This window comes from Jaculus jaculus, chromosome 21 (assembly GCF_020740685.1).
Source record: "Jaculus jaculus isolate mJacJac1 chromosome 21, mJacJac1.mat.Y.cur, whole genome shotgun sequence".
In the NCBI taxonomy this organism is placed as follows: Eukaryota; Metazoa; Chordata; class Mammalia; order Rodentia; family Dipodidae; genus Jaculus; species Jaculus jaculus.
In genome coordinates, this window is record NC_059122.1 from 7096324 (window position 1) to 7310244 (window position 213921).

The following is a 213921-nucleotide window of genomic DNA, read 5'->3' on the forward strand; positions in this document are numbered from 1 at the left end:
GGCAAGCCCAATAAACTAGCCTTTTTTTTATGCGAGAGAGTGAGAGTAAGAACTCACATGTGCCAGAGAGAATTGGTGTGCCAGGGCTTCCAGCCAGTGCAATCAAACAGGCAGATAGAGAGAGAGAGAGAGAATGGGCCTGCCAGGGCCTCCAGCCACTGCAGACTAGCTCCAGATGCATGCACCCCCTTGTGCATCTGGCTAACATGGGTCCTGGGGAATCGAGCCTTGAACCGGGGTCCTTAGGCTTCACAGACAAGTGCTTAACCTCTAAGCCATCTCTCCAGCCCTTTTTTTTTTTTTTGGTCTTTTGGGGGCAGGGTCTCTCTGTAGCCCAGGCTCACCTGGAATTCACTACATAGTCTCTGCGTGGCCTCGAACTCACAGAAATCCTCCTACCTCTGCCTCCCAAGTGCTGGGATTAAAAGCGTGTGCCACCACAGCCTGACTGATCTTTGGTCTTCTTTTCTTTTCTTTCTTTTTTTTATTTTTTTAAAAAACACTCTCATCATGGCAGTATTTTTTTTGGGAAATATAAACAGAGACAGAAATCAATTCATAATTTATACCATTAGCATGCACTTAACTGGCAAGAGAAGTAGCAAGTTCTTACAGAATGTACTGTAGGAGAAAGTTGTAGCATCAAGGCAACAAAAATTTGCATTTTAGAAATATTTTTCTATGGTACTTTTTACACTGATACTAATTTTTAAGTAAATATGAGCAACAGTTTATGCTCCCCAGCATGTCAGAGAACATTGTTTTTTTTCCCCAAATATTTATTTATTGGAGAGAGAGAAAGGCAGATAGAGAGAGGGAGAGAGAGAGAGAATGGGTGCGCCAAGACCCCTAGCCATGCAAATGAACTCCAGATGCATACGCCACCTTGTGCAGCTGGCTTACATGTGACCTGGGGAATCGAACCTGGGTCCTTTGGCTTTGCAGGCAAGCTTCTTAACCACTAAGCAATCTCTCCAGCCCTCTGCCCAAAGAACACTCTTATATTGACAATCTGATCATATATTCTACATCCTGGCAGTTGCTGATTCTTTAGTCTGTCACCAGGTATACATTTATATATGGGAAAAGGACTTACACACTTTTAGATCTTTGGTCTTTTGAGTCTGGTTTATTTCCCTCAGCACAGTGTCATCAAGGTTCGTCCATGTCATAGCATGCCTTAAGACTTCCCTTTGTGGTTAAGACACTTGTTTGAGAAGCCAAAGGACCCAGTTTCAATTTTCCAGTACCCACGTAAGCCAGATGCATAAGGTGGTGCATGCTTCTGGAGTTTGTTTGCAGGGGCTGGAGGTCCTGGTGTGCCCATTCTCTCTCTCTCTGTCTCTCTCTCTCTCTGTCAAACAAAGAAGAATAAAAATATGTTTAAACAAAGACTTCCTTCATAATGTTGAATAGGTATTCTGCGATGTACCTTTGCCATATGTTGCTATCTGTCACTGAGCAGCGGACGCTGGCTTTGTCTCCTCTGGGCTTTGGTGCACAATATCACACTGCCCTATGCGTCAGGGCACGTGTGTCTCTTGGAAACTGTCCCCATTATCCACACGAGCACAGAGAGTCTCTGGAGAAGGGGGTGGCTATCCCAGTACCCACAGCGAGGACCTGGCAAAGGAGAGATTCTCATCTTGCACGTTCCCCCAAAGGCACGACTTTCTCTGCCCAAGCCCTGTCCTTTCCTTCCCCACCACCCAGCGGCAACTCTGGAGCTAGACTGTTTAATCTCGAACGTTTAAGGGAGGGGCTGGGGAGATGGCTTAGCGGCTAAGGCGCTTGCCTCAAAAGCCAAAGGGCCCAGGTTCGATTCCCCAGGATCCACGTAAGCCAGATGCTCAAGGTGGCGCATGTGTCTGGAGTTGGTTTGCAGCGGCTAGAGGCCCTGGTGCTCTATCTCTCTCTTTCTCTCTGAGTCTCAAATAAATAAAAAAAAAAAATAGAAAATACTTTTTAAAAGTTCAAGGGTAGAGACTTGGTAGTTCAACCACAGCCATCTCCCATCTCTGCCTCCTGCCACAGCCTCTGTGTCCTGAAGCATATGACAGTGACGTGCTTTGTTCTCATTGCCCAGGTACAGGCAGAATGCCTGCCTGTGTGCCGGGCATGTGCTGGCCACATGTCGAGAACCCTGGGACATGATGAGCTTGGCCTGTCGCTCACAGCTGCTCCAGTGCCTGGGGCGGGTGCCTGCATGCAGCAGGCGCTCCATGATTGCCCCGTGGAGGAAGAGAGCCGCAGCTGTGGGGACAGGCTCCTAAACTGCCTGTCACTCACTGTCGCTCACGCAGAGAGGTTGTCCAGGTCCCTCTTCTTCGTGAGGGGTGTACGGAGAGGTTTCCCCAGTCTGGTAGCAGCTGCGGGGACAGTGTGGGGATGGCCAGCCCCGAGCCCTGACCAGCTGCAGAAGCCACCTCCCTTTGGTTCTACAGGTCACGTTTGTGCCCGCAGACTCTGACCTCCAAGGCATCCTGGCCCCGAAGGCCCTGGGCCTGCTGGAGAACGGGCTGACGGAGGTCAAGAGGTAAGCGCACTGGGCGGACCCTCGGCCCGACCTCTCAGGAGGAGGACCAGGACAAGGGGCACTGTCGTGTCCTTTTTTCCGGCTTCCTTTCTTGTCTACCACTTCCTGAGAACACACTTTTAGAAATCACGGGTTGGGGGCTGGACAGATGGCTTAGCGGTTAAGGCGCACGCCTGTGGAGCCAAAGGACCCAGGTTCGATTCCCCAGGACCCACGTAAACCAGATGCACAAGGGGGCGCATGTGTCTCGAGTTTGACTTTGCAGTGGCTACAGGCCCTGGTGTGCCCGTTCTCTGTGTGTGTGAGGTTTAGCAGAACTCTGGGTTCACCATCTTCCATTTTGCTATCACACCCTGCGGTGGCCTTCGTGGGCATCAAGGGTCACCAAGCTCGGAGTCAGGTCATAGCTCTGCCACTTAATTTATACGCCTTGCTGGACCTCTGCATCTGTGACCTGCATACAGTGATGTTCCCCCTGAAGGTGTCTTGTGAGTTCCAAGGCTGACGCGTCCAGAGTAGACAGGGCCATATTGAGTACACTGATGTCCACTTGACAATCTTCCGTCCCCTGTCCCCAGCCCCCAGCCCCCCTACGTCAGGCTGTGGGAGGAAGCTGCCTATGACCAGAGCCTGCCGGACTTCACCCATATCCAGATGAAGGTCATGGGCTACAGAGAGGACCCCCGGCCCCTGCTGACCCCCGAGTGGACGCTGGGAGCCCCCGGCAGAGGAGAAGGTGGATCTCATACCTCTGCTCAGGCCCCCGTGGAAGCTGCTGTGATCGTTCACAGGGGCTCCGAGGAAGATGAAGGAGAAAGACCCCTAACTCAGGGCAGGTGAGTGAGTGCAGGGTGGGGGGGCACAGGAGTTGGGGGTCACCACCCATTTCCAGGGAGGGGATTGGAGGGCTGGACCGCGCCTTCAATCCCGGCACTCTGGAGGCAGAGGTCAGGAGGATCACGGAGAGTTCGAGGCCAGCTTGGGACTACAGAGTGAATTCCAGGTCAGCCTGGGCTAGAGGGAGACCTTAAAACAAAAACAGACAAAAAAGAATGGGAGGGTGGCAGGGCCACAGTGGGTGGCAGCCCCTTGGGAAGTGACCAGCAGGAGGGGGCAGGCATGGGATGCTCAAAGGCAGACGGCAGCTCTCACGGGCAAATAAAGCTGGGCTAGTACATCTGGTGGGCTCAGATTCCCGCTCTTTGTAAACTTGGCAAGTCCTGGCTCTCCTGGGCCTCGGTGGGTATTCGCTCTCCCTACCTCTTTGATTTCCAGGGGAGGAAACTGAGGCCCACTGTCCTCAGGCCATGGGGGGGGGGGGCTGCGATCGGAAGCCAGGCAGCGTAATCTAGTTCCATGGCCTTTTCCTCTGCAGACCCCCAGCCTATTCCCGAGGCCCTGCGCCCCTGGCCTCCTTCCAGGATGACCTAGACATGGGCTCCAACGAAGGCAACAGCTCCCAGTCATCCCCACTAGACAGGGAGGAGCCACACCCCTCCTCCCCAGGGGCTGGGGACCCCTGGGGGGCCTTTGGATCGTTTCCATGACTTTGCCCTCATCGACGACACCCCCACGTCGGAGGACGCGGCTCTGGAGGGGCAGGCGTGGGGGGCGGCCGGGCCCAACCACCAGCCCCGGTCTCTGAGGGTGAAGGAAGAGGATGCTGCTGACACAGAGCAGGAGGACCCCGAGCCGGAAGGGGAGGATCTGTACTACGGTCTCCCCGACAGCCCCGGGGATCCCCTCCCCGACAAGGAGCTGGGGTTTGAGCCCGACGTCCAAGGCTTAGATGGAACTGCCTCTCGGGTCTAGCCTGGCCGGCCACGCTGCTCACCCCAAGTGACCTCGCGAGGCCTCGGTCTCCCCCGTTTGCAAAGTGGGGTCGTGGGGGAGAGGTGGAAGGAATGCACGGGACGCAGATCTCCCCCAGGGGAGCGCACGCTGTGGCTAAAGCGCAGGTGCCGTGGAGCTGGGCCGAGAACCCGCTCCAGCCAGGCTGCTAGAAACGCTTTCTGCCCCTTAAGCTGGCCTCTCACAGGGACCCCTCCATGGTGCTACCCAGGGCCCCTTGTCCTTTCCTGTGGCTTCTCAGGGCCCTGTACCTGCTCAGTTTTGGTTCTTTGGTGGATCGTGTATGAGTGGGTTTCCTGTCCTAGTCTTGACTGTAGCTCCTTGCTTGCTCCAGGTTCTGAGGTCCTCTGTGACTGACCCCCCGCCCCCCCTGCTGACCTCCTGGCCTTGCCTCTGCCTGGCCCTGTCCTTCTCCTCTTCCAAGGCTCCCCATCTGCTGGGTAACTCGTCCTCATACCCTTGGCCAAAGTGACCTTCCTCTGTCAGCTTTCCTGACGTCCCGTCTCTCCTGGATGGAAGAGTTTCCACTTTGTTATGTCCCCCATGGGGCATGAGCACGGCTGTGGCCTGTCACCTGCTGCCGTCCCAGGGGCGTCAGGCAGGCGTCCTGGCCTTATCCTGGTCTCCAGGGATCCAGAGTCACCAGCCATCAAGCACACTGCAGAGCTCAGCCGATCCAACAACCCTTGAAGATCCTGTCACCCTCCCAAACGCTGACACTCATGTCCGCCCCCACTCCCCGTTCTTGCGCCTTTCTGGAAGGTCATTTAACAGCCAGAAGGACACGCGTGCATCAGCTGAGAGAGGGCGGCTTAATCTCATTTGACTTCCGTTGGCATTGACGGAGTATCTGCCTCTGCCTCGTGCCAGCCACTCACCCGGGGTCTTCAAGGGAGGCGCAACGGTGAATTCCTAATACGGTCCATGACCCCAGAGAGCTCACGATCTAGACAGCATGCTGTATTATAAGTTAGGGTGCCGGAGCTGCGGCAGGGTGTCATGGAAGATCCACACACTCAGAGCTGGCCTGGACCGCCCGGGACTTTGGGGACCTCAGCGTGGGCTGGACTCTGGGCGCAGGTTGGGGTGGGTGGCCCTAGCGAAGGGAAGGAAATGCTGTGGTGTTGGGTGAGCAAGGACGCATGCTTCCCCTCTTCTGGGCCGTTACTACCTCTGTAGGGGAGATGCCAACGCCTTCTATGTGATGCAGATCGTACGGTGTCATGCCTCCACCGCAGGTGGGGTGAGGTGTATGCTGCTGTGATCCGCTGTCATTTGCCTCGGGCACAGTGCCACCGCCAGGAACCAAAATAAAAGTTAAAACCTTTTCCACATCAGAAGGTCACCTCTACTGGCCCGCACATTCTTCTCTGCGAAACTGCCGGCTCCCCCTCAGGGCAGGATAAGTGAGGCATCCTGCCAGCCTGGCCCAGCAGGGCACCAGGGAGCAACAGAGGCGGAGGGGAGGGGGTGTGACTGTGTGGGGAACCTGTGTGGAGTGACTCCCATGCCCCGACCCTACGTCCATTGGAATCACTGTAACCATGTTGGCCTCAGATACCAAGAGCCTCTGGCTGCCAGGCGCAGGGCAGAGGGAGAGCCAGTTCCCAAGAGGTCTGCACAGGGGGTCCCCCGCCACCACCTGCTATGCAGTGAGGGGACCATGTGGCTGATCTTTCGGGGATGTGCCCCTAAACAAAGCCAGCCCATATTGGGCACCGCACTTGGTGCAGAAAGGGCATGTGGTGGACTGGGCCCACGTGTCGGGTCCTTGTGGATGCGTAAGGTCTGAGTCTCTGTCTGGGTGGGAGGCAGACAGGAAGCCGGTGAGTCCTGGGAGTAGGCGTCCATGAATGATCCTGAACGGGAAAAGGCCTGGACAGGAAAGGCAGCATCGGTCACCTTTGGGCTGTGGTGTCTGGTCATTTCGTGGTGTGATCACCTCCCTTTGCCTAGGCCCAATCTTGAGGCTACTTTATTTTTATTTTTATTTATTTATTTGGTTTTTCGAGGTAGGGTCTCACTCTAGCCCAGGCTGACCTGGAATTCACTATGTCGTCTCAGGGTGGCCTCGAACTCACTGGCAATCCTCCTCCCTCTGCCTCCCGAGTGCTGGGATTAAAGGCATGTGCCACCATGCCTGGCTATTTTTGTTTTTTAAAGGAAGAACTCCTTACATTAAAAAAAATATTAATTTAATTTAATTTATTTATTTGACAGAAAGAGGGAGAGAGAGAGAGAGAAAACAGGTGCGCCAGGGCTTCCAGCCACAGCAAATGAACTCCAGATGCGTGCGCCCCCTTGTGCATCTGGCTTGCGTGGGTCCTGGGGAATCAAACCTGGATCCTTTGGCTTTACAGGCAAACGCCTTAACCGCTTAAGCCATCCCTCCGGCCCTGTTTGTGTTGTTTTGAGGTAGGGTCTCTCTGTAGCCCAGGCTGACCTGGAACTCACTGTGGAGTCTCAGGGTGGCCTCGAACTCACGACGGTCCTCCTACCTCTGCCTCCCGAGTGCTGGGGTTAAAGGCGTGCGCCAACTGAGGCTACGTTTGCTGTTCCCTGGCTCGGCCCCTTCCCACTCAGCATCCCTGTGGGTGACTGACAGGACCCTATCATTTCACAAATAAGGAAGGGCTGCAGTTTTGGGGAGCAGGACGCAGCGGCCCTCCCTCTCTCCCATTGTGCCACCCTGAGCTCTCCGGCTGTGCCCAGTGTGGCCACCAGGCCTGACCCACCACTTTGTCTCGCCTCCTGCTTCATCGATTCTCAGTCTCTGAAGGTCACCACACCTCTGCATGTCCCTCCAGGTGAGTAGGCAGGAAGCAAGGTGCCTGCAAAAGCCTGGGCGGGTGTGTGTGTGTGTGTGTGTGTGTGTGTGTGTGTGGGTGTGTGCGCGTGCTGGATGGGGCTGGAAGAGCCAGGTGTGAGTGCGGGCGGAGAGCCCTGGATCGCAGCCCTCTGCCCCAGGCTCCAGTCTGCGTGCCAGGTCAGAAGGTCCCCGCCGGTTTGCTCTCCTGGCTGACCGCGGGAGTTTCCACCGTGAGTGGAAGAGCCAGAAAAGGGGGGACAAAGGAAGACAGGGGTCCTGGCCCCCCCCCCCCCCCGCTTATGGCCGGCTGTGTGATCCAGGGGCCTCATAGCTGTGCATCTACCCCGTTCCGTCACATGATTAGGTGGAGGGGGCAGGACTTCCATTCCCAGGCCTTGTGCCCCATCCAGGCCCTCACTCTCCTGGTCCTCAGAGGAGCCCTGTGGGCACAGCTTATTTCCCCCCTGTGGTCAATGAGCTAAATCTAGAGGTTTTTCTTTTGTTTGTTTGTTTATTTGAGAGCAGCAGACACAGAGAGAAAGGCAGAGAGAGAGAGAAAGAGGCAGATAGAGAGAGAGAGAATGGGCGCGCCAGGGCCTCCAGCCACTGCAAACGAACTCCAGACGCGTGCGCCCCCTTGTGCATCTGGCTAACGTGGGTCCTGGGGAATCGAGCCTCGAACCGGGGTCCTTAGGCTTCACAGGCAAGCGCTCAACCGCTAAGCCATCTCTCCAGTCCAATCTAGAGTACACAAGACCTGCGTTTGTTTGCACTCAGCTTCTGCATTGACTCGGACAAGCCACTGTCTTGCTCTGATCCTTCATGTTTCTGGAGTGTGAGGATGATAATCCCTCACTACGGGGGCCTGTAGGGTAAATGGACTAATGGGTACAGATATCCCTGGCGCATCACAGGCACTCAAAAGGCGACCACCTTCCTTCCCTCTCTGGGGTTTTCCTGTGCAGCAGAGATAGATAGCTCAGCAAGATGGCAGGAGAGTGGATTTGGTGGGAAGGAGTGTGTAGAAAGCTCCCACAAATGTGGGGCTGGAGAGGTGGCTTAGTGGTTAAGGTGCTTGCCTGCAAAGCCAAAGGACCCAGGTTCGATTTTCCCCAGGACCCACATAAGCCAGATGCACAAGGAGGCGCATGCATCTGGAGTTCGCAGTGGCTGGAGGCCCTGGTGAGCCCATTCTCCCTCTTTCTCTCTCTACCTCTTTTTGTCTCTCAAGTAAATAAATAAAATACCTTTTCTTAAAAAAAAAAAAAAAAAAGGGGGGGGGGCTGGAGAAGATGGCTAAGCAGTTAAGGCATTTGACTGCAAAGCCAAAGGACCCGGATTCAATTCCCCAGGATCCACGTAAGCCAGATGCACACGGTGGCACATGCGTCTGGAATTCATTTGCAGTGGTTGGAGGCCCTGGTGCGTCCATTCTCTCCCTCCCTCCCTCCCTCTCTCTCTCTCTCTCTCTCTCTCTCTCTCTCTCTCTCTCTCTCTCTCTCTGCCTCTGTCTCTCAAATATATAAATAAATAAAATAAATTTAAAAAAAAGCTCCCACAAAGGGCACAGCCCCTGCTCTGTGTGCCAGGGACTGAGGGCAGGTGGCAGGGAGCAAAAGCAGGCAAGAATAACTGAGGAGGCTGATGGGGAGGTCGCCGTGGAGTCAGGGAGCCTCCTGGGGAACACAGGGGACACGGGCTATCTGTGCCTGGCTAAGGCAGAGGTTGGGTCTCCTCTCGGCTCCCATTGGCAGGGGCAGAGCCCGCACTCCAGAGCGGCACTCTGAGCCTGTGCCCGGTCCTCACCCAACGAGACTCAGTAACGCCCTTGCCCATCGGTGCCATCCGATTGCCTCCCCGTCCTCCCAAGTGCGGAAGTGTGTCGTTCCCCATTCGACGGGCAACTGAGGCTCATAGAAGCTCGTTAGTCATCTGTCCCTCTTTCCCAGAGGACGGCTAGCTAGCTACGTGGAGGGGACGGAGGGTGTGGGGGGGTAGATCTCTCCAAGACCCTTCCACTCCTGATCCCAGTGCTAACTGGAGAAAGATACAGGCGAACCTGTGGGGCTCGGGGTGTGTGGGTCACATTCTGCTGCGCTAAAGGGGACACATCCTCGCTCCCCTGATTTCCATGACTCCCTGTGGTGTCCCGGAGAGAGGCCAGATTCCTGAGGCTGGCCTCGAGGTCTTTCGTGGCCTGGCCTCAGCTGCCCTTTCCGACAGGATCATCCGACGTGACCCCAGTGACCCCAGTGCCCTTATCCTGCTGGGGCTCTGACGCACCTGCTCACCCATGCCTTTATCCCTTCCTCCTCCAGCCCTTGAGGCCCGGCTCACAATCTGCCTGCTTCCTCCAGCCTGAACCACTTTCTGCCCCTGCCAGGGTGGAACCCACCCCTTCTCCACCCTGTCCTTGGGGGGCGGGGGGTTCTCCACCTCTGCGGGCCTCGGTTCCTGACACTTCTTCCTGAAGTGTCTCTACCCGGCCCGGGACATCTTCAAAGGACAAGGGTCTCTTCTCTCCCCACGTTGCCACCACGTTTTGCTTAGCAAAAGCGAAGAGCTGCCACGGTGCTGGCGGAAAAGAACAGGCCGTGGGGACTCAGGGGTCCGCGCTGCCGCTCAGGGATCGAGGCACAGGGCCTCTCCAGGGTGGTGGTGGTGGTGGTGAGGAGGAGGAGGCACCCATGTGGGAGTATCAGCGCTGGGTTTGAAGCTGGGTTTCCACCTGGCCAGCTCCTTGTGCCCAAGAGACTCAGGCCTTCAATTTCTCTCTTTAAAAAAAATTTTTTTGGGGGCTGGAGAGATGGCTTAGCGGTTAAGCGCTTGCCTGTGAAGCCTAAGGACCCCGGTTCGAGGCTCGGTTCCCCAGGTCCCACGTTAGCCAGATGCACAAGGGGGCACACGCGTCTGGAGTTCGTTTGCAGAGACTGGAAGCCCTGGTGCGCCCATTCTCTCTCTCTCTCCCTCTATCTGTCTTTCTCTCTGTGTCTGTCGCTCTCAAATAAATAAATAAAAAATTAAAAAAAAATTTTTTGTATTTAAAAAGAAAAATTAGGGCTGGAGAGATGGCTTAGTGGCTAAGCATTTGCCTGTGAAGCCTAAGAACCCTGGTTTGAGGCTCGATTCCCCAGGACCCACCTTAGCCAGATGCACAAGGGGGCGCATGCATCTGGAGTTTGTTTGCAGTGGCTGGAGGCCCTGGCTTGCCCATTCTCTCTCTCTCTGCCTCTTTCTCTCTCTCTGTCACTCTCAAATAAATAAATAAAAATTAAAAAAAATATTTATTTGCTGGGTGTGGTGGCCCACGCCTTTAATCCCAGCACTTGGGAGGCAGAGATAGGAGCATCGCCATGAGTTCGAGGCCACTCTGAGACTATGTAGTGAATTCCAGGTCAGCCTGGGCTAGACTGAGACCCTACCTCAAATAAAACTATATATATATTTGAGAGAGACAGAGAAGAGAGGGAGATAGAGAAAGAGAGAATGGGCATGCCAGGGCCTCCAGCCACTAAAAACAAACTCCAGACACATGCGCCACCTTGTGTGTCTGGCTTACGTGGGTCCTGGGGAATTGAACCTGGTTCCTTAGGTTTCATAGGCAAGCATCTTAACTGCTAAGCCATCTCTCTAGTCCCTTTTTGTATTTTTTTTTTTTTTAATGAGAGAAGTGGCATGTCAGGGCCTCCAGCCACTGCAATCAAAATCCAAGTGTGTGCGCATGTGTGACCTCATGCATCTGGCTTTCATGGGACCTGGAGAGTCAAACATGGGTCCTCAGACTTTGCAGGCAAGCGTCTTAACCACTAAGCCATCTCTCCAGCCTTTGAGGGACAGAGAGAGAGAGAATGGGTGCGCCAGGGCCTCCAGCCACTGCAAACGAACTCCAGACGCGTGCGCCCCCTTGTGCATCTGGGTCTGGGGAATTGAACCTCGGTCCTTTGGCTTTGCAGGCAAATGCCTCAACCACTAAGTCATCTCTACAGCCCTTTTTTTTTTGTTTTGTTTTTAAGTTTTTTAAGTATTTTATTTATTGGAAAGCAGGTAGAGAGAATGGGAGCGCTAGGGCCTCCAGCCACTGCAAACTCCAGACGCATGTGCCACCTTGTGCGTCTGGCTTACTTATGTGGGTTCTAGGGGATTGAATCTGGGGCCCTTAGGCTTTGCAGGCAAGCACCCTGACTGCAAAGCCATCTTTCCAGCCTGAGTTTTAAAAATTGTTTTCCAAATAAGTCGCAAGGATTCTAAGCCAGAATTTAAACAGGAAGTGGGGACAGACAAGTCACACTAGAGGAGAGCTCTGGAAGAGGACGGAACGGGTGTCTCCAAGCCTGGAGCAGACTGGCCGGGCTGGAGTCGCAGAGAGGAAGTTAGAAGTCAGAGAGGGAAGGAGGCTGGCTCTTGGTCAGGGGCTCGTTGAATTCCTGCCATGGAGCCAGATTTGGTGTGATGGGCGGGGAGGGTGGCATTTATGGTTCATGAGAAGTGGGGTGCCAAGAAGAAAGGCACATGTTGCTGATAGGCACAAACGGGAATGAGGGGCGAGGGATGGCTTCAGGGACTGCCCTGCCCCGTGATAGCTTATCTCACTGGTGGCCCTGGCTGAGGTCTTGGAATCCCCACCCTGGCTTCCTCAGGGCTGACCGCAGACCCAGCAGGCCAGCGCAAGGGGACCCTGTGGCAGAGCCTGACACTCCCCTTGAAGGCCCTGGAGATGACCCAGGAGGCCCCAGGGTCAGTAATGGCCCCACAGCACAAAGTTCTCAAGCCGCCTGCACGTCGTCTTTGTTGGGAAGTGGGCAAAGAGGAAGTGGCAACAATGGGCTTTACAGATGCCTGCCCACCAGCCTGGGTGCGGGGGTGGGGGCAGGTCGGGAAGATTCTGGGCACGCGTCCATCCATTCTAGCTACAGAGACCGCCTAAACCTCTTGTGTCTGGCACTGAGGACAGAGGGGTGAGGCTAAGCCACGCCTATCTGGGGGTCCTGCCTAACCTGAGCTAAACTCGAAATGAACTGATGGTTTAGTGGGGTCAGATGCGAGATGAAGGGGACGGAGAGGGGTCAGATTGCCCGGGAATAAGCATGAATGATAAGCAGGGGGCACGGAGCAAAGTCAATAACCAAAAGGGGGGTGAGTAAAGGTTGAGGCCGCTCACCGCAGCCCCGTGGGCGACACTTGCTGGGCTGAATCAGGAGAAGAGCTACTTGGGCAAAAGCTGTCACTGGAGCTCACCTTTCACATCCTGAACCTCTCAGCAGGGTATAGATGGAACCAGAGGCTGGGACAGGTGTGCAGGATGATGGGAAGGGAAGGGGTGGGAAGATCTAAGGATTGGTCGTGGGGGGGAGGCTGTGAATGTTCCAGGGTTCCCTTGACGAGGCCAAAGATATTGTGCTCACTCTGTAATATACTTGAGGGTGTGTGGAAGGGGTTGGAGAGGGAAAGGGGAGAAGGAAAGGGAAAAGGTGGGCGCTTAAAAGCCAGAGAAGGAAGTTCACCCACAGGAAAGAGCTAGGATCCCCTAAGAGCCCATTCTGGGCGTGGTGGCTCACGCCTTTAATCCCAGCACCCGGGAGGCAGAGGTAGGAGGATTGCCGTGAGTTCGAGACCACCCTGAGACTACAGAGTGAATTCCAGGTCAAAGGTGGCAACATTTTACAAAGATTACAAGAATAAGAACAGTTGTGGTGCTGGGGGTGGGCAAGACAACAGGCTCTTACTTGTCCAACAAGTGGTGAGATCTGAGAAGAGCAAGCTATGGGGGTTTGATTCAGGTGTCCCTCATAAATGTAGGTTCCCAGCTGATGGAGATTCGGGAATTAACACCTCCTGGAGGGAGAGTATGGTTGGGGGCGGGCTTATGGGTGTTATAGCCAGTGTCCCCTTGCCCATTCCTGTTGCTGTTGTCCACCTGATGTGGGCCAGGGGGTGATGTCCACCCTCTGCTCATGCCATCGTTTTCTCCATTTCTGCCATTATGGAGCTTCCCCCTGAAGCCTGTAAGCCAAAATAAACCTCTTTTTTTCCCACAAGCTGCTCTTGGTTGGGTGATTTCTACCAGCAATGCAAATCTGACTGTCACACAAGCCAAGTGTGCTTTGTGGTTAGGAAAGGGGTTCCTGCTCCAGCCACAATAACATGCCTGAGAACAGATCATTGAAACTAGGTGTTTATCCTAAGGAAGTAACCACAAAGTGCCAGGATGGACTTATGGAAGGGTGCTGAATGTGGCATGATTGACCATGGATAAAGCCCACAAAGAAACAGAATGTCCTACACCGAAGTAGCTCCGTAAACCCATTCCAGGAATGTGGGCTGTTCAACATGGCGACCTTGTAGTCCACATGAAGGCTCTCCACTTAACATGGTGACCCTCTACTCATCATGATGACCCTCCACCCATCATGGTGACCCTCCACTCATCACAGTGACCTCCACTCATCATGATGACCTCCACCCATCACGGTGACCCTCCACTCATCATGATGACCCTCCACTCATCACGATGACCCTCCACTCATCACGGTGACCCTCCACTCATCATGATGACTCTCCACTCATCATGATGACCTCCACTCATCATGGTGACCTCCACTCATCATGATGACCCTCCACTCATCACGGTGACCTCCACTCATCATGATGACCCTCCACTCATCATGATGACCCTCCACCCATCACGGTGACCCTCCACTCATCATGATGACCCTCCACTCATCACGATGACCCTCCACTCATCACGGTGACCCTCCACTCATCATGATGACCCTCCACTCATCATGGTGACCTCCACTCATCACGGTGACCCTCCACTCATCACGATGACCTCCACTCATCACGATGACCCTCCACTCATCACGGTGACCCTCCACTCATCACGGTGACCCTCCACTCATCACGATGACCCTCCACTCATCATGGTGACCTCCACTCATCACGATGACCCTCCACTCATCACGATGACCCTCCACTCATCACGATGACCCTCCACTCATCACGATGACCCTCCACCCATCACGATGACCCTCCACTCATCATGGTGACCTCCACTCATCACGATGACCCTCCACTCATCACAGTGACCTCCACTCATCATGATGACCTCCACTCATCACGGTGACCCTCCACTCATCATGATGACCCTCCACTCATCATGATGACCTCCACTCATCACGGTGACCCTCCACTCATCACGATGACCCTCCACTCATCACGGTGACCCTCCACTCATCACGGTGACCCTCCACTCATCACGATGACCCTCCACTCATCACGGCGACCCTCCACTCATCATGATGACCCTCCACTCATCATGGTGACCTCCACTCATCATGATGACTCTCCACTCATCATGATGACCTCCACCCATCACGGTGACCCTCCACTCATCATGATGACCTCCACTTATCACGATGACCCTCCACTCATCATGATGACCCTCCACTCATCATGATGACCTCCACTCATCATGATGACCCTCCACTCATCACGGTGACCCTCCACTCATCATGGTGACCCTCCACTCATCATGGTGACCCTCCACTCATCATGATGACCTCCACTCATCATGGTGACCTCCACTCATCATGGTGACCCTCCACTCATCACGATGACCCTCCACCCATCACGATGACCCTCCACTCATCATGGTGACCCTCCACTCATCACGATGACCCTCCACCCATCACGATGACCCTCCACTCATCATGGTGACCCTCCACTCATCATGGTGACCCTCCACTCATCACGGTGACCCTCCACTCATCATGGTGACCCTCCACTCATCACAGTGACCTCCACTCACCATGATGACCTCCACTCATCATGGAGACCCTCCACCCATCACGATGACCCTCCACTCATCATGGTGACCCTCCACTCATCATGATGACCTCCACTCATCACGATGACCCTCCACTCATCACGGTGACCCTCCACTCATCATGGTGACCTCCACTCATCATGATGACCCTCCACTCATCACGATGACCCTCCACTCATCACGATGACCCTCCACTCATCATGGTGACCTCCACTCATCATGGTGACCTCCACTCATCATGATGACCCTCCACTCATCACGATGACCCTCCACTCATCATGGTGACCTCCACTCATCACGGTGACCCTCCACTCATCATGGTGACCCTCCACTCATCACGATGACCCTCCACTCATCACGGTGACCCTCCACTCATCATGGTGACCCTCCACTCATCACGATGACCCTCCACTCATCACGATGACCCTCCACTCATCACGATGACCCTCCACTCATCATGGTGACCTCCACTCATCATGGTGACCTCCACTCATCATGATGACCTCCACTCATCACGGTGACCCTCCACTCATCATGATGACCCTCCACTCATCACGATGACCTCCACTCATCATGGTGACCTCCACTCATCATGGTGACCCTCCACTCATCATGGTGACCCTCCACTCATCATGATGACCTCCACTCATCATGGTGACCCTCCACCCATCACGATGACCCTCCACTCATCACGGTGACCCTCCACTCATCATGATGACCTCCACCCATCACGATGACCCTCCACTCATCATGATGACCCTCCACTCATCACGGTGACCCTCCACTCATCATGATGACCCTCCACTCATCACGATGACCCTCCACTCATCATGGTGACCTCCACCCATCACGATGACCCTCCACTCATCATGATGACTCTCCACTCATCATGATGACCTCCACCTATCACGGTGACCCTCCACTCATCATGATGACCCTCCACTCATCATGGTGACCCTCCACTCATCATGATGACCCTCCACTCATCACGATGACCCTCCACTCATCATTGTGACCTCCACTCATCATGATGACCCTCCACTCATCATGATGACCCTCCACTCATCACGGTGACCCTCCACTCATCATGGTGACCCTCCACTCATCATGATGACCTCCACTCATCACGGTGACCTCCACTCATCATGGTGACCCTCCACTCATCATGGTGACCCTCCACTCATCATGGTGACCCTCCACTCATCACGATGACCCTCCACTCAGCATGGTGACCCTCTGCTTGTAATGGTGACTCTCCGTTCAATATGGTGTTTCTGCATTCAACAGTTGATCCTTCTCTCAACATTCTGACCTTTGCTCGACCTGGTGACCTTGCTCCCAGCATAGTGACTCTCCATGCGACATGGTGACCCTCCTCCAATCATCATGGCCACCCTCCATTCAACATGGTGACCTTCCACTCTATGTGGTGACACTCCCCAACACAATGACCCTTAGGCAGCATGGGGACTTTCCACACATCTTGGTTACTCTCCATTGAATATGATAACTCTGCAATTCAATGTAATGGCCTTTCTGGTGGAATCAATCCTTGTCCACATGCTCTGTCCTACGTAGCCTGCAGCAGAACCATGGTCCTGTATTTTCTTATGAGTTTCTATATCCCTCATGGAGCACTAAGCTCCCCGTGATGGCAAGACACTGTTTTTTTTTTTGTTTGTTTGTTTTTTGTTGTTTTTTTTTTTTGAGAGAGAGAGAGAGAGGGAGAGAGGGAGGGAACGGGCACGCCAGGACCTTAGCCACTGCAAACAAACCCCAGATGCATGTGCCACCACGTGCATCTGGCTTACGTGGGTTCTGGGGAGTCAAACCTGGGTCAAACCTGTTGATTAATTGTGACGGATCGAAAGCTAATCACGACAAATCTATTTATGTCTATTATTGTCACAAATTCTATTTGTGCCTGGGAATATGCATAGAAGACTGAGTTCTGGCAAATGAGACCTAAAGATAAATCAGCTGGTGGTCCTTTCTTTTCTTTCTTTCTTTTTTTTTTTTTTGGTTTTTCAAGATAGGGTCTCGCTCTAGCCCAGGCTGACCTGGAATTCACTATGTAGCCTCAGGCTGGCCTTGAACTCATGGCGATCCTCCTACCTCTGCCTCCCAAGTGCTGGGATTGAAGATGTGCGCCCCCACGCCTGGCTCACCTGGTGGTCATTTCTGAGAAACACTTTGATCTCCACAGCTGTGAAGGGGGACAGGGACCCGGGAGGGTATGCAAAGAGAGTATGCCCCTATTGCTCACTTCCTCAATTATACGTTGTCCTCCACCGAGAACCGGCCCCTGGCTTTTCTGCAGGCTAGTGTGCCAGAGCTGTGGGGTCTGCCAGGCGGGGCTGGCAGCTGGGCCGGGTGGCACTGTGTGGGCTGTAAACACAGGCTTTCAGGGCGGTGCTCTGCTGCCTCTTCCCATAACAAACCCGGGCTGTCCTATGAAAGTGACCCTGGTGACAAGTCCAGGGAGGGGTGGGGGGCTTGGGGGTTGACCAGACCAGCAAAGGCTGATTGAGAGAGAGGAAACATCAGAGCTGGCGACAATTGTCTCCTTGGTAAACACCCGAACCCAAAGGCAGCACGGATCTACTGCCCCTGGCTACCAACCTACAATACCCACTCCCCTCCCTCACCCTGGAGGAGAAGCCAGGCCAGGGACAGGCATGGATGACCAGGGTCACTGTGGGGTGCAGAGGAGACAGGCCCACAGGGGCAGACGCGGCATCCCAGGGGGAACCAAACCTGGGTCCTTTGGCTTTGCAGACAAATGCCTTAACTGCTAAGTCCTCCCTCCAGTCCTTTTTAATTTTTTTTTAATTTTATTTATTTATTTATTTGAGAGCGACAGACACAGAGAGAAAGACAGATAGAGGGAGAGAGAGAATGGGCGCGCCAGGGCTTCCAGCCTCTGCAAACGAACTCCAGACACGTGCGCCCCCTTGTGCATCTGGCTAACGTGGGACCTGGGGAACCGAGCCTCGAAACCGGGGTCCTTAGGCTTCACAGGCAAGCGCTTAACCGCTAAGCCATCTCTTCAGCCCGATTTCTTTTTAATTTTTTAAAATATTTTATTTATTTATGAGAGAGAAAGAGAGAGAGAATGGGTGCGTCAGGGCCTCTGGCCACCGCAAACGCACTCCAGACGCACTCCAGACGCGTGCGCCACCACGCGCAACTGGCTCGCGTGGGTTCTGGAGAATCGAACCTGGCTCCTTAGGATTTGCGGGCAAGCACCTTTCCCGCTAAGCCATCATACGCTTTCTTAAACCCAGCCCAAGACCTGGGCTGTCGAGTCCTTACTTCATAGCAGTACTGTGGGCTCCCAGGTCCTCTCTCTCCCTCTTTGATGGGTCCATCATCCGGCCTGGGGCAGGCCTTGCTTTCTCAGGCGTCTTCCCAGCCTCTGTTCCCTCGTTTCTATTGCGGGCCAGAAACGTGCCTGGTGCCTTCTGCGCCCAGCGCTGTGACGCCTCAGTGGCTGCTGCTGCGGGGCTCCAGGTGGATAACTTCCCCGTGCGTTAGGTACCCAGGCCCGGAGGGGTGGAAATCTGACCACGGTGTGCAAAGAGAGCAAAATGTTCTATTTCTCTATAGTTCTTTATATCTAGCCTAGAGGAAAATAGAAGTCACTTCCTTATAGGAAGCAAATGGCAGGTAAATAGGAGGCTCTGCTGGTTGAAATAGCATTACCCTGGGCCTGCATCGTTAGGCAGACTCCTTAAGGGCAGATAAACTGAGCACTGGGAGACTCCTACCTCACAGCCCCCCAAGGCGCCTCCCGTAACTGGCAAACAGCTGTTCACAAGTCCCCTTTTCTTCCCTGTCATCTTCTAAGATGCACCCACTTCCCCACTGTGTTTAAAATTACTTTTATGGGGCTGGAGAGATGCCTTAGCGGTTAAGCGCTTGCCTGTGAAGCCTAAGGACCCCGGTTCGAGGCTCGGTTCCCCAGGTCCCACGTTAGCCAGATGCACAAGGGGGCGCACGTGTCTGGAGTTCGTTTGCAGAGGCTGGGAGCCCTGGCGCGCCCATTCTCTCTCTCTCCCTCTATCTGAAACATTTTGCAGTTTTTCCTTTCCTTTCCTTTCCTTTTCTTTTTTTTCAATGAAAGCTACGCTCCGAGCAGTTCGGGGCTGATCTCAGAGATGCCGCACTCTGGTGTGCAGCCCTGCTTCCCTCCCAGAACTTTGTGACTCAGGGGTCTTGTTTGAGCCCCCACTACAGACAGCTCACTCCTCCCCTGCCCTCTCACTTGCCTCGGGGCGCTGCATGCTGGGGATGTTTTTCTCCTCTTCACCCTAAGTGACAAGAGGACACAGATGCAAATGGGTACATGCCCTCAGGATCCTTTGGCTCCGAATCACCAGTCCGGACGACACGGTTGGGTGTTCTGGGATGGGGATGCCATCTGACCACACGCATACCCTTCGTTCCCCGTGCTTGCTGGTGGTCATGAATTCCTCTGTGCTGTGATGCCTGCAGCATTTCCAGAGCCATTGATCAATCTGACATCTTACCTGGTGTCACCTCTCCTTGGTGACATTGGACCTGATGTTTTCATTTTATTTAAAACAATATTTAAAATTATTTCATTAAAAAAAATTTTTAAAAATTATTTATTTATTTATTTGAGAGCGACAGACAGAGAGAGAAAGACAGATAGAGGGAGAGAGAGAGAATGGGCGCGCCAGGGCTTCCAGCCTCTGCAAACGAACTCCAGACGCGTGCGCCCCCTTGTGCATCTGGCTAACGTGGGACCTGGGGAACCGAGCCTCGAACCGGGGTCCTTAGGCTTCACAGGCAAGTGCTTAACCGCTAAGCCATCTCTCCAGCCCTATTTAAAAATTTTTTTAAAATTTATTTTATTTGAGAGAGGGAAAGAGAGAAAGCAGGTAGACAGAGAGAGAATAGGTGTGCCAGAGCCTTTAGCCGCCAGAAACAAACTCCAGAAGCATGTGCTACCTTGTGCATCTGGCTTACGTGGGTCCTTGGAATTGAACCTTGGTCCTTTGGCTTTGCAGGCAAGTGCCTTAACTGCTATGCCATCTCTCCAGCCCTGCTGTTTGTTTTGTTTATTTTATTTATTTATTTATTTTTTGAGGTAGAGTTTCACTCTAGAATTCACTATGTAGTCTCAGGATGGCCTCGAGCTCACGGTGAACCTCCTACCTCTGCCTCCCGGGTGCTGGCATTAAAGGCGTGCGCCACCAAGACCTCCTCTGTTTTCATTTTATTGATGAGGAAACAAGCTTGGAGAGGGGCGAGATATAGCCATGGCCAGACTATACAATTAGTAACACAGTTAGGGTTTAAATTCAGTTCTGGGGGCTGGGGAGGTGGTTCATTGATTAAAGGCACTTGCTTACAAAAACCTGTCAGCCTGGGTTCAATTCCTCAGGACCCATGTCAAGCCAGATGGAAAAAAATGACACATGCATCTGGAGTTCCTTTGCAGCCTCAAGAGGCCCTGGTACCCGCCCCCTTCCCCCAACTACACACATACATTCTTTCTCTTTCTGTCTTTCAAATAAAATTTTTTTAAAAAACATTTTTTTCTTAAAAAGAAACTTTTTTTTTTTTTCTTTTTTGAGGTAGGGTCTCACTCTAGCCCAGGCTCACCTGGAATTCACTATGGAGTCTCAGGGTGGCCTTGAACTCATGGCGATCCTCCTACCTCTGCTTCCCGAGTGCTGGGATAAAGACGTGCGCCTGGCAACAACATTTTTTTTAAATTAACTCATTTTTCTCCCTCCTATGATGCAGGTCTTGTGTAGGGTCGTGTCAGCCCGCGTAAAGTCATGAAGAGAAAAAAGCAAACAAACAAACAACACAAAACTAATGATACCAAAGCAGAAGACAGTCTAGTTGGGAAGAAGGAGGTATTCAGTGAAGGGGGCATTTGGGAGGGGAAAACAGGAGCGGTGGGAGGGAATTACGATCATACTATTTTGTCTGTTACTTATGGAAGTTGTCAACAAGAAGGTTAACAAAAAGAGAACTCCAGGGCTGGAGAGATGGCTCAGTGGCTAAAGGCGCTCGCTTGTAAAGCCTGAAGGCGTGGGTTCGATTCCCGGGTACCCAACTCAAAGCCAGATGGTACACAAAGCAGCCCGTGTGTCTGGAGTTCATTTGCAGTGGCACTGGGCCCTGGCGTGTCCATCCACATTATGTCTCTCTCTCTCTCTCTACTTGCTACCAGCCATACTGGCTCCAAAGTTCCCCAGGGGGTGGGGGGGCACTTGTGAGATGCGGACCCAGTGCCTGGACACGCTGGCCAGTCGCTGGAAGCTGCCCTTCCTTCTCACAGGATTCTGCTGCCACCCACCTGGGGCTGTGCAGCCAACTGGACCACGAGGGTCTCTCTAGAGCCCCGGCGGGACAGGTAGATGTTGGGGGGGGGGGGCTACACGTTAGACTTATTTAGGAGACCCGTCCTCCTTCCCCATTCCTGCACGTGAGGCCTATCTGGTCTTTCAGACCTTTCGCCAGAGGTGGGGGGCTGCATGATGGAGGGGGGTTTCTATTCATTTCGTTCACAGCAATGACCCAGCATTTATGACATGGTAGCAAGGTGACGGAGCTTTTTTTAAAAATTTATTTATTTGAGAGCAACAGACTGAGAGAGAAAGACAGATAGAGGAATAGAGAGAGAATGGGCGCGCCAGGGCTTCCAGCCACTGCAGACGAACTCCAGATGCGTGCGCCCCCTTGTGCATCTGGCTAACGTGGGCCCTGGGGAATCGAGCCTCGAACCGGGGTCCTTAGGCTTCACAGGAAAGCGCTTAACCGCTAAGCCATCTCTCCAGCCCCAGAGGGAACTTTTTTGTTGTGCGTTGAGAACTTTAATATATGAACATGTTTCGAATTGGTCGTATTTCCATTGGGCTACAAACTTATGTTCCTTCTCCACCAGCCCCATTTCACTGAGGGCCCCCAATGGGGTTATCAGTATTTTCTGTGTGGTCATGAATGCACTGGTTAGTCTCTGTGTTGGGGGAAGGAGAGGGAGAAGATAATGACTTAGAATACATCGTTCCATTCTGTGACTCTTCAATTCTTTCTGTTCCCTCTTCTGCAGCGTTTCCCGAGCCTCGGAGGGCATGTTAAAATTCTCCTTCAGTTGGCTGGATAGATGGCTTAACGGTTAAGGCTCTTGACTACAAAGCCAAAGGACCCAGGTTCGATCCCCCAGGACCCACTTAAGCCAGATGCACAAGGAGGCGCATGCATCTGGAGTTCATTTGCAGTGGCTGAAGGCCCTGGTGCCCTCATTCTCTCCCCCCCCTTTCTCTTTCAAATAGGTAAGATAAAATAAATTTAAAAGAAAGAAAAAAAGAACCTTGCTCTCACCAGGTATGGTGGAGCACGCCTTTAATCCCATCCCAGCACTCGGGAGGCAGAGGTAGGAGGATTGCCATGGGTTTGAGGCCACCCTGTGATTGCATACTGAATTCCAGGTTAGCCTGAGCTAGAGTGAAACCATACTCCCCCCCCCAAAAAAAACCAATAAATAAATAAATAAAATAAAATAAAAAAAAACACCTGCTCTCACCCCAGCATTTCCAGCTTGGCACTTGGCACATCGCTGTCTGTATCCAGAGCGGCTGGACCACAGACCCCTGGCTGTCTACCCCCTCCAGGAATCCTGCCGTCTGTCTGGGCTCCAGCCTTTTGCTCCCTGTGCCACGGGCCTAACAATGCCTTCCAGTGGTTCTCTGATGGGCAGCACGGTGGGGTTTGGAGGTTAGTGGCTGATCTGGGGGCGTCTCCTGGCTTGGGGCGGTTTGGGGTCCTGCTCTGGCTGAAATCTAACTGCAGTTCTGACGCAGAGTGGCTGGCGCCCTCTGCTGGCCCAATGCGGCCACTACTCCTGAGCGGCCAGAGCTCGAGCCGAGAGGTGAGGCAGCCTTGGACCACTTCACAGCTTCTCCGCGGCCTTGAACGTCCTGGCCCATCACCAGCAACCCTCTGTCTTCAGTCATGCCCCTGTCCCCAGAAGCCCTGCTTCCTGGCCTTCTCCATCCCTCGCCCTGGGGCCAGTAGGGGCCCTCAATAGACCCACAGCGGGTCATAAAAGTCCTGGGCGCCACCATCTGCTATATGAAGTCTTAGCTCCAGGGATGGCTTGTGGGCGTCTCTAACTCAGGGGTCTTTCTGCCTCCCCCTCCCTTCACCATGCCCTTGACCTTGTCCTAAAAGACTTGTGTACTTCAGAGAGCCTCCGTTTCAACCCTCCCCTGCCTGACACTGCCTCCCGTTCCCCATTCTCCAGTATTCTCCACTTCCCCTTCTGGCTCGCCTCCTTGTCTATCCCATCTCCATGCTCCTAGCCTCCCCTGGCCATATCCTCAGGTCCCCTGCCCCACTGTGCCTCATGTCCATGGGGGAAGGAACCCCATTTTACTCAACCCATTCACCCCAGCAAGGACGTCTGTTGGACCACGGGAAGGGTTCTGTGTAAGGCCAACGCAGATCTCATGCACACTCGTACAGGGAGATGCTGGGGGCCCGCATTGGCATGGCTGCAGGATTCCTGGGGCAAGAAGTGGTTGGTTCAGGCCAGTTTGGTAGGTTTAAAGGCATGACACGGGTCTGGAGAGATGGCTTAGCGGTTAAGACGTTTGCCTGCGAAGCCAACGAACCCAGGTTCGATTCCCCAGGACCCAAGTTAGCCAGATGCGCAAGGGGGCGCGCGCGTCTGTAGTTCGTTTGCAGTGGCTGGAGGCCCTGGCGCGCCCATTCTCTCTTTCTCAAATAAAAATAGTTAAAATATAAATATAAATAAATATTAAACATTAAAGGCAGGGACACCTGCATGGGGTGAGTTCTTGTGATGTCAATGGCGAGGGCAAGAGGTTCTCATCTCCACCGAGGGCTGACAGTTAACGGGCTGAGGCCCTACCGCCCCTCCAGAGCCTGCCTGGAGTCAAAAATCAGGTGGCTGCTGGACGTGGTGGCGCACGCCTTTCATCCCAGCACTTGGGAGGCAGAGGTAGAAGGATTGCCCTGAGTTCGAGGCCACCCTGAGACTCCATAGTGAATTCCAGGTCAGCCTGGGCTAGAGGGAGACCCGACCTCGGAAAAACGAAACAAACCAAAAATTAGGTGCCTGAACACAGCAGAAACGCACATGCTTCTCCCCTTTGTGGGGTTATCAGAGAAAGCTTCCACCCACACAAAGCTTCCCTAGAGACCCACCTGGCTCCCAAGCCCACCACGCTATCCAGTGTGTGTGTGTGTGTGTGTGTGTGTGCGTGTGTGTGTGTGTGGACAAGGTTTTGGTATGTACCCTTCCTGGCCTTGAACTTGTCAGACTGCCTCCCTGATCTGGAACTCCTGAGTACTGGGAATACAGGTGTGTCCCTATTACCCCTGGGTATTTATTTATTTTAATAAAAAAAATTGTAGTTTGCCGGGTGTGGTGGCGCATGCCTTTAATCCCAGCACTCAGGAGGCAGAGGTAGGAGGATTGCTGTGAGTTCGAGGCCACCCTGAGACTCCATAGTGAATTCCAGGTCAGCCTGGGCTAGAGTGAGACCCTACCTGGAAAAACTAAAAAAAAAAAAGAAAAAAGTGTAGTTCATACCTGTAATCCCAACACTCAGGAGGCTGAGGCAGGAGAATTGTCATGAGCTCCAGGCCAGCTTGGGCTGCAATGAAAACCCTATCTAAAAAAAAAATGCATTATTTGCAGGGTGTGGTGGCGCACGCCTTTAATCCCATCACTCGGGAAGCAGAGGTAGGAGGAGGATCGTCGTGAGTTCAAGGCCATCCTGAGACTCTATAGTGAATTCCAGATCAGCCTGGGCTACAGTGAGAACCTACTTCAAAAAACAAAACAAAACAAAACAAACAAAATATTTTAAAATATTTTAATTGCAATATAATAATCACAGTTATCTTTCTGTATAATATATATGATGTACAATGTGATTTTTTTAAAAATTATTTTAATTAATTTATTTATTTGAGAGTGACAGATACAGAGAGAAAGAGGGAGACAGAGAGAGAATGGGCGCGCCAGGGCCTCCAGCCACTGCAAACGAACTCCAGACGCGTGCACCCCCTTGTGCATCTAGCTAACATGGGTCCTGGGGAGTCGAGCCTCAAACTGGGGTCCTCAGGCTTCACAGGCAAGTGCTTAACCATTAGGCCATCTCTCCAGCCCGAACGTGATGTTGTGACACGTGGTATGTAATGTATAATGATTGAATTTGAGCAATTTGCATACTTATCCTTTCAAACATGTTCATTTCCCCCAACAATACACTGCCTCCAGGAGATGTTAATCTTCAAATCTCCATCAGCTGTGAACCTAGCATTCAGAACACCTAAGTTTATGGGGGACACCGGAGTCAAGCCACCACACACCTCAAGTGACAAAGTGGAGATCCTAGCAAGATCATGGCCAGGGCAAATTCCATGCCAGTGTTACACCAGGTCTCCAGGCCGTGGGTGGACAGTGTCTCACTATGCAGCCGAGGTTGGCCTTGAGCTCATGGTGTTGCCCAGACAGACCTTGAGGTCATGATCCTTTTGCCTCAGCCTTCGGAGGGCTGGGATTACAGGGATGAACCACCACATCTGCGTCCAAAAGCACTTTGGAGGCAGAGTTCTTTCTGCCTCCAGAGAACCAATCTTTATTTATTTATTTATTTATTGCATGTGCTCATGCAAGCGAGAGAGAATGGGAGAACCAGGGCCTTGAGCCACTGTGATAAACTCCAGACACGCGTGCCCCCTTGTGGCCATGTTTGTGCAATGTGCGTCCGGCTTACATGGGACCTGGAGATTTGAACATGAGTTTTTTAGGCTTTGCAGGCAAGCACCTTAACCGCTAAGCCGCCTCTCCAGCCCTGATCTTTTTCTCTTAAGGCCTTCGATGGATTGGGTGAGCCCTGCCCATATTGTGGAAGTTATCCTTTAAAAAAAATTTTTTTTTAAACTCAGGGAAACACGAATGAATCATTTAGATGTGAACCACGTACAAGGATACCCGCACCACTGCTGCTTTTAGATGGGCCTGATCAAACATCAAGGCACCAGCAGGGCGTGGTGGCACACGCCTTTGATCCCAGCACTCAGTAGGCAGAGGCAGGAGGATCGCCATGAGTTCGAGGCCACCCTGAGACTCCGTAGTGAATTCCAGGTCAGCCTGGGCTAGAGTGAGAGCCTACTTTGAAAAACCGAAAAAAAGAAAGAAAGAAAGAAAGAAAACATCAAGGCACCCAATCAACCCAAGATGAAGTTCATGCCATACCTCTGAGGGAAAGGGCTGCACATCTCTGTAGGAAGTGGCCTAAATTTGTCCCCACAGGCCTGGAGTATGTTCAGAAGAGCCAGCTCCTGCCCCTGGTGGGTGGGTACAGCCAGGTCCTCAACATGGCCTGCCGGAGCCTGGCAAGGGCAAGGGCTGTGCTGGTGGCAGCAACTTCTGGGATGACGCCTGCCTCTACTCCCCTGCCTCTGCTCCAGAGGTCGGAGCTGGCACCTGTGCCCCCTTGCCCCCCCAGCCCCAGCCCCACCGAGAACGAAGGGAAGGTGGCAGGTAGGCTTCTACTGCACTGACCAGTGGTGGCCAGAGATCCCATGTGGGGCCTGAGCTTCCCCGCCCAGCAGCTGTCCCTTCCAACGCTTCTTTCCTTCCAGTTGTCTGCCTTTCCCCACTTTCTGGGACTTGGGTGTGGGGGGGTGTCTCGTCCAGTCCCTCTGGGGGGCAAAACATTACCCTCACTTTTCTCTCCACCTCCCTCAGGCCACCCATGAGACCCTGGGGTGGGGTTACAAGTCAGATCCTCACTGTCTTTCTCTCTCTCTCTCTTTTTAAAAATATATTTTATTTATTTATTTATTTGAGAGAGAGAGAGAGAGAGAGAGAGAGAGAGAGAGAGAGAGAGAGAGGGAGAGGTGGGGATGGCCCCACTCACGGGCAGGCTCTGAGGCCCATCAGACAGGGGAGCAGACCTCGGTTGGAATCCCTCTGCCACTCGGCAGTGGGGAAAGGTTCCCCAGCAACTCCGTCCCTCGTTAAATGGGGCAGAAGGATGCCAACCCCATAGCCTGGTGCTGGGACAAGCTGCCTTAGTTGTTTTCATCATTCATCGCCCTGCCTCTGGCCTAGGGAAGAGCCCTGTCCAGCGGTGGAAGTCACATGAGGGGGGGACACTTTATGTACCAGCAGAAGAGGGTAGCCTTCAAGTCAGGAGGGGGCCCAGCCGAGCCGTCCCATGCGGGTGGAGTGTGGGTGCCCAGGAGGGCTCGGGGGCACAGGAGTCGTGTGGATTGGCTCACCCGGGCACAGTTTCCACCAGTGCAGTACCAACCAGGGACCGGCTGACAGAACGGGGGTGGGGAGTAGAATTGACAGAAACGGGGCTCCAAGCTGGGGCTGAGGATGGGTCTGCGGCGGGCAGATGGGCAGATCGTGGTGGCCGGAGCCAGGACCAGGCTCCCTTCTCGATGTCCGCACTCGGCAAGAGTCGCTTGGGAGAGCCAGCCAAGTCCCAGGGCACCGGTTTGCAGAGCGCCCCTGTGCATCCATCCGTCAGCTAGGGAGGCTGCGCCGCCTCTGTGGAATCGTTTTTGTCCTCCCCCGATGTCATAAAGCAGGGACACAGAGAACTCTAGTCACCGTGCCCTCAAGGTGTGCAAAGACTTTCCACACACAGGCTGCACGTGTAGGCCGATCCTCTTCACGGGATCCCTCTGTTGCTCTTGCCGTGCTACAACTGGGGAAACTGAGGCTGCGTAGCTGAGCGACCGCACTCACAGTTTTGTAGCCAGGGGCGTACCTGACTGCCAAGGTCAGAGAGGACATCCTCCGGTGGCCCTGGGCCTTAAATCATACCTTAACTTCTGCTTTGTGGTTGGATGGGAAGGGACCTGGTGGTCTTGAGTACTTCTGGCCTTGCAACCCTGGTCCCGGGAGTCTCCCTTCTGTGGATGAAGAGACCACGTTTGCCCCCGAGAAACTAATGCTCAGAGAAGGTTGGATGGCTTTCCCAAGGTCACACAGCAGGTCAGTGGCAGATTTGAGAACTGGGGAGTCCTGCTGCTCCGAGCTGTTGGAAGAGTGTTGCAGTTGGGTTCGCATTGCTGGCAGAAAACACCCGACCCAAGAGCGGCTTGTGGGGAAAAAAATTTTTTTTTTAAGTTTTTCTTTTTTTTGGCTTACAAACTCCAGGGGAAGCTTCATGGAGTCAGAGGGAAATGATGGCATGAGCAGAGGGTGGACATCACCCCCCGGCCAACATCAGGCGGACAATAGCAACAGGAGACTGTGCCAAACACCAGCAAGGGCACACTGGCTATAACACCCATAAGCCCGACCCCCAACAATATACCACCTCCAGGAGGCTTTAATTCCCAATTGCCATCAGCTGGGGACCCAGCATTTGGAACACCTAAGGTGATGGGGGACACCCGAATCAAACCGCCACAAGGAGTTTCCCCAGCTTCAGACCCGAGAGAGGGATGAGGTCCACGTGGGAGCAGAGAGAGGGTCTCCAGCAGTCCCGTGTCTGAGCTGGTCATCCCTGTGACAGGCTACAGCTCTCATTGGAAGGCAGAAGACCTTGGCACCCGCTGGCAACGTGCACTGAAGCTCAGACGTCGCCCCGGCTACCGCCTGGGGCACAGAGAGGCTGCCACATCCCAGGCCTGGAATGCAAGGTCAAGGAGCATGGGATCCCGGGTCCCATGGGGAGGCTGTATCTGTCATGTGTTGGTGGCGTCCTAGGGGTTGGATGATTCACTGGCAGATTCACAGTTTTGGGGGCCTGTGTGCATGTTAGGGCACTGGTGACCCTCTCCTTCGAGAACGGGCATGAAGGTGGCACGTGAGAAGAACAGAATTGGGTGCCTTTACTTACTGGTCCTCTTGGCCTGTGGGGAGGTGGCTGGGGCCCTGTGGACATAGAGGTTGTTTAGCTATGACAGAGAGGACAGCTTGCTGGGCGTAGTGGCTCACCCCTTTCATCCCAGCACTCGGGAGGGAGAAGTAAGGATCGCCGTGAGTTCGAGGCCACCCTGAGGCTCCACAGTGAGATCCAGGTCAGCCTAGACTAGAGTGAGACCCTACCTTGAAAAACCAAAAAAAAAAAAAAAAAAAAAAAAAAGAAAGAAAGAAAGAAATGACAGCTGAACAACTGTGGGAGGTTCAGAGAAGGAAGGACCCTGGGGTGTGGGGGGAATGACCCTCATGTCTCAGAGCTGGCCTTTCAGAGGCTGAGGCAGGAAGGAGGAGGAGTGAGTGCTTACTGCTACGCGGGTCACAGAGCTGGGAGTCCGTCCATCCTTAGGGGACAGCAGTGTCACACTGGAGACTGCAGTGTGGATATGGTGAGAGTGTGTCAGTGTGGGAAAGCAGGGAGTCTGGTCCATGTGTCCCCGCTTGGCCCATTCTAACCGGGGAAGACGGTAACCAAAATATTATGGAGCTCCCCGGCCCCCAGAAAAAAAAATAAAGCAGGGAAGGGAGGGCGTGGGTCAGGACAGGACTCCTGAGACGGGGTGACAAGCCATGCGGGCAGCACCTGGAACTGTTCCTTGCCGAGGGCACGGCCAGGGCCAGCGTAGGAGCGTCCAGGAGCCAGGGGTGGGAATAGAGAGGAGTGGGCTCAGCGGGAGGGCCCAGGTCAAGTCTTGGGGATCTGCACGTGAGCTGGAGCCACACAGGGTTGAGATGTGCTCTGATCTGGGGGTGAGGAGGCACACTGTGCCAAATGAAAGGCTACAGGGATGTGGGCAGAAGTGGTGTTGGTCCAGGCCTAAGAGGTGAGGGCTCAGGCTGGAGTGAGAGGTGCCCACAACCTTTGGGGTGAACATAAGTGAGGGGCGGGGGGGGACGGGTCTGAGGTGTCTGCTGAGCTTGGGAACAGTTTGAGTTGCCATTAAGTAGGATAGAGCGGGGCGTGGCGGCGTAGGCCTTTAATCCCAGCACTCGGGAGGCAGAGGTAGGAGGATCACGGTGAGTTCGAGGCTACCCTGAGACTCCATAGTGAATTCCAGGTCAGCCTGGGCTAGAGCAAGATCCTACATACCTCAAAAAAAAAAAAAAAAAAAAAAAAAAAGGGCTTGCCTGTCAAGCCTAAGGACCCTGGTTTGAGGCTTGATTCCCCAGGACCCACGTTAGCCCGACGCACAAGGGGTGCACACGTCTGGAATTCCTTTGTAGTGGCTAGAGGCCCTGGCGTGCCCATTCTCTATCTAGCTATCTGCCTCTTTCTCTCTCTGTCTGTCGCTCTTAAATTAAAAACAAAAAAAAAGGCTGGAGGGATGGGTTAGTGGCTAAGGCACTTGCCTACAAACCCAAAGGACCCAGATTCAATTCCCCAGGACCCACGTCAGCCAGATGCACATGGCACATGCATCTGGAGTTCGTTTGCAGTGGTTGGATACCCTGGTGGGCCCATTCTCTCTCTTTATCTGTCTCAAAAAAAAAGCTGGGAGTGGTGGCGCATGCCTTTAATCCCAGCACTCAGAAGGCAGAGGAGGATCGCCTTGAGTTCGAGGCCACCCTGAGACTACATAGTGAATTCCGGGTCAGCCTGAGCTAGAGTGAGAGCCTATGTCAAAAAAACAAAATAAACAACAACAATAATAAAGGATGGAAAGCTGTGGAGGTGTTGGCATCGGAGAAGCGAGGAAGGAGGCGGGCGTTAGTCAAGTTAGGCAGTGTTGGGTGCAGCCTTTCCAGAGAGTGAGAGGCAGTGGGGCTTGGGTGACCCACCCATGCTGGACACGGGCTGTCTTCTGGGTCCTGGCAGGTTACCGTGACCTGTGAGTCAGGCCGGATCCTGACTGGCTGCAATACCCTCTCCGGTGCCTTCCTCACGCGCGGGGCCTACGCTGTGGGCAACATGCGTGTGGCGAGGAGCTGTGACGGAGACTCAGTGGGCAGGACCCACAAGGAGGCCACCGTAGCCACTGCCATCTGCTGCCGGAGCCGGCCCTCGGTGCAGATCTCTGGGGCGGGCCAGTGACGGCCCTAGTCTGAATGGTGCCCTGGATGTGGAGATTGCCCCTCGTGTTTCCTGCTGGTGCCAGCCAGGGGTAGGAGACTCCTTGCCTGGGAGAACTTGGGCGTCTCACCCTGTGGGAAGCCCCTTCCCTCCCCCGTGGTAGAGGCGTGCACCCAGCATTCCATTATGAAGATGGGGTAAGCTGGGCTGGGCTTCTGCCAGCCGTGGGGAGGCTGGGATGGTCAAGTGTCATTCTGGGGAGGTGATGGCGGAAGGTGCCGGGGCCCTATCCCAACCTGCTCACTTTGGAGAAGCCTCGTTGGATTCCCTGGTCAAGCATGTGTGTGTGTGTGTGTGTGTGGGGGGGGGGTGTTCAGTTTTACAGTTAGCTGGAGTTGGGGGAATCGTGTCTCTGGTGGCCCCGCCTGTTTCTCCCAGTTTGCATCTGCTCCGGCTCAGGCTGTCTACCCCGATTCACCCAGCACTGACCTTTCAGTCTGCCGCGAAGGACCACGTGGGCCACGCCCCATCACAACCCTGGTCCCCTGTATTAACTGGCGCAGTACACATGGTCCCTTCCACTCGGTGGAGAATAGAGAAGACCAAGGAGGGGTGCCCAGTGAGCTCACACAGCTGGGGATGCTAGGACCTGAAGCTAGGCATTTTAGTATACCAGGCTGGGTATGCTAAGTTTAGAACGGGTACCTCCTTTTGCTAGACTGTGTGGAACCCCAGATCTCAGGCCTCACCAGCTTGTTCCTGGTCTGGCTCCCTAAGGCACAGGTCTTTCCCATGATTCCCTTGGCCCCATGGACAGGAGTCAAGTTGAGGCTGGAAGTTCACTCCCTGAGCACACCAGATATCGACCAAGCATGCCTCTCCCCTTTGGGTCTCTTCTCTTGCCTGTTTTATTTTTATTTTTTTTTAAATTTTTATTAACATTTTCCATGATTATAAAATATATCCCATGGTAATTCCCTCCCTCCCCAATTATTTTTATTTTTTAAATAGTAAGCTTTTCTGATCTGTTTTGCTTTTGTGACTTGATATTTATTTTGGGTTTTGTAGCGTTTTTATTATGTGATAAAAATAAAAGCGACTGGCCTACACTTGTCTAGGACGCCTGCTTACACCGGAATGAGAACTTACCCTCTGGGCCTCTTTTAGGAACACAGCGACCGCTTCCTGACCCCCTCCCAAGTGTGGGTATCTCATCCTGGAGGGCTTGCCGCCTTCTAGATGCTGGGTGGCCTGTGCGCAAGCCCAGCTCCAAATTCCCTTTTCACCTTTCTCTTCCCCCGGGGTGGCCACTGCGTTTGGCAGACTGAAAGTTTACCCTCAGTCCTCTGCAAGGAGACAGTTCCCCGGGGTTTCTGATTTGAAATGAAGCCTGACCCTGGATCTTTCCCTAGTTTGCAAAGCACAAATATAGCCCATTAATGCAGTGTGTGACCACCTCTGCCGCACGACCGCCCCCCCCCCCAAGTTAGTGTCAACGTCTTAAGCAAGTCTATAGCCTGTGCCAGTGACACGCGGAAAGCGTTCAAGTCGACGGATGCTCATGGCACAGACGCCAGTCCCGTGTGTGCAGCCGGAACCCGCCCAGGATGGCATAGGAGCACAGGCTGACTGGCTAGAGAGCCCTGTGTGAGTGAGCAGCTTCCTACGTTGTTGACAGCTGCCCACTGTAGTAGGGAAGAAGGCCTAGCTTTTAAGGAGAGAGGGATCTAGAAGAGGGGAGGGGACCTGTGTGAGTGACGCAGGTCGCTCTGAATGACACAGACCGAGGCAGGACCCTCAGTTTGACCAGATGTGGTGTGGACTGGAGAGGGAGGGGCTCCCGGGGTAGACAGCTGTACCCAAGCTTTGCAAGGAAACCCAGGGGAAGAGGGAAGATCAGTGAAAATCTATAGGACCCACACCCCTTCCTGCAGAGTGGCGTGGTATATGGGAAGGGGTCAGGAATATTGGAGAGAAACGTCTGTGAGACTCCAACTGTACATTTTTGAAAAATTTATTTGATACTCTCAGAGGCTTCCTAAGAACTCGGCCACACACAAACCAGATTTAGAACTCGGAGTCTCTCCTAGTTTAACTACTTCCTTTTGAAATTTTATAAACAAAGATTTTGTTTGTTTGTTTGTTTGTTTTGTACACAAGAGGTAGCAGAGGAAAATTCCAGTCTGCTTGTTCCAAGCTCAAAAGGTCCTGCGCACACCTGGGCGTCACCAGGGAGGGCCGGGTGAGTCTGGTGGCTCTACGGCTTCTTCTGGGTGTCGCTGACCACGTCCGTCAGTCCTGCCAGGACAGCCACATGAGAACGACTCGCTTGTCTGTCCCGAGGTGCCTTGGGGTCAGGATGACGGTCAGCTGGGGCTTGAGGGTTCCTTAAGAAGACACGGCATCCAGTTGATTGTGCAATTCCTGCTCACTTGCCAACCACTGTGAAAGGTTATAAAAACATCTTCGTCCAAACATTGGCAGTAAAAACGAGAACTCCTTCAAGGCAAGCCTGTCACAGTAGGCCGCGTCGTGGCGCTGCACTGAAGCCTTCAGCGGGCTTCTTGGGTGCTGGCGCAGTGGACAGGGTGATCTCGCAGCAGCAAGGTAACAAGCAGGACCCGAGTGGGGAGCGACAGGGACCCCGAGGCACGGAGCGGGCGCAGAAGGCATCGTTTCCATAGGAAATGAAGGGATTGACTACAAGTGGCATTCCACTCCTGAATTCGGGCTCCTGAGTGCGGCTGCCGGCGATGACATCCCACCGTGCATCATCGCCGGCGTCTCAATGCGGGTCCCACACAACCTTTCTGGAGGACGGGTGTGGAGAGAAGGTGAGTCGGGGAGGGAAACAGCGGGACACACGGGTGTTCGGGTATTCACAATCAACTTCAGACCGTCACATTCGAACCCGGCTCTAACAGCGGAACCACACCCAACTTGCTCCTTGCCTCTCTCTGCCCGCTTCCCTGAGGACACGGCTCTGCAAGGCGGCTCTTCCGTCTGTCTGCTGTGGGCTTGGACAGAAGCCAGCACTGGCTTGCGGCAGGTCATGGAATTACAAACTGAGGCGGCCGGCTGGCTGCCCAGGAACCTCCACCACAGGGGAGCAGTGAGGTGCATGGTCTCTGAGAGTGCACAGCCCTGCCATGTTGTCCCTGTGTCCCCAGGAATGAAAAGCGACCAAAAAGGCACTTTGGGGCCGGCTGTGCCTCTCTGACTTGGCAAATCTAGTGACATGACAGTGGCAAATCAGGCAGAACACGTAAATGAAGGCGAGGCAGGCGGAACTGCCAGCAACTCAAGATAGAAAACACAGAAAGTGGCCTCACACCCGGCCCTGAAGGGAGCGACTGCTGCTATGGGGCACTAGAACAAGCCGGATGGGTGTGAGCTGTTTTCTACTTATTTCTAGGACAGCAGGCCTTACACCTCGCCTCTTCAGTATTGGTGACACTGAGGAGAAGCCGAGTCTTGAGTTCCTTTCTGCAGTAAAGTACGCTGAGCCCCTCGAAGCAGTGTCACTGACCGAGGCTGTGAGCTCCACGTACAAGCAACACAAGGGCACAGTAATCACGCTTAAGCAAAATCAAATGATTGCAGATCACATGACTCCAGACAACCATTTATTCAATATGTCTCCAAGCATTAAAAAGATAATCTTGTGAAGTCGAACTCAATAAAACTATATTTTAAAGTGCTCTTAATGTGGTCGCTGCGAAGTCCGTCTTGGGAACAACGTGCACCTTCTCTAGTGGTCGTGGCCTAGGCTGCGAAGAACACAGTGTTCGCCACGCTTCCCGCCTTAACCATCCCAGAAAATAACTCAGGAGCTGAGCGATTTCCCACTTTTTGATGCTACTAACGTTTTTCAAGATCCAAGACAATACCCACAGCTCTCAAACTAACAGATCAGAAATTCTGTACAAAGAGGGAGACATATTAAATACAAGGGTCTATGTAAACTGGATTCAACAACTATTTTACAACAAAAAGATATTTTACCACATCTTTACATCATCTTAAATTGGATATTTCTATTTAATGTTACTGCAAGATTAAAAATTTGCCCATAAATCTAAAGGCTGCTTGCTTTTGTTATCTTGTTATTTTTTTCCTTAAAATATAAAAAATCGAGACTTTTTTTCTATCACATCACAAGGAAAGCCAAGGCTTTGTCCTCACTTGTGTGTTCATGTACCAGAAGTGGGCCACGGCTTCGCTCCTGCAGTCTCCTCAGATGTTAATCCACACGGACCCGCGGCAGTGGGTCCAGACACCGGTGCTCTCCCACCACCAAGCAAGCCCCCCAGCCTTCCAGGGGCCACAGAAGGCTTTCCTTCCGAACACACGGTCCTCCACTCACACACTCTTGGGAGCTGCCTGCGGGCCCTTCTAAGGGCTTCAAGGATGAGGTTTTGCTTTCCAAAAGGAGCTTATCAGCCTGTCCTGTCAGGTGCTGGGCACACTGTTCACGGATCGACATCGTCAAGGTCGCTTCTTAACTCACCAATCATCATGGGAGACTCTGAACCCTGTGGGAAAGTACAGGAAGTTCAGGTGTGTTCAGTTATAGCCAGGGGCAAAGTTTTCTTTTCTTTTTTCTTTGTTTATTTTTATTTATTTATTTGAGAATGACATGACAGGCAGAGAGAGAGAGAGAGAGAGAGAGAGAGAGAGAGAGAGAGAGGGAGAGGGAGGGAGGGAGGGAGAGGGAGAGAATGGGCACACTAGGCCCTCCAGCCACTGCAAACTCCAGACACATGTGCCACCTTATGCATCTGGCTAACATGGGTCCTGGGGAATTGAGCCTTGAACCGGGGTCCTTAGGCTTCCCAGGCAAGTGCTTAACTGTTAAGCCATCTCTCCAGCCCAGGGGAAAGTTTTCTACATACTTCTCCTTTACTTGTATCTGTAATTTAAGTATGTCCTCATGCATCAACTTACCTCTGTGGTTATTTGCAAAGTAATTAAATACAGTGGTAATTAGTAAGCCTTCAACTGGACAATTCATGATCATGCAAAACACTCTCAGCTGCATGATCTCACTTAGGCACTGAAACAAGCCCAGGGACTGGCCCAGGGACGCAGCTCTCCACTGCACACAGGCGGCTCCCTAGCGCCGAGCGAGCGATGGGAGAGCAGAGACGGGGACTGGCCACCTGCTCCGCTCCTCACACAGCACCATGCATCTGGCTTGCACAGCCGACAACTCGTTCTGAAGACCCACCGTGTGCCTTGGGACTGATCTAGGTTAAGGTAGGGACAGGGGAAGGGACAATGTCTTGGGGAAGGAACAGGGCATGACAGACTGAAATTCACAAGGTACCGAGGGGAGAAGTATACCGGGCTCAAGTTAGACAGGACTGTGGGGAGCATAGGGGCTTTCTCGAACAGCAAGGAAAATTCCTTGACAAGTTTCAGCAAGTGACCTGGAGGTAAGGGGTGAAAGCAGGGAATTCTCAGAGGTCCACAGAGCACAACGCTTGGGAGGAAGGAAGAGATGGGTGAACTAGGTATCAGAGTGGTGGGAATGGTCTGGGACACGGGGTGCTGTTTATGAGGTAAGGGTGTTGAGGGCGCTCTGCTTTCCTGGGAGGTATGGAGGTGCGGGGCATGCTGAGGAGTCTTCTGAGACACAGCAGGTGTGGACCTCAGGAACCCCCGAGCTGCGCGTTTCAGGAAAAGCAGTGATGGAGGCACTGAGTGTGGAGATGTGCACCACGTCCACTGCATGCTTGCTGGACGCTGATCTAGAAGTAGTCTGAGCAAGGTCAGAGGTGTCCAAGAAAAAAAAACACAGAGTGGGGTGAGATGAAAGGCACGGAGAAGCGTGTTTCAGAAAGGGGGGGCCAGTGCAGCACCAGAACACCCAGAGTGGGGTGAGATGAAAGGCATGGAGGAGCGTGTCTCAGAAAGGGGGGGCCAGTGCAGCACCAGAACACCCAGAGTGGGGTGAGATGGAAGGCACGGAGGAGCGTGTCTCAGAAAGGGGGGGCCAGTGCAGCACCAGAACACCCAGAGTGGGGTGAGATGAAAGGTACGGAGGAGCGTGTCTCAGAAAGGGGGGGCCAGTGCAGCACCAGCCGCCGCTGGGGGTGAGACCGCCTGCTACCCCAGCTGCGGAGCGGAGGAGAGGGGAGAGGCTGGAGGGGGCAGAGCGCGGGAGCTCAGGAGTCAGGAGAAGGGAGCGTGAAGACGACGGGGCGCAAGGGCTACTGAAGACGAGAGCAGAGGACCGCGTTAAAGGGCGGCAGGGATGGCAGCAGAACTTAAAATGTGGGCGAGGGAGGGTCGTGCGGGCGGGAAGAGGCGCAGCTCCTTCCCTCTCCCCGAGACCCACCCGGCTCTTGCAGCAAAGGAGAGCGACTGCTCGTGGCGCCCAGGCTGAGCCGCGCAGGGAGGGTTTCGAGGCGACGTGGGGAAGGAGCGACACGCCCGGGGCTGCAACTGCGCCAAGGCTGCCGGGGAGACGCCATGAGTGTGATCACGCTTGCATCTTGCAGGCACGCCTGCTTCGTAAACGCCTCTTTACTACAGCGATGAGGAGTGCACTTTCAGGTTTGTTAAAGCTAACTTCGACAATCCCGAGTGCCCGGGCGAGTAGGTGTCCCTCAGTTGCACGAGGCCTTTCCTTTCAGGCCCACATTTCCAGGAAGATGGAGGACAGCAAATGAGAGATTGTCGGCAACTGGGCAGCCGCGGACACCAGGGCGCCCGAGTCCACGTCACAGCGCGGCCCGGCCAACCACGCAGGCTTGCTGGGCGGAGCAGCCTGTCTCCCTCGGCCCCTGGCAAGCCCGAGAGCCAGCGCTGCCCTGCCAGCCAAGGACGGGCACTCGTACCTGCTGCAGGTGCCTCTCTCCGTTCTCGTTGGCGGGGCTGCTCTCCGAGCCATTGCTGCTTCCCGACGGCTCTTTTTCATTCAGCAAAGCTGTGGCGTAGGCCAGCGTGTCCTGCAGGAGGGTCAAGCACAGGAGGGTCGGGCGGCTCCTCAGCCACGGAGCCGCGCCGTCCGCGCTGCGCAGCAGCGCCCTACGCAAGGCAGGACCCAGCACCAACCCAGCAGCGCTCTGCTCGCTGCAACCCGCACAAGCACATGCCAACCAGCCCGGCGTTCCTGCCCACGTGTGCCCAAACTCAGCGGTTGCTTCTGTTTGTTCTCGTTTCCAACCCTCGCTTCTCTGAGCCATGCGCCGAGGGGTTTCCAAGCACATCAGGACAGACGGAGCTCACCTGAGCTGAAATGGTTCGCTGGAAGGTTTTTCCAGTTGAGGTTTCATTGGAGACATTGCTCTGTGGTGTCCAATAGTGCTCTGACATCTGGACGCAAGGTCGCAAGCACAGGTGGTAAGTACTCCCCCACAAGACCCCAGACCCCCATCCCTCGCCAGAGCGCACGCTGACCCGGGCGCCCGTTACCGCGGCCGGTCGTGGAGGGCTGACCTCCTCTACCGCCCTCAGCTACTCTTCACCCGGAGAACAACCTCAACCCGCAGTGCGTGGCCTTGCCCCCACCCCCCCTTGCAGGTGCCTACGAATAACTAACGGAGAATTCCAGAAACCAGCCAGGCCTAAGCTTTCAATTGTGTGCCAGTCTGAGTATTGTGATGGTATCATGTGCTGTCCTGCTTCAGACACACGAATCCTCCTGTCTAGCAACGAATCTACTTGACGTACACCATACATAAAACGATTTACACAGTTCAAACCCGTCACGGCTCCGTGACCCCGGCGTCAGCCCCGTCATGACGTCCGCGTCCTCACGCGCACACAGACGCCGCGCTTCCCAGTGTCCCAACAGGCACGAGCGCAGGGCGAGGCACTTTATTACCATATACTGTTACTCCTCTCCTGGTTCACTACCCCATTTTATCACTGCTGTTCCTCTCTTACTGTGCCTGATGCGTAGTGATCACCACAGGCAGGCGTGCATAGGAAGAAACTAAGTGTGTGCGGGGTTCGGTATAATCATACACCGGGCTCTTGGAACGTGAGCCCAGTGAGCGAGGGAGGCTGCTGCGTGGAGACACAGACTTAATGGATGCGTGTGCCTGGAGTCTGAAAGCACTGAGTCTACGCCACACGCTGGCAGACCTCGCCTCTTCCTGGAAGGATGTGCTGTCTCCGACTGCCCCGTCACGCCCACGGCAGCCCGCGCTTCAGTTACCTTCTTTTGCAGCCACTGCACGGCCCAGCTCCAGTGGTGGGAATTCTCCTTGAAGTAGTCTTTAGCAGCAGGACACCTGGTGACAGAAATCTTTCTTAGCCAGATGCCTTGCGCGTCGGTCGTGTGTGTGTGTGTGTGTGTGTGTGTGTGGCACATGTGTGCAGGTACGTGCATGGGCGGAGGCCGATCTTGCCCAGGAATCCCGTCTCTCTCTGTCTGGAGCAGTGGGATTACGGCAGGCCATCACATCCATCTGGCATTTATGAGGGTGCTGGAGATCCAAACTGCAGCCCTTGCTTCATGCATGGAGCCACCTCCTGAGCCCCTTTCTGCAGACACTCTTGCTCGTTTTTAACATCTGGAAACCTAAGTACTGCTTTCATTAAAACTAAATGTTTTACGTTACAGTTTTTCTGTTTGGATAGGTAAGACCTGCGTACACTTAAACCTTAAGACATGTAGCACAGTTTTTCTCTCTGGCCCAGGCTGACCTGGAACTCGCCCTGTAGTCTCAGGGTGGCCTTGAACTCACGGCGATCCTCCTACCTCTGCCTCCCGAGTGCTGAGATTAAAGGTGTGCACCACCATGCTCAGCTCACTGTCTGTAACTATTATTGATTAGTCCTGCTGAAAGTCAAAGCTGGAACACAAAAAATAAACCCTAATTTCAAAACAAGTCATACATATAATAAATAAATTCTTGAGAGGATCAAATTATGCTTGATTTTGTGATCTGCATAAGAGACTGTGGGAAAAATCATTTTAAAGCATGCCCTTTCATTTTTCTTTGCCTATCCAGAAAGCTATTCTTCATCGTGAAGTCAGCACTGAAACTCATGACGGCCCTCGCTGATGTATGCAGGGTGTGGACGCACACACGGGTACTGACGACTGACTGGCACCTGCTCCTGTGAGACATGCCGTGCCCAGCGCCACTGGGAGGCGCTCCTCTCGACACACTGACAACATCAAATCTAAGCAATAACATAACACAGTTATGGCGGGATGGCAGCTGCCTGCAAAATGACATCATCCAGAACACACGCTTTATTGTAAGTGTGTTCTAACTTATCTGTTAGAAGTTCAAGGCTGCAGATGAAGTGCCCAAGATTTCTCATTTCTTAAGTCTCACTCAAGACCAAGGATAGCAATCCTGATGGCCAAGACCCGGGAGCAAAATGTGCGCAAGCATAAAGGGTGACCTGGCGCCCGCGGGGCGGGCAGTGCAGCCTGTGCGCTAACCGCGGTCCCCACGCGGTCGCTGATCTTGGCTGACCCTGGGCTGCAGAAGGAGTTAAACCAGCCCCACACTAAGATTCCTCCTGACATTCAGCACCTGGGTCTCTCAAGTGTTCATCAATGCGGTTATGGATAAACAAAATGTGGCACATGCTAGAGCATGGACAAACCTAGAAGACACTGCCATGTGTGAAATAAGTTGGTCATAAAAACAAACAAACAGGGCTGGAGAGATGGCTTAGCGGTTAAGCGCTTGCCTGTGAAGCCTAAGGACCCCGGTTCAAGGCTCAGTTCCCCAGGACCCACGTTAGCCAGATGCACAAGGGGGCGCACGCGTCTGGAGTTCGTTTGCAGAGGCTGGAAGCCCTGGCGCGCCCATTCTCTCTCTCTCCCTCTATCTGTCTTTCTCTCTCTGCCTGTCACTCTCAAAAAATAAATAAATAAATAATTTAAAAAACAAACAAACAAACAAAAACAGCCTGGGCTGGAGAGGCGGCTCAGCAGTTCAGTTCCCCGGTATCTCTGGGTAGCTCGATGCACAGGATGGGGCATGCACCTGGAGCTTGCTCTGCACAGCAGGGGGCCCTGGCACAACTACGCATCCCCTCCCCCCTCAAACAAATAAAATTAAAAACAAATTCTGTATAATTCTACTTCTATAAGGTATCTAGTCAAATTCATGGGAACAAAAACTTAAGAGTCTTCGCCAGTAGCCAGGGGAAGAGACATTTGGTATTTGATGGAGTGCAGGGTTAGTTTTGGAAGAGTAAAGGGATTCAGGAGACGGCTGGCGAAGGCACCTGCACGCTGTGGACAAGCTTAGTGCCCCGGACCTGGGTGCGCAGCGAGGTTATGAAGGTACGGTTCGCTGAGGTGAGCGCCTTCGCCGTGGCGTCAAGCCTGCGTTTCGGTTTCGTCCTGAGACGCAGGCTTGCTACTCAGTCACGTGTGGAAAACAGGAGAGATGACGCAGGCAAGGAACCTGCTACAAGTGCTCCACGGCTCCCGGTGACGAGACGCTAATGGAAGGACTCTGGGGCTGGCCAGAAACTCTTGCACCTAAGGGCCTCATACCTGCCTCAGTTTCTGTCCTTCTGACTGGCCTGCTACCGCTTTTTTCTCCCCTGAAAACTCTCTAAGATCTGCTGCTCTATTCATGGCCCTCTTCACTTCTCTGGGAAGGTAACCTAATCTGAGTCGGTTTCTGTGCCTCCCAAGCAAATACCCTGACCGAGTCACAAGCTCGCTCAGGCCCCAAGACAAAGTGCACTTTCCTTTCTGCAGACATAACTGACCTGTAGTCCAACACCCCTTCCCTCTGCTTTCCACTTCCCATGAGAAAGTCCGTACTTACTTCTGAGCCAGAGTGACAAGAAATTTGACACACTGGTAGCACCGACTGCTGTCCACGTGGTTGCTGTGGTGCATCAAAGCTGGACGGAGAGAGAGAGGGGACAATTTAACAAGGCACTGGACTGAAAGCGGGTTCACGTAACAGCAAGCTTTCTTTTCTGTTTTTGGTTTTTCGAGGTAGGGTCTCACTCTAGCTCAGGCTGACCTGGAATTCACTCTGTAGTCTCAGGGTGGCCTTGAACTCACGGCGATCCTCCTGCCTCTGACTCCCAAGTGCTGGGATTAAAGGTATGCACCACCATGCCTGGCTAACTAACAGCACGCTTTCTTGTTGTGAAAATAATTTCATGTGGGAAGGTGGCAACTGAAACTACTAGAAACAACAGAATAATTCAACTTTGAATACTTTAATGAAATATTTAAAATATAGGAAGTTTGACTTTTAAAATGTTAAGAACTTCAGCTGGGCATCGTGGCGCACGCCTTTAATCCCAGCACTTGGGAGGCAGAGGTAGGAGCATTGCCATGAGTTCAAGGCCACCCTGAGATGACAGAGTTAATTCCAGGTCAGTCTGGAGCAGAGTGAGACCCTACCTCGAACCCCCCCACCAAAAAAAAAAAAGTTAAGAACTTCAACTGGTTGAGAGATGAAAAGCTCTAATACTTTGTAGTCTGGTTTGTTATTAGTTGTGTTTAATAAAATACTTCCTACTCTGCATTGTAGGGATTTATAAACAAATTCTCTTGCCCATGCTTTTCGTGTGGTTAGAGTCTTTTATGTTCCAAGAAGGCCTGGGTGCTGCTCTGATCAAAGTACACTGCTCCATCTTAAATCTCCGCTCTGCCATAAAAGAAGACCACCAATCCCCTCATGCTTCCACATGTGACTTCACAAAGGAGACATGTTCTGAGGAATGTGTTGTTAATGTTTTGTTTTTTTTGTTTTGTTTTGTTTTTTCCCCTCAAGGTAGGGTCTCATTCTGGTCCAGGCTGACTTGGAATTCACTGTGTAGTTTCAGGGTGGCCTCGAACTCATGGTGATCCTCCTGCCTCTGCCTCCCGAGTGCTGGGATCAGAGGCGTGCGCCACCACGCCCGGCTTGTGTTGTTAACTTTGACAGTGGGTAAAGATGAGAGTGAACCCCCACACAGGAAGACACCAGGCATACACAGTCCACCGCTGACAGAGACGCCATCGTGGCCCATGACTGTTAACTCGCCCGAAGTGACGCTGCTGGGGACGTGGCGGGTGGTGGGAGGCGCAGACCCAGTTCTGAGCTTGGAAAAGCCCGGGCGGCCTCCTGAGAAAGTCGGACCTGATGAGAACCCCACGAGAAGACACAGGGAGTGGGGGTCCGAAGACAATCGCGCTTTATGTACCTGACAACACTGTGACCAGAAGGAAACCTTTCTGTTCCACTAGTGGCCCTGTAGCCCGCAGAACCAGATCCAGAGCACCCCAGCCGGGGCGAGGACGGGTTGACACAGCACAGCCCCTGGTGGAAGGGTCTTGGGTGCTTTTTTTGTTTTTGTAAAGCATCTGTAGTCTACTTTATTGAAACGGATACCCATCAAAGGAGATTTATTAAAGTACCAAATAGCATGCATTGCTCTAGATCGCTAGGACATGTACTCTTGTTGATGTCCTGCACAAAAAGACATTTCTGAACACTGAAAGCACCGGAAGAAAGTACTTTTTTTTTAAAAACATGTCGTAGTACTTCAGAAAGTATCAGTCTCCAAATGTGCTCCTATAAGAATCAGTTCCCTTCCGTGCAGACTTCGGCTCGGCTCGCTGTCTTCTGGGTGCACTCGGCCAGCATCTGCCGACCGCGGTAAGAGGCGGTGACGGAGGCGGCGGGGGCCGGCTTCCTTTACGCCGCCACGGCCGCCCTCTCTCTTTCTCTCTCTGCTTCTGCGTTAATGTGGTTGCTCGTACAGTAAAAACAATCCTGTTTACTAACCTGTTTTCTATACTAGTTAACAGGAACTTTTGTAGCTGAGCAATCTCTTCTACCCATGTTTGAGCTCCAAACTACCATCTCAGCTCAGCCAAGCCAAGGGCCGGCAAACTCCAGGTCCGACTGGGAATGCTGCTGTCCACAGACCCGTCACCGGGTCCTTGGGTTCCAATGCCTGTTCAGAATGGGGGACCCAGGGGCCCTACCCCCACTTCTCATGCGGCAGTCGCTCCTCTAAGTTGGGGAGAGCAGTGGGGCAGCACCCGGATTATCAGCACCCAGGTTACGTGCAAATTCACCGCAGACCTTTTGCCCACAGGCCAGCATACTTGCCTAGTAATCCGTTTTCTGTCTCAAACACGAATTTGATTCGCTCTACTTGTATGGGGTCTTCAATGACCTGTGGCAGGAAGAGGCCAAGGTTAGGGAGCAAAAGCAGCAGCCCGCGCCCAGGCACCGGCGCCTCTCCACAGTTCCACCCAAGAGATGGCGGTCTACCGCGCCACAACCCAGCACGGAGGAGCGTCCTGATGTTGCCAGGTGTTTCAAACACATCCCTAACTTCAACCAAGACGTAAGATTATTATTAAAGACCCATCCATTTCTGTTATCCACGACCCCAGTAACCACACCACCGTTCTCGCTCGGAAGTTACCCACTCGGGCCGCGGGCTGCACTGAGGACTGGTGAGGGACGTGCGCAGCGTGGAGCTGCTGTCGGCCGGCTGGGCAAGGCCCAGAGTGGCCTCGGGAAGCAGAACCTCCCCAGAAGAGTTCGGAAAGGGACTTGGGGCAGAGGGAGGCAAGGAATCAGAAAGATGGGCTTTTAGTGTACGCCTGCCAGGACGCACTCTCATGTTTGAAGCCGTCTTAATGCCTTTGAGCCGAGGCCTACGGTTAAGTCCTGGGATCGAGGAGACACCATTAGCTCATATCAACCTCTCAAACTCTGGTGATCCCGTCTCTGTCCTTGCTGCTCCCTCCCGTCACCATCCCCCACCGCTGCTGCTTCTTCCACACAAGTCTAATTATGCCACATCTTTTATTTCTTTTTAAAAAGTTATTATTTTTTCTTAGCATACAGACATATAGATAACTAGATTTCTACTTACATATATACAATATCAACCTATTAAGTACCCTCCTCCCTTCCTTTCTCTTCCCTTTATGTCTCCTTTTTAACTTTCTGGCCTCTGCTACTAAGTATTTTCCTTCTCACGCAGAAGCCCAGTCATCTGTAGCTAGGATCCACATATGAGGGAGAACATGTGGCGCTTTATGCCACATTCTTGCCAGGTTCCTGTACAGCTTTGGGGTCTCCAACCCTGCTCGCTTCCTCAGTCCTCCCTTCCAAACCATTGCCAGAGGGGGGTCTTTTCCCCCACCATTGACAGCGGGGTTGCAAGCTAAACACCTTCAGAGGCTGAGGAGACAACCAAGGAGAGCAAAGAGGAGGCGGAGACAGTCAGGAGCAGAGAGGACGGTGGGGGAACTGGACAGCAGTGACGCGCCGGCCTATGCAAAGGGAACGCAGGTTCCGGGCTCAGAAACTGCTGCTTCCTGAAATGGGACTGACAGGCTTTAGACTGTGAGCAATGCACAAGTACTGGCCGACCCTGCAATGACGCCCCAAGCTGAACCGCAGATACATGATTCCGACTTCAGAAATTAAAACAAAAAACAATTTGGGCAAAACAATTTGGAGGTGGACGTTGGCCTCTAGTTCCCGTGCACATCCTGTGGTCTACAGGAAGAAGTTAGTATGGCTGGTGTCGGTGGACAGGCCTTCTGTAACCCGTCTGGGTTCTCTCCCCCCAGTCAGACTTCCACAGCTTACAGAGCTGCTAAGGACAAAAGAGAGCCTGAGCTCTGTGGCCAGATTTGGTTCAGATTCTGGCTGTCACAGGCCCCAGAGCTGCAAAGGCAGCATAAGGCAAACTGCCCACCCTCTCCTCTAACCTCAGCGTCTAGGACAGTATCTTACCCACCCTCTCCTCTAACCTCAGCGTCTAGGACAGTATCTTACCCACCCTCTCCTCTAACCTCAGCGTCTAGGACAGCATTTTACCCACCCTCTCCTCTAACCTCAGCGTCTAGGACAGCATCTTACCCACCCTCTCCTCTAACCTCAGCGTCTAGGACAGTATCTTACCCACCCTCTCCTCTAACCTCAGCGTCTAGGACAGTATCTTACCCACCCTCTCCTCTAACCTCAGCGTCTAGGACAGCATTTTACCCACCCTCTCCTCTAACCTCAGCATCTAGGACAGTATCTTACCCACCCTCTCCTCTAAACCTCAGTGTCTAGGGATAGCATTTTGCTGATTCTGATTTTTTTTTTCCTGCTTTCACTCACATTCCTGAAATCCAAAAGCATCCTAAGGTCGATTGCCTCCCGTTCCGTTTCATGTTTTCTGAACATGGGACACATGACAGAGCAGGAAAGATCAACCGCGCAGCCCTGCAGCTCGGAGCGCCGTCTCCAAGGCTAACAAGCACAGTGCGTCGCGCACCGGCCACCTGCTGCTCCTCCTTGGCTTTTGCCCTGTGCCCATCTCTAAGTCAGCAATGCACAGAGCACACGTCTGGCAGGAAGAAGCCTCACTCGGTGGAGGCCAAACGAGCGGGAGACGGTGCGAGAACGAACGTCTGCGGGCCTCCCAAGCGCTCGGCGCAGGTAGCCGGCGGCGGTGACTTACCAGGATCTCGTGAAGCAGCTGGAACGTGCTCTTCAACTCGTGCGGGGGAGCGGTTTCCAGCTGATTCTGAAACAGATTTTTGAAAGGGCAAAAATTCAGTGGACAGCACAACGTTGCAACCAAGCCCTCTGCTACCTCTACTTGGCTGACCCTGGGCCAGTCAAGAGTCTCTGGGTCTCAGTTTTCCCAATGCTAACTCTGGGGGTAAATGCTCTTCTAAGGCTCTTCCAGGTCAGTAGTCCATGACACTTTGCAGTGACATTAGAGAAAACAGGAAAGAAAGGAAAATGGAGAATTAAAAAAAATTATTTGAAAGAGGCAGAGAGAACAAGAAGCAGATAGAGAATGGCCATGCCAGGGCCTCCAGCCACTGCAAACCAACTCTAAATGCATGCGCCCCCGTGTGCCTCTGGCTTACGTGGGTCCTGGGGAATCGAACCTGGGTCCCTGGGTTGTCCAGGCCTGTGTCTTAACCACTAGGCCATCCATCCAGGCCCCAAATTTAAATTACTATGTCCCAGGCTTACATGTGTTTACGTTCTCTTTCGTCCTACAGAATATGGTAACGTAACTAGGGTAACGTAAATGGGAAAGCCTTGAGGTGGGCTCTGAGAGAAGCACGTGAAAGTCCTGAAACAGAAGCAAGTGCTAAAACACATGAGCTGTGTCGTCGAGCACCTCCTGCATGTACGCGTGTGAGGCGGGAGGAGGAGGTGCTAAAACACATGAGCTGTGTCGAGCACCTCCTGCATGTATGCGTGTGAGGCGGGAGGAGGAGGTGCTAAAACACATGAGCTGTGTCCGAGCACCTCCTGCATTGTACGCAGGTGTGAGCACCTCCTGCATGTACGCGTGTGAGGCGGGAGGAGGAGGTGCTAAAACACATGAGCTGTGTCGAGCACCTCCTGCATGTATGCGTGTGAGGCGGGAGGAGGAGGTGCTAAAACACATGAGCTGTGTCGAGCACCTCCTGCATGTACGCGTGTGAGGCGGGAGGAGGAGGTGCTAAAACACATGAGCTGTGTCGAGCACCTCCTGCATGTACGCGTGTGAGGCGGGAGGAGGAGGCGTCACCGCAGCACAGCGCGCACTGCGCAGCTGCCGGCCGGGGCCGAAACAGCACCTTGTCTGCCGTACCCACTCCACTCTCGCCGCCTACAAGCCAAGGGCTGGCCTGCCCATGCGGTAGAGGGGAAGCTGCCCACGACTGCCATCCCAGAGCCCGTAAGACACGCAGGAGGAGACTCCGTCTCCCCTGGTGTGTGGGTAAAATGCCTTTTGCTGAGAGTCGGAAGAACCCACGAGCCACCTACTATTCACAGCACACACACCACTACTTGTAAGCAGGGCTCCGTGAACGTCTACTGATACGGAAGAACTTCCGCTGGCAGAAACCAGTACAAATAGTGTAATTTTAAAAATTTTAATTAATTTATTGGGGGGGGGGGAGAGAGAGAGAATGGGCGCACCAGGGCCTCCAGCCACTGCAAACGATCTCCTGATGCGTGCGCCCCCTTGTGCGTCTGGCTTACGTGGGTCCTGGGGAACGGAATCAGGGTCCTTAGGCTTCGCAGGCAAATGCCTTAACTGCTAAACCATTTCCCCAGCCCAAACGGTATAACTTTTATATCAACGGCCTGGAAGGAGACATTCCTGTGTGACTGGCTAGAGGCCCTGGCATGCCCATTCTCTGTCTCCCCCTCTCTCTCTCAAATAAATAGCATACTGAAAAGCACATGCATGCTTAGATGTTTTCTACGGCATCTAGGAAGGCGGCAGGCAGCACGGGCGAGAGCAGAGGCCTTGAGGGACATTCTTAGTTAGGTCCGAGCTCCCAGCCCACCAGGCTATGACCCCGGGTTGTGTTACTAAGAAATGGCACCAACAAGAATGCCTATGTCACAGGACTTACTGAGAATTAAGCACGTTAAGTATTTAATACGACTGACTGGTGGGGCTCTGTCACCCAGAGGGTACAATAAGTGACAGTGATTACCATACTGACCAGCGTGTCACAGTGACCTATACCACCATGACAAGATGAGAAAACCCTATTTTTTAGACAATGCATGGGGAAAACCAACTTCAGCCAATAATGGTCACCATGGCATTAGTATTAGCTACAAACTATTCTCCTTGGCTAGTTGAACAACTGAGCCATATGCAGATGCTAGCTAGCCTTAGGAAGAGTATGGTCGTAAGAAAAGCATGGCACACAAACAGAAGCATAGCACGGGCAACCTTTCATGGTGTGGAAAAGTTTACATGACATCAAGTGAGAACGAGAAAATTATAAACATAATAAATAAATAAAGGATAAATTAATAAGTAAAGAGAATGTTCCTGTTGGTCATCACTGAATAGTGGGATTCTGAGCTCTTTTCTTCAGTCTTCAAAAATGAACATGATACTTTTTTTTTTTCTTTTCGAGGTATAGGGTCTCACTCTAGCCCAGGCTGACCTGGAATTCACTATGGAGTCTCTGGGTGGCCTCGAACTCACAGCCATCCTCCTGCCTCTGCCTCCCGGGTGCTGGGATGAAAGGTGTGTGCTACCACGCCTGGCGTACTACTATGTTTATGGGCAGGGAAAGTGTTATCACAACAGCGTCTTGCCACGTCCACGGTGCGCCGCAAACCGTGGGGAGGCAGCGCCGAGGGCTCACCTTAATGAAGTGCAGCACTGTGAAGGAGACGTGCTCGTTACAGAAGCAGCAGTAGGCGACCATCTCGATGAGCGCCACGGGGGAGCTCGTCAGCTCTCGCAGGGCGAGCATGACCTGCGGGGAGGACACGCGGGGCTCAGGTCCATGGGGGGGGGGGTGAGGGTCCCGCAGCCCGCCCGACACCGTCACAGCCTGTGCAACCCGCACGCGCCCTCCCCTCTGGACAGGGTCACCACCACTGACTTTCAGAGGCAAATGCCTTGAAAAGTGAATAACTGATTGATTTAAAGAAAAAAAGATAAGCTTGAAATAGGACATACAGCACATGTTGACGTGGCATCTGTATGTCAAACTCAGTTTTTACGTTTGTTTTGTTCTTCTTTTATTTATTTAAGAGGGAGAGAAGGAAAGAGAAACAGGCAGATAGAGAATGGACACATTAGGGCCTCCAGCCACTGCAAACAAACTCTAGATGCATGCAGCTCCTTGTGCATCTGGCTTATGTGGGTCCTGGGAGTTGAACCAGGGTCCTTTGGCTTTGCAGGCAAATGCCTTAACCACTAAGCCATCTCTCTAGCCCCTTTTCTTTCCTTTCCTTTCTCTTTCTCCTTTCCCTCCCCTCCTCTTCTCTTTCTCTCCTTTCTTTTTTAAGTGGTAGGGTCTCACTCCAGCTCAGGCTGACCTGGAACTTACTCCGTGTTCCAAGGTGACCTTAAATTCATAGCAATTCTCCTACCTCAGACTCCTGAGTGCTGGAATTAAAGGTGTGCACCACCATGCCAGGATTAAAATCGGGTTTTGGAAAGCAGCATGATGGGGGAGGTGAGAACCAGCCACACAACTGGTGTCCTGTGGAGGTCAGCCTACTCCCATACCCGAGTGACTTAAAACAGTGTGGTTCCCAGTTGTAGTGCAAGAGCAGACAGACAGACAGACAGACAGGGAACTCAGCTCTACTGTGATAAAGCCTCTTCGGCAGTGTAGTGCCGCTCAGCTTGCCTGCGAGGCCACTGTCTGCGCAGGACCTGGCGGGCAGCACCCTGCTCTACACGTCCCAGTGCGAGCACACGTGGACGCTTGCACGCCCGCCCGCGTGGACGCCTACAGGGCAGGGCATAGAGTCCAGGGCCGTCCACACGCCTGACAAGCTCCCTACTGCTCTGCTACCCCTCATTATTTCTTTTTTTTTTATTTGTATTTTAATTTTATTTTGTTAAATTTTTATTAACATTTTCCATGATTATAAAATATATCCCATGGTAATTCCCTCCCTCCCCACTCCCACCCTTTCCCATTTGAAATTCCATTCTCCATCATATTACCTCCCCATTACAATCATTGTAATTACATATATACAATATCAACCTATTAAGTACCCTCCTCCCTTCCTTTCTCTTCCCTTTATGTCTCCTTTCCCCCTCATTATTTCTTTTAGACACACGTAGAGAAAATAATTACTGCTGACCTTAACAATGCTCTCTTGGCCAGGATAACTTGTAAAATATAACAACAAGATGATTTCTGCTCAAATGGGAGAAAGTAACCTAAGCACAGATGGCTCCGGTGTCCTGAGTACCCACCTCCAGCAGGTACGGTTTCCCTTCAGACAAGAACAGCAAGGCTTCCACTTGCTCGTGGAGGGGCAGCAGGGGGCTGGAGGGAGCCACGCTGGCAGGCAGCCGCTGTTTAAATGCGCCGGGAGCTTAGAGAGACCAGAGACAATCGGGCTAACAAGCGCTCTCACGCGCTGCCACCGCATGAGCAGACGGCACAGGACCCGGGCTCGGCGCTCGCCCACAGCTTGCTCTGCAGGGAAGCGGCCCGTGTGGACAGCGCGCCTTGGCCATGGCTGCGGACTCCGAGCGACTTCTGTGCAAGGCAAGCTCTCCAGAGACAGCCGTATGTGAGAAGTGCCAGAGCTGCTGCTGAAGAGACGCCTGGCAGCTCATCTTTGATCCTCAAACAACTGTCTTCAAAACTCACACTACACTAGATAGGCTCAGCCTACGGAAGGAGCCGTCTCGTTTTCTAGAAGCAGGAGGATGCAAACTAACTTTATTGTGCAGACCTGCCTGAACTCACACAAACCCTACTCTGAACCCTCCGCGGGTCCCTCTGGCGTGCTTCTCCGGGTCCTCCTTTAGATGGGACACACACCAGCCTCTGAGGCCACACACGTCACTTACCAGACGTCACACAGGGAGAGACAAGATCCCTGAGCCAGTGTGTCGGGGGACGGAACACAACAAATACTGTCACTGCGCGGCCGCTGCCGCTGTCAGGACGAGTGCGCACAGGTGCCGAGCAAGCACACGGGACACCGTGACCTCGCTGCTGGTGCGCGGCAAAAGCGAGGACGCTACCTAGTCTAACTTATATTCAAATGTATTTCACTAATTACTTTACATACAACCTCAACTTCTGTTATATTGGTATTTTACCTAATTAGTCCTTATTTCGCCTGGGAAGTGACTTTTTTGTTGTGTGTATGTACACTCGAATGCTATGTGTGTGTGGTCAGAGGACAACCGTGGGTATTACCCTCAGGGACTCCAGTCACCTCTTTTTTTCTGGTTTTTCGAGGTAAGGTCTCACTCTAGCCGAGGCTGACCTGGAATTCACTATGGAGTCTCAGGGTGGCCTCGAACTCACGGAGATCCTCCTACCTCTGCCTCCTAAGTGCTGGGATTAAAGGCGTGTGCCACCACGCCCGGCTCTCCTTTTGAGACAAGGTCCCTCACTGATCCAGAGCTCAGCAAGCAGGCTGGATAGCCAGCCAGCCAGTTCCAGGGATCTTGCTGTCTGTCTCCCAGGGCTGGGGTTACGGGTGTGCATGTGTCATGCCTGGCACTGACTTGGGTGCTGAGTGTGGAACTGAAGTCCTCACACTTGTGGGGCAGGCACTTTCTCCACCCAACCATCTCCCCAGTGCCTGAGAGTCGTGTTTTTAGCATTTTTGTTGTGTGAAAGGCCCCACGGTTCTGGGGTTTGCTCACACTCATAGGGCTGGGAAATGACAGCCCACACTTTGGCCATTGTCCCCGCGTCATCAGCTTTTCACATGATGGTGACAAAGGCCTTTTAATCTGAGCAGGTTTAGAAAGAAACAAGCTTTTCCGTCCCACACCCCCCCCACCTCACAAATTAATGACTGACTCAACTTCTCATGACAAATTAGTAAAACGAAGTAGGGCTTAGCATTAATTAAAAGAGAAATTTTAAGAGTGCCACAAATATAAAATAGCCAAGTGAGAAACAAGTACTGTTCTTTCAGTTGCTAATATCAGAACTTTACATGCTAGGTAAATCCAGCGTCCCTTTGCGTTTCTGACTGATGAAAGATAAACTGAGGCTCACCGACATTCCTCTGGGAAGAGACATCCGAATGCAAGACAAGCAACGCAATAGTGTTATGGAGATTCCCAAATTCCCGAGCTTGCGCTGAACTCCATCGGCGGATCTGTCATCAGAGAAGGTGAAACACGCTAGTGTTCTAGGTGGGGACATGAGCGGATAATTGGTGATTTAATGGGTATTTCTAAACGTTCACAGACGAGGTCAAGGTATACACAATCACTAGTCTTAAGCTATCTCAAGGGGGGTGGTTTCCCTCCTGCAGACATACTAACTCAGGTTCTAGAACCAACCCGCTCCTGGATGCAGTTCAGGTCCTGCCTGCCTGTGCCAGGTCATTTTCCAGAGCTTCAGAATGACGGGGAAGGCCATGCGGCCGGGGCTGGGGAGGCCTGGCGCTGCTGCGGCCCCTCACTTACGAGGGCAAGTTCTCGGTGACAGGGTCTGGCCCCACGTCGTGTGCAAAGAATGCTGAAGTGTCCCGCTTTCACTACGAGGACCACGTCCAATACTAAGACTGAAAGCGCTTCTGAAATAATGTGTTCTGCAAATGCAAAACACTGACCGTCTGTGCAACACACGTGCGTGTAAACCAGTCACCAGAGTGCCTGTGATGCTGGAAAACCGAGCACACGCGACACCCCTAGCAGGCTATGCTGTGGGCACCTGGTCGTCAGGACGTGCCGGGGGGGGGGGGGTGCGGGGGTTGAGCCGGGGCAGCAGGTCCGTCCTCAACGAAGCAAGGACCTCTGGCCAGGGGTGCACGGCAGAGCAGGGCGAGGCTCGGGGCTGACCTCGCTGGGCGCAGGTGGCATTCTTGTCCCACCAGCACATTAGCCCTGTGACCTTCTGCAAACTAGTCAGCACGGCTGTGCCATCCCCGTGCCTCCGAATGGAGGCGACGCTGCCTGTTGTCCTGAACTGCGAGGTCCAAGGTGCCATCAAGGAGGAGACAGCCTCCTTACCTCTACTCCATGCCAACACCTTACGTGTTTAGAGTATCTCAACAGCAACAGTAAACCATAGATGGGAAACACAGGATACAGACTTTCAAACAGGAGAGTCATGTGTGGACGAGGGCGATTCAGCTGTTTTAAACCAGCGTTCCGGGAACGACACCATCCTTCCCTCTGGCTAAACACACTGAGCCCACAACGGCACTCCGCTTGAAACAACCCGAGCCACCCTCACACTATTCACGGCCTCAGAGAGGAAAGCGGAGGACCCCGATGCCACCAAGTTCTTGGTCTTTTGAACCTCACCTCTCTTTTTCAGTTAGGCTCTACTTCCCCTCCTACTGACGCACATGTCTAGTCAGTCCCTTGTACGTGTTATCATGAGACTAAGTTTCACGAACAGGTTATGTAACTCCTGGCCTGCAGGGAACGTGAGCACCTGCGCAGTATCAGTGCCCGGGGCCTCACAAAGGAGAACACGGGGGCGTCTAAGGAGAGCCGGGAAGGGAAGCAGTCGTCACCTGAGTGCTCTGCCGGTTGGCCCCGAGGAGGAAGGTGACCATGTGCCGAAGCGCCGAGTGCCTCAGGAGTAGGTCCACAGCCCTGATCCCTTGCTGGCGGAAGACAGTGAGAGCAGCAAGTTACAGTCCCATCCGGACAAGAACCCGGGCTCTAAGAACATAGCTCGGTGAGAAGTTTCATGACGTCAGTATTTTTTAAATGCTGCAACTTTGTTTGTATCAAGTTCCTGTTAAAATCTAACTTGATTTTTTGAACATGTTAACTACTAATTCTGATGCTGTCTTCCACCGTTATCAGAGAGTAACTACATTTACATGTATCAGAATTCTTGGCGTAATCTGATCTAAATTCTTAAAAATGTAGATTTTCTTTTTGGTTTTTGGAGGTAGGGTCTCACTAGCTCAGGCTAGGCTAACCTGGAATTTACTATGTAGTCCCAGGGTGGCCTTGAACTCATGGCGATCCTCCTACCTCTGCCTCCCCAGTGCTGGGATTAAAGACCTGCGTCACCACATCTGGCAAAAACTTATATTTTTAAGAAGCATTCATAAAATCTTATCATGTGAGAATGTATAATAACGAGTCCAATTGTTTTCTTCATTTAAAATTTCTTTGTATTACATACTCAGATGCACTACTCTTGCCCTACGAAGCCAAACTTTTCTTCCTATCATGAATCTTCTATACTACGAGAAAATATTAGAAAAAAATTCATTCACCTTTTGTACAAAAGTGTTGAACAGGAAAAAGTACTGAGCGCAGTTTTTACAATTTTCGGGGACATCTTTATCCAAGAGAGCCAGCAGTACTTCCAGTAACTGGTGAAGGCTTTTTAGCTGGTTAGAGGAAAGAAGAGATTGCGTGAAGAGGCTACTGGCCACAGACACTTGGCACGTGAGGTAAGCCACCCCATGGGCACAGGGGGACGAAGGGGCTAGTCGCATTTTTGGACGGGTCTGTGCTTTGGAGCACAGAGCTGCGCGCCACCTTCCAGAGAAGACTGCCACTGCAACATGCCTAGCGCGGCGCCCGCTGTTACTTCCGACCGCCAGAGTCAAGGCTCAGTGCCCCTGCCCAGCGGTCACTGTGTCCCGAGAGTCAACCTTCCCGTGTCTTAGGAGCGGCGGCTCAGGAGACGGAGCCGAGCCCGTGCGCTAGACTGCTCCTCCCCAGTCACCCAGGCGGGGTCAGCGCAGACACAGGCAGAGGGCCGGGAAGCAAGCCCGTGGGGCGCGTGGGGAGCCACAGCCTCACAGGGTGACAACGGCAATACCAGCTCAACTAGGAACTTACTTGAAAGCCCGCGAACGCCGCATGGAAAGCTTTGAAAAACATTTCGCTTGTTTAGAGACCATTTTGGTTGACATGGCTTGTGCCTTCCCTCCCGCCCGGACTGTTCTCGGACACTCTCGATACGCGTCTCCTCCTGAGCATGTCTGCGCTCACTCCTCCGAGGGTGGCACGAGCCTCGTGACAGCCCCACCCGCCCCGTCACGCCGTTGGAAATACAGTCAGCACGCACACAGCACGTCACGTTCAAAGGACTTTACAAGGAGGCAAAGTGGGTGGCAAGAGGCACAGTCTCTGCCGGGCGTGGTGGTGCACACCTTTAATCCCAGCACTAGGGAGGCAGAGGTAGGAGGGTCGCCATAAGTTCGAGGCCAGCCTGAGATGACTGAGTGAATTCCAGGTCAGCCTGGACCAGAGTGAGGCCCGACCTTGAAAACCAAAAAAAAAAAAAAAAGAGGCTCCATCCCCGCAGTGGGAAAAGTGAACTAAATACGCAGCGGTGGGGAGCCGACAGCGCTCCGCTCCCTGCCCTCTCCGGCCTCGGAGGCTGGCGGTGCCACGGGCCCGTCCATTGCTAGGAAGGCCACACCAACTCTGCCTGTCCTTCCGTCAGCCGGTATAGGAGCAAAGGAACAGAAGGAGACGGTCCTGCATTAACCACTCTTTTTCTCACTACTTCTTTTTTTTAATGTTACGGCATTCTTGAGGCACCCAACAAAATATGGGAATCTCCCATCAGTGGTCTTCAGCCTCTCCTAAACAGCTCTCAACGTGACTTGACAGATTCTGCGTCCAGGCAAGGTGTTCTTTGAAGAATGGCCAAATGGTTAAATGACTGCCTCACAGTATACGTCAACTTCCTAGAGACTCCTGGAACAGAGACAGCCTTTCTAATGGGCGCACTTGACTTCCTGTTCCTTCTGGCTGAACCAAGCTCCTGAGCTTCTCTGGTCTAACAGTGTGTCCTGGGACAGTGCTGAGGGGCCAAGGGCCTGGTGCTAGACCCTGTACTGGGAAAAACACCCTCTTTAAGAGACTCAAGCTTGCAAAGCTGGCACCTGAATCTGAAGCAGCAATTCTGGAATCTGGGTTTCACTGAGGCACATTGCCTGAAGCCAATGTTGGCAACAGCCAATTTGCTCTCAAAATATTTTTCAAAGTTTTCCATGTAGTGTTAGCTGTTTGAAACAGCAACTTGGAAATAATTGCTGTGCTTGCTAAGACTTAGTAACAGATTGGATATCCAGATTTATAATGTGTACCATGTATTTCCCTAATGCTTAAAAACTTTTGGGGCGTGAGGACAGGAATAAACACCATGTGGCACTGTGAAGACGTACTGTAGGAAACAGGGACAGGAGGAAGGGCTGCAGAGGACAGAGCGGCACAGGGAATAAGGAGACTATCAAGACAGTATTAAGGCAGTGCAACATTATGAATGGCATGATGCAGTTTGGTTGCCAAAAACTGTTAGGACAGGAAAACAGGTTTTAAGCAGGAAATGCCACGGGTGGTTCCCAGTGTCTAGACTAGTAGACCTGGGCTCTGAGCAGACCCAGGCCAGGTGATCTCACAGCCAGTTCCTGGAGAGTGTGGCGTTCTGGAGAGAAAACTGTGAGCAGACAAAGCAGACCTGAACTCTGAAACCTACCCTGGTGTCTGTGAGATGGGGAGGAAGGGACAGATGTCTGTCCTGGCACGCGTCACGGGGTCACTCACAGGTACGTGTGCCGCGTGGCACGTGCTAGCCTCCAATCCTACCCTGGTGTCTGTGAGATGGGGAGGAAGGGACAGATGTCGGTCCTGGCACGCGTCACGGGTCACTCACAGGTACGTGTGCCGCGTGGCACGTGCTAGCCTCCCATCCTACCCTGGTGTCTGTGAGATGGGGAGGAAGGGACAGATGTCGGCCCTGGCACGCGTCACGGGGTCACTCACAGGTGCGCGTGCCGCGTGGCACGTGCTAGCCTCCTATCCTATATCTATATCACTATGTTCGCTGGAGAACATTTGGTAAAATCTTACAACCACGACTGACCTTGTCTTGATAAAACAAGGCACTGTCCAGGGTCTTCTCCAGAATGGTGGCGACAGCAACACGTACTTCTCTCACACTGCACTCCAACAAGAAAATCCTAAAATAAAGAGAAATGTGACTTAAAAAAAGAGCAAAAAGAGGACGGTACTGAGTAACCCTAGCCTGCTCTACGTAACCGCTGTCTGAACAGCCACAAAGCACAGCGGTGCCGGTATGGCGCCCCGAGAGCTTCCGCGCTCTCCCACAGGCAGCCAGGATCTCCGTCACCCCACTGCCGTCTCCTGTGCACCTCTGAAGGCTGTGCGGAAACGGACAGGCTCTGCTCAAAACCCACCGAGGTTGTAAGTGGCAACTCAAACCCGCTTCAAACATTACGTTCCCGTAAGAGTCACCCTGTGGCTTGACTATACTCAGGTACAAATTCTCGTGGAAGGACCCTCCCCCGGGAGGGCTGCCCATCTCATGCTGCACCCTATCAGAGGCACCTACAGAGCAGAAGCACACGGGCGGGGAGGGTTCTAGCAGGCACATGGCCAGCCTCCGCCGAAGTAAGGGGCGAGGCAGGTGGGCACCGCGGAAAGGAACCCCTGTGTAACGCTAACGTGTGCGAAACTTGTAGAGCCACGTCTGTGCGGACTGAGTGCTGAGACGACGTTTCTAAGATACCCGGGGGAAACATAACTGGGACGGGAAAAGATTTAAAGCAATTAATGCTTCTGTTTGGCCTGAGAAAGGTTTTTTCTTTTTTAAGTGCTTTCAAAGGAGCACCCATGTCAAATAAATAATAAAATAACATAAATATTTATAAAAAAGAATTCAAGGACCTTCTTAGTTATTTGAGAATCTGTCTCAATAAAATAAAAATGAAACAAGAACAAGTGCTTGGTTCTGTCTCTCGCTCTTTCTAAAAATAAAAATTTAAAAAATGCTTAGGGGGCTGGACAGATGGCTTCGTGGCTAAGGTGCTTGCCTGCAAAGCCTAAGGACTCATGTTCATTCAACTCTCCAGATCCCACGTAAGCCAGACACACAAGATGACACACGTGTCTGAAGTTTGATTGCAGTGGCTGAGGGCCTGGTGTACCAATTCTCTCTCTCATGCACTAAAAAATAAAGGGGGGCCAGTCTGTTGGGTTTGCCTCAAAGAAAAAAACAAAAAACAACAACAACAAAAAAAAAAAACGGGGAAAAGTTATAGTGAAGTGTATGTCTGAAATTTATTTCAGACTAGGAGAAAAGGCCTGTGCATGAGAGTGTGCTGTGAGAGCTGACATAGTCCAAGAAGGCTTTGTAAAAGTGTGTTGATAACCATAGCTAGGGAATGGATGCGCCAGAGAGTTCATTATTTTGTCTACCTTTATGTATGCTTACAATGCCCACAGTAAAAAGCTCTTAAAGGATGTGTTCTTCATGTTAGTAGTTTAAAACGTTCAGGTCTACTGATAAAAGTATTTATTATTATTTTAATTAAAAAAACCTGTAAGTTAAAAATTGCCTAAAAAAAGAACTAGTCTGAGGTGTTGATCTAAAGGCAACATTATTTTCACACGGATATAGTTCGGGCTGACCGTACCTAGTCCAAGTCAGTGTAAAATCTGAGACCTTCTGACCACCTGCACGGTATCACTAGTGGAAACTAGTGACCGGTGCACAAAACTGGACACAGCACCTTCGGAGTCTGCATAAAACAGGCTCATAAAGCACAAGCGAATTCATGCTGCACTTGCACCCCGTCCCCAAGACACCTCGGTAAGTATGAAAATATTCCAAAATGCAAAGATTTCCAAAAAACTATGACCCCAAGAATTTTGGATAAGGGCTACTCAACATGTACAGTTTATATGTTTATATTGCTGGACCGACAGCAATGTAAAATATCTTAAAGGCTCTCAAGTAAGTAGAACAGAAGATCATTAATTCTTCAAAAGTATCAAGTCACAGTAATTGAGACTAATGAGTGATTAGATCTTAAAAAAGAAGCTTTGGTAATGTACCGAGATTTTTCATTAAGAATACCAAGCATTAGCCGGGTGTGGTAGTGCACGCCTTTAATCCCAGCGCTTGGGAGGCAGAGGTAGGAGGATCGCTGTGAGTTCAAGGCCAGCCTGAGACTATGTAGTGAATTCCAGGTCGGCCTGGGCTAGAGTGAGAGCCTATTTCAAAGGAAGAAACCAAACCAAACCCTAAGAATTAGGATGGAAGGAAGACAGCTGATAATCACGACTGCCTTGACATCTAGGCCTGAGTGAAGTTTCTGCTCTGCTTCTCCCCTATGACTAGCAGCCTGGCACAGCACTCGGCTATCTTTGGGAGGGCATCCTGGCACTGAATTAGACCAGTGCCAGCAGGACAGGCACGGGGCATTTCAAGTCAGGCTGTTACCTCGCTCGTCACGAGTGCCCGCACCTCTGCATGCACGTGTGCACGCTGCGCCGACCCTCTGTGTGCAGCAGGGGCCGAGCAGACCTCCACGACCTGAGGTCCCCACAGCGGCAGGCCAGCTAAGCCGTGGAGCACGCCACCACAGGGCTCATCGGCTCAAGAGCGGGGAGAGGTAATGGCCTTTCTGAGAAGGGAGGACTCAACTGACATCTGAGGGAGCTGGAGGCATGAGGCTTCCCACAGAGGAGGGCCAGGCCCGGGGGCCTCAGGCAGGTTAGGAGAGCTGGGCATGTTCCCGACGCCGAGGCGGTAGGCGGGAAGGAAGAGAAACAAGGCCAGCCTAGGAGGACGGAGGCAGGGTCAGGCCGGGACTCTGTTCTACTGCAGCGCTGCGGGCTCTCCTAGGGAACTTCTAGGAAGGAAACGATGTGATTTAACTAGCTTCAACAGCACACTTTCTTTTTCACAGAAAAAAGAAATGGAAAGCTCAAGCAGGCAAGTGGGCATCTGGGGATGAGAGGAAGGTGGAGGGGAGGTTTGGAGGCTGCTCAGAGGTGGGACGTGATGGGGCTCGGTGGTAGGGGCCTTCCTACACGTGCAAGGCCCTGGGTTTTGTCCCCGGCAAGGTGCATGCACGCACATTCACACTATTTCATCAGACTTCTCACTCGTCACCAGAAAGGACTTGCATTTCTGAATTCCCCTCTATGAGTCTGTTTTAAGGTAAGAAAGAGCACAGCATGTGTATGCTGATGGAAGTTACCATCGGGAAAGCCTGGCAGGTGAAGATGAAGGAACAACTGTTGTTAACTGAGGGACTGCGCGGATGGCTCAGCAGGTAAGAGGGTTGCCGGACAAACACGGGGCCTGACTGGCTCTGAGCTCTGTTCCCTGGCAGCCAAGTAAGCAGCAGGGCCCGGCAGGGGAGGGGCTCTCTGGTCAGGGAGAGACCCCATCGCAAGGGAAACACGTGGGTGAGTGACAGAATAGGACGCCCGCCACTCCCCTCGGGACTCTGCAGCACACCACATGCACGGAAGCAGGGTAATTCAAGGGACAAGCTCCTCAAAAAGGCTACACACGTGGGGCCTCACTCTGGGAGGACAGGATGTGTCTGTCACAAGACGCGGGGCAGGGGGTGGGGTGGGGAGCGGACTCTGCCCGGCAGCTGTGCGGGGCACACGCGGCGAGAGCTCATTGATGACCCCACTTCTGAGGACCATCCGGATGAGGCCATGAGCCAGGAGCGAGGTTTGCTCACGCGAGACGTCTGAGTCGGAGGGAGGAAAGACCCCACGGGGGCGAAGGACGCGGGACGACCTCTCCTGACACTTCAAACGCTCAGCTTCCCAGGGACACGGTGCCTCGGTGTTACAGGTGTAAACATTAAGGACAGCGAAAGCGTCTTGGGTTTTCAGCAGGCAGATGGCTTTGTAGATTTCGTACATAAACAGACGTAGTGCCGCAGGCCCCTTTGAGCATCTGGCTGAGCTGCACAAGTGCGTTGGGTTTTCCTACTTACTCGCTGCCAGGTCGCGACCGCACGAGGACACCCGCCCGCCTCTCCTGAGCCACTGGAGCTCAGGGCCCGCATGCCCGAGCACCCAGTGGGTCCTTTCCTGAACCGCTATTCTTGCCTCATGCACTCCCCCTGAACTCAGTGAACCCTTGCCAGTGCAAAGCTTAAAATGAACTCCATTCTGAAAAATGATTTCGAGATAAAAAAAATAAAGTGTTGAGAAGCTTTGCTTCCAGGTGATGAGACACACACGCTTCTTCTAATTAAGAGACCTGGACACTTACTTTATCAATTCTCGTCCTTCAGAACCAATGAAGTACTCAACCAGCCACTGGCAAGCATCAAAACTTTTGGAAAGTAACGCTTCGATGGTAGCAATCCACTCTTCCGTATCGACTCTTAAAGAAAGCAGAGAGCAGCGTCAGACCCCAGAGAGCACCGCTCTGGAGAGTGCCTGTCAGCCACCCCTCCCATTCTGGACAGGACAGTGGGGCAAGTGAAGTATTCAGTGACCACCCACTGAGCTGGCTTGACGCACCACACAGTTACTTCTCATGGCATTACTTGTGCTGAGACTTTTCCTCCCTTCCTGAGACATAGGAGCTCTTACACCTGATTTTTGTCCCCAATCAACTTTAAGTAGAAATACAGCCAGACTTACAGCGTTTTGTTTAGCACAACTAATTTGCACTCCAAAGGGCCACTTTCAGAATAGTCCATTTAAAAAAAAAAACTTACTGCTATGACCGTGAATATCCTGCTCCATGAAATAAAACATTAGACAAAAAAGGTGAGTTTATTACCCATGACCTCACGCTGCCCCCTTGAGTTCCCAGCACCCCTAGAGTAGTAAATGTAAACTAGGTGGAAATAGTGTGTACAATGAATGAATTTCACAAAAAGTAACCAGCTTTCTTTCCCAAACTAGCCCTATGCAGACATGAAAGAACACATTCTCTTCAGTAATCATGTAATACCGAGGCCACTAGTGCATGTACAGTTATAACACGTACGAACGAGCCTGTCATTAGATTTACTTTCTTCTCAGAGAATTTGATTGCAGGGCTGGAGACATGGCTTGGTGGTTAAGCGTTTGCCTGTGAAGCCTAAGGACCCTGGTTCGAGGCTCAATTCCCCAGGGTCCACTTTCGCCAGATGCACAAGGTGGCGCATGCGCCTGGAGTTCGTTTGCAGTGGCTGGGGGCCCTGGCGCGCTCTCTTTGCCTCTTTCTCAACAAAAAAATATATTTTTAAAAAGAGTTTGATTGCAAAACTGTTCCCTGAGCACCGGCGCGGGAAGCTGCCTCGCTGGTTAGGGAAAAGGTTCGCAACTCCGTGGATGCCTTTAACTGCTTCGTCAACTCGCCTCCCGTTCCCAGGTGTCTCCTGTGGATCACGGCTCAGCTCTCAGTCTTCACTCTTACGTTCGGAGAACTTGTTAGCAGAACTGGACGCAGACCATCTCTACACGTCCTGGTTCCAAAGCGCTCCATGGTTTCCTCGTGGACAGAGCAGTGGCCATCTCTACACGCCCTGGTTCCAAAGTGCTCCACGGTTTCCTCGTGGACAGAGCAGTGGCCATCTCTACACGTCCTGGTTCCAAAGTGCTCCACGGTTTCCTCGTGGACAGAGCAGTGGCCATCTCTACACGTCCTGGTTCCAAAGTGCTCCACGGTTTCCTCGTGGACAGAGCAGTGGCCATCTCTACACGTCCTGGTTTCAAAGTGCTCCACGGTTTCCTCGTGGACAGAGCAGTGGCCATCTCTACACGTCCTGGTTCCAAAGTGCTCCACGGTTTCCTCGTGGGCAAAGCCCAGCCAACTTTCCGCTCGGGCACTTGGGCACTCGACGAGCTCCAAACTGCGCCCAGTCAGCGCTCACGAGCACCAGGGCAGCAAGGCTAACTAGTTACGCACAGGCGCCTTCCACAAGTCCCGTCTGTGATCAAGAGTCTCCCTGCCTGGCAAAACGCTCTGAAGACATCCGCCCTTTAAAAGCCTGCCTTACTCTCCATATCCAGGTGTGGCTTTGCCCAACTCCCCAAGATGACCAAATTTATGCCACGCATCTTTTCTGTTTTCTTTTTTGTTGCTTTATTTATCCTTCTCACTAAACCTTTCTTAAAGACAGAACTTATGTCTTAGGACCCTGAGTATATCTGGTACTCACTACCCCAACAGTTTGAAAAGCTAAATTTGTAAGTTTATTTAATGAATTAACCAGTGACTTTTAAATTTTAATTAATTAATTAATTTGAGAGAGAGAAGCAGAGAGAGAAAGAGAGAGAGAGAGAGAGAGAGAATGGGTGCACCAGGGCCTCTAGCCAGTGCAAAGGAACTCTGGATGCATGTACCACCTTGTGCATCTGGCTTACGTGGGGTCCTGGATCCTTAGCCTTCACAGGCAAGTGCCTCAACAGCTAAGCCATCTCTCCAGGCCCTTAACCAGTAACTTTTATCAAGATTATGCAATCATACCACTCTTACCTGAGTTTTTTCTTTGTCCGTAGGTATGTTTGGAAAAGGAACTGAACGGCAAGCTGCAAGCTGACCTTGGCCATGCAAGGATAGTATGGATGCTTTAATTTCGTCTAACAGAAGAAGGAAAAGAAGGATTTTGTTTTTCCCCACAGACACCTTACAGTGATTACTTATGACAATGGGAGGAGCAACAACACACAGGAGTGAACAGGCGAGACCTGATCCTGGCACTTAGGACCAGTAGCTCAAGGTCATCGTGGGCTACACGGTGAGCTCAGAGTCAGCCTGGGATACACAAGACCCTGTCTCAAAAAACACACAGCAAAGACAAAGCAAAAAGAAAATCATTCTAGGAAATATTTCATTTAAAAATTTTAAAAGACATACTCTTCACTTTTCAATGAAATCTTCTCGAAACAGAGCTCTGACGAGCACAGAGATGAGGACTATTCTTCCCCTTTGGAAAAGCTGTAACTATGGTATTAAAGGAAGGGAACGGGCTGGAGGGATGGCTTAGCGGTTAAGCGCTTGTCTGTGAAGTCTAAGGACCCCAGTTCGAGGCTCAGTTCCCCAGGTCCCACGTTAGCCAGATGCACAAGGGGGCGCACGCGTCTGGAGTTCGTTTGCAGAGGCTGGAAGCCCTGGCGCGCCCATTCTCTCTCTCTCTCCCTCTATCTGTCTTTCTCTCTGTGTCTGTCGCTCTCAAATAAATAAATAAAAATTTTAAAAAAAAGGAAGGGAAGGACTAGAAAGCTCACCCAGCATGGCAACATGCAATCACACATCAGGAAAACGAATCTCTACAAAGTCCAATATATGTTGCTATGACCTCACAGTTATGTGACCTCATAGCTATTCGGGCTTGTCACAAATCTAAACAAGGGCACTTTGAAAATCCAGGGTCTGGAGAGATGGCTCGGGGGCTAAAGGCAGCGGCATGCAAAGCCCGATGGCCCCGGCGTGAGTTCCCAGGACCTACTAAGGCCAGATGCACAAAGTGGTGCATGCGTCTGGAGTTTGTAGTGTCAGGAGGCCCTGGTGTGCCCATTCTCTCCCTCTGACTCTGACTCTCTCTAAATTATCATTTCTTAAAAATCCAGTATGTGGAAACCTAGACACACTCATAATCCACATTAATTATTCTGCATCGCAGCACCAGAGTGAGTGGCGCTCTGCGTGCTAACGGGACGTCCGTGGTGACAGTGCGCTCAGTACTTACAGCGTTCAGCGACGCCAGGGACAGCACAAAGCTGAAATAGTCACTGCTGTACACATCCCTGTTCTTCATGAACTTTAAGTTTTCATCTCTTACCATCTACAAAACAAAATTAGTACCAACTGTAGCAAACAACGTAAAAATAATAAATACATGCATGTCATTTCTAGTAAAATGTTTGAGAAGGATCTGTAAAAAAAAAATGAGTAATTTGCACTTATCTTCTCTCAGGCTTTGAATTTTGAAAAAGAGTGACAATCTTCCTTTGGAGCGTAAGATACTGTGGGAGAGTGAGCTACCATTCATACCCATCAACCTCTTTCAGGGTCAGAAAACCCCTATGCAAGGGTCACGGGAAGTCTAAGCTGCTATCTAGGGAGGAGGGACAGCTTTCCAGCTACTCCGCGGCTCCCTGTCTCACACACCTGGCTCAGCTCCCTTTCTCGTCAGGAAAGAATCCTCGCGTTTAGGCTCTTTAGCTTTTGGCTGTTTAATGTTTAAGAGCTGGACGGAGCAGTTCTGAGTTCAAATTCTTGTTCTGCGTCAACGGCAGACTAGACTGCTTCTCTTTTACTGAGCCTATTTTTCCCATCTGAAAATGGGTGCAAAACCTCTGTAAGCTTTTATTTACGTATTGGGACGAATTAAGACACTGGTCTGAAGTCTATAGCACACAGAAAGCACTTAACCAAGAGTGGTCACCCCTGGGATGCTCGTCTTGACTGAAGGCTTTCCCTGATAAGAAGCTACCTCAGCAGGGAGCCTCCACTTGGGGATGGTGCGCGTCAGGCCTGGCTCACCGCCGTGGCGCTGGCGCCGCCGCCTCTGCGCAGGGTAAGAGGTCAGCTGGCACAAACGAGGCGAGGAGCCAAGGCGGCGCAGGATTTGCACTCTGGACTCTGACATTGACCCTAATTTTCTCCCTTAGAATAGTTCACTCGTTTTTACCTGGTATATTCGAGCTGGCATTTTCTCCACAAATAGCCCTTTCTTCTCCCCCTTTTTAACTAGCTTGGTTAGAATGGAGAGTCGATCATTGTTTGGCCTATGGGGCCGAGGAGACGATTGGGGCGAAATCTCTGGTGAAGATGGAGCTGACCTGAGGCAGAATCAGAAAACGGTTGGGGACAGAGTGGCTTTTCTCTCAGCAGTTACTACACTTGCCAGGGTCACACCCGGGAGGACACTCCACTTAGATACGAACGGCACGCTTTCCTGATACAGCAGATTCAAGGAAAATCCACTGACTTCACTGACAGAAAGACTTAAGAAAAAAATTCTGACTGTGTTGCAACAGAAACGTTGCACTCAATAAATAAAAAAAGGGGCTGAGGCGATGGCTCTGTGGTTAACGTGCTTGCCTGTGAAGCCTAGGGAAACAGGTTCGATTCCCAGTACTCACGTAAGCTGGATGCACAAGGTGCGTGAGTCTGGGGTTCGTCAGCGGTGGGTAGAGACCCTTGGCATACCCCCCCCCAACTAAAGTAGCCAATGAATAAATGCTGCTCCCTCCTCCCTTTAAAATCCCAACTGTAGATTGAAACACAAAAAAAAACCCCTCAATTCTGGAATGACGTAAGTTATATGCATGTTTCTAAACAGAAAATAACTTTCTGCCAGGAAGAAAAGGCACAGGAAGCGGTCACAGACAGAGTTAAGTTCTCCTCAGACTTTCTGTGGCGCGCAGGCGGCCGGGCGGGCGACTCACAGGGAGAGGTCCTCCTGCCTCACGACGCCCACTCGGCTTTTCTTCGGCAGCACGGGCGAGCTCTGGTCCGACGCCCTCTGGTAGAACAGCATGTAGGCGTTCCAGTACCTTCGACGCACGTCAGGGTACGGGTTTGCTGTTTGGCGACATTAAGCAGGCAGGCTTTGTAAGCGAAGGGCTTCTTATCGACACAGCAGAGGCAAGGGGCCGGCGTTAAGTGTCACTAATGTGTTCCACGCACAGTGTGAGCGGAGTGCGGTCCGCTGAGGCACCGCGTGCAATGGAAGTCAAGGTTCTCCAGCTCTTGGACTAGACCACTTGCGAGACGGACGGCAGGGAGGGAAGGAAGTGAGGGATGGTGCACTAAGGTAAGAAAGGCCGGGTGTGGTGGCGCACGCCTTTAATCCCAGCACTGGGGAGGCAGAGGTAGGAGGATCGCCGTGAGTTCGAGGCCACCCTGAGACTCCATAGTGAATTCCAGGTCAGCCTGGGCCAGAGCAAGACCCTACTTCAAAAATCAAAAACAAAATCAACCAATAAGGCAAGAAAGTTAAACCCCAAAAGGCAACATTCAAAAACATGGACTGTGGATAGCGTGGGATCGTAGTTGCCCTCAGCTCACCATTTTGTAAGGATGGGCAAATCTAGGTCACTTGGCAACGCATACTACAGTCAGACCTTACAGGCTACCATTATATGCATGATGGCAATGGAACTGAATCTAACAGAGTGGCACTACTGTCAAATTCTGATTGCATTCTGTCACAAATCTCCCCCTCCCCTTTACTCCTGGGGATGTGGGTATCTGGAAAGAAAAACTGACTTACCACACATAATAAGAACAGCCCCAACAAGCACAGGTGGTAGGAGTATTTATGAAGTTATCGTGCTAACTGGAAAGGGTAATGAACATTTTTAGTGGACAACTAGTTCTTCTGAAACCTTTTTTTTCCTCTCTCAGATAGGGTCTCACTGTAGCCCAGGGTGGTCTGAAATTCTCTTTGCAGTCTCAGGCTGGCCTTGAACTCATCACGATCTTCCTACCTGTGTCTCTGAGCGCTGGGATTGAAACTATTTTTAAGGTTGAAATTCTTTATCAGTGTTCTTTTGATGTGGTTTGTTTCATCCTCTTATAGCTGCCTAACCAGGCTGAACATTCCCAGTGTGGCCGCCAACGAGTTGTGCCTCCACAGCCAGAAGACTACGATTTTGAAAAGAACAGAGTCTGCCCTGCATGAGTGGATGACACTGTTCTCAGAAGCCATGAGGTTATTAAATGAAAGCCCCAGGGCCAGGGGTGGCACGCCTGCCTTCAAGCTGTTGGCCAAGGAGATCCTGAGGCTCCCCAGCAACACAGGCCATTGCCAGCGCTCTGGGTTGCCTCGGGTGAGCCTCTTTGGCTGAGGACCACATACACAGGGACACGGCCGCGGGAACTAGAGAACTCCAGCGGGAGCTGAGCTGGAGGACTGCTGAGTCACCTCCCGGTGACGCGCGCATGGCGTAGGTGGCTGGGTAAGAGCTGTTGCTGCCAGTCTTACTCAGCTGTGGACCCTGTGTGCTGCACAATGGACATGCCAGGCCAGACGTGCCCATTGGTACGACATGTGGGTAGCCAACCACTTTCTGAATGTATCTTAGACCTACTCCACAGGAGGGCATTTATGCGTGGTACTGTAAACTTGGCCAAAATTCATGGTTAGGCCAGTCATAGGCCCTACGAGGGAAACGACTGCGGTTGTTTTGCTAAACAGACATATACCCATCAAAGTGCCTTCTAGATACTTCGGATGCTCTCAGTTTCAGTCAGAGGAGTTTCTTTCTGCAGTGGGAAGCAGTTACTGCAGAGACTGTAACGGGTCAAAGTGCTGAGAACAAGAGACTGTTGAGTGTGGCTCAGCCCCAAGGAGAGCTCACCCCCGAAGGCTCGGGGAGCGTGCGGGAAGAAGGGTGGGGAGAAAGGCAGGGGACAGCTGAGGAAGCAGGGGGTGCCTCAACACTGCAGCTCCGCACGCCTGAGACGGGCTTGAGACCCAGCCCATCAGTCAGTCAACATCTTGTCATGGAGGGAAGAGGGGCTCTGAGCCCCCATGCCTCTCCGGGGTTCACAGGCCGTTAGCTACTGCTAAGGTGCAGGGGTGCATGGCCCTGCCCTCCCCAGGGACCTGCCGGCAGTTGGCGTCTGCAGGGGAGGGAGGACGGCCGAGACAGGCTCGTTAATGACACACGGCCACCGCCCTGCCGCCATGCTCGTGTGACAACCCTCGTTAAACTCATTTGGTCACCAACAAAGACAAAGAGGCCGGAGGATGACCAGTTGGGAACAGAACGGCATCAATGGGAGCTGGGACAAGAGGGTGATATGGGGTGAATATGCCCAAAGTACACGACATACATACATGAACATATCATCATGAGACCATTATGATGCGCTAATTAAATATCATACGTTCCCGTGTGAGTACTTACTTTGATCGTAGACTTTTGGTCTGTACTCTCCTCCAAAGCACTCGTAGTCCAGGGTTTCATCACTTAGGTCAAACTCTTCCACAACGGTGTCATTAAACTTATACCACTTTCCTTTTCCACAGCCCCTAGGGCCCAGAGATCAGACAAACGGCGTAACTTAGAAAACAGGCACGCCCATGCCCTGCACTTACATGCGTATTACTCACAGTTACCTGTATACCACTCACAGACGAAACAGCTGATAACGTTGGACAACGTAGAAAAAGAATGAAAATGTAGCAATAGCAATTTCAGTTTGTAAAACAACTTTTCAGGACTGAGGGCAGGGCTGCCTGGGCGGCTGTGAGCGCCTTTGCCAACGTAACGCACGGGGAGCACAGGTAAGGAGCACAGACAAGAGGCCGCAGGGCGAGGAGGCGGCGGGCAGGGACCCTTACCGCCTGTCCTTGACGAAGGAGTAGTAGTGGCCCGCGTGCGCCTGCCCGCTGTGCACAATGACACCAACAAGCTCATAGTTCTCCGTGAGGGCGACTTTCTTCCGCGGGGATCCTCCGCTGCCTTGATCCATACTTCTCCCATTTTCCCCAACTTCGGACGACGAGTCCTGGCGAGCCATTCCCGAGACTGTGTACGGCTCCATGTTCAGCACCCAGGGGAACTGCAGGAAGGCCCAGGAGCACCTGAGTGCGGGCGGCTCACGACCGCCTCTAGCGGCACCCAGGGGAACTGCAGGAAGGCCCAGGAGCACCTGAGTGCGGGCGGCTCACGACCGCCTCTAGCGGCACCCAGGGGAACTGCAGGAAGGCCCAGGAGCACCTGAGTGCGGGCGGCTCACGACCGCCTCTAGCGGCACCCAGGGGAACTGCAGGATGGCCCACGAGCACCTGAGTGCGGCGGCTCACGACCGCCTCTAGCGGCACCCAGGGGAACTGCAGGAAGGCCCGGGAGCACCTGAGTGCGGGCGGCTCACGACCGCCTCTACCGGCACCCAGGGGAACTGCAGGAAGGCCCACGAGCACCTGAGTGCGGCGGCTCACGACCGCCTCTAGCGGCACCCAGGGGAACTGCAGGAAGGCCCAGGAGCACCTCAGTGCCGTGGCCAAAGCTGTGCCCCGAGCCCAGTGAGGCCTGACCCCCCCCACACACACGAGCACGGCAGCACGAAGGGACGGCTGGGGTCCAGGACGGGGAGTCGCTCCCGGTCTGAGTGCTGCAGACACAGCGAGGACACCCTCCAGACGGAGGGTCGCCCCCGCAGATCTGCCCACCTTACTTGGTGGACCCTTCTCAAGATGAGGGCTGCAGATTTCATGCTGGAGCTGAAGCCCGACACTGAGAGGACAGGTGGGATGTGGAGGCAGAAGGGAAAAGCAAAGGGGACGTAAGGCCACAGTTGTGAGAAGCTTCAGGAAGGAAACGTTACCCTTATTTGTTCATCATATTTGATGGAGCGTCCACTCTCCCAGTCAAATCCAAACCTCATGAGGTGAATTACCAAGACACTAGGTAAAGACTTGATACAGGTTCTTTTCACTGTTATTCTCTAAGGAAAAGTAAAAACCAGTTACTCCATGGAGAAAACGAGGAAACAAGTATAAAGGTTTTTTATGTCTGTGTAAAAGAAAAAAAATGCAACCTAAGGGAAGCAGCATGCAAAGCTTGATCTTGATAAGGATCTGACATGAACATATACAAGTTATACATCAATGTAACTGGAAAGGGGAAACCTAATTAATACCTTTTCTTTACACTTTTCACAGTAGTATGCATTGCTTCCTTCCAGAACTTCTCCTCTAACAAACTGGTCCAAAGAAATTTCCAAGCTTTGACAAGAAGTGACTCCCAGGTTGAGAGCCATGAAAGCTTCCTCACGTTCATATCTGCTTGGGAAACAATAGAACAGCCATGAACACAGAAATCATCCAAATATGGGCTTGACCACAGAACTACATTCACCACCAGTGCAGTCTACACAAGCTTTGACATTTTAAGATGACACTGATGCATAAAAATCCAAGTTGTGACATTGTAGAGTTCCTTAAAATTGTGAATTTCAACTAATACTTTAGGGACGTGAGTGTACACACGCACACAACTATAGAAATGGAAACCAAAGCAATTTCATTCACTGACAAATTATAGTCCTTTGAGAAAAGTATTTGTAAATCATTCAACAACTGAAATACTTATAACATACTGAAGTATCATTTAAAAGTCTTATTCCCCCTGTGGTGCTGGGGATCAAATCTAGGGATTCGCACAGCTGGACCAGAGCACTAACACTGGGGTGCATCCCAGGACTAATGATCATTATTTACATGCCAGTGACAACTTCACTAACCTGTGAGGACAGTCTTTACAGATCTTCTGATCAGAATAGATGCCCTGGAAAGTATTCTTAAAAATTTGGTCTCTCCCCATTTTCTGTTGGATAAAAAAAGTTTTGATGCCCTTAGATCTTAAAATTTGGTTCATATGGAATTTTATTTAGAATCTAAAACACGAATTTTAATTTCATCACTAAAATACAAGGAGTGACTTTGGTATTTTCAGCTAGTAGCTAATGGAAGGCTAATAACTCACTATTAGACCCAAAGTCAGGGTAAAACAAAAATCAGAAGAGGAGGAGAGAAGGATCACCAGTCATGAGAAGTCAGAGAGGAGGAGGACAAGTCGTTCATGAGGAGTCAGAGAGGAGGAGGAGGAGTCATTCATGAGGAGACAGAGAGGAGGAGGACAAGTTGTTCATGAGGAGTCAGAGAGGAGGAGGAAGAGTCGTTCATGAGGAGTCAGAGAGGAGGAGGAGGAGTCATTCATGAGGAGACAGAGAGGAGGAGGACAAGTTGTTCATGAGGAGTCAGAGAGGAGGAGGAAGAGTCGTTCATGAGGAGTCAGAGAGGAGGAGGAAGAGTCAATAATGAGGAGACAGAGAGGAGGAGGAAGAGTCATTCATGAGGAGTCAGAGAGGAGGAGGAGGAGTCATTCATGAGGAGACAGAGAGGAGGAAGACAAGTTGTTCATGAGGAGTCAGAGAGGAGGAGGAAGAGTCGTTCATGAGGAGTCAGAGAGGAGGAGGAAGAGTCAATAATGAGGAGACAGAGAGGAGGAGGAAGAGTCATTCATGAGGAGTCAGAGAGGAGGAGGAAGGGTCATTCAAGAGGAGACAGAGAGGAGGAGGAAGAGTCGTTCATGAGGAGTCAGAGAGGAGGAGGAAGAGTCATTCACGAGGAGTCAGAGAGGAGGAGGAAGAGTCGGTCATGAGGAGACAGAGAGGAGGAGGAAGAGTCGGTCATGAGGAGTCAGAGAGGAGGAGGAAGAGTCGGTCATGAGGAGTCAGAGAGGAGGAGGAGGAGTCATTAAAGAGGAGTCAGAGAGGAAGAGGAAGAGTCGGGCATGAGGAGTCAGAGAGGAGGAGGAAGAGTCGGTCATGAGGAGACAGAGAGGAGGAGGAAGAGTCGGTCATGAGGAGTCAGAGAGGAGGAGGAAGAGTCATTCATGAGGAGACAGAGAGGAGGAGAAAGAGTCGGTCATGAGGAGACAGAGGAGGAGGAAGAGTTGGTCATGAGGAGACAGAGAGGAGGAGGAAGAGTCGGTCATGAGGAGTCAGAGAAGAGGAGGAAGAGTCGTTCATGAGGAGACAGAGAGGAGGAGGAAGAGTCGGTCATGAGGAGTCAGAGAGGAAGAGGAAGAGTCATTCATGAGGAGACAGAGAGGAGGAGGAAGAGTCAGTCATGAGGAGTCAGAAAGGAGGAGGAGGAGTCATTCATGAGGAGACAGAGAGGAGGAGGACAAGTTGTTCATGAGGAGTCAGAGAGGAGGAGGAAGAGTCAGTCATGAGGAGACAGAGAGGAGGAGGAGGAGTCATTCATGAGGATAGAGAGAGGAGGAGGAAGAGTCAGTCATGAGGAGTCAGAGAGGAGGAGGAAGAGTCGGTCATGAGGAGACAGAGAGGAGGAGGAAGAGTCAGTCATGAGGAGACAGAGAGGAGGAGGAAGAGTCATTCATGAGGAGTCAGAGAGGAGGAGGAAGAGTCATTCATGAGGAGTCAGAGAGGAGGAGGAAGAGTCGGTCATGAGGAGTCAGAGAGGAGGAGGAAGAGTCGGTCATGAGGAGTCAGAGAGGAGGAGGAAGAGTCATTCATGAGGAGACAGAGAGGAGGAGGAAGAGTCGGTCATGAGGAGTCAGAGAGGAGGAGGAAGAGTCATTCATGAGGGGACAGAGAGGAGGAGGAAGAGTCGGTCATGAGGAGACAGAAAGGAGGAGGAAGAGTCGTTCATGAGGAGTCAGAGAGGAGGAGGAAGAGTCGGTCATGAGGAGTCAGAGAGGAGGAGGAAGAGTCAGTAAAAGCTAATGACAAAAGAGACAGACGTTGTGATTTCAACTCTCTTCTTGTGCCAAAAATAGCACATATGAAGTGATTCCTGATAATTTTAATTTTTTTTCTCAAGGGCATGTATTTGTAAGTTATTTTAAAGGACTGAAATGTATAAATCATGCTTAGTGAGGAGAGGCCAATGCTACTGAGGAACTTGTACATGTTTTGCTGGGACAGACAGAAAACTCCGAGGCTCAATACCATCATACAGAACTCCTCATCAACGATCTGTACCTCGTTCAAATAATTCCCAGTCCCCAGAATGCCTACAAAGGGGCCGTCAGTTCACTAGGACTCTAAAGCCAGACTACAGCTACGTTCAATACCCACACATGAATGGCCACTGTTATGGATTCTGTGTCTCCCCCCTCAGCAATGGGATTACAGGCACATGTCTCAATGTCTGGCATTTGATGTGGGGACTGGGGATCTGAACTCAGGTCCTGATCTGCCAGCACTGTATGTTTTTATTTTGAAACCCAGAAGCAAGGAAGGAATTCTTCTATCGCACTTCGGTAAGGGTGAGGGTGAGGGGTGGTGAGGCTCCTGGTACCTTGAGATGCTCATCCATCTGGTCAACGAGGCTAGTGAAGAACTCATACGCGTCCTGCTGCTCCCGCACGTACAGCTCTTTGTTCCACATCCTGAAGATCTGCGCGCGAACAAGAAAACACATTTTAAAAGGACTAATCCCAGCTATGGACCGAACATGTGAGTATACTGACGTGCAAGTTCACCCTTAGTAAGTGGAAGTTTCTAGTACAGTTAGGCATGCTCATGTTCGGTCATGCAGACGTCTCCTTGGCCCTCAGTAACTACAGCGAGTCTCTGATAGCAGAGGTGAGGAGAAAGTGAGCCTGCAGGCCACGCAGTAAATTTCTTTCTTAGAAACTGTCTTTATAGTGAAAGGCACAAAGTATCTGTTTCCCAAACATAATGAAACACTTTCATCCCAGCTCTCGAGAGGCGAGGTAGGAGGACTGCAGTGAATTCGAGGCCACCCTGAGAGACTACAGGAGAGCCTGGGCTAGAGCAAGGCCCTACCTTGAAAAGGCAAAGCAAAACAAACAAAGAAAAAAGAAACAATGCTTTCTAAGGACACTAGTGAAACTGACACACATTCAAACCAATTATTTCAACCAATATTTTAAAGAGTAAATATAAGAGACATTAGAAAGTCAAAACAGATTAATAAATTGTAGGAATTATATGACTGATTATTCTTAACATTCTAATCATTTCACAAGCACCAATTTATAGTATAACAAATATATATATAATATATAGTTATGTACTAATATATAACTTTTTTTGTTTTTGTTTTTCGAGGTAAGGTCTCACTCTGGTCCAGGCTGACCTGGAATTAACTAGGTAGTCTCAGGCCGGCCTCGAACTCACGGCGATCCTCCTACCTCTGCCTCCTAAGTGCCAGGATTAAAGGCGTGCGCCACCACGCCCAGTGTAATATACCTAATACTCTGATAGGCTCTTAGCAATGGGATTAAGTGAAGACATGAAACCGTTATCACTAAGGGAAGAAAATGCAGCCAAACTCTAAGTATCTAACATCTTTCTTTTTTTTTTTTTTTTGAGGTAGGGTCTCACTCTAGCCCAGGCTGACCTGGAATTCACTATGGAGTCTCAGGGTGGCCTTGAACTCACAGCGATCCTCCTACCTCTGCCTCCCGGGTGCTGGGATTAAAGGCGTGCGCCACCACGCCCGGCGTATCTAACATCTTTAAATCTGCACAAAGTCAATGGTAGAAATACCTTCCAAAAGTTCTCAGGGACATAGTACTGCAGCTTGCTTTCCATCAGGTGCCCAAAGAGAGACTGGACTTGGTAAAACACGCTATCGTCTGGATTGTCTGTCTCATCGTCCACTGAAAGCAATGACTAAAAAGAAAGGAAGTACACTGAATTTGAAATGTTTAACTGCTTCACACTAAACTCAGACATACACATATATTAGCACTAAGTGCTAAGTATGGTTTGATTTGGATACAACTACATATTTAGCTCTACTAATTCCTACTTAGGGTCATTATGAAAAAAGCATCTCTTTAAGTATTTGATTAGGAAAAACTGAAACTAGGGTTTCTAAAATGAATTTATACAATATGCATGAAATACTCTCAAAATACTGTGTGCACCCTCACAAACTGTTATTACTAAAAAGCACTGAAGATAGTCTATTTCTAAAACATTAAAAACATTAGTGACCTTTAGAGCAGCTTGAGAATTACTTGGATGTTAAAAACCTCATCAGGTCAAGTCTGTTATATAGGCAGATATTAAAGTTACAATTTTGCAAATTATGTGACTACAACCATTTGACACAGTTTTCAGAAGCTAAAAAGAATCACTAGTGGGCTGGAGAGATGGCTTTGTGGTTAAGGCACTTCCCTGTGAAGCCTAAGGACTCAGGTTTGATTCCCCAGGACCCACGTGAGTCAGACGCACAAGGGGTCGCACGCATCTGGAGTTCGTTTGCAGTGGCTGGGGCCCCTGGCATGCCTATTCTGTCTCTTTCTTTCCAATAAATAAAATATTTGTGTGTGTGTGTGAATGATATGTTTATTCTTTTTTTTTGGATTTGGAATTTGTGTTAACATTTTTTCTTTTCAAAAAAATTTTTTATTAACAATTTCTATGATTATTAAAAAAAAATCCCATGGTAATGCCCTCCCTCCCCCCTAAAATATTTTTTTTTTTAAAAAAAAACCATAAAAACATTTAATGCAATGCCTATCAAAATTCCAAAGGCATTCTTCATGGAAATATAAAGAACAATCCAAAAATTCATTTGGAATCACAAAAAACCTCGAATATCTAAAATAATACTGAGCAACAAAAATAAGGCTGGTGGTATCACCATACCTGATTTTAACCTATACTACAGAGCCATAGTAACAAAAACAACGTGGTACTGGCACAAAAACAGACATGTAGATCAGTGGAACAGAATAGAGGACCCAGATGTAAGCCCAAGTAGCTATAGCCACCTGATATTCGATAAAAATGCCAAAAATACTCATTGGAGAAGAGACAGCCTCTTCAGCAAATGGTGTTGGGAAAACTGGATATATATCTGCAGAAGGATGAAAATAGATTCTTCTCTCTCTCCATGCACAAGAATTAAGTCCAAATGGATTAAAGACTTTAACATCAGACCTGAAACTCTGAAACTGCTAGAGGAAAAAGTAGGGGAAACCCTCTAACATATTGGTCTTGGCAAAGACTTTCTGAATACAACCCCAATTGCTCAGGCAATAAAACCACAGATTAGTCACTGGGACCTCATGAAATTACAAAGATTTTGCACTGCAAAGGACACAGTGAAAAAAGCCAAGAGGCAACCTACAGAATGGGAAAAAATCTTTGCCAGCTATATATCTGATAGAGGATTAATATCTAGGATATACAAAGAACTCAAAAAGTTAAATAATAAGGAATCAAACAAGCCAATCAAAAAATGGGTTATGGAGCTAAATACAGCATTCTCAAAGGAAGAAATACGAATGGCATATAAGCATCTAAAAAATGTTCCATGTGACTAGTAATCAGGGAAATGCAGATTAAAACTACATTGAGATTCAATCTCACTCCTGTCAGATTGGCCACCATCATGAAAACAAATGATCATAAATGTTGGCGGGGATGTGGAAAAAGAGGAACCCTTCTACACTGCTGGTGGGAATGCAATCTGGTCCAGCCATTGAGGAAAACAGTGTGGAGGTTCCTAAAACAGCTAAAGATTGATCTACCATATGACCCAGCTATAGCACTCCTAGGCATATATCCAAAGGAATCATCTCATTTCCTTAGAAATACGTGCTCAACCATGTTTATTGCTGCTCAATTTATAATAGCTGGGAAATGGAACCAGCCTAGATGTCCCTCAACTGATGGATGAGTGGATAATGAAGATGTGGCACATTTATACAATGGAGTTCTTCTACTCAGTGGTAAAAAAAAAAAAAAATGAAGTTATGAAATTTGCAGAAAAATGGATGGACCTGGAAAGGATTATACTAAGTGAGGTAACCCAGGCCCAGAAAGCCAAGCGCCACATATTCTCTCTCATATGTGGATCCTAGCTACAGATGATTGGGCTTCTGCATGAGAAGGAAAATACTTAGTAGCAGAGGCCAGTAAGTTAAAAAGGAGACATAAAGGGAAGAGAAAGGAAGGGAGGAGGATACTTAATAGGTTGATATTGTATATATGTAAGTACAATGATTGTGATGGGGAGGTAATATGATGGAGAATGGAATTTCAAAGGAGAAAGTGTGAGGGGGGGCGGGAGGGCATTACCATGGGATATTTTTATAATCATGGAAAATGCTAATAAAAATTTTAAAAAAATGTTTATTAACAATTTCCATGATTATTAAAAAAAAATCCCATGGTAATGCCCTCCCTCCCCCCTAAAATATTAAAAAAAAAAAAAAGAATCCAGGGGCTGGAGGGATGGCATAGGCGTTAAGGTGTTTGTCTGAAAAGCAAAGGACCCAGATCTGATTCTCCAGGAGATGCACAAGGGGCGCACACATGTGGAGTTTGTTTGCAGTGGCTGGAGGCCCTGGCACGACCATTCTCTTTGTCTCTCATCATCTTTGTAGGTCAAATAAACAAACAAACAAAAATAAAATATTGTTTAAAAAAAAAAGAGTCCCAGGCTGGAGAGATGGCCTAATGGTTAAGGAGCTTGCCTGCAAAGCCAAAGGACCTCAGTTCAATTCCCCAGGACCCACGTAAGCCAGATGGCATAAGGTAGCTCATGCATCTGGAGTTCGTTTGCAGTGGCTGGAAGCTCTGGGGTACCCATTCTCTCTCTCTCAAATAAATAAATAAAAATAAAATATTAAAAAAAAAAAAAAAGAATTGAGTTGGAGAGATGGTTTAGCGGTTAAGCGTTTGCCTGTGAAGCCTAAGGACCCCCGTTCGAGGCTTGATTCCCGAGTACCTACATTAGCCAGATGCACAAGGGGCCCATGTGTCTGGAGTTCATTTGCAGTGGTTGGAAGCCCTGGTGTGCCTGTTTTCTCTCTCTCTTTGAAGTAAATAAATAAAAATGAAACAAACAAACAACAAAAAGAAGCCCTAGTTACTTCAGGTTTCAACAGACTCAAGTATGGAACAATTCAGGCAAGGCACAAATTTTTTCTCTCATCAACCAGGGCGCAGGAAGGAAGTTACCTCAGGGAGCCCAGGTTGCATGTAGAGCTGCTGGAAGACCGCATTCATGTAGCAAGTCGCACCACCGTTCCTCAGCCCCACAAACCCGGAACTGGATCGGCCATCCACTGGGGGGAGGAACTGGAAAGAGAAGCAAAAACACAGGAGGTGAGTGAGCATTTGACCACGGGCACATGTCCACTACAGCCGTACGGGATGACCGAGAGGAGAAAGTGGCATAGACTTATCTATCCAGCACGTAAGGAGACGCATTCCAGCAAAGCCTATGGTCAGGAAGCCCCTATGTGTGAGCTGCAAGGGAGGAAATTCACCCATCTTCATGCTTCTTTTTGTCTGTATAGTATGTGGTCCATAGCAGGTGTGTATTTGGTTATTCGTTTATGTAGTCCTGTATTTAGTCAACTGACTGTCATTCAACAAATATTTTTTAAGGACCTACTACGTGCCAGGCACTGTGGTGCAAAATAAGGAGTTTATAGTCTAGTAGTATAAACTTTAAAGAACATATTTTACCATGCTTTATGAAGCAGCTATACTAGATATATAATTAATAATTGAGGTAGTGCTTTGAAAAGAAACAAAAACAAAATAGAACTCCATGAAGTGTGCTGGGGCTCCAGGCTCAGGGAAGTGAGGGTTGCAAGCAGAACAGAGGAGCCTCAGTGTGCACATCTGTACACACGTGCACGTGCGCATGCGTGCGCGCACACACACCACATATACTACACAACACCCAAAAGTTACACATTTAGGAGATTGTTTTAAACTGTGAGGTGCATCACAGTTTAGAGAACTCACGTCAAACTCTTTGGTCAGAGCCGGGTCGGGCTGGTGGTGCATAGAAAGGAGCTCTTTGGTAATAATCTGAAGATTTGAAGGCGAGCTATCAGCCAACATCACAAGGACTTCATAGGCTGCCAATCGGCTATTCACTGTGCTACACCTAGAAGTTAAAGGCACAAGTCAATTTTAACCATGAATGATTTGTTCGGGTTGTTAGTGAAAAGAAATCAACATCCAGAATGAAAGAACGAGAGCTGCCTTCCTTAAGCACTCTGGAGGCGAGTCTAGGCCTGGAATGTGGAAGTCTACAGGCCACATGTTCAGAAAGGATGAAACTTTTACAGACAGATACCTTCTTGGCCTAATGATAAATAGCAAAATTCTTTTAAACAAGTGGCAGGAAAAAGAAAGCCTTGAGAATCAGCACAGACACCCATAAACACTTCAGGTGCTGGAGCACCAAAATGTTTCCAAGGTGAGGAGTCACCGTTCCACTTCACGGAGGACAGTGGAGACAGAAATCCAGCTTGCCCCGTGAAGTGACGCACAGCAGAGCAGACTTCCTCCACTGCCTGCCTTCACCCACCATCCATGCCAGCCCCGCCCACCGGCCGTCCCAGCGCGGGAGGGCACGCAGAGGGCACACCATTCCTCCTCTGCAAAACCTCTGCGCGTCAGGGGCCGGGCTCTGGTCGGCACGCCCCTGAGACAGCTCAGGGGCCGCGGGGAGGTAGGGCTCCAGCCATTCCTGCTTAGGCTTATGGGTTCAAGGGAACGAGTGAGACATGAACGGGAGGTTCATATGCACAGATGGAAGAAGCTCTCTGTTACTGTGATTTAAAAACAGCCTTACTTTCAAAACAGTTTGTTTATTTTCCCCTTCCCGTGTGTTTTAATCGTCTCTCTCTGTCTCTTGCACATAGCTTTAAGGATTTTGTGAGGAAAAGCTGCGAGGCAAGTGAGTACGCCGCCCACACAGTGGAGAGGGGCAAAATAAAATGCTTCTTGTTCCATTCAAGGTCCTGATGAGTTTCAGAACGACTTCGGAGGCATCGCTTCTGACAGATCAAGGGAGAAGGCCTGTGTGGGGGCGCGCGCCTTTCATCCCAGCACTTGGGAGGCAGAGGGAGGAGGATCACCGTGAGTTCGAGGCCACCCTGCGACTACAGAGTGAATTCCAGGTCAGCTGTACTAGACCCTATCTTGAAAAACCAAAAAAATATACATATGTTTTCTCTTGTCTAGAGAGATGGCTTAGTGGTTAAAGTGCTTGCCTACAAAGCCTAAGGACCTAGGTTTGATTATTCCAGGACCCACGTAAGCCAGATGCACAAGGTGGTACATATATCTGGAGTTCGTTTGCAGTGACTAGAGGCCCTGGGGTGCCCATTCTCTCCCTTTCTGTCTTTCTTTTTAAATAAATAAATAAATATTAAAAACTATTTTCACCAGGTGTGGTGGCACACGCCTTTAATCCCAGCACTCGGGAAGCAGAGGGACGAGGATCACCAGGAATTTGAGGCCAGCCTGAGACTATGTAGTGAATTCCAGGTCAGCCTGGGCTAGAGTGAGACCCTACCTCAAAAAAATAACAACGGGGGGGGGGGGGGATCAAGGGAGAGATTCACCAATAAAAATTTCATTACAGCCGGGCGTGGTGGCGCACGCCTTTAATCCCAGCACTTGGGAGGCAGAGGTAGGAGGATCGCTGTGAGTTAGAGGCCACCCTGAGACTACAGAGTGAATTCCAGGTCAGCCTGGGCTAGAGTGAGACCCTACCTCACACACAAAACAAACCAACAAAAAAAAACCCCAAAAAACAAAAAAAACAAACAAAAAAAATTTCATTACAGCTTTGAGGACATACAGCTTTGTTTGTACTAAAAATCAAAATCTCATGATTTCTGCTGCTTATTAAAGAGCCTGTGGGTCTACTGTTGAGTTTTTAAAAGCAGGACTAGACAGAAAGGGGGATGGGAATAAGAGCCTAGCAGACAACCCACAGTGCTAATCTAATAAGGATTCTCTAGCTGCAGAAACATTCACATAGAATATTGATTGTGCCTTGACTGTATCAATTATCCCTGAAATTTTAGAACTTTTTTTCCATTGTAAATACCAAATCTTTATGTTTCTTCAGGATTACTCAGTTATCTCTGTTATTTAACCAAACAAATTAGATTTAGAGCAACTGATTATTGTGAATTTCTACCCATGAAGAAAAAAATACCTGACTTCAAAATTACACTTAATAAATCACTGGCAGTTGCAGTTATGAGAACATAGAAATGACTGGGCATGTGAGGAGACTCACACTACAGAGTGACTGGACACGTGAGGAGACTCACACTACAGAGTGACCAGACACGTGAGGAGACTCACACTACAGAGTGACCAGACACGTGAGGAGACTCACACTACAGAGTGATTGGACACGTGAGGAGACTCACACTACAGAGTGACCAGACACGTGAGGAGACTCACACTACAGAGTGATTGGACACATGAGGAGACTCACACTACAGAGTGACCAGACACGTGAGGAGACTCACACTACAGAGTGACCGGACACGTGAGGAGACTCACACTACAGAGTGACCAGACACGTGAGGAGACTCACACTACAGAGTGATTGGACACGTGAGGAGACTCACACTACAGAGTGACCAGACACGTGAGGAGACTCACACTACGGCACCTCTCCTGTTCTCCTAAGAAGCCCTGACGCCATTTATGTGGAGCCTTTTAACTCTGGAGTTGGTTCTGGGAATTGAACCCAGGACCTCTGACATTCTAAGCGTGTGCTTTACCACGGAGCTACATTCCCAGCCCTTACACATAACTCCCCAATCTTGGTTTCCTTCGGAATTTATAACTGTCGGGTCATCACACTTGCCATGTGCCAGGCAGGCTGCTACACAGCCCTTTTGCATGCATTAACTTATGTTGTGTATGATGGAGGACAAAGACTCACAAGATGGAAGACAAACTCCAAGTTAAGAAAATATTTTTAGACTACAGTTTCAAACTAGAGCTTTTTACCAAAACTGAACACAATGTGCATGCTCCATACTTTGGATGAAAGTCCTGTTGACTGATGGCGGCACTGGCAGCTGGAGAATGGCTGTTCAAGATAATTCTGGAAGCTCGGAAGAGGAAGTCATCTAGCAAGGGTTTGATGAGCGATGAGCCTGGAATGGAGCGGAGCAGCATGTGAGGGTGAGCGTGGGCCGTAACGGAAAGGCCCTGCCGGCACTCTTCATCCGAGCAGCAAAGGCTCCCATGGTGGCCAACAGAAGCACCTTGAGTCTCACTTTACTTATTTTCTCAGTGCTTGGTATGTGACCCCTCGGTGGGCGGGGTGGGGAAGTGATAAGGAACAAAGGTAGACAAGTGAGGGTGCTTTCCTTGTGATCTGAACCCAGCAAAGGAATCAAACTGTCGCAGAAGCACAAGCGCTAAGAACCCCGGTCTGGGGGCGTATCTGAACGCTGCTCTGGGGTCAGGGAAGCCCGCCCACAAGGGCTTAGGAGACTCCTGAAGCCTTGCTCTCTTCAGGCAGAAACATCCCTTTCTCCTTCCTGCCTAAGAATCCCTCTTTTCTATGCATTCTCAACATCCAAGAATGTAAATCGTTGGTGCAGTTAACTTTTAGTCTGTTTCTGAATACCCTCTGAAACATTAGCTCTTGTCTGCACCTTAGCTTGTCTAGATAGTAAGGGTATTCAGAGAACCTCACATGTTCCCTGCTTCTGAGGTAGGACCACTCCCTAGACAGAACCATCTTTAAAAGCATTAAGATACATCACGATGTGCACCGGAGACAAACCTACCTGGAATTACAGTTTTGCCTTGCATTCTGAGGTGCCAGGCTCTAACCGCTCTGACCACCATGGAAGTCTCTGCGGTTCAATGACACAGGGAAAGCACAGCCCAGGCCTGCCGGCCACTAAGACCGCACACAACGTCCCCCACCTCAAGGGTCAGTTTCCCACAGAACCATGAGCAGCGATCTCATCGCCCCAGTCACACGCCACGCTACAGCGGTAACTGAGAACCAGCCGTAATTACCGAGCATTTCCTTTTCTGTCCCACATAGCGAAAGGAGCGTCTTAATAAGCCGCAAATGTCCTGCCAGTAAGATGTTGTCTGCCTCGCTGGTCTCACACTCTGCGGTGCGGTTAGGTTCAAAGTTATCCAACCACGTGATCTCATCTTCAAGCATGGTAGCTGGGCTGATTTGTAAGTGGTCCATTTCTGCAGCTAAGAAAGGGGGAAAACCCATTACAATGAAAAGCTCTCTTCGGGGAGTCACGAGCCCTAAACTTGGCAGGCAAGTCAAGTTCCAGGCCTCACAGCAACTCTCACTGGCGACCCACGGCTCGCGAGGATGTGAGCGCGGGCACCCTTCTGAGTGACCCGCACAGGCCGCTGTGCCACCCGCTGAGCAGGAGACGGACGACGGGGATCCTTGCCCTGATGACGAACTGCTCAACCCAGGGAAGGGGCCTTCCCGCAGGAAGGGAGGAGCGGAGGAGGAGGAGAGGAGGAGGAGGAGCAGCATAGCTCCAAGAGGGGAGGAAGTCTGTAAAGGAGAGAGAGGTCAGTTCTGGGCAGCGTGAACTGAATTCCAGAGAGACCATTTTTATTGTTAACTATCTCATTTTGCCAACCGAGGACTTGCTGCCAACTCTATAGTGGGATCTGGGGCTGTAGAACAGGTGGGATGACACCCACTTCGAGAGCATCACTGAGAACCAGGGAAGGGGCACACAGGTGATGGGCAAGGAACACCGCAGTCAGCTACAACTGGACTGGCACCCGATCTGAACCTGCCTCTACCACCCACTGTGACCTCCTTCCTCGTTCTGCAGTGAGTGCTTATGATGCCCAAGTGGCAAACATTGTTTATTTCACGATATATCATGACAGAATTATTTCTGCCTGAGACCCCAATAAGAGGCCTTGGCTCTGTCATGACCACAGGGAAGGCGGGCACTCACAAGCAGCTGGTTCACTTGGCAGCTGCATGGGTGCAGCCCGCTGCGGGTTCCGCTCCTCTGCCAGCGAGCGGGAGCAGAACTTGGTGGCAGCTGCTCACAGAGGCCTGCCTGAGAAGTGCGCACCGGGCAGAGGCGGGGTTAGGTGGCCTTGGTGGCCCATGTCTCCAGCTTTGACAGACCGTGGCTCTGCATCGTCACGCACTCTGTTCTCTGCCTGTCAGCCTCCCTCACCCTACTGTGGCAAGTGCTGGGTCCTGACATTGAACCAACAAAGGCAATCGCCTTAAGAGAGGCAGCTGGGGATCGCCAGTCAGCATCGCCTTCACTCCATTACACGAACCAACACTAATCCATGAAGTTTCTTTGGAGATTAACAGATGTAAAAAGGATTTGTTTCTTTTGAGAAAGTATTTTGTTTCTCTGTCTAGGGTAGAGAACAACTAGCCATATGCTATCTCCTTCATGCCCCTGGCCTCTAGGAACCTTGCAATTAAATTCTGTGTAACTTGCATACACATATAGAATAGTTTACGTTCTCTTGGCTTTGATACTGGAGTCCAACCAATATCTTTGTTCATCCTGGTTTTTATTTTACTTCTTGTGAGTTGAAGCAAATTTTGGGGTAAATAGCATTGAATAATATCATAAGCTTTTGGTTTAAACAACTAAAGTTAACACTAAACCTTTGCAGTATTTCCAACATACGTTTACATTATTTACAGGTACAGATGATGCAAGCCTGCACGCATTAAAGGGTAACTAACACTGATACTTCAGTCATGCACTTGCTGTTTACAAGCACGTCTCCTTCAGCAAAGTCCACCTTTCCGTCAGCAAGCAACCTTTAAAATGGTCAGATCAGGCTAATCTGGGGAGGGAGACCCTTCCTGGTAGTCCTCTGTCAGTATAGTTAAAATGTGAGCCTTTGACAGTTTTTTCATTTTTTGGTTTTTAGAGGTAGGGAGGTAGGGTTTCACTCTAGCCCAGGCTGACCTGGAATTCACTACGTAGTCTCAGGGTGGCCTCAAACTCATGGCAATCCTCCTACCTCTGCCTCCCGAGTGCTGGGATTAAAGGCGTGCGCCACCACGCCCGACCTTTGACAGTTTTTAACATGAACAAATCTTGCTGGGCTAGCTCAGTTCGTAGAGCATGAGACTCTTAAAATGAACAAATCCCTACATACTAAATGGGTGTGTGATAAAAGAGCTCAGCAGAATAGGAGTTTACCACTATAAATTTGTAAGTTTACCTGCCATTTTCAAGAAAGCCAAACCCAGGCTGGAAAGATGGCTTAGCGGTTAAGGTGCTTGCCTGTGAAGCCTAAGGACGACCCAGGTTTGATTCTCTAGCACCCATGTAAGCCAGATGCACAGGGTGGCGCATGTGTCTAGAGTTCGTTTACGGTGGTTAGAGGCCCTGGCATGCACATTTATTCTCTTTCTCTTTCTCTCTCTGTGTATGTGTTTATATATACACACAAACATATATAATCTGCCTCTTTCTCTCTCTCAAATAAATAAACAAAATATTTTAAACTTTTTTTAAAAAAAGAAAGTAAAACCCAGATTTCCGAAATGATTATGATCGCCTGTGTACCTGAGCCAGGTTCCGCCAGCTTCAGACACCTGCACCTGCTTTCTTTGTTACCCCCCTCCCCGTGATCCAAGCCAGGCTTTTACTTACTTGTCAGATCATCTAGTAACTGGCACCTCAGGTCAAAATACTCCACACACTGAGACAGAAGCCTAAAAACAGACAGGGTTCAGTTACTAAAAACAGGCTGATTTTAAAAGAAAAATTATTTTCCTTATTAAAAACAAGTTCATAAAATAATTGAACATACTAATTGTCCGAGGCATTAACTACTTACATTAACTTAAATTCTGTACTTTAACATGGAATATATATTGATGAGCTTGCTAATGCACAGTCTAGGAATAATGTTGTAAAATCAGGGAAACTTACTAAATGTACCATGTTTTAAAATAATATGTGCACTGCTTGTCTACATAATACACTGATTGCGTTCATGGTATTCTAAAGTAAAGAATGTTTACCCAGCACTTGGAAGGCAGAGGCCGAAGGATTAGAAGTTCAAGGTCATCCTCAGCTACACAGTGACTTGGAGGCCAGCCTGGGATACAAGAGACCTTCTCTCAAAGCAAAACAAAACAAACCAAAATGTTAAAGGGCGAAAAGAGACTACTTTTACTTTTAATTTTCTTTTTTATTTTTTAAAGGCAGGCTCTCAATCATTCTACCCTAGGCTAACCTGAAACTTTCTGTAGCCTAGGCTGGCATGAAGCAATCCTTATACCTTAAAGAAAAGCTAAATCCAAAACTTGAAGGAAAAAAAAAAAAAAAAGATTAGATTCAAAATAAGTAACACAGAGAAAGAAAAATGCAGAAAATTAAGAAAACCAAAAGTTGGTTCTTAAAAAGTTCAACAAAATTGACAAACCTTTAGCTAGATTACCTTAAAAAAAAAAAAAAAAAAAAGATTCAAGGGGCTGGGGAGATGGCTCAGCAGTTAAGGCACTTGCCTGAAAAGCCTAATGACTCGGGTTCAATTTCCCAACACCACATAGAGCCATATGCACAGACTGGTACATGCATTTGGAGTTTGCAGTGGCTGGAGGCCCTAGTGTGCCCATTCTCTTTCTCCCCCTACCCCTACCAAAAAAAAAAAAAAAAAGAGACTCAAATTATTCAACTTGGGAATACATGTGAGAACATTACTATTGATTTTATATGAAGAAAGGGTTATGAGAGTATCATAAGCAACTGTACACAAAAATTAATTATTTTGATGAAATGGGAAAATTCCAAGAAATACAAATATCACCAAAATGGAAATCGGAGTTAATCAAAAACCTCCCAGCTCAGGGAACTGGAGAGATGGCTCAAGGGTTAAGGCGCTTGCCTGCAAAGCCTAATGACCTGAGTCCGATTCCCCAGTACCCACGTAGAGGCAGATTCAAAGTGGTACATGTACCCGGAGTTAGTTTGCAGTGGCTAGAGCCTCGGGTGCACTCTCATTCTCTGTTTTCTGTCTGTCTCTAGCTCCCTACCCTTGCAAATCAATAAAAAATGCTAAAAAAAAAACAAACAAACCCATAAAGCAGCCCTGTGCTAGATGGCTTTTCTGGTGATTATCCACCAAACACTTGGAAATCAACAGCAATCTCTCTCAGAGGATGACATAACACTTCCTAACTCCTGTGAGACCAAAAGCCAAAGATAATTACTGACCAACATCCGCCTACGTGCTGATGTCGAAGGTCTTAAAGACCACGGGCGACCAGCACACTTGGCGGGAGGGGGGGAGGAGCCACATGGCCATCTCAAGTGAGGCACAGAAAGCACCTGACCAAGCAGACCGCCTTTCCACGAGAGGGCCTGGGCTAAACAGGACGACGCAAGGAAGGCCACACATGGAAACCCCGTGAACGCTGCTGTCAACAGTGACAAGACCTGAGCTTCTCCCTGAGAGCAGGAACGAGGATGGCCGCTTTCAGTGATGGTTCTGGTCAAAGGAGTGAGGCAGGGAAAGAACAGGCTTCCAGACCGAAGGGGGCAGAATTACCTTTGCTTACTGATGGCACTCCTACGCATGAAAAACCTCAAGGTTCCCCCCACCAAAAATCACCCTGTTAATTAAGTCAGCAAAGTTACAGAATACAAAAATCTGTCGTGTTCCTCACATTAATGGTGAATAATCTGAAAAAGAAAGTTAGAAAACAATTCTACTTACAACAGCATCTAGAATATAAAATACTAATACTCAAGCAAACAATGCTTACATAGAGAAAACCGCCAACGGTGTTGACAGAAATAGGACAAGACATAACTACAAAGACACCCGACGTCAGACTGGATGACTCAGTCTTAAGATGTCAACATGACTCAGAGTCCTCTGCAAAGTCAATGGATTCCTATCATAATTACAGAAATAAAAAAAATTTCAGAAAAATTTCAAAAAAAAAAATACAGAATCTCTAGAGAACCCCCCCCAGTAGCCAAAACAATCTCAAAATAAAAATAATAAATTAGAGAATTCCTAATTCCTGACAAAAATTACTACAATGCTACAGTAGTCAGAACAGTATGATGCTGGCATGAAAACATAAAGATCAATGAATTAAACGCACACACACATACAGAAACAAGGAACTAAAACCCTCATATAATCTTATTAAATGAGCATCAACAAGACACCAAAACCATTCAGAGAGGGAAAGGATATTTTCAGAGCAAAACAAACAAAAACACAAAGCAAATAGCTTTGGGAAAACCGGATGTTCAACTGCAAAAGCGTGAAGAGAAGCAGAACTGAAAATGTACCAGTGAGGTGTTTAGAAGCTAAGATTATAAGATTCTTAAGGCGGAAACGGTACCGGGACGCAGGATTCGGCAATGACTACCTGGGTGCACCACCGAAAGGAAAGACAGAGGAGTTGGGCTTCGTCACAATCACGAACATTTGGTGCCCCTGGAGCACTTTCAGGAGAGTGCGAGGCAACCCACAGATGTGGGCGGGATGCCAGCGTGGGGAGAGATCAGTACCAGAGTGCACAGAGACTTCAACGGCCACCCCCACCACATCATCCCATTTAAAAGGGGGGCTGAATCATTTGCTTTGCAAGTGTGAGGACCCGAGTTTGGACCCCTGAGCCCACGTGGAAGCTGGATGCGGCAGCAGGCGTCTGTGACCCCAGCATGTGTGGGCAAGATGGGAGGAGGTAGAGACAGGAGAGTGCTGGAAGCTCGCGGGCCAGTGGGCAGGATGCGCGGCAGTGAGGGATGAAAAGACCCCGCCGCAAGCAAGACCTCCACCTGAGCTCTGAGTCTGCTCTGACCTTGACACGCGCACCAAGGCACCCACGCACCCACAAAACTATGCACAGTACAATGAACGGGCAAGGGTCTTGAATAGACACTTCTCAAAGAAGGTGCTCCATGATCAGTGAGAAGAGAAGTATCACTAATCAGCAGGAAAGCGAAATTGCCACGATGCACTGAGACACTGTCCCATGTCCTAGGACAGCGATGGCCAGACACCAAGCAAAGGCACGAACAGTAAGACTTTGCACAGAAGCCCGAGGGTGTGCAGAGATCCCAAGTGCTGCCCACCGCACGTGGGGAAGTGAACGATGCCCTCCGTGGAAAAGTTGAGTGGTGAGGGGGAGAAGGTCTGGAAGCGGACCGCACTGACAGCTGCAGGACTACACCTACGTACTTAATGCCACTAAACTGGGTGCCGAAAACAGTGAAAGCAGTAAGTGCTGTTAGGTGCGTCTGCCCGGTAAACGCACTGCAGGCACGGGGCTCACGCAGGGGTTTACAGGAGCCCCACCACCTCTCTCCCCGGCTCGTTTGTCAAACACGCACACAAGGAGGGCACGTGACGACCTCACAGGTCTCCACACACGTTGAAGCTCTACACACACGGGGCGGCTTTGGAGAAGCTGGGTTGGCCAAAGCAGTGTCAAGAGCAGGTCACCGCGAGGCTTTCTGCCCTCTGTCCTGGGGTAGATGAGGCTCTAGCTGTAACTGAGGGAGGCTCACTCGTGGAGGGGAGACGAGACAAGCAGAATGGACTAACCCGAGCAGTTTCACATGCCGTGGCATACGTAAAACCTCCAGGACAGCTAAGGGGACGCCCCCCCCCCCCCGCAGTAAACACCAAACACAGGCTATTGAGCACCTAAACTGTGAAAGTGACAGGCAAGAGGACTGAACAGTGTGATGCCCACACAGTGAGCTGGATCCAATAGCCTCAGGCTCTCTCCACTTAGGTGCAGTGGGGTGGGAACGCGAGATGGTGCAAGAGGAAGCATGGTGGTGTTTAATTCACCACAGGTGCGTGGGGGAGGCATAAATGGTCTCTTTCAAGGCCTAAGGAACTCTCATCACCTCAGTCAAGCCTATGAACTCTACAGGAGATTACAGAGAATTACTCAACTTTTCTCTGGCGTTGCTCTTTGCGACATACCTCTGATTGACTCCTCTCATGATGCTGGTCGGGGACCAGAGGGGCAGCTGGGCAGTGAGGACCACGCCCAGCAGGAACTGATTTGGCTTCTGCACATCTGGATGGGCGGACGTGTCTGTCTGACTGAGAGTATACAGCTGATCGCAGGCGACCCGGCGGATCTGAAATCACATCGTCAGCGGACACGTGTCATCAACATCCAGACTTCCTCAGAAGCCACATTATTTATTCTTCCATGTTCTAGAAGGACACTAATTTTGAGGGTGTGGTGGTTAGAATGTAAATGTATCTCCCTTTTAGCCTCAGGGATTAATTTTTTTTTTCCTATTTATTTATTTACAAGCAGAGAGAGACGCACAGAAAGAACGGATGAACTGATGACGCCAAGACCTCCGGCCGCTGCAGATGAACCCCACATGCATGTGCCACTCTGTGCCTCTGGCTTTATGTGGTTACTGGGGAACTGAACCTAGGTCATGGGAGTGTCAGGGACTTTGATTAAGATAAGCTTCCTACTGAAGTCTCCAGCAGCGTGCTGGAGGAGATGTCACTGGGGGCCGACCCTGCAGTCCGGCTCTGAGCTGTGTACAGAGCCGGTGGGAGCCCTACTGCTAGTGTTTGCTGGCAGGTGGGGGCCTCACTGCTACCAATCTGCGCAAGTGAGCCGGCTTCCTCTGCCACTGATGCTGTTTCCTCTGCACTCTACAAGCCTGGAAAAATCCTTTCCTCCCATAAGCTGCTGCTGGTGTGGTTTTTGTCCCAGCAACAAGAGAGTAACTGCAAAAGTGGTAAAAGATTCAACTCAGTAAATGAGGTAAGTGTGTTTGGGGAACTGACTTCCCAAATTATTCTACTACTTTACATTAGTCAACAGTTTATTTATAACAATAAAAACAGTAAGAAGAAAAGCGGCATTTTCAAGTGTTTAAGAAAGTTCATTTCCATGGTAACATGGATTAACCAAAGTCCGGGGTTTAAAGGCAGCGCCTCGCAGACTGTGAGCCAGGGCCTGCGCTGGCCGTCCCCGTGAGCTGTAGACGCTCAGCGCTGGCGGCCGAGCTTCGGTTGTTACGGACGGTTCATCGGTCGTGAGTGAGTTCTCCAGCCTCCGTGGGCTGCAGAGAAGGCGGCACTTGGCCGCTTCTCTTTCAGAGCAGCCTGTGGCCATCCCTTCTGCATTCCCCAGAATTCACAGGTGTCCATGACAGGCCACAGAAGAGTAAGACCAAAGGGTTTTTTTAAGAACTACAAAAGATCCTTACCTCGGCACTTGGTGATCCAAGCAGAATATCGATGATAAAATCAGCAACACAGGGCAAATTATAGAAAGATGCTAGTAACAGGAACACAGAGCAGGCGGGAGGAGAAAGAAGTCAGTTAGGTAATGCACTTCCAAAACGTTACGGTTTCTATGTAGCTTCTTATGCTGGAATTTAAGGAGAAATGTATCTCTTCTTATATGCAGGGCTAAATCAAAAGCAAGGGCCTCTACTTCTGCATCCCCATCTGTCACTTGGGCCACGGGAGTTTAGGAGTTTTAGGGTGCTCAACAGGAGGAGCCATGCCTCGGGTATCTTGACCTAACATCTTCGCACTGCTGTCCTGGATATTAGACCAGCCACAGATAAGTTACCAGTAGTTCTAAATACAAAATATACCTTAAAATGATTTTAAAAACAGAAACTTGGAACAGAGTTAACAATTTTTTCCCTTTGAAGCCTTGGCAGTTTTCGGATCTTCAAGATTTCGGACAGAGGCGATCACCAGTGCTACATCGCTGCAAGCTTGAAATGGTAATCAAAGCTGAGACCAGGCTTCTAAGAGTTGGTATAATTCTTAGAAACAGAGTTGCTCAGACTCAACGCTGACCATTTAGTGAGGGTCTACTACACATTAGGCAGTATTTTGGCTCTGGAGATGCAGCAGGGAACAAAAGAGACCAAAGTCGGGCTTTGTGAAGCTTACCATCTCTGAAAGGGGTGACGGCATCAACATGATAAGTGAACTAAATGTTATAATGACGCAGAAGAAAATAAGGGGAGGTGTTTGAGTAATACTAGGCATAGGGAGAGTCTTTTTTGAAAGATGGTCAGGGAATGTTTAACCAGGACATATGTGTGCAAAGACCTGCAGGAGATGAGAGGCGATGAGGAGAGCACTAAGAGGCGGAGGGGCAAGCAGCGCCAGGGCCCCGAGGCAGCGCGCTCCTGGGGCTTCTGCCCGTGAAGGAGGGCAGGTGACGGCAGGGCACAGTTAGCAGTGGAGTGGACTGCGCGGGGCTTTGAGACCTTTAATGCAAGTTGCTTCTACGAGCAGGGAGCTGAGCAGCTGGAGGTCCTGAAGGAGGAACGGTGTGATCTGAGGACTACGTGACAAGCTTCTCTCTCTGTACCGTGGGCAGCTGTAAGCCGCGCGGACAGAAGCAGGGAGACTAGCTCGGGCACCTCAGCTGCAGTCCCAGGTGGGCGGTGCCAGCACTGCAGGGCTGCCCCGGCTGGAACCCGCACACAGCGGGGAAGCAGGGTGTACCCGCAGGCTGGCAGGGTGTGGACTAAAGGCAGGCGAGAGTTACCCATGGCTGTTGGCCAGGGTACATGGCAGGCTGGCCTCTCTCACAGTTTGGGAAGCCTTTGGAGTGATGATCCAGGCAAGATCAGAAGTCTGGTCCCAGGCAGGTTCAGTTTAGGATGCCTGTCTGATACCCCAGTGGAGATGTAGGGGAATGGCCCAGGCTTTCCATCAAGCTGAGGTGTCGCTGGCTTGTGGCATCTAGGTGGGATTTAAGGCTGTGAAACTCAAGCGCAGGCTGAGTAGAGGTGCTGAGAGACTGAGTTTTATGTGCCTCAATGTCAAAGAACGCTTAGTACTGACACTCCAGCTTCCAAGGCCACAAGGAAGGTTCATAATTAAACAAAATATTTATTTATGTATTTATGAGAGAGAGAGAGAATGGGTGTGCCAGGGCCTCTAGCCACCATAAATAAACTCCAGATGCATGCCCCACCTTGTACATGTAGCTTATGTGAGTCCTGGGAATCGACCTAGGTGCTTTGACTTTGCAGGCAAGTGCCTTAACTGGTAATCCATCTCTCTAACCCATGGGTTTCATAATTTTTAATGATGGTGTCATTACCAGGAATTGGTATATAAAGAATAAACTAGCAACTTGGGGTGTTTTATTTTCTCATTTATCATAATCTCCAAGGAAGCAGACGTTCTGTCTTGTAACACCTGTATATAAAAGGTGCTTGACAATCTTGCAGAATAAACCACTCTAGCAGTATTGGTACTTGTTCCAAATGCTGACTTTCCCTTTCCTTTCATTCCCGGCAGCAGGGCCTTAACTGTAAAACAGTATCAGCAATTCCCAAGAGAAACCTGGAACTTTCCCTGAAAGCAATCACTTTCAGACAAGCCCCTCCTACCTAGTTGCTGGCTCCGGAGCTGGAGGCACGTGACAAGAAGGGAGAGCGCCTCCCCGGCGATGAGGGCGTCCTTGGTGGACACGGCCTGCTGCCGGACACAGATCCCCGCGAGCAGGGCGACCGGCTCCCCTTCACTTCCGGAGCTGCAGTTGCTGCCTGTGGGCAACAGTTACGGGGGTTCGGGAACTGGGCGCTGTCCTAATATAGGAGCCAAAATTCTCGAGTAACACTGAATGCTAAAAGGCACTGCTTAGAAGCAGGAGACATGATCACTGGTTTTGCTCCGAACTGTGGGCTTTGCCCTTAAGCCATCTGCAGGAATTGAAAACGGGTTCTCAAGGTCAAACTGATTTCAGAAGAGGAAAGCACAGGGCATCTGCAGACCGTAAGGACCGGCGCTGAGATGTCCTGTGCGTGGTGACGGGATCGTGGCGGGCTCCTAACGACACTGCCCACTCAATACTTCTGCATTTTATCACGGAGCTGTTTACAAACACACCAGCAGGAAGACCCCAAAAAGCTAAGAAATAAAGCAGTGTCAAAAGGACCAGGCGAAAGCAGGCGGCGGGATCAGAAGAAGGACGGCGCCGAGCAGCTCGGGCTGCAGTGGGCCTCCCGTTTCTGAACGCCTTTTCTCTCGGCAAGGGGACGGCTGTGCACACTCCGTAACGGGATTCTGGCGATCTACAAACAGATCCGTCATCCTTACAGCTACTTCCACCCCGTGTTCTTACCAGTCCTTTTTAAACCAGTACCTGAACTGCTGAGTCTGTTTCGAATTCCAGCAGGAAACAGAGAGTTGCTTTCTCTAATTGGCTGGCTGCTTCCCACAAGGTCGAGCCGCCCCGCAGCTGCAGCCCATGACAATCTCATGAAGCAAGCCACAGTCGACGTGAAGTCGCTTACTTCCATAGTCTAAGGAGGCGTGGAGGGAATGGAGAGAAAAGGCCGTCCTGAGCGTGAACTCTGCCCACCGACCTCTCCTGCCTCGTGCCCACACTGAGAGTTCCCTTGTAGACCACCCGGGGACGGCCCTGCTCACCCTGCCCGCTGCTGACTCTCAAATCTGTCCGCAGGCCGAGGGCCACGCCTGCGCTTAAGCTAACCCTTCCCCAGACTGGGTTTTGCTAGCTCCTCCTTCACCCCTCCCATTTTAGCCTCCATGAATGACCTTGTGACTGCAAATAAGCTCAGCTGTCTGGCTCTGCTCAACCCTCCCGCCCCCACTGCTTGAATGAATCTCTTCCCCCTAACTCTGGACCCACCTTTATTAAGCCGCCGTCCTTGCTCGGTCTTCAAGACCCAGCTCAGCCGCGGCTTCAAAACGCTGACAGTGGCGGGAGGGGGGGCGCAGGCCAGCGCCCCTTCTCCGCGTGACTTCAGGGCCGGGCACCGGAGCCTTTCTGGACTCACCAGCCACTTACTTGTATGGCGACGCGAGCGGCAGGGATGATCTCCTCGACGCGGATGGAGGACCTGTCGGACACCGACAGCTGCCGGAAGGAGGACTTCTCCGGGGTGCCGCACAAGGACATCTGTCTGCTTGTCTGCCGGCTCACATTCCGGAACGGGCGGGAAGACAGGGCTTCCGTGCCGTCTTTGGTGAGGTCTTCATCTAGTGATGTGGGCATGGTCTGTCCCACAAGCAGAAATCTGAAAAAGAAGCGGCCAGGCCGACGTGAGCCTGTTTCACACAGAAGCATGACGGAGCCGGGGGTCTGGGGGAAGAGCGAGGCTGCCTCCCGAGAGGCAGGCCATGCACGCACACCTTGCCAGCTGCAGGCAGATGGAGTACACGCCCTGCCTCGTCTCGCAGTCCACTTCCGACGGGATGGAGTCCCTCTGCATGACATTCACGACCAGACTGCAAGGGAGGAAAAGGTAGCATGTTAAACACTTCTGCTTTAAAAAATATTTCACTTATTTGACAGGAAGAGGGAGAGAGAATGGGCACGCCAGGACCTCCAGCCAGTGCAAACGAACTCCAGATGCATGCGCCCCTTGTGCATCTGGCTAACGTGGGTCCTGGGAATTCGAACCTGGGTCCTTTGGCTTTGCAGGCAAACGCCTTAACCGCTAAGCCATCCCTCCAGGCCAACCTCAATTTTTTTCCATAAGTAATTGTAACGAGGATAATAACCTTTAGTGTTCTTAAAAACTAGGTTTCTACAAAATTCTTACATATAAATGAACTCAGCCTGTTTCTATCCTCAGTGACTTCCTGTGATAATATAACAATCCTGGTCCATTATAGTTAGGCTCCTGGCTGAACGGAACATATACCCAAGATAGAAAGAGTGTTCCACCCTTTCTCTGACATCACTGGACAATCAGCACCTTCGTGTCAGGAGAACTAACAATTAAAACACGTATCAAGGGGCAGTGCATCCAGTCAAGCTTACTTTTCATCTCCATCACACCCTGCATGACTAAGGCTTCCTCAGTGCGCTGCTTGCTTCCCTTCTCACCCCCCACCCTCAGACTTGACTCTCAACGTCAGCAGAACGTCCTTTTAAAGTTTTTATCAGATCATGGCACTCTCCTGCAAAAAAAAATTTTCTGTGGCTTCCTACATGAGCAAAAGGCGACCTGTCTGCACGGTACACTGTAAGGTGCCCCACACGCACCTGACCTCTGGCTTCTATACCATGTTACAGCCTGGCATCTGCCTCTCACTTGGCCCCGACTACTCTGGCCTCTGCGGTCTCCTCAGACAGCAGGTAGATTTCCCACTCAGAGGTCCAAGCTGACAGCTCCTCTGAAGAGCTGTCCCCAGGTATCTCCAAGGCTTGCCCCCTTTCATCTCTGTTAGATATTTTGTAAAATGTCACCCAATCAAGTGAAGCTTTTTATGATCCACCCGTTAAAAGCCACAACCCTCTTTATACCTGTTTTCTTGTTTTATTTCTCTCTACGGCTTTTTCACCCTAAGACAAAAACTTTTCTTAATTGGCTTATTGTCTGTCTTTTCCTCTAGGATGCAAGCTTAAGGGGGACCTGGATTTTCTCTACTCTATTTGCTGCTCTGTTCCCAGTGTTTAAAGCAATGCCTGACATGGGCTGGTGAGATGGCTTGGTGGTTAAGATGCTTGCTTGCAAAGCTAAAGGACCCAGGCTCAATTCCCCAGGACCCATGAGAGCCAGATGCACATGGTGGTGCGTGCGTCTGGAGTTTGTTTACAGTGGCTGAGGGACGAGGTGCACCCTTTCTCTTCTCTCTCTCTCTCTCTCTCCAATAAATAAAGATATTTTTAAGCCTTTAATCTCAGCACTCACGAGGCTGAGGTAGGAACATCACTTTGAGTTTGAGGCCACCCTGAAACTACATAGTGAATTCCAGGTCAGCCAGGGCTAGAGTGAGACCCTACCTCATGAAACCAAAAATACACATATTTCAAAGTCCAAAAACCAGCTGGACATGGTGGCGCGTGCCTGTAATCACAACACTGGGGAGGTAGAGGTAGGAGGATCGCCATGAGTTCAAGGCCACCCTGAGACTCCATAGTGAATTCCAGGTCAGCCTGGGCTAGAGTGAGATCCTCCCTCGAGAACCCCACGCCCCCAAAAAGTTCAAAAACCCAGGCCTGACACACACAGAAGCATATACAAACAAGTCCTCGTACAGTGCCTTGACTGTGTGATCTGAAATTGCTACGACTGGTCCTAAAGTGTTGAATAAAAAGCTAAGTATGGAGGCTCAAACCTGAAATCCCAACATGGGGATTTCAGGATGGTGTGGACTAGAGAGTGAGCTCTCAAGACACCAAATGTAAATGTAAACTTCACATTTATAGCAGACCTTCCATACTGCTTGGGGCTTCTTTCGGCTCTCCACTCCCACTCCTGCCCCTTCATCTCAAGGTCTCCCTGCCACACCTTGCTCGGGCGTCCCTGGCGAGTCTTGGCTCAGGCTTGGTCTCCGCTCCTTCCTCTGCTCGTGAACCTCCCCCTTCCTGCTCCTCCCGCAGGCCCGACACTCCGCGCCCTCCGCCCTTCTGCACGCACCACCCAGTAAGAGCCTTCCGCTCACAGCTCAGCCCTCAGCCCAAGTCGCCCTAGGAGAAGCTCCACAGCCTGGCTGTCCTGCCCATGCAGTGGCATTCGTGCCCCCCTCCCCTCAGCCCTGTCTGCGTGCACGTGTCTGAATGGGCCCGGGGCAGCTTCCTAGCCTCGTGCTGTGCTCGGTAAAGGTTCTGCCTCATCTCATCTCCATCCGCAGCACCTAGGTCTTCTGCAGTACGTTTCACTGGGAACCAAGTTCACATGACTGCCAAACTGAGGGGGAAAAAAAAAATCAAAGAAACAGATGTGGCCTCCTCGCCTTTCTTCTTGAGATTCTCCCTCACTACCAGAAGGGAAAGACATGCTTCTTCAAGCTTTTCCAAGTAAGCAACAGTCATAAAATGAGTAAAAATATCTTAAAGGGGTACCAACATGTATTGCTTACATACTAAGTATGTCCATATCTAATAAAAGTAAATTAAAAGGGCTGGAGAGGTGGCTTAGCGGTTAAGGCACTTGCCTGCGCAGCCTAAGGACCCAGGTTCGATTCTCATGTAAGCCAGATGCACAAGGGGTCACATTCATCTGGAGTTTGTTTACAGTGGCAAGAGGCCCTGGCGTGCCCATTCTCTGTCTCTAATAAATACTAAAAATAAATCTTAAAAAAAATTTAAGAAAAAAACAAAATAAATCTCAAAGGAACAAACCATTTTCTTTTTACACTAACTCTCATAAAGCTTCACACAACAGACTGAGGAATAAGCAAGGCCTCTGTAGAGAATGAAGGAATACAAGTATGTCAATTTTCTGCAACTCATATACCTTAGACCTCCTGCTCTGAGGAAGTTCTCGCAGAAAGATTTTGCACAGCTTCTTGCCATGTCATCATCAGCTGTTGGCATGAGCTTGGAGCTTAGAACCTAAGAAAAAGGCAAGTATACCTGATCATCCCCACGTTTTCGGAAGAAATCACTCTTATCCAGAAAACTCTGGTCTACACTTCTTTAATGTCACATGCCAGTTGTCCCCCAGTAATATATGGAAGGCAAATTCTCAAAATTAAGATAATCACAGTTTCCACTGTATGTTGAATTAGGAAGAAAATGACTTCTGTTCAGAAGGAAGTCAGCACTTTACTCCTCCCGTGAGGCTGGTGGGTGGGTGAGAGTCTCAAGCTCAAGGAATCACAGGTAGTGGTATGTAATATGCAAAATATGTTCTTTTATTTATTTACATTTTTTCTTTTGAGGTAGGGTCCCACTCTAGCCCAGGCTGACCTGGAATTCACCATATACTCTCAGGGTGGCCTCACATTCATAATCCTCCTCCTGTGGCTGCTTCCCAAGTGCTGGGATTAAAGGTACACACCACCGTGCGCAGTAGAGAATGGGCAGACCAGGTCCTCTAGCTGTTGTACATGAACTCCAGATTCATGTACCACTCTGTGCATATGGCTTTCCATGCGTCCTGGGGAATTGAACTAGGGTCATTAGGTCTTGCAAGCAAGCACCTTAACTAGTCCACTTCCAAACTTTGATAAACTAACCCAAAGATAAAAATGGTAGGTGAGCCGGGCGTGGTGGTGCACGCCTTTAATCCCAGCACTCGGGAGGCAGGGATAGGAGGATCGCTGAGAGTTCGAGGCCACCCTGAGACTACATAGTGAATTCCAGGTCAGCCTGGGCTAAAGTGAGACCCTACCTTAGAAAACCAAAAACAAAACAAAACAAAAATGGTAGGTGGACTGGAGGGATGGCTTAGCGGTTAAGGCATCTGTCTGCAAAGCCAAAAGACCCAGTGCTCAGTGCTCAGTGCTCAGTGACGTCGGGCACAAAACAAGTACTCAGAGAACAACAGCTTATCTGGTTGGTAGATGTAAAATTTTCTTACTTACTGCCTGAGTTTTAAACAAGGTAAGAGTTCCAGCTACCTTTCTGTTCTAAAAAGTCTGCTGTAGTGGGCGTACGGGCACCATGAGCTTGGATTTCTAATGTGGGCTCCTTGTTAGAGGAGCTCTGAAGGTGGGGGGGGGGCTCAGCCTCAGATGACAAGCAGGGCACGGAGAAGGGGAGTCCTGTCCTGCAATCCCTCCTGCAATCCCTCCTGCACTTGCTCAGCTTCCCCGACACGTGAGCACTTCCCGTGCTCAGTTTGCAGTAAGTCAGTGAACAGTTTTTTCGAAGGAAAAGGCATTTTCCAATACCAACGATGAGGTTTTTCTGGTAAGCACTCACAAATTAACGAGCACAGCGCAAAGACACTGACATTCCAGTTAGTAGCAAAAGCAAGTGTTTGGGCTGGAGAGATGGCTTAGTGGTTCAGGTGCTTGCCTGGGAAGCCAAAGGACCCAGGTTCAATTCCCTAGGATCCACGTAAGCCAGATGCACAAGGAGGCGCATGCATCTGGAGTTTGTTTGCAGCAGCTGGAGGCCCTGCAGCGCCCACTCTCTCCCTCCCTCCCTGTTCCTCAAATAAATAAGCTTTTAACAAAAGTGTTTGGTATAAGTAGCACAGGACTATCAAGGGAAATTCAGTGATTCTGCAGTCCTAGTTAGGTCAGAGACATTTCACTATAATATTTGGGTTTTAATATGGTACAATTTAGCTAGCTAATAATAAGGTAGACCCCTTTTGCCAGGTGCTCTCAAATTATAAGATTTTACCTTAACTTTTCAGAACTAATCTTTCAAAAGCAGCACTTGCAAGACATAATTTTTGTCAACTTAAACTGGCCCCAAATTTCTAAGCAATTTCTATTTTTTTTTGTTCATATTTTTAATGTATATGTCATAAAGGAATGCTTCATTTTAAAATTACTTACTAAATTTTATCCTTTCCAACCAAATCCGTCTTTTCAAACACCTTTTCTACTCTAAACACTGCTGTTACGGACCCGTGTGCACTGTAAGCTGAGACTGTTCTTTTGGAGTGGGGAGGGGGTTCAAGGCAGGGTCTCGCTCTCGCCCAGGCTGACCTGGAATTCATTATGTAGTCTCAGGGGGGCCTCAAGCTCACGGCGATGTCAATGTGGGCTTCTTGTTAGTGATGCTCTAGAAAAGGGACCTCAGCCTCAGGTGGAAAGCAGTGCATGGAGAAGGGGAGTTACTTTAAGGCAAATGTGTGATTTTACATCACCTTGGCGGGCCAAAAAATGGGCATAATCATATCTTTGAAGTAGGGTGTCAAGTGAAATAAAACTTAGGAAAAATACAGGTGCCTTAACAATTGTGACACTTGACATGACTTAACACTGACCAAGCAAAATCACGCGGGGCTCTACTTTCTACAGAGACACAGCAGCAGGAGGCCCCGGCCATCACTGTGGAACAACGTGGGTCCCTGCTCTCGCCTGCACGTGTTCCTTTCCCAATTATGCCCACTATGCCTTGCATACAAAACTGGAAGCAACGATTTTTTTTGTCTTCTTTTATTCTAAGACCTTAACTACCACAGTGATTTGCACACATAAACAATCAGCATTCACTAAAGTAAGTATATAAATCTCAACCTATTTTTAAGGAGGTAACTGTAATGGGCTCAAGACTGCATTCTCCTAGATTTAACACTTAGAAACACTAACCCTTAATGGGGTGGCACTATAAGGTGGGAGCTCTGGGGAGTGAGTAGGGATTCCTGGGTGGGAGCAGTGACCTCATCAACGAGACCCTGGAGAACATCCTCAGCCCTTCTACCAAGCAAGGACACAGTTTTCAGACCCACGAAGCAGGCCTTCTCCAAACACTGAGTCTGCTGGTCTCTGATCTTGGATCCTTCAGTTTCTAAAACTTTGAGCAATATACGTGCTTGTTGTTTAAGTGAGTTTGACCTATGGAGGTTATTATAGATTTCTGAAAGAACCAAGATAATAAAAATAATCATCCACTCTAATTCATTCCAACAACTTTCTTTTATTTTTTTTAATTTTCGAGAGAATGAGGGGGGAGAGAATTGGCGCGCCAGGTCCTCAGTCACTCTAATTGAACTCCAGATGCTTTCACTACCTAGTAGGCATGTGACCTTGCACTTGCCTCACCTTTGTGTGTCTGGCTCATGTGGGATCTGAAGAGTTGATCATGGGTCGTTAGGCTTCACAGGCAAGTGCCTTAACTGCAAAGCTATCTCTCCAGACCTCAAACAATTTTCTTACACCCTTGAATCTGTTAATGTGCTTCCTGATAAATACCTTATAAATGTTGGTTGATGTAAAAAAAATTAAAATATTACAATGTATTTTAATCACAAAAGCTATAGGTAATTCATATTTTATTGCAAAACTTCCATAGGAAGGTAATAGATAAGTTTTTTTTTTTTTTTTTGCGGGGGGGGGGGGGTTTGAGGTAAGGTCTCTCTCTAGCCCAGGCTGACCTGGAATTCACTATGTAGTCTCAGGGTGGCCTTGAACTCACAGTGATCCCTCTACCTCTGTCTCCCAAGTGCTGGGATTAACGGCGTGTGCCACCACGCCCAGCTTACAGATAACTTTTCTTTTGAAGAGAACATCTATATATGTAAGAACTAAAAAGAATTTTCAAAAGTTTCAGTTTCTCTCTCTTTTGTACAAACTAATTTGCTAAAGGGCCATCTCATAACATTCTTTTACTTGCTTCTGGTATCTGAAAACACGAGTCTACCAAACAAAAGTCTGTCAAGAAGAGAGGGGAGGTAAGACTTACTTCCAAATTGTAGAGAACTCTGAAGGTCGACATTCCCGGAGCAAAAGAGCGAAACAGGCTCTCCAGGACGGAGCTGGCGCTCGGCTGCGGCTGCGGCTGCGGCTGCTTGGGGGACAGGGCTGGGGACTTTGAAGACTGGGCGCTTGTTTCTGATAGCAGTGTCTTCTAAGTTCAAGAGAGCAGGAGAAGAAATACACCTCTTCAAAGCACAAACTACACAGCAACTCATCCCAGGGCCAAGCCCTCTTCCTTTAAATATATGCCACAGTAGCTCGATTTTCTAAAAATTTAGCTTCACAAAACTATGTCATTCTTTGTTAATAATGTCAAACTTTATATAGCAGTGTTCAAATACATGAATGCTTAGCAATACTAACAAGGTCATTTTGTTTCCATGTTTAAAGTATGTCCTTCTTTTTTAAAAATTTTTTTAAAATTTATTTTCCTGCAAGGCAGGAGGGAGGAAAGAAAACAAGGAAGGGCGGGGGAACATGAGTCAATGGGCGTGCCAGGGCCTTCTGCCCCCTCAGTGAAGTCCCAACGCATGTGACACTGTGTGCTTCCTGCTTTACCTGGGTACTAGGGAGCTGACCTGGGTCGGTAGGCTTCATAAGCCAAGTGCCTTGACCACTGAGTAATCTCCCCAGCCCTAAAATTTGTACTTTAAGTATTGGTAGTAAAATTGTGAGATTGCTGATGTCTTGAGAATTTCTTTTTAGCTAATATCAGTGATAAAATTTAATTTCACTAGTTCTCTTCTCTCACGTTAATGCCCAAGTCATGACCGAGTTGATATGATTTCAACCACTAAAATATAAAACACAAAACTTAGTTCCAACTTTGTGATCATTACTTCTGCAAACACTGACTAAAAAAACAGATAAAACATGTTATACGTAAGTAAATCTCTTACAGACAACAGTCTAAAAATTTTAAATAAACTACTATTTTTTCCCTTGTAGTCTGGGAACTGAACCAGGGAGTAATGCTCACACTTATTTACCCGCCCTTGGTTTTTTGAGACAGGCGTTTTTCACAAGAGGAGGATGATTGTGGGAAAGGTGCTATCCTTTGGACTCCGTGAGACTCAGTGGTGGTCGGTGCAGGAAACAGCAGGCTGACTTGCGGCTTGAATGTAAAGGTCTCCCACAGGCTCACACTTAAGCCTCCAGCTGGTGGAGCCTGGCTGCAGGAGGTCGGGCCGGGACGTGTACCGCGCAGCCTCGCCGGGCGGGCAGCAGAGCTGGCTCACGCAGACGGCCTCGCGCTGCTGGGGGGCCGGGACGCCCCCTGGCTGTCTGCTCCAGCCGTGCTTCCCCAGCCGTGGGGGCACGTCCCCTCAGAGTAGTGAGCTGCAGAAAACCCTTCCTGCCAGAAGCTGCTTCTGGTCAGACACTTTGTTCCAGCCATAGGAAGTGACTGATACTCACAATGTAGACCAGCTTAGAACTTGTGGCCCTTCTGCCCTGCCTCCAGAGGGCTGCGATTGCAGCCGTGCCTCAATATGCCTAGCCCAAATGACCCGGAACTGCTCTTTGTTAAAAAACATCCATGCACACAAATAATTCAGACAGGTAATAACGAGATTCAGAGAGGCATCTGGAGAAGAGAAACATTTCAGTGTGGTCAGAATTGGACTCTGGGCACTCATGACCAGAAATCTGGGCTCTGGTTTTCTCATCTGTAGCAGGTCAGGGAGAAGAAGACATTAAAGGGTCTTCCAGTTCTAAAATTTCATGTCATCGCTGGATCTGTGTAGAGACTTTGACATGCTCTGACATCCAGTTCTGACTTCAAGTATAACAAAGTTATTTTTCAAAGGAAGAGGAGGGTTGTAGGAAAGGTGCTCCCATTGGCCTTTGTAAGGTATCATTTGGGTTTTCAGAGCAGCAAACCACACTTCACCCTGGTGAGTATGCATACCTTTCTGCCTAAAGAATCGAGCTGATCCAGGGCTTCCTGAATGGCTGGATCAGTGGGAATCAGGAGCAGAAGCTTTCGGACTCGCAGAGTTATCCTGAGAAATTTTCAGAAATAATTTTTTTTTTTCACAAAAGCTGTAACTTTGATTACCAAGTCATTTAGTATAGGATAAGATAGCAAAATACACTGCAAGTGAAGTCACTTGGCTCGTCAGTGCCCACACCTTGTTCTCAAGGCCTCGCAAGCCTTGGTAGGCATCTACTTACCTTGGCTCCTCTAGGTTGGCAAGCTGGTACAGCATGTCAAACACATTGCACACAAGAGCCATCACCACACCGGGCAGGGACTTCTCCTGAGGGAAAAAGCGAAAAATAAACAAAAACGTTTCTCTTTTTCTTCCTTCTTCTTTTCTGTTTTTCGAGAGAGGGTCTCACTCCAGCCCAGACTGACCTGGAATTAACTATGTAGTCGCAGGCTGGCGATCTGATCTCCCTACCTCTACCTCTTAGTGCTGGGATTAAAGGTGTGCGCCACCACGCCTGACAGTTTCTCTTTATCTACTCAAAACTTACAAGTGACAGTTCTGTGAGACTGGCACTACAAAGACTGAGGGGCTCCAAAGAACACAGTCAGTGGGTGCAGGAGCACCTCCCTTCCCTTAGCCATCTGCTGGGGCAGGAATTCAGTGCCAGGAGGCCGGTGGCACAGGGGTGGAGTGCAACGGAGAGCAGGCACCGCCGAGAGCTGAGCAGCAGCTGTCTGAGCCGCACGCAATGAGTGATTTGAAAGCAAAAGTAAAACAGCATCTGTGCGCACATGCACTCACAACAACGCATAGGTACATGCAATATAAGCAGAAAAAAGGAAGTTGTCCTGTTTTTCTCTAAATATCAGGAACGACAAAGTGTACCCATCTGACGGCAAAGAAGAAGAGATCCACAAGTGACTGAAGAACTATTTTCTGATTATAAGGCACAAGAAAAGAAATGACATCATTGTAGACTGTCTTTACCTATGGGAAAACTTTTTAAAGAATTTTTTATTCATTTACTTGAGAGAAAGAAGGAGAGAGAGAGAGAGACTGATTGATTGAATATGGGTGTGCCAGGGCCTCTAACCCCTGCAAATACACTCCAGACTCATGAGCCACCTTGTGCATCTGGCTTACATGGGTCCTGGAGAATTGAACAGGGTCCTTAGGCTTCGCAGGCAAGTGCCTTAACCGCTAAGCCATCTCTCCAGCCCAGGGAAGACTTTTAATATATTGAGGGTAGATATGAAATAGTTCAAAAATGTTAAATTTGAAGATACCGTTTTGTTAATTTTCATAATACCACTCTGAGATTTCTTTCTTAAATGATTGTGTATACAGTATAATTCTTCTAGTAAGGAACCTGACCAGTTCTTTGCTACTAAGCAAGGTAGTGCCGTGAAGTAGGAACACAGCCATACAAAGACGTTAAGTTTTCGAACCGTTCACTTCACATTTGCTTTCTAGACTATAGGAGCCTAAAGAGCAGAGCTGCCTTCCTCAGCTCTTTTCCCCTGAAACCAAGACCATTCTCGGCCCAGTCTGCTCACTGGGGAAAACAGATGACAGACAGGAATGGGGCTGAAGATGTAGACAGGACTGCCAACTCAGGCTCACCGAGAAGCCTTATCTGAGTAAAAGCTGAAGTGAGAGGAGACAAATGGGTGAGAACTCCAGGAAGAACATTCTAGGCCTAGAGAAAAAGAACGGACATAGGGCCCACTGTGCTTGAGGCCCTGCAGGGGACCTTGCCTGGACAGGGGTGAGGAGAGGGCCACAGAAGAGGACTTCAACAGGTCTCCATGGGGCCCATTAAGGACCTCTCCAAGTCCCAGTAAACCCCCGACTCTTCCAGTGAGTGAGATGGGAGCTGGTGTGGGCATAGGGCTGGCTGTTGGGTGCCATGCAGAGAAGAAACTCCTGACGCAGGGAAGTGGAAGCCAGGGGGCACTAACACTAATGTCCTGGTGAGGGGTGCTGGGTGCCCAGAACGGCATGGGAGCTGTGAAGGCAGAGAAAATTCGCTGCAGTCTGTATGTATTTTAAAGGGAATTTCAGTGTGAGAAAAGGACCCACGGTCTTGGATGTGAACACCTTTGGAGAATGGACACGCTCTCAGAGGTGGAGCAACTCTGTGAAATGAAGAGGTCTGGGGGACGGGCGAGAGCCGCGCCTAGTGGGCTGGACAAAGGCAAATGCACGGGCCACGCGGCTGGACGTGGAAACGCGTCTGCGCGGAGCTCGGAGCGATACACGGGAACCTGCAGTGAAATGAAGACCCTCGGAGGGAGGGGAATCCCGAGTCCCAGCTAGGTGGAGAAAGGACTTCAAGGAAGGAGACCGCAGCCCGGGGCATGGGGGGGGGGGGCAGGTAAAGGCTGGAAGGGGGGAGACCCATGAACTTCAAGACTCAGACAGGGAAGAGGGGTGACAAAGGGGAGCTTGGAAGTGAGTCCACACTCCTTCGAGGAGCTCTGCTGATGTGGCCAGGAGAGAATGGGCCAGGAACAGAGGGTGGACTGGCTGGTCAAGTTCTTGAGACAGAACAACACATTTGGGCCCTAATGGGATGCCCCGGCGGAGAGACAAAAGCAAGGAATCCGTGAGCGCAGAGTGGGGACGAGAGGCGGGCAGAGCGCCCTGGAGGCCTCTGGCGGCCTGAGACAGTGGTGGGCCCGCCGTCCTCAGCCACGCGCTCTGCACAGCGAGCCTGCCCGGCAGAGAAGGGTGGGAGCAGCGGCTCTGTGCGGACCGGAAGGGGCCGAGGGCTCAGCCCTCGTTTCTGAGCTGGGGGGCTGCCGAGCGCGCAGTACCTGCTCCATGGCGTAGGACGAGCTGAAAACCCCGCTGCTGCTGCTGCTGGAGCTGGCCGAGGAGTCGGCCGAGCTCCCCGAGGGCGTCCCGCTGCCGCACGTCTTCACGGTGAGGACCTGCTCGTCGGAGAAGCCCAGCTGGTGCAGGAGCTTCTGATCCTTGTTCACGGTCAGCTGCAAAGGGGACGGCGGGGTTACTGGGCGGGACAGCAGGAGGAGGGGAGCCCACGTGGAGCTCCAGTGTCAGCGCCTGGGCCGGAAACTCACCAGACTATCATTCGTAAAGATCTGAATGTTGTCCACAGGAGAGCACAGCTGTCGGGCTATCTTCCACCGGACACTGCCTATGGTTTCATTACTGTGGGCCTGAAAGGGACAAACACGACCCTGCCGTGAGAAATCACTCATTCATTTCTGAAGCAACAGCTTCTGAACCTTTGCCACGTACAAGGTGCTTTTCTCTAGAAACTGGACAGTAGAATCCCGGCCCCTGGGAGGCCCCCTCTGGCAGCTGCCAAGCGCTGGATGCCACACTGCTACTCCTCCCTGTCGAGAACAGAGCAAGGTCTCCCACCTTCTCCCTGGGTCCCACCCATGCCGGTCACCTCTGCCCTGAGCGCCTCTGCGCCTGCTGCTCCCTTTGCTTCAGTCAACAAGCCCTCGTCCTTCTGTGGCTTGACTCATGACCTCGCTCCAATGCCAGCACCCCAGAGCCCCATCTTTACCCAGAAGGTCCCATGCACACCTATCACTACTGACTTGCTCTGCCGAACCCTTATTTTCTCGTCAGAACACTGGTTACCACCTGACATTTCGTTCTCTATTTACTGACACATCTGCCTGCATCTCAGTCTTCTTTCACTTCAGCTCTTTACTCTCAGTTTGTTCATATCTGTGCGAACCATCGTTGATGCAACTGCCCCCATGACCACTCCCATGAAAATATCAAGATGTAAGAACAGCTTACGTAAACCTACCTCTACAGGGAAGGTGTCTTTGGTAGACTCACAGGTGACATTAAGAGTTAAAAGATGTCCATGAAATGAGGCACCATGAGGTAGAATTGTTCGTGGAACAGAGTAAAAATCCTGGAAGAAGATATGACTCAACCAAATCAGATGTACTGTGCAGTAATCAAACATGTGAAAGCAAAGACGTCACATCCTGCTCTAGCGATGTGAACGAGCACACCAAAAAGGAGAGGCATACCTCTATTGTGATCACATAGCGTTCTGCCAGAAGCAGCAATCTCTCAATTATCACAAGTTTTGTTGATCTATGAATTAAAAAGAAACAACTGCTCTTGAAACACATTTGAAATGAATTTCTGGTTTCCGCTCAATTCTATGCTGTTTTGCCAAAACCACAATCAGTCATCACTCACTGGTCAAAACTGAGAAGGCAAAGATTGAACTTCCTTTTCACCCAAAGAGGCAGTGGGTCAACCTGCTCACAGCTACAGTGCTCAGAGGGAGTCAGAGAGGAGAAAGCCTATCCCTTCCCATGTTTCCTTTTCTTCCTTCTTTTCTTTTTCAAACAGTTGTCCACGAACAGAGACCCTGGGCCTCTGTCCACCAAGAGTGAACAATGAGGCTTTGACTCCCACAGTCTTACAACTAAATGTGCCACAACGTTCTGCAAATGCATGGAACCTCACAAAGATCTGAGTCTTCTGAAAACCAAAAGACAGATGCAAACTAGTAAGTACATCGCAAAAGCTTGCTATTTAAAGTGAAGTCTGGGGCTGGCGAGATGGAGTAGCGATGAAGGTGCCTGCCTGCAAAGCCTAAGAACTCATGTTCAAATCCTCAGGTCCCACACAGCCACACGCACCCAAGGGACACACGTGTCTGGAGTTCGTCTGTGGTGCTGAAGGTCCAGCACCCACTCTCACTCTCAGAAGTGCATGAGACTGCCACAGAGAAGGACGGCACCATCACCTACCACTAGAGGGCGGTAGAGTGGTGCGCAGAGGGCAAAAGCCGGTGACCTGGGGCTGCTTGTAGTCAAGGCTCAGCAAACCACACACAGACGCACACAAACTTATTTTAGTTACTTCAATTTAATGTACAAAAACGTGCCATTTCTCCCAGCCTCATATACATATGTATTTTTTCTTTTCTTTTTTTGGTTTTTATTTATTTGTTTTTGTCTTTGTGAGGTGAGGTCTCACTCTAGCCCAGGCTGACCCTGCATTCACTACGTCACCTCAGGCTGGCCTTGGACCCTCAGTGATCCTCCTACCTCCGCCTCCCAAGTACTGGGACTAAAGGTGAGCACCACCACGCCTGGCCTGATTTTAAGATTTTTTATTTCTTTTTTTTGTTTATTTATTTATTTGAGAGAGACAGAAAGACAGAGAGAGGGGGGGGCAGATAGAGAGAGAGAGAATGGGCGTGCCAGGGCCTCCAGCCACTGCAAACAAACTCCAGACGCGTGCGCCCCCTTGTGCAACTGGCTAACGTGGGTCCTGGGGAACTGAGCCTCGAACCGGGGTCCTTAGACTTCGCAGGCAAGCGCTTAACCACTGAGCCATCTCTCCAGCCCTAAAGATATTTTATTTCTGTGTTTATGTGTGTGTGTGCGTGCCATGGCACACGTGGAGGCTTAGACATCTTTTTGTTTGTTTGGCCACTGGATAGGTCGGTTTAGCTGGCCTGTGGGCTTCCACCTCCCGCTGCTGTTAGGTGCATGGAGATCATGCACTTGTGAGTGCTTCACGCGGGTGCTGGGAAATAGGGTCGGCAGGCTTGTACGCAAGCACCTTTAACTGCTGAGCCACCTCTCCAGCCCACATATAGTTTTATTTTTAATTAATTTTTTTTTGAAGCAACCTCAACAGACTGGCCTTTTTTTTTTTTTATGTGAGAGACTGAGAAAGAGAGAGAATATGAACTGGCATGCCAGAGCCTCCAACCGCTGCAATCTCACTGCAGACATGAGTGCCCCCCTGTGTGCATGTTTATGTGGAACCTGGAGAGTTGAACATGAGTCCTTAGGCTTTTCAGGCAAGCGCCTTAACTGCTAGGCCCAGATACACTTTTTTTTTTTTTTTTTTTTTCCCCAAGGTAGGGTCTCGCTCTAGCCCAGGCTGACCTGGAATTTACTACGTAGTCTCAGGGTGGCCTTGAACTCACGGTGATCCACCTACCTCTGCCTTCCGAGTGCTGGCATTAAAGGCGTGAGCCACCACGCCTGGCTCTCTCATGCACACTTTTAAAAAGGACACACACTTGTGTGTTGCGTATGTTTCCACTTTGGGAACCACTTACCTGTATGGAGACTGAACTGATGTTGCTACAGTAGGCATGGCAGTGGCCGTAAGCATTTTTGTGGCTCTGGTCACAGCATGTGTTAATGTGGGGCCACCAAGTGCTGAACTCGCTGCCTGTAAAACAGGAGATAATTATTCTCTGTCATCGTCTCTTAACCTACACTGACATTTCAGTCTTACTGAAGGCTGCCCTAGCCATTGCAGGATGGCTAGCAGGTCCTTGACCTCTGACCACTGGTTGCTCACAGGACCCTTTCTAGCGTATCCAAACATCAGCAAATGACCTAGGAGGTGAGGTAAGAGGTGAGAACTACTGCTCCACACAGGTCACTACTTACTTGTATGTCATTTTGGGGGGGGGGGAACGCTCTTGAATATTTGGAAGTTTTCTTTATGATAACAGATTTGGACAGAGGTCACATGTCTGTCAGAGGGAGACTAACTTATAGACATTTAGAGATGGGCATTTCATGCTTTTGGAATATTCTATTAGACATCAAACAAAAGCACAAATTTCAATTGAAAATGAATGTATAATGCTTTAAAGATCCTACTGGAAATAAGGCAGACAAAACAAATATGTGATAATAGTGAACAGAGGCTTCTAGTGGACAAAGATAACCAATATTATCTACTAGTACCTGACATATGAAATACGGAGGCTTTACTACACATGTAGAATATACACAAAGTGGTACCACTTTTCCACAGGCCCTTGTATCTTAGAAGGATGGACAGAGGGGAAAAAAAAGGGGTGGACTAGAAAAGGAAATTTTTTCTATACAGTATTTTTTAAAATAATTTTTAAATTTATTTGAGAGTGACAGACAGAGAGAAAAAGAGGCAGAGGGAGAGAATGGGCGCGCCAGAGCCTCCAGCCACTGCAAACGAACTCCAGATGCATGTGCCACCTTGTGCATCTGAATAACGTGGGTCCTGGGGAATCCAGCCTTGAACCAGGGTCCTTAGGCTTCACAGGCAAGCGCTTAACTGCTAAGCCATCTCTCCAGCACCCTATAGAGTATTTTTTGTAGTGGGCCCATCATTGCAAATGTCTGTTCCCTATACTATGATGTGGCACCTTTGATATATTCTCCAATATCCACAGTCATCAACATTATACACTGCTTAAAACTATAAAGTCAGAAAAGGAAAAGAAAAAGCACTCATTTCAAAGATAAGTTAAATAAATGCTGATACTCACTTCTAGTCTTGTATAGCAGTCAGCAATGAATTTCTTATGCAAAGACACTGAATCCTGAAAGTGGGAGATATATGAAAATTAACACTGGGCTCTATCTAGCATTTAATTGTCTGTCACCTTTTTAGGACAAAATACTGAAATAGATCAGGCTAGCTGAGGGTCTGACGAGGATCCCGGCTCGTCAGGAACACATCACCGCGCGCTGTGTATGGCGACCCTCCTGGGACACTCACCTTCTTCAGCCGCGGATTTAGGTTAATGTAACTATAGTTTATGATTAACTGAATCGCTTCGTTTGCAATTTCTTCATCGGGTGACTCCATGGCAATTTTCCAGATGAAATCCATTCCTATCAATTCCAGCTTTTCTACGTACTATTCAAAAGGGAAAAAAAATTCAATTATAAACAACTGAAATTACACAGCATACCAGTATCCCTAAATCACAGATCACTTTCCTGTTACACTGGGCCTGCACCTTTCCAGTCCATAGGAATGAAATAAGACTGCTACATAAAATGCTCACACTGCTCACTGACAGGGAACATGGGACAAAAAGAACCAATGCCAACTGCGCCTGCCCATCAGGATGGCTACAGAGATGTTTCTCCACAAACTCCTGTCCCAAGGCAGACATCCACCCAGACAGGCTAGGCACACGGAAGTCTGCCGAGGGGATGGGTAGTATTGTTGTAAGCTTTTCTTCAGATGGACAGAGTCAAGACAGAGTGGCCACTAATGCTCTGGGCTCAATCCAATGCTTCTCAGGAAGCAGCAGCACTGCCCAGAGCATCCAGCATCCAAGAACCAGCTCACCTGAGATGGAAGGGTTCCAGAAACGAGCAGGGCTTTTCCTTCTGTGAGAGCGTGCACGTGCATGCGGAAGCTAGAGAACACGAGGTGTCCTCTCCTACTGCTCCTTGGAGTGGGGCTGCTCCCTATCAGTGGGCCCCAGGGATTCTGGGTCCCCGTTCTCTGTGCACAGGGGTTACACACAGGAGGACCACGCCCAGGCTTTTAGGTGGGTTCTGGGGAGCCAAATCTGGTAGTCTTTGTCCCAAGGGGCCCTCATGCTTTAGCGTAAGCGCTGTCAACTGCCGAGTCATTTCTCAAGAGCTTTTATTTTATTAAAAAACATTTTTTAATTTTTATGTATTTATTTCAGAGTGACAAAGAGGCAGACAGAGCATGCAAATGGGCACGCCAGGGCCTCCAGCCATTGCAAACAAACTCCAGACGCATGCGCCCCCTTGTGCATCTGGCTAACGTGGGACCTGGGGAATCGAGCCTCGAACTGGGGTCCTTAGGCTTCACAGGCAAGCACTTAACCGCTAAGCCATCTCTCCAGCCCAACTTTTGTATTTTTAAGATCGCATATAAATATAAACACTAAGTTATACATACGCTGTACAGATTTTTCTCTTCATTGTTTACTCCTAAAATGTCCCCCTGAAGCAGTGCCGTTAAGATCCTAGAACTGAAGATGCTGTTGCTTTTCTTAGGTACATGTGAATGGCTTCTTGAAAGCCTAATTAGGAGCTACTCCCCTAGACAGTCACCTAACCACAGAGGCCACAGATGCCCAGCATGAGCAGGAAGCCATGGAGACCTGAGAGGTGGCGCTCCCCCAGACGACGGAGGACAGAGAGGCTCTGCCATTACTGCACACGTCGGCAGGCAGGGGCCTCCTTCTTTACACACACGCACGAACACACGCAGGCAGAAGCGTGTTCTCTCAATTACAAGACAGTTTTTTGACCAATCAGGTATATTAAACAATCTAAATTATCCAGATTTGTGAATAATGTACTTACCAACTGAGCTCCTTGTCTTTTTAATCGATGATCACAGAGATTCACATTTTCAAAAAATGTCTTAAATAAGTTAAAGCCTGAAACGACAATGTGGCAGGTGAGCTCGTGTATGTAACACACAGTAACGCTGAGACACGCAGGGGGCCGGGGCCGGGGCCGGGGCCGCACAGTGCTTGGCAGTGGCTTTGCAGACGTGGCACTGAAACCCTCAGTGGCTGACTGCGGTGGTGGCACAGCCGGTGACCACAGCTCCTTGAGAGGAGGAGGGAACACTGCTTGAGCCCAGGAGCCTGAGCAACACAGTGAGACCCTGTCTCAGAAAATAACAGATGAAGACATTTGCCCAAAGGAGAAGTTACATACAGCCACAGGCCACATCTGAACAGACACCCAGTGCAGTAAGTTATCAGAGTAAAGCAAGTCAAACTGCAAGATACCACAGCACGACCACTAGGTTATCTTTAAAAAATGCAGATGGTAACAAGTACTGATGATGCAGAAAATCTGCTGGTGGGATTACAAAATTGTGTAGCCATTTTGAAAAACAGTTTTGCAATCCTCAAAGGTTAATTCGATTTCAAAGTAATGTAACTCTCGAGATATACACACCCAAGACAAATGAAAATACAAAAACTTGTTTTTATCTGAAAGTAGAGGTAAACAAATAGTCATTCACTGATGAAAAAACAAAATATGGAACCCTACAGTGGAAGGTCGTCTACATACATGAGGAACCCCTACGGTGGAACATCGTCTACGTGCATGAGGAACCCTACAGTGGAATATCATCTACATACATGAGGAACCCTACGGTGGAAGGTCATCTACATACATGAGGAACCCTACGGTGGAATATCATCTACATACATGAGGAACCCTACGGTGGAATATCATCTACATACATGAGGAACCCCTACGGTGGAACGTCACCTACGTACATGAGGAACCCCTACAGTGGAAGGTCGTCTACGTACATGAGGAACCCCTACAGTGGAAGGTCGTCTACATACATGAGGAACCCCTATGGTGGAACGTCGTGTACGTACATGAGGAAACCTACGGTGGAACGTCATCTACATACATGAGGAACAAGTACCGACATAAACCACAACTTGGGTGTGCCTTGAAAACATTAAGCTTTAACCAAAATGAAAGAAGCCAGTCATAGTTCACAAACAATACTGTTGCACACACAGCAAATGGTCACCCTGGGCTAGTCCATGAAAGAGGGGGGGAGTAGAGTTTAGCCAAGAGAGGAAAGTAACTGCCAATGGGGACAAAGCTTCTCTTTGGGGTGACAACAATGTCTGGGGACTACAAGGTAATAAGGTGACATGAATGTGCGTATATACTAAAATCCAGTAACTTTATAAAATAAAGAGGGGGAGTTTTATGGTTTATACTTCTAACTTGAGTTTTTAAACTTAGTGCTTTTTTTTTTTTTTCTTTTTTTTTTTTTTAATGCAGGATCTCACTCTGGCTCAGGCTGACCTGGAATTCACTATGTAGTCTCAGGCCGGCCTTGAACTCACGGCGATCATCCTACCTCTGCCTCCCAAGTACTGGAATTAAAGGCGTGCAAACCACGCCAGGCCCAGCTTTTTTTATTTTTATTTTTATTTTTCCAGATAGAACTGAAAGGAGGAATTTTTAGAAGGAAAAGGAAGAATAAAACTTCTTATTCTAAAAAGCACAAATGGTCAAGGTTTTTCCTACCATTCATGGTGATTTCATAGGACTCCAGTTTCAGAATCTTCTCCTTGAAGAGCTGCTGCTGGACATCGCTCTCCAGGTCGTGCTGCCCTTTGGTGAACCACTCAAAGCACATCTGTGAGTTAGGACAGACAGACACCGCCCTCAGTCCTACCAGGGTCCACTTCCGACCAAACAGAATGTAGGAACTGTATCTGTCTGCACGTTTGTGTGCTTACTGGGGGCTGGGGGTGCAGACATGCAGGGTCTCTTGGCAATGCAAATGAACGCATGTCCAGTTTCAAGTGGGGAAGTGAACCTGGGCTGGCAAGCTTTGCATGGAAGTGCCTTTAACCACTGAGCCATCTCCTTGGCTCCTATTTTCAGAACTTCTAAAATGTTTCTAAATGCCAAATGCTTGGCACTGTGAAGCTGACTGAAGCAATTAGGAGTGATCTTCCTGGATAATCAAAATGAGCACTTAGGCTGGAAAGATGGCTTAGTGGTGAAGGCACTTGCCTGCAAAGCCCAAGGACCAGCTTTGACTCCCCAGGACTCATGTCAGGCAGATGCACAAGGGGGCGCAGGCTTTTGGAGTTTGTTTGCTGTGGCTGGAGGCCCTGGGACGCCCACTCTATCTGCCTCTCTTTCTCAAACTATTAATAAAAGTTAAAATATCTTTTTAAAAACGTGTCCTCATGGTCTTCAATGAGTGTTGTACTTGGTTCCCAACAGAATTTATTTAAGCCGGGCTGCGTGTTAAGCACTGTTGGGCCCTGCTACAAACAGTCCTTTAATTGTCTTATGATGTAGGTAATACTGTTCTATAAAATGAGCTGAGGAAAATGGAACTCAGCGCTAGCAAACACATTGTTTACTTTCTTGTGTGTGTGGGGGGGGAGCATGGATGCAGAGTGTATGCGTGTGGCTGTGCAGAGTGCGTGCATCTCGTGTGTGTGTGTGTGTGTGTGGGCGTGTATACACGGTGTATGCGTGTGGCTGTGCAGAGTGCGTGCACCTCGTGTGTGTGTGTGTGTGTGTGTGTGTGTGTGTGTGAGTGTGAGTGGGCGTGTATACATGGTGTATGTGTGTGGCTGTGCAGAGTGCGTGCACCTCGTGTGTGAGGTTAGAGGAGAATAAGTGTCTCTACTGCTCAACTGCGGGTTTCCTTGAAACAGTCGTTCTCTACACCTGGATGTGGTAGCTTGAATGGACGCCCCCCCAGTTGATTCAGGTGTTTTGTTTTATTTTTGTTTTTCAAGTTCAGATCTCACTTTAGCGCACTATGTAGTCCCAGGGGGGCCTCGAACTCACGGCGATCCTCCTACCTCTGCCTCCAGAGTTCTGGGATGAAAGGCGTGCGCCACCACGCCCGGCTGGCTTCAGGAGTTGTGTTCAAGTTTGTAACTTGGTGTTACAGGGCGCGGATCCTAGGGTCTAACCCTAAGGCATGTGTGGGAGTGGATTTGGAATTCTAGTGTAAAAACAGGCCAAGTGCCCAAGCTCTGCCTAGACCCCGTGAAGTGTGCTTGCCTACCCGTGAAAGGGGGCCAGCTTCCTCCACCATTCTGGAACTACCCCCCAGATCTGCAAGCTTCAAATGACTGCCATCTCTCCCATAGCTGGGCCTGCTCTGCAGGTTCAGCCTAGCAGCGGGCGGCTGTTTCCGACACGTTTGCACGAGCTGCGGCTGCCGTGTCTCAGATATCCCATAGGTCGGTTACAGATTCGGGTGCCCACGCCTCGCTGTTTACGTGGGCGCTAGAGAACCCAACTCAGGAATACTCAGGTCCTCCGGCATGTGTCGCCAACAGTCTTCCCCGCCAAACCGTGTCCCCAGCCCCCAGTGTTCTGTTCCCGGCCTGGTTCTCACGAGCTCCTCAATGCCTTTGTTTCCCGGGGGACGTCGTCTACTTAAGGAACTGGATGTTCTCCAGTGGGAATTTAGAATGAGTATCATGGGAGGGAGAAAACTAAACTATACCTACAACTCTTCAACTGTATTCATTTGGTTGAATTTGGTATTTTACTTGAATAATGCCATTATTACAAATTTAAGAAAAACACCTCACACATTTACTTTTGACATTTTTTTGTTACAACATGCCTTTTTGTATTCAGTACTTTGTCAGAATAATTTCATCTATGCCATCTGTGATCATGGAAACAGAAAGCTCTGGGAGGGGAGGATGTGAGATGCCTTCTGGGGTGCGGCAGCGTTTAGGGCTCTCTGCTTTGCTTACCCACAATCCCACCTTCTCACCTCTCGATCTAACTCGCAAACATCCTGGCCAGTCACAAGGCATTCCCAGATTTCCTTGGCTCGGTTCCACCCCAGATACAGTGTAGCTTCTTGTAAGAAAAATGCCAGGAATTTCAGATGTGCCTCTAAATACTGCAGAAAGAAATAATGTAAGATCAGTTAACTCCGGGCACTCATCCCTAAAAGTAGCATTAAAATAATAATAATAATAATATTTTGGGGGGCTAGGGTGTCACTTTGTAGGCCAGAGTGACCAGGAACTCATTTACGTGTTGACGCTGGTCCTGAATTCGCGGCAGTTTTCTTGCCTCCACCTACACAGCACTAGAATCGCAGGGGCAAGTCACCATGCCCAGGTAAGAATTCTCAAATCATACCAATAATTTGAAAAATGAAATGGATTACCCATAGAATTGGCAATAGTTTTCAAATCAAGGACAAAAGTCTTATTTTACTGTGTCACTTGTGACTCCTAGTGTGTCATGTGATTTTTTTGTTTTGTTTTGTTTTGCGGTTTTTTTCTAGGTAGGGTCTTACTCTAGTCCAGGCTTACCCGGAGCTCACTATGTAGTCTTAGGGTGGCCTTGAGCTCCTTCCTACCTCTGCCTCCGGGATTAAAGGAGTGAGCTACCACGCCTGGCTTCATATGTGATTGCTAGTGTACCATATGTCATTCCTAAGAGTATCCTACGCAGTTTCTAGGAGATTTGCTGAAGATTATTAACTCCCAACTATTTTTTCCCACGTTAATTTGAAAATGCATGAAGACTGGAAACCGTTCCTTCACTACCAAGCTAGCTCACGGTACCCCTTTACAGTTAGACCCAGCACATAATTCATCTGTAGTTCAAGGACAAGGAGGTCAGATGACTTCAAAACCACGAAACAAAACGCCGTGCTCGATACCTCCCGGTAAGTGTAGCGGCCATCCACAAGCGTCAGGCCACTCAGGCCCCCAGGCCCAGCCACGGCCGCTGCGAGGCGATGACAAGCTATCAGGCTTCCTGTGACCAATTTCACAATCTCAAAATTTTTCTTCAGGTCTTGAATAATGCTCTTGAGGAAAAGACAACAAGGGAAATGGCATGAGGAAGTATAGACACTCGGTGGGTTAACAAAGCTTCTATCTTAGCATGTGGCCCCAGGTGAGAGAGCAAAGACACCCTCACGGGACTCCCCACGCTGCCCAGACAGGGAAACCAATCGGGAATGCATACGCTAGGAACTCAAGAACTGTCGACAGGTTGCAACTAAAAGACATCTTTTAAAAACAGCAAACATACAAATACCTTTGAAAAAAAAGTTATTTTACTTTCCATACACTTTTCCAGTTTTTCCTTCTCAAGTCTGTGACAGTGAGAAAAATCTAGCTCTCTGGACAAAGCAACCTTCTTGAAATTTAAAAAAACAAAAATAAAAACCAAACATGAATCTTTTCAAATTTTATAAATACTATGCTAATTTTTAAATGCTGGCTCAGTTATCTCAACAAAATAAGCAGATTTAAAAATTTTTTTAAAATTTTTTTAAATTTATTTATTTGAGAGCGACAGACACAGAGAGACAGATAGATAGAGGGAGAGAGAGAGAATGGGTGCGCCAGGGCTTCCAGCCTCTGCAAACGAACTCCAGACGCGTGCGCCCCCTTGTGCATCTGGCTAACGTGGGACCTGGGGAACCGAGCCTCGAACCCGGGTCCTTGGGCTTCACAGACAAGCGGTTAACCGCTAAGCCATCTCTCCAGCCCAAAATAAGCAGATTTTTAAAAAGAGAAAGGTAGCCAGGCGTAGTGGCGCACGCCTTTAATCCCAGCACTTGGGAGGCAGGGGTAGGAGGATTGCCAAGAGTTCGAGGCCACCCTGAGACTCCATAGTGAATTCCAGGTCAGCCTGCGCTGGAGTGAGACCTTACCTTGAAAAATAAAAAATAAAAAAATAGAGAGAGAGAAAGGAATTAGGAATATATTAAAAGAAAAGCCCTCACATCATAAGAGGGTGGTATCTAAGTTCAAGGTTACTGGATGATGCACATCATTTACATTAGTATCCATGAAGATGGAAGACCGAGCCCCAATTCAAGGACCTTGTCTGTCGTGACCAAAGTCTAGGCGGGTGACCGTCAAGGCAAGGGCGCTCCTTCCTACCTTGTCTTGCTTCTGGTAGGTCTGCTTTATGACGGAGCGGGTGATTTCATGGAGCTGACGCAACGCGGGCACCACCCACACAAACTGGGGGTGATTCAGCGGCGAAGACTGTAATCAGAAAGAAGCTACGTTATTAGAGCGACGGGTCAACGGCAGGGTCGTTTATTAGCTCTAGGAATTTCCGAGTCACGCAGGTGTGGCCGTGACAGCTGCCGCTGCCTCCTTCACACGTCCTCCGCATGCACGGGTCACCCGGCCTCGCTCTTCTGCACGCTCCTGAGGCCAGGAGCTGCAGCCGGGAAGTGACAGTCGTGGCACGACAGCACGAGACAGGCAAGGAGAGGCAGTGTCAGAGGACAGGGGCACTAGCAGAGGGCTGCTAAGGCATGTCGGCACGGTCAGGTAAACTGACAGAGAGGCCGGAGGTGACACGGAGCAAGAACGGGGGGCCGCCTTCAATCACGTGACCAAGACACCCATCATCGGATCAAGACACAGTGACTGGAATGTTAAGGAAGATACACGCTGCTCATGCGTCTGTTTAAGGCAAATTCACAGGAGGTCAGCGTGGCATTGCGGAGAGCCAGGGCACAGCTCACTCACGGAGCGGGGGCTTGGCGTACGCGACACCCTGGGTTTCATTCCCAGTGCCCTTCTCTCCCTCCCTTGCTACTTTCATTACCTATGGCATATATTTTACTCAGAATGTGTGTTTTTTTTTTTTTTTCCAAAATACTTTCCAGTGTTTATTTCTGAAATTGGCACATGACCTAAAGAAATCTGATATTCATGCCAATCTCTTTAAAGCTTACTGCCTTTTAATAAATGGTATCTTTGAACAATAAAGACTTCATAATAAAATTTGGCAAGGCTGTCAGATCCAATACTATTAGTCAACTGACTAGTTTTTTTAAAAAATGTTTAAAAACTGATTAAGGTTTAAGTCCTTATTATTTATTTAAAAGGATGAAATTTTTTTTTTTGTTTTAAAGTATCATTTTTTATAAAGTTTTTGCCGCAAAATAAAAACCTTCATGGACAGGTAAAATAGTTCTAAGGTTTACTTGTGCAGAAAAGCAGCTTACCACCAAGTGTGTGCACGTGACAAGTCTTCCTTGCCTTAAAGATATTAGTCAATACCATATTTCCTGGATTCCAAGACACAAGCTTTTAGAATTTTAACATTTTTGAAACTGACACTTCTTAGAATTATGTCAGGACACTTACCAGCCCACTCTGCATGGGAATCAAGCTTTAAGAACTGTCCACACCTTTGTATGTGCAAACTTGTCTGTACACAGAAGGCTCAGCATGGGAATCAGCTTTAAGAGCTGTCCACATGTTTGTATGTGCAAAATTATTTGTACACAAAAGGCAAAATTATTGGCTCATCTGCTCGTCCTTTTGAGCTAAGCTGTTACTTGGCATAGGTACTAAACAAAGATGGTTTGTATCTTAATTTATTTATTTGACAGAGGAAGAGAGAAAAATAGGCAGAGAGAGAGAATGGGTGTGCCAGGGCCTCTAGCCACTGCAAGTAAACTCCAGAGACATGCACCACCTGGCTTATGTGGGTCCTGGGGAATGGAACGTGGGTCTTTTGGCTTTGCAGGGAAGTGCCTTAGCCACCGAGCCAGCTCTCCAACCCAAGGATGGGTTTTAAACTTAATATGGATCACGACTTTGTAGGGTAAATGTTATCAAAAAGGTTCCACTGTGAGGAAGTACTGAGAAGCGTGTTCTGTCTGGCAAAGCAATTAAATCAAGCCATCACTGGACTCAGGCAAAGCCACCTGCCCGAGGCAGGGCTGCATCTCGCAACATGGGGTGGTTCTGTTTAAAATGCATCTGAGTTCAAGGGGCTACTTCACTTGGACTGCTCATCACTGAAGGAAAAGTTCGTTTGAGGTTTGTGGAGACTTTGAGCAAAATAAGCTCCATGCCTCAAGGACTGTGGGAAGGAGCTCGGTCCAAGTGTGCTCACAGCATGCTCATGGGCCAGGTTCCGCCCCCAAGTGTGCGTGTGTGCGCGTGTGCGCACATCCATGAATGGAAGGTTTCATAGTGGTCCAAAGTGCTGCCTCAGATAATGACAATGTGCGGCAGGACAGCACTTAAGCTGACTATGAGTCTAAACAATGGCTACTAAGAGTAAAATGGAGTTTTTGTGGGGGGCGGTGTAGGAAACCAGCACCAAACTCCCTATGCAGCTGAGGATAAACTTGAACTTCTGATCCTTCACCTCTGGTCTAGGATTACAGGCACGTGCTACCATGGCCCACTTCACATACAGTGCTGAGGACTGAACACAGCCTCGTGCATGCTGAAGAAAGCACTCTGCTAACTGAGCTACATTCCAGCCCTAAAATGAAGTTTCTTTTTTATTTCACTACTAATGTATTAACTCTGTGATGCAGGCTGGAGTCTCTGGCATCTCAGAATCGCAAGAATAAGGAAAACTATATATGAAATTTGTTAGAATATTTTTGCCAAAATGAGTAATACAACTCTACAATGATCAAAATGGTGAGGTTTACATCCAAACTGACACCTACTTAAATAATTTTAAAACTTAGGATGTAAACCCTTTAGAGATAAGCAGATACATCAAAACATATTGTTATGAGCAGTTAAGGCAATTACGGTTAGAATAAGTTTATTTAACATGGAAAACTATTCTTTGAAGTTAATCTATTCTACAATAAAATTCAAAAAATATTACATAAAATTGGAATTTAAGAATGACTGCTGACAGAGCCTTTCTGAAGGTTAACAATCAGGAAAGATGTTACTTATTCTATCACATGTATGACATTATTACAATGCTACACTGCAATGAAAATTTAAATTACTCTTCCTCAGTTGTTAAAGATGGCTGGTAAACAAACTGATCACGTTGTGGAATTAAGGGGCTGTCCCAAATTTGAGTCTGTGCTTGGGGTACATGCCTATCTCAGCGCACAGGTGGAGGCGGGAAGGTGACTTTAGGAGTGGTTTGCGGCAGGGTGTCTTGGGCTGGGCCGTGTTCACCGTGCTTCGTCTTCTCGCCGCAGGTGCAGTGGGCGTGGACGTCCACCAGAGTGCGCTCTCACGCAGGCTCGGGGTCTGCGGCTCACACTTGTCTTTGCTTTTAAAGACTTTTATTTTATTATATTTACTTATTTGACAGAGACACAGACACACACAATGGACATGCCAGGGTCTCCAGCCACTGCAAACAAACTCCAGATGCATGTGCCACTATGTGCATCTGGCTTACATGGATCCTGGGGAATCAAACCGGACTGCAGCCTCAGGCTTTGCGGGCAAGCGCCTTACCCGCCGAGCCGTCCCTGCAGCCCCCCAATTAAGAGGAAACCTTAGAAGTCAACGTGTTTAGCTTGCAAAGTTAAACCCAAATTCTCTTGCTCTGGTTTTTGTTTAGATTCACTACTACACTGTCTCAGAGGAGTTTTAAGACTGTGCACACGAGACAGGTCACTGACCTGTCACATCGAGACCTCCGATGGAAAATGCCTCAGAAGACACAGAAAGGAGGCTCCCACTTCTCTCTAACAACCCTGTAAGTGCTGAAAGCGATTCCATGTTCTTTCCTGAGCCCTCTTCTGAGGCTGAACACCCTTGCCCCCTCTTCTTTCCTGGTCTGTCTTGTTTGTCCAGACTTCGCTTTTTATCTAAACCCTCGGGCAGTACCTCTTCCTCGACCAAGGACTCTGCTGGGGACTACTTGTACTGAGGTCGTCTGGGTCATGTTTACTTTCCGCTACATGTTCGCGAAAGCAGAAGCAACTCAGCAACATGCAGCTTGAGTGTCCCCAGTCCAAAAAAATCTGAATTCTAAAGCTGAAAACTGTTTGAATGCTATTATTATCCCCCAAAAGTTTTTAATCTGAAATTTAGGATTAGAGATACTCAAATGCTCAACCAGTAAAAAGTATGCAAATATACTAAAACCTTAAAGGCTCCAAATTTTGAAGTAACCCCTGGTGCCAGGCATTTTAGGTAAAAGGCGTTCAACCTGTGAAAGAGGTTTGACATGTCCTTGTGGAGTGTAGCAAGGAAGAGGCAGGGAGCAAACATTTACTGAAAGTCTACCAGGCGCTGCTAGGGTATCTACACAGGACAACTAAGAATAAGCAAATGATTTTTTTTTAAGGGGGGGCGGGTTTGAGGTAGGGTTTCGCTGTAGTTCAGGTTGACCTGGAATTCACTATGTAGTTTCAGGGTGGCCTTGAATTCACGGCAATCCTCCTACCTCTGTCTCCTAAGTACTGGGATTAAAGGCATGCGCCACCATGCCCAGCAAAAATGATCTTTTACCTCAGTAATTTTGTTTTTTATAAGTACACTTATACTTTTTTGTTTTGTTTTGTTTTGTTTTGTTTTTTGAGGTAGGGTCTCACTCTATCTCAGGCTGGCCTGGAATTTATACTATGTAGTCTCAGGGTGGCCTTGGACTCATGGCGATCCTCCTACCTCTGCCTCCCAAATGCTGGGATTAAAGGTGTGCGTCGCCACGCCCAGCTTAATTAAACTTTTTAATTGAAGGAAAAAAAAAAAAGAAGTGAAGAAAGAGGGAAAGGGTTGGGATAGACAGTGAAGGATGTAAAAGAAGTGAAGGGAGCTGAGGGAACCCTGGCGGAATCTACAGAAACAAAGTTAGGAGATCAAGGTCAGAATCTCTCAGCACGACACTGGAACTTGGGAAGGGGAATGTGAGCATCAAAGCAGCAGGGGGGTCAGTCGGGGGACAGAGGTAGCTGAGGGCAGGAGGGGGAGAGGTGGGTGATCTTTCTTACCCTCTGCTTAGTTTCTGTGTAGCCTGGCAGGGAGACATAATCCCCAGTCAGCCCACCTTGCTGCCTGGCAGGAAAGGGCATAGCATAGAAAAATACCTTTAGTGGCAGTACACACCTCCCTCCCCTGCCGGGGCTCTGATCTCCCCACTGCCCCCCTTCAGCCACGTGTGCTTTCAGAGCGTCTGTGACGCACTTAGCAGACTGAGAAGTGCTACACAAAATGCAAGGCATTATTACTGGCAAGAGAACAATGATGCATCAGAATTCTTTACAGGGAGCAGTGGGGAAATGGAAAAAGGAATAATATTCCTTTTAAATCTCACAAAATGACTTCAGGTATTTTCCGTTTTCTGACTTGCCATCAAACGACAGACATGAATGAAGTACTGCAGAGAGAAGCAATGAGGGTGCCGTGGCGCAGCTGGCCGGGAGCGGAGAGCTAGACAGTGCTCAGGACAAGGAGGGTCGAGGCCCAGGAGGAGGGCTTGCTTGGAGCAGCCACTGCCTCCCTGGAGGGAAGGAAGAGACCCGTCAGCTCTGACCTGCACGTGGCTAGACAAGTGTCTGCTGCCGAGAAGACAACGCCTACCACTGAGGACCTGTGCTCTGCACTCGATGAAGACCTTCAGTCCCAAGGAAGGGGGCTGCTGAGCTACCGGAATCACTGAGCGGAGAAAACTGAGCCAGTCTCATTTCACGTAAGGAGGAGAGAGCAAGGTTGCTGCGTTACGGTGGGAACTGTTCCCTGTGGCGTCAGCATTACTAGCTCTAGCTTATGAATGCCTTTCACGATCTCCAAAGCTAAATCTTATGCAGAAAATTCACTCGATCAAGTTCCAGAGTCAGAAATAGAAACACAGTGCTCTTCAGTATCCCTAGCTAGAGGCTGTAAGCACACAAAGCTCAGGAGCAGCCGAGCCCGTGCCGTCAGGGAGCCTGTCAGAGCTGAGGCTGTCGCTAGGCCGGGGACAGTAGCAGTGCTCCGGCTCCTTCAGTAAGAGCCAAGGAGAACAGCTGGTGGATTGAACTCTAAGGCACTACTGGATCTAATAAATAACAGCGTGGCATGGGGAAAACCAAACTACTAGGCTTTTAAGCCCGGGGCTTCCTGGGGTGGCCTGTGGGGCCACATGGAAGACCACAGAGCTCTGGTTTGGGTCGCTACAAGGAACAAAACAGCATGTGCAGGTGAGAAGGCCACCGCGGTCACCCTCACAGGGGCGACCTGAGGTTCATGGCAAGAGCAGTGGCAGGGCTGAGGTCACGGGGGGCGCCCCGGGGAACTCTCACTCCTGAGGGCAGTGCACAAACCGACGGCAGCTGGCGAGCAGCCCCGAAGGGCAGGGCCTCGTGCAGCGTGTCAAGGCCACCTTCTAACCCAAGGCCGGCGCCAGGCGCCAGTGCGGCGGCCGTGCGCTGCCACGGTTACATTAGGAGCCAGGGCGCTCACAGCCCCGCGGAGCAGCGCTACACAAACCGTCCTCCCCTCTCTCCCTCTCTCTCTCTCACGCATGAATGTTTCTTTGTATCTCCCTTATGGGAGAAAAATGGGCGCGACAGTTATTTAGAACTGGTTGTACTTTTTAAATTGGGGAGATTTTGGATCTGATTAAATAGAGAAAAACTGAACTGAAAGCCATATAACTTGTTAAAATTACTCTTCTGATGCGATCCCAAATGTTGCCTTTTAAGAGCAACTTCCAACTTTTAAATAATAAAACAGAGCTCTTAAAGATCACATCTGTACATGAACGCTATTCCAAGAAACACCAGACCACCTTACAAGTACGATCCACTCTACTGAAGGTAATTACGAAATGAGTGTACCTCTGATTTGGTTCCATGTGCAAATACTTACCTTGAATCCATCCTTCTTGTTTTTTTCCAAACCTGACCACTCTCCGGGCTGAAAATTCATTTTAAGAGAAATATCAGTGATTTGGTAAAAGCCAAAACTGCATCTCCTAAGCTTGAAATTTAAGGCAGGGGCTCTGAACAGGATGTCCAGTCTCCCTTACACAGGAGGGGAGAAGGAGCACTTGGCTCTAATCCCGCAGACAACTCTACTGCCTGGACAGCACACGCAGAGCAGAGACAACACCAACCCTTTTGATGTCTTCTATGCACTTAATGATGTAGCTCCTCTTGACGGCCTCCTTCACGGCGTAGGCGTCACTGAGGATGGTCAGGTGCTCCTCCAAGGCTTGCTGAACGAGGCTACTGGGCAAGGTTGGCAGGTGAGCCAGTTCCCAGAGAACATCCAAAACCTACAACGACACCACCACGATGAGCCGGCTGCTAGGCACCGACAGACACTGCTTTAAGCATCGGTAGCTACAGAAATCCCTCGGGTTTTCCTGCCTTTCCAGAAGTGGCCTCAAAGCGCGCTTCCCGGCCTATCCGTCCAATCAGACTCAGCAGCTTCTGCCTCACTCGGTCATTCTCGGTCTCCCAGCTCTGCACGACAGAAAGACAAGACACCGACGGCCTCAGGAGAGCCGGCCGCACGAGTTGGCGAGGCAGGAGAAGGGCGTTCAGACACAGCCACCCGGGTCTGGTGTCCCAAGCGGTGGGCGGGCGCAGCACACACCTTCTGGATGAGGACAAACAGGTGGTTGAGCTGATCCGAGTTAAACTTCGCAGCAGCAGCAGCAACGATGCTGTGAATGTTCTCGATTACAGTGGACGGCTGCCCCGACTAGAAGAGAAAAGACACTGGGAAAAGTGAAGCCCTGGCACTTGGCAAAGCCTGTCTTTTCTCTGGCAATTTATACAGGCAACAGCTACATTTTAAGGAAGATAAATGAAGCCTAATCAGCATTTACTTGCATCATGTGGGCAAGACTATGTGAATCAATTATTACAAATGGTTATTAGTTGAACTAATTTAAATTCCTACAGCAATAGACCTTTCAAAGGGCAATGTTAAAACGCATGAGAATCAAGTTCTTAGTTTGACATTTACTTTACAAAGAGGAACAAAATATTTTCAACAAGGTAAGAAATTTAAACTGATTGACTACAAAACAAATACATAAATTCTGGTATTTTACAGGTGGTCCTCAGGGCTTCTGTTCATAGCAATACTTGCACTCCCTTAACTTTGTTTATAAACAGTTTGTGACTCCAACTGCTGCTTGTTTACCCTAGGGGCAGGCAGCCGTGGCCGTGACAGACCCTCACTTCCCAGCCCCATCAGGGCAGAGGCCGACCTCGCTGTTGGCGGCACTGAGAAGGGCAGACTCCGTTCTTAATTCTCAGGCTCTGCTGTGCATGTAAGGTTATTTGCTGAATGTAGTAGGGACCCCCGCCCCTGAAGGCACCACGGTCTCTAGTCTCCAACCGCACAGACTGAAAACATGTATTTGTAAAAACAAAATTCTAAGAGGTCATCAAACAAGGCCGAGACAATGGGGGTGAAGTCTAGAGAGCAGAACGTTTTCTTTACTTGTGCCCCTCGCTCCGCGTGTGCTCTGCAACGCTGGGCCGAGAGCCCGGCCCTCGGTCGCTGTCCGGGGTCCTGTCCTGCCGCGGTGAGCTGGGGGGGACGGGGGCAGAACCTCCTGCTCTGGCTCGGGGAGGAGGCAGCGGCCCGGCGCCCGCCCCCAGCAGCTGGGCACCGCGGCGTGCTCCCCTGGCACCTCGTAGCCCGCGGTAAAGGCCGAGGCGCGCTTTCCCTCGCTAACGGGCCCTATGCGCAAGCGCGTCCAGCCCAGCTTCCCGCTCGCCAGCGAGGTTCTAAATGGCACGGAGACGACGTGCCCAGCGTGGGGTGCCGGCTCTGCTCTGGCTCGGCAGGCAGGCAAAGGACTAAGTTATTGCTCAGAGAGGCAGGACGGCGGCTGAGTTTGGACTGGATGCGTTGGACATGTCAACGAGTGCCGTGAAGCGCAGTCACCCTGTGTTCAGAGATGCTGCAGGGCGCTCCTGGAGGAGGCCCGAGTAGAGACCTACTCATGACGCCGGCAGCAGGCAAACTCAAAGCCACAGGGGTGGAAAAAACCGACCAGCGAAAGCTTTCGTAGTGAGAAAAGGCTGAAAGAGCAAAGCTGGGCTGAAGAGATGGCTTAGCAGGCGCTTGCCTGCAAAGCCAAAGGACCCAGGTTCGGTTCCCCAGGACACACATAAGCCAGATGCACAAGGTGGCACAGGCGTCTGGAGATGGTTTGCAGCGGCTGAAGGCCCTGGAGCACCCATACTCTCTCGCAAATAAGTACAATAAATGTTTTAAAAAAACAGTAAAGCTTAAAACAGTATGTGCAGGCAAACAGAAGACAGTCAGTGAGGCAGGAGCTTTGGAGGGAAGGGCAGCGCGAGCAGGACGTGAGCCGCAGCGGCGCGCGGGCGGGTCTGCGGGGAGCCTGAGCGCGGCACGGCGCGGCACGGCACAGCGCGCTGCGACCGGAAGCTCCACTGCGACAGCCCCTCCCTCATCTCGTGCTTGCGCAGGAAAGAAGTAGTCGCGAAAATTAACGCGGCGATAAGAACAGGCTGGGAACGGGGAAAACAAGACACACACCTGCTCCCAGCTCTGCCTTAATTGCTGGCTACTTTCCGGAACGTTTTTACATTTTTGATGGGAAAAAACGAGAAGAGTGGGTTGTGAGTACGGCGAAGCCGCAGACTGTACACTGACCCGGCAGAGGTCCGCTCCCCAGCCGACCGCACCCTTCTCCCCTTGCTGCAGACCCAACATATCAGAAAAACACTAAAAATAATGCTCACTGACTTACCTGTATCTTCCAGATCTTGGTGAGCTCGTCCAGAGACAATTTACTGCCCAGGAGCTCAATGATCCCTTTGATGCGGTCGCAGTACTGCGCCTGGTCTATGTTTCCTAGCAGGAGGGACAGAGAGTATGGCAGACGCGGTGAAAACCGGCTCTACAAGTCTACCAACGCAAACCAACAGGTACAAGCTAAAATTATTCAAAGGCTAATACAAGAAATGATTCTGTGTCTTTTAAAAATGAAATTAACTTTCATATGGCTTAAAGTAACTTTTATTTTTTTGAAAACAGCTCACCTTCTAGTGCAATTGACAAAACTGAATTTTCAACTAGCCAATCTAATAATCGATCTGTATCTATGGCATTCTTCACAGACTTGGATAAGGTGCTATCTTCTATTAGTTTGGTTACCTGAAAAGAAAGCATTATTGTCACTGGATCTAATCAGCATCATAAGAATCTTACATGCAGTAAATTTTATAGTCTTGTAGTATGGCCTGATAGTTATTCAAATTTTCTCAAAAACCACTTGTTTCTTAGAAGCTAGCTGACGCCTAGCGGTGGTGTCTGCTTCTAAAAGAACATGGGGTCATCCTTGGGGCTACCACTCCCCAGACGGCTGCTGACCGCCATCAAGCCCACATTGCAATCTTGACTCATCCTCCAAACTTCATACCTGGGACCGGAAGGAAAGCGTCATTCCCGTGATGACCGGAGGATCTGAAACTTGGGCACGCTCCACACCCGCCGCAGGCAGCAGCAGCCCCGGCCAGCATGTCCAGGGAAGTGGGGCCAAGGCTGGACGCGGCCCGGCAGTGGCCTGCTCACCAGCCCCCGCGCCCTTTGACGGCGGGCCAGTCAGGCGCTCATGTAAGTGAGACAGCCCGGTGTCCTCTCAATAGATTCTTCCTTTAGCCTACCAAGAACCCTAACCAACCCAAAACTGAAGGGAAAACAGCTGTAATTATGACTGCGTTGTACTGGCTGGACTAATTCCCCAAACCTGGCCACACTGTTCATGGGTTCTAAAGCTAAGCTGAGGAAGCTACAAAACATTACTTTCACCATTGTGCTTCATCCACAATGCTGCAGTCACGTTCGTTTTTGTAGTAACGTCATTGGAAGGTAAGGAAATCCGAACTTAGAATAAGAGGAATGGTCCCTTAGTAAATTTCCAACTGCATATTCTAAGGGATTATACTAAAGAAAATATCACAAAACACTAAATATTTCAGAAAATAAAATGGGAAAGTCATACAAATAAAATGATTTACTTACAGACAAAAACAACACAAACATCATTTTTATCTCTATTTTGTACAGTTAAGGGAAATTATTCTTTCCTCCAACATTCTTTTTTTTGGGGGGGTCATTTTTATTTATTTATTCGAGAGCAACAGACAGAGAGAGAGAGAGAGAGAGAGAGAGAATGGGCGCGCCAGGGCCTCCAGCCACTGCAAACAAACTCCAGACGCGTGCGCCCCTTGTGCATCTGGCTAATGTGAGTCCCGGGGAGTCGAACCTCGAACTGGAGCCCTTAGGCTTCACAGGCAAGCGATCAGCTGCTAAGCCATCTCTCCAGCCCTCCTCCAACATTCTTAATATTAACAACCCAAGTTGTGTCAGAACATAAGATGCCCATGTCTTATATCTTCTAGAAACAAATGCAAAACTTACTTCTTTGAGAGAATTCATCTTAGCACTAAAATGTGGCGATCTGAGCATGCGCAGCAGGATGTCAAGTCGGAGGTCATCCACGACCGTCGCCAGGCCCGGCTGAAAGCGCATGCAAAGTGACTTGATGGCAGACAAGAGCTCGGGGATGCTGGCCAATCTCTTTTATTTAAGGAAAGCACAAAGAAAGAAAAAAAACAACTGTAAGAGCGAATCCAGATTCTCGTGGCACAAACAGCAACACAGGCCTGAAGATGGCTCATATTTCACATGGCCAGCTCAGGACACTGGCTTCTGAACACAAGCCGCTGGTGATCAGGAAGTGCAGAGGAACGGCTGGGAGACATTCAAGGCAGGTGAATCATGTCAGGTGTGACAGCTGCCCACAACAGCCTCGGGTTTGGCTGTCCGTGCGGTCAGTTCTGACAAGCTCCTGTCAGCTAGCTCTGGGCGGCCCCCCGACGGGCTGTGGGGCACTGTGAACTGAGGGAGTGCTCATCGCTGCTGTTTCACAAGTAGTTTTCTTTTTTGGTCAGAAAATTTGAAGCTAATTTGATGTGAACTCGATGTGACTAGAACCTGAAAAGCAATGGGGTGGGAGCCTTGCCACGTGGGTCCTGGCTCTGCTTCCAGGGGTAACTGGCACCAGGCCCCGCGTGGCTGGAGACGGTAATCACCTTGTCTTTGAGGTCTTTCTCCTCTACGCTGCGCACATCCTGGATCGTGGTCAGGATGACTGGGTCCAGCATGGGCTGTGGACATGAAACAAAAGTTGATCAGCTCTGGGTGTTCACCCACCAGTGGCAGGGCAGAGAGGGGCTGTGTCATTCCTAACCCACCATGCAACAAGGAGAAGTGCTCAAGGCAAGACTGACTTGTAAGACAATGAGCATGATAACTTTTTCTAAAAAGGAGATATTTGTTTCTTAAATTTTTTGTTTTACACTTATTTATTTATTTGAGAGTGACAAAGAGAAAGAGGGACAGAGAGAGAAAGAGAGACAGAGAGGGAAAGAATGGGCGCGCCAGGGCCTCCAGCCACTGCAAACAAACTCCAGACACCTGCACCATTTTGTGCATCTGGCTTATGTGGATCCTGGGGAACTGAGCCTCAAACCAGGGTCCTTAGGCTTCACAGGCAAGCGCTTACCTGCTAAGCCATCTCTCCAGCCCGGAAAAGGAGATATTATAGCAGATACCAATGAAACTGTGAGAATCATAAAGATGCATTTCTACCAAATTGGAATGCAATTCCATCAAATTGGAAAATAGATAAAAATAGATAAATTTCGTAACACATACGATCTACCAAAGTTAAACATGAAAGAGTTAAATAATCTAAACAGACCTATAACATCTGAGATTGAAGCAGTAACTTAAAAATCTCCCAATCAGAACAAGTCCAGGCCCAGATGGACTCAATGCTGAATTCTACCAAGCTTTTAAAGAAGAACTACAATTGCTGCTTCGTAAGTTATTTCACAAGGTTAAGAAGGAAGGAACTCTCCCCAACTCCTTCTATGCAGCCAGTGCTACACGAATGCCAAATCCAGACTAAGACAAAACAAAATGAAGTGGTAGACCAACATGAAGTTAGACATAACAGTCCTCAAGAGAACTGCTGCACGGGCCGTGGAAATGGCCCAGTGGTTAAAGGTACTTATTTGCAAACCCTGCTAGCCTGGGTCCGATGTGAATACAAAAAGGACTCAAAAACCTAAGCGATTAAGAAAGAGATGAAGACTGTGAGTCAGGCCTGAGCTGCTGGCAAGGCCAGCACGAGAGAGGCTGGGGGCAAGGACGCGCCGCACCGCACCGCACGCCGTGTTGGAGAATCTGTTTTCCTTTTCAGAAAGCAGCGAGAACAGAGGACAACCAAAATCTATCCAGAAGACAAGGCCAGCTAGCTGGTTCCTGGCACGGGGTGAACCAGCCCTCGCACAGCAGCCAGGGCCCAGGTGAAACCAGAGGAACTGGCGAGATGAGCAAGAGCGTGGCTTCCAAGCCAGCCTGCGCCAGGGGACGGAGACGGACGCTGAGATCCCAAAACGGACCGGAGCGGAAGTGCAGGGCCAGCCGGGAGCTCAACTCTCACGCAGACTTAAAGCACACCCACAACGGCTCAGGGAATTTCGCGGAAGAGGGGAGACGGAAAGAACGTAAGAGCCACAGGGTGGAAGGGGACACCCAGAGACATTGCTGGCCCCACAATGACTGACGTGCTCTCACAACTCCTAATGCACAGCTCCATGAATTCCTGGGTGAATAGCAGCAATCCTGCTAAGGAGGGGGTGGGGCAGTAAAGGGGGAAATGATGGTACCAACATATGATATGCCCACACAAAGTTGCTACTTTAAAAAAAAAAAAAAAAAAAAAGAACCAACCACTCAAAAAACAGGGCAGGGAATTGAACAAAGGCTTTCCAAGGGAAGAAATAGTAATTGCCAATAAACATCTAAAAAAGTGTTGAACATAGCCATCAGGGAAATGCAAATTAAAACTACTGTGCGATTACATCTCATGAGAGTCAGAATGGCTGTCATCAAAAAATCAAATGAGGGCCGGAGAGACGGCTTAGCGGTTAAGGTGCGTCTGGAGTTTGTTTGCCGTGGCTGGAGGCCCTAGTGTGCCCATTCTCTCACCCCCTCCCCGTCAAATAAATAAATAAAAATAAAGTTAAAAAATATTTTTAAAAAATCAAATGAGAGCCAGGCATGGTGGTGCACACCTTTAATCCTGGCACTTGGGAAGCAGAGGTAGGAGGAACACCAAGAGTTCGAGGCCACCCTGAGACTACACAGTGAATTCCTAGTCACCCTGGGCTAGAGAGACCCTGCCTTGAAAGACGAAGAACAAACAAGCAAACAAAACATCCAATGACAACAAATGCCAGCAAGGGAGCGGGACAGAAGGCCCTATTCACTGCTGGTGGGAGTGGTAACTGAAACAGCCACTGGAAATCAGCACAGAGGCTTCTCAAAAGTCAAAAACGGGACAAAAGAGGACAACCTGATAGAAATATGACCATCCTGCATTATGTACATTTATTTAAGTTCCAAGTAAAATTTATTTTAATGGCTGGACAGATGGCTTAGTGGTTAAGCGCTTGCCTGTGAAGCCTAAAGACCCCGGTTCGAGGCTCGATTCCCCAGGACCCACGTTAGCCAGATGCACAAGAGGGCGCACACGTCTGGAGTTCATTATTTGCAGTGGCTGGAGGCCCTGGCATGCCCATTCTCTCTATATATCTGCCTCTTTCTCTCTTTGTCTGTCTCTCTAAAACAAATAAATAAAAATAAAATTTTTTTTAAAACTTATTTAAAAAATTTAAGAGTACTCAGTATAGTTTTCACATGGTTAGTAAACACAGCCATAAATACTTTGTGCTTTTTTGAATGAATTGCAACAGTTAACTTTAAAAGTGTCATTTCCCCATTGTTTGTATTAGTATTCCACAGAAATGTGATTTACATTTTTCTTGTCCTATAAACTTATCAAATTGACTTTTAAAACTTTTTAACTTACTTATTCACAATAAGGAAGAGAAGAAAGGTGAGGGAGAGAGGTGTACTAGGGCCTCTAGCCACTGAAAATGAGCTGGAGACATAAAAGCCCATCTAGCTTTATTTGGTACAGGAGAACTGAACCCAGGTTAACGGGCTTTGCAAGTGAATGCCTTTACCAGTAAGCCATGTTCACAGCCCCTAGTAGAGGCTTGCAAAAATACAGATTTGAAGGGGTTTTCTACACATACATTTCCTATATGTACCTCTATATAATATCTCAGCAAATAAAAACAACTGTATTTGCTCTTGTTCAAAAAAATCCCTATAATTTCCAAAGATCCCAATTAATTAGCAGCTAGAATACGTATGATGAATTTCTTTTCATGGAGTAGATAGACTTAAAGACCCAATTTTGAACATTAAGTAATTAAAATTAAAATTAAAACTGAAAACCCCGGTTACTTTGGCTTTTCTGTCTTCGCGTTTCACCTGTGAAGCTGAGTTTGGGCTGTGGTGCAGCTCAGATGGCAGAGTGCATGCCCAGCGTGCACAAGGCCCTGTGTTCGATGCCCACGTGTGCTGGCACACGCCTCCTGGCACTGGGGAGGCGGAGGCAACAGGGTCAGAAATTCAAGGTCATCTTGGGTACATAGGGAGTTCAAGGCCAGTCTGGGAGACAGAAGATTGTATCTCAGAAATAAACGACAAAAATACCTAATGGTTATATGTATGTGTTTAGCAAGTGGGCGGAACAATAGTGTTCCTAAAGGGTTGAAGAAAGGATGAAGAAAATTTGTGAGCAGCCATCCTATTTTACTGAAAATTTTTACGTTACGTTGAGATCTGAGAATTACTTAACATTTAGAAAGGGTGGGTATTTCTAGTAGTTACTAAACATGGTATCTTCCAGCAAAAATGGCCCTAAGTAGACAGAGCACTGGCAAGAAGAAAGATCGCACTCAGAGCCTGACATGTGTCTCCCAGGGCATCGTGCTTAGTGACTGCCAACAATCTAAGGTACGGTGCCACAGCATGGTTCGTAAGGAAAATGACAGAGGCACTTTGACGGGACATTTTGTTCAAAAAGCTCATGAACTTTTGAAATGAGAAGAAATAAAGCACAACAGGCCTTGAGTACTGGACACAGAGCACTCGCCACAGCGACGACGCTGCGACTTGCTGACTTCCAATTCCGTAGGCAGACAAGCAGACAGGATGTGCCGTGGGGCGACTATGCCGACGCCGTGACTCAGCCAGTGAGCAGCCTGACTGAGCGTGAGCACGCCTGACGCAGCGCGAGGCCAAGCACCGGGCACCTTGCAGCGAAGAGGACAAAAGATCTGTGCAGCCATGTTATACATACGGACACGGAAGACGGCAGAAAAGAAAGTCGATCTGATAAAACGAGTCATTTGAAAAGCTTTAAATATTAAAGGTCTCCTACATTTTGATTATTTCCTGACAATAATGTTACTGAAAGGATAGCTATTTTGAAAATAATAGTCCCTCAGGTGGAAGCAGTGGACGATTAGTGTCTGCGGGCTCCAGGGTGCCAGCGTGGGCACCAGTGACTCTTACCTGCACGACGGAGGGGTTCAGGTACTCTGCGCACACTCCCAAGGGCTGCACCAGCGCTGAAACAGCCTGGGGGGGGGGGTAAGGACAAGACAGATTACTGAGAAATGAGAAAGACCTCCGACAGTTAAGCAAATCTCTTTCTTAATCTAAGAAAAATCTAAATGGTGGCTTCATTAAGTCATGTATAAATGTTTAGATAAACTCTTGGATAGGAAGAAATAGATAGGGAGACATCGACCCATTTAAATTATAGAAATTTAGTATTTTATACCAGAGTATTTCAACAGAACTTCCCAGGGGGACTAGACGAAACAGTTCTAAGTTCATAATGAAAAACTATTTAAACATTTTCTTTTGAAAAGGACAGCACATTTGGGGAATAAAATGAAATATGCATTTACCAAAAGAAAAGTTAAGACTTATTACAAGAAAATTAGAAACTTTTATTAAAACTCTGGAAAAATGCCCAAATAAATGAGGGAGATGCTGTGCTCCTGAGAAGTGACCAACGTGGTGGTGACGTCACATGTTTAACTCAAGTCCGAAGACGGCCTGTGCGTTTTCCTGACACGTGGGCTGCATGCAGGAGTGAAAATACGAGGTCACGATTTCAGGAGCAGTGATGCTGGGGACAACTGGCGGACACAGTGCAGTGTCAGGGCTGCCAAGGCCGCAAGCAGGTGTGTCCAACCTGCAGCCCACGGGCTCATGTGTCTCGGGACAGCTAGCTTACAATGCCAAGCTGCGATGTCGAAAGTTAGTCAGGGGCTGGAGAGACGGCTTAGCGGTTACGCGCTTGCCTGCAAAGCCTAAGGACCCACGTAAGACAGATGCATAAGATGGACCCACGTAAGACAGATGCATAAGATGGACCCACGTAAGACAGATGCATAAGATGGCACATGCATCTGGAGTTCATTTGCAGTGGCTGGGGGCCCTGGTGCACCCATTCTGTCTGTCTCTCTCGGTCTGTCTGTTTCTCTCAAATAAATTACAAATAAACAAATTAAAAAAAAAAAAGAATGCATTAAAAAAAAAAAAAAAGGTTAGTCACCCCTGGGAAGAGTACATGAATGACTATAACAGATGTCCAGAATGACTGTAACAGATTCTGATATAAATGAAACCAGCAAATACAAACAGTAAGGGAAAAAAATGAATTATTCAACAGATAATCTTACAATTGTTATTCTCCTGAAAGAAAACAAAGTTGGGGGCTGGAGAGATGACTTAGTGGTTACGGTGTTTGCCTGCAAAACCAAAGGACCTAGGCTTGAATCCCCAGGACCCAAGCAAGCTACATGTAAAAGGGGCACACGCGTCTGGAGTTTGTTTGCAGCGGCTGGAGGCCCTGGCATGCCTATTCTGTCCCTCCTTCCCTCCCTTCTCTCTCTCTCAAAATAAATAAATAAAAATATTTTTAAAAAAGAAATGAAAATTGGGCCTCTGTCTTACACTGTAAAAATGAATTCAAGAGCTGAATTTTAAAAAATTATAAAAGCATATGAAGCAAAAAAAAATATGACTTTGAAATGGGAGACTATTCCCTAGGCAACTTACAAAACTGTTAAGCTACTAAGGAAAAATATGACTCCACAGAAATTTGTAACTTCTGACATCATTAATAAAAATGGGAAAAAAATAAATAAAAAATAAAAGTGGGTGCACAAAATAGTTACATGAATAAGCTTACTAAAAAAGAGAATTGCTAAAAATTAATGACATGCTACCCAAGACAGACTTAAGTAATGATGTCAATTTACAGAAGAAATACAAATTGCCAGCAGTCATGTGGCGGAGCGCTCACATTCACAGATTACTGTAAACAGCAGCAGTGTGTCCGAGACAGTGACAAGACGTGTGGGTGCCCGGAGTGCGGGGCGGAGGTGCGTGACAGCGCAGACTGCTCGCGTGGCCTTTTGGAAGGGGAGGCGGCAGTCCACTGTTCTTTTAAATGTCACCGTCTTCAACGCAGAAGCGCCGCTGTCTAGGATGGGTGCTCTGCGGCCGCTGAGGCGCTCGTGGAGACGAGGAGCGCTCTGGGTAAGAAGCCGTCCACACTTCAGTCCAGTGGGGGGCCCGCAGTGTTTGCACCACGGCGCACCCTTCGCTCAACAGGGCTGGGGTCATTACAAACACCCATGGCACTTGATAAGTATCTAACAGCTAGGGCCACGTACGTGTGCAGCTGAGGCGGAGGGAAAGGTGCCTTTCATTGCTTTGTGCGGGTGTTCCTAACTATTTGGATTATAATAGTTTTTCCAAATACTTCACAAGTTAAAAAAACATGATTTGTACATCATATGGACTTAATTCACCCAGGGCAAAGCCACTTTCTTTTTTCTTTTCTTCTTCTTCTTCTTTTTTTTTTTTTGGTTTTTTGAGGTAGGGCCTCGCTTTATGTAGCACAGGCTGACCTGGAATTCACTATGGAGCCTCAGGGTGGCCTCGAACTCACGGCAATCCTCCTAACTCTGCCTTCCGAGTGCTGGGATTAAAGGCATGTGTCACTATCCTCGTTGATGTTCAACAGCCCGAAGAGCCAGTGCCCAGCCCTAAGTGCGCACGTTCTCCATGCAGGTGCGGAGACAAAGGCGAAGGTGTTCTTTGTGAGCACTTTGAGAAATGAAATTATTTCTGATGTTGCCTAGCACTTTAAACAACCACTGCTTAGGAATCAAGTAAGTTAGAAAAACCCTATCTGTGAAGAGAATCTTGTTTTATTTTTGAGGTAGGGTCTCTGTCTAGCCCAGGCTGACCTGGAACTCACTCTGTAGTCTCAGGGTGGCTTTGAACTCACGGTGATCCTCCTACCTCTGCCTTCTGGGTGCTGGGATGAAAGGCGAGCGCCGCCACACTCGGCTGTCTTGCTTTGGAAAATCACTACCTATTACCTTCCAGGTCAAGAAGGCCATTTCCCATGTGCCCGATACGCTCTACAGCCTCAGTGACTGCCGAGGCAGGAAGACAGGACTCCCCAGCCAGGGACGGCAGGACGGGGTAGTCCATTCCCACCACCGCAGGTTTTCGCGGGGCCCCTTGTTCCAAAGAAGGCCCAGGGAGCCGATGAGACAAGGTTCCGCAGGAGCGGCTGCCCAATCCGCAACGCAGCCCTGTCTCACTACGGTACTTTCTGCACTTAGCAGATTACGGGTGGGTCACCACAATGTGTGTACATGCCAACTACACGCTAGTCTGGAACAGAGCACAGAGCAAAGTGCTTTCGGCTACAGTCAGGTCAGCAGTCTGAGGAAAACTCAGGATGAAGCTATTAGCGCCATCGCAAGGTCAGATTCTTTCAGAAGAGCCTGGGGAGACAGGTGGCTCAATGCGAGCCTGAGGCGGGAGTTTCAATCTGGGCCGGTGTGGCAGCCCACGCCTGATCTCAGCAGGAGGGAAGGCAGGGGGGGGAGTCGGGGGCCTGGGGGCCAGCCGGCTTGGCGGATGCAGCAGTGAGCAACAGAGGCCCTCTCAACACAGGGGAGGCAAAGACTGAATCTGAAGTCCTCCGACCTCCACCCACAGGCTATGGCACACACACACACACCTTCCCCCACCCGCGTGAAAGTGTGCGCACACGTCCACACACAAACTCCTTTCAGAAAATAAAAAGAGAGAGAATGCTAAGCCCCATGTTAGGGTCCTTTGCTATTTATAAGCTTCCGTAACACCAAAAAGCTTACTGAAGAACCTGCCTAAAATAAAATATTCATAATTGTGCTTGTTCTTATGAGTTCTGATTTAAATAATCATTTAATTGAATCACAAAATTGTTATGCAAACCTATACCTGCCACTTATATCAGGTTTAATTTTTTTATTTTTATTTTTATTTTTTTTATTTTTTTTGAGGTAGGGCCTCACTCTCACTCTAGCCCAGGCTGACCCGGAATTCACTATGGAGTCTCAGGGTGGCCTCGAACTCACAGCGATCCTCCTACCCCTGCCTCCCGAGTGCTGGGATTACAGGCGTGCGCCACCACAGCGGCTCAGGTCTAAGTTTTTAATGTGGCATAGGTCTTTAAATAGAAAGACAATTTCATGCCACCATTACAAACTAACAGAAAGGTCCTGTTGGTACAAGGCAGACAGCAGGATAAAACCCTCGGACAGCGGCATCTAACCGTGGCGAGGAACGACTCTTGGTTATCAGGACCGTGGAGCCTGCTCTTCTGAAGTCGGACTTTACGTCTGGAATCTACCTGGAGGCCTTGGGTAAAGCTCCCTAGGCGCACACCAACCCAGTAACATGAACCTGCACACTGGGTGCAGGCAGCGAGGGGTCTCACTCACCCCAAGTTCCATATCTTCTGAATGGAGTTTGGCTCGGATGGCTGCAAATCCACCTAATTCTCCAAACTGAAAAGAAAAAAACACAAATTAATTTCAAAATCCTACATGCTGATAATTTAAGCAAGCAGGAAGGAATGCGTGAGCCTGTAAGGCTGATGGGAGAGTGCCCAGTAATGCAGTTCCGGTGCTCTGCTGGCATGCTGTGAAATGTGCCAACTTCAGAACCTCAAGTTTGTATTCACTTGTACATACTGCACAGAGAGAAGGGGAAGGGACCATAAGATACACACCTAGGAATGCATTCGCATTATTTTGCATAGCTACCACCGTTTAAAATGCCAAACTTTGGGGCCAGGTGTGCACACCTTTAATCCCACAGCACTTGGGAGGCCAAGGAAGGAGGACTGCTGTGTGTTCGAGGCCACCCTGAGACTTCACCTTATGAACACCAGGTCAGTCTGGGCTAGAATGAGACCCTACTTTGAAAAACGAAACAAACAAACATAATAAAAACCCAAGAAAATGGGAAAGATCTCTAAATCATGTTCATTGACCAGGCAAGGTATGCCCAGTGACTTGCAACGGCTGCATGAGTGCTGTGGACAGCAACTGACCACCTGCGGACTGATCTGAGGCCCTCTACGCTGTGAACCTGGTCAAAAGCCCAAAGCTGGCGAGGTCACATCCTCTGTGCAAAACTGCTACTGCTGTTTGCTAGATGGATACGTTATGTCCATTGAACAACCTTAAATATATCTATCTATATCTACATAGTTAATGATTTGAGAAAGAGAGAGAAAAAGGGAGGTATAGAGACAGAGAGAGAATGGGCGCACCAAGGCCTCCAGCCACTGCAAACAAACTCCAGATGTGTGCGCCTCCTTGTACATCTGGCTTACATGGGTCCTGGGGACTTGAACGTGTGTCCTTTGGCTTTGCAGGCAAGCACCTTATCCACTGACGCATCTCTCCAACCCAAATTACTTATCTTTATACTCACTGACTAATGCTGCTGACAGGTTTGGTCAGCGTGCTTCTTTTTGCAGTGGGTAGCAGTTATTGCAAAGGCTCGTAACTAGTCAAAGTGCTGAGGAAAGGTGACTATTGAAGGCTTGGCCCTAAATGACACACCTACATCACCCCATCCAAGGCTCACGGAACACCACAGAAGAAGGGGAAGGAGGAGGCAGCGGAGCGGACTGTCGTACAGGACTGTCTCCCAGGCACGGGGAAGCCCCTGCGCTCCTGAAAGCTAAGCAGACGCAACTGCCCGCCCACGAGCTCCACGAGACAGGGCCTGTCAGCTCTGTCGGGCAGGACGGGCTGCCAAGGCGCCTCGCCTCCCGAGGACTCCTGGGAAGGTAACGGTTGCTGGGGGAGGGAAAGGCAGTTTCTTCAGCAGTGTGATCACTGACAAATTGCCCGTGCTCCTATCCATTATGCATTCTTCTAGAAGCAACCCTAACTACACACACTCGGTCACCAAAACAAAGCAAACAAAACCAGAACTGAAGCTGGGCGTGGTGGCACGTGCCCCAATCCCAGCACTCAGGAGGCTGGGGAGCGCCTTGAACTGGAGGAAAACCTGACTGACAGAGTGAGGTCCAGGTCAGCCCGGGCTCAGGTCCCCAGAACCCACGTGGGGCCAGACACAGAAGGAGGCGCGCAAGTCTGGAGCTCCTGGGCAGGGTACGAGGCCTTGGTACTACCATTCTCTCTCTCTTTCTCTGGTTGCAAACAAACAAGAAATCAGTAGATTTTGAAGTGGAAGGACGAGTGGTGGGAACAGGATGGGGACAAGAGAAAGGAATGAGCTGCGCGTGGGGGCGCACACCTTTAATCCCACCCAGCAGAGGGAGGAGGATCGCCGTGAGGTCAAGGCCAGCCTGAGACTACAGAATGAATTCCAGGTCAGCCTGGGCTAGAGTGAGACCCTACTGCAGAAAAACAAACAAACAAAAAAAAAAAAAAACAGAGAGAGAAAGAAGGAAATGGAGGGTTAGCATGATCAAAATAAATTACAGACGTATATGAAAATGTCCAAATGAAACCCATTGTAACGTATAATTAATACAAAAGAGTAAAGACTTTAAGAAACATTTTAGTAAAAGTACACACCTTATTTACCAAGTCTACAACCCATCCGTGAGGCTCCTGAGAGAAAAGAACATCAAAATTAGTATCGAAATGCAACAGCGCCCCCATGACCAACGAACATTTCTTATATTCTAAATAGAAGTGAGAAGAAAAAAAACAAACATTAAACTTGAAAAAATATTTTGAAAGCTTTTCCCAAATGTTTCTTAATATAAATCATTAGTTCACATTACTGAATATACATTTTTTTAATGTCTGTAAGTCTGGATTTTATTGGAACTGCTACAATATGGAGTTTTTTCAAAGAATAGTATGACCTGAGTTAAATTTTCTAAAACCGTTATACATCTTTTTGTTTGTTTGTTTGTTTGTTTGTTTGAGGTAGGGTCTCACTCTGAGGCAGGCTGACCTGGATTTCACTCTATATTCTCAGAGTGGCCTCAAGCTCACGGTGATCCTCCTACCTATTCCCCCCGAGTGCTGGGATTAAAGGTGTGTACCACCAAGCCCAGGTATTTTTGCTTTTTCAATTGGTCTCAAGTGACCCAGGTTGGCCTAAGCCTAGATATGCAACAGAGGTTGGCTTTCTCACCCTCCAAACTCCACCTCCCAAGTGCTGGGCATTAGACGGGTGTGCCACCACACAGGATAAACTTGTATCGTAGAAATCAAAGATGATCACCAATAAAAGCAGGCAATCAGGAATTAAGAGACTGGAGGTTAAGTCTTGGCCTTATCAGTGACAACGAAAAATGAGCCCAGCATCCTCCTTTCCTGACCCCTCTGCACACGATGTCCATGAACAAGCTCCTCCTCCATCCTCTTCCCTTCCTGACTCCTGTGCACAGACCATTCTTTAAATATGCTTGGGTCCTAGCTTCAACACTGCTTCGCACAGGTCTTTCATGACCAGTACCCTGAGCAGGGAAGGCTCCTTCTCTTGTTCCTTTACTGGAGACCTTTTGTTTTCTCCTTTTATGTGATTAACACAATTTGAATTAGTTACATATGTGGTCATTTTCTTATTTTGTAAACTCTATTAGAAGATGAGGTCTGGGCTAGAGAGATAGCTCAATGGTTAAGGTGCTTTCTTGTAAAGCTTGAGATGGTCCAGGCTCACTTGCCCAGTACCCATGTAAAGCCAAATGCACAAAATGGCACATGCATCTGGAGTTTGCTTACAATGGCACGAGGCCTTGGCAACCCTATTGTCTCTCTCTCTCCCTCTCCCTTTCTCCTTGCAAAGAAATAATAAAACATTAGCCAGGCGTGGTGGCGCACACCTTTAATCCCAGCACTCGAGAGGCAGAGGTAGGAGGATCACCGTGAGTTCAAGGCCACCCTGAGACTCCATAGTGACTTCCAGGTCAGCCTGGGCTAGAGTGAGACCCTACCTCGAAAAACCAAAAGAAAAACAAAACAAAAAAAAAAGAAATAATAAAACATTTAAAAATGTAAGATCTATGAAAGCAAGCATTATATCGCTTCTTATCAGACAATATAAACAACCCTCAGTCAGTCACAGGAGAGCATAAAAAAAAACGATAAGCAACAAAGAGATCTGAAAATACAGCCAAGGAAGAAAGAAACATCTTTCCGAAGACCAGCAGGAAACTCCTCAGCTGGCCCGCGGCAGGCCACAGGATGGTACAGTATCTTTAATATTCTGATAGAAAGAAGGGAGTGGGAGGGGTTCCGATCATGGTGAATGTCTCTATTTATGGAAGTTGTCAGTACAAAGCTTAGAAATTTATTCTTAGAAATTCTGACAGAAAATAGCTATCAGTCCACAAAAACATACTGGAAATGATAGACATACCATTTCAGGCCATTAAAAACCATCGCGTAGAAAAAAAAAAAAGAAAATAAAAAAAAAATTAAAAAAAAAAAATAAAAAAAAAAAAAAACCATCGCGAACGGATAGTCACTATAGCATATTTTATAGGATATACCATCGTCTTTATGGGGTCAAAAAGAAAAAAAGGAAAGGACTAAGTAAGGTATGGCACAGCAAAGACAGGGACAAGCAGTTAGCGGTGTGGGGATGGCCACAGGAAACATGCTAAGGTCTTAATGGGGTGGCTCAGGAGGACAGAAGCTCTGACGTTTGAGGGTTGTTTAATCAGTGAGTGATCAAGGTGGGCATGGACAGAACAGCAGGCCAGGGCTGCGTTCTCTCATGAAGTCTGGTGCAGAGGGAACAAGCGGGAGCTCCAGAGGTGACGTGCTCCTTTCGGAGAGAAGCAATGCCCGAGCCCGTGGAGACGACGGGAGTGAGCGACCGCGAGGGAAGAGGAGCCCAGGCGAGGACCAACGCAAAGGCGACGCGGCTGAGCAGGCAGAGGTCGGGATCGAGGGCCGGGGCGGGAGGGCAATTCCTGCACGGTCATGAGAAACACAAAACGGACCCTTTCTGCTCTCTGCTGTGGAAACTGAGGGGAGACAGCGGACGTGGCCTCAGCGGCACGTCGGTAGTGCAGAGCACGCGGGCTTTTACGGGCTGGGAGGCGTCGTGTCGTGTGACTCCCGGGAGGAGAGGCTGGGGCGTCCGGGGAGGCTGCGAGGGGTGCAGCCTCTCAGAGCACAGGCTGCACGCTGGCTGCAGGCCTCGGCTCTCCCTGTGCTTGGTCATCTGGCAAGTACTTAAACTGCAGAGATACGTGGGATCACATGCCCAGGCCTGCATTCACTGCTCCTGCAACCCGAGAGCTTGTCATCTTTCTGGGGTGTGGCGTGCGACACCTACCCCCCGCTGCAGTCTCTGCATACTTGTAACTGTTCCCTTATTTTTAAGAATAATTTTTAAAAACATTTTATTTACTTATTTGAGAGAGGAACAGAGAGAGAGAATGGGCATGCCAGGGCCTCTAGACACTGCAAATAAACTCCAGACATATATGTCTCCTTGTGCATCTGGCTTATGTGGGTACTAGGGAATCAAACCTGGGTCCTTAGGCTTCACAGGCAAATGCCTTAACCACAAAGCCATCTCTCCACTGTACTATAAAAGCTAGGACCAGCTCTTTAAAGGTGACTACTAGCTTATAACCCCAAAGCTATAGTAACGCCAGACAGTAAATATTCAATAAATGGCACTGAGCCCAAACCTCTGCTCTTATTCAGGTAACAGACTAGTTTCTTAGCTCAATTTGAATTTTTCAACTGTTCTCAAAAAGTAGTAAACCATGTATTTCTCTGGGTACAGTCTCTGCCGCACTTACGCAGTTCCCAAGAAAACTCTACATGAGACTGGCGACTGTGTTTTTGTTCATTTATTTATTTATTTATGACAGAGGTGGGGAGAGGGAAAGTGAGAATGGGCGCGCCAGGGCCTCTAGCCACTGCAAACCAACTCCAGATGCATGCGCCATCATGTCGTCTGGCTTACGTGGGACCTGGAGAATCAAGCCTGGGTCCTTAGGCTTCATAGACATGCACCTTAACCACTCTCTAGCCCACTACTATACTTTTTAGGTGCAATTAATTACCTCAACTGCAAATGCTCTAGTCTCTCAAACATTTCTAAAAACCTGGGATACCAATTAAGCTGAGGTGCTGATAACTTAGTATGGAGGGCACTGAAGTCACTTATTTCCTTAAAACAATTTCAAACCTGTAAAATTCTTCATGATAATGCTTACCAGCTATGGGAAAATATAATTTCTGAACAAGTTTTAAGCAATTCTATAAACCATGTGCAATACATGTAATTTTAAAAGTTACTTTAATCCTGTGTAAAATGCTAATTTTATAGCACAGAAAAATTCCTTTACAGTATAGTTCTGGATGAAAACATGAAACACCACATTTACCTTCTGGAAAGTAGACGCAGGTGAAACAGCAAACATATTTCCCTCGCCGAACACTTCTGCCCAGTTCCTTTGCGACACTTTCATTCTGTTCTTAAAGTGGTATTCATTATCAGGATTGAAAGCCTGGGCCCACAAAGAGAACAGAGAAGCATTATCATTGCTGCTCTGGCAACACGTGAGCATCAGAAAGAGGGGGGACTGTGGCCTTGGCCTCGCGCTGCTGGAGCTGCTGGGGAGCACTGGGGCCCGGGCGAAGGAGTGGCGTGCCGTGCCCCGGCCTGAGGTGCCCTCTCGGGAAGACAGGGCTGCTAGGAGAGGCCTGGCTCCAGGCACGGCTCTGCCGGCTCCCAGGGGCCAAGGGCGACCGCAGTGAAGAGGCGCCGGGCTCACGAGGCAGAGGCAGGGAGGCTCGGAGGGGAAAGACGAGCGAGCGCTGAAGACAAGGCGGAGGCCGCGGGCAGAGGGCCGGCCCCCGAGCATTTAGGGTGAGAGGCGTCAGGGACACGGGGGAAACTCCCTAGTCAGGCTCTGAGCGGGGAAAATCCATCAGAAGTATAAAAATGCGTTTTGCAAACACTGGACGGTCGCTCTGCTTCAACCACAAAAGGCAAAGAAGACTCTAACAGCTATAATGGTGAAACGGTCACCGCCCATCATTAACTGCGCCCAGCGCGAGCCGGCGAGCCCCGAGGACGCCTCCCCTCAGACACGGTACCATCGTGAGCACGCCCAGGAGACCGGTGGGAATCGGGTCCTGCTTTATCCGCTCCGCAACCAGCTCTATCAACAACATCAGCATGTTGTAGATCCCTTCATGAATCTCCGTGCCCCACTTGTGGACTGCACTTGACGTCAGGAGCTACAAGAACAGAGGACAGTAGTCTGGAGTCTAGTTGAAAACAGGACACAACCCGACAGTTCCTGAGGTTCATCTTAATCGGGAACCGTGATCGAAGCGCTGCCGTCGCTGCAGCAGACCTGAAGGCCTGGAGCTGCACCGGGCCTGCCTTTGTCTCGAAATCGAAGCAGAGTTTTGTTCTGAACTCTGCTCCTCGCGTGAAAGCATGCTGCTTGAAGGTCATTACTTGCACTTCTATTTTTCATTGTTACTAGGGAGTGTGTAATAATTGTTAGCTAATTTTTGGAATTGCAAAAAGGGACAATCTGTTTCACGGAACCCATATGCTCCTTCTACATTGTGTACTTGAGGTTCATGTTCATGAGTGCATCGTCCCTCCTGCTGGCTAGACACATTTACAAACACTTGATTTTGCTTTTACCTCCCTTTATGGTACATAGAAAAACATATCATAGCTCTGTAAATGATTACAAAAATCCAACATACTATTCACTGTGCAATTATTTTTCTTAAGCAGAAGTATCAAATATAAAACAATGGTCCACTGGGGGCTAGAGTAACTGCTCAGTGATTAAAGGTACTCGCTTACAAAACAGTGATACATCTTATGATCGGACAGCTTTGTAAATTCATTGAGAATCAGAGAAAATAGTCTCTCTTTTTTGGTTTTTCAAGCTAAGGTCTCACCCTAGCACAGACTGACCTAGAATTCACTCTGTATTCTCAGGATGGCCTCAAATTCATGGTGATCCTCCTACCTCTGCCTCCTGAGTGCTGGGATTTAAAGGCGTGCGCCACCATGCCGGTTGGAGAAAAGTGGATTCTTGCAACCCTCAATCTCCTACTGTCTGGAACAGCCATTTAGAATTTAGAATTAACTGCCCCAGACCAGAAAACTAGAAACCAAAGGATCACACTTGAATTTGTAGAATGGTTTCATGAGGTTTGTTGTTGCTGAGATCGGGTCTTGCTACGCAGCTCAAGCTGGCCTGTAACCTCGTAGGCTGGCCTCAAATCACCCAGCTGTATTAGCCTCCCAAATGCTAGCACCAAGGGCTTGTGCCACCACGTCTAGCTCAGCTTTGTTTCTGCAAATGTCCCTGCAGAGGGACAATAACCATGGGATAAAAACCTCGTTTTAGAGCCGGGCGTGGTGGCGCACGCCTTTAATCCCAGCACTTGGGAGGCAGAGGTAGGAGGATCGCCAAGAGTTCGAGGCCACCCTGAGACTCCATAGTGAATTCCAGGTCAGCCTGAGCTAAAGTGTGACCCTACCTCGAAAAACCAAAAAAAAAAAAAAAAAAAAAACCTCATTTTAGGGGCTGGGGGGATGGCTTAGCAGTTAAGGCGTTTGCCTGTATAGCCAAAGGACCCAGGTTTGATTCCCAGGACCCATGTAAGTCAGATGCACAAGGAGGCGCAAGCTTCTGTAGTTCATTTACAGGGGCTGGAGGCCTTGGTGCACCCATTCTCTCTCTCTCTCTCTCTTCCTCTTTCTCTCTGCCAAATAAATAAATAAAAATAAATATATTTAAAAAAAAAACTTGTTTTAAAGAACGCGCAGCCTGAGTGAACGTGCACTTGGTCAGCTCCGGAGAGAAGCATCCGGCGCACATTGCCAAAGTACCAATTAGCTGCACTATTTGCCCAAATAAGCCAAACTCATCAAGACTGGATCTACACAGACCCATGAGGTAATATTTTTACCAGAACTTTTTGACTACATATTGATAAATTGGTAGGTAAATTCATCTAAAACACAGATCTTGATTCTACATAATCTTGACCCAAATGACAATTTAATCTTTTTTTCTAAGGTTAAACAACTTTTGTTTCGGAAACTTATTTTATTTTCTAGTTATTTTTAATTAATTGAGAACTTTACTGTATGAACATATTGCAAACTAGTCATATTTCCAACTGGGTTATACTCTTACGCTCCCTCTCCCTTGGCCTCATTCCGCTGAGGGCCCTCCTCCGTGGGTTGGTCACTGGTGGTCATGTAGGGTCATGAATGCACCAGTCAACTATCCAGGGAGATATTCCTGTCTATCAAAGTGTAGTTGGGAATAACTGTTTGCGAACGGACAGTTTGTTTCAGAGACTTGAGATAAATACAAATGTTATTCACCTACAGGTCTAGGGACTTCCTGCATATGGGACAAAAACAAGTGTCAGCTCCAGCAGTATCACACGGAAGGACACTCGTTTATTCCCTCAACCAAGGCTACTGGCTCTGCTGTGAGCCAGACACTTGGTTTCCCACTGGGTGGACAGCTGTGTCTAGGACAGACATAGTCTCCTCTTGTGAGGACAAGACTGGTGTTCAGAGAGGGGAGTCAGGTCAAGTCAGACTGCTTCTAGAAACAGAGGACCTGTGCTTTCCTATCTGCACTAGGAAAACTCTTCTCTAAGAGACGGGGCCAGGACAGGGAACAAGCCCAGCACCTCTGCTCTGACACATGGTGCATCTGCATGCCATTTTTCCAGGAAGAACAAGCTTTCAGTCATTTAAAAACACGTTTATGTTTCTGTCTCAGGAAAACAGTATGCATAAAGTGACTCATGTTTGGTGAGTGAATACAATCTTCTAAGTACCACAGCCTTACTTGACTAAGATGTACAGCCTCCAAGTAAAATTTAGACATAATCAATTCTTTAGCAATTAAGCAGGAGGCAGAAAATGTTATATTCAGCCAAAGGCAAGTATTTAAATATAAAAAAGTAAACCATTAATAAAGAGCAACTTATTTCACTAAAGGATCTTCAGTTGAAGCCATGCGTGGTGGCACATCCCTTTAATCCCAGCACTCAGGAGGCAGAGGTAAAAGGATGGCTGTGAGTTTGAGGCCACTCTGAGACTACAGAATGAATTCCAGGTCAGCCTGGGCTAGAATAAGACGTACCTCGAAACCTGCCCCCCTGCAAAAAAAGAATCCCCAGTTGAGGGATGGCGTAATGGTTAGGGCACTTGCCTGTAAAACCAAAGGACCCAGGTTCAATTTCCCAGGACCCACATAAGCCAGATGCACAGGGTTAGCACATGTGTCTAGAGTTCATTTGCAGTGGCTGGAGGCCCTGGTGTATCCATTCTTTCTTTCTCTCTGTCTCTTTCTCACTCTCTCAAATAAATAACTAAAAATTAATCTTTTTAAAAAAAGAACACTCACTTGATAAACGTTTACAAATTGATTTTACATACAAAAATCAAAACCTAAGGAAATTTGTTTACATTTGCCCTCACCCCATCAAAAACTTAAATTACAATTTTCTTACCTTTTTAAATGCTTCAGGCATACATCTATCCATAAATCTTTTACAATTTTCATCAGACTCCGAAAGACCTTGGTGAAATAAATGGAAAGGAGTTGTATCCATCATTCCAGATTCCAAATTCATACATGCAGAACTACTTGTCACAGAAACCTTGAGTCTTAAGACTTGAGTCTTAAAAGGGACTACAGATAATACGCCGAGGCAACAGGAGAGACGCACGGCAGAACTGAGGAGCCCGGCCCTGTGCTTCCACGTGCGACCGCGACGACCCGATCCCCTAAAGAGCAGCTGCCGCCTATTAGCCATGACCTTCCTAAGCAGGTGTATGAAAGTAAGCATTTTAAGCAAATGCCCAATTCTTCTTTCTGAAAACGAGTATGTGAACTCACTGTCAATGGGATACACAGAACTATGCCTACACCGTTCATACAGTGAAGTCAAAAACACTAACTGAATGAAAGAATCCACTGTAAGATCAACCTTTTCTTTCTGAAACTCAGCACTGGATTTTGTCACTGGAAATATGGATAAATAGTCCTTCCCTTCCTTCCTTCCTTCCTTCCTTCCTTCCTTCCTTCCTTCCTTCCTTCCTTCTTTCCTTCCTTCCTTCCTTCCTTCCATTCATTTTAAAATGCCTAGCACAGTACTTACATGTTAACGGGTGCTGAATAAATGCTAGTGTCATGAAATCATCTTAAACACACCATGAAAGTCTTTAGATTAAATCTAGGCCTAGTCAAAGAATTTCCTTTGACATGTAACCACGATGGTGAACTCTGCACACCCCTAAGTATGAAGCCTATCTCCTCCTAGCTCCTCTTTCTCTCTTCTTCCTCCTCTGCCTCAGGTGCCTGGGCCCACATGGCTGGGCGAGTGTACTACCACAGCCTTTTACTGGAACTCACACCACCAAAGAAGTAAGGCCTGGAATTCAGCCCATTTAAGGTACTCCAGGCTTCTGAGAAAAACCAGCCTCTGTGCCACAGAGAGTAACAGAAACTGAGAGAACAGTTAGTCTTCCAAGGTCACACGGACAGGCTATGACAAGAACCCAGACTAACCCTGGAGCCCTGCGGCAAAGGTCCCGTCACGCACTGTGCGCCCCGCGCCCCGCACCCTGCGGAGCACAATCCTTACCAAGTGTGGCGAGGTGGGTAGAAGCTAACAGACATTTGCCCAGTGACTCTTCTCGCTTGTAAGGGATGGACCAGTGATCCGTCAGAACACGGCTTTCCAGTTCATATAAATTTGTCGTAGGGAATTCAATTCCTTCCTCTGAGCAGTTTCCATTTTCATCGTTCTTCTAACAGGAAGGGAAGGGAATAGAAAGCAAAAACCCCAGGTAGTGAGTGACTCATGCAAACACTTAACAGTTCAGCACAGATAACGCCAAGAGTGTGAATACCCATTTCTTCCTCAAAAGTACACCCTTCACCAAGAATATCTCTGATATGTATATCTCCTTAATCTGAACTCTGAAGTTCTTGTTATTGAAATGATCACCATCCGCTGCCATGCTGTTCTCACGTGCTTTGTAACTAAGGGGACAACTTTCTTCAAGGGGTATTAAATTTGTCGTTTCCATCTCCTCACCAACGCCCTACTGAAGACAGCCAATCTGGAGGCAAGAAACCTCCAGTGTCAGAGTATTTCCTACACGACCACAGCAGTCCTTCTGGGCCCATGTAAACTCCACAACTGTGTCACTCTCCTATCAAAAGGTGTCACTGGCTTCCCCTAGCTCAGAAGTAGGGTTGACCTGTGTGCCCTGCCTTGACGTTCAAGCCTACAGCATGTACAGAGAACACCACCCCCTCCGGGCTCTCTCTGGAACCTCATCCCACCAGAACCAGGCCAGACACCCTGTCATGAGGGAGCCTTGTGTGTGCCCTGCCTCACAGCTTCCCGTGGGTCTCCAGAGGACCAGCTCCTGAGGGCCAGGTACGGAGCTTCCAGATGAACCCACGCTCCGGCCAGCATCTCTGTGCTAAGCCCGGGACATCATGGGCAGAGAGAAACTGACCAAGGGAAAAAGACGTGCACACAGACGTACATGCATGTGCATACACACACACAGATACCTACATGCATTCAAACCACACACACACACATACATGCATGCAACCACACATACATATATACACATGATACAGATGTTTGTATCTCACAAGAATAAGTCTTTATAATTTTGGGTTAAGCAATCATTTCTTAGATAAGCATAAATGATAAAAGAAGAAAGACAAACTAAACTCCATCAAAATTAAATCCCTTTGTGAAAAGGAGACTGTTAAGAAAGTGGAAAGACAATCTATAAAAGAAAAGTATTTGCAAATCCGACATGGGACTTGCTTCGAGCATACAAGAGAACTCTCACAACTCAGTGTTACAACAAAACACTCGATGAAAAGAAGGTCAAGAGGAGCCGGGTGTGGTGGCGCGCGCCTTTAATCCCAGCACTGCGGTGATCTGCTGTCGGCCATGGCCAACTCCGCTGCGTTCTCTGAATGCCACCGACAGTGAGCGCTTGGCCCCGCCTCCTCTGCACAGAGACCCCACAGCAGAAAGCGTCCGTGCTCTGAGCACGAGCAAGGTCCAGTAGCAAGGTCCCTGCTTTCACAGAATTATTCCTGGGTTCAAGCGCCAAGACGGCAACCTCACACACCGTGATGGCACTGGCAGCAAGTTCCATCTACGGGGAGAAATTGTTTTTAAGTATTTTATTTACATAAGGGACAAAGAGACAGTTAGAAAGAATATGGGAAGAAATCTGAGGAGGAGAACTTCATCCCGAAGCACATAGGTCCTGGTATCTTGCCCATGGCAGTGCTGAACCAGACACAAAACATCCCAGTTTTCCACCTGCACCGCCACAACTGAACCGTTGGGTGGCGAGCATGTGGTCTTTGAGGGCGGAAGGTGGCATGAACGTTGTGGAAGCCATGGAGCGCTCCGGGCCCAGGGAGGCCAGACCAGCAAGACCCCCGCTGCTGCCTACCGACAACTGTGATGCGCCTGACTTGGGTGTAATACAAAAAGGCAAACACTTCTTAGATGAAAGAAACACACCTGCGTGGGACGTGCTGCCTGCTGTGAGCCCAATGGCTCCACAAATCAGATACGCAAGACTATCCAGCTTCCGGGATCAGAGACGGTCAGTGTCGCTCAAAGCTTGTTTTAATAATAATTCAACTACTGAACTAACTATCCCACTAGCCAACAAGGTACTTCAGAGGACTTTTAAATGTTTGGTCAGCGTACAGAAAAATGCTGGAGAGATGTCTTAGCAGTTAAGGCGTTTGCCTTCAAAGCTAAAGGACCCAGCTTCGATGCACAAGGGGACACATGCGCCTGGAGATCAATTGCAGTGGTTGGATGCCCTGGTGGGCCCATTCTCTCTCTAATGAATAAAAATAAAAAAATTTAATTTAAAAAATGCGGTAAAAGAGAGACTGATTGAGAGGAGGAGGGGATATGATGGAGAATGGAAATTTCAAAGGAGAAAGTGAGGGGAGGGAGGGTATTACCATGGGATATTGTTTATAATCATGGAAGTTGTTAATAAAAAAAATAATTTTTTTAAAAAATGAGGAAGGGCTGGAGAGATGGCTTAGCGCTTAAGCACTTGTCTGTGAAGCCTAAGAACCCCAGTTCCAGGCTCAATTCCCCAGGACCCACGTTAGCCAGATGCACAAGGGGTAGCATGCATCTGGAGTTTGTTTGCAGTGGCTGGAGGCCCTGGCATGCCCATTCTCTCTCTCTGTCTGCCTCTTTCTCTGTCTGTATGTCATTCTCAAATAAATAAATAAAAATAAACAGAAAACAATTTTTTAAATGAGGAAAATGATGATGGAGGTAGTTCCTCATTTTGATTTCAGTCCTGTCTGCCAAGTGCTAAAGGAAACCGTGCAGACCACAGACGTTCCATTAACTCTGGGGATGTCGCCCTTATTTATAAAACATTCTCCAAAGCAGTTAAATTGCCTGAAGATCTGGTACTCCCTGTATTAAAGACTTCTACGATCCTGCTTCCTGACGACGGAGCTGGCGGACAAGGCCATGTCGGCCATCCCCATCGCAAGCTGCTGGCGCGCTCACTCCGTGGCGTAAGCAGAAGGCTCCCTGACACTTTTACAGAAGCTGACTTTGCTCCTCAGTCTTCATTTCGTTTCTTCATTTACTCAGAACTTCATACACAAGGCTTTTGGTCATCATTACCCAGAGATGAGGCCTTTCACATGGATGTGAGGCAGGACTTACGAGAGCCACATCAGGATCACCAGGTAGCACCCCTGGCTGGAGCGCGGTATTTACGGACGGCAGGCGAAGAGCTGAGGTAAGGGAGGCTGAGATGAGAGCCAAGGCGAGCGGCTCCCCGGGGGAGCACCTAGCTGGGAGCTCTCGGGTACGGCTCAGTGGCTGTGCAGTGTGCGCCCTCCGTCCCCCTTATGGCCTCTTGCCTAGTACCACGATAGGTAGGTGTTCAGAGTGGAATAACAGTATCGGTGAAGTTTCCTCAACTCTGAAAACAGGGACTGAAAGTATTCCAACTCTTCCCCAGACAGGTAGAATGGTAGGAGCTCAGAAATCACGACTGCAGAGCATAGGTGAAAATGCCTTCATGGAGCAAGGAAGCAGTGCAGTGGCTGAACCACACCCACACCCACACCCACCAGCTCAGCACCTGGCACACAAGGCTGGGGGATGGGCATCAATTCCAGGCCAGCCTGAGCTACAGAATAAGATACTGTTTCCAAACCAACAAAACAGGACTTACACAACGGATCCATAACCAAGGTTTGGAAAAGAGAGGATTACCAAGTAAGATTTCTTTTCTTCCAAAACACTAGGATTTTTTTTTAATTTTTGTTTATTATTTATTTATTTGAGAGAGGCAGAGAGAAATAGGGAGAGAGAGAGAGACAGAGAGAGAGAGAGAGAGACAGAGAGAATGGGCACGCCAGGGCCTCCAGCCACTGCAAACCTGCAGCCTGGGCTATCGAGTCAATTTCAGGTCAGCGGGGCTAGAGTAAGACCCTGCCACAAAAAAAAAAACATAAAACATACAAAAACAGGGCTGGAAAGATGGCTTAATGGTTAAGGCACTTGCCTACAAAGCCTAAGGACCCAGGTTCACTTCTCCAGGTCCCACGTAAGCCAGATGCACATGGTGGTGCATGTGTCTGGAGTCTGTAGTGGCTAGAAGCCCTGGTGGTCCATTCTCTCCTCCCCGCCCCCATCTAATAAATAAATAAAAATAAATTAAAAAAACAAAACAAAGAAATTCTTTTTTTTTAAATTTATTTATTTTTATTTATTTATTTGAGAATGACAGACAGAGAGAGAAAGAGGCAGAGAGAGAGAGAGAGAGAGAATGGATGCGCCAGGGCCTCCAGCCACTGCAAACGAACTCCAGATGCATGCATCACCTTATGCATCTGGCTTACGTGGGACCTGGGGAACTGAGCCTCGAACCGGGGTCCTTAGGCTTCACAGGCAAGCGCTTAACTGCTAAGCCATCTCTCCAGCCCCAGAAATTCTTACTGTAACATTCTGAATAAGGAGTTATTATCTAGCACAGGCAGTTCACATTTGCATTCATTCTTAATTCTGGTGAGATTTCTTTGACTAGGATTCTCACATGACCGATCGTGTGAGGACTCTCGTCACCACTGCCAGGGCAACCTTCAGTAAGGTCCCGGACCTTCCTTGCCATGAGCCGAGCCGTCCTCAACGACACACGGGAGGAAGGGTGCCGGGTGGAGTCCGGCACAGGCACACGGAGCCCGGGCTCCCTCCGAGCCGCAGGGAAATCTGCTCTCCGAGCTGCTCTCCTGCAGTGCGACTGCTCTTCCCAGCTCCTCCAAGAACGCTGTTCTGCGGACAATCTGCTGCTTCGTGAATGCTCCTGGATCTCTGAAACGTTTGCACCATCCTACTTCCCATACAATGAGTCTCTCAGAAGATTCCCCTGAATGGTATCTGAACACGTTAGACCCTTGCAACCCTCTTCTGTCGTCCTCTGTATGCAGGTGCTTTCCCATGTAAAACGCCTCCAGAAGAATCGTCCCTGGTCTGCAAGCCAGCGCGGGGACGACGGCTCGGTGGACAGACACCTGCAGTGCAGGCGTGAGGAATGGGAGCTGCACTCCTGCGATCTCCCGCACCGAGGGCACCCGGGAGGCAGGGACCGCTCCTACAGAGAAGCACTGAGCAATGACGAGACCCTGCCTCAGAAGAGGTGGAAAGCAGGCCTACCCCACCAAGCTGCCCTCTGACCTCCACACACACACATACGCACACACAACACACACGATGGCACTTAGATGCCCACACCCACACACAAACACACATACGCACACGTCACACACACACATTTTCACCCTAACAAAAGTCTGGGGCTGGAGGGATGACTTAGCAGTTAAGGCACTTGCATGCAAAGCCACATGACACAGGTTTGACTCTCTAGGACCCACGTAAAGCCAGATGCAGGGCGCATGCACCTGGAGTTCCTTTGCGTTGGCTGGAGGCCCTAGTGCACCCAGTCCCTCTCTACCTGCCTTTCTCTTTCTCCCCCTCTCTCTTAAAAAAATATAAATAAATAAAAATAAAGGGGCCAGGCATGGTGGTGCACGCCTTTAATCCCAGCACTCGGGAGGCAGAGATAGGAGGATTACCATGAGTTTGAAGCCACCCTGAGACTGCACAGTGAGTTCCAGGTCAGCCTGGGCTAGAGTGAAACCCTACCTCAAAAAAAAAAAAATTAATTAATTAAAATTAAAATTAAAAGTATTTTTAAAAGGTTAGGATATGGAGCCAGGCGTGGTGGCGCACGCCTTTAATCCCAGCTCTCAGGAGGCAGAGGTAGGAGGATTGCCATGAGTTCAAGGCCACCCTGAGATGACAAGAGTTAATTCCAGGTCAGCCTGGAGCAGAGAAGACCCTACCTCGAAAAACCAAAAAAAAAAAGGATATGGGCTGGAGAGATGGCTTAGCAGTTAAGCGCTTGCCTGTGAAGCCTAAGGACCCCAGTTCGAGGCTCGATTCCCCAGGACCCACGTTAGCCAGATGCGCAAGGGGACGCACGTGTCTGGAGTTCCTTTGCAGTGGCTAGAAGCCCTGGCACGCCCTCTCTTTCAATCTCTCTCTGCCTCTTTCTCTGTTGCTCTCAAATAAATAAATAAAAATAAAATTTTTTAAAGGTTAGGATAGTAATTTTTGCTCTGTATTTTTTTTTCTTACTACAATTAAGAAAACAGAGGGGGGGCTGGAGGAATGACTTAGTGGTTAAGGCGTTTGCCTGCAAAGCAAAGAACCCAGGTTCAATTCCCCAGGACCCACATTAGCCAGATGCACAAGGGGACGCAGGCGTCTGGAGTTTGTTTGCAGTGTCTGCTGGAGGCCCTGGCGTGCCCATTCTCTCTGTCTCTCTTTCCCTCTTTCTCTGCCAAGTAAACAAATGAATAAAAAAAATTTTTTTAAAGAAAGAAAAAAGAGGGGGTTGGAGTAATGGCTTGGCAGTAAAGGCACTTTCCTGCAAAGCCTAAGGAACCAGGTTTGATTCCTCAGGACCCATGTAAGCCAGATGCACAAGGTGGCGCATGTGTCTAGAGTCTGTTGGCAGAAGCTGGAGACCCTCGCACCCATTCTTTCTCTCGGTCTGCCTGCCTTTTTCTCTCAAATAAGTAAATATAATAAAGAGAAAAAGATGGGCTGGAGGAATGGCTTAGTGGTTAAGGCGTTTGCCTGCAAAGCCAAAGAACCCAAGTTCAATTCCACAGGACCCACGTGAGCCAGATGCACAAGGGGACACACGCGTCTGATGTTCGTTTATGGTGGCTGAAGGCCCTGGTGCGCCCATTCTCTCTCTCCCTCTTTCAAATAAATGAATACATTATATAGATACATACGTACATATATATGTACATACGTATATACATATGTATGTATATAATTTATATATATGTGTATGTGTGTGTGTGTGTGTATTAAAAGGGGGGCTTTTCCTAATCACATTAAAGATATCCTGCTGTAGGAGATGATGTTTAAGCTGCATCCAAAATAAAGAGTCCAACTTCTTCACCCCAACTATACATTACAAACATGGTAAACCCTCAGTTCTCATGGACCTCACCCACCAGCTCCCCCCTCCTCCTCGAAATCTCTCCTCTACTTGGTTTCTAGCATGGAGGAGCTGTGGGCAGTGTCTAGATGTCTGCGCACCTTGCAGAGCAGTCCCCAGACCTTGGGGAGCAGTCCTCAGACCGTTTCTTTATGTTACCTACCCTCCCTGCCTGGGGCCTGGGGGCACACTATGCCATTTTCAATCTTATTTTCATTATTATCCCTTGAAAGTGCCCCTTTAGGCATTTTTCCTTCTTAATTAACCCAATCCCCACGAAGTAAATACTATGGAATGATTTTATTAGGCAGGCCTGAATGCAACAATGTTGCAATTCATTAACAAACCTTTTAACTCCTCCTAAATGACCTTTTTTTTTTTTTGTTTGTTTGTTTTGATTTTTCGAGGTAGAGTCTCACTCTGGCCCAAGCTGACCTGGAATTCACTATGGAGTCTCAGGGTGGCCTCGAACTCACAGTGATCCTCCTACCTCTGCCTCCCGAGTGCTGGGATTAAAGGCGTGGGCCACCATGCCTGGCTTCTTCTTTTCTTTATTTATTTATTATTTTTTTTGTAAATGACCAATGTTTTGGACCCTTTGAGGGAATATTATCTCTGAATGCCTGACCTAATGGTCCTAAATACTATCTCTAGGTTGAAGTCTCGCATTTTAGTTCCAGTACATAACTTTTCTCCGGACTCCAGGCATATATCCAACCACCTTTTGGACAACTTGACTAAGATAACCAACGGGCTTCTTAACATGTCCGAAACCAAACTCCCTAATTCTTCCTATTAGATGACATTTCCCTGTTTGAAACCGTCAACAAACATCTTTACTCTGTTCAAGTTATCAGTACAGTTGAGGAGCTGACCTCTCCTCTCTCCCTGTCTCTCACTGCATTCCAACAATATTGGCTTCCCTACTGCTCTTCACACCTGCCAGCCTGGCCCTAGCTAAGGTCTTAGTATTAGGTACCGCTTCCACTGAAAGAGAAGTCACCAGAGTGCAGCTGAGTGGCTGGCTGCTTGTGATTGAGTTTTAATGGAACACAGACCTACTCGCTGGCGTTCTTATCAGCTTGTATGTTGCTTTCATATGCCAAGAGCACCGCTGACGGTGACAGACTACAGCGGCCCACTGAGCCTGACATCTTCCCTGTCTGGCCCTGCACAGCGCACCTCCCACCTATCACCCCGGGTGGTCGACCTCAGAGAAGCCCTGCTCACAAGCCCTCGCCCAGTCTAGCAAGCTCTCCGTGCTTCTCCCTTTGCTGCCCACTTGCTACCCAGGACTTCAAGCTACTGGGACTTGACTTTTGACTTATCTCGTTTCTTCTGCCTTCTTCCCTCACCGGACGGGAAGAACGTTTGCTCGTGGCATTATCGACAGCAGCCTGCCTGGTCGGGAGTAGGTGTGTCGTGCGCCCTTGGTGAACGGACAGTGAATGCTAAGTACCTGATAAAGTCTTGCAGAACTGGAGGAGGGGGAGGAGGAACTGGGGCCCAGAGAGCTGTGTCCTTGGGCATTACAGAGAGTGCTAATGTAAAGCACTTTTGCCTGTCTCTGTAACATCGAGTGAGGTGTTTCAAGCTGCATCTATTTAGAAGTCTAGTTCCCTGGTTAGACTGTGTTACACAATGGGAAGAGTCGTGTCTGGTTCTCCATTACCCTCCCGAGTGTCTGGAGTGGGGGAGACGGCTCTGTGGGCCCGCGAACTGACTTAGCGATTCCTCAGCACCCACGTAAGCAGCTGGGTGTGGCCACCCGGCCTGTGACCCCAGCCCAGCGACCGGAGAACTGAGCGGCTGGGGCTCGTGGAAGCGGCGGCTCTAGGTTAGAGAAGAGACTCCACGTTAAGTAAACACAGGGTGGGCGACGGGGTGAGCCGACATTCTCTGGCCTCCACATGTATGTGCATCTGTACACACATGTTCACATGCCACACACATGTAAAGAAAAGCGATTTCATGTATCTTATACACTACTTGACACCCAGATCCCTTGTACATCTCCAGCCATATCCCAGAACCGCTGCTGAATAGGCCGAGTGGCCAAATGCTGAGGTCTCTGTGGGAATGCAAGCGGAAGGCCAGCTGAAAGCCACCTCGACTGTGCCTACCTGGACGTGGCGAGGGCTTATTCCGTGGGTCAGCTCGTGGCGATTCACGAAAGGAGCACGTTTTTAGCCTTGCTTTGCTTATTACCACAAAGGCTTTGTGAGTAGTGAATAAGACAATGCACACAAAATGCCCTGAAAACTCAAACTGCAAATAAGAAGAGAAGTGCTACCACGGTGATGTACACTGTTCTTAGAAAGCACTCCAGTTCTGGGGCCATGGCCCAGTCAGTGAAGGGCTGGCTGTGCAATTACGGGGATGTGGGTTGTGAACTTTAGCACCCACTTAAATGTGGGCAGGGGCGGGAGCCCGCCCGCAATCCCAGTGCTCAGGGGATGGAGACAGCTGGATTCCCAGGGCAAGCTGCACTAGTAGAATTGGTGAGCTCTGGACTCAAATGACAGACCCTATCTCATTAGGTACGATGAGTGAACAAAGTCACCCACTATCGGCCTCCTCTGGCCTCCACACACCTGTAAACACACATACCCACGGCAACACACAGACAAACACAAAGTCCTCTGCGTAAGTATTTTGCTTATGGGAATAAACCCAACAAAGCACCTTCATGTGACTCTAGAGAAAGAGACTCAGTGTTTTCTCAGGCAATGCACTACCATTTGCCTCAATCCTTTCAGCAATAAAGTAATTCTTTAGGCTTAACAAAAAGATTCCAAGTGAAGAAATGGAGGGTGGAGGTGATGAAAATGAAAAAAGATGACAGCAAGGCACTGTGTGTAAAGAACACAGATGAGAAAGTCTTAAAAAACACAGGGTTAAGCCTCACTGCTAGCTATGAGATCTCAGACCAGGGCTTCTTAACCTGGGCTCTCGTGGCGTTTCAGCTGAGTAATTACTTGTTGAGGAGGCTGTACTGCGCACTGAAGGTGCACATGGTACAAGGAATACCCTTCTAGTTGTGACAGCCAAGAACTCCAGACATCACCAAGCACAGGATTTGGCATCTCCATATCTCATTCTTGTCTATAAAATTAAAACGTTTACCTACATGCCCAATAGCCTTTCTGGCTCTAAAAATGCTAAAGTTCTGCAAAAGATGGAAATAGAAATATCTAACAAATACAGTCAAGGGAAAATAAATTATACACTGAAAGAAACTAGTATTTCTGTTCAGTTTTCCTTATTGCCTTAGTAGATAATACACTTCCCTGGGTACTAAATAATTCAACAATAATTTATAAAAATTAGAGCATTGGGTAAACCTTTTCAACTATATCATTATCAAAAGACCAAAAAGACAGAAAGACCACTGCAGAATCTAGACTAGAAGAACATGTTCATCAAATGTAATGCTTATTTTAAAAAGCCTACAGAGCCGGGCACGGTGGCGCACGCCTTTAATCCCAGCACTTGGGAGGCACAGGTAGGAGGATCACCGTGAGTTCAAGGCCATCCTCAGAATTCCAGGTCAGCCTGGGCCAAAGAAAAACCCTACCTCGAAAAACCAAAAGGGGAAAAAAGAAGGCTATAGAGGATATTTTTAATATAAAAGAGGAATCTAAATAATATATATATGTTCTTGATAGATCCCTTCAGTGAGAAAATGGAACTACGTTTTTGTAGTAAGAGTTTGTCCTTAGGAGATACGTACTGAAGTATTTAAGGAATCAAGTATGATGGTGTTTGTAACATTCAGTTTTGAAAGGCTGAGGGAACTTGTCTTTAGAGAAACAGAAAGGGCAAATGGTAAATCAAGGGGAAGGCATGCAAGTGTTTATTTCAACTTTTCTGTTGGTTGGAAACCGCTCAAGATAAAACCAGAAAGACATATCTAGTGTGTAAATTGACTCAGACCCACCCACTCTGGTTGGCAGCTCATCACTTCCTGAGAGTCTACGAAACTCCACAGGAATCTCCTGGACACTAGAGCTGCTCTGCTAACGGCCAGCCCTTCTGGACAGGAGTGCTACAGTGGCCGCCAAGCCCTGAAAAGAGGGGCTGCATCTTGGCTCTGAGAGCAGACGCGAGCCAGACGTCCACAGGTTATCTGTCGGCCCTGAACACTCGGTCATCTTATTCTTTCTGGTTTAACTCTGGGGTGAGAAAAGCAAGGCAGGGAGAAGTGACTCAGTAGCTTTACTTTAACACGTTCACTTGGATCAGTACCAACACCAATCACCCTTTCAGAGATAAATGAAGCAGATAAGGCACTCCGTAACAAAAAGCAACATTAAGATCAGCTTTGTGGGAGGGTGGAAGGGTCGGCGTATGATGTGTATATGCATATTCATGAGGACCTGAGTCTGAATCCCAGGACCCACTCTTCCCTATGGCTTGAAAATAACTCCTTTCAGCCAGGCGCGGTGGCGCACGTCTTTAATCCCAGCACTCGCACGTGGAGGCTGAGGCAGGAGGATCGCCGTGAGTTTGAGGCCACCCAAGCTAGAATGAGACCCTACCTCGAAACCCCCTGCCAAAAGAAAAGAAAAGAACTCCTTTCGTGTATCAGCCAACACGAGGCCTACGTTGGTGTGCGTGCCCGTGCCTGTGCCCGAGCCCGAGCCCGAGCCCGAACCCGCCAAGCAGAGCTTTATGTCTGATGCTCTTCACCGTCATTCTGCACCTGATCTTTCTGGACAGGGTCTCTCACTGAACGTGCAGCAAGCAAGCACGCAGGCAGACTGGAGAGATAGATGGCTTAGCGGTTAAGGCGCTTGTCTACAAAGCCAAAGGGCCCGGGTTTGATTCCCCAGGACCCACGAAAGCCAGACGCACAAGGGGGGGACACGTGCATCTAAAGTTTGTTTGCAGCCGGGCGTGGTGGCGCACGCCTTTAATCCCAGCACTCGGGAGGCAGAGGTAGGAGGATCGCCATGAGTTCAAGGCCACCCTGAGACTACAGAGTTAATTCCAGGTCAGCCTGGACCAGAGTGAGACCCTACCTCGAAAAACCAAAAAAAAAAAAATAAATAAATAAAAAAATAAAGTTTGTTTGCAGTGGCCGGAGGCCCTGGCGTGCCCATTCTCTTTGTCAAATAAGAAAACAAATAATCCCAAAAGATAAAAAAAAGGAGGGAAGAGGGAGGAGAGAAGGGAGGGCAGGGGAGGGGAGGAGTAGGAATGAGCAGTTAGTGATCCACTTTCTCTTAAAAACATCCGCTTGTGCTTTCAAGACAACAGAGACAACACAGTGCGCACACTGCTGAGATGGTGGTGGAGACCCTCACTCTACAAATATCAGACATCTGACAAGTAAGTAAATGCGAATTCTGGGTATCCCTGGCATTAGAGAAAGGCCTCTTGAGAAAAGCATCACTTGGTTTCCTGGCAATAGATAGATGACACTCTAGATGCCACCACAGGTCAGTTAGGTGACCCTAAAAAAGGCCTGAAACATTACCTAAATACTTTTGATACACTTATGCTCGTTCATATTCAACCCATAATTTAAGGCTTCTGAAGTTAAATGTAACCTATTGTACTTAGGGCAAAAGAAATCTACCAGATCAATGTCACAATAAAGTGGTGAGTACTGCCAGGCGTGGGGGCGCACGCCTTTCGTCCCAGCACTCGGGAGGCAGAGGTAGGAGGATCGCCGTGAGTTCGAGGCCACCCTGAGACTACAGAGTGAATTCCAGGTCAGCCTGGGCCAGAGCAAGACCCTCCCTTGAAAAACCAAAAAACAACAACAAAAAAAATTCACCAAAATGCAGCCTCATCACTCCAAACTAACAATATTAATATTTTAGGGCCAGCTTATCATATAAAGTTTATACTTGCATGCATACATGATTGGTCATAGATTTTAACTTTTTTGTTCATTTTTATTTATTTATTGGAAAGTGACAGAGAGAGAGAAAGAGACAGAGAGAGACAGAATGGACGCGCCAGGGCCTCCAGCCACTGCAGACGAACTCCAGACGCGTGCGCCCCCTTGTGCATCTGGCTAACGTGGGTCCTGGAGAATCAAGCCCTGAACCGGGGTCTTTAGGCTTCACAGGCAAGCACTTAACCTCTAAGCCATCTCTCCAGCCCCAGATTTTAACTTTTTAAATGAATCAATGAATGAAAAAATTAAAGCAAGGTGCAGCGACACACACACCTATAATCTCAACACTTAGAGGCAAAGGCAGGAGTTCAAGGACAGCCTGAGCTACAGGAGACCCTGTCGCGAAACAACAAACAAATAAACAAATAGCTGGGCATAGTGGCACTGCCATTAACCCCAGCCTTTAATCAGGAGGCAGAGGTAGGAGGATCTCTGTGAGTTCGAGGCCACCCTGAGACTACAGAGTCACTCCAGGTCAGCCTGGGCTAAAGTAAGATCCTAACACCAAAAAAACAAACAAAGACTTTAAATCACATTATCCATAGTTAAGAGTCCAAGATGCCTATTTTACGGACGAGAAAGCTGAGGCTCACACAGGTAGACTGACTTGTCCAATAAGATAGGTCGTACACAACAGAAATATAGCCCAGACCCCGGGCATAGCAGTCTTTCGATGCTCGGTGCCCAGTGGGTGGCAGGTGGGGGGTGGAGCCTTTCTGGAGGAGCGGCGGTGGTGTTGGGGGAGGGCTGAGGTGTGTTACAGACAGCTCCCCTTCCAAGAGTCTGGCTCGCTCCCAGCAGCTCCCCCCCCTCACCCCCCCCCCCCCCCCCGCTGCGGCACAGCTGACGCTCAGCCTCTGCTCATGCCACACTTCCCCCTGTCATTGTGGAGCTTCCCCTTGAGACTATAAGCCAAATTAAAATCCTTCCTCCCCTCGGCTACTTTGGGCTGGGTGCTCTGTCCCAGCAAGGACACCAGCATCTAACTTGTTCTGAGGGACAAAAAGAGCAGGAAAGCAGGAGATAAGACCAGTCAGGTTCCATGTGGAGACCCTGGACAAGAGTTTACATACATTTTAGCCATAGGACAAAGAGCCACCGAACAGCCACCCATGAGCAGTTACCCCATGATGAAGCTTGAAGCTCGCTGAGGTGCCACCGTTACACAGAGAAGGAAGAGATGGGTCGGGAATGGAAACCGGAGCAGGGCAGAAGAGGGGCAGAGACGACACGGGAGTTCTCAGTCATGAGAAGAGAGAAACATTCTGGAGTAACTAACACAATGGACAAAGTAAGTTGTCCTACAGCTGGAATACCTCCATATTGCTAAGATTCCAAAATCTACTTTCAATTGCTGCTACAAATGCCTCGTGGTAGATATCCAAGGACAGTTTTCAGAATACATGTCAATTTTCAACTGAAATTGACATTACAGCGTGAGAAACACAAAGGGGGGAGTAAAACAATAAAACAATCGTTGACATGATTATGGAAAGCTGGGATTCAAACGCACACAGCAAGGAAGCGGAAAAGTCTTGGCAATAGATTACCAATCAATTTTAATTTCAGAAACCACTTGGAAACATATTGATAAAAGACTGAGAGCAGGGCTGAAGAGATGGCTTAGCGGTTAAGTGCTTGCCTGTGAAGCCTAAGGACCCCGGTTCGAGGCTTGGTTCCCCAGGTCCCACGTTAGCCAGATGCACAAGGGGGCGCACGCGTCTGGAGTTCGTTTGCAGAGGTTGGAAGCCCTGGCGCGCCCATTCTCTCTCTCCCTCTATCTGTCTTTCTCTCTGTGTCTGTTGCTCTCAAATAAATAATTTTAAAAAAAAAAACTTAAAAAAAAAAAAGATGGAGAGCATCAGGCACCGGATCGCTCTTTCACCAGGTATCTCTGATGCACACTTAAGCGAAAGCCTATGAAAATAATGTCAATCAACTTTACCAACACAGGTAACTAGGCAATATGCTAAAGGAGAGCCAACGGCATGAACAACCAAGCTTATTTTATAAGTGGGAAAGAGACGGCTGAACAACTAAGATGTTACCCATCTCTGACAGGACACTCAGGGTTTCAACACAGCCACAGGACAAAGTTCCACGGACCTCCAAGGAAGATTATCACAATAAAATTGTGTCTTGGCCGGGCGTGGTGGCGCACACCTTTAATGCCAGCACTGGGGAGGCACAGGTAGGAGGATCGCAAGATCACTGTGAGTTCGGGGCCAGCCTGAGACTAGAGAGTGAATTTCAGGTCAGCCTGGGCTAGAGCAAGACCCTACCTAGAAAAAAGAAAATGTGTCTTGTGTTAGTTCTTTCCTTAAGGGGGGGAAAAAATCAAGACTACAGTTACAGATTCCAACAGCTGGCAACAACAATCATCTCTAAAATAAGTGGGCCCCACTTCACAGAGTCAAGTCAGAGAAAAGCTGAAGCAAGTCGTGGTAGGAACCAAGTTCCTGACTGTGGAGCAAGGACAAGGGCCCTCAAGGAGGACGCAGGAACTCCAGAAATACCTCGTCAAGGAGGCTGGAAGGGTGGCTCTGTGGTTAAAAGCACCTGCTTACAACGCCTGCCGGCCTGAGTGCAGGTCCCCAGTGCCCACGTCAAGCCACACACAGAGTGGCATGTGCACTTGGAATTTGTTCGCAGCAGCAAGAGGCCAAGGCACACCTGCCTCTCTCAAGTCATAATTTTTTTTTTTTTCACAGTATTTGTCAAGGGGCCGGGGAGATGACTCAGGCTAGAACATTCTGAGTTTGACTTCCTGACACTCCCATGAACTGCTGAGCAGAGCCACACAGCCGGAGCCCGGCCCTGTGGGAAGCGGAGACGGAGCAGAGCTGGGGCCCCAGATTCAGAGAAGAGACTCGGTCTCCAGGAAACCCAGGGATCCGTGATGGAGAGGCACGACTGATGTTCTCCTCTCGTCTCTGCACATGTACGCACGGGGTGTACGCACCCACACACTCCACATCACATACGTATGTGGAAACAAACTGTCAAAACTCACCACAGGCATTATATACACCGCTACCTACTACAAAAAGTCTGTGATGTGTTGTACGCACACGTGCATGTGCACGCACGGGGCCGCCCGTTCATCACTCCCCCATCTGTGTGTCCTGGAAAGGAGTCTTACTGATTCGGGAGCTGGCTGTTTTTTCTTCTTATTATTTTTAAATTTTATTTAGTTATTTGTAAGCAGAGAGATAGAGAGAAGAGAGACAGACAGACAGAATGGGCACACCAGGGCCTCCAGCCACTGCAAATCAACTCCAGATGCATGTGCCCTTGTGCATCTGGCTTACATGGGTCCTGGGGAATCGAACCTGGGCCCTTTGGCTTTGTAGGCAAATGCCTTAACCACCAAGCCATCTCTCCAGCCCAAGCCTGCTCTTACAAAAGCCCCTGATCCTTCGGTCTCTGCTTTCCACAGGACTGAGGTTCAGACAGGTGTGGCCAGGGTCAGCTGTTTACGTGTGTGCAGGGGGATCGAACGGGGCAGTATTGGGTCCTCTCAGGCCTTCACGCTTGTACAGGCTGGGTACCCTCACCTGCTGAGCCATCTTTCTAGCCCCCTCCAAAAAAAGTATAGATTATGACTGAAAGAGAGTACTGCAATACTCAACGATACAAATTCCAATGCTAATAATGACAGTGAGAAATACAAGCTTAAAAAACGAAAATAAAACTCTGTGGAAGGCAGGTGTTAAAAACAAAGGACTCAGGGCTGGAGAGATGGCTTAGCGGTTAAGTGCTTGCCTGTGAAGCCTAAGGACCCCGGTTCGAGGCTCGGTTCCCCAGGTCCCACGTTAGCCAGATGCACAAGGGGGCGCACGCGTCTGGAGTTCGTTTGCAGAGGCTTGAAGCCCTGGCGCGCCCATTCTCTCTCTCTCCCTCTATCTGTCTTTCTCTCTGTGTCTGTCGCTCTCAAATAAATAAATAAATAAAATTAAAAAAAAAAAAAAAGACTCAGTTGGCACAGCACTTGCCTGAGTTCTGATCCCCAGCACCCACGTAAAGGTCAAGTGTGAGGCCTGCAACCACAGGCCTCGGGAGGCAAAGACACAGGTCACACGCACGGCGAGCCGGCCAGCTCCTCCAGCCAAATCTGTCATGGCTCTGGGTTCAGTGAGAGACCTCACCCATGGGGAGAAACTGAGGAAGACACCCAATGTTGATCTCTGGCCTCCACATGCATGTGCAAGTGTGTGCGCACACACCCACGCACCCACGTACCACATACCCTTATACATACAATTAAAAATATTCCAGGGGCTATAGAGATGGCTTGGCGGTTACGGCGCTTGCCTGTGAAGCCCAAGGACCCATGTTTGACTCCCCAGGCCTCATGTGATGCATGCGCAAGGTCACGCATGTGCACAAGGTGGCACATGTGTCTGGAGTTTGACTGCAGTGCCTGGAGACCCTGGTGCACCAATTCTCTCTTATGACATTTTTTTAATATTCTGAATATGAAGAATACGACAGAATCTTTGCAATCTACTATCCTCTGAAATTCTCTTATGTGAATTTTCCTATCCAAAATTCTAAGCTATCCTTTTCTTTTTCCAAGCTAAAATTGTGTTAACAAGAATTACACATTGCATTGTCTTGAGTGTGACATCAGAACGGCGAGCATGTACACAGAGCTGTTTCAATCACACCTACCATGTGGCTAGCCTGCTCCATGAGACAGTTTCAAAAGAAGAACCCCTCAACAAGAAGGGGAACTGTTTGGGGAGAGGGAGGGGAGACAGACAGGGGGAGGCCGGGAGGGGACATGTTCAACAAAGCACGGTATGTATGGCGGGAGATGTCACAACAGAACTCCTGTCCTTGCATGCAAACCAAAGAATCCATACACTCGTCCTCTTTGTAAGCGTGCACACGCAAGTGCATGTATGGTGTGCAGGCGTGTGCAGATGTGCACACCCCACCTGGTGCGCGAGGGGCCAGAGGAGAATACCAGGTGCCCTGTTCTCGTCACTCGTCAGCTTTGGGGAAGGATCTCGTCCTCAGCGTGGAGCCGTTGTCTGTCAGTCTCCGCCAGGGCCGAAAGCTTCAGGTGACCATGCCCAGCTTTCTACATGTGGGTTCTGGGGAGTGAACCCGGTGGCCCCGGGCTGGGAGGCCCGCGTGCTCACACGGCATGAGGAGCCGGCTCCGCAAGCCCTCAGGCAGTTTCTTAAATAAAAGTGTAAGCACGAGTGAGCTTGAGTGCATTCGATCCATGCGGATGTTTTGAAATGGTTCAGGCTTATACAGTTATGTGTTTACTTATTTTTCTCTGATACTCCAAATATGAAAAATTTCCTAGAAAATTTAGCTCTAGGATTAAAAGATTCTATTAAACTTTTCACAGTACTTTTATCCTAAAAATGATAAATATTTCACCTTCATACTCAGTCAAATGTTAAATACTTGGGAAGTAAACCTAAAAGAATATAAGTACATTAATGAATTTTCCTATTAAGTTAAAAACGGACTGGGGAAATGGCTTAGCAGTTATGGCATTTGCCTAAGGACCCAGGTTCAATTCCCCAGGACCCACGCAAGCCAGATGCAGAAGGGGGCACATGTGTCTGGAGTTTGTATACACTGGCTGGAGGCCCTGGCATGCCCATTCTCTCTCTCTCTTTCTCTCTCCCTCTCTTTCTCTCTCATAAATAAATATTTTTTAAATAGTTAAAACCTTTTCTTCAAATCATTAAGGCATTACAATATTTACTTTTCTAATATTGAATTCTTTTGTGGTATTGGTGATTAAACCCACGGTCCCATACTTGCAGGGTCTTTCCAAACAATTACAATTTTTTTTTTTTTTTTGAGAAGCAAATGCTGTACCACTAAGGTGTACCCATCCCTAGCCACTACTATTGAAACTGATTTCACATTTTGTACTGTGCTGTACGAAGCTGTCACAGTCTGCTGATATTACTAAATTACCCCAACAGGACACACCAAAGCTGCTTTCTTCACATCAAACTGCATGCATTCTAAAGGTAAATGACCAACTAATCAAAAAATAAAAATAAAAATCCTAACAGAGTGTCATGGTCGTAATTCCCAAAGGTTATACACATGATGATTATGGAGACATTCTTACTTCCAAAACTGGGCTATGCTCATTCATCTTTCAGATTCCCTATTTATTTCATCGACTTTCAACTAATCGAGGGGTTACTTTTTGTTCAAAACCTCCATATGATTTTTTTAAATTTACTGACTTATAGTAGATCTAAGTGCAGGTTACGTATTCAAATCACCAACAGTTAACTAAAATGTGCTCATTTGATATTCATACTCAAATATACTAGAATTGTTATATTTTATTAAAAAATAAACTTTAATATAAACCTCATTTATTTATTACAGAGAGAGAAAGAAAGAAGCAGCTAAAGAGAGAGAATAGGCGCTCAGGGCCTCCAGCCACTGCAGATGAACTCCAGATGCATGCGCTACCTTGTGCATCTGGCTTACGTGGGTCCTGGGGAATAGAACCCTGGTCTTTAGGCTTCTCAGACAAGCACCTTAGCCGCTAAGCCATCTCTCCAGCCCAGAAACCTCATTTATAGCTACTACTTAGTACAGAGGATAAGAAATGGAGTAAGCTAAAGAGCTATACAGTAATGTGATTTTAATTTTCATGTGACTTAGATATAATATAGCAAGGCCAACTTTGAGGCTTTTAACCTAAGAAACGAAACAAAACAAAAACAACAACAAGGAAATCTTGCACATACTTGTGACACAATACTTTCAATGGAAAAACTACATTCAACAACAACAAACCCAGGAGGTCCACAGTACCTGTCAGACCGGAACACTGAGGATCACTTCCAAGAGCACGAATAACCGAAAGCGGACAGCTGAGAAACGGTATTTCCTTAGCTGACGTGAACTGGTGTGTGTGTGTGTGTGTGTGTGTGTGTGTGTGTGTGAGTGTGTGTGTGCAGTATGTGTGGCATGCATATGTGAACATGTGCTACTTACACATGCGCGTGCAGGTGTGCACGCCTCACGTCACGCGCGTCCTCCCCATCACCTCTTGAGACAAGTCACTGAACCTGGAGCTTACATCATTTTCAGTCAGAGCCCCAAATGGCTAAGTTTGCTAAGGTGCCTGGAATACCTGGTTCCAGTTCCTGCTGACCCGCTGGGAGGGACAAGGACCAAGTCCACGGCTCTGGGGAGAACAGAACCAGGTGCCGGCACTCAGTCGTGGCTAGTGAAGGCTCTTGACAGCGGAGCGGGGTGTTGAAGATCAGAAGTTAGTTACGGAAGCTGTGAGCTCTCACGTTCTATGATACAAGAGGCTTTCATCGCCCATGGAATGATTTTGAAATAACGGTATTCACAATCAAGACCAGAGAGCTTTTCAAAGTCCTTTCCAGACCCAGAGCAAGACCAAACACTACACTGCCACCCATCAAAGCTGGTACGGACTAAAACAGCCACGTGTGGTACCGCACGCCTTTAGTCCCAGTATTTGAGAGGCAGAGGTAGGAGGGCTGTCGTGAGTTCGAGGCCACCCAGAGACACCACTTTCTATATAGTTCAGTGTGTTTTGGGTCTCTCTGAATGCAAACTCCTTGCTTCTACTCAAACGGAACTTTAACTTTTCTGAATCTTAATTCTTAAACCAAATCCTATTTATAGCAGAGCCCAAATTACTGAAGTGATCCTGGTTACATGACCTTGGAAGGTCGCCTGTAAAATGAGAGCCTTGGACTAAGAGCCACTAGAATGTGAACCTCGAGTTCTGTTGGTCACTTCCACCTCCTGCCCCCTGGACAGGGAGGCATCAAATGTTTACTGAATGAGACAGCCATTGCTCTTCCCAAAGTACATACATCAAATGAACAATAATGCTGCTTCCTCCCTCTCCCCTACTTTTTTATTCAGTGTTAGGGGTCAGACCCCCAAACCCATGTATGCTAAGCACACATTCTACCACTGAGCTTCACATCCCTCGCTGGCCCTTATTTTTCCTTTTTAACTAACTAGATTTTACTCTGTGTATTCTCAAACATTTTCAAGAGGATCCTGAAACTGAAATTTTCTATGCAGAAAATATAAATATGTACATTTTAAAATTAAGGTTCTGTTTTAGGCAATAAGAATAGACTATTGTCAACTGTCACCCTGTTTTTCTTCATTCTTGTTCTTTCCCTTTGACCCATTACTGTACTGTTCCTTTTTCCTTTGAAACGGAGGCACCTGGTTCCAATAGCTGCCTCTGTGGAGACAGGCCACTTCCCCTTCGGGCCCTGAAAGGCTGCATCTGTTAAAACAGGCAGCCGAACTAATTATTAATTTCTAAGTCTTTTGCTTTTAAAAATCAAAACAACAACAACTAAAAAAAAAAAAAAAAAAACTCTCTTACAGCCTTTAATTCTAGCACTACAGGCTCAGGTAGGAAGATCACCATGAGTTCAAGGCCAGTCAAGGATACAGAGTGAATTGCAGGTCAGCCTGGGCTACAGTGAGGCCCTGTTTCAAAACAAAACAAAACACACATACACATCCCCTTTGTGATCTGCTTTAATTCTACCTGATTCAATGCTTACCCATCATTCCTAGGCCCCTAGAATAGTCTCAAAATTTGCCTCTTTTCCTCTTTATTTTCCTTTATTTCCACGCTACCATCAAAGGAATTCAGCTTAAAATCATGAGCTGAACAGAATGAAAAGTACACTGGCTTCTAATGCCTGAGACCTGGTTTCAAATTTAAGTTCTGCCATTAATATAATAACAAAAATATGCCTAAAACGGTGGCGTGATAAACATATTGATGAGACATGCACAGAATGTTTCCAGAAATTACAGTGGAGGCGCTTAGTGACAATCACTAGCTACCCCCACTTCCAGGATCAAAAGCCTCCGTTTCCCGCAGCCTGTGGCGAGGAGGCTCAGTCTTGCTTCCACAGTCACCAGGTCAGTGGTGTGGGGAAAGAGTCGGCCAGGGTAAAGCAACCCCAATCGCCAGCCCTCCGGACCCATCACAAGTGGTTTCGGCACTGCCCTAAGCAATTAGGGAAAATGAGGATTGGATGTTTCTTTAAAAAAGAAGGAAAAAAACCCCACATTCTCTATGACTCCTCAGTCAGCCACTCACCCCACGAGAAGCTGCTCCACGCTATCCAAACTCACATGTACAGAAAGTCAGTTAGGGGCTGGGTAGATGGCTGAGCGGCTAACGCGCTTGCCTGTAAAGCCAAAGGACCCAGGTTCGATTCCCCAGGGCTTACATAAACCAGATGAACAAAGTGGTGCATGCATCAGGAGTTTGTTTGCAGCAGCTGGAGGCCCTGGTGCACCCATTTCTCTCTCTCTCTCTCTCAAAAAATAAATAAATAAAAATAAAATATTTATAAGCAAGGCATGATGGTGCACGCCTTGAGTCCCAGAACTACAGAAGCAGAGGTAGGAGGATCACCATCTCCATGAATTCTAGGCCAGCCTGAGACTACATAATGAATTCCAGGTCAGCCTGGGCTCGAGTGAGACCCTACCTTGAAAAACATATATATGTGTATATGTATGTATATGTATATGTGTGCGTGTGTGCATATATATATATATATATCTCAGTATCACGTACCACCAAGTATCACTTCCTTTGATTTTTCAATCACAGGAAATTAAAGCGAAACCGAAAAATATTTCTCACATATTGAGGATATAGTGAGCATTGTAGACTCAAGCCTACATTTTCAGGAGGGGGGTTAAAAAAATGGCTTTCTTCTTGCTTTCAAAATAGGTCAAAATTGTCAAGAACAAGGGGAGGAGTGAGGGGGCTGACAGTGAGAAGCTGGCTCCTTAAAGTGAATTAGGCACGGTTAATTATACCAGAACTGTCGAAAACTCCCAGAGCAGGGCTGGAGAGATGGCTTAGCGGTTAAGGCACTTGCCTGCAAAGCCAAAGGACCCAGGTTCGATTCCCCAGGACCCACATAAACCAGATGCACAGATGGCGGAAGCATCTGGAGTTTGTATGCAGTGGCTGGAGGCCCTGGCGCGCCCATTCTCCCCCCCCCCATGTCTGTATTTCTTTTTCAAATAAATAAAAATTAAAATATTTTTTAAAAACTCCCCGAGCAAAGATACTAACAGTCTTTACTTTGCTGTACTAGTCAATGGCACAGCTGAGTTCCTGGGCAGCAGCGGGCCACCCAGCAAGAGAGGAGGCCTGGAAACGAAAGCAATCATGGTTACGCGCGTGCGCACACACCACAGCTTTTTAAGTGACAGCTTCTGTCCCAAGCTACTGCAGCCGGATCAAGTGCTGCAAACACACACTTACTGACACCATACAGTGCTACCGGGGTGGGGGGACTCAGAAGGTTTAGCTAGGAGTCACCTGCACGCATTTCTGTATCTAAAAACACAAGCCTACTGCTTCGAGACCTCTGCTCTGATCTGCGGCCAAGCTAAGCTGCCCTCCTTGATCTGGAAATGTCCTAATCAATGAAAGGGAACAAACAATCCCGCCACGAGCTGCCATCTCTCCTGCCAGGTAATTAATCATAAGCAGTGTTGCTTCTGGTTAATCATTTTTGCCTTGTTTTTAGTGAGCCTGTCTTCTCTCACTGCTCACACTGTAAGCACCCCAGTTTCCTGCACTTGAGACCTGAGACGTCTGATCAAAGCCACTAGCCTAGTGAGTCCTTTCTCAAGACCCCTCTTCACTCTCACTGGTACCCTATTCCTTCACAAATCACCCTCCCTAAGGCTACAGTCCCCTTTCCCAGTCTAATTTCTGCCCATTTCACTTTTCGCCTTACCTGGGGCTGGTACGCCCCTTCTCCAAGGCTGGGTTCACCCTCGACTCCTGGCCTCATCACTGCCTCTCCCTCTCCGCTCCCCCATCCACCCAGGCCTCTGGTTTTCTTGTCTTAGTCCAATCCCCACCTCCTGTCGTTACACCTGACCTAAGTGAAGCCTATCTCTCCTCTCCAACCCTAGACCTTACCGCCACCCCTGAGCTGCCTGCCTCCTCCACCCCAGTCCCTCATTCCAGAACCTGCTCAACCCTCTTTTCTTTCTTTCTTTTTAAAGTTTTTCAAGCTAGGGTCTTACTCTATCCCAGGCTGACCTGGAATTCACGATGGAGTCTCAGGGTGGTCTCGAACTCATGGCGATCCTCCTTACCTCTGCCTCCTGAGTGCTGGGATTAAAGGCGTATTTAAAAACCTAAGTGGTAAATGGTGGCTGGGGAGATGGTTTAGCGATTAGGGCACTCACTTGTGAAGCCTAAGGACCCAGGTTCTATTCCCAGTGCCCGTGTAAGCCAGATGCACAAGGTGGCTCACGTGTCTATAGAGTCCAGTTGCAATGGCTGGAGGCCCTGGCACACACATTCTTTCTATCTGCCTCTCTCTTCAAAATATATATGTATATATGTATATCTGCCTCTCTTCAATAAATAAATAAGTGAAACATTTATCAAAAAAAAAAACCTAAGTGGCACACACCTTTAATCTGGAGGCTGAGGTAGGAGAATCACCATGAGTTCGAGGCCACCCCAAGACTACAGAGAGAATTCCAGGTCAGCCTGGGCTACAGCAAGACCCTACCTCGAAAAACCAAACAAAACCACCACCACCCCAAATTGCACTCCTCTCCCAACAATCCTCGCGTAAACTAGCGCAGCCTCTTCTTTTGGCTTAGCCTATCCCTCTGTCCTCCCTCTGAGCCAGACTCCTGCTTCAAGTCTTTCCCTGAAACCTGGAGCCATGCGTTTACTAACTAGGGACCTCATCTCTGACCCCTGGCCAGCAGCGGCATCTGTCCCTCCCCATCTCCCATGCCAGGTGAGCATGTCCACCCACCACCACCACCACCACATCCCATGGTGGATGCCACAGCTTCTGTTTCTCCATCCCCCACCACCACACCTCACTCTGGATCTTCCTTGCCCATCCCCGAGGTCGACCCCTCACCCCGTGCCCACCTGGACCTCAGCCTTGCCAACATCCCTAACCCTCAGGGGCTCTTCCTCCCTGACACTGCCCTCACCCCGGACGCAGGTCGGATCCCTCCCTCCCTCTTGTAAGCCTGGCAGTCTGGGTCAACTCCCTGCCGCCCCTCGGGGGTGGCGTCCACTCCCTGCCGTCCCTCATGGTCAGGGTGATGTCCACCTGCGTCCACTCCCTGTTCACCTCCCATGGTCAGGGTGACGTCCACTCCCTGCTGTCCCTCAGGGTCAGGGGTGTGTGTGTGCGCGCGCTGGGACCCCCGCCCCACGGCTCACCTCGGTGTCCACCACCTCGTGGTAGGCGGGCGGGGGATCGAAGCCACCCCCACCGCCTCCGCCGCTCCCGCCGCCGCGGGATGGACCACCGCAGCCACCGTCGCCGCCGCCGCCGCCGCCGTCCCCCCGCGGGCCTCCTCCACCTCCAACTCCACCTCCCCCGGGTCCCGGTCCGGGGCCTCCGCTATCCATGGGCTCGTAACCTCCGTAGTCCAGACCGGGCCTCTCGTTGGTGAGCAAGGCCACGGCCTCGTTGATGTCGTTCTTGGCCAGGCGCAGGGCCTTGCGGATGGTGGCCGGGTCCGAGAAGCCCATGCACAGCAGCGTGGTCATGTGCTGCTCCTCCTCCGATTCCATGGCTCCGCGCGCGCAGCGTCCCCGTCCCCCGTCCGCGCCCGCGCCCGCGCCCGCGCCGGCTCACTCGAGCTGCGGGCGCAAGGTCCCGGATCGAGCGGGCCGCGCCGGGCTAGCTGAAAGGTCCCGGATCACGCGAGCGAGCTGAAAGGTCCCCGGATCACGCGAGCCGAAAAGTCCCGGATCACGCGAGCGAGCTGAAAGGTCCCCGGATCGAGCGGGTCGCGCCGAGCCGGGTCTGCCAGGGTCGTCCGTCTCGCACCCCCTACCCCCCCCTCCACCCCGACCCTCACGCTGCGAGGAGCCCCGGGCCGGGGAGCCGAGCTCCGGGTGGAGGGGTCGTGAGGAGCTCAAGCATGGACGCCCGGCCCTGCCCTGCGCGGCGCCATGTTGCTCTTGCTCCTCCTCCTCCTCCGCGGCCCGGAAGCGCGGCCCGTGCCGCCCGACTGCGACCCGCCGTTCCCAGGCGCGGGCCGTGGTGGTGTGAAGTGGGGAGGGGCGGGGAGGGGAGGGGGGCCACTGAGGGGGGATTTCAACAACGGACGGGAAAGGACTGCGGAGCCCCCGCACATCGCAGTCGGCCCGCAACAAGTCCCTCCTTCCCCCCCCACCCCCAGCTCTCTGCTCCACGGCCAGGGCGCGCAGAGCGTCGCCGCCACGGCCGTCCTCGACCTCGGCCCTGGCCTGACGCTGCTCGCGTCCCCCCCTGAAGCTCCCCCACCCCAGACCCAGCCCCGCCGCCGCTGTCGTCGCGGGGTCGGAACCCGCCCCAGCTGCCCCCCCACCCCACTTCGCCCGCACCCCTTGCAGGGAAGGGGTTCCATTCTGCATCCCTCCAGCCCAGACCGTGACTCAAGGCTCCTCCACACCAGAACCTGACCGAACTTGGCCAAACTCTAACTGAGATCTCGGGACAATCGGAAAAAAAAAAAAAATTTATATCTTTATATTATATACTGTATATAAAAATATAGTAAATATATCATGTGTTTATTATATTGGTATTTATTAGATATATATTCGTATAATATGTTACATATATTATGTTACATATATTATGACTATATAGTTTACAATATAATTACATATTGTAATAAAGCATAGTTACGTAAATATAAGATATATGGTATAATTATGATCTACAATAAATATATAATTTATAATGTATCATAACTACATACCATATATTTATATATTATATAAATATACATTTATATATATATATATTTTTTTTTTCCCAACGGTGCTCTGTATTGAAAAACCTCTGGAATTGAGCCAGGCGTGGTTGGCTCACCCCTTTAATCCTAGCACTTGGGAGGCAGAGTTGCCCTGAGTTCAAGGTCAGCCTGAGAGTACACAGTGAATTCCAGGTCAGCCTGGGCTAGTTTTTTAATTTGAGAGCGACAGACATAGAGAGAAAGACAGATAGAGGGAGAGAGAGAGAATGGGCGTGCCAGGGCTTCCAGCCACTGCAAACGAACTCCAGACGTGTGCGCCCCCTTGTGCATCTGGGTAACATGGGACCTGGGGAACCGAGCCTCGAACCAGGGTCCTTAGGCTTCACAGGCAAGCGCTTAACCGCTAGGCCATCTCTCCAGCCCCCTGCCTTACTCTTGAAGCAGAAGGCCAACACTGCTTCACTTTCTCCAGCCCAACTCAGATCTCCATCCATGTACCCAGTAGTTAAATTGCTGACAATATTTAGAAACTTTTTCTGCATTCTCTCTGCTACCATCTTTTCCCCCTTTTGCCTAGTAACTTGCCAAAGACCAGCAACTTGATTTTACAAATTATTACTGGTTGCATTTGGTTTTTTTTAAATTTTTTGTAATTTTTATTGACAACATTTCTACCATCTGTTGATTATATATATACGTGTGTGTATGTATATATATATACATACACACACGTATATATTACTGTTTACATTTAAGTGAAGTAAATGTACTATTTTCCTTGTTCTTATTAAATATTAGGTTATGAGCCGGGCGTGGTGGCTCACGCATTTAATCCCAGCACTTGGGAGGCAGAGGTAGGAGGATCACGTGAGTTTGAAGCCACCCTGAGACACCATAGTGAATTCCAGGTCAGCCTGGCCTAGAGTGAGACCATACCTCGAAAACCAAAAAAAAAAGTATATATATATATATATTAGGTTATAGATTAGACTCCTTGTCCAATGGAAGTAAAGACTCTTAACATGTGAGCAAAAACACACACACCTTCCACTTAGGATCAACAGCACTGAAAGGACCTTCCTTGCTAAGGAAGAATTTGGACTGGGTCTGAATGTACATACTGAAAAAAAGGTTTTAGTGTCTCCAGCTCATAGGTATCGATGAAGTTTTAAATATCTATCTGTAGCAGATGAAGAACAAAAGCAAGTTGAGGTTCTGGAGAGACAGCTTAGTAGTTTAGATGCATGCCTGTAAAGCCTAAGGACCCAGGTTCGATTCCCCAGGTCCCACGTAAGCCAGATGAACAAGGTGGCCCATGATGTCTGGAGTTCCTTTGCAGTGGCTGGAGGCCCCGGCGCACCCATTCTCTCTCTCTCTGCCTTTCTCTCAAGTAAGAAATAAATATTTTTTATTTACTTATTTGAGAGGGAGAGAATGGATGCGCCAGGGCCTCCAGCCACTGCAAACAAACTCCAGATGCATGCGCCCCTTGTGCCTCTGGCTTACGTGGGTCCTGGAGAATTGAACTGAGGTCCTTTGGCTTTGCAGGCAAGTGCCTTAAACATTAAGCCATCTCTCCAGGCCAAGAAATAAATACTTTTTTAAAAAAGTAACTTGAAGTAAACAGCTAATCAGAGTACATGCCACTCTATGTAATAGATTCAGCAAGTAAGTATGTACCGTTGACCTATACTGAGTTGACTAACACCTGTGTGATGGCTTGATTCATGTGTCCCTCACAAACTTAGGTGTTCTGAATGCAAGGGTCCCAGCTGGTGGAGATTTGGGAATTAACGTCTCCTGGAGGCGGTGTATTGATGGGGGCGGGTTTATGAGTGTTATAGCCAGTGTCCCTTTGCCAGTGTTTGGCACACTCTCCTATTCCTGTTGCCCACTTTGTGTTGGCCAGGAGGTGATGTCCACCCTCTGCTCATGCCATCGTTTCCCCTGCCATTGTAGAGCTTCCCCTCAAGCCTGTAAGCCAAAATAAACCCCTTTTTTCCCCCAAAAAACTGCTCTTGGTCAGGTGTTTTCTGCCAGCAATGTGAACCTGACTCTGACAATCCCAGCGCTCAGGAGGCCAAAAGTCACAGTAAATTACCTGAAAAAAAAAAAAGTAGCTATTCTCAGCACTGGTGATACAACCGGGAAGTAAAAGTATCGATTAGGGTTGGAGAGATGGCTTAGTCATTAAGGTGCTTGCCTGCCAAGCCAAAGGACTCAGGTTCGACTCCCGATTACCCACACAAGCCAGATGCATCCAGAGTTCATTTGCAGTGGCTAGAGGGCCAGGTGCCCATTCTCCCCCCCTCCTCTCCCCCCCCTCTCAAAAACTAAATAAGGGCTGGAGAGATGGCTTAGTGGTTCAGCGCTTGCCTGTAAAGCCTAAGGACCCCGGTTCGAGGCTCGATTCCCCAGGACCCACGTTAGCCAGATGCAGAAGGGGGCGCATGCGTCTGGAGTTCATTTGCAGTGGCTGGAGGCCCTGGTCCACCCATTCTCTCTCTCTCTGCCTCTTTCTGTCTTTCTGTCTGTCACTCTTAAACAAATCGATAAAAAATAAACAAAAACTAAATAAATAAAATATTTTTTTATATTAAAAAAAGAATCTGTTGGATTCCAAGCAAATGCATTCATTTCGCCCCATCTTTGCGTAGTTCACTCTGTGACTATGAAGTGAATTGCATGAAGTCATGAGTAAAGAAAAAGGAAAAAGAGAAAACTGTTTATACCCCCAAGATTTGAAAGAACCTAAGAGGCAAATTTTTGAGTCCGAGCCAACCGATTCAGATGGCTCATAAAAGACTCATCAACAGTGGCAGGCTTTCAGGAAGCAGCACTTAGTTGAGAAGAGGAAGCAGAGAAAAACCAAGTCTGTGATGAAAACTGGGAAGGAACCACAGAAGCTGACAGAAAACAACAGAGGCCCTTTTTGAACCAGATCCTGGAGTGACTAAAAAGCCGTAGTGTCATTTGAGGGTGCAAGTCGTTAAAAAAAAAAAAATCACACTTTTCATGTAAGAAAAGCAAAGGGGCGCTTCAAATCCTGTCGCAGAGTCAGTCAGCCAGCCAGGGAAGCCAGCACATGCCTTGTGATCCCAATATTTCGGAGGCTGAGGCAGGAGGATCAAGAGTTCACAGCTGCCCTCAGCTACGTAGGCAGTTTGACATTCCCTTGGGCTACCAGAGATCCAGTCCCCAAAACAAAATAAAAAGGAAAATCCTGGGCTGGAGATATGGTTTAGCAGTTAAGGCGCTTTGCTTGCAAAGCCAAAGGAACCAGGTTCGATTCCCCAGGACCCATGTAAGCCAGCTGCACAAGGTGGTGCATGCGTCTGGAGTTCATTTGCAGTGGCTGAAGACCCTGGCATATCTATTCTCTCTTTTGATCTGCCTCTTTCTTTCAAGTAAGTAAAATAAAATAAAATAAAAAATACTAAAAAAAAATTTTTTCAATGAAAATTGTATAAAGTTGGGAGAGTATGGGTGGTCTTATGGTGTGAAAAATCTTACTTTCACTTACATTATTGCAATAAAATCCAGAAAATGTTTTAAAAAATTAAATTCCACCCAATTCTTTTTTTATTTTTTTAAAATTTTTATTAGCATTTTCCATTATTATAAAAAAAAAATCCCATGGTAATTCCCTCCCCCCCCCGACACACTTTCCCCTTTGAAATTCCATTCTCCATCATATTACCACCCAATTCCTTCTTTAGAAATCTTCAAAAAGAAAAAAAGTAGAACAGGAAGATATGGTAGACTGTCTTGAAGAAAATTCATGGAGTATTCTAAAATGAATTAGTTATTTTAACATTATCTATTGGGTTCCTATTTGGAGCCACGATGAGGACATTGTGAGCCAATGCAAAGTTTCTGTCCTTTTGAAACTTACAGTTTTTTTTTTTTTTTTTTTGGTTTTTCGAGGTAGGGTCTCACTCTGGTCCAGGCTGACCTGGAATTAACTCTGTAGTCTCAGGGTGGCCTTGAACTCATGGCGATCCTCCTACCTCCGCCTCCTGAGTGCTGGGATTAAAGGCATGCGCCACCACGCCCGGCTTTTGTTTTGTTTTTTAATGTAAACTTGGTACCATATCTTCAAAACTAAAGATGAACTGGTATGCTTATTTAGGTTCTGATGGGGAATTGGAAGTAAGAATCATAAATAAATAAAACATGTTTAAAACATTATTTTACTTATTTGAGAAAGAAAGAAGGAAGCAGGAAGGAGAAGAGAGAGAACGGGTGCACAAGACCTCCAGTCACTGCAAAAGAACTCCAGAAACATGTGCCACCTTGTGCATCTGGCTCACATAGCTTTGGGGAATCGAGCCTGGGTCTTTAGGCTTTGCAGGCAAATTTCTCAACTGCTAAGCCATCTCTCCAGGCCAAGTAAAATATTTAAAAAGAAAAATGAGCCGGGTGTGGTGGCACATGCCTTTAATCCCTGCACTCGGGAGGCAGAGGTAGGAGGATTGCTGTGAGTTCGAGGCCACCCTGAGACTCTATACTGAATTCCAGGTCAGCCTGAGCTAGAGTGAGACCCTACCTCGAAAACCACAAAAAAAAAAAAAAAAAAAAAAAAAGATAAAACAGCAACCAGAAAATTGATATCAACTTTTATACCTTGAATACTCTAACTGAGCACTGATATTTTTTGTGGTAACAGCTATACTGAAATATATACAATTCACCTATAAAGTGTACAAGTCTATGTTTTTTTTAAGCATATGCACAGATATGTGCAACCACCACTACAATTTCAGAACATTTTCATCACATGAAACTCATAGATATTAGCTATTACTTTCCTATCTCCCCACCCTACGCCCCCTATCAAAGCTAAGTAGCGGGGCTGGAGAGATGGCTTAGTGGTTAAGGCGCTTGCCTGCAAAGCCAAAGGACCCAGGTTCAAGTCCCCAGGACCCACATAAGCCAGATGCACAAAGGGGGCGCATGCATCTGGAGTTCCTTTGCAGTAGCTAGAAGCCCTGGCCTGCCCATTCTTTCTCTCTCTCTTTCCCTCCCTCATAAATAAATAAAAGCTAAGTAGCCACGAATCTACTTTAAGCCCTTAGGTTAGTCTAGAAATAGCATATGAATGTCATCTTGTAATAGCTGGCCTTGTGAGTCTATCTTCTCTCACTCAGTGTATCTTTCAAGTCTTATCATGTCGTAGTATGTAGCAGTACTAGGTTTCCTGTGGCTGAACGGTATTGCATCACATAAGGATGCACTATATGCTGTTTACTCACGATGGTCATGAGTCTTCCCACCTTCGGGGCATTGGAAATGATGCTCCTGAGCCGGGCGTGTTGGCGCACGCCTCTAATCCCAGCACTCGGGAGGCAGAGGTAGGAAGATTGCCATGAGTTCGAGGCCACCCTGAGACTCCATAATGAATTCCAGATCAGCCTGGGCTACAGTGAGACCCTACCCCCCCAAAAAAAAAGAAGGAAAGAAAGAAAAGAAAAAAGGAAAAGAAATGATGCTCCTATAAACCCTGAAGGTTATATGTGGACAAACACTTGCATTTCTCCTGAGTATATACCTAGGTGTTGAATTATTGGGTCAAACGTTAACTTTGCTTTTTGAGAAACCGCCAAATTGTTTTCTAAAATGCCCTAACCATTTTACATTCCTTCCAGCACTCTATGGGGTTGTAATTTCTTCATGTTTTCTAGTTCTTCTTTTCTCACTTTTTAAAACTGCTGAATCTAAAGTTCTCATTCCGGTTTTGGTTTCCATTTCTCTGATGAGGAATGATGTTGAGCAGCTGTTCATGGACTTAATTATTCATTTTTTTTCCCATACCAGGGATTGAACCTAGAGCCTCACACTTGCTAGGCAAGCACTCTATCACTGAGCTATAGCCCCAAGCTCCATTTATTTTCTTTATTTACTTATTTATTTCATTTTGGTTTGTCAAGATAGGGTCTCACTCTAGTCCAGGCTGACCTGGGCTTCACTATGTAGTCTCAGGGTGGCCTCGAACTCACAGCAATCCTCCTTCCTCTGCCTCCCGAGTGCTGGGATGAAAGACGTGTGCCACCATGCCTGACTTTATTTTTTTTTAATATTTTTATTTCTCTCTCTATTTTTTTTTAATTCTTATTTATTTGAGAGCGACAGACAAAGAGAGAAACAGGCAGAGAGAAAGAGAGAATGGACGCGCCAGGGCCTCCAGCCACTGCAAACAAACTCCAGACGCGTGCGCCCCCTTGTGCATCTGGCTAACGTGGGTCCTGGAGAATCGAGCCTCGAACCGGGGTCCTTAGGCTTCACAGGCAAGCGCTTAACCGCTAAGCCATCTCTCCAGCCCCATTTCTCTCTCTAATAAGTAAGTAAAAAGAAAATATTTTAAAGATTTTCCAAGTATTTTATTTTTATTTATTTGTTTATTTGACAGAGAGAGAGAGAGAGAGAGAGAGAGAGAGAGAGAGAGAGAGAGAGAGGGAGGGAGAGGGAGAGAATGGGTACACTAGGGCCTCAAGACACTGCAAATGACCTCCAGACACATGTACCCCCTTGTGCATTTGGTTAACACGGGTCCTGGGGAATTGAACCTGGGACCTTTGGCTTTGCAGACAAATGCCTTAAGTGCTATGCCACCCCTCCGGCCCAGAAAATATTCTTTTAAATATTTCTGGAGTTCATTTGCAGTGGCTAGAGGCCCTAGTGTGTCTGAGACTACACAGTGAATTCCAGGTCAGCCTAGGATAGAGCAAGATCCTACATTGACAAAACAAAATATATATATACATATATATATAATATATATTATATATATAATATATTATATTTATTTTATTATATATATATATATATATATATATTAGAGATCTAGGGAGAAAGATAGTTCACTCAATAAAGCCTTTCCCTCACAAGTATAAGGACCTTAATTCAGTGCCCAAAACCCACATTAAAAAATGTCAGTTGGGGGCTGGAGGGATGGCTTAGTGGTTATAACATTTGCCTGCAAAGCCAAAGGACCCAGGTTCAATTCCCCAGAGACCCATGTTAGCCAGATGCACAATGGGGTGCATGTGTCTGGAGTTCATTTGCAGTGGCTGGAGGCCCTGGCGTGTTCTTTCTCCCTCTCTCTCTCTTTCTCTCCCTCTTTCTCTGTCAAATAAATAAATAAAAATAAAATATTTTAAAATGTCAGGTGGAAAGCGGGGTGTGGTGGTGCACACCCTTTAATCCCAGTGCTCAGGAGGCAGAGGTAGGAGGATCGCCTGAGTTCGAGGCCACCCTGAGACTACATAGTGAATTCCAGGTCAGCCTGAGCTAGAGTGAGACCCTACCTCAGGAAAAAAAAAAAAAAAAAAGGTGGACTCTGCCCAAAATTGCTACCCAAAATTATCCTCTGGACTTTACACACATGGTCATGCACACACACAAACATATGTACATACATACGCATATATAACAGAAGTTTATAACTTTTATAACTCTTAACCTTTCTGAGCCTATTTATTAGTCCTAACGGTTCTGTTTGGTGGATTCTTGAGGATTTGGTGTCTACAAGGCTATGTTATCTGTGCATAGAGTTAGTGGCACTTGTTCCTTTCCAAACTGGATGCTTCTTACTTATTTTTCTTGCCTACTTATGGGGCATAAAATCTCCAGGAAAGTGTTAAAGAGAGGAGGTGCGAGCAACCTCCCTTGTCTTCTGATTTTAGGGTAAACCAGAAAGTAGTGGACACAAGGAGCTATGAACCCAGGAGTCTGTAACATAATATTGGACTGTCAAGTGGACAGGGGCATGGGAGGTAAGACCAAGGTTTCTTTTTTTTAACTTTTTTTTATTGACAACTTCCTTTTTTTTTTTCTTTTTGGTTTTTCAAGGTAGGGTCTCACTCTGGTCCAGGCTGACCTGGAATTAACTCTTGTCATCTTAGGGTGGCCTTGAACTCACGGCGATCCTCCTACCTCTGCCTCCCGAGTGCTGGGATGAAAGGCGTGCGCCACCACGCCCGGCTGACAACTTTCATATTTATAGACAATAAACCATGGTAATTCCCTCCCCCCACTTTCCCCTTTGAAACTCCACTCTCCATCAGATCCCCTCCCCCTCTCAATCAGTCTCTCTTTTATTTTGATCTCGTCATCTTTTCCTCCTCTTATGATGATCTTATGTAGGGAGTGTCAGGCACTGTGAGGTCATGGGTATCCAGGCCATTTTGTGTCTGGAGGAGCACGTTGTAAGGAGTCCTACCCTTCCTTTGGCTCTTATGTTCTTTCCACCACCTCTTCCGCAGTGGACGCTGAGCCTTGGAAGGTGTGATCGAGATGTTTCAGTGCTGAGCTCTCCTCTGTCACTTCTTCCTAGCACCATGGCGCCTTCTGAGTTGTCCCAAGGTCACTGCCCTCTGAAAAGAGAAGCTTCTCTAACCAAAAGGGGAGTAGCATTAATATATGGGTATGAACATTGAGAGAAGTGCTTACTGGGCAGTTTGATGATCATGAGATATATGCATTGAGCCAGACATGAGCAGACGTTACACCCTTAGGGCTCATGACTTCCCCTGTCATAGGTTTGCAGTATCAGGCATGTATTCTCTTTCATGGAGCCGGCTTCCCAACGTTTTGACTTTCAAATGAATAATTTTTCCTTGACTGGCTGGGCAATCATGTAGTCACTCAGTGTTCATGTTGTGATTGAGGGTCACAGCGGCACCAGTGCCCTGACCTTGAGAAACCCACCAGAGTGGCCACTGCAGACAAACTCCAGACGCGTGCGCCCCCTTGTGCGTCTGGCTTACGTGGGTCCTGGGGCACGGAATCTGGGTCCTTTGGCTTTGCAGGCAAACCGCCTTAACTGCTAAGCCATCCCTCCAGCCCAACATGGTTTATTTTGACCAAGGTTCAGAAGTTTGCCATGCTCAGCTGACTTTGTTATTTACTTATTTATTTATTTTCAGGCTGTGGCAGAGCATCACGATAGGAAGGGTATGGTGGAACAAAAGGTGACCTCCAGAAGCAAGGAGGGCAAGAGGTTCCGCAGGATTCAGTATTCTCATTGGAAAGCGTGTGCCCAGTTACCTAACTTACATCGGCTAGCCCTTACCTCCAAAATCTCCCACCATCTCCTAGCACCACAAGATGTGTGGGGGTTCGATTCTGGTGTTCCCCATAAACTCAGGTGTTCTGAAGGGCCAGGTTCCCAGCTGATGGAGATGTGGGAATTAGCGCCCCCTGGAGGCGGTGTAGTGTTGGGGGCGGGCTTATGGGTGTTACAGCCAGTGTCCCCTTTGGCACACTCTCCTGTTGCTATTGTCCACCTGATGTTGGCCAGGGGGTGATGTCTACCCTCTGCTCATGCCATCGTTTTCCCTGACAGCATGGAGCCTGTAAGCTGCTCTTGGTTGAATGATTTCTACCAGCAATGCAAACCTGACTGCAACAGCTTAACATGTGGTCTTTGGGAGACATTGTTGATATAAACCATAGTTCCCAGCCATCTCATGTTTTCCAACAAAAGATTTTTTATTTTTATTTTTTTGTTTTTTTGAGGTAGAGTTTCACTCTAGCCCAGGCTGACGTGGAATTCACTCTGTGTTCTCAAGGTGGCCTCAAACTCACAGCGATCCTCCTACCTCTGCCTCCCGAGTGCTGGGCTTAAAGGCGTGCGCCACCACACCTGGCCAACAAAAGATTTTGCTTGTAAACGCAACTTCCCATAGCTTCCTGTTCAGGGTGACCCCAGAATCTCTGCCAGTAGACAGGGGTTTCCACACTTAGAACAGCTGAGTGAGCTCTCAGAAACAAATTCTTGGGCTGAAGAGGTGGCTTAGCGGTTAAGCGCTTGCCTGTGAAGCCTAAGGACCCCGGTTCGAGGCTCGATTCCCCAGGACCCACATTAGCCAGATGCACAAGGGGGCGCACGCGTCTGGAGTTCGTTAGCAGTGGCTGGAAGCCCTGGCGCGCCCATTCTCTCTCTCTCTCTCTCTCTCTCTCTCTCTCTCTCTCTCACATTCAAATAAATAAATAAAAATGAACAAAAAAATTTTAAAAAAAATGTTCTTTTTTTGGGGAGTTGTCTATTTGGTTTTTTTGTTTGTTTGTTATTGTTCTTGGTTTTTCTTTTCTTTTCTCTTTTTTGTTGTTGCTGTTTTTTTGATTGTTCGAAATAGGATCTCACTCTATCCCAGGCTGACCTGGACCTGGACCTCATTCTTATAGTCCCAGGCTGGCCTTGAACTCAAGGCGACCCTCCTACTTCTGCCTCCCAAGTGCTGGGATCAAAGGCGTGCACCACCACGCCAAATGGATGCCTATGAGGAATATGTTTTCCTTGGTGGAAGCGTTGAAAATAGAAAGATGGACTCCCATAGATTTGGGTAAAAAATAAAATTAGTCTGTGAGTATTAGCTCACTCAGAAGTCAGGAGAAGTTGGCCCTCAGGCTTCAGCTTAATTCTAACATGATTTAGAAGTCGGTTTCATTTCCCTGATGATGAGTGAGTCACCAGACTGGATTAATTTTCCAGGGTGTTATGCTAATTATAGGTTAGCGGAGCTAATGAACTAAATCAAAATGCCAACAAGGAAAAAAAAAAGTCGCAAGGCTCTCTGGGTTCTGCTCCAATGTGGAGCTGTTTCTAACCTTACACTGGTATGGTTCCTGCTAATTAGTAAGCATTGCACTGACCCTCGATTTTCAAAGGTGTCCACAGTTGTTTTTCTAACCTAGGCTTCTAATTCTTCCAGAAGAACTGCATTTATATAAAGGGCGGAGCTGATGAATTCCTTGCCTGAAGTCATGTCTTGTGGTACAGCCAAAATTACCCTGGAAGTGGTATGAGCGATAATAAAAATAAAATGTTTGTGACTTGCTTCACTATTTTCAAAGTACTTCCTCCTTCATGACTTCTTTCACATTTACTAAGCACTCTCAAAGTTTCCTGTTGATCAGCCGATGGCTGCCCAAGACATTTCAGTTTACAACTGTCTCAGTGAAGCTGGAACTCAAATTTTTTTTTTTTTTTTTTCATTTTTCAAGGTAGGGTCTCATTCTAGCTCAGGCTGACCTGCAATTCACTATGTAGTCTCAGGGTGGCCTCGAACTCACGGTGATCCTCCTACCTCTGCCTCCCGAGTGCTGGGATAAAAGGCATTGGAACTTGATATTCAAGAAGGGACACAACATTCTTGTGCAGGAGTGTAGAGGTCTATGTTATAGACCCTTCACTCTCCACCACCACTTTTTAAATTTATTTATGTGCGAGAGAGAAGGCAAACCAGGGCCTTCAGATAATGCAAACGAACTCCAGATGGCGTGCGCCCCCTAGAGGCACATATGCAACATTGCGCTCTTGGGTCACCATGCATCTGGCTACATTGGACCTGGAGCTTCCACCATGAGTTCTTAGGCTTTGCAGGCAAGTGCCTTAGCCGCTGAGCCATCTCTCTGGCCCCTGCTGCCCTGTTTTATGGCAATGTAGATATAAACCAGGGCTTTGTGCCTGCTAGACAAACATTCTACCCCTTGAGCTACATCCTCAGCCCCTGCCTTCTACTTTTTAAAAATACTGGTGAGGGCTGGAGGGACGGCTTAGTGCTTAAGGCGTTTGCCTGCAAAGCCAAAGGACCCAGGTTCAATTCCCTAGGACCCACGTTAGCCAGATGCACAAGGGGGCACATGCATCTAGAGTTCATCTTCAGTGGCTGGTGTGCCCATTCTCTCTCTCTCTCTCTCTCTCTCCCTCCCTCTTTCTCTGTCAAATAAATAAATAAATAAAAATAAAATATTTAAAAAACTGTTTATTTGTTAGCAGGAAGGGGGTGAGGAAGCAAACACTCCAGATGCACGTGCCACTGGGCTTCACATGGGCACTGGACAGTTGAACTGAGGTCGTTAGGCTTCACAGGCAAGCGCCTTCGCTGCTCAGCCATCTCTCCAGCCCCATCCGCCACCTCTTTTAATAGGTTCTTGGGCTTTTGAAAACCTACAGGGCAAACTCCAGTCATGTGGATACTGTGTTTTGTACAACTATTCTTTCAACCAAACCTTCAACGTGTGACTGCCCAGGATTCAGTTCCAGTAGAAACCTCAGTTTAAGAGCCAAGCATGGAAGTCAGGTGTGGCCTTTAATCCCAGCACTTGGGAGGCAGAGGTAGGAGGATTGCTGTGAGTTCAAGGCCACCCTGAGACTACATAGTGAGTTCCAGGTCAGCCTGGGCTAGAGTGAGACCCTACCTAAAATAATAATAATAATAATAATAATAATAATAATAATAATAATAATAATAATCAAGTTAATCCAAAGAGTCTAGAATGGAACAGAAATCTCCAAAATTCTGAGTTGGTGCTAGTAACTACTATTGACTTTCACTTGTAACATATGATTTCTGCTGAACTCTTTTCTTTCTTTCTTCCTTCCTTCTTCTTTCCTTCCTTCTTTCCTTCCTTCCTCCCTCCCTCCTTCCTTTCTTCCTTTTTCTTTCTTTTTCTTTCTCCTTCCTTCCCTTCCTTCCTTCCTTCCTTCCTTCCTTCCTTCCTTCCTTCCTTCCTTCCTTCCTTCCTTCCTTCCTTCCTTCACCTTTCTTGGTCTCATGTAGTCAAAGCCAGCTTTGAACTCACTACGTAGCCAGAGATGACCCTGAACTCTTGATCCTCCTGCCCGTCCCACTCAAGTGCCAGGGTTAGAGGCACGGAACATCAGGCACAGCACAGCTCACCTTTCTCAATATCTGAGCCTTCCTGTGTCTGTGGTCTACACTTGGCCCTTCTAGGATCTTTTATAACCCCACAGTGAGAAATCACACAATTAGAGAGATTCTTTTTTTTCAAAAAAAATTATTTATTTATTTGCAAACAGAGAGAGAGGGAGAGAGAGAGAGAGAATGGGCACGCCAGGGTCCGTAGCCACTGCAAATGAACTCCAGACGCATGCGCTCCCTTGTGCATCTGGCTTACGTGGGTCCTGGGGAATCAAACCTGGGTCCTTTGGCTTTGCAGGCAAGCGCCTTAACCGCGAAGCCAACTCCAGCCCAGTTGGACGGCGTCTTAGCTTGGCCCTCCCCTGGCAAATGAAGAAAGTGAGGGTCAAGTAGTTAGTTTCCAAATCTCCAAATGAGTGATGGATCAGGGCAAATGGATGAGACTTTTTTTGTCAAATAGATGTCAGTCACCTCCCGGTCAGCACTCACCCAACACAGTGACTGCTGACCCATGCAGCTTTCAAGATGTGTTCACAGATCTTTCTCGGCTTAGGGCTTTTTGTGTTGTTTCTTTCTTTCTTTTTTTTTTTTTTTGTGGTCATATTACTTGGCTTAGTTGGAAATTCATGATGCAATCTAGAAGACAGGAGACTCTGGAAAGTCCCCTGGGAAAGAAGTTGTTTAACCATATACATTTCTTAAAGCATTCAATCATTTCTCTCCTCCACATAAAAAAACGTCTACTCACAGGGCTGGAGAGATGGCTTAGTGGTTAAGGCGCAGGCCTGCGGAACCTAAGAACCCATGTTTGATTCTCCATATCCCACGTAAGCCAGATGCACATGGTGGCACATGCATCTGGAGTTAGTTTGCAGTGGCTAGAGGCCCTGGCATGTCCATTCTCACTCTCTGTCTCTCTCCCTCTCTCTGTCTCTAATAAAGAAATAAAAGTTATATATATATGTATATATATATACACACACACATATATACATATTTATATATATACATATATATAACATACAATAAATATATATACATATATGATATATACATATATGTATATGTGTATATATATATATGTATGTCTAATAACAGCCTATGTAGTTAGTGTTCCTTGGTGATAGTGACATATTGATAAACAACCAAACGATGTCCTGTGAGAGGAGGCCATCAGAAGCTTGATTCTTTTCTGTAGGCATCTTATTTTCACAAGCTCTTAGGAGTAAGCATTGTCAAGAATGGCTGGTTAAGGGTCCTTGTTCTGTTCAGATGGAAATCATGAATATGCTAGAAGAATTCCCCTTGGTGTTGGCAGCCTTGAGTTCTAGAGGCTTAAGCTATATACCCTTCAGCCTAGAGGCTTATGGTTTTAGACCCTGAGAATCGGATTCCTGACTCCAGATCTCCAGAGTCGGGGGGGGGGGTCTTATTATTCTGGGCATCCTAAGCCAAGGGCTTATGGCTGCCAAGTCTTCCGAATTTACAGCTTTCAAAGCCAGAGTTTATGGCCCGAGGTACTCAAGTCAGAGGTCTGTTGCTTGAGGTTTTGAGTGCCTAGCACCTAACAGCTAATGTTTTTGCTTCTGAGCTTTGGGTAGCAGAGCCCACAGCTCTTAACTTTCTTTCCTTTAAAAAAATTTTTTTTAGCCGGGTATGGTGGCACACACCTTTATTCCCAGCACTTGGGAGGCAGAGGTAGGAGGATCTCCATGAGTTCAAGGCCACCCTGAGACTCCATAGTGAATTCCAGGTCAGCCTGGGCTAGAGCGAGACCCTACCTCCAAAACAACAAAACAACAACAAGGTCTCGCTCTCAAATGGCTTACATGGGTCCTGGGGAATCGAACCTGGGTCCTTTGTCTTCGCGGGCAAATGTCTTAACCACTAAGCCATTTCTCCAGCCCCAAACATTTCTTTTCTTATCTCTGCTCCCATGTCTACTAGATCTGCCCAGGCGCTCACCAGCAGGAGGACACGGCCAAGTACTGAGAATGAATGACTTTTGAGTGCGCAGCACTAAACAAGACATCTTGATTGTGCTCTCCAAGGCTCAGAGACGCTGTGGAAGAGAGAGTGGAGGGTAGGAATGCACGAACCACACCATGCGGTGAAGAGGTGCCTTGGAACACTGGCATCTGGACATGAAGAAACAGCTTCATTCATGACCTCACAGTGTCTGTCTTTATACACACAAGACCTGCACAGTATTGTGCTCACTAAAATTCTCTCATGTGGGCCTGGAGAGATGGCTTAGCAGTTAAGGCATTTGCCCGCAAAGCCAAAGGATCCCGGTTCGATTCCCCAGGACCCACGTAGGCCAGATGCACAAGGGTGCACACGCGTCTGGAGTTCGTTTGCAGTGGCTGGAGGCCCTGGTGCACCCATTCTCTCTTTCTCAAATAAATAAAATATATTTTAAAATAATTTTTAAAATTCTGTCAAAGAAAAAAATAGAACAAAATAGAACAGAGACTACTTGGCACACAGGGGCTTTAGTGGAAGGGAAATGTTACAGTTAGCTTCAAGTTGCTGTCAGAGAGCACCCGACCAAAAGCTGCTAATGGGAAGAAAGCTGCTTATTTTGGCTACAGGCTTGGGGGGGAGCTCCATGATGGCAGGGGAAACCATGGCATGAGCAGACTCTGGCAAGGGGAAATTGGCTATAACACCCATAACCTCTGCCCCCCCCAAAATACACTACCTCCAGGAAGCTCCAATTCCCAAATTGCCACCACCTGGGGGACCCAACATCCAGAGTTTATGGGGGACACCTGTATCAAACCACCACAGGTGACAAAAAAAAAACAAAACAAAGAATGGAGGAAGAGGGCTGGAGAGATGGCTTAGCAGTTAAGCGCTTGCCTGTGAAGCCTAAGGACCCCGGTTCGAGGCTCGGTTCCCCAGGTCCCACGTTAGCCAGATGCACAAGGGGGCGCATGTGTCTGGAGTTCGTTTGCAGAGGCTGGAAGCCCTGGCGCGCCCATTCTCTCTCTCTCACTCTCTCTGTCTTTCTCTCTGTGTCTGTCACTCTCAAATAAATAAATAAATAAATAAAAATTAAAAAAAAAAAAAAGAATGGAGGAAGAAACTAGTCAGCTAGAGAGAGACAATTAATTCAGCCAGTCCCACCCAGCAAAATCCTAGCATTCATACCGGATGACTAGGAATGGGCGCAGCATGATTAGTTTAGAATGAATCTAATAATGCCTTCAGTTTCTAATCTTCAACAAGAAGATGGGGTTTCAGAAAGCCAGAAAGGGGCTCAGACAAAAATCAGTTTGCTGGCCGGGGATGGTGGCGCACTCCTTTAATCCCAGCACTCAGGAGGCAGAGGTGGGAGGATCGCCATGAGTTCAAGGCCACCCTGAGACTCCATAGTGAATTCCAGGTCAGCCTGGGCTAGAGTGAGACCCTACCTTGGAAAACCAAAAAAAAAAAAAAAAAAAAAAAAAAAATCAGTTTAATGTTAGTACCGTGTTTCAGGTCACACAGTAAGTGGAAGAACTGAATTTCTCTGATTCAAAAGTCAATTTTAATTTTTCTCTGTAGTTAACTAACTATATAGCCTCTACCCTTAAGGAGGCAATAGTGTGATAGAATGGAAACCTCTATAAGGAGAAGGGTGAAAGGCAGAGGAAACATGGGTGTTGTGAAAGACAGATCATACAGGATCATAATATATTCTTTGAGGTCATGGGCATCTTTGACCCTGCATACTCATTTTCATCCCGAATATACACCTCACATGCTCAATTTTTAAATATTTATTTATTTACTATTCTTTCTCTCCCTCTCTCTCTCATAAATAAAAATAAAATATTAAAAATAAAATATTTAAAGAAAAGAAATTCTGTAATCTTACTCTTGGTTCTCCAAGGTATTTCAGATTTTAGGTTACACATTGTTATTCTGAAAATGTACTTATCCAGAAGAGTGAGGACATCAATTCCAAAGTTCCTTTTTTTTTTTTTATTGTTGTTGCTGTTTTTCTGAGGTGGGGTTTCTCTCTAGCTCAAGCTGACCTGGAATTCACTCTGTATGCTCAGGGTGGCCTCAAACTCAGAGCGATCCTCTTACTTCTGCCTCCCGAGTGCTGGGTTTAAAGGCATGTGCCACCCTGCCTGGCTACAAGTTCCTTTTTTTTTGTGGGTCATTTATATTAGCAGCAACAAACTGGCTGGTTTCACAAGCAGATGCCTGGATATTGCAAAGGAGGGGAGAAGCTCGTCACAATAGAATTATTCATAGATGTCAGTCTAAAACAATAAAGTCAGGGCTGGAGAGATGGCTTAGCAGTTAAGCACTTGTCTGTGAAGCCTAAGGACCCCAGTTTGAGGCTCGATTCCCCAGGACCCATGTTAGCCAGATGCCCAAGGGGGCGCACGTGTCTGGAGTTCGTTTGCAGTGGCTGGAAGCCCTGGAGTGCCCATTCTCTCTCTCTGTCGTTCTCAAATAAATAAATAAAAACTTAAAAAAAATAATAAAGTCAGCTGGGCGTGGTGGTGCATGCCTTTAATGTCAGCACTCAGAAGGCAGAGGTAGGAGGATCTCCATGAGTTCAAGGCCACCCTGAGACTACCGAGTGAATTCCAGGTCAGTCTGAGCTAGAGGGAGTCCTTACCTTGAAAAAAAATAAATATAATAATAATAATGTCTTCAGTATAAATAACAGACTCATAGAGGTCTTGTCTGGTTTAAAAATTTTTTTTGTTCATTTTTATTTATTTATTTGAGAGCGTCAGACAGAGAGAGAAAGAGGCAGAGAGAGAATGGGCGCACCGGGGCCTCCAGCCACTGCAAACGAACTCCAGACGCGTGCGCCCCCTTGTGCATCTGGCTTACGCGGGTCCTGGGGAATCGAACCTCCAACCGGGTCCTTAGGCTTCATAGGCACGCGCCTAATGGCTAAGCCATCTCTCCAGCCCTTGTCTGATTTCTTTTGAATGAGAAAGAAGCACTGAGAAAAGAACCCAGGACCACTGCTGTGGTCAGAATCTTCTTGTTGTGGGCTGAAAATAGCTGATGGGAGGAAAGTGCTTATTTCAGTGTAGAGGATCAAGGGGAAGTTTCAACATGACAAGGAAAGGGTGGAAGAGAAGAGGCTTGAGACTAATTTTTCCACAGCAGATGGAAAAAGAGAGACAGGGAGAGAGAGAGGGAAAGGGAAGGAGAAGGGGGAGAGAGAGGGAGAGGGAGAGAAGGAGGGAGAGGAGGGAGAGAAGGAGGGAGAGAGGAAGAGAAGAAGGGAGAGTGGAAGAGAGGGAGGGAGAGGGAGAGAGGGAGAGAGGGAGAGAATGGGTGTTCCAGGGCCTCCAGCCGCTGCAATTGAACTCCAGATGCGTGTGGTTCCTTGTGTGTCTATTACTTTTTTTTTTCGGGGGGAGGGTTTCGAGGCAGTGTTTCCCTCACTCTAGCCCAGGCTGACCTGGAACTCACTATGTAGTCTCAGGGTGGCCTTGAACTCACGCTGATAACTCCTACCTCTGCCTCCCAAGTGCTGGGATGAAAGGCGTGCGCCACCACGCCCGGCTCTGTCTATTACTTCTGTTACTTTTAAATTTAACTTTGCCTAGGTTCTCAGCCTCTTACACAGACTACCTCTAGCCTGGTGCCAGCAAAATTCTGCCCTCCATGAGCCAAGCCTCCACAGCCCACAGTTGTTTAGCACCTAGATCTTTCAGTTCTCGCCAGAATGGTCCACCAGGTTCTGCTTATAGCACTACATGGCGTCCCTTAGTCCATGGTTCCAGATCCTTCAACAAATCAGTACCACGATCAGAAGGCCACATGGTCAGGTTTCTAGCAGCAACAGCCCCTCTCCTCCGGCAACAAGTTTCTGAGTTAGTTACCTTCCTGTTACCGTCACAGAACACCTGAATGAAAGCGTCTGGTCGGGCTTATTTTCTCTGTCCATCTTGAGGAGGAGTTTCAGGATGGTGGGGGAAGAAAATGAAATGAGCAGAAGCTGGACATCACAGCAGCTGGCAGAAAGCAGCAAGAAAGTGCCATGAACACTGGCAAGGGGGAGCTGGGTACAACATCCACAGATTAGCCCAGCGATGCGTTTCCTCCAGCAAGCCTCCGCCTCCCAAATTGCCACCAGGGGAATACTAAGAATTCAAAACATGGGATGGGGAGATGGCTTAGTGGTTAAGGCACTTGCCTGTGAAGCCAAAGGACCCAGGTTCGATTCCCCAGGTCCCAAGTAATGTGCACCTGGAGTTTGTTTGTAGCAGCTGGAGGCCCATTGGCGTGCCCATTCTCTCCTTTTGCACTCCTTCTCTCTGCCTCTTTCTTTCTTTTCCTTCCACCCCCCTCCCCGCCAAGGTAGGGTCTCACTCTAGCTTAGGCTGACCTGGAATTCGCTATGGAGTCTCAGGGTGGCCTTGAACTCATGGCGATCCTCCTACCTCTGCCTCCCAAGCGCTGGGATTAAAAGCGTGCGCCACCAAGCTGGGCTCTTTTTTTCTTTCTCTTTCTTTCTTTCTTTCTTTCTCTCTCTCTCTCTTTTTTTTTTTTTTTTTGGCTTTTTTTGGTCTCACTGTAGCCCAGGCTGACCTGGAATTCACTGTGTAGTCTCAGGATGGCCTCGAACTCAGGGCGATTCTCCTACCTCTGCCTCTCGAGTGCTGGGATTAAAAAGGCGTGTGCCACCATGCCTGGCTTTCTCAGCCTCTTTCTATCTCTCTCTCTCAAATAAATAAAATTAAATTAAAATTAAAAAAGAATTCAAAATGTGTGAGTGTATGGGAGAAATATCTAATTTAAACCACTATAAATACCGTGTTAAAACTACTTGACACCAGAGCTAAACAGATGGAGGTCGCTAAATATAACTTTCCAGTGTTTTCCTCATTCTCCTCTCACCACAAAGTAACTCCACAAACAGACAGCAGGCTGGATATAAATACTATCACTCACTTAATTGTCACTTGTCCTAACTGTTTATTTTACTAGACCGCAAACTTCAATAGAGTAGAAACTATACCTGTGTGTATTAAACCGCTGCTTATTGCTTGGGAGGCTGCAGCAGAGGATCTTTTTTCGAGGTAGGGTCTCACTCTGCTCACTATGGTCCAGGCTGACCTGGTTTCAGGGTGGCCTCGAACTCATGGTGATCCTCCAACCTCTGCCTCCTGAGTGCTGGGATTGAAGGCGTGCGCCACCGCGCCTGGGATCTTTTTTTTAAAAAAAATTAATTAATTAATTAATTTGAGAGAGAGATAGAGAGTCAATAAGAGAGAGAAGTAGAGGTGGGGAGGAGGCAGATAGAGAGTGGGTGCACCAAGGTCTCTATCCACTGCAAACGAACTCCAGACACATGCGCCACCTGGGTCGTTTGGCTTGGTAGGAAAGCCCCTTAACCACCAAGCCATCTCTCCAGCCCCAAAGGATCTTAAAATATGTGTGTGTGTGTGTGTGTGTGTGTGTGTGTGTGTGTGTGTGTATCTTTATTGTCTGGCTTTTACATGATTCCCTGGGGACTGAACCTGGTTTTCAAGCTGTGTACTTTAACCAGTGGGCCATCTCTCCAGCCCCAACAAATGGATCTTGAGTTCCAGAGAGCTTGGGTCACTTACTGAGACCTATTCTTAAAATGCAATAACAACAACAAAATCTCTGCCACAACTCTTGTTTTTTGTTGTTGTTGTGTGTTTATTTTTATTTATTTATTTTAGAGTGACAGACAGATAGAGAGAGAAAGAGGCAGATATATATAGAGAGAGAATGGGCACACCAGGGCCTCCAGCCACTGCAAATGAACTCCAGATGCCACCTTGTGCATCTGGGTCCTGGGGAATTGAGCCTTGTACCTGGGTCCTTAGGTTTCACAGGCAAGTGCCTAACTGCTAAGCTATCTCTCCAGTCCCTGTTTTTTTTTTAGGTAGAGTCTCGCTCTAGCCCAGGTTGACCTGGAATTCACTATGTAGTCTCAAGGTGGCCTTGAACTTACATTGATCCTCCTACCTCTGCCTCCCAAGAGCTAGGATTAAAGGCGTGTGACACCATATCCAGCTACGGCTACAACTCTTTTTAAAAGAATTTTTTTTTAATTTTTATTTACTTGTTTGAGAGAGACAGAGGGAGAGGGGGAAAGAGAGAGAAAGAAAGAGAGAGATAATGCATCATCTTGTGCACCTGGCTTATATGGGTTCTGGGGAAATCAAAACTAGGTCCTTTGGCTTTGCAGGTAAGTGCCTTAACCACTGAGCCATCTCTCCAGCCCCTTACAACTCTTTTTAAAAAATATTTTATTTATTTGTTTGAGAGAGAGAAAGAGAGAGAATGGGTGCACCAGGGCCTTCAGCTGCTGTAAACGAACTGGAACTCCAGACGCATGTGCCACCTTTTGCATCTGGCTTACATGGGTCCTGGGGAATTGAACCTGGGTCCTTTGCCTTTGCTGGCAAATGAATTAACGGCTAAGCCATCTCTCCAGCCCACAACTCTTAACAGGACTAGCTCAAAGTAGACATACATGAATACCTTGCTCCCCACAATGACTTAAGAATAACAAGATGGCAGGGCTTCCACTTCTGAACAGAGTGTATTATTTGCTGTTCATATAATTTTATGTATTTATTTATTTTTATTTGAGAGAGAGAGAACTGGCATGCCAGGGCCTCAGCCAGTGCAATCGAACACCAGACGCTTGCGCCACCTAGTGGGCATGTGCGACCTTGCACTTGCCTCACCTTTGTGCGTCTGGCTTACATGGGATCTGGAGAGTTGAACATGGGTCCTGAAGCTTCGCAGGCCTTAACAGCAAAGCCATCTCTCCAGCCCCACAGATTTTATCTTAATCTTTGGAGACTCAGGCCAACTTTGATTAAAAAAGAAGGAAAGGAAAGGAAAGGAAGGAAGGAAGAAAGGAAGGAAGGAGGAAAGAAAGAAAGGTCCTCTGGGTATTTGCTATGCAAATGAAAGTTTCTTCATTGCCTGGCAGCAGACAGGTACAGATGCCACATCTGCCACTGTGTGTCCAGCTTCTGTGCAGGAGAAGTCTGTGGTGTACTTTTAATTTCCTATAGAAGTTACCCTTCCACTTAAACCCTTGTAACTTTATACTGAAATTAGTTTTTCAAGTTCCAAGTTAGCTACAGGCTGTCAAGTCTTCCTTAAACACATCAATGGTGACTAGACGTAGATAAATTACACGTGTGTATAAATGTCATCTCACACAGTGATTTTGAGAAATGTACAGAGAGTGAAATGTGGAAATCGCTCTCAGGGCAAAAGGACCAAAACAGAATGAAACTCCTGTGTTTATGGGGTAAGAGTGAGGTTGCAGCCAGGTTCGCTCTGCTGGTAGAAATTACCCAACCAAGATCAGCTTGTGGGAAAAAAGAGGTTTATTTTGGCTTACAGACCTGAGGGGGAAGCTCCACGATGGCAGGGAAAGTGATGGCATGAGCAGAGGGTGGACATCACCCCTGGCCAACATAAGGTGGACCATAGCAACAGGAGAGTGTGCCAAACACTGGCCAGGGGACACTGGCTATAACACCCATAAGCCCGCCCCCAACAATACACTGCCTCCAGGAGGCGTTCCTTCCCAAATCTCTATCAGCTGGGAACCTAGCATTCAGAACACCTAAGTTTATGAGGGGACACCTGAATCAAACCACCACAAGAGACTTTGACTGTAAACAAGAGAAAACTCAATATAAGAAGTTAAAGAAGCCTGACGTGGTGGCACACGCCTTTAATCCCAGCCTTTGGGAGGCAGAGGTAGGCGGCTTGCCATGAGTTCGAGGCCACCCTGAGATTACAGAGTGAATTCCAAGTCAGCCTGGGCTAGAGTGAGACCCTACCTCGAAAAATAACAACAACAACAACAAAGTTACAGAGACAAGAGTTTCTTTTTTTTTTTTTAATTTTCATTTATTTATTTGAGAGTGACAGACACAGAGAGAAAGACAGATAGAGGGAGAGAGAGAGAATGGGCACGCCAGGGCTTCCAGCCTCTGCAGACGAACTCCAGACGCGTGCGCCCCCTTGTGCATCTGGCTAACGTGGGACCTGGGGAACCGAGCCTCGAACCGGGGTCCTTAGGCTTCACAGGCAAGCGCTTAACTGCTAAGCCATCTCTCCAGCCCAGAGACAAGAGTTTTATCTTTCACACGATGCTACATCTGACATTGGAAGGGGATGATTTTGTTTTAGTTCCTGGATTCCACTCACTCACGGCCGGCAGAGAGACCTTCAGCTCTCTTGATGTTTTCCTCAAACCTATTGCCTCATGGTTTCAACATGGCAACTGTCACTCCAACCATCATGTTCATACATATCCAAAACAGAAAGGAAGCCAAGAGGCTCATGTAATCATTCTATCAGGAAAGTATGAAAAAACTTTCTGGGACCACTAATCTATCCCTTAGCAAGTGTGTGTGTGTGTGTGTGTGTGTGTGTGTGTGTACGTGCATATGTGTTTCTAGGGATTAAACCTGAGGCATCAAGCATGTTAAACAAGAACTCTATTACCTAAATATACTCTAGGCCCTTTTTCTTCATTTATCCAAAAATTTTCCTTGACAGCTTCCATACTTACAGACAATAAGCCATGATCATTCCCTCCCCTCCCTCACTTTCCCCTTCATAAATCCACTCTCCTCCACATCCCCTCTCTCTCTCCATTAGTCTCTCTTTCTCTCTCTTTTTTATATATTTTATTTTTATTTAATTATTTGACAGAGAGAAAGGAGGAACAAGAGAGGGAGAGAGAATGGGCGTGCCAGGGCCTCCAGCCACTGCAAATGAACTCCAGATGCGTGTGCCCCCTTGCGCATCTGGCTTACGTGGGCCCTGGGGAATTGAATCTGGGTCCTTTGGCTTAGCAGACAAATGCCTTAACTGCTAAGCCAACCCTCCAGCCCTCCACTAGTCTCTCTTTTATTTTTGATGTCATCATCTTTTCCTCCTATTATGAGGGTCTTATGTAGGTAGTGTCAGGCACTGTGAGGTCATGGATATCCAGGCCATTTTGTGTCTGGAGGAGCACATTGTATGGAGTCCTACCCTTCCTTTGGCTCTTACATTCTTTCCGCCACCTCTTCAGCAATGAACCCTGAGCCTTGGAAGGTGTGATAGAGATATTTCAGTGCTGAACACTCCTCTGTCACATCTTCTCAGCACTATGATGGCTTTTGAGTCATCCCAGTGGTCACTGCCATCTAAAAAGAGAAGCTTCTCTCATCAAAAGTGAGAGTAGCATTAATATATGGGTATTGTTGCAGTCAGGTTCTCATTTCTGGTAGAAATCACCTAACCAAGAGCAGCTTGTGGGAAAAAAAGCGGTTTATTTTGGCTTACAGGCTCGAGGGGAAGCTCCATGATGGCAGAGGAAAACGATGGCATGAGCAGAGGGTGGACATCACCCCCTGGCCAACATCAGGTGGACAATAGCAACAGGAGAGTGTGCCAAACACTGGCAAGGGGACACTGGCTATAACACCCATAAGCCTGCCCACAACAATACACTTTCCCTCCAGGAGGCGTTAATTCCCAAATCTCCACCAGGTGGGAATCTAGCATTCAGAACACCTGAGTTTATGGAGGACGCCTGAATCAAACCACCACATTCCGCCCCTGGCCCCCATAAACTGATAACCATCCATGGTGTAAAATGCAATGCATTCAGTCCAACTTTAAAAAGTCCCCATGTTTTTTTTTTTTAATCAATCCCAATGTTGTTGTTCATATATCCCCATAATCCAACGTCTTTTTTTTTTTTTTTTTTTTTTTTTTGGTTTTCTAAAGTAGGGTCTCACTCTAGCTCAGGCTGACCTGGAATTCACTATGTAGTCTCAGGGTGGCCTCGAACTCTTGGCGATCCTCCTACCTCTGCCTCCCGAGTGCTGGGATTAAAGGCGTGCGCCACCACGCCTGGCTATCCAACATCTTTTAACTGAGGCATAATACCAAAAAATCACCTCAAAAAATTTATAATGACACAGAATAAACATTCACACTGCAAAGATGGCATTGTGCACAGCAAAGAAATATTCAGCCAATACAAGATTTAAAATAACCAGGGAAGGGCTGGAGAGATGGCTTAGCAGTTAAGCGCTTGCCTGGGAAGCCTAAGGACCCCGGTTCAAGGCTTGATTCCCCAGAACCCACGTTAGCCAGATGCACAAGGGGGTGCATGCGTCTGAGTTTGTTTGCAGTGGCTGGAGGCCCTGGCGCGCCCATTCTCCCTCTTTTTCTCTCTATCTGCCTCTTTCTCTCTGTGTCTGTTGCTCTCAAATAGATACAAATAAAAACAACAAAAAATTGCCGGGCGTGGTGGTGCACGCCTTTAATCCCGGCACTCGGGAGGCAGAGGTAGGAGGATCGCCGTGAGTTCGAGGCCACCCTGAGACTACATAGTTAATTCCAGGTCAGCCTGGGCTAGAGTGAGACCCTACCTCGAAAACCAAAAAAAACAAAACAAACAAACAAAAAACAAAAAACAAAACCAAAAAATTAAAAAAAATAAACCAGGGAAAACATCAGACTCTGTAGCTTCAAGTCCAACAATTCTAGCCAGTGACAAATCTCCAAGTCTGATAATTTTAACTGGCAACAAGCCTCTGGCATTCCAATTCTGCCCCTCCAGCTAGACTACTCACAGTCCTGGAAAACTTCATCCAGGGCCACAGCTTTCTTTAGCAGCCATCTCATGGTCCCAGCATCTCCAGTGGGTCTCTACTGCAACCCACGGTTCATCCTCATAGCTCCTTCAGGTCTCCATCGCAAGCATCCAGCAAACCTGCTTCACACTGCCCATGGCCGTTTCAAAACACAAGACTCTTGCAAACTCAATGACCCTCCCTTTCCTGCATTTCTTATTCTCCACAATACCAGATAGGGTGCCAATGCATTAATCCAGGGGGGACCAAAGCAGACTTTGCAGAACAGGACACTGCTTGAGTATTCAGGCCCCTCCAAAAGAGTCTACATTCTTCCTGTTGCCCCAGTGCAGGTCAGCTGGCCCAATCTCAAGGGTTGTAATCTCTCAATTGCAGCTGAGTGGGCCATAGGTCACCCAAAGATTTTTCTTTCCTGTGCCATATCCCTCTGCTCACACCAGTTCATTTCTACGTGAAACAACCCTGCACAACTTCTCAGGACATGGGCCTAAGCTTCTCACACAAACTGCTAGCCCAGTCCAAGCAAAGCTCTTTCTCAGCCTCACAAGCCAAACCTCACAGTCCATAGTTCTTACTGCATTCAGGTCTCGCATCTCAGACCAGAATATTCCATCAAGCTGTACTTACAGCACTGCAAGGCGTCTCTTAGGCCAAGGTATCAAATCCTCCCACATTCCTCTTGAAAATCAGCTCCAAAAGGCCAAAGCCACACAGTCAGGTGTCTAGCAGCAACCCCACTCCTTGGTATGACTTACTGTTACAGCAGTCAGGTTCACATTGCTGGTAGAAATCACCCAACCAAGAGCAGCTTCTGGGAAAAAGAGATTTATTTTGGCTTACAGGCTCCAGGGGAAGCTCCACAATGGCAGGGGAAAACGATGGCATGAGCAGAGGGTGGACGTCACCCCCTCTGGCCAACATCAGGTGGACAATAGCAACAGGAGAGTGTGCCAAACACTGGCAAGGGGACACTGGCTATAACACCCATAAGCCCGCCCCCAACAATACACTCCTTCCAGGAGGCGTTAATTCCCAAATCTCCATCAGGTGGAAATCTAGCATTCAGAACACCCGAGTTTATGGAGGACACCTGAATCAAACCACCACAGGTATGAACATTATGTAAAGTGCTTACAGGGCAGTTTGGTGAGCATAATATATGCATTTATCCAGACAAGAGCAGGCATTACACTCCTAAGGCTCATGACCTCCCCTGCCATAGGCTTTTGATTAGGTTTTCAGTGCCAGGCACGTATTCCTCCAATAGAGTGGGTCTCCAGTCTAATTAGAGAGCAGTTGATTTTCCCCAGAGCAGACATGCCACTATTGCATCTGTTGGCTCATTTGAGGGCCCCCCTTTTTTTTCTGTTTTGATTTTCAAGGTAGGGTCTTGCTCTAGTCCAGGCTGACCTGGAATGCACTATGTAGTCTCAGGCTGGCCTCACACTCTCAGCAATGATCCTACCTCTGCCTCCCGAGTGCTGGTATTAATCTTTTTTACTTTTTTAAAAAAATGATTTAAAAACATTTATTTATTAGAGACAGAGAGAGAAAGAGAAAGTGAGAATGGGTGCGCCAGGGCCTCCAGCCACTGCAAACGAACTCCACACGCATGTGCCCCCTTGTGCATCTGGCTTATGTGGGTCCTGGGGAATCGAACCTGAGTCCTTAAGCTTTGCAGACATGCACCTTAACCACTAAGCCATCTCTCCAGCCTTTTTTTTTTTTTTTTTTTTTTACTTTTTATTTTGAGCTAGGGTCTCGTTTGAACTTACTCTATACTCCAGGCAGGTAAACGTTCACCAGCACACTGCTGTGTCTCGTCTTGGAAAACACCAACCCGGAGAGAGGGTGAAAATACCTGAGCACTAGGAGCAAGCAAGCAGGTGCTGTGAAACTATTCGCCCAGAATTCGCGAGAATAAAGACCACTGAGCACAAATTATGGCTAAACTGAAGCAAGCTTTTATTTATTTATTTTTGGTTTTACGAGGTAGGGTCTCACTCTAGCTCAGGCTGATCTGGAATTCACTCTGTCGTCTCAGGGTGGCCTCGAACTCATGGCGATCCTCCTACCTCTGCCTCCCGAGGGCTGGGATTAAAGGCGCGGAAGCAAGCTTTTAACTGTGCACAATACAGCCGGCCAGGCGGCTGCCACCCTGAGGTGGGGTGCAGCGTGCAGCAAGTCAGCTTCTCACTCAGGTTCTCTTTATAGGGTGAAACCATAAAAATCACAGGGCAGGGGTTCCTCACAGGCGAGCAAGCGTGGCGACAGAAGCAGACCAGCCGTCACAGTTAAACTACTTCCCGGAACGTTATGAACCCACGATCCTGGGAACAGTCACAATTTGTGGTGCCAGCTCCGCCATAGAAACTTAACTTAGTCACTATATCAAAATGGCTCTTGCCGTTAACACGGAGTCAGGTGGGCTCCCCAAAAACTGCTTTCAGGGCTGGAGAGATGGCTTAGCGGTTAAGCACTTGCCTTTGAAGCCTAAGGACCCCGGTTCGAGGCTCGATTCTCCCAGGACCCACATAAGCCAGATGCACAAGGTGGCACATGCGTCTGGAATTTGTTTGCTGTGAATGGAGGCCCTGGCATGCCCATATTCTCTCTGTCTCTCTCAAATGAATAAATAAAAATTGAATAATTAGCCAGGCGTGGTGGCGTGCGCCTTTAATCCCAGCACTTGGGAGGCAGAGGTAGGAGTATTGCTGTGAGTTCGAGGCCACCCTGAGATGACAGAGTTAATTCCAGGTCAGCCTGGACCAGAGTGAGACCCTACCTCGAAAAACCAAAAAAAAAAAAAAAAATTGAATTATTAAAAAAAGAAACTACTTTCAGGGACTGGAGAGATGGTTTAGAGGTTAAGGTGCTTGCTGGCAAAGCCAAAGGATCCCGGTTTGATTCCCCAGGACCTACATAAGCCAGATACACAAGGGGGCGCATGTGTCTGGAGTTCGTTTACAATGGCTGGAGACCCTGGTGCGCCCTTTCTCACTCTCTCTTTCTCCGTCTCTCTCTCAAATAAATAAAAAAAAACAACAAAAAACCAAACTTTCGAATCCTGCTGGAGAAACCACAAGAAATGCTTCCTTGTGTTAGGCCGACACAGTAGAATATGTTCGACGTGTGGCTTTTTTTTTTTTTTGCACAAATGAAGTTCTTTAGCTCCTGTTACTGGAGAATCCTTTACTTATTTTATTTTATTTTTTGGTTTTTCGAGGTAGGGTCTCACTCTGGTCCAGGCTGACCTGGAATTAACTCAGTCATCTCAGGGTGGCTTTGAACTCATGGCAATCCTCCTACCTCTGCCTCCCGAGTGCTGGGATTAAAGGCGTGCGCCACCACGCCCGGCTTGGAGAATCCTTTATTGCCACAGCCATCATCATTCTTATTTTTTAAATGCTTGATTTATTTATTTATTTGAGATAGATAGAGAGAGAAAGAAGTAGAGAAAGAGAATGGGCGTGCAGGGCCTCCAGCCACTGCGAAGGAACTCCAGACGCGTGCTCTGCCTTGCGCATCTGACTTACGTGGGTCCTGGGGAATCGAACCGGGGTCCTTCGGCTTTGCAGGCAAGTGCCTTAACTGCTAAGCCATCTTCAACCGGCCCCACACCCATTATCGATGAACATCTGTCCACTGCATACCTGTGAGGGGTTAGGCCCTGAGCTTAACCAAGTGACATAACACTCGGAATTCCCACCAGCTAAGGCTACCTGTGCAAGATCTGCACATGAGGGGGCCAATCAACATTCTGCTGTGGACAGGGGAGGGGCTTAGGAAGCCACACCCTCCTTGAGGAGCTAATGATAGTTCAGGGCTGCTGGGGGAGGAGAAGTCCTTCTCTTCCATGATTTAGCCACTGGTAGTAACGGGAAGAAAAAGGGGTTTGGGAGGCTTGGGGGGAGGAAGGGAGGGTAATGTAGGGTGCATGTGATGGAAATGCAATATAAGTCAGGCATGGTGGCTCACTCCTTTAATCCCAGCACTTGGGAGGCAGAGGTCAGAGGACTGCTAAGAGTTTGAGGCCACTCTGAGACTACAGAGTGAATTCCAGAGCAGCCTGGGCTTCAGCGAGATGCTAACTCAAAAAATAAAACAAAAACAGCAACAACAAAAAAAGCAACATATATTAATGAAAATGGCAGAAATAAATAATGGAAAAAGATGGTCCATATTATCAAGGAACAATGAATTAAATGGGGATATTCACAGTAAAAATGAGTAAGAGCAGTCTATTCTAGATACACCAAGCTGTCTCTTCACAACACTTAGCTTGTAGTTAAAACATTTGTATATGTATACCTCCGTCCTTGTGTGAACTTTTTTTTAAAAAAAATTTATTTACTTGAGAGCAGCAGTCAGACAGGGAAAGAGGGGAGAAAGAGAGAAAGAGAGAGAGAGAGAGAATGGGCGCACCGGGGCCTCCAGCCTCTGCAAACGAACTCCAGACGCGTGCGCCCCCTTGTGCATCTGGCTAACGTGGGACCTGGGGGACCGAGCCTCGAACCGGGGTCCTCAGGCTTCACGGGCAAGCGCTTAACTGCTAAGCCATCTCTCCAGCCCCCTTGTGTGAACTCTTGTTTAATGCCATGCCTTCTTAGACTGGAAGTCCCATTAGGAGCACCAGTGGCCTTTCCTTTGTTCACAGCTGCGTTCCCCTATCTGCGGAGCCTGACAGGAGACAGCACTCAGTGAATGTCTGTTGAATGCAAAAATGAAATGGGTGGAATGGAAAATAAGAGCTGCAGAGAGCACTTACTAATGACTGAGATAATGGAAAAGCTTTAAGGCGGTGCCAGCTCTGGGGTAGGCTCTTGAAGGAAAACTGGGGTATATATTAAGTTCAGGGCATACTCAGTGCAAGACTTAACGTAGATGGAATAAAAAGCTTGCTGTGGCTGGGCGTGGTGGCGATGCCTTTAATGCCAGCACTTAGGAGGCAGAGGTAGATGGACCATCGTGAGTTTGAGGCAACCTTGAGATGACACAGGGAATTCCAGGTCAGCTGGGGCTAGAGAAACCAAAAGAAAAAGAAAGAAAGAAAGAATGAATGAATGAATGAACGAATGAACTTGTTGCCTTTTTTTCTGAGGTTGAACAAACCCAGTGGACGTGTTGGGTCAGTGACTTTAGAGTTTATAGTCACTTGAACTGTGTGGCATGCCAGGACTCAAAGGGGGACAAATGAGAAGTGTGATGGTTGGGATGTGCGATCGTCTTTGCTGTGAAACCTCTTGTGGGTGCCAAACAAAACGTCCCGCTCTATCCAACAAGCTCCCAGAGCTCGCGATGGGCACGCACAGCGATCTCTCTACTTGCAAGGCACATGTAAAAGCCGGAATTGGGGTGCCGTTCCTCTGATACTGACTGCAAAGAAAATAAAACCCGGGTATAACAAAACAGGTGCAAAATCTTTATGCCAAGAATCGCCAAATGTACATGAAAGAAATCAAATGAAATATAAATAAATGTGAGATATACCATGTCTGCTGATGTATATATGTATGTTGTATATATATAATTATTTCCAGGAAGTATATATCATCTATGTATCTAGTTGTTTGTTCTGTTCTGTTCTGTCCTGTCCTGTCTCTCTGGTTTGGTTTGAGCCCATAGGATAAAGTGAAGCCTAACTCTATGCTCTGTTGATGTGCCAAATACTTCAAAGCCCATGTGTACACAGCAGCAAGACGCAGGGCGGGGCATGAAAAGTTAGGAAAAGTTGCTGTCTTGGACTGGAGGCATGGCTTAGTGGTGAAGGTGCTAGCCTGCAAAGCCAAAGGACCCAGGTTCGATTCCCCAGGACCCACAGAAGCCAGATACACAAGGAGGCGCACGTGTCGAGTTTGTTGGCAGTCGCTGAAGACCCTGGAGTGCCCATTTTTCCCTCCCCTCGCCTCTCTCTCAAACAAACAAATAAATAAAAATATTTAAAGAAAAGTTGCTGTCTGTACAAGGAGCGATACATTTTAGGCTTCAGAGAGTTGTCGTAACTCACTAACTTGGTGTGTTAATTCTTCTCCCTGCTTTGCTGTGGAAGAAGAGACTCTGAGTTCCAGGATAGCACAAGAGACAGAAAAAAGGAATATAAAGACAAATTGTTTTCTTCATTTTTTTTTTTATTGACAACTTCCATGATCTTAAACAATATCCCATGGTGATACCCTCCCTCCCCCAACTTTCCCCATTGAAACTCCATTCCCCATCAGATCCCCTCCCCCTCTCCGTCAGTCTCTCTTTTATTTTGATGTCATCATCTTTTCCTCCTATTATGAGGGTCTTGTAGGTAGTGTCAGGCACTGTGAGGTCATGGATATCCAGGCCATTTTGTGTCTGGAGGAGCACGTTGTAAGGAGTCCTACCCTTCCTTCGGCTCTTACATCTTTCCGCCACCTCTTCCGCAATGGACCCTGAGCCTTGGAAGGTGTGATAGAGATATTGCAATGCTGAGCGCTCCTCTGTCGCTTCTTCTCAGGACCATGGTGATAAAAACAAACTTTTGCTTCAACCCTTGGTTTCAAACCTATTTGCTGAAACCATCCCATTGACATGAGTGAGTCTCTCTGTGCCAATCTCTGCTGCTCAGTGTGGCAGAAAACGTCTCAGCCAACTGCAGTTTGAAACTGTGTTTTACTCTAGAATTCACCCACATTGGTGGAAAAACATGCTTGAGACCCCATAGCCTACAAGAAAGTGCTTTTGAGACAGGCTTTGGAAATCTCCCAGAGGTTAAAGGACAAAGCCAGGCATGGTGCCTCACCCCTGTAATCCCAGCCCTCGGGAGATAGAGGGGGGAAAGGGTGCCAGTAGTTCTGGGACATCCTGAAACATAACTCAAAAAACAAACCAAACCAAACCAAACCAGAACAACACAAAAATCAGAAACAAAACCAAACCCAGAAACAAAATAAAAACAATAAGCGTTTTTTCAAAAAAAAAAACAACGAGGGCAGGAGAGATGGCTTAGCAGTTAGGGCGCTTGCCTGCGAAGCCTAAGGACCCAGGTTCGACTCTCCAGATCCCACGTAAGCCAGATGCACAAGGTGAGGCACGTACACAAGGTGGCGCACACATCTGGACTTTGATTTCAGTGGCTGCAGGCCCTGGCGCACCAATTTTCGCTCTCTCATCAAAATTTAAAAAAGAAAGAAAGTAAAAACAAAAGACCAATGAATTCCTACAGGAAAATAACTGCGGGAAGAAAGCAGAGGCAGAGTTCACGTCCATTTCTTCCACAGATCCCTAGAGGCAGCCCAGATATGAAGCAATTGCCCAAACCTGGCATCGAATCTGGACCATTTTTGCCAGAAGCGGCTCCGTCTTAGGAGCAGCCTCGCTCGTTGGTCGGGCAAAGTGTGATGGAAGTGAAGCGGTTTGTGTCACTGGAGAAATTATTTTGGCCTAAGAGCTGACTTAACTCACCAGATCTCCCTCCACTCCTAAGGACAGGCCTTATGTCACAGAATGTCCTCTTGCCAATGCTCCAGCCAGGTCCTGACACACACACACACACACACACACACACACACACACACACACACTTCTGAGTTGGTCAGGCGTCACACTACGCAAACCAGAGCTTATGTTGCCCCCAGGGGATGGCTTTGTGGATGAATGGATTCGATGGAAGGTGAAAAGCTCCTTCTACACTTTGGTAGTCATTTTCAAAGACCTTGTCTTTTTTTCCCCCCCTGTCTTTAAAAAAAAATGATCTTTGAGTTTATCCTGTAAATTTTTATGTAGAGCATTATGCCACGGAGACCCACCATATATGGCTGCACTCCAGCTTCGGGGATGTCACTGCAAGGCTGGATCATTGCAACAATCTGGGGACAACTACTGCTTCAAGACAAATGGAGACAAAAAAAAAAAAAAGGCTGGAGAGATGGCTTAGCGGTTAAGGCATTTGCCAAAGGATCCTGGTTCGATTCCCCGGGACCCACAGTAGCCAGATGCACAAAGGGGCACATGCATCTGGAGTTCGTTTGCAGTGGCTAGAGGCCCTGGTGCGCCCATTCGCTCTCTCTCTCTCTCTCTCTCTCTCTCTCTCTCTGCCTCTTTCTCAAATAAATAAATAATAAAATATTTTCAAAGAAAAAAGTCAACTAGCAGAAGTGATATTGGCTAACTCATTATTTCCCAAGAAGCTCCAACCACCAGACCTAGAGATCAGAGGGGCAAGAAAAGGAATCCGTACAGGGCCGCTCACCCGCTGTGTGCCAAGCAACACAGCTCGTGCCCGGGGCCAGGAGCAGGCACTGGACAGCCCCGTGGGCAGCACGTGCCAGAGAAGGATGCAGCCTCAGCCGTTCAGCTACGTCCCTAGGATGGAGCATCTGAGGTGGGGATCGGCCTGGCCAAGATGCGGAGCAGCCAAGCAACATTGCAGGCTGCTCTCGGCTTCCACCCTCCGCTGTCTCAATGGGAAAGCACCTTGGAATGTAAAGAGAGCAAAATGTTAGGTTTCTGTACCTATCTTCCTCTTTCCCTTCCTTCCTTAATATATTTTTTAAATTAATTAATTATTTATTTATTTGAGAGCGACAGACACAGAGAGAAAGACAGACAGAGGGAGAGAGAGAGAGAATGGGCGCGCCAGGGCTTCCAGCCTCTGCAAACGAACTCCAGACGTGTGCGCCCCCTTGTGCATCTGGCTAACGTGGGATCTGGGGAACCGAGCCTTGAACCGGGGTCCTTAGGCTTCGCAGGCAAGCGCTTAACCGCTAAGCCATCTCTCCAGCCCCTTCCTTAATATTTTATTTGTTTATTTGAGAGAGAGAGAGAGAATGGTCAGACAGAGAGGCTTCCGCTGATCACAAGACCAAGAAAGAGAGAATGGGAGCGCCAGGGCTTCCAGCCACTGCAAACGAACTCCAGACGCGTGCGCTCCCTTGTGCATCTGGCTTACGTGGGCCCTAGGGAATCGAACCTGGGTCCTTTGGCTTTGCAGGCAAATGCCTTAACCGCTAAGCCATCTCTCTCCAGCCCCTTTTCTCTCTTTTTCACCCAATAAAACTGCCTCACATTCCGTGAGTCAATGGTCTTACTTGTGTGACACCCGGACCCCATAACAGGAACCCCGTTGCCGTTACCTTTGCTGTATGGAAAAGCTATGCCACAAAAAAAGTGCGTTCTGCCGGATGTCAGTTCTAGGGGCTCTGGGGAGGTATTCTGTAAGCCTCCCCATGGTTCATTTAGCAACTGAAGCCAGCCTGTTTTCCCAGCCCTAAAAATAGAGCATTATTGAATAGCCCATTACCTGGTTAGAGCTGCCACTGCACCGGCCTGTGTGTTGATTTGTATTTTTAGTGGGCGGACGCTCTATCTGCTGGAGTCTCTATTTTTAAATTTGCCGAATGTTAATTCTCTCTCAAATGTCAATTCCCATTCTCAGAGAGGAGGAGTGGGGTTGGTTTGTTTGTTTTTCAGGCAGGATTTACCCAGCAATGCCAGAGGCTTATTTGTCACTTACAATTGTTTTGGGATAAAAGTAGCATTTGAAAGAAAATTTATACTTATCCTTCCTCTCTTCTATTTATTTAACGCAGCTAGGAGAATTGATTAGAAAGCCATTCTGAAACTGCAGGCTGTGGGATTTTGTAGTAATTTATGCGCACCTTCTTTAAATGTAATTTCCACCATTTCTGCTTCCTTTTTTTTTTTTTTTTTTTTTTCTTGGCATTTGAAAGTACTCACACAGCAGGAATGAAACCAGCTTCATAAAATCATTCAGTGTGAATAGCTGATTCTGGCTTAATTTGCTCCTGCTCCACGGTAACACAGAGGTGTGAATGCAAGGTGATATGACTAATGCTTTAAGCCTTTCCCCAGAGGTCATACATACATAGAGTCTGGACTCGGAGTCCCCTTGAATAGACCTTACCCTTAGTCTGACAGTGTCTGTTTTCTCAGAGCATTAAAAAAATATTTTTATTTATTTGAGAGACAGAGAGAGAGAGAGATACAGAAATAGGCAGGGTGGGGGGAAAATGGGCATGCCAGAGCCTCCAGCCACTGCAGACCAACTCCAGATGTGTGCGCCTCCTTGTGCATCTGGCTTATGTTGGTCCTGAGGAGTCAAACCTGGGTCCTTTGGCTTTGCAGGCAAACGCCTTAACCGCTAAGCCCTCTCTCCAGCCCCTGCTCAGAGCATTTTTGAAGGGAGCTTCCTAGCTGTCCATCAGATTGGCAAATGTGCTCAGCGACAGGAAACCTATGTTTTGGGAGCCGTGGACATTAATCAGCGCAGGAGAAGGTACTGCCCACTGTTTGGTGCTGGCTATGAGGGAGGCAGGCCCGTGGCTCAGGTGGAAAGGCTGAATATTCTGGAGTCAGGTGATGAGTTCCAGTCTCCTCCCCTGATCAAGCTTCTCCACGCAGCCAAAGGGCTCAGAGCAGTCATTTCTCCATGAGTGGAGTGGAGGAAATTACACTTTAGTTGTTGTGAATATTAAGTGGATTAATGTGTCCTGACACCTCATAAAAATTCAAGAAGTGGAGGCTGAAGAGATGGCTTAGCTGTTAA

General features: G+C 48.6%; 1 protein-coding gene and 1 pseudogene across 4 annotated transcripts; one reads left to right on the top strand and one right to left on the bottom strand.

The window, feature by feature from the left end:
• The first annotated feature begins 2131 nt into the window (after positions 1-2131).
• Positions 2132-5724, top strand: LOC123456385 (annotated as a pseudogene).
• A 27272-nt stretch (positions 5725-32996) lies between these two features.
• Usp24 (ubiquitin specific peptidase 24) lies at positions 32997-176934 on the bottom strand. Of its 4 annotated transcripts, none has more exons than XM_045139213.1 (68): positions 176550-176934; positions 151395-151557; positions 150258-150325; positions 146838-146981; positions 146123-146245; positions 142332-142367; positions 140214-140279; positions 135922-135987; positions 131514-131588; positions 130840-130998; positions 129459-129573; positions 129167-129270; positions 127024-127131; positions 126795-126890; positions 126539-126700; positions 126292-126339; positions 119635-119742; positions 118398-118547; positions 117492-117623; positions 115253-115364; positions 113537-113613; positions 111957-112097; positions 111724-111777; positions 110518-110633; positions 108455-108521; positions 108223-108333; positions 107513-107611; positions 107246-107419; positions 104668-104753; positions 104402-104495; positions 102479-102643; positions 98628-98725; positions 95572-95667; positions 95228-95456; positions 94559-94718; positions 93804-93959; positions 91641-91711; positions 90379-90539; positions 86067-86128; positions 83449-83640; positions 82451-82568; positions 79393-79537; positions 78595-78714; positions 75163-75288; positions 73946-74044; positions 71359-71441; positions 70756-70897; positions 70441-70560; positions 69455-69675; positions 69018-69142; positions 66549-66684; positions 65789-65939; positions 64844-64939; positions 63631-63734; positions 61429-61542; positions 57244-57340; positions 54635-54751; positions 53915-54007; positions 52441-52543; positions 50664-50785; positions 49084-49197; positions 46419-46484; positions 44054-44120; positions 41762-41840; positions 39169-39244; positions 38235-38321; positions 37844-37954; positions 32997-35533 (listed from the first exon to the last, which is right to left on the bottom strand). In XM_045139213.1, exons 1-68 carry the CDS (start codon positions 176904-176906, stop codon positions 35471-35473), a joined length of 7896 nt encoding a protein of 2631 aa, XP_044995148.1. In that variant the 5' UTR covers positions 176907-176934; the 3' UTR covers positions 32997-35470. The 4 variants fall into 4 exon arrangements, with proteins under 4 accessions (XP_044995148.1, XP_044995150.1, XP_044995147.1 ...); XM_045139215.1 differs by having other exon boundaries at positions 102479-102640; positions 151395-151560; XM_045139212.1 differs by having other exon boundaries at positions 151395-151560.
• Positions 176935-213921: the final 36987 nt, after the last annotated feature.

Excerpts from the sequence above, each read along its gene's own strand:
- Usp24 (XM_045139212.1), bottom strand. The coding sequence starts at position 176,906 with ATGGAATCGGAGGAGGAGCAGCACATGACCACGCTGCTGTGCATGGGC. Across the intron at positions 91,712-93,803 it reads GCTCCGGAGCCAGCAACTAG|CATCTTTCTATAATTTGCCC; the intron begins GTAGGAGGGGCT and ends TCCTGTTACTAG. Across the intron at positions 52,544-53,914 it reads CCAACCGGCAGAGCACTCAG|ATCCGCCGATGGAGTTCAGC; the intron begins GTGACGACTGCT and ends CTCTGATGACAG.